General features: G+C 32.7%; 3 protein-coding genes across 3 annotated transcripts; 2 read left to right on the top strand and 1 right to left on the bottom strand.

Annotated features, from left to right (window-relative positions):
- Window positions 1–73,334: 73,334 nt before the first annotated feature.
- On the top strand, window positions 73,335–79,186 carry LOC130805609 (uncharacterized). Its single transcript, XM_057670392.1, has 3 exons — window positions 73,335–73,556; window positions 73,965–74,166; window positions 74,478–79,186. The coding sequence occupies exons 1-3, from the start codon at window positions 73,335–73,337 to the stop codon at window positions 79,184–79,186; spliced, it is 5,133 nt and encodes a 1,710-aa protein (XP_057526375.1).
- A 9,344-nt stretch (window positions 79,187–88,530) lies between these two features.
- On the bottom strand, window positions 88,531–280,126 carry LOC130805608 (uncharacterized). The gene is made up of 5 exons (XM_057670391.1): window positions 280,116–280,126; window positions 94,147–94,510; window positions 93,737–93,891; window positions 93,385–93,531; window positions 88,531–93,331 (listed from the first exon to the last, which is right to left on the bottom strand). Exons 1-5 carry the CDS (start codon window positions 280,124–280,126, stop codon window positions 88,531–88,533), a joined length of 5,478 nt encoding a protein of 1,825 aa, XP_057526374.1.
- Window positions 280,127–280,168: 42 nt separating this feature from the next.
- LOC130805607 (uncharacterized) lies at window positions 280,169–286,020 on the top strand. Its single transcript, XM_057670390.1, has 3 exons — window positions 280,169–280,390; window positions 280,799–281,000; window positions 281,312–286,020. Exons 1-3 carry the CDS (start codon window positions 280,169–280,171, stop codon window positions 286,018–286,020), a joined length of 5,133 nt encoding a protein of 1,710 aa, XP_057526373.1.
- The last annotated feature ends 2,338 nt before the right edge of the window (window positions 286,021–288,358 follow it).

Raw genomic sequence — 288,358 nt, 5'->3', positions numbered from 1 at the left:
CAATGAACGATGAAAAATGAACAAGAATCAATGAGCATTGTAGAATGAACGATGAAGAATGAACAAGGATCAATGATCATTGTAGAATGAACGATGAAGAATGAACAAGGATCAATGATCAATAATGAATGAACGATGAAGAATGAACAAGGATCAATGATCATTGAAAATTGAACGATGAAGAATGAAAAAGGATCCATGATCATTAATGAATGAACAATGAAGAATGAACAAGGATCAATGATCATTTAAGAATGAACGATGAAGAATGAACAAGGATAAATGATCAATGAAGAATGAACGATGAAGAATGAACAAGGATCAATGATTATTGAAGAATGTACGATGAAAAATGAACAAGGATCAATGATCATTGAAGAATGAACGATGAAGAATGAACAAGGATCAATGATCATTGAAGAATGAACAAGGATCAATGATCAATGAACAATGAACGATGAAGAATGAACAAGGATCAATGAGCATTGTAGAATGAACGATGAAGAATGAACAAGGATCAATGATCAATAATGAATGAACGATGAAGAATGAACAAGGATCAATGATTATTGAGGAATGAACGATGAAAAATGAACAAGGATCAATGATCATTGAAGAATGAACGATGAAGAATGAACAAGGATCAATGATCATTGAAGAATGAACAAGGATCAATCATCAATGAACAATGAACGATGAAGAATGAACAAGGATCAATGAGCATTGTAGAATGAACGATGAAGAATGAACAAGGATCAATGATCAATAATGAATGAACGATGAAGAATGAACAAGGATCAATGATCATTGAAAATTGAACGATGAAGAATGAAAAAGGATCCATGATCATTAATGAATGAACAATGAAGAATGAACAAGGATCAATGATCATTTAAGAATGAACGATGAAGAATGAACAAGGATAAATGATCAATGAAGAATGAACGATGAAGAATGAACAAGGATCAATAATGAACGATGATCAATGATCAATAATGAATGAACGATGAAGAATAAACAAGGATCAATCATCAATGAACAATAAACGATGAAGAATGAACAAGGATCAATGAGCATTGTAGAATGAACGATGAAGAATGAACAAGGATCATCTATCAATAATGAATGAACGATGAAGAATGAACAAGGATCAATGATCAATGAACAATGAACGATTAAAAATGAACAAGGATCAATGATAAATGAACAACGAACGATGAAAAATGAACAAGAATCAATGAGCATTGTAGAATGAACGATGAAGAATGAACAAGGATCAATGATCAATGAACAAGGATCAATGATCATTGTAGAATGAACGATGAAGAATGAACAAGGATGATCAATAATGAATGAACGATGAAGAATGAACAAGGATCAATGATTATTGAAGAATGAACGATGAAAAATGAACAAGGATCAATGATCATTGAAGAATGAACGATGAAGAATGAACAAGGATCAATGATCATTGAAGAATGAACAAGGATCAAAGATCAATGAACAATGAACGATGAAGAATGAACAAGGATCAATAAGCATTGTAGAATGAACGATGAAGAATGAACAAGGATCAATGATCAATAATGAATGAACAATGAAGAATGAACAAGAATCAATGATCATTGAAAAATGAACGATGAAGAATGAAAAAGGATCCATGATCAATAATGAATGAACAATGAGGAATGAACAAGGATCAATGATCATTTAAGAATGAACGATGAAGAATGAACAAGGATAAATGATCAATAATGAATGAACGATGAAGAATGAACAAGGATCAATGATCAATAATGAATGAATGATGAAGAATGAACAAGGATCAATGATCATTGAAGAATGAACGATGAAGAATGAACAAGGATCAATCATCAATGAACAATGAACGATGAAGAATGAACAAGGATCAATGAGCATTGTAGAATGAACGATGAAGAATGAACAAGGATCAATGATCAATAATGAATGAACGATGAAGAATGAACAAGGATCAATGATCATTGAAAATTGAACGATGAAGAATGAAAAAGGATCCATGATCATTAATGAATGAACAATGAAGAATGAACAAGGATCAATGATCATTTAAGAATGAACGATGAAGAATGAACAAGGATAAATGATCAATGAAGAATGAACGATGAAGAATGAACAAGGATCAATAATGAACGATGATCAATGATCAATAATGAATGAACGATGAAGAATAAACAAGGATCAATCATCAATGAACAATAAACGATGAAGAATGAACAAGGATCAATGAGCATTGTAGAATGAACGATGAAGAATGAACAAGGATCATCTATCAATAATGAATGAACGATGAAGAATGAACAAGGATCAATGATCAATGAACAATGAACGATTAAAAATGAACAAGGATCAATGATAAATGAACAACGAACGATGAAAAATGAACAAGAATCAATGAGCATTGTAGAATGAACGATGAAGAATGAACAAGGATCAATGATCAATGAACAAGGATCAATGATCATTGTAGAATGAACGATGAAGAATGAACAAGGATGATCAATAATGAATGAACGATGAAGAATGAACAAGGATCAATGATTATTGAAGAATGAACGATGAAAAATGAACAAGGATCAATGATCATTGAAGAATGAACGATGAAGAATGAACAAGGATCAATGATCATTGAAGAATGAACAAGGATCAAAGATCAATGAACAATGAACGATGAAGAATGAACAAGGATCAATAAGCATTGTAGAATGAACGATGAAGAATGAACAAGGATCAATGATCAATAATGAATGAACAATGAAGAATGAACAAGAATCAATGATCATTGAAAAATGAACGATGAAGAATGAAAAAGGATCCATGATCAATAATGAATGAACAATGAGGAATGAACAAGGATCAATGATCATTTAAGAATGAACGATGAAGAATGAACAAGGATAAATGATCAATAATGAATGAACGATGAAGAATGAACAAGGATCAATGATCAATAATGAATGAATGATGAAGAATGAACAAGGATCAATGATCATTGAAGAATGAACGATGAAGAATGAACAAGGATCAATGATCAATAATGAATGAACGATGAAGAATGAACGATGAAGAATGAACAAGGATCAATGATCATTGAAAAATGAACGATGAAGAATGAAAAAGGATCCATGATCATTAATGAATGAACAATGAAGAATGAACAAGGATCAATGATCATTTAAGAATGAACAAGGATCAATGATGAATGAACAATGAACGATGAAGAATGAACAAGGATCAATGAGCATTGTAGAATGAACGATGAAGAATGAACAAGGATCAATGATGATTGAAGAATGAACGATGAAGAATGAACAAGGATCAATGATCATTGAAGAATGAACAAGGATCAATGATCAATGAACAATGAACGATGAAGAATGAACAAGGATCAATGAGCATTGTAGAATGAAAGATGAAGAATGAACAAGGATCAATGATCAATGAACAATGAACGATGAAAAATGAACAAGAATCAATGAGCATTGTAGAATGAACGATGAAGAATGAACAAGGATCAATGATCATTGTAGAATGAACGATGAAGAATGAACAAGGATCAATGATCAATAATGAATGAACGATGAAGAATGAACAAGGATCAATGATCATTGTAGAATGAACGATGAAGAATGAACAAGGATCAATGACCAATAATGAATGAATGATGAAGAATGAACAAGGATCAATGATCATTGAAGAATGAACGACGAAGAATGAACAAGGATCAATGATCAATAATGAATGAACGATGAAGAATAAACAAGGATCAATCATCAATGAACAATAAACGATGAAGAATGAACAAGGATGAATGAGCATTGTAGAATAAACGATGAAGAATGAACAAGGATCATCTATCAATAATGAATGAACGATGAAGAATGAACAAGGATCAATGATCTATGAACAATGATCGATGAAAAATGAACAAGGATCAATGAGCATTGTAGAATGAACGATAAAGAATGAACAAGGATCAATGATCAATAATGAATGAACGATGAAGAATGAACAAGGATCAATGATTATTGAAGAATGTACGATGAAAAATGAACAAGGATCAATGATCATTGAAGAATGAACGATGAAGAATGAACAAGGATCAATGATCATTGAAGAATGAACAAGGATCAATGATCAATGAACAATGAACGATGAAGAATGAACAAGGATCAATGAGCATTGTAGAATGAACGATGAAGAATGAACAAGGATCAATGATCAATAATGAATGAACGATGAAGAATGAACAAGGATCAATGATTATTGAGGAATGAACGATGAAAAATGAACAAGGATCAATGATCATTGAAGAATGAACGATGAAGAATGAACAAGGATCAATGATCATTGAAGAATGAACAAGGATCAATCATCAATGAACAATGAACGATGAAAAATGAACAAGGATCAATGAGCATTGTAGAATGAACGATGAAGAATGAACAAGGATCAATGATCAATAATGAATGAACGATGAAGAATGAACAAGGATCAATGATCATTGAAAATTGAACGATGAAGAATGAAAAAGGATCCATGATCATTAATGAATGAACAATGAAGAATGAACAAGGATCAATGATCATTTAAGAATGAACGATGAAGAATGAACAAGGATAAATGATCAATGAAGAATGAACGATGAAGAATGAACAAGGATCAATAATGAACGATGATCAATGATCAATAATGAATGAACGATGAAGAATAAACAAGGATCAATCATCAATGAACAATAAACGATGAAGAATGAACAAGGATCAATGAGCATTGTAGAATGAACGATGAAGAATGAACAAGGATCATCTATCAATAATGAATGAACGATGAAGAATGAACAAGGATCAATGATCAATGAACAATGAACGATTAAAAATGAACAAGGATCAATGATAAATGAACAACGAACGATGAAAAATGAACAAGAATCAATGAGCATTGTAGAATGAACGATGAAGAATGAACAAGGATCAATGATCAATGAACAAGGATCAATGATCATTGTAGAATGAACGATGAAGAATGAACAAGGATGATCAATAATGAATGAACGATGAAGAATGAACAAGGATCAATGATTATTGAAGAATGAACGATGAAAAATGAACAAGGATCAATGATCATTGAAGAATGAACGATGAAGAATGAACAAGGATCAATGATCATTGAAGAATGAACAAGGATCAAAGATCAATGAACAATGAACGATGAAGAATGAACAAGGATCAATGATCAATAATGAATGAACAATGAAGAATGAACAAGAATCAATGATCATTGAAAAATGAACGATGAAGAATGAAAAAGGATCCATGATCAATAATGAATGAACAATGAGGAATGAACAAGGATCAATGATCATTTAAGAATGAACGATGAAGAATGAACAAGGATGAATGATCAATAATGAATGAACGATGAAGAATGAACAAGGATCAATGATCAATAATGAATGAATGATGAAGAATGAACAAGGATCAATGATCATTGAAGAATGAACGATGAAGAATGAACAAGGATCAATGATCAATAATGAATGAACGATGAAGAATGAACAAGGATCAATGATCATTGAAAAATGAACGATGAAGAATGAAAAAGGATCGATGATCATTAATGAATGAACAATGAAGAATGAACAAGGATCAATGATCATTTAAGAATGAACAAGGATCAATGATGAATGAACAATGAACGATGAAGAATGAACAAGGATCAATGAGCATTGTAGAATGAACGATGAAGAATGAACAAGGATCAATGATGATTGAAGAATGAACAAGGATCAATGATCATTGAAGAATGAACAAGGATCAAAGATCAATGAACAATGAACGATGAAGAATGAACAAGGATCAATGATCAATAATGAATGAACAATGAAGAATGAACAAGAATCAATGATCATTGAAAAATGAACGATGAAGAATGAAAAAGGATCCATGATCAATAATGAATGAACAATGAGGAATGAACAAGGATCAATGATCATTTAAGAATGAACGATGAAGAATGAACAAGGATAAATGATCAATAATGAATGAACGATGAAGAATGAACAAGGATCAATGATCAATAATGAATGAATGATGAAGAATGAACAAGGATCAATGATCATTGAAGAATGAACGATGAAGAATGAACAAGGATCAATGATCAATAATGAATGAACGATGAAGAATGAACAAGGATCAATGATCATTGAAAAATGAACGATGAAGAATGAAAAAGGATCCATGATCATTAATCAATGAACAATGAAGAATGAACAAGGATCAATGATCATTTAAGAATGAACAAGGATCAATGATGAATGAACAATGAACGATGAAGAATGAACAAGGATCAATGAGCATTGTAGAATGAACGATGAAGAATGAACAAGGATCAATGATGATTGAAGAATGAACAAGGATCAATGATCATTGAAGAATGAACAAGGATCAAAGATCAATGAACAATGAACGATGAAGAATGAACAAGGATCAATGATCAATAATGAATGAACAATGAAGAATGAACAAGAATCAATGATCATTGAAAAATGAACGATGAAGAATGAAAAAGGATCCATGATCAATAATGAATGAACAATGAGGAATGAACAAGGATCAATGATCATTTAAGAATGAACGATGAAGAATGAACAAGGATAAATGATCAATAATGAATGAACGATGAAGAATGAACAAGGATCAATGATCAATAATGAATGAATGATGAAGAATGAACAAGGATCAATGATCATTGAAGAATGAACGATGAAGAATGAACAAGGATCAATGATCAATAATGAATGAACGATGAAGAATGAACAAGGATCAATGATCATTGAAAAATGAACGATGAAGAATGAAAAAGGATCCATGATCATTAATGAATGAACAATGAAGAATGAACAAGGATCAATGATCATTTAAGAATGAACAAGGATCAATGATGAATGAACAATGAACGATGAAGAATGAACAAGGATCAATGAGCATTGTAGAATGAACGATGAAGAATGAACAAGGATCAATGATCAATAATGAATGAACGATGAAGAATGAACAAGGATCAATGAGCATTGTAGAATGAACGATGAAGAATGAACAAGGATCAATGATGATTGAAGAATGAACGATGAAGAATGAACAAGGATCAATGATCATTGAAGAATGAACAAGGATCAATGATCAATGAACAATGAACGATGAAGAATGAACAAGGATCAATGAGCATTGTAGAATGAACGATGAAGAATGAACAAGGATCAATGATCAATGAACAATGAACGATGAAAAATGAACAAGAATCAATGAGCATTGTAGAATGAACGATGAAGAATGAACAAGGATCAATGATCATTGTAGAATGAACGATGAAGAATGAACAAGGATCAATGATCAATAATGAATGAACGATGAAGAATGAACAAGGATCAATGATCATTGTAGAATGAACGATGAAGAATAAACAAGGATCAATGACCAATAATGAATGAATGATGAAGAATGAACAAGGATCAATGATCATTGAAGAATGAACGACGAAGAATGAACAAGGATCAATGATCAATAATGAATGAACGATGAAGAATAAACAAGGATCAATCATCAATGAACAATAAACGATGAAGAATGAACAAGGATGAATGAGCATTGTAGAATGAACGATGAAGAATGAACAAGGATCATCTATCAATAATGAATGAACGATGAAGAATGAATAAGGATCAATGATCTATGAACAATGATCGATGAAAAATGAACAAGGATCAATGAGCATTGTAGAATGAACGATAAAGAATGAACAAGGATCAATGATCAATAATGAATGAACGATGAAGAATGAACAAGGATCAATGATTATTGAAGAATGTACGATGAAAAATGAACAAGGATCAATGATCATTGAAGAATGAACGATGAAGAATGAACAAGGATCAATGATCATTGAAGAATGAACAAGGATCAAAGATCAATGAACAATGAACGATGAAGAATGAACAAGGATCAATGATCAATAATGAATGAACAATGAAGAATGAACAAGAATCCATGATCATTGAAAAATGAACGATGAAGAATGAAAAAGGATCCATGATCAATAATGAATGAACAATGAGGAATGAACAAGGATCAATGATCATTTAAGAATGAACGATGAAGAATGAACAAGGATGAATGATCAATAATGAATGAACGATGAAGAATGAACAAGGATCAATGATCAATAATGAATGAATGATGAAGAATGAACAAGGATCAATGATCATTGAAGAATGAACGATGGAGAATGAACAAGGATCAATGATCAATAATGAATGAACGATGAAGAATGAACAAGGATCAATGATCATTGAAAAATGAAGGATGAAGAATGAAAAAGGATCCATGATCATTAATGAATGAACAATGAAGAATGAACAAGGATCAATGATCATTTAAGAATGAACAAGGATCAATGATGAATGAACAATGAACGATGAAGAATGAACAAGGATCAATGAGCATTGTAGAATGAACGATGAAGAATGAACAAGGATCAATGATGATTGAAGAATGAACAAGGATCAATGATCATTGAAGAATGAACAAGGATCAAAGATCAATGAACAATGAACGATGAAGAATGAACAAGGATCAATGATCAATAATGAATGAACAATGAAGAATGAACAAGAATCAATGATCATTGAAAAATGAACGATGAAGAATGAAAAAGGATCCATGATCAATAATGAATGAACAATGAGGAATGAACAAGGATCAATGATCATTTAAGAATGAACGATGAAGAATGAACAAGGATAAATGATCAATAATGAATGAACGATGAAGAATGAACAAGGATCAATGATCAATAATGAATGAATGATGAAGAATGAACAAGGATCAATGATCATTGAAGAATGAACGATGAAGAATGAACAAGGATCAATGATCAATAATGAATGAACGATGAAGAATGAACAAGGATCAATGATCATTGAAAAATGAACGATGAAGAATGAAAAAGGATCGATGATCATTAATGAATGAACAATGAAGAATGAACAAGGATCAATGATCATTTAAGAATGAACAAGGATCAATGATGAATGAACAATGAACGATGAAGAATGAACAAGGATCAATGAGCATTGTAGAATGAACGATGAAGAATGAACAAGGATCAATGATGATTGAAGAATGAACAAGGATCAATGATCATTGAAGAATGAACAAGGATCAAAGATCAATGAACAATGAACGATGAAGAATGAACAAGGATCAATGATCAATAATGAATGAACAATGAAGAATGAACAAGAATCAATGATCATTGAAAAATGAACGATGAAGAATGAAAAAGGATCCATGATCAATAATGAATGAACAATGAGGAATGAACAAGGATCAATGATCATTTAAGAATGAACGATGAAGAATGAACAAGGATAAATGATCAATAATGAATGAACGATGAAGAATGAACAAGGATCAATGATCAATAATGAATGAATGATGAAGAATGAACAAGGATCAATGATCATTGAAGAATGAACGATGAAGAATGAACAAGGATCAATGATCAATAATGAATGAACGATGAAGAATGAACAAGGATCAATGATCATTGAAAAATGAACGATGAAGAATGAAAAAGGATCCATGATCATTAATGAATGAACAATGAAGAATGAACAAGGATCAATGATCATTTAAGAATGAACAAGGATCAATGATGAATGAACAATGAACGATGAAGAATGAACAAGGATCAATGAGCATTGTAGAATGAACGATGAAGAATGAACAAGGATCAATGATCAATAATGAATGAACGATGAAGAATGAACAAGGATCAATGAGCATTGTAGAATGAACGATGAAGAATGAACAAGGATCAATGATGATTGAAGAATGAACGATGAAGAATGAACAAGGATCAATGATCATTGAAGAATGAACAAGGATCAATGATCAATGAACAATGAACGATGAAGAATGAACAAGGATCAATGAGCATTGTAGAATGAACGATGAAGAATGAACAAGGATCAATGATCAATGAACAATGAACGATGAAAAATGAACAAGAATCAATGAGCATTGTAGAATGAACGATGAAGAATGAACAAGGATCAATGATCATTGTAGAATGAACGATGAAGAATGAACAAGGATCAATGATCAATAATGAATGAACGATGAAGAATGAACAAGGATCAATGATCATTGTAGAATGAACGATGAAGAATAAACAAGGATCAATGACCAATAATGAATGAATGATGAAGAATGAACAAGGATCAATGATCATTGAAGAATGAACGACGAAGAATGAACAAGGATCAATGATCAATAATGAATGAACGATGAAGAATAAACAAGGATCAATCATCAATGAACAATAAACGATGAAGAATGAACAAGGATGAATGAGCATTGTAGAATGAACGATGAAGAATGAACAAGGATCATCTATCAATAATGAATGAACGATGAAGAATGAATAAGGATCAATGATCTATGAACAATGATCGATGAAAAATGAACAAGGATCAATGAGCATTGTAGAATGAACGATAAAGAGTGAACAAGGATCAATGATCAATAATGAATGAACGATGAAGAATGAACAAGGATCAATGATTATTGAAGAATGTACGATGAAAAATGAACAAGGATCAATGATCATTGAAGAATGAACGATGAAGAATGAACAAGGATCAATGATCATTGAAGAATGAACAAGGATCAATGATCAATGAACAATGAACGATGAAGAATGAACAAGGATCAATGAGCATTGTAGAATGAACGATGAAGAATGAACAAGGATCAATGATCAATAATGAATGAACGATGAAGAATGAACAAGGATCAATGATTATTGAGGAATGAACGATGAAAAATGAACAAGGATCAATGATCATTGAAGAATGAACGATGAAGAATGAACAAGGATCAATGATCATTGAAGAATGAACAAGGATCAATCATCAATGAACAATGAACGATGAAGAATGAACAAGGATCAATGAGCATTGTAGAATGAACGATGAAGAATGAACAAGGATCAATGATCAATAATGAATGAACGATGAAGAATGAACAAGGATCAATGATCATTGAAAATTGAACGATGAAGAATGAAAAAGGATCCATGATCATTAATGAATGAACAATGAAGAATGAACAAGGATCAATGATCATTTAAGAATGAACGATGAAGAATGAACAAGGATAAATGATCAATGAAGAATGAACGATGAAGAATGAACAAGGATCAATAATGAACGATGATCAATGATCAATAATGAATGAACGATGAAGAATAAACAAGGATCAATCATCAATGAACAATAAACGATGAAGAATGAACAAGGATCAATGAGCATTGTAGAATGAACGATGAAGAATGAACAAGGATCATCTATCAATAATGAATGAACGATGAAGAATGAACAAGGATCAATGATCAATGAACAATGAACGATTAAAAATGAACAAGGATCAATGATAAATGAACAACGAACGATGAAAAATGAACAAGAATCAATGAGCATTGTAGAATGAACGATGAAGAATGAACAAGGATCAATGATCAATGAACAAGGATCAATGATCATTGTAGAATGAACGATGAAGAATGAACAAGGATGATCAATAATGAATGAACGATGAAGAATGAACAAGGATCAATGATTATTGAAGAATGAACGATGAAAAATGAACAAGGATCAATGATCATTGAAGAATGAACGATGAAGAATGAACAAGGATCAATGATCATTGAAGAATGAACAAGGATCAAAGATCAATGAACAATGAACGATGAAGAATGAACAAGGATCAATAAGCATTGTAGAATGAACGATGAAGAATGAACAAGGATCAATGATCAATAATGAATGAACAATGAAGAATGAACAAGAATCAATGATCATTGAAAAATGAACGATGAAGAATGAAAAAGGATCCATGATCAATAATGAATGAACGATGAAGAATGAACAAGGATCAATGATTATTGAAGAATGAACGATGAAAAATGAACAAGGATCAATGATCATTGAAGAATGAACGATGAAGAATGAACAAGGATCAATGATCATTGAAGAATGAACAAGGATCAATGATCAATGAACAATGAACGATGAAGAATGAACAAGGATCAATGAGCATTGTAGAATGAACGATGAAGAATGAACAAGGATCAATGATCAATGAACAATGAACGATGAAGAATGAACAAGGATCAATGATCAATAATGAATGAATGATGAAGAATGAACAAGGATCATTGAGCATTGTAGAATGAACGATGAAGAATGAACAAGGATCAATGATCAATAATGAATGAACGATGAAGAATGAACAAGGATCAATGATCATTGAAAAATGAACGATGAAGAATGAAAAAGGATCCATGATCATTAATGAATGAACAATGAAGAATGAACAAGGATCAATGATCATTTAAGAATGAACGATGAAGAATGAACAAGGATCAATGATCATTGTAGAATGAACGATGAAGAATGAACAAGGATCAATGATCAATAATGAATGAATGATGAAGAATGAACAAGGATCAATGATCATTGAAGAATGAACGACGAAGAATGAACAAGGATCAATGATCAATAATGAATGAACGATGAAGAATAAACAAGGATCAATCATCAATGAACAATAAACGATGAAGAATGAACAAGGATCAATGAGCATTGTAGAATGAACGATGAAGAATGAACAAGCATCATCTATCAATAATGAATGAACGATGAAAAATGAACAAGGATCGATGATCAATGAACAATGAACGATGAAAAATGAACAAGGATCAATAAGCATTGTAGAATGAACGATAAAGAATGAACAAGGATCAATGATCAATAATGATTGAACGATGAAGAATGAACAAGGATCAATGATTATTGAAGAATGTACGATGAAAAATGAACAAGGATCAATGATCATTGAAGAATGAACGATGAAGAATGAACAAGGATCAATGATCATTGAAGAATGAACAAGGATCAATGATCAATGAACAATGAACGATGAACAATGAACAAGGATCAATGAGCATTGTAGAATGAACGATGAAGAATGAACAAGGATCAATGATCAATAATGAATGAACGATGAAGAATGAACAAGGATCAATGATTATTGAGGAATGAACGATGAAAAATGAACAAGGATCAATGATCATTGAAGAATGAACGATGAAGAATGAACAAGGATCAATGATCATTGAAGAATGAACAAGGATCAATCATCAATGAACAATGAACGATGAAGAATGAACAAGGATCAATTAGCATTGTAGAATGAACGATGAATAATGAACAAGGATCGATGATCAATAATGAATGAACGATGAAGAATGAACAAGGATCAATGATCATTGAAAATTGAACGATGAAGAATGAAAAAGGATCCATGATCATTAATGAATGAACAATGAAGAATGAACAAAGATCAATGATCATTTAAGAATGAACGATGAAGAATGAACAAGGATAAATGATCAATGAAGAATGAACGATGAAGAATGAACAAGGATCAATGATCATTGAAGAATGAACGATGATCAATGATCAATAATGAATGAACGATGAAGAATAAACAAGGATCAATCATCAATGAACAATAAACGATGAAGAATAAACAAGGATCAATGAGCATTGTAGAATGAACGATGAAGAATGAACAAGGATCATCTATCAATAATGAATGAACGATGAAGAATGAACAAGGATCAATGATCAATGAACAATGAACGATTAAAAATGAACAAGGATCAATGAGCATTGTAGAATGAACGATGAAGAATGAACAAGGATCAATGATCATTGAAGAATGAACGATGAAGAATGAACAAGGATCAATGATCAATAATGAATGAACGATGAAGAATAAACAAGGATCAATCATCAATGAACAATAAACGATGAAGAATGAACAAGGGCCAATGAGCATTGTAGAATGAACGATGAAGAATGAACAAGGATCAATGATCAATAATGAATGAATGATGAAGAATGAACAAGGATCAATGATCATTGAAGAATGAACGATGAAGAATGAACAAGGATCAATGATCAATAATGAATGAACGATGAAGAATAAACAAGGATCAATCATCAATGAACAATAAACGATGAAGAATGAACAAGGATCAATGAGCATTGTAGAATGAATGATGAAGAATGAACAAGGATCATCTATCAATAATGAATGAACGATGAAGAATGAACAAGGATCAATGATCAATGAACAATGAACGATGAAAAATGAACAAGGATCAATGAGCATTGTAGAATGAACGATGAAGAATGAACAAGGATCAATGATCATTGAAGAATGAACGATGAAGAATGAACAAGGATCAATGATCATTGAAGAATGAACAAGGATCAATGATCAATGAACAATGAACGATGAAGAATGAACAAGGATCAATGAGCATTGTAGAATGAACGATGAAGAATGAACAAGGATCAATGATCAATAATGAATGAACGATGAAGAATGAACAAGGATCAATGATTATTGAGGAATGAACGATGAAAAATGAACAAGGATCAATGATCATTGAAGAATGAACGATGAAGAATGAACAAGGATCAATGATCATTGAAGAATGAACAAGGATCAATCATCAATGAACAATGAACGATGAAGAATGAACAAGGATCAATGAGCATTGTAGAATGAACGATGAAGAATGAACAAGGATCAATGATCAATAATGAATGAACGATGAAGAATGAACAAGGATCAATGATCATTGAAAATTGAACGATGAAGAATGAAAAAGGATCCATGATCATTAATGAATGAACAATGAAGAATGAACAAGGATCAATGATCATTTAAGAATGAACGATGAAGAATGAACAAGGATAAATGATCAATGAAGAATGAACGATGAAGAATGAACAAGGATCAATAATGAACGATGATTAATGATCAATAATGAATGAACGATGAAGAATAAACAAGGATCAATCATCAATGAACAATAAACGATGAAGAATGAACAAGGATCAATGAGCATTGTAGAATGAACGATGAAGAATGAACAAGGATCATCTATCAATAATGAATGAACGATGAAGAATGAACAAGGATCAATGATCAATGAACAATGAACGATTAAAAATGAACAAGGATCAATGATAAATGAACAACGAACGATGAAAAATGAACAAGAATCAATGAGCATTGTAGAATGAACGATGAAGAATGAACAAGGATCAATGATCAATGAACAAGGATCAATGATCATTGTAGAATGAACGATGAAGAATGAACAAGGATGATCAATAATGAATGAACGATGAAGAATGAACAAGGATCAATGATTATTGAAGAATGAACGATGAAAAATGAACAAGGATCAATGATCATTGAAGAATGAACGATGAAGAATGAACAAGGATCAATGATCATTGAAGAATGAACAAGGATCAAAGATCAATGAACAATGAACGATGAAGAATGAACAAGGATCAATAAGCATTGTAGAATGAACGATGAAGAATGAACAAGGATCAATGATCAATAATGAATGAACAATGAAGAATGAACAAGAATCAATGATCATTGAAAAATGAACGATGAAGAATGAAAAAGGATCCATGATCAATAATGAATGAACGATGAAGAATGAACAAGGATCAATGATTATTGAAGAATGAACGATGAAAAATGAACAAGGATCAATGATCATTGAAGAATGAACGATGAAGAATGAACAAGGATCAATGATCATTGAAGAATGAACAAGGATCAATGATCAATGAACAATGAACGATGAAGAATGAACAAGGATCAATGAGCATTGTAGAATGAACGATGAAGAATGAACAAGGATCAATGATCAATGAACAATGAACGATGAAGAATGAACAAGGATCAATGATCAATAATGAATGAATGATGAAGAATGAACAAGGATCATTGAGCATTGTAGAATGAACGATGAAGAATGAACAAGGATCAATGATCAATAATGAATGAACGATGAAGAATGAACAAGGATCAATGATCATTGAAAAATGAAGGATGAAGAATGAAAAAGGATCCATGATCATTAATGAATGAACAATGAAGAATGAACAAGGATCAATGATCATTTAAGAATGAACGATGAAGAATGAACAAGGATCAATGATCATTGTAGAATGAACGATGAAGAATGAACAAGGATCAATGATCAATAATGAATGAATGATGAAGAATGAACAAGGATCAATGATCATTGAAGAATGAACGACGAAGAATGAACAAGGATCAATGATCAATAATGAATGAACGATGAAGAATAAACAAGGATCAATCATCAATGAACAATAAACGATGAAGAATGAACAAGGATCAATGAGCATTGTAGAATGAACGATGAAGAATGAACAAGCATCATCTATCAATAATGAATGAACGATGAAAAATGAACAAGGATCGATGATCAATGAACAATGAACGATGAAAAATGAACAAGGATCAATAAGCATTGTAGAATGAACGATAAAGAATGAACAAGGATCAATGATCAATAATGATTGAACGATGAAGAATGAACAAGGATCAATGATTATTGAAGAATGTACGATGAAAAATGAACAAGGATCAATGATCATTGAAGAATGAACGATGAAGAATGAACAAGGATCAATGATCATTGAAGAATGAACAAGGATCAATGATCAATGAACAATGAACGATGAACAATGAACAAGGATCAATGAGCATTGTAGAATGAACGATGAAGAATGAACAAGGATCAATGATCAATAATGAATGAACGATGAAGAATGAACAAGGATCAATGATTATTGAGGAATGAACGATGAAAAATGAACAAGGATCAATGATCATTGAAGAATGAACGATGAAGAATGAACAAGGATCAATGATCATTGAAGAATGAACAAGGATCAATCATCAATGAACAATGAACGATGAAGAATGAACAAGGATCAATTAGCATTGTAGAATGAACGATGAATAATGAACAAGGATCGATGATCAATAATGAATGAACGATGAAGAATGAACAAGGATCAATGATCATTGAAAATTGAACGATGAAGAATGAAAAAGGATCCATGATCATTAATGAATGAACAATGAAGAATGAACAAAGATCAATGATCATTTAAGAATGAACGATGAAGAATGAACAAGGATAAATGATCAATGAAGAATGAACGATGAAGAATGAACAAGGATCAATGATCATTGAAGACTGAACGATGATCAATGATCAATAATGAATGAACGATGAAGAATAAACAAGGATCAATCATCAATGAACAATAAACGATGAAGAATAAACAAGGATCAATGAGCATTGTAGAATGAACGATGAAGAATGAACAAGGATCATCTATCAATAATGAATGAACGATGAAGAATGAACAAGGATCAATGATCAATGAACAATGAACGATTAAAAATGAACAAGGATCAATGAGCATTGTAGAATGAACGATGAAGAATGAACAAGGATCAATGATCATTGAAGAATGAACGATGAAGAATGAACAAGGATCAATGATCAATAATGAATGAACGATGAAGAATAAACAAGGATCAATCATCAATGAACAATAAACGATGAAGAATGAACAAGGGCCAATGAGCATTGTAGAATGAACGATGAAGAATGAACAAGGATCAATGATCAATAATGAATGAATGATGAAGAATGAACAAGGATCAATGATCATTGAAGAATGAACGATGAAGAATGAACAAGGATCAATGATCAATAATGAATGAACGATGAAGAATAAACAAGGATCAATCATCAATGAACAATAAACGATGAAGAATGAACAAGGATCAATGAGCATTGTAGAATGAATGATGAAGAATGAACAAGGATCATCTATCAATAATGAATGAACGATGAAGAATGAACAAGGATCAATGATCAATGAACAATGAACGATGAAAAATGAACAAGGATCAATGAGCATTGTAGAATGAACGATGAAGAATGAACAAGGATCAATGATCATTGAAGAATGAACGATGAAGAATGAACAAGGATCAATGATCATTGAAGAATGAACAAGGATCAATGATCAATGAACAATGAACGATGAAGAATGAACAAGGATCAATGAGCATTGTAGAATGAACGATGAAGAATGAACAAGGATCAATGATCAATAATGAATGAACGATGAAGAATGAACAAGGATCAATGATTATTGAGGAATGAACGATGAAAAATGAACAAGGATCAATGATCATTGAAGAATGAACGATGAAGAATGAACAAGGATCAATGATCATTGAAGAATGAACAAGGATCAATCATCAATGAACAATGAACGATGAAGAATGAACAAGGATCAATGAGCATTGTAGAATGAACGATGAAGAATGAACAAGGATCAATGATCAATAATGAATGAACGATGAAGAATGAACAAGGATCAATGATCATTGAAAATTGAACGATGAAGAATGAAAAAGGATCCATGATCATTAATGAATGAACAATGAAGAATGAACAAGGATCAATGATCATTTAAGAATGAACGATGAAGAATGAACAAGGATAAATGATCAATGAAGAATGAACGATGAAGAATGAACAAGGATCAATAATGAACGATGATTAATGATCAATAATGAATGAACGATGAAGAATAAACAAGGATCAATCATCAATGAACAATAAACGATGAAGAATGAACAAGGATCAATGAGCATTGTAGAATGAACGATGAAGAATGAACAAGGATCATCTATCAATAATGAATGAACGATGAAGAATGAACAAGGATCAATGATCAATGAACAATGAACGATTAAAAATGAACAAGGATCAATGATAAATGAACAACGAACGATGAAAAATGAACAAGAATCAATGAGCATTGTAGAATGAACGATGAAGAATGAACAAGGATCAATGATCAATGAACAAGGATCAATGATCATTGTAGAATGAACGATGAAGAATAAACAAGGATGATCAATAATGAATGAACGATGAAGAATGAACAAGGATCAATGATTATTGAAGAATGAACGATGAAAAACGAACAAGGATCAATGATCATTGAAGAATGAACGATGAAGAATGAACAAGGATCAATGATCATTGAAGAATGAACAAGGATCAAAGATCAATGAACAATGAACGATGAAGAATGAACAAGGATCAATAAGCATTGTAGAATGAACGATGAAGAATGAACAAGGATCAATGATCAATAATGAATGAACAATGAAGAATGAACAAGAATCAATGATCATTGAAAAATGAACGATGAAGAATGAAAAAGGATCCATGATCAATAATGAATGAACGATGAAGAATGAACAAGGATCAATGATTATTGAAGAATGAACGATGAAAAATGAACAAGGATCAATGATCATTGAAGAATGAACGATGAAGAATGAACAAGGATCAATGATCATTGAAGAATGAACAAGGATCAATGATCAATGAACAATGAACGATGAAGAATGAACAAGGATCAATGAGCATTGTAGAATGAACGATGAAGAATGAACAAGGATCAATGATCAATGAACAATGAACGATGAAGAATGAACAAGGATCAATGATCAATAATGAATGAATGATGAAGAATGAACAAGGATCATTGAGCATTGTAGAATGAACGATGAAGAATGAACAAGGATCAATGATCAATAATGAATGAACGATGAAGAATGAACAAGGATCAATGATCATTGAAAAATGAACGATGAAGAATGAAAAAGGATCCATGATCATTAATGAATGAACAATGAAGAATGAACAAGGATCAATGATCATTTAAGAATGAACGATGAAGAATGAACAAGGATCAATGATCATTGTAGAATGAACGATGAAGAATGAACAAGGATCAATGATCAATAATGAATGAATGATGAAGAATGAACAAGGATCAATGATCATTGAAGAATGAACGACGAAGAATGAACAAGGATCAATGATCAATAATGAATGAACGATGAAGAATAAACAAGGATCAATCATCAATGAACAATAAACGATGAAGAATGAACAAGGATCAATGAGCATTGTAGAATGAACGATGAAGAATGAACAAGCATCATCTATCAATAATGAATGAACGATGAAGAATGAACAAGGATCGATGATCAATGAACAATGAACGATGAAAAATGAACAAGGATCAATAAGCATTGTAGAATGAACGATAAAGAATGAACAAGGATCAATGATCAATAATGAATGAACGATGAAGAATGAACAAGGATCAATGATTATTGAAGAATGTACGATGAAAAATGAACAAGGATCAATGATCATTGAAGAATGAACGATGAAGAATGAACAAGGATCAATGATCATTGAAGAATGAACAAGGATCAATGATCAATGAACAATGAACGATGAAGAATGAACAAGGATCAATGAGCATTGTAGAATGAACGATGAAGAATGAACAAGGATCAATGATCAATAATGAATGAACGATGAAGAATGAACAAGGATCAATGATTATTGAGGAATGAACGATGAAAAATGAACAAGGATCAATGATCATTGAAGAATGAACGATGAAGAATGAACAAGGATCAATGATCATTGAAGAATGAACAAGGATCAATCATCAATGAACAATGAACGATGAAGAATGAACAAGGATCAATTAGCATTGTAGAATGAACGATGAATAATGAACAAGGATCGATGATCAATAATGAATGAACGATGAAGAATGAACAAGGATCAATGATCATTGAAAATTGAACGATGAAGAATGAAAAAGGATCCATGATCATTAATGAATGAACAATGAAGAATGAACAAAGATCAATGATCATTTAAGAATGAACGATGAAGAATGAACAAGGATAAATGATCAATGAAGAATGAACGATGAAGAATGAACAAGGATCAATGATCATTGAAGAATGAACGATGATCAATGATCAATAATGAATGAACGATGAAGAATAAACAAGGATCAATCATCAATGAACAATAAACGATGAAGAATGAACAAGGATCAATGAGCATTGTAGAATGAACGATGAAGAATGAACAAGGATCATCTATCAATAATGAATGAACGATGAAGAATGAACAAGGATCAATGATCAATGAACAATGAACGATTAAAAATGAACAAGGATCAATGAGCATTGTAGAATGAACGATGAAGAATGAACAAGGATCAATGATCATTGAAGAATGAACGATGAAGAATGAACAAGGATCAATGATCAATAATGAATGAACGATGAAGAATAAACAAGGATCAATCATCAATGAACAATAAACGATGAAGAATGAACAAGGGCCAATGAGCATTGTAGAATGAACGATGAAGAATGAACAAGGATCAATGATCAATAATGAATGAATGATGAAGAATGAACAAGGATCAATGATCATTGAAGAATGAACGATGAAGAATGAACAAGGATCAATGATCAATAATGAATGAACGATGAAGAATAAACAAGGATCAATCATCAATGAACAATAAACGATGAAGAATGAACAAGGATCAATGTGCATTGTAGAATGAACGATGAAGAATGAACAAGGATCATCTATCAATAATGAATGAACGATGAAGAATGAACAAGGATCAATGATCAATGAACAATGAACGATGAAAAATGAACAAGGATCAATGAGCATTGTAGAATGAACGATGAAGAATGAACAAGGATCAATGATCAATGAACAATGAACGATGAAGAATGAACAAGGATCAATGATCAATAATGAATGAATGATGAAGAATGAACAAGGATCATTGAGCATTGTAGAATGAACGATGAAGAATGAACAAGGATCAATGATCAATAATGAATGAACGATGAAGAATGAACAAGGATCAATGATCATTGAAAAATGAACGATGAAGAATGAAAAAGGATCCATGATCATTAATGAATGAACAATGAAGAATGAACAAGGATCAATGATCATTTAAGAATGAACGATGAAGAATGAACAAGGATCAATGATCATTGTAGAATGAACGATGAAGAATGAACAAGGATCAATGATCAATAATGAATGAATGATGAAGAATGAACAAGGATCAATGATCATTGAAGAATGAACGACGAAGAATGAACAAGGATCAATGATCAATAATGAATGAACGATGAAGAATAAACAAGGATCAATCATCAATGAACAATAAACGATGAAGAATGAACAAGGATCAATGAGCATTGTAGAATGAACGATGAAGAATGAACAAGCATCATCTATCAATAATGAATGAACGATGAAGAATGAACAAGGATCGATGATCAATGAACAATGAACGATGAAAAATGAACAAGGATCAATAAGCATTGTAGAATGAACGATAAAGAATGAACAAGGATCAATGATCAATAATGAATGAACGATGAAGAATGAACAAGGATCAATGATTATTGAAGAATGTACGATGAAAAATGAACAAGGATCAATGATCATTGAAGAATGAACGATGAAGAATGAACAAGGATCAATGATCATTGAAGAATGAACAAGGATCAATGATCAATGAACAATGAACGATGAAGAATGAACAAGGATCAATGAGCATTGTAGAATGAACGATGAAGAATGAACAAGGATCAATGATCAATAATGAATGAACGATGAAGAATGAACAAGGATCAATGATTATTGAGGAATGAACGATGAAAAATGAACAAGGATCAATGATCATTGAAGAATGAACGATGAAGAATGAACAAGGATCAATGATCATTGAAGAATGAACAAGGATCAATCATCAATGAACAATGAACGATGAAGAATGAACAAGGATCAATTAGCATTGTAGAATGAACGATGAATAATGAACAAGGATCGATGATCAATAATGAATGAACGATGAAGAATGAACAAGGATCAATGATCATTGAAAATTGAACGATGAAGAATGAAAAAGGATCCATGATCAATAATGAATGAACAATGAAGAATGAACAAAGATCAATGATCATTTAAGAATGAACGATGAAGAATGAACAAGGATAAATGATCAATGAAGAATGAACGATGAAGAATGAACAAGGATCAATGATCATTGAAGAATGAACGATGATCAATGATCAATAATGAATGAACGATGAAGAATAAACAAGGATCAATCATCAATGAACAATAAACGATGAAGAATGAACAAGGATCAATGAGCATTGTAGAATGAACGATGAAGAATGAACAAGGATCATCTATCAATAATGAATGAACGATGAAGAATGAACAAGGATCAATGATCAATGAACAATGAACGATTAAAAATGAACAAGGATCAATGAGCATTGTAGAATGAACGATGAAGAATGAACAAGGATCAATGATCATTGAAGAATGAACGATGAAGAATGAACAAGGATCAATGATCAATAATGAATGAACGATGAAGAATAAACAAGGATCAATCATCAATGAACAATAAACGATGAAGAATGAACAAGGGCTAATGAGCATTGTAGAATGAACGATGAAGAATGAACAAGGATCAATGATCAATAATGAATGAATGATGAAGAATGAACAAGGATCAATGATCATTGAAGAATGAACGATGAAGAATGAACAAGGATCAATGATCAATAATGAATGAACGATGAAGAATAAACAAGGATCAATCATCAATGAACAATAAACGATGAAGAATGAACAAGGATCAATGAGCATTGTAGAATGAACGATGAAGAATGAACAAGGATCATCTATCAATAATGAATGAACGATGAAGAATGAACAAGGATCAATGATCAATGAACAATGAACGATGAAAAATGAACAAGGATCAATGAGCATTGTAGAATGAACGATGAAGAATGAACAAGGATCAATGATCATTGAAGAATGAACGATGAAGAATGAACAAGGATCAATGATCAATAATGAATGAACAATGAAGAATAAACAAGGATCATTCATCAATGAACAATAAATGATGAAGAATGAACAAGGGCCAATGAGAATTGTAGAATGAACGATGAAGAATGAACAATGATCATCTATCAATAATGAATGAACGATGAAGAATGAACAAGGATCAATGATCAATGAACAATGAACGATGAAAAATGAACAAGAATCAATGAGCATTGTAGAATGAACGATGAAGAATGAACAAGGATCAATGATCATTGTAGAATGAACGATGAAGAATGAACAAGGATCAATGATCAATAATGAATGAACGATGAAGAATGAACAAGATTCAATGATTATTGAAGAATGTACGATGAAAAATGAACAAGGATCAATGATCATTGAAGAATGAACGAAGAAGAATGAACAAGGATCAATGATCATTGAAGAATGAACAAGGATCAATGATCAATGAACAATGAACGATGAAGAATGAACAAGGATCAATGAGCATTGTAGAATGAACGATGAAGAATGAACAAGGATCAATGATCAATAATGAATGAACGATGAAGAATGAACAAGGATCAATGATCATTGAAAAATGAACGATGAAGAATGAAAAAGGATCCATGATCATTAATGAATGAACAATGAAGAATGAACAAGGATCAATGATCATTTAAGAATGAACGATGAAGAATTAACAAGGATCAATGATCATTGAAGAATGAACAAGGATCAATGATCAATGAACAATGAACGATGAAGAATGAACAAGGATCAATGAGCATTGTAGAATGAACGATGAAGAATGAACAAGGATCAATGATCATTGAAGAATGAACAAGGATCAATGATCAATGAACAATGAACGATGAAGAATGAACAAGGATCAATGAGCATTGTAGAATGAACGATGAAGAATGAACAAGGATCAATGATCAATGAACAATGAACGATGAAAAATGAACAAGAATCAATGAGCATTGTAGAATGAACGATGAAGAATGAACAAGGATCAATGATCATTGTAGAATGAACGATGAAGAATGAACAAGGATCAATGATCAATAATGAATGAACGATGAAGAATGAACAAGGATCAATGATCATTGTAGAATGAACGATGAAGAATGAACAAGGATCAATGATCAATAATGAATGAATGATGAAGAATGAACAAGGATCAATGATCATTGAAGAATGAACGACGAAGAATGAACAAGGATCAATGATCAATAATGAATGAACGATGAAGAATAAACAAGGATCAATCATCAATGAACAATAAACGATGAAGAATGAACAAGGATCAATGAGCATTGTAGAATGAACGATGAAGAATGAACAAGGATCATCTATCAATAATGAATGAACGATGAAGAATGAACAAGGATCAATGATCAATGAACAATGAACGATGAAAAATGAACAAGGATCAATGAGCATTGTAGAATGAACGATAAAGAATGAACAAGGATCAATGATCAATAATGAATGAACGATGAAGAATGAACAAGGATCAATGATTATTGAAGAATGTACGATGAAAAATGAACAAGGATCAATGATCATTGAAGAATGAACGATGAAGAATGAACAAGGATCAATGATCATTGAAGAATGAACAATGATCAATGATCAATGAACAATGAACGATGAAGAATGAAAAAGGATCAATGAGCATTGTAGAATGAACGATGAAGAATGAACAAGGATCAATCATCAATGAACAATGAACGATGAAGAATGAACAAGGATCAATGAGCATTGTAGAATGAACGATGAAGAATGAACAAGGATCAATGATCAATAATGAATGAACGATGAAGAATGAACAAGGATCAATGATCATTGAAAATTGAACGATGAAGAATGAAAAAGGATCCATGATCATTAATGAATGAACAAGGATCAATGATCATTTAAGAATGAACGATGAAGAATGAACAAGGATAAATGATCAATGAAGAATGAACGATGAAGAATGAACAAGGATCAATGATCATTGAAGAATGAACGATGATCAATGATCAATAATGAATGAACGATGAAGAATAAACAAGGATCAATCATCAATGAACAATAAACGATGAAGAATGAACAAGGATCAATGAGCATTGTAGAATGAACGATGAAGAATGAACAAGGATCATCTATCAATAATGAATGAACGATGAAGAATGAACAAGGATCAATGATCAATGAACAATGAACGATTAAAAATGAACAAGGATCAATGAGCATTGTAGAATGAACGATGAAGAATGAACAAGGATCAATGATCATTGAAGAATGAACGATGAAGAATGAACAAGGATCAATGATCAATAATGAATGAACGATGAAGAATAAACAAGGATCAATCATCAATGAACAATAAACGATGAAGAATGAACAAGGGCCAATGAGCATTGTAGAATGAACGATGAAGAATGAACAAGGATCAATGATCATTGTAGAATGAACGATGAAGAATGAACAAGGATCAATGATCAATGAACAATGAACGATGAAAAATGAACAAGGATCAATGAGCATTGTAGAATGAACGATAAAGAATGAACAAGGATCAATGATCAATAATGAATGAACGATGAAGAATGAACAAGGATCAATGATTATTGAAGAATGTACGATGAAAAATGAACAAGGATCAATGATCATTGAAGAATGAACGAAGAAGAATGAACAAGGATCAATGATCATTGAAGAATGAACAAGGATCAATGATCAATGAACAATGAACGATGAAGAATGAACAAGGATCAATGAGCATTGTAGAATGAACGATGAAGAATGAACAAGGATCAATGATCAATAATGAATGAACGATGAAGAATGAACAAGGATCAATAATTATTGAGGAATGAACGATGAAAAATGAACAAGGATCAATGATCATTGAAGAATGAACGATGAAGAATGAACAAGGATCAATGATCATTGAAGAATGAACAAGGATCAATCATCAATGAACAATGAACGATGAAGAATGAACAAGGATCAATGAGCATTGTAGAATGAACGATGAAGAATGAACAAGGATCAATGATCAATAATGAATGAACGATGAAGAATGAACAAGGATCAATGATCATTGAAGAATGAACGATGAAGAATGAACAAGGATCAATGATCAATAATGAATGAACGATGAAGAATAAACAAGGATCAATCATCAATGAACAATAAACGATGAAGAATGAACAAGGGCTAATGAGCATTGTAGAATGAACGATGAAGAATGAACAAGGATCAATGATCAATAATGAATGAATGATGAAGAATGAACAAGGATCAATGATCATTGAAGAATGAACGATGAAGAATGAACAAGGATCAATGATCAATAATGAATGAACGATGAAGAATAAACAAGGATCAATCATCAATGAACAATAAACGATGAATAATGAACAAGGATCAATGAGCATTGTAGAATGAACGATGAAGAATGAACAAGGATCATCTATCAATAATGAATGAACGATGAAGAATGAACAAGGATCAATGATCAATGAACAATGAACGATGAAGAATGAACAAGGATCAATGATCAATAATGAATGAATGATGAAGAATGAACAAGGATCATTGAGCATTGTAGAATGAACGATGAAGAATGAACAAGGATCAATGATCAATAATGAATGAACGATGAAGAATGAACAAGGATCAATGATCATTGAAAAATGAACGATGAAGAATGAAAAAGGATCCATGATCATTAATGAATGAACAATGAAGAATGAACAAGGATCAATGATCATTTAAGAATGAACGATGAAGAATGAACAAGGATCAATGATCATTGTAGAATGAACGATGAAGAATGAACAAGGATCAATGATCAATAATGAATGAATGATGAAGAATGAACAAGGATCAATGATCATTGAAGAATGAACGACGAAGAATGAACAAGGATCAATGATCAATAATGAATGAACGATGAAGAATAAACAAGGATCAATCATCAATGAACAATAAACGATAAAGAATGAACAAGGATCAATGAGCATTGTAGAATGAACGATGAAGAATGAACAAGCATCATCTATCAATAATGAATGAACGATGAAGAATGAACAAGGATCGATGATCAATGAACAATGAACGATGAAAAATGAACAAGGATCAATAAGCATTGTAGAATGAACGATAAAGAATGAACAAGGATCAATGATCAATAATGAATGAACGATGAAGAATGAACAAGGATCAATGATTATTGAAGAATGTACGATGAAAAATGAACAAGGATCAATGATCATTGAAGAATGAACGATGAAGAATGAACAAGGATCAATGATCATTGAAGAATGAACAAGGATCAATGATCAATGAACAATGAACGATGAAGAATGAACAAGGATCAATGAGCATTGTAGAATGAACGATGAAGAATGAACAAGGATCAATGATCAATAATGAATGAACGATGAAGAATGAACAAGGATCAATGATTATTGAGGAATGAACGATGAAAAATGAACAAGGATCAATGATCATTGAAGAATGAACGATGAAGAATGAACAAGGATCAATGATCATTGAAGAATGAACAAGGATCAATCATCAATGAACAATGAACGATGAAGAATGAACAAGGATCAATTAGCATTGTAGAATGAACGATGAATAATGAACAAGGATCGATGATCAATAATGAATGAACGATGAAGAATGAACAAGGATCAATGATCATTGAAAATTGAACGATGAAGAATGAAAAAGGATCCATGATCATTAATGAATGAACAATGAAGAATGAACAAAGATCAATGATCATTTAAGAATGAACGATGAAGAATGAACAAGGATAAATGATCAATGAAGAATGAACGATGAAGAATGAACAAGGATCAATGATCATTGAAGAATGAACGATGATCAATGATCAATAATGAATGAACGATGAAGAATAAACAAGGATCAATCATCAATGAACAATAAACGATGAAGAATGAACAAGGATCAATGAGCATTGTAGAATGAACGATGAAGAATGAACAAGGATCATCTATCAATAATGAATGAACGATGAAGAATGAACAAGGATCAATGATCAATGAACAATGAACGATTAAAAATGAACAAGGATCAATGAGCATTGTAGAATGAACGATGAAGAATGAACAAGGATCAATGATCATTGAAGAATGAACGATGAAGAATGAACAAGGATCAATGATCAATAATGAATGAACGATGAAGAATAAACAAGGATCAATCATCAATGAACAATAAACGATGAAGAATGAACAAGGGCTAATGAGCATTGTAGAATGAACGATGAAGAATGAACAAGGATCAATGATCAATAATGAATGAATGATGAAGAATGAACAAGGATCAATGATCATTGAAGAATGAACGATGAAGAATGAACAAGGATCAATGATCAATAATGAATGAACGATGAAGAATAAACAAGGATCAATCATCAATGAACAATAAACGATGAAGAATGAACAAGGATCAATGAGCATTGTAGAATGAACGATGAAGAATGAACAAGGATCATCTATCAATAATGAATGAACGATGAAGAATGAACAAGGATCAATGATCAATGAACAATGAACGATGAAAAATGAACAAGGATCAATGAGCATTGTAGAATGAACGATGAAGAATGAACAAGGATCAATGATCATTGAAGAATGAACGATGAAGAATGAACAAGGATCAATGATCAATAATGAATGAACAATGAAGAATAAACAAGGATCATTCATCAATGAACAATAAATGATGAAGAATGAACAAGGGCCAATGAGAATTGTAGAATGAACGATGAAGAATGAACAATGAACGATGAAAAATGAACAAGGATCAATGAGCATTGTAGAATGAACGATGAAGAATGAACAAGGATCAATGATCAATGAACAATGAACGATGAAGAATGAACAAGGATCAATGATCAATAATGAATGAATGATGAAGAATGAACAAGGATCATTGAGCATTGTAGAATGAACGATGAAGAATGAACAAGGATCAATGATCAATAATGAATGAACGATGAAGAATGAACAAGGATCAATGATCATTGAAAAATGAACGATGAAGAATGAAAAAGGATCCATGATCATTAATGAATGAACAATGAAGAATGAACAAGGATCAATGATCATTTAAGAATGAACGATGAAGAATGAACAAGGATCAATGATCATTGTAGAATGAACGATGAAGAATGAACAAGGATCAATGATCAATAATGAATGAATGATGAAGAATGAACAAGGATCAATGATCATTGAAGAATGAACGACGAAGAATGAACAAGGATCAATGATCAATAATGAATGAACGATGAAGAATAAACAAGGATCAATCATCAATGAACAATAAACGATGAAGAATGAACAAGGATCAATGAGCATTGTAGAATGAACGATGAAGAATGAACAAGCATCATCTATCAATAATGAATGAACGATGAAGAATGAACAAGGATCGATGATCAATGAACAATGAACGATGAAAAATGAACAAGGATCAATAAGCATTGTAGAATGAACGATAAAGAATGAACAAGGATCAATGATCAATAATGAATGAACGATGAAGAATGAACAAGGATCAATGATTATTGAAGAATGTACGATGAAAAATGAACAAGGATCAATGATCATTGAAGAATGAACGATGAAGAATGAACAAGGATCAATGATCATTGAAGAATGAACAAGGATCAATGATCAATGAACAATGAACGATGAAGAATGAACAAGGATCAATGAGCATTGTAGAATGAACGATGAAGAATGAACAAGGATCAATGATCAATAATGAATGAACGATGAAGAATGAACAAGGATCAATGATTATTGAGGAATGAACGATGAAAAATGAACAAGGATCAATGATCATTGAAGAATGAACGATGAAGAATGAACAAGGATCAATGATCATTGAAGAATGAACAAGGATCAATCATCAATGAACAATGAACGATGAAGAATGAACAAGGATCAATTAGCATTGTAGAATGAACGATGAATAATGAACAAGGATCGATGATCAATAATGAATGAACGATGAAGAATGAACAAGGATCAATGATCATTGAAAATTGAACGATGAAGAATGAAAAAGGATCCATGATCAATAATGAATGAACAATGAAGAATGAACAAAGATCAATGATCATTTAAGAATGAACGATGAAGAATGAACAAGGATAAATGATCAATGAAGAATGAACGATGAAGAATGAACAAGGATCAATGATCATTGAAGAATGAACGATGATCAATGATCAATAATGAATGAACGATGAAGAATAAACAAGGATCAATCATCAATGAACAATAAACGATGAAGAATGAACAAGGATCAATGAGCATTGTAGAATGAACGATGAAGAATGAACAAGGATCATCTATCAATAATGAATGAACGATGAAGAATGAACAAGGATCAATGATCAATGAACAATGAACGATTAAAAATGAACAAGGATCAATGAGCATTGTAGAATGAACGATGAAGAATGAACAAGGATCAATGATCATTGAAGAATGAACGATGAAGAATGAACAAGGATCAATGATCAATAATGAATGAACGATGAAGAATAAACAAGGATCAATCATCAATGAACAATAAACGATGAAGAATGAACAAGGGCTAATGAGCATTGTAGAATGAACGATGAAGAATGAACAAGGATCAATGATCAATAATGAATGAATGATGAAGAATGAACAAGGATCAATGATCATTGAAGAATGAACGATGAAGAATGAACAAGGATCAATGATCAATAATGAATGAACGATGAAGAATAAACAAGGATCAATCATCAATGAACAATAAACGATGAAGAATGAACAAGGATCAATGAGCATTGTAGAATGAACGATGAAGAATGAACAAGGATCATCTATCAATAATGAATGAACGATGAAGAATGAACAAGGATCAATGATCAATGAACAATGAACGATGAAAAATGAACAAGGATCAATGAGCATTGTAGAATGAACGATGAAGAATGAACAAGGATCAATGATCATTGAAGAATGAACGATGAAGAATGAACAAGGATCAATGATCAATAATGAATGAACAATGAAGAATAAACAAGGATCATTCATCAATGAACAATAAATGATGAAGAATGAACAAGGGCCAATGAGAATTGTAGAATGAACGATGAAGAATGAACAATGATCATCTATCAATAATGAATGAACGATGAAGAATGAACAAGGATCAATGATCAATGAACAATGAACGATGAAAAATGAACAAGAATCAATGAGCATTGTAGAATGAACGATGAAGAATGAACAAGGATCAATGATCATTGTAGAATGAACGATGAAGAATGAACAAGGATCAATGATCAATAATGAATGAACGATGAAGAATGAACAAGGATCAATGATTATTGAAGAATGTACGATGAAAAATGAACAAGGATCAATGATCATTGAAGAATGAACGAAGAAGAATGAACAAGGATCAATGATCATTGAAGAATGAACAAGGATCAATGATCAATGAACAATGAACGATGAAGAATGAACAAGGATCAATGAGCATTGTAGAATGAACGATGAAGAATGAACAAGGATCAATGATCAATAATGAATGAACGATGAAGAATGAACAAGGATCAATGATCATTGAAAAATGAACGATGAAGAATGAAAAAGGATCCATGATCATTAATGAATGAACAATGAAGAATGAACAAGGATCAATGATCATTTAAGAATGAACGATGAAGAATTAACAAGGATCAATGATCATTGAAGAATGAACAAGGATCAATGATCAATGAACAATGAACGATGAAGAATGAACAAGGATCAATGAGCATTGTAGAATGAACGATGAAGAATGAACAAGGATCAATGATCATTGAAGAATGAACAAGGATCAATGATCAATGAACAATGAACGATGAAGAATGAACAAGGATCAATGAGCATTGTAGAATGAACGATGAAGAATGAACAAGGATCAATGATCAATGAACAATGAACGATGAAGAATGAACAAGGATCAATGAGCATTGTAGAATGAACGATGAAGAATGAACAAGGATCAATGATCATTGAAGAATGAACAAGGATCAATGATCAATGAACAATGAACGATGAAGAATGAACAAGGATCAATGAGCATTGTAGAATGAACGATGAAGAATGAACAAGGATCAATGATCAATAATGAATGAACGATGAAGAATGAACAAGGATCAATGATCATTGAAAAATGAACGATGAAGAATGAAAAAGGATCCATGATCATTAATGAATGAACAATGAAGAATGAACAAGGATCAATGATCATTGAAGAATGAACGAAGAAGAATGAACAAGGATCAATGATCATTGAAGAATGAACAAGGATCAATGATCAATGAACAATGAACGATGAAGAATGAACAAGGATCAATGAGCATTGTAGAATGAACGATGAAGAATGAACAAGGATCAATGATCAATAATGAATGAACGATGAAGAATGAACAAGGATCAATGATCATTGAAAAATGAACGATGAAGAATGAAAAAGGATCCATGATCATTAATGAATGAACAATGAAGAATGAACAAGGATCAATGATCATTTAAGAATGAACGATGAAGAATTAACAAGGATCAATGATCATTGAAGAATGAACAAGGATCAATGATCAATGAACAATGAACGATGAAGAATGAACAAGGATCAATGAGCATTGTAGAATGAACGATGAAGAATGAACAAGGATCAATGATCATTGAAGAATGAACAAGGATCAATGATCAATGAACAATGAACGATGAAGAATGAACAAGGATCAATGAGCATTGTAGAATGAACGATGAAGAATGAACAAGGATTAATGATCATTGTAGAATGAACGATGAAGAATGAACAAGGATCAATGATCAATAATGAATGAACGATGAAGAATGAACAAGGATCAATGATCATTGTAGAATGAACGATGAAGAATGAACAAGGATCAATGATCAATAATGAATGAATGATGAAGAATGAACAAGGATCAATGATCATTGAAGAATGAACGACGAAGAATGAACAAGGATCAATGATCAATAATGAATGAACGATGAAGAATAAACAAGGATCAATCATCAATGAACAATAAACGATGAAGAATGAACAAGGATCAATGAGCATTGTAGAATGAACGATGAAGAATGAACAAGGATCATCTATCAATAATGAATGAACGATGAAGAATGAACAAGGATCAATGATCAATGAACAATGAACGATGAAAAATGAACAAGGATCAATGAGCATTGTAGAATGAACGATAAAGAATGAACAAGGATCAATGATCAATAATGAATGAACGATGAAGAATGAACAAGGATCAATGATTATTGAAGAATGTACGATGAAAAATGAACAAGGATCAATGATCATTGAAGAATGAACGATGAAGAATGAACAAGGATCAATGATCATTGAAGAATGAACAATGATCAATGATCAATGAACAATGAACGATGAAGAATGAAAAAGGATCAATGAGCATTGTAGAATGAACGATGAAGAATGAACAAGGATCAATCATCAATGAACAATGAACGATGAAGAATGAACAAGGATCAATGAGCATTGTAGAATGAACGATGAAGAATGAACAAGGATCAATGATCAATAATGAATGAACGATGAAGAATGAACAAGGATCAATGATCATTGAAAATTGAACGATGAAGAATGAAAAAGGATCCATGATCATTAATGAATGAACAAGGATCAATGATCATTTAAGAATGAACGATGAAGAATGAACAAGGATAAATGATCAATGAAGAATGAACGATGAAGAATGAACAAGGATCAATGATCATTGAAGAATGAACGATGATCAATGATCAATAATGAATGAACGATGAAGAATAAACAAGGATCAATCATCAATGAACAATAAACGATGAAGAATGAACAAGGATCAATGAGCATTGTAGAATGAACGATGAAGAATGAACAAGGATCATCTATCAATAATGAATGAACGATGAAGAATGAACAAGGATCAATGATCAATGAACAATGAACGATTAAAAATGAACAAGGATCAATGAGCATTGTAGAATGAACGATGAAGAATGAACAAGGATCAATGATCATTGAAGAATGAACGATGAAGAATGAACAAGGATCAATGATCAATAATGAATGAACGATGAAGAATAAACAAGGATCAATCATCAATGAACAATAAACGATGAAGAATGAACAAGGGCCAATGAGCATTGTAGAATGAACGATGAAGAATGAACAAGGATCAATGATCATTGTAGAATGAACGATGAAGAATGAACAAGGATCAATGATCAATGAACAATGAACGATGAAAAATGAACAAGGATCAATGAGCATTGTAGAATGAACGATAAAGAATGAACAAGGATCAATGATCAATAATGAATGAACGATGAAGAATGAACAAGGATCAATGATTATTGAAGAATGTACGATGAAAAATTAACAAGGATCAATGATCATTGAAGAATGAACGAAGAAGAATGAACAAGGATCAATGATCATTGAAGAATGAACAAGGATCAATGATCAATGAACAATGAACGATGAAGAATGAACAAGGATCAATGAGCATTGTAGAATGAACGATGAAGAATGAACAAGGATCAATGATCAATAATGAATGAACGATGAAGAATGAACAAGGATCAATAATTATTGAGGAATGAACGATGAAAAATGAACAAGGATCAATGATCATTGAAGAATGAACGATGAAGAATGAACAAGGATCAATGATCATTGAAGAATGAACAAGGATCAATCATCAATGAACAATGAACGATGAAGAATGAACAAGGATCAATGAGCATTGTAGAATGAACGATGAAGAATGAACAAGGATCAATGATCAATAATGAATGAACGATGAAGAATGAACAAGGATCAATGATCATTGAAAATTGAACGATGAAGAATGAAAAAGGATCCATGATCATTAATGAATGAACAATGAAGAATGAACAAGGATCAATGATCATTTAAGAATGAACGATGAAGAATGAACAAGGATAAATGATCAATGAAGAATGAACGATGAAGAATGAACAAGGATCAATAATGAACGATGATCAATGATCAATAATGAATGAACGATGAAGAATAAACAAGGATCAATCATCAATGAACAATAAACGATGAAGAATGAACAAGGATCAATGAGCATTGTAGAATGAACGATGAAGAATGAACAAGGATCATCTATCAATAATGAATGAACGATGAAGAATGAACAAGGATCAATGATCAATGAACAATGAACGATTAAAAATGAACAAGGATCAATGATAAATGAACAACGAACGATGAAAAATGAACAAGAATCAATGAGCATTGTAGAATGAACGATGAAGAATGAACAAGGATCAATGATCAATGAACAAGGATCAATGATCATTGTAGAATGAACGATGAAGAATGAACAAGGATGATCAATAATGAATGAACGATGAAGAATGAACAAGGATCAATGATTATTGAAGAATGAACGATGAAAAATGAACAAGGATCAATGATCATTGAAGAATGAACGATGAAGAATGAACAAGGATCAATGATCATTGAAGAATGAACAAGGATCAAAGATCAATGAACAATGAACGATGAAGAATGAACAAGGATCAATAAGCATTGTAGAATGAACGATGAAGAATGAACAAGGATCAATGATCAATAATGAATGAACAATGAAGAATGAACAAGAATCAATGATCATTGAAAAATGAACGATGAAGAATGAAAAAGGATCCATGATCAATAATGAATGAACGATGAAGAATGAACAAGGATCAATGATTATTGAAGAATGAACGATGAAAAATGAACAAGGATCAATGATCATTGAAGAATGAACGATGAAGAATGAACAAGGATCAATGATCATTGAAGAATGAACAAGGATCAATGATCAATGAACAATGAACGATGAAGAATGAACAAGGATCAATGAGCATTGTAGAATGAACGATGAAGAATGAACAAGGATCAATGATCAATGAACAATGAACGATGAAGAATGAACAAGGATCAATGATCAATAATGAATGAATGATGAAGAATGAACAAGGATCATTGAGCATTGTAGAATGAACGATGAAGAATGAACAAGGATCAATGATCAATAATGAATGAACGATGAAGAATGAACAAGGATCAATAATCATTGAAAAATGAACGATGAAGAATCAAAAAGGATCCATGATCATTAATGAATGAACAATGAAGAATGAACAAGGATCAATGATCATTTAAGAATGAACGATGAAGAATGAACAAGGAGCAATGATCATTGTAGAATGAACGATGAAGAATGAACAAGGATCAATTATCAATAATGAATGAACGATGAAGAATGAACAAGGATCAATGATCATTGTAGAATGAACGATGAAGAATGAACAAGGATCAATGATCAATAATGAATGAATGATGAAGAATGAACAAGGATCAATGATCATTGAAGAATGAACGACGAAGAATGAACAAGGATCAATGATCAATAATGAATGAACGATGAAGAATAAACAAGGATCAATCATCAATGAACAATAAACGATGAAGAATGAACAAGGATCAATGAGCATTGTAGAATGAACGATGAAGAATGAACAAGGATCATCTATCAATAATGAATGAACGATGAAGAATGAACAAGGATCAATGATCAATGAACAATGAACGATGAAAAATGAACAAGGATCAATAAGCATTGTAGAATTAACGATAAAGAATGAACAAGGATCAATGATCAATAATGAATGAACGATGAAGAATGAACAAGGATCAATGATTATTGAAGAATGTACGATGAAAAATGAACAAGGATCAATGATCATTGAAGAATGAACGATGAAGAATGAACAAGGATCAATGATCATTGAAGAATGAACAAGGATCAATGATCAATGAACAATGAACGATGAAGAATGAACAAGGATCAATGAGCATTGTAGAATGAACGATGAAGAATGAACAAGGATCAATGATCAATAATGAATGAACGATGAAGAATGAACAAGGATCAATGATTATTGAGGAATGAACGATGAAAAATGAACAAGGATCAATGATCATTGAAGAATGAACGATGAAGAATGAACAAGGATCAATGATCATTGAAGAATGAACAAGGATCAATCATCAATGAACAATGAACGATGAAGAATGAACAAGGATCAATGAGCATTGTAGAATGAACGATGAATAATGAACAAGGATCGATGATCAATAATGAATGAACGATGAAGAATGAACAAGGATCAATGATCATTGAAAATTGAACGATGAAGAATGAAAAAGGATCCATGATCATTAATGAATGAACAATGAAGAATGAACAAGGATCAATGATCATTTAAGAATGAACGATGAAGAATGAACAAGGATCAATGATCAATGAAGAATGAACGATGAAGAATGAACAAGGATCAATGATCATTGAAGAATGAACGATGATCAATGATCAATAATGAATGAACGATGAAGAATAAACAAGGATCAATCATCAATGAACAATAAACGATGAAGAATGAACAAGGATCAATGAGCATTGTAGAATGAACGATGAAGAATGAACAAGGATCATCTATCAATAATGAATGAACGATGAAGAATGAACAAGGATCAATGATCAATGAACAATGAACGATTAAAAATGAACAAGGATCAATGAGCATTGTAGAATGAACGATGAAGAATGAACAAGGATCAATGATCATTGAAGAATGAACGATGAAGAATGAACAAGGATCAATGATCAATAATGAATGAACGATGAAGAATAAACAAGGATCAATCATCAATGAACAATAAACGATGAAGAATGAACAAGGGCCAATGAGCATTGTAGAATGAACGATGAAGAATGAACAAGGATCAATGATCATTGTAGAATGAACGATGAAGAATGAACAAGGATCAATGATCAATGAACAATGAACGATGAAAAATGAACAAGGATCAATGAGCATTGTAGAATGAACGATAAAGAATGAACAAGGATCAATGATCAATAATGAATGAACGATGAAGAATGAACAAGGATCAATGATTATTGAAGAATGTACGATGAAAAATGAACAAGGATCAATGATCATTGAAGAATGAACGAAGAAGAATGAACAAGGATCAATGATCATTGAAGAATGAACAAGGATCAATGATCAATGAACAATGAACGATGAAGAATGAACAAGGATCAATGAGCATTGTAGAATGAACGATGAAGAATGAACAAGGATCAATGATCAATAATGAATGAACGATGAAGAATGAACAAGGATTAATGATTATTGAAGAATGAACGATGAAAAATGAACAAGGATCAATGATCAATGAACAATGAACGATGAAGAATGAACAAGGATCAATGAGCATTGTAGAATGAACGATGAAGAATGAACAAGGTTCAATGATCAATAATGAATGAACGATGAAGAATGAACAAGGATCAATGATTATTGAGGAATGAACGATGAAAAATGAACAAGGATCAATGATCATTGAAGAATGAACGATGAAGAATGAACAAGGATCAATGATCATTGAAGAATGAACAAGGATCAATCATCAATGAACAATGAACGATGAAGAATGAACAAGGATCAATGAGCATTGTAGAATGAACGATGAAGAATGAACAAGGATCAATGATCAATAATGAATGAACGATGAAGAATGAACAAGGATCAATGATCATTGAAAATTGAACGATGAAGAATGAAAAAGGATCCATGATCATTAATGAATGAACAATGAAGAATGAACAAGGATCAATGATCATTTAAGAATGAACGATGAAGAATGAACAAGGATAAATGATCAATGAAGAATGAACGATGAAGAATGAACAAGGATCAATAATGAACGATGATCAATGATCAATAATGAATGAACGATGAAGAATAAACAAGGATCAATCATCAATGAACAATAAACGATGAAGAATGAACAAGGATCAATGAGCATTGTAGAATGAACGATGAAGAATGAACAAGGATCATCTATCAATAATGAATGAACGATGAAGAATGAACAAGGATCAATGATCAATGAACAATGAACGATTAAAAATGAACAAGGATCAATGATAAATGAACAACGAACGATGAAAAATGAACAAGAATCAATGAGCATTGTAGAATGAACGATGAAGAATGAACAAGGATCAATGATCAATGAACAAGGATCAATGATCATTGTAGAATGAACGATGAAGAATGAACAAGGATGACCAATAATGAATGAACGATGAAGAATGAACAAGGATCAATGATTATTGAAGAATGAACGATGAAAAATGAACAAGGATCAATGATCATTGAAGAATGAACGATGAAGAATGAACAAGGATCAATGATCATTGAAGAATGAACAAGGATCAAAGATCAATGAACAATGAACGATGAAGAATGAACAAGGATCAATAAGCATTGTAGAATGAACGATGAAGAATGAACAAGGATCAATGATCAATAATGAATGAACAATGAAGAATGAACAAGAATCAATGATCATTGAAAAATGAACGATGAAGAATGAAAAAGGATCCATGATCAATAATGAATGAACGATGAAGAATGAACAAGGATCAATGATTATTGAAGAATGAACGATGAAAAATGAACAAGGATCAATGATCATTGAAGAATGAACGATGAAGAATGAACAAGGATCAATGATCATTGAAGAATGAACAAGGATCAATGATCAATGAACAATGAACGATGAAGAATGAACAAGGATCAATGAGCATTGTAGAATGAACGATGAAGAATGAACAAGGATCAATGATCAATGAACAATGAACGATGAAGAATGAACAAGGATCAATGATCAATAATGAATGAATGATGAAGAATGAACAAGGATCATTGAGCATTGTAGAATGAACGATGAAGAATGAACAAGGATCAATGATCAATAATGAATGAACGATGAAGAATGAACAAGGATCAATAATCATTGAAAAATGAACGATGAAGAATGAAAAAGGATCCATGATCATTAATGAATGAACAATGAAGAATGAACAAGGATCAATGATCATTTAAGAATGAACGATGAAGAATGAACAAGGAGCAATGATCATTGTAGAATGAACGATGAAGAATGAACAAGGATCAATTATCAATAATGAATGAACGATGAAGAATGAACAAGGATCAATGATCATTGTAGAATGAACGATGAAGAATGAACAAGGATCAATGATCAATAATGAATGAATGATGAAGAATGAACAAGGATCAATGATCATTGAAGAATGAACGACGAAGAATGAACAAGGATCAATGATCAATAATGAATGAACGATGAAGAATAAACAAGGATCAATCATCAATGAACAATAAACGATGAAGAATGAACAAGGATCAATGAGCATTGTAGAATGAACGATGAAGAATGAACAAGGATCATCTATCAATAATGAATGAACGATGAAGAATGAACAAGGATCAATGATCAATGAACAATGAACGATGAAAAATGAACAAGGATCAATAAGCATTGTAGAATTAACGATAAAGAATGAACAAGGATCAATGATCAATAATGAATGAACGATGAAGAATGAACAAGGATCAATGATTATTGAAGAATGTACGATGAAAAATGAACAAGGATCAATGATCATTGAAGAATGAACGATGAAGAATGAACAAGGATCAATGATCATTGAAGAATGAACAAGGATCAATGATCAATGAACAATGAACGATGAAGAATGAACAAGGATCAATGAGCATTGTAGAATGAACGATGAAGAATGAACAAGGATCAATGATCAATAATGAATGAACGATGAAGAATGAACAAGGATCAATGATTATTGAGGAATGAACGATGAAAAATGAACAAGGATCAATGATCATTGAAGAATGAACGATGAAGAATGAACAAGGATCAATGATCATTGAAGAATGAACAAGGATCAATCATCAATGAACAATGAACGATGAAGAATGAACAAGGATCAATGAGCATTGTAGAATGAACGATGAATAATGAACAAGGATCGATGATCAATAATGAATGAACGATGAAGAATGAACAAGGATCAATGATCATTGAAAATTGAACGATGAAGAATGAAAAAGGATCCATGATCATTAATGAATGAACAATGAAGAATGAACAAGGATCAATGATCATTTAAGAATGAACGATGAAGAATGAACAAGGATCAATGATCAATGAAGAATGAACGATGAAGAATGAACAAGGATCAATGATCATTGAAGAATGAACGATGATCAATGATCAATAATGAATGAACGATGAAGAATAAACAAGGATCAATCATCAATGAACAATAAACGATGAAGAATGAACAAGGATCAATGAGCATTGTAGAATGAACGATGAAGAATGAACAAGGATCATCTATCAATAATGAATGAACGATGAAGAATGAACAAGGATCAATGATCAATGAACAATGAACGATTAAAAATGAACAAGGATCAATGAGCATTGTAGAATGAACGATGAAGAATGAACAAGGATCAATGATCATTGAAGAATGAACGATGAAGAATGAACAAGGATCAATGATCAATAATGAATGAACGATGAAGAATAAACAAGGATCAATCATCAATGAACAATAAACGATGAAGAATGAACAAGGGCCAATGAGCATTGTAGAATGAACGATGAAGAATGAACAAGGATCAATGATCATTGTAGAATGAACGATGAAGAATGAACAAGGATCAATGATCAATGAACAATGAACGATGAAAAATGAACAAGGATCAATGAGCATTGTAGAATGAACGATAAAGAATGAACAAGGATCAATGATCAATAATGAATGAACGATGAAGAATGAACAAGGATCAATGATTATTGAAGAATGTACGATGAAAAATGAACAAGGATCAATGATCATTGAAGAATGAACGAAGAAGAATGAACAAGGATCAATGATCATTGAAGAATGAACAAGGATCAATGATCAATGAACAATGAACGATGAAGAATGAACAAGGATCAATGAGCATTGTAGAATGAACGATGAAGAATGAACAAGGATCAATGATCAATAATGAATGAACGATGAAGAATGAACAAGGATTAATGATTATTGAAGAATGAACGATGAAAAATGAACAAGGATCAATGATCAATGAACAATGAACGATGAAGAATGAACAAGGATCAATGAGCATTGTAGAATGAACGATGAAGAATGAACAAGGTTCAATGATCAATAATGAATGAACGATGAAGAATGAACAAGGATCAATGATTATTGAGGAATGAACGATGAAAAATGAACAAGGATCAATGATCATTGAAGAATGAACGATGAAGAATGAACAAGGATCAATGATCATTGAAGAATGAACAAGGATCAATCATCAATGAACAATGAACGATGAAGAATGAACAAGGATCAATGAGCATTGTAGAATGAACGATGAAGAATGAACAAGGATCAATGATCAATAATGAATGAACGATGAAGAATGAACAAGGATCAATGATCATTGAAAATTGAACGATGAAGAATGAAAAAGGATCCATGATCATTAATGAATGAACAATGAAGAATGAACAAGGATCAATGATCATTTAAGAATGAACGATGAAGAATGAACAAGGATAAATGATCAATGAAGAATGAACGATGAAGAATGAACAAGGATCAATAATGAACGATGATCAATGATCAATAATGAATGAACGATGAAGAATAAACAAGGATCAATCATCAATGAACAATAAACGATGAAGAATGAACAAGGATCAATGAGCATTGTAGAATGAACGATGAAGAATGAACAAGGATCATCTATCAATAATGAATGAACGATGAAGAATGAACAAGGATCAATGATCAATGAACAATGAACGATTAAAAATGAACAAGGATCAATGATAAATGAACAACGAACGATGAAAAATGAACAAGAATCAATGAGCATTGTAGAATGAACGATGAAGAATGAACAAGGATCAATGATCAATGAACAAGGATCAATGATCATTGTAGAATGAACGATGAAGAATGAACAAGGATGACCAATAATGAATGAACGATGAAGAATGAACAAGGATCAATGATTATTGAAGAATGAACGATGAAAAATGAACAAGGATCAATGATCATTGAAGAATGAACGATGAAGAATGAACAAGGATCAATGATCATTGAAGAATGAACAAGGATCAAAGATCAATGAACAATGAACGATGAAGAATGAACAAGGATCAATAAGCATTGTAGAATGAACGATGAAGAATGAACAAGGATCAATGATCAATAATGAATGAACAATGAAGAATGAACAAGAATCAATGATCATTGAAAAATGAACGATGAAGAATGAAAAAGGATCCATGATCAATAATGAATGAACGATGAAGAATGAACAAGGATCAATGATTATTGAAGAATGAACGATGAAAAATGAACAAGGATCAATGATCATTGAAGAATGAACGATGAAGAATGAACAAGGATCAATGATCATTGAAGAATGAACAAGGATCAATGATCAATGAACAATGAACGATGAAGAATGAACAAGGATCAATGAGCATTGTAGAATGAACGATGAAGAATGAACAAGGATCAATGATTAATGAACAATGAACGATGAAAAATGAACAAGGATCAATGATCAATAATGAATGAATGATGAAGAATGAACAAGGATCATTGAGCATTGTAGAATGAACGATGAAGAATGAACAAGGATCAATGATCAATAATGAATGAACGATGAAGAATGAACAAGGATCAATAATCATTGAAAAATGAACGATGAAGAATGAAAAAGGATCCATGATCATTAATGAATGAACAATGAAGAATGAACAAGGATCAATGATCATTTAAGAATGAACGATGAAGAATGAACAAGGATCAATGATCATTGTAGAATGAACGATGAAGAATGAACAAGGATCAATTATCAATAATGAATGAACGATGAAGAATGAACAAGGATCAATGATCATTGTAGAATGAACGATGAAGAATGAACAAGGATCAATGATCAATAATGAATGAATGATGAAGAATGAACAAGGATCAATGATCATTGAAGAATGAACGACGAAGAATGAACAAGGATCAATGATCAATAATGAATGAACGATGAAGAATAAACAAGGATCAATCATCAATGAACAATAAACGATGAAGAATGAACAAGGATCAATGAGCATTGTAGAATGAACGATGAAGAATGAACAAGGATCATCTATCAATAATGAATGAACGATGAAGAATGAACAAGGATCAATGATCAATGAACAATGAACGATGAAAAATGAACAAGGATCAATAAGCATTGTAGAATGAACGATAAAGAATGAACAAGGATCAATGATCAATAATGAATGAACGATGAAGAATGAACAAGGATCAATGATTATTGAAGAATGTACGATGAAAAATGAACAAGGATCAATGATCATTGAAGAATGAACGATGAAGAATGAACAAGGATCAATGATCATTGAAGAATGAACAAGGATCAATGATCAATGAACAATGAACGATGAAGAATGAACAAGGATCAATGAGCATTGTAGAATGAACGATGAAGAATGAACAAGGATCAATGATCAATAATGAATGAACGATGAAGAATGAACAAGGATCAATGATTATTGAGGAATGAACGATGAAAAATGAACAAGGATCAATGATCATTGAAGAATGAACGATGAAGAATGAACAAGGATCAATGATCATTGAAGAATGAACAAGGATCAATCATCAATGAACAATGAACGATGAAGAATGAACAAGGATCAATGAGCATTGTAGAATGAACGATGAATAATGAACAAGGATCGATGATCAATAATGAATGAACGATGAAGAATGAACAAGGATCAATGATCATTGAAAATTGAACGATGAAGAATGAAAAAGGATCCATGATCATTAATGAATGAACAATGAAGAATGAACAAGGATCAATGATCATTTAAGAATGAACGATGAAGAATGAACAAGGATCAATGATCAATGAAGAATGAACGATGAAGAATGAACAAGGATCAATGATCATTGAAGAATGAACGATGATCAATGATCAATAATGAATGAACGATGAAGAATAAACAAGGATCAATCATCAATGAACAATAAACGATGAAGAATGAACAAGGATCAATGAGCATTGTAGAATGAACGATGAAGAATGAACAAGGATCTTCTATCAATAATGAATGAACGATGAAGAATGAACAAGGATCAATGATCAATGAACAATGAACGATTAAAAATGAACAAGGATCAATGAGCATTGTAGAATGAACGATGAAGAATGAACAAGGATCAATGATCATTGAAGAATGAACGATGAAGAATGAACAAGGATCAATGATCAATAATGAATGAACGATGAAGAATAAACAAGGATCAATCATCAATGAACAATAAACGATGAAGAATGAACAAGGGCCAAGGAGCATTGTAGAATGAACGATGAAGAATGAACAAGGATCAATGATCAATAATGAATGAATGATGAAGAATGAACAAGGATCAATGATCATTGAAGAATGAACGATGAAGAATGAACAAGGATCAATGATCAATAATGAATGAACGATGAAGAATAAACAAGGATCAATCATCAATGAACAATAAACGATGAAGAATGAACAAGGATCAATGAGCATTGTAGAATGAACGATGAAGAATGAACAAGGATCATCTATCAATAATGAATGAACGATGAAGAATGAACAAGGATCAATGATCAATGAACAATGAACGATGAAAAATGAACAAGGATCAATGAGCATTGTAGAATGAACGATGAAGAATGAACAAGGATCAATGATCATTGAAGAATGAACGATGAAGAATGAACAAGGATCAATGATCAATAATGAATGAACAATGAAGAATAAACAAGGATCATTCATCAATGAACAATAAACGATGAAGAATGAACAAGGGCCAATGAGAATTGTAGAATGAGCGATGAAGAATGTACAATGATCATCTATCAATAATGAATGAACGATGAAGAATGAACAAGGATCAATGATCAATGAACAATGAACGATGAAAAATGAACAAGAATCAATGAGCATTGTAGAATGAACGATGAAGAATGAACAAGGATGAATGATCATTGTAGAATGAACGATGAAGAATGAACAAGGATCAATGATCAATAATGAATGAACGATGAAGAATGAACAAGGATCAATGATTATTGAAGAATGTACGATGAAAAATGAACAAGGATCAATGATCATTGAAGAATGAACGAAGAAGAATGAACAAGGATCAATGATCATTGAAGAATGAACAAGGATCAATGATCAATGAACAATGAACGATGAAGAATGAACAAGGATCAATGAGCATTGTAGAATGAACGATGAAGAATGAACAAGGATCAATGATCAATAATGAATGAACGATGAAGAATGAACAAGGATCAATGATTATTGAAGAATGAACGATGAAAAATGAACAAGGATCAATGATCATTGAAGAATGAACGATGAAGAATGAACAAGGATCAATGATCAATGAACAATGAACGATGAAAAATGAACAAGAATCAATGAGCATTGTAGAATGAACGATGAAGAATGAACAAGGATCAATGATCATTATAGAATGAACGATGAAGAATGAACAAGGATCAATGATCAATAATGAATGAACGATGAAGAATGAACAAGGATCAATGATCATTGTAGAATGAACGATGAAGAATGAACAAGGATCAATGATCAATAATGAATGAATGATGAAGAATGAACAAGGATCAATGATCATTGAAGAATGAACGACGAAGAATGAACAAGGATCAATGATCAATAATGAATGAACGATGAAGAATAAACAAGGATCAATCATCAATGAACAATAAACGATGAAGAATGAACAAGGATCAATGAGCATTGTAGAATGAACGATGAAGAATGAACAAGGATCATCTATCAATAATGAATGAACGATGAAGAATGAACAAGGATCAATGATCAATGAACAATGAACGATGAAAAATGAACAAGGATCAATGAGCATTGTAGAATGAACGATGAAGAATGAACAAGGATCAATGATCATTGAAGAATGAACGATGAAGAATGAACAAGGATCAATGATCAATAATGAATGAACAATGAAGAATAAACAAGGATCATTCATCAATGAACAATAAACGATGAAGAATGAACAAGGGCCAATGAGAATTGTAGAATGAGCGATGAAGAATGAACAATGATCATCTATCAATAATGAATGAACGATGAAGAATGAACAAGGATCAATGATTATTGAAGAATGAACGATGAAAAATGAACAAGGATCAATGATCATTGAAGAATGAACGATGAAGAATGAACAAGGATCAATGATCATTGAAGAATGAACAAGGATCAATGATCAATGAACAATGAACGATGAAGAATGAACAAGGATCAATGAGCATTGTAGAATGAACGATGAAGAATGAACAAGGATCAATGATCAATGAACAATGAACGATGAAGAATGAACAAGGATCAATGATCAATAATGAATGAATGATGAAGAATGAACAAGGATCATTGAGCATTGTAGAATGAACGATGAAGAATGAACAAGGATCAATGATCAATAATGAATGAACGATGAAGAATGAACAAGGATCAATAATCATTGAAAAATGAACGATGAAGAATGAAAAAGGATCCATGATCATTAATGAATGAACAATGAAGAATGAACAAGGATCAATGATCATTTAAGAATGAACGATGAAGAATGAACAAGGATCAATGATCATTGTAGAATGAACGATGAAGAATGAACAAGGATCAATTATCAATAATGAATGAACGATGAAGAATGAACAAGGATCAATGATCATTGTAGAATGAACGATGAAGAATGAACAAGGATCAATGATCAATAATGAATGAATGATGAAGAATGAACAAGGATCAATGATCATTGAAGAATGAACGACGAAGAATGAACAAGGATCAATGATCAATAATGAATGAACGATGAAGAATAAACAAGGATCAATCATCAATGAACAATAAACGATGAAGAATGAACAAGGATCAATGAGCATTGTAGAATGAACGATGAAGAATGAACAAGGATCATCTATCAATAATGAATGAACGATGAAGAATGAACAAGGATCAATGATCAATGAACAATGAACGATGAAAAATGAACAAGGATCAATAAGCATTGTAGAATGAACGATAAAGAATGAACAAGGATCAATGATCAATAATGAATGAACGATGAAGAATGAACAAGGATCAATGATTATTGAAGAATGTACGATGAAAAATGAACAAGGATCAATGATCATTGAAGAATGAACGATGAAGAATGAACAAGGATCAATGATCATTGAAGAATGAACAAGGATCAATGATCAATGAACAATGAACGATGAAGAATGAACAAGGATCAATGAGCATTGTAGAATGAACGATGAAGAATGAACAAGGATCAATGATCAATAATGAATGAACGATGAAGAATGAACAAGGATCAATGATTATTGAGGAATGAACGATGAAAAATGAACAAGGATCAATGATCATTGAAGAATGAACGATGAAGAATGAACAAGGATCAATGATCATTGAAGAATGAACAAGGATCAATCATCAATGAACAATGAACGATGAAGAATGAACAAGGATCAATGAGCATTGTAGAATGAACGATGAATAATGAACAAGGATCGATGATCAATAATGAATGAACGATGAAGAATGAACAAGGATCAATGATCATTGAAAATTGAACGATGAAGAATGAAAAAGGATCCATGATCATTAATGAATGAACAATGAAGAATGAACAAGGATCAATGATCATTTAAGAATGAACGATGAAGAATGAACAAGGATCAATGATCAATGAAGAATGAACGATGAAGAATGAACAAGGATCAATGATCATTGAAGAATGAACGATGATCAATGATCAATAATGAATGAACGATGAAGAATAAACAAGGATCAATCATCAATGAACAATAAACGATGAAGAATGAACAAGGATCAATGAGCATTGTAGAATGAACGATGAAGAATGAACAAGGATCATCTATCAATAATGAATGAACGATGAAGAATGAACAAGGATCAATGATCAATGAACAATGAACGATTAAAAATGAACAAGGATCAATGAGCATTGTAGAATGAACGATGAAGAATGAACAAGGATCAATGATCATTGAAGAATGAACGATGAAGAATGAACAAGGATCAATGATCAATAATGAATGAACGATGAAGAATAAACAAGGATCAATCATCAATGAACAATAAACGATGAAGAATGAACAAGGGCCAAGGAGCATTGTAGAATGAACGATGAAGAATGAACAAGGATCAATGATCAATAATGAATGAATGATGAAGAATGAACAAGGATCAATGATCATTGAAGAATGAACGATGAAGAATGAACAAGGATCAATGATCAATAATGAATGAACGATGAAGAATAAACAAGGATCAATCATCAATGAACAATAAACGATGAAGAATGAACAAGGATCAATGAGCATTGTAGAATGAACGATGAAGAATGAACAAGGATCATCTATCAATAATGAATGAACGATGAAGAATGAACAAGGATCAATGATCAATGAACAATGAACGATGAAAAATGAACAAGGATCAATGAGCATTGTAGAATGAACGATGAAGAATGAACAAGGATCAATGATCATTGAAGAATGAACGATGAAGAATGAACAAGGATCAATGATCAATAATGAATGAACAATGAAGAATAAACAAGGATCATTCATCAATGAACAATAAACGATGAAGAATGAACAAGGGCCAATGAGAATTGTAGAATGAGCGATGAAGAATGTACAATGATCATCTATCAATAATGAATGAACGATGAAGAATGAACAAGGATCAATGATCAATGAACAATGAACGATGAAAAATGAACAAGAATCAATGAGCATTGTAGAATGAACGATGAAGAATGAACAAGGATGAATGATCATTGTAGAATGAACGATGAAGAATGAACAAGGATCAATGATCAATAATGAATGAACGATGAAGAATGAACAAGGATCAATGATTATTGAAGAATGTACGATGAAAAATGAACAAGGATCAATGATCATTGAAGAATGAACGAAGAAGAATGAACAAGGATCAATGATCATTGAAGAATGAACAAGGATCAATGATCAATGAACAATGATCGATGAAGAATGAACAAGGATCAATGAGCATTGTAGAATGAACGATGAAGAATGAACAAGGATCAATGATCAATAATGAATGAACGATGAAGAATGAACAAGGATCAATGATTATTGAAGAATGAACGATGAAAAATGAACAAGGATCAATGATCATTGAAGAATGAACGATGAAGAATGAACAAGGATCAATGATCAATGAACAATGAACGATGAAAAATGAACAAGAATCAATGAGCATTGTAGAATGAACGATGAAGAATGAACAAGGATCAATGATCATTATAGAATGAACGATGAAGAATGAACAAGGATCAATGATCAATAATGAATGAACGATGAAGAATGAACAAGGATCAATGATCATTGTAGAATGAACGATGAAGAATGAACAAGGATCAATGATCAATAATGAATGAATGATGAAGAATGAACAAGGATCAATGATCATTGAAGAATGAACGACGAAGAATGAACAAGGATCAATGATCAATAATGAATGAACGATGAAGAATAAACAAGGATCAATCATCAATGAACAATAAACGATGAAGAATGAACAAGGATCAATGAGCATTGTAGAATGAACGATGAAGAATGAACAAGGATCATCTATCAATAATGAATGAACGATGAAGAATGAACAAGGATCAATGATCAATGAACAATGAACGATGAAAAATGAACAAGGATCAATGAGCATTGTAGAATGAACGATGAAGAATGAACAAGGATCAATGATCATTGAAGAATGAACGATGAAGAATGAACAAGGATCAATGATCAATAATGAATGAACAATGAAGAATAAACAAGGATCATTCATCAATGAACAATAAACGATGAAGAATGAACAAGGGCCAATGAGAATTGTAGAATGAGCGATGAAGAATGAACAATGATCATCTATCAATAATGAATGAACGATGAAGAATGAACAAGGATCAATGATTATTGAAGAATGAACGATGAAAAATGAACAAGGATCAATGATCATTGAAGAATGAACGATGAAGAATGAACAAGGATCAATGATCATTGAAGAATGAACAAGGATCAATGATCAATGAACAATGAACGATGAAGAATGAACAAGGATCAATGAGCATTGTAGAATGAACGATGAAGAATGAACAAGGATCAATGATCAATGAACAATGAACGATGAAGAATGAACAAGGATCAATGATCAATAATGAATGAATGATGAAGAATGAACAAGGATCATTGAGCATTGTAGAATGAACGATGAAGAATGAACAAGGATCAATGATCAATAATGAATGAACGATGAAGAATGAACAAGGATCAATAATCATTGAAAAATGAACGATGAAGAATGAAAAAGGATCCATGATCATTAATGAATGAACAATGAAGAATGAACAAGGATAATTGATCATTTAAGAATGAACGATGAAGAATGAACAAGGATCAATGATCATTGTAGAATGAACGATGAAGAATGAACAAGGATCAATTATCAATAATGAATGAACGATGAAGAATGAACAAGGATCAATGATCATTGTAGAATGAACGATGAAGAATGAACAAGGATCAATGATCAATAATGAATGAATGATGAAGAATGAACAAGGATCAATGATCATTGAAGAATGAACGACGAAGAATGAACAAGGATCAATGATCAATAATGAATGAACGATGAAGAATAAACAAGGATCAATCATCAATGAACAATAAACGATGAAGAATGAACAAGGATCAATGAGCATTGTAGAATGAACGATGAAGAATGAACAAGGATCATCTATCAATAATGAATGAACGATGAAGAATGAACAAGGATCAATGATCAATGAACAATGAACGATGAAAAATGAACAAGGATCAATAAGCATTGTAGAATGAACGATAAAGAATGAACAAGGATCAATGATCAATAATGAATGAACGATGAAGAATGAACAAGGATCAATGATTATTGAAGAATGTACGATGAAAAATGAACAACGATCAATGATCATTGAAGAATGAACGATGAAGAATGAACAAGGATCAATGATCATTGAAGAATGAACAAGGATCAATGATCAATGAACAATGAACGATGAAGAATGAACAAGGATCAATGAGCATTGTAGAATGAACGATGAAGAATGAACAAGGATCAATGATCAATAATGAATGAACGATGAAGAATGAACAAGGATCAATGATTATTGAGGAATGAACGATGAAAAATGAACAAGGATCAATGATCATTGAAGAATGAACGATGAAGAATGAACAAGGATCAATGATCATTGAAGAATGAACAAGGATCAATCATCAATGAACAATGAACGATGAAGAATGAACAAGGATCAATGAGCATTGTAGAATGAACGATGAATAATGAACAAGGATCGATGATCAATAATGAATGAACGATGAAGAATGAACAAGGATCAATGATCATTGAAAATTGAACGATGAAGAATGAACAAGGATCAATGATCAATGAACAATGAACGATGAAGAATGAACAAGGATCAATGATCAATAATGAATGAATGATGAAGAATGAACAAGGATCATTGAGCATTGTAGAATGAACGATGAAGAATGAACAAGGATCAATGATCAATAATGAATGAACGATGAAGAATGAACAAGGATCAATAATCATTGAAAAATGAACGATGAAGAATGAAAAAGGATCCATGATCATTAATGAATGAACAATGAAGAATGAACAAGGATAATTGATCATTTAAGAATGAACGATGAAGAATGAACAAGGATCAATGATCATTGTAGAATGAACGATGAAGAATGAACAAGGATCAATTATCAATAATGAATGAACGATGAAGAATGAACAAGGATCAATGATCATTGTAGAATGAACGATGAAGAATGAACAAGGATCAATGATCAATAATGAATGAATGATGAAGAATGAACAAGGATCAATGATCATTGAAGAATGAACGACGAAGAATGAACAAGGATCAATGATCAATAATGAATGAACGATGAAGAATAAACAAGGATCAATCATCAATGAACAATAAACGATGAAGAATGAACAAGGATCAATGAGCATTGTAGAATGAACGATGAAGAATGAACAAGGATCATCTATCAATAATGAATGAACGATGAAGAATGAACAAGGATCAATGATCAATGAACAATGAACGATGAAAAATGAACAAGGATCAATAAGCATTGTAGAATGAACGATAAAGAATGAACAAGGATCAATGATCAATAATGAATGAACGATGAAGAATGAACAAGGATCAATGATTATTGAAGAATGTACGATGAAAAATGAACAACGATCAATGATCATTGAAGAATGAACGATGAAGAATGAACAAGGATCAATGATCATTGAAGAATGAACAAGGATCAATGATCAATGAACAATGAACGATGAAGAATGAACAAGGATCAATGAGCATTGTAGAATGAACGATGAAGAATGAACAAGGATCAATGATCAATAATGAATGAACGATGAAGAATGAACAAGGATCAATGATTATTGAGGAATGAACGATGAAAAATGAACAAGGATCAATGATCATTGAAGAATGAACGATGAAGAATGAACAAGGATCAATGATCATTGAAGAATGAACAAGGATCAATCATCAATGAACAATGAACGATGAAGAATGAACAAGGATCAATGAGCATTGTAGAATGAACGATGAATAATGAACAAGGATCGATGATCAATAATGAATGAACGATGAAGAATGAACAAGGATCAATGATCATTGAAAATTGAACGATGAAGAATGAAAAAGGATCCATGATCATTAATGAATGAACAATGAAGAATGAACAAGGATCAATGATCATTTAAGAATGAACGATGAAGAATGAACAAGGATCAATGATCAATGAAGAATGAACGATGAAGAATGAACAAGGATCAATGATCATTGAAGAATGAACGATGATCAATGATCAATAATGAATGAACGATGAAGAATAAACAAGGATCAATCATCAATGAACAATAAACGATGAAGAATGAACAAGGATCAATGAGCATTGTAGAATGAACGATGAAGAATGAACAAGGATCATCTATCAATAATGAATGAACGATGAAGAATGAACAAGGATCAATGATCAATAATGAATGAACGATGAAGAATAAACAAGGATCAATCATCAATGAACAATAAACGATGAAGAATGAACAAGGATCAATGAGCATTGTAGAATGAACGATGAAGAATGAACAAGGATCATCTATCAATAATGAATGAACGATGAAGAATGAACAAGGATCAATGATCAATAATGAATGAACGATGAAGAATAAACAAGGATCAATCATCAATGAACAATAAACGATGAAGAATGAACAAGGATCAATGAGCATTGTAGAATGAACGATGAAGAATGAACAAGGATCATCTATCAATAATGAATGAACGATGAAGAATGAACAAGGATCAATGATCAATAAACAATGAACGATGAAAAATGAACAAGGATCAATGAGCATTGTAGAATGAACGATGAAGAATGAACAAGGATCAATGATCATTGAAGAATGAACGATGAAGAATGAACAAGGATCAATGATCAATAATGAATGAACAATGAAGAATAAACAAGGATCATTCATCAATGAACAATAAACGATGAAGAATGAACAAGGGCCAATGAGAATTGTAGAATGAGCGATGAAGAACGAACAATGATCATCTATCAATAATGAATGAACGATGAAGAATGAACAAGGATCAATGATCAATGAACAATGAACGATGAAAAATGAACAAGAATCAATGAGCATTGTAGAATGAACGATGAAGAATGAACAAGGATGAATGATCATTGTAGAATGAACGATGAAGAATGAACAAGGATCAATGATCAATAATGAATGAACGATGAAGAATGAACAAGGATCAATGATTATTGAAGAATGTACGATGAAAAATGAACAAGGATCAATGATCATTGAAGAATGAACGAAGAAGAATGAACAAGGATCAATGATCATTGAAGAATGAACAAGGATCAATGATCAATGAACAATGAACGATGAAGAATGAACAAGGATCAATGAGCATTGTAGAATGAACGATGAAGAATGAACAAGGATCAATGATCAATAATGAATGAACGATGAAGAATGAACAAGGATCAATGATTATTGAAGAATGAACGATGAAAAATGAACAAGGATCAATGATCATTGAAGAATGAACGATGAAGAATGAACAAGGATCAATGATCAATGAACAATGAACGATGAAAAATGAACAAGAATCAATGAGCATTGTAGAATGAACGATGAAGAATGAACAAGGATCAATGATCATTGTAGAATGAACGATGAAGAATGAACAAGGATCAATGATCAATAATGAATGAACGATGAAGAATGAACAAGGATCAATGATCATTGTAGAATGAACGATGAAGAATGAACAAGGATCAATGATCAATAATGAATGAATGATGAAGAATGAACAAGGATCAATGATCATTGAAGAATGAACGACGAAGAATGAACAAGGATCAATGATCAATAATGAATGAACGATGAAGAATAAACAAGGATCAATCATCAATGAACAATAAACGATGAAGAATGAACAAGGATCAATGAGCATTGGAGAATGAACGATGAAGAATGAACAAGGATCATCTATCAATAATGAATGAACGATGAAGAATGAACAAGGATCAATGATCAATGAACAATGAACGATGAAAAATGAACAAGGATCAATGAGCATTGTAGAATGAACGATAAAGAATGAACAAGGATCAATGATCAATAATGAATGAACGATGAAGAATGAACAAGGATCAATGATTATTGAAGAATGTACGATGAAAAATGAACAAGAATCAATGATCATTGAAGAATGAACGATGAAGAATGAACAAGGATCAATGATCATTGAAGAATGAACAATGATCAATGATCAATGAACAATGAACGATGAAGAATGAACAAGGATCAATGAGCATTGTAGAATGAACGATGAAGAATGAACAAGGATCAATGATCAATAATGAATGAACGATGAAGAATGAACAAGGATCAATGATTATTGAGGAATGAACGATGAAAAATGAACAAGGATCAATGATCATTGAAGAATGAACGATGAAGAATGAACAAGGATCAATGATCATTGAAGAATGAACAAGGATCAATCATCAATGAACAATGAACGATGAAGAATGAACAAGGATCAATGAGCATTGTAGAATGAACGATGAAGAATGAACAAGGATCAATGATCAATAATGAATGAACGATGAAGAATGAACAAGGATCAATGATCATTGAAAATTGAACGATGAAGAATGAAAAAGGATCCATGATCATTAATGAATGAACAATGAAGAATGAACAAGGATCAATGATCATTTAAGAATGAAGGATGAAGAATGAACAAGGATAAATGATCAATGAAGAATGAACGATGAAGAATGAACAAGGATCAATGATCATTGAAGAATGAACGATGATCAATGATCAATAATGAATGAACGATGAAGAATAAACAAGGATCAATCATCAATGAACAATAAACGATGAAGAATGAACAAGGATCAATGAGCATTGTAGAATGAACGATGAAGAATGAACAAGGATCATCTATCAATAATGAATGAACGATGAAGAATGAACAAGGATCAATGATCAATGAACAATGAACGATTAAAAATGAACAAGGATCAATGAGCATTGTAGAATGAACGATGAAGAATGAACAAGGATCAATGATCATTGAAGAATGAACGATGAAGAATGAACAAGGATCAATGATCAACAATGAATGAACGATGAAGAATAAACAAGGATTAATCATCAATGAACAATAAACGATGAAGAATGAACAAGGGCCAATGAGCATTGTAGAATGAACGATGAAGAATGAACAAGGATCAATGATCATTGTAGAATGACGATGAAGAATGAACAAGGATCAATGATCAATGAACAATGAACGATGAAAAATGAACAAGGATCAATGAGCATTGTAGAATGAAAGATAAAGAATGAACAAGGATCAATGATCAATAATGAATGAACGATGAAGAATGAACAAGGATCAATGATTATTGAAGAATGTACGATGAAAAATGAACAAGGATCAATGATCATTGAAGAATGAACGATGAAGAATGAACAAGGATCAATGATCATTGAAGAATGAACAAGGATCAATGATCAATGAACAATGAACGATGAAGAATGAACAAGGATCAATGAGCATTGTAGAATGAACGATGAAGAATGAACAAGGATCAATGATCAATGAACAATGAACGATGAAGAATGAACAAGGATCAATGATCAATAATGAATGAATGATGAAGAATGAACAAGGATCAATGAGCATTGTAGAATGAACGATGAAGAATGAACAAGGATCGATGATCAATAATGAATGAACGATGAAGAATGAACAAGGATCAATGATCATTGAAAAATGAACGATGAAGAATGAAAAAGGATCCATGATCATTAATGAATGAACAATGAAGAATGAACAAGGATCAATGATCATTTAAGAATGAACAAGGATCAATGATCAATGAACAATGAACAATGAAGAATGAACAAGGATCAATGATCATTGAAGAATGAACGATGAAGAATGAACAAGGATCAATGATCAATAATGAATGAATGATGAAGAATGAACAAGGATCAATGATCATTGAAAAATGAACGATGAAGAATGAAAAAGGATCCATGATCATTAATGAATGAACAATGAAGAATGAACAAGGATCAATGATCATTTAAGAATGAACAAGGATCAATGATCAATGAACAATGAACGATGAAGAATGAACAAGGATCGATGAGCATTGTAGAATGAACGATGAAGAATGAACAAGGATCAATGATGATTGAAGAATGAATGATGAAGAATGAACAAGGATCAATGATCATTGAAGAATGAACAAGGATCAATGATCAATGAACAATGAACGATGAAGAATGAACAAGGATCAATGAGCATTGTAGAATGAACGATGAAGAATGAACAAGGATCAATGATCAATGAACAATGAACGATGAAAAATGAACAAGAATCAATGAGCATTGTAGAATGAACGATGAAGAATGAACAAGGATCAATGATCATTGTAGAATGAACGATGAAGAATGAACAAGGATCAATGATCAATAATGAATGAACGATGAAGAATGAACAACGATCAATGATCATTGTAGAATGAACGATGAAGAATGAACAAGGATCAATGATCAATAATGAATGAATGATGAAGAATGAACAAGGATCAATGATCATTGAAGAATGAAAGACGAAGAATGAACAAGGATCAATGATCAATAATGAATGAACGATGAAGAATAAACAAGGATCAATCATCAATGAACAATAAACGATGAAGAATAAACAAGGATGAATGAGCATTGTCGAATGAACGATGAAGAATGAACAAGGATCATCTATCAATAATGAATGAACGATGAAGAATGAACAAGGATCAATGATCAATGAACAATGAACGATGAAAAATGAACAAGGATCAATGAGCATTGTAGAATGAACGATAAAGAATGAACAAGGATCAATGATCAATAATGAATGAACGATGAAGAATGAACAAGGATCAATGATTATTGAAGAATGTACGATGAAAAATGAACAAGAATCAATGATCATTGAAGAATGAACGATGAAGAATGAACAAGGATCAATGATCATTGAAGAATGAACAATGATCAATGATCAATGAACAATGAACGATGAAGAATGAACAAGGATCAATGATCAATGAAGAATGAACGATGAAGAATGAACAAGGATCAATGATCATTGAAGAATGAACGATGATCAATGATCAATAATGAATGAACGATGAAGAATAAACAAGGATCAATCATCAATGAACAATAAACGATGAAGAATGAACAAGGATCAATGAGCATTGTAGAATGAACGATGAAGAATGAACAAGGATCATCTATCAATAATGAATGAACGATGAAGAATGAACAAGGATCAATGATCAATAATGAATGAACGATGAAGAATAAACAAGGATCAATCATCAATGAACAATAAACGATGAAGAATGAACAAGGATCAATGAGCATTGTAGAATGAACGATGAAGAATGAACAAGGATCATCTATCAATAATGAATGAACGATGAAGAATGAACAAGGATCAATGATCAATAATGAATGAACGATGAAGAATAAACAAGGATCAATCATCAATGAACAATAAACGATGAAGAATGAACAAGGATCAATGAGCATTGTAGAATGAACGATGAAGAATGAACAAGGATCATCTATCAATAATGAATGAACGATGAAGAATGAACAAGGATCAATGATCAATAAACAATGAACGATGAAAAATGAACAAGGATCAATGAGCATTGTAGAATGAACGATGAAGAATGAACAAGGATCAATGATCATTGAAGAATGAACGATGAAGAATGAACAAGGATCAATGATCAATAATGAATGAACAATGAAGAATAAACAAGGATCATTCATCAATGAACAATAAACGATGAAGAATGAACAAGGGCCAATGAGAATTGTAGAATGAGCGATGAAGAACGAACAATGATCATCTATCAATAATGAATGAACGATGAAGAATGAACAAGGATCAATGATCAATGAACAATGAACGATGAAAAATGAACAAGAATCAATGAGCATTGTAGAATGAACGATGAAGAATGAACAAGGATGAATGATCATTGTAGAATGAACGATGAAGAATGAACAAGGTTCAATGATCAATAATGAATGAACGATGAAGAATGAACAAGGATCAATGATTATTGAAGAATGTACGATGAAAAATGAACAAGGATCAATGATCATTGAAGAATGAACGAAGAAGAATGAACAAGGATCAATGATCATTGAAGAATGAACAAGGATCAATGATCAATGAACAATGAACGATGAAGAATGAACAAGGATCAATGAGCATTGTAGAATGAACGATGAAGAATGAACAAGGATCAATGATCAATAATGAATGAACGATGAAGAATGAACAAGGATCAATGATTATTGAAGAATGAACGATGAAAAATGAACAAGGATCAATGATCATTGAAGAATGAACGATGAAGAATGAACAACGATCAATGATCAATGAACAATGAACGATGAAAAATGAACAAGAATCAATGAGCATTGTAGAATGAACGATGAAGAATGAACAAGGATCAATGATCATTGTAGAATGAACGATGAAGAATGAACAAGGATCAATGATCAATAATGAATGAACGATGAAGAATGAACAAGGATCAATGATCATTGTAGAATGAACGATGAAGAATGAACAAGGATCAATGATCAATAATGAATGAATGATGAAGAATGAACAAGGATCAATGATCATTGAAGAATGAACGACGAAGAATGAACAAGGATCAATGATCAATAATGAATGAACGATGAAGAATAAACAAGGATCAATCATCAATGAACAATAAACGATGAAGAATGAACAAGGATCAATGAGCATTGGAGAATGAACGATGAAGAATGAACAAGGATCATCTATCAATAATGAATGAACGATGAAGAATGAACAAGGATCAATGATCAATGAACAATGAACGATGAAAAATGAACAAGGATCAATGAGCATTGTAGAATGAACGATAAAGAATGAACAAGGATCAATGATCAATAATGAATGAACGATGAAGAATGAACAAGGATCAATGATTATTGAAGAATGTACGATGAAAAATGAACAAGAATCAATGATCATTGAAGAATGAACGATGAAGAATGAACAAGGATCAATGATCATTGAAGAATGAACAATGATCAATGATCAATGAACAATGAACGATGAAGAATGAACAAGGATCAATGAGCATTGTAGAATGAACGATGAAGAATGAACAAGGATCAATGATCAATAATGAATGAACGATGAAGAATGAACAAGGATCAATGATTATTGAGGAATGAACGATGAAAAATGAACAAGGATCAATGATCATTGAAGAATGAACGATGAAGAATGAACAAGGATCAATGATCATTGAAGAATGAACAAGGATCAATCATCAATGAACAATGAACGATGAAGAATGAACAAGGATCAATGAGCATTGTAGAATGAACGATGAAGAATGAACAAGGATCAATGATCAATAATGAATGAACGATGAAGAATGAACAAGGATCAATGATCATTGAAAATTGAACGATGAAGAATGAAAAAGGATCCATGATCATTAATGAATGAACAATGAAGAATGAACAAGGATCAATGATCATTTAAGAATGAAGGATGAAGAATGAACAAGGATAAATGATCAATGAAGAATGAACGATGAAGAATGAACAAGGATCAATGATCATTGAAGAATGAACGATGATCAATGATCAATAATGAATGAACGATGAAGAATAAACAAGGATCAATCATCAATGAACAATAAACGATGAAGAATGAACAAGGATCAATGAGCATTGTAGAATGAACGATGAAGAATGAACAAGGATCATCTATCAATAATGAATGAACGATGAAGAATGAACAAGGATCAATGATCAATGAACAATGAACGATTAAAAATGAACAAGGATCAATGAGCATTGTAGAATGAACGATGAAGAATGAACAAGGATCAATGATCATTGAAGAATGAACGATGAAGAATGAACAAGGATCAATGATCAACAATGAATGAACGATGAAGAATAAACAAGGATTAATCATCAATGAACAATAAACGATGAAGAATGAACAAGGGCCAATGAGCATTGTAGAATGAACGATGAAGAATGAACAAGTATCAATGATCATTGTAGAATGACGATGAAGAATGAACAAGGATCAATGATCAATGAACAATGAACGATGAAAAATGAACAAGGATCAATGAGCATTGTAGAATGAAAGATAAAGAATGAACAAGGATCAATGATCAATAATGAATGAACGATGAAGAATGAACAAGGATCAATGATTATTGAAGAATGTACGATGAAAAATGAACAAGGATCAATGATCATTGAAGAATGAACGATGAAGAATGAACAAGGATCAATGATCATTGAAGAATGAACAAGGATCAATGATCAATGAACAATGAACGATGAAGAATGAACAAGGATCAATGAGCATTGTAGAATGAACGATGAAGAATGAACAAGGATCAATGATCAATGAACAATGAACGATGAAGAATGAACAAGGATCAATGATCAATAATGAATGAATGATGAAGAATGAACAAGGATCAATGAGCATTGTAGAATGAACGATGAAGAATGAACAAGGATCGATGATCAATAATGAATGAACGATGAAGAATGAACAAGGATCAATGATCATTGAAAAATGAACGATGAAGAATGAAAAAGGATCCATGATCATTAATGAATGAACAATGAAGAATGAACAAGGATCAATGATCATTTAAGAATGAACAAGGATCAATGATCAATGAACAATGAACAATGAAGAATGAACAAGGATCAATGATCATTGAAGAATGAACGATGAAGAATGAACAAGGATCAATGATCAATAATGAATGAATGATGAAGAATGAACAAGGATCAATGATCATTGAAAAATGAACGATGAAGAATGAAAAAGGATCCATGATCATTAATGAATGAACAATGAAGAATGAACAAGGATCAATGATCATTTAAGAATGAACAAGGATCAATGATCAATGAACAATGAACGATGAAGAATGAACAAGGATCGATGAGCATTGTAGAATGAACGATGAAGAATGAACAAGGATCAATGATGATTGAAGAATGAATGATGAAGAATGAACAAGGATCAATGATCATTGAAGAATGAACAAGGATCAATGATCAATGAACAATGAACGATGAAGAATGAACAAGGATCAATGAGCATTGTAGAATGAACGATGAAGAATGAACAAGGATCAATGATCAATGAACAATGAACGATGAAAAATGAACAAGAATCAATGAGCATTGTAGAATGAACGATGAAGAATGAACAAGGATCAATGATCATTGTAGAATGAACGATGAAGAATGAACAAGGATCAATGATCAATAATGAATGAACGATGAAGAATGAACAACGATCAATGATCATTGTAGAATGAACGATGAAGAATGAACAAGGATCAATGATCAATAATGAATGAATGATGAAGAATGAACAAGGATCAATGATCATTGAAGAATGAAAGACGAAGAATGAACAAGGATCAATGATCAATAATGAATGAACGATGAAGAATAAACAAGGATCAATCATCAATGAACAATAAACGATGAAGAATAAACAAGGATGAATGAGCATTGTCGAATGAACGATGAAGAATGAACAAGGATCATCTATCAATAATGAATGAACGATGAAGAATGAACAAGGATCAATGATCAATGAACAATGAACGATGAAAAATGAACAAGGATCAATGAGCATTGTAGAATGAACGATAAAGAATGAACAAGGATCAATGATCAATAATGAATGAACGATGAAGAATGAACAAGGATCAATGATTATTGAAGAATGTACGATGAAAAATGAACAAGAATCAATTATCATTGAAGAATGAACGATGAAGAATGAACAAGGATCAATGATCATTGAAGAATGAACAATGATCAATGATCAATGAACAATGAACGATGAAGAATGAACAAGGATCAATGAGCATTGTAGAATGAACGATGAAGAATGAACAAGGATCAATGATCAATAATGAATGAACGATGAAGAATGAACAAGGATCAATGATTATTGAGGAATGAACGATGAAAAATGAACAAGGATCAATGATCATTGAAGAATGAACGATGAAGAATGAACAAGCATCAATGATCATTGAAGAATGAACAAGGATCAATCATCAATGAACAATGAACGATGAAGAATGAACAAGGATCAATGAGCATTGTAGAATGAACGATGAAGAATGAACAAGGATCAATGATCAATAATGAATGAACGATGAAGAATGAACAAGGATCAATGATCATTGAAAATTGAACGATGAAGAATGAAAAAGGATCCATGATCATTAATGAATGAACAATGAAGAATGAACAAGGATCAATGATCATTTAAGAATGAAGGATGAAGAATGAACAAGGATAAATGATCAATGAAGAATGAACGATGAAGAATGAACAAGGATCAATGATCATTGAAGAATGAACGATGATCAATGATCAATAATGAATGAACGATGAAGAATAAACAAGGATCAATCATCAATGAACAATAAACGATGAAGAATGAACAAGGATCAATGAGCATTGTAGAATGAACGATGAAGAATGAACAAGGATCATCTATCAATAATGAATGAACGATGAAGAATGAACAAGGATCAATGATCAATGAACAATGAACGATTAAAAATGAACAAGGATCAATGAGCATTGTAGAATGAACGATGAAGAATGAACAAGGATCAATGATCATTGAAGAATGAACGATGAACAATGAACAAGGATCAATGATCAACAATGAATGAACGATGAAGAATAAACAAGGATTAATCATCAATGAACAATAAACGATGAAGAATGAACAAGGGCCAATGAGCATTGTAGAATGAACGATGAAGAATGAACAAGGATCAATGATCATTGTAGAATGACGATGAAGAATGAACAAGGATCAATGATCAATGAACAATGAACGATGAAAAATGAACAAGGATCAATGAGCATTGTAGAATGAACGATGAAGAATGAACAAGGATCAATGATCATTGAAGAATGAACGAAGAAGAATGAACAAGGATCAATGATCAATAATGAATGAACAATGAAGAATAAACAAGGATCATTCATCAATGAACAATAAACGATGAAGAATGAACAAGGGCCAATGAGAATTGTAGAATGAGCGATGAAGAATGAACAATGATCATCTATCAATAATGAATGAACGATGAAGAATGAACAAGGATCAATGATCAATGAACAATGAACGATGAAAAATGAACAAGAATCAATGAGCATTGTAGAATGAACGATGAAGAATGAACAAGGATGAATGATCATTGTAGAATGAACGATGAAGAATGAACAAGGATCAATGATCAATAATGAATGAACGATGAAGAATGAACAAGGATCAATGATTATTGAAGAATGTACGATGAAAAATGAACAAGGATCAATGATCATTGAAGAATGAACGAAGAAGAATGAACAAGGATCAATGATCATTGAAGAATGAACAAGGATCAATGATCAATGAACAATGAACGATGAAGAATGAACAAGGATCAATGAGCATTGTAGAATGAACGATGAAGAATGAACAAGGATCAATGATCAATAATGAATGAACGATGAAGAATGAACAAGGATCAATGATTATTGAAGAATGAACGATGAAAAATGAACAAGGATCAATGATCATTGAAGAATGAACGATGAAGAATGAACAAGGATCAATGATCAATGAACAATGAACGATGAAAAATGAACAAGAATCAATGAGCATTGTAGAATGAACGATGAAGAATGAACAAGGATCAATGATCATTGTAGAATGAACGATGAAGAATGAACAAGGATCAATGATCAATAATGAATGAACGATGAAGAATGAACAAGGATCAATGATCATTGTAGAATGAACGATGAAGAATGAACAAGGATCAATGATCAATAATGAATGAATGATGAAGAATGAACAAGGATCAATGATCATTGAAGAATGAACGACGAAGAATGAACATGGATCAATGATCAATAATGAATGAACGATGAAGAATAAACAAGGATCAATCATCAATGAACAATAAACGATGAAGAATGAATAAGGATCAATGAGCATTGTAGAATGAACGATGAAGAATGAACAAGGATCATCTATCAATAATGACTGAACGATGAAGAATGAACAAGGATCAATGATCAATGAACAATGAACGATGAAAAATGAACAAGGATCAATGAGCATTGTAGAATGAACGATAAAGAATGAACAAGGATCAATGATCAATAATGAATGAACGATGAAGAATGAACAAGGATCAATGATTATTGAAGAATGTACGATGAAAAATGAACAAGAATCAATGATCATTGAAGAATGAACGATGAAGAATGAACAAGGATCAATGATCATTGAAGAATGAACAATGATCAATGATCAATGAACAATGAACGATGAAGAATGAACAAGGATCAATGAGCATTGTAGAATGAACGATGAAGAATGAACAAGGATCAATGATCAATAATGAATGAACGATGAAGAATGAACAAGGATCAATGATTATTGAGGAATGAACGATGAAAAATGAACAAGGATCAATGATCATTGAAGAATGAACGATGAAGAATGAACAAGGATCAATGATCATTGAAGAATGAACAAGGATCAATCATCAATGAACAATGAACGATGAAGAATGAACAAGGATCAATGAGCATTGTAGAATGAACGATGAAGAATGAACAAGGATCAATGATCAATAATGAATGAACGATGAAGAATGAACAAGGATCAATGATCATTGAAAATTGAACGATGAAGAATGAAAAAGGATCCATGATCATTAATGAATGAACAATGAAGAATGAACAAGGATCAATGATCATTTAAGAATGAAGGATGAAGAATGAACAAGGATAAATGATCAATGAAGAATGAACGATGAAGAATGAACAAGGATCAATGATCATTGAAGAATGAACGATGATCAATGATCAATAATGAATGAACGATGAAGAATAAACAAGGATCAATCATCAATGAACAATAAACGATGAAGAATGAACAAGGATCAATGAGCATTGTAGAATGAACGATGAAGAATGAACAAGGATCATCTATCAATAATGAATGAACGATGAAGAATGAACAAGGATCAATGATCAATGAACAATGAACGATTAAAAATGAACAAGGATCAATGAGCATTGTAGAATGAACGATGAAGAATGAACAAGGATCAATGATCATTGAAGAATGAACGATGAAGAATGAACAAGGATCAATGATCAACAATGAATGAACGATGAAGAATAAACAAGGATTAATCATCAATGAACAATAAACGATGAAGAATGAACAAGGGCCAATGAGCATTGTAGAATGAACGATGAAGAATGAACAAGGATCAATGATCATTGTAGAATGACGATGAAGAATGAACAAGGATCAATGATCAATGAACAATGAACGATGAAAAATGAACAAGGATCAATGAGCATTGTAGAATGAACGATAAAGAATGAACAAGGATCAATGATCAATAATGAATGAACGATGAAGAATGAACAAGGATCAATGAGCATTGTAGAATGAACGATGAAGAATGAACAAGGATCAATGATCAATAATGAATTAACGATGAAGAATGAACAAGGATCAATGATTATTGAGGAATGAACGATGAAAAATGAACAAGGATCAATGATCATTGAAGAATGAACGATGAAGAATGAACAAGGATCAATGATCATTGAAGAATGAACAAGGATCAATCATCAATGAACAATGAACGATGAAGAATGAACAAGGATCAATGAGCATTGTAGAATGAACGATGAAGAATGAACAAGGATCAATGATCAATAATGAATGAACGATGAAGAATGAACAAGGATCAATGATCATTGAAAATTGAACGATGAAGAATGAAAAAGGATCCATGATCATTAATGAATGAACAATGAAGAATGAACAAGGATCAATGATCATTTAAGAATGAAGGATGAAGAATGAACAAGGATAAATGATCAATGAAGAATGAACGATGACGAATGAACAAGGATCAATGATCATTGAAGAATGAACGATGATCAATGATCAATAATGAATGAACGATGAAGAATAAACAAGGATCAATCATCAATGAACAATAAACGATGAAGAATGAACAAGGATCAATGAGCATTGTAGAATGAACGATGAAGAATGAACAAGGATCATCTATCAATAATGAATGAACGATGAAGAATGAACAAGGATCAATGATCAATGAACAATGAACGATTAAAAATGAACAAGGATCAATGAGCATTGTAGAATGAACGATGAAGAATGAACAAGGATCAATGATCATTGAAGAATGAACGATGAAGAATGAACAAGGATCAATGATCAACAATGAATGAACGATGAAGAATAAACAAGGATTAATCATCAATGAACAATAAACGATGAAGAATGAACAAGGGCCAATGAGCATTGTAGAATGAACGATGAAGAATGAACAAGGATCAATGATCATTGTAGAATGACTATGAAGAATGAACAAGGATCAATGATCAATGAACAATGAACGATGAAAAATGAACAAGGATCAATGAGCATTGTAGAATGAACGATAAAGAATGAACAAGGATCAATGATCAATAATGAATGAACGATGAAGAATGAACAAGGATCAATGATTATTGAAGAATGCACGATGAAAAATGAACAAGGATCAATGATCATTGAAGAATGAACGATGAAGAATGAACAAGGATCAATGATCATTGAAGAATGAACAAGGATCAATGATCAATGAACAATGAACGATGAAGAATGAACAAGGATCAATGAGCATTGTAGAATGAACGATGAAGAATGAACAAGGATCAATGATCAATGAACAATGAACGATGAAGAATGAACAAGGATCAATGATCAATAATGAATGAATGATGAAGAATGAACAAGGATCAATGAGCATTGTAGAATGAACGATGAAGAATGAACAAGGATCAATGATCAATAATGAATGAACGATGAAGAATGAACAAGGATCAATGATCATTGAAAAATGAACGATGAAGAATGAAAAAGGATCCATGATCATTAATGAATGAACAATGAAGAATGAACAAGGATCAATGATCATTTAAGAATGAACAAGGATCAATGATCAATGAACAATGAACAATGAAGAATGAACAAGGATCAATGATCATTGAAGAATGAACGATGAAGAATGAACAAGGATCAATGATCAATAATGAATGAATGATGAAGAATGAACAACGATCAATGATCATTGAAAAATGAACGATGAAGAATGAAAAAGGATCCATGATCATTAATGAATGAACAATGAAGAATGAACAAGGATCAATGATCATTTAAGAATGAACAAGGATCAATGATCAATGAACAATGAACGATGAAGAATGAACAAGGATCGATGAGCATTGTAGAATGAACGATGAAGAATGAACAAGGATCAATGATGATTGAAGAATGAATGATGAAGAATGAACAAGGATCAATGATCATTGAAGAATGAACAAGGATCAATGATCAATGAACAATGAACGATGAAGAATGAACAAGGATCAATGAGCATTGTAGAATGAACGATGAAGAATGAACAAGGATCAATGATCAATGAACAATGAACGATGAAAAATGAACAAGAATCAATGAGCATTGTAGAATGAACGATGAAGAATGAACAAGGATCAATGATCATTGTAGAATGAACGATGAAGAATGAACAAGGATCAATGATCAATAATGAATGAACGATGAAGAATGAACAAGGATCAATGATCATTGTAGAATGAACGATGAAGAATGAACAAGGATCAATGATCAATAATGAATGAATGATGAAGAATGAACAAGGATCAATGATCATTGAAGAATGAAAGACGAAGAATGAACAAGGATCAATGATCAATAATGAATGAACGATGAAGAATAAACAAGGATCAATCATCAATGAACAATAAACGATGAAGAATAAACAAGGATGAATGAGCATTGTAGAATGAACGATGAAGAATGAACAAGGATCATCTATCAATAATGAATGAACGATGAAGAATGAACAAGGATCAATGATCAATGAACAATGAACGATGAAAAATGAACAAGGATCAATGAGCATTGTAGAATGAACGATAAAGAATGAACAAGGATCAATGATCAATAATGAATGAACGATGAAGAATGAACAAGGATCAATGATTATTGAAGAATGTACGATGAAAAATGAACAAGGATCAATGATCATTGAAGAATGAACGATGAAGAATGAACAAGGATCAATGATCATTGAAGAATGAACAAGGATCAATGATCAATGAACAATGAACGATGAAGAATGAACAAGGATCAATGAGCATTGTAGAATGAACGATGAAGAATGAACAAGGATCAATGATCAATGAACAATGAACGATGAAGAATGAACAAGGATCAATGATCAATAATGAATGAATGATGAAGAATGAACAAGGATCAATGAGCATTGTAGAATGAACGATGAAGAATGAACAAGGATCAATGATCAATAATGAATGAACGATGAAGAATGAACAAGGATCAATGATCATTGAAAAATGAACGATGAAGAATGAAAAAGGATCCATGATCATTAATGAATGAACAATGAAGAATGAACAAGGATCAATGATCATTTAAGAATGAACAAGGATCAATGATCAATGAACAATGAACAATGAAGAATGAACAAGGATCAATGATCATTGAAGAATGAACGATGAAGAATGAACAAGGATCAATGATCAATAATGAATGAACGATGAAGAATGAACAAGGATCAATGATCATTGAAAAATGAACGATGAAGAATGAAAAAGGATCCATGATCATTAATGAATGAACAATGAAGAATGAACAAGGATCAATGATCATTTAAGAATGAACAAGGATCAATGATCAATGAACAATGAACAATGAAGAATGAACAAGGATCAATGATCATTGAAGAATGAACGATGAAGAATGAACAAGGATCAATGATCAATAATGAATGAATGATGAAGAATGAACAAGGATCAATGATCATTGAAAAATGAACGATGAAGAATGAAAAAGGATCCATGATCATTAATGAATGAACAATGAAGAATGAACAAGGATCAATGATCATTTAAGAATGAACAAGGATCAATGATCAATGAACAATGAACGATGAAGAATGAACAAGGATCGATGAGCATTGTAGAATGAACGATGAAGAATGAACAAGGATCAATGATGATTGAAGAATGAATGATGAAGAATGAACAAGGATCAATGATCATTGAAGAATGAACAAGGATCAATGATCAATGAACAATGAACGATGAAGAATGAACAAGGATCAATGAGCATTGTAGAATGAACGATGAAGAATGAACAAGGATCAATGATCAATGAACAATGAACGATGAAAAATGAACAACAATCAATGAGCATTGTAGAATGAACGATGAAGAATGAACAAGGATCAATGATCATTGTAGAATGAACGATGAAGAATGAACAAGGATCAATGATCAATAATGAATGAACGATGAAGAATGAACAAGGATCAATGATCATTGTAGAATGAACGATGAAGAATGAACAAGGATCAATGATCAATAATGAATGAATGATGAAGAATGAACAAGGATCAATGATCATTGAAGAATGAACGACGAAGAATGAACAAGGATCAATGATCAATAATGAATGAACGATGAAGAATAAACAAGGATCAATCATCAATGAAAAATAAACGATGAAGAATGAACAAGGATGAATGAGCATTGTAGAATGAACGATGAAGAATGAACAAGGATCATCTATCAATAATGAATGAACGATGAAGAATGAATAAGGATCAATGATCTATGAACAATGAACGATGAAAAATGAACAAGGATCAATGAGCATTGTAGAATGAACGATAAAGAATGAACAAGGATCAATGATCAATAATGAATGAACGATGAAGAATGAACAAGGATCAATGATTATTGAAGAATGTACGATGAAAAATGAACAAGGATCAATGATCATTGAAGAATGAACGATGAAGAATGAACAAGGATCAATGATCATTGAAGAATGAACAAGGATCAATGATCAATGAACAATGAACGATGAAGAATGAACAAGGATCAATGAGCATTGTAGAATGAACGATGCAGAATGAACAAGGATCAATGATCAATAATGAATGAACGATGAAGAATGAACAAGGATGAATGATCATTGAAAATTGAACGATGAAGAATGAAAAAGGATCCATGATCATTAATGAATGAACAATGAAGAATGAACAAGGATCAATGATCATTTAAGAATGAACGATGAAGAATGAACAAGGATAAATGATCAATGAAGAATTGATGCAAATGCATCAGGGAACAGTGACCATGACAATAGGGAACAGGAACAAGACAGTGTTCCCAACTTGCCTTCTACGCATAAAGGTCAAAGGATAAGCAATGATACTTCCCACACATCAAACATGGACCTAAGAATACGAAGAGAAACTGGGGAGGATCATTACACAACAGAAGACAGCACTATGGGAACAAGAGAGCCAATGGATAGCAGGAACAGTGTAACAGAACATTCTGACAAGCAGCAGACCTTGTGGACCCTCCTGAGCACAAACCAGAGACACCTGGACATTGAGAGAGACTGCAATGTCATCTCACTACATGGGCCTAGCCACACAGGGCCTAGGGTCTTACTAACAAACCACCAGGAAGCCTATAATACACGTTGAAGGAAGGCTGGCCAGCAGATCATGAAAATCAGAGAAATTTGGCTAAGTGTTGGCCCTTTTGTTTACATTTCTGTTTTGTTAGTTAATCCACGTGTATTTTAGCTTAGCATTTGTAACGGCTAGTTTTTAGTTTCCAAACTCTATATATACGTAGGCCCTCATGTAATAAGGAGTTCATGTTTCAGTTTTTGATCAATCAATAACAAGAGGTATTTTCAGAAGTTTTATGTTTTGAAGTTTTTTTCAAAACTTCCTCAAGTTGCGATTCAACTTGGCCGGAGAGAATAGCAAGTTACGTAGAAACTTGGATTCTCAAAGGGACCCTACAATCAAGGCTTCAATATCCTTGCATTGTAGTTATCATAGGTTAGTCATACAAATCAGACACGGAGCATAAAGCACCCTCATCAGAAAATCAAGAAGTTCCTTCTTGGCCTGTTTGGAGTGCCTGGGCGTTTGTTTGGGAAGTATTTGGGGTTTCTAAAGGTGCCATTGATTAAGGTTGTTAGTCAACGAGAATCAGTGCATAACAAAGGCCATAACCACCCCTTTGTTTTGTATCAACTTGGTATCAGAGCCCAGTTACGAATTGGGAAAGAGTAGTACAAAGAAGCAGTCTGAGGAAAGAGGTTTCATATTGTTCTGGGAATTTTGAAGAAAAGGCGCTGGGCGATTTTTGAAATCGTCATTCAAGATCAATCGTCAGTGATTCTACAACATACAGGGAGTAATCTTTCCTATTTTAATTTCAATTTTCTTTCATTTGAGAACATTGGTGCATACATTCTGACACAAGACACCCACTCATACAATCATTTGGTTTTCTTGCATTACGATTTTCGCATTCATTTTTTGTTGTGTGCATTGCTGGTTAATTAGCTGTCTCTGGTCGAATGGATATGACCATGGAGGAAAGATTGGGAGAAATAGAAGCAAGAATGCATAGGATGATGGAGAATAGTTTGCGTCAGTTTAGAGAAGAGATGACCGGTGTGATTACACAAAACCGAATTGATAGAACACCAAACCCTAATCCTCGACCATACGAAGATAGAACAATCAAATTGGATATACCTGAATTCGATGGAACTTCACATGATCCAGCCAAATACATAGAATGGGAGGAAAGAATGGAACAGTACTTTGAATTTAGGGAAACACCAATGGATCATCAGTATAAGTTGGCTAAGGTAAAATTGATTAAGTCAGCTGCTGTTTGGTTAGAGGGAACACAGAAACAAAGGCTTAGGGAAGGAAGGAGTAGGATCAACACTTGGGGAAAACTCAAGAAGAACATGAGAAGAAAATATATTCCATCTGCCTATAAACAACAACAATATATTCAACTCAATTCCATGAAACAAGGGAGTAGGTCTGTACAAGAGTATGTGAATGAATGGGAAAGAACCTATGTTCTGTGTGACATCAATGAGCCTGAGGACATGAGAGTCAGTAGGTTCATTGCAGGATTGAGAGAGGACATAAGGGACCACTTAAGGATCACACCTGACCTCACGCTGAACACAGCAAGTTTACATGCCATTGATGTTGAGAGATTTGTTAACAGATTAACTGCCACACACAATAAGACCACCAGGGCCTACAACCCTAGGAACACCAGTAGTTTCACCACACCTAGGAAGGAGGCACAGAGCACTGGACCTAAAAACAGTACAACAAAAACAGAGCCCCCCATAAATCCTAAGGATGTGATATGTTTTAAGTGCAATGGAAGAGGACATTACAAGAGGGATTGTCCTAATGCTAGAGCTTTTACCATGAGAGAGTGGATTGACATTAGGCAAAACACCAACCCCAAAAGAATGTTAGTTTCAAAGAATGGACAAGAAGAAGAAATAGACCCACCAAGCCTTAGTGATGGAGATGGTACTTTTTGGGTAGATGAGCAAGAAAAATGGCATACTTATGAAGGGGAGACTGAGGAAGAAGGAGGAGAGGATCTGGAGAAGATACCACCTGAAGAAGAGCATGTTAGCTTAATCATTAGAAGAAGTTTCCAAGCTACCCCCATGGACAAAAAGTCTGACCAAAGAGAGAATATTTTTCAGACCAAATGTAGGGTACAGGGGAAGGTTTGTGATTTAATCATTGATAGCGGGAGTGAATCTAATTGCATCAGTAAGCAGCTGGTAGATGAGTTAAATTTAGAAACCAAGCCTCACCCACATCCTTACTTAATGAAATGGTTAGACAACAAGTCAAGTGGGTCAGTGAGTAGACAGTGTTTAGTGAGCATGACCTTGGGAACATATGTGGATGATATTCTGTGTGATGTGTTAGAGATGGATGCCTGTCATCTGCTGCTGGGCAGACCATGGCAATATGATAAAAAGACCACACACAATGGTTATACCAACACCTATACCCTTAGGCATAATGGAAAGAAAAAAGAGCTGTTACCCCTGCCCCCACACAGAGCTGTTCCTCCTAAGATTACTAAAGTGCATGTCCATTTAATGAACAGAAGGGAGTGTGAAAAGGAAATCCAAGGTCAAGGAGAGATATACCTTCTGGTTACCAAGGAAGTCCATGAGCCTATACCTATACCACATGAATTGAGAAGCTTGTTGGATCAATATAAGGATGTTTTTCCTAATGAGTTACCCCCTGGTTTACCACCTGTGAGAGGCATTGAACACCAGATAGATTTGGTACCAGGAGCTAGTTTACCTAATAAGACTGCCTATAGGTCCAACCCTAAGGAAACTCAAGAACTACAAAGACAAGTGGAAGAATTAATGCAAAGGGGATATGTAAGAGAGAGCTTAAGCCCCTGTGCAGTACCCACTCTGTTAGTGCCAAAGAAGGATGGCACATGGAGAATGTGCATTGACAGCCGTAGTATGAACAACATAACCATTAAGTATAGGTTTCCTATACCAAGAATTGATGATATCTTGGATGAATTGGGTGGTTCACAGTGGTTCAGTAAGGTGGATCTAAGAAGTGGATATCACCAAATTAGGATGAAAGCAGGGGATGAATGGAAAACTGCATTCAAGACCAAGTATGGGCTATATGAATGGCTTGTGATGCCCTTTGGTTTGACTGGTGCCCCTAGCACATTCATGAGGCTTATGAATGAGATATTGAGACCATTTTTGGGAAAGTTTATAGTTGTCTATCTAGATGATATACTCATTTACAGTAGGAAAAAGGAAGAACACATGAGACACCTGCAACAATTATTTGAGGTCTTAAGAAAACAGAGACTGTATGCTAAACTAGAGAAATGTAACTTCCTGTTACCTGAGGTTAGTTTCTTGGGTTACGTCATAGGGAAAACAGGAGTTAGAGTGGACCCTGAAAAGGTTAAAGCTATAAAAGAATGGCCTACACCCACTACTCTAACACAAGTAAGATCATTCCATGGGTTGGCATCCTTTTATAGAAGGTTTATAAAGGATTTTAGCTCTGTTTTGGCCCCTGTGACAGAGTGTACTAAGCAAGGAAAGTTTGAGTGGACACCTGCTGCACAGCAAGCATTTGAAACCCTTAAGGACATGATGTGTAAAGCCCCTATTCTCAAGCTACCTGATTTTACCAAACCCTTTGAGCTAGAATGTGATGCAAGTGGAGTAGGGATTGGAGCAGTGCTAGTTCAGGAGGGTAGACCAGTAGCTTTTTTCAGTGAAAAGCTCAATGACAGTAGGTTAAATTACTCCACTTATGATAAAGAATTTTATGCTATCATAAGAGCTTTTGAACATTGGTCTCACTACCTTAGAATCCAACCTTTTGTGCTTCACACAGATCATGAGTCCTTAAAATACATAAACAGTCAGCACAAATTCAGCAGTAGACATGCAAGATGGGTAGAGTTTATGCAGACCTTTGACTTCTCAGCTAGGTATAAGGTGGGCAAGACCAATATCATTGCAGATGCCTTGAGTAGGAAACACTGCATGATAGGAATATTAGGATCTAAGATTTTGGGGTTTGAATTCATCAAAGACCAGTACCAGACCTGTCCTGATTTTGCAGATATATATAAACTATGTCATGACACACCACAAGGGTTATTTAGCATACACCAGGGATACTTGTTTAAAGGGAACAAGCTATGCATACCTAAGCTACCTCTTAGAACCATTTTAGTAAAAGAAGTGCATGAAGGAAGCATAGCAGGGCATTATGGGATTCAGAAAACCCTTGACATGTTAGCTAAACATTTCTTTTGGCCAAAGATGCTTGGCACAGTGGGTAAACACATATTAAAATGTGAGACTTGCCTTAAGGCTAAAGTCACTTTTCATAAGGGAGAGTACTTACCTTTACCTATAGCTCACAGACCATGGGAACACTTGAGCCTGGATTTCATGATGGCATTGCCTAAGACTAAGAGAGGAAAGGATGCTATCATGGTGGTAGTAGATAGATTCTCTAAAATGGCTCATTTCATAGCATGCACTAAGACTGATGATGCACAATACATAGCCAAACTGTTCTTTGCTGAAATCGTAAGATTGCATGGCATCCCCAGGACTCTTGTCTCTGACAGGGATAGCAAGTTCCTAAGTAACTTTTTGAAATCCTTGTGGAAGATGCTAGGCACTAAGCTTTTGTTTAGTACTGCTTACCATCCGCAAACAGATGGACAAACAGAAGTAACTAATAGAACTTTGGGCACTATACTCAGAACCTTGGTAAGCACAAACATAAGGGAATGGGACCTCAAGTTATGCCATGCTGAATTCGCATACAACAGAGCCCCTAGTCGTGCCACTAAGCATACCCCATTTGAATGTGTGTATGGTACCAACCCTCTACTTCCTATATCACTGATTGATTTACCAATGTGTGACAGCAAACAACTGGAAGCAGAAGAGCTAATCAAGCAAATGGAAGCAGTCCACAAGCAAGTTCATACCAATTTGGAGGAGACTAACAAGAAGTACAAGGTGCAAGCTCACAAGCATTTAAAAGCAAGGCAACAGATTAAGGACGGTGACCAAGTGTGGGTGTATCTCAGGAAGAAAAGGTTTCCACACCTCAGAAGAAATAAGCTACAACCAAGAGCCATAGGGCCATACTCAGTGCTGAGAAAAATTGGGAACAATGCCTTTGAGATCCAGTTACCCACAGAGTATAACATATCCCCTATTTTTAATATAGGAGATCTTACCCTACATCAACCAACTCAAGAATTAGGGACAATTCTTTCCCAAGAAGGAGGGGTTGATGCAAATGCATCAGGGAACAGTGACCATGACAATAGGGAACAGGAACAAGACAGTGTTCCCAACTTGCCTTCTACGCATAAAGGTCAAAGGATAAGCAATGATACTTCCCACACATCAAACATGGACCTAAGAATACGAAGAGAAACTGGGGAGGATCATTACACAACAAAAGACAGCACTATGGGAACAAGAGAGCCAATGGATAGCAGGAACAGTGTAACAGAACATTCTGACAAGCAGCAGACCTTGTGGACCCTCCTGAGCACAAACCAGAGACACCTGGACATTGAGAGAGACTGCAATGTCATCTCACTACATGGGCCTAGCCACACAGGGCCTAGGGTCTTACTAACAAACCACCAGGAAGCCTATAATACACGTTGAAGGAAGGCTGGCCAGCAGATCATGAAAATCAGAGAAATTTGGCTAAGTGTTGGCCCTTTTGTTTACATTTCTGTTTTGTTAGTTAATCCACGTGTATTTTAGCTTAGCATTTGTAACGGCTAGTTTTTAGTTTCCAAACTCTATATATACGTAGGCCCTCATGTAATAAGGAGTTCATGTTTCAGTTTTTGATCAATCAATAACAAGAGGTATTTTCAGAAGTTTTATGTTTTGAAGTTTTTTTCAAAACTTCCTCAAGTTGCGATTCAACTTGGCCGGAGAGAATAGCAAGTTACGTAGAAACTTGGATTCTCAAAGGGACCCTACAATCAAGGCTTCAATATCCTTGCATTGTAGTTATCATAGGTTAGTCATACAAATCAGACACGGAGCATAAAGCACCCTCATCAGAAAATCAAGAAGTTCCTTCTTGGCCTGTTTGGAGTGCCTGGGCGTTTGTTTGGGAAGTATTTGGGGTTTCTAAAGGTGCCATTGATTAAGGTTGTTAGTCAACGAGAATCAGTGCATAACAAAGGCCATAACCACCCCTTTGTTTTGCATCAAGAATGAACGATGAAGAATGAACAAGGATCAATGATCAATAATGAATGAATGATGAAGAATGAACAAGGATCAATGATCATTGAAGAATGAACGATGAAGAATGAACAAGGATCAATGATCATTGAAGAATGAACAAGGATCAATGATCAATGAACAATGAACGATGAAGAATGAACAAGGATCAATGAGCATTGTAGAATGAACGATGAAGAATGAACAAGGATCAATGATCAATAATGAATGAACGATGAAGAATGAACAAGGATCAATGATTATTGAGGAATGAACGATGAAAAATGAACAAGGATCAATGATCATTGAAGAATGAACGATGAAGAATGAACAAGGATCAATGATCATTGAAGAATGAACAAGGATCAATCATCAATGAACAATGAACGATGAAGAATGAACAAGGATCAATGAGCATTGTAGAATGAACGATGAAGAATGAACAAGGATCAATGATCCTTGTAGAATGACGATGAAGAATGAACAAGGATCAATGATCAATGAACAATGAACGATGAATAATGAACAAGGATCAATGAGCATTGTAGAATGAACGATAAAGAATGAACAAGGATCAATGATCAATAATGAATGAACGATGAAGAATGAACAAGGATCAATGATTATTGAAGAATGTACGATGAAAAATGAACAAGGATCAATGATCATTGAAGAATGAACGATGAAGAATGAACAAGGATCAATGATCATTGAAGAATGAACAAGGATCAATGATCAATGAACAATGAACGATGAAGAATGAACAAGGATCAATGAGCATTGTAGAATGAACGATGAAGAATGAACAAGGATCAATGATCAATGAACAATGAACGATGAAGAATGAACAAGGATCAATGATCAATAATGAATGAATGATGAAGAATGAACAAGGATCAATGAGCATTGTAGAATGAACGATGAAGAATGAACAAGGATCAATGATCAATAATGAATGAACGATGAAGAATGAACAAGGATCAATGATCATTGAAAAATGAACGATGAAGAATGAAAAAGGATCCATGATCATTAATGAATGAACAATGAAGAATGAACAAGGATCAATGATCATTTAAGAATGAACAAGGATCAATGATCAATGAACAATGAACAATGAAGAATGAACAAGGATCAATGATCATTGAAGAATGAACGATGAAGAATGAACAAGGATCAATGATCAATAATGAATGAATGATGAAGAATGAACAAGGATCAATGATCATTGAAAAATGAACGATGAAGAATGAAAAAGGATCCATGATCATTAATGAATGAACAATGAAGAATGAACAAGGATCAATGATCATTTAAGAATGAACAAGGATCAATGATCAATGAACAATGAACGATGAAGAATGAACAAGGATCGATGAGCATTGTAGAATGAACGATGAAGAATGAACAAGGATCAATGATGATTGAAGAATGAATGATAAAAAATGAACAAGGATCAATGATCATTGAAGAATGAACAAGCATCAATGATCAATGAACAATGAACGATGAAGAATGAACAAGGATCAATGAGCATTGTAGAATGAACGATGAAGAATGAACAAGGATCAATGATCAATGAACAATGAACGATGAAAAATGAACAAGAATCAATGAGCATTGTAGAATGAACGATGAAGAATGAACAAGGATCAATGATCATTGTAGAATGAACGATGAAGAATGAACAAGGATCAATGATCAATAATGAATGAACGATGAAGAATGAACAAGGATCAATGATCATTGTAGAATGAACGATGAAGAATGAACAAGGATCAATGATCAATAATGAATGAATGATGAAGAATGAACAAGGATCAATGATCATTGAAGAATGAACGACGAAGAATGAACAAGGATCAATGATCAATAATGAATGAACGATGAAGAATAAACAAGGATCAATCATCAATGAACAATAAACGATGAAGAATGAACAAGGATGAATGAGCATTGTAGAATGAACGATGAAGAATGAACAAGGATCATCTATCAATAATGAATGAACGATGAAGAATGAATAAGGATCAATGATCTATGAACAATGAACGATGAAAAATGAACAAGGATCAATGAGCATTGTAGAATGAACGATAAAGAATGAACAAGGATCAATGATCAATAATGAATGAACGATGAAGAATGAACAAGGATCAATGATTATTGAAGAATGTACGATGAAAAATGAACAAGGATCAATGATCATTGAAGAATGAACGATGAAGAATGAACAAGGATCAATGATCATTGAAGAATGAACAAGGATCAATGATCAATGAACAATGAACGATGAAGAATGAACAAGGATCAATGAGCATTGTAGAATGAACGATGAAGAATGAACAAGGATCAATGATCAATAATGAATGAACGATGAAGAATGAACAAGGATCAATGATTATTGAGGAATGAACGATGAAAAATGAACAAGGATCAATGATCATTGAAGAATGAACGATGAAGAATGAACAAGGATCAATGATCATTGAAGAATGAACAAGGATCAATCATCAATGAACAATGAACGATGAAGAATGAACAAGGATCAATGAGCATTGTAGAATGAACGATGAAGAATGAACAAGGATCAATGATCAATAATGAATGAACGATGAAGAATGAACAAGGATCAATGATCATTGAAAATTGAACGATGAAGAATGAAAAAGGATCCATGATCATTAATGAATGAACAATGAAGAATGAACAAGGATCAATGATCATTTAAGAATGAACGATGAAGAATGAACAAGGATAAATGATCAATGAAGAATGAACGATAAAGAATGAACAAGGATCAATAATGAACGATGATCAATGATCAATAATGAATGAACGATGAAGAATAAACAAGGATCAATCATCAATGAACAATAAACGATGAAGAATGAACAAGGATCAATGAGCATTGTAGAATGAACGATGAAGAATGAACAAGGATCATCTATCAATAATGAATGAACGATGAAGAATGAACAAGGATCAATGATCAATGAACAATGAACGATTAAAAATGAACAAGGATCAATGATAAATGAACAACGAACGATGAAAAATGAACAAGAATCAATGAGCATTGTAGAATGAACGATGAAGAATGAACAAGGATCAATGATCAATGAACAAGGATCAATGATCATTGTAGAATGAACGATGAAGAATGAACAAGGATGATCAATAATGAATGAACGATGAAGAATGAACAAGGATCAATGATTATTGAAGAATGAACGATGAAAAATGAACAAGGATCAATGATCATTGAAGGATGAACGATGAAGAATGAACAAGGATCAATGATCATTGAAGAATGAACAAGGATCAAAGATCAATGAACAATGAACGATGAAGAATGAACAAGGATCAATAAGCATTGTAGAATGAACGATGAAGAATGAACAAGGATCAATGATCAATAATGAATGAACAATGAAGAATGAACAAGAATCAATGATCATTGAAAAATGAACGATGAAGAATGAAAAAGGATCCATGATCAATAATGAATGAACAATGAGGAATGAACAAGGATCAATGATCATTTAAGAATGAACGATGAAGAATGAACAAGGATAAATGATCAATAATGAATGAACGATGAAGAATGAACAAGGATCAATGATCAATAATGAATGAATGATGAAGAATGAACAAGGATCAATGATCATTGAAGAATGAACGATGAAGAATGAACAAGGATCAATGATCAATAATGAATGAACGATGAAGAATGAACAAGGATCAATGATCATTGTAGAATGAACGATGATGAATGAACAAGGATCAATGATCAATAATGAATGAATGATGAAGAATGAACAAGGATCAATGATCATTGAAGAATGAACGACGAAGAATGAACAAGGATCAATGATCAATAATGATATAGATTGGTATGCCTCAAAACAAAACCAAGCTATAAGCACACGTAGTTTGCTGTTTTCGTTTAATGAATTTGTTTTTGTGATTTTTGTGGTTTTATAACAAGGGAAAAATGAAATGTATGTGTTGATTTTTCAAACTGAAAATGGCTTGCCAAAGGTTGCTTCGATACAGATACACCACGAAACAAATCTAAGGGCTCCTAAGAACACATTCAAACTTTAGCCAAAAGTATGAAAAGCATAGGAACTTCAAATTACTTAAACTAATCCAAGTTAAAGTAAATTGCAAATAAGAACAAGGAAAATTGCTCAAAGGGTTGTGTTTGTATTATGCAAGCTGAATGCCTTCATTACATGAACTACAAGCCTATTTATACTAAAAGGAAATCAGCCCAACAAAAAATAAATTAAAAAAAAAAAAAAAAAAATTAAATTAAAAAGCAAAAAAATCAGAATGTTGCTTGTTTCTTAACGGCTAGGAATCCACTTGCAAGTCCACTTGCAAGTTGCATCTTACAATCTTCTATGGAAATAATTAGGCTATTTTGTAGTGCATAGCTATATCTTACAAAGTCTTCATAGGCTATTTTCTAGGCTGATTTGTTTTTTGTAGAAAAGATCTTCATGTAATAATGAACCAAAATCAGATTTCCCAACGGCTGAATTCTTGTATGATTTGCAAATATCTTCATATGTCCTTGGTTTATTTGCTGTCTCAAACAACTTGATTTTGCTAAATATATTTTTTTAATCTTCCACTTGCTGAACCTTCATATTTATATTCTTCATATTTCCTTGGTTTATTTGCTTGATATTTTCAGCTGCTTGCTTGCGTTTCAATCGCATAATATTCGACCCATGAGCAAAATTAAATACTAAACTCAAATAAAAGAAAAGTACAACTCGACTAACTAAGCATGAGAAATGATTAAGCTTGATCCTAAACCTGGCTTAAATCATTTCGAAGAAAACAAAAGACCCAAATACTCGAAATAAACGACTTAAATAATAAAACGACCCAAAAAAAAAAAAGAAGACTTAGTTTATGACTACGAAATTAAAGGATTTCATTTTTGGACCTTGAATTTTAGCGTCTTCCATTTGATGCATCATTATATTGATCTTGGCTAGCTCAGCAGAACTAGATGTAGGTGATCCTACATCATCCTCCCCTTCTTTGGAAAAGCATGACCTCAAGCTTGGTAACATGTCCTCCTCATGAAATGTAATCAAATCTGCAACATTGAAAGTAGAAGACACACCATAGCTACTAGGTAGCTCTAGTTTGTAAGCATTGTCATTTACTTTTTCCAAAATTTCGAACGGTCCATCAATTCTAGCACTTAACTTTGATTTCCTTTGTGTGGGAAACCTATCCTTTCTCAAGTAAATCCATACTAAGTCACCTTCTTTGAAAATCACTTCTTTTCTCTTTTGGTCCACTTTCTCTTTAACCTTATTATTCATTTTCTCAATCTTTTCCACAACTTGTTTATGCAACTTTTGGATCTCATTAGCTCTAGTCTCGGCATCATGGCTAAACTTCAAAGGTGTAGGAAAAGGCGTAAGATCTATAGGGGTTAAAGGATTAAGGCCATAAACTATAAAGAAAGGAGAAAAACCGGTGGTCTTGCTAGGAACTCGATTATAAGCAAATTCAGCATGTGGTAGCAATTGTTCCCATTGTTTAGGATTCTTAGTAATGAGGGCACGCAACAAGGTTCCTAAGGTCCTATTGGTTACTTCGGTTTGTCCATCAGTCTGAGGGTGGCTAGAACTACTAAAGTTAAGCTTGGTTCCCATCTTTTTCCACAAAGTAAGCCAAAAATGACTAAGAAACTTTGAGTCTCTATCACTTACCATACTTCTTGCTATCCCATGTAGTCTTACTATTTCTTTAAAATAAAGATTAGCAATGTTAACAGCATCATGTGTAGTATGACAAGGAATGAAATGGGCCATCTTAGAAAACCTATCAACAACAACCATAATGGAATCCTTATTGTTAGAGGTTCTAGGTAGTCCGGTTATGAAGTCTAAGCTCACATCTTCCCATGGATTTTGTGGTGTAGGAAGAGGTTGGTAAAGACCTTGAGACGTTTTGTGGGCTTTGGCTTTTAGGCATTGCACACACCTCTTAATAATATGAATGACATCTTTAGCAAGTTTCGGCCAAAAGAAGGTCTCACTCACTAGAGCTATGGTCTTTTCTTCCCCAAAATGTCCTCCAAGTCCTCCCTCATGATATTCCTTAATTAAGGTCTCCCTAACACTATGTCTGGGCACACATAATTGATTACCTCGAAAGAGATATCCTTGAAAGAGGTAAAAAAGTCCTTGAGGTTTGTTATGACATTTTTCAAATATTTCTCCAAAATCAACATCATCAATATAACATTCTTTTAACAATTCCATCCCAACAACCTTAGTATTCAAAGTACTCAAAAGCAAGTATCTCCTAGATAAAGCATCAGCTCCGGTGTTTAATTTACCCGCTTTGTGTTTAATGGTGAAATGAAAGGTTTGTAGGAACTCGACCCACTTAGCATGTCTAGATTGAAGTTTGTGTTGGCTTTGAATGAATTTTAAGGCCTCATGGTCAGAATGTAACACAAATTCTTTTGCAATCAAATAATGTCTCCAATGTTCTAAACATCTAATAATAGCATAAAACTCTTTATCATAAGTAGAATACTTCCTTTTAGCATCATTGAGTTTTTCACTAAAGTAAGCAAGGGGTTTGTTGTTTTGAGTAAGAACACCTCCAATACCTACCCCAGATGCGTCACATTCTACTTCAAAGATATCCTCAAAATTAGGCAAAGCTAGAACAGGTGCGGTGGTAAGTTTGTCTTTGATGGTGTCAAAGGCAGCTTGTGCTTTGGAATTCCATTATATGGTCTTATGTTTTGTGAGTTCGGTGATAGGGGCCATGATTGAACTAAAGTTTGGGACAAACCTCCTATAAAAAGAAGCTAAACCATGAAATGATCTAACTTGGTGAATGGTGGTAGGAACAGGCCAGTCTCTAATAGCTTCAACTTTCTTTTCATCCACTTTTATCCCCTCAATTGACACAATAAACCCAAGAAATTTTACTGATTCCGAAAAGAATTGACACTTTTCCAAATTACCATACAATTTTTCTTTAGCCAATACACTAAAAACTTGATGCAAATGTTTAACATGCTCGTCTTTACTTTGACTATACACCAAGATATCATCAAAATAAACCACAACAAATTGACCCAAGAAAGGCTTTAAAGTTTGGTTCATAAGTCTCATAAAGGTAGAAGGTGCATTAGACAACCCAAAGGGCATGACTAACCATTCATAAAGTCCTTCTTTAGTTTTAAATGCGGTTTTCCATTCATCCCCTTCATAAATTCTAACTTGGTGATATCCACTCCTAAGGTCGATTTTAGAAAAAACTTTCGAACCATATAAATCATCTAACAAGTCATTGAGTCTAGGTATTGGAAATCTATACTTGATGGTGATTCTATTAATGGCTCTACTGTCCACACACATCCTCATTTCTCCAGTTTTCTTAGGCACAAGTAAGGTAGGGACGGCACAAGGACTTATGGACTCTCTAATCAAACCTTTAGCTAACAATTCATCAACTTGTCTCCTAATTTCTTCGGTCTCTTTAGGATTAGTTCTATAGGCTGGTTTGTTAGGTAATGTGGAACCGGGAATGAAATCAATCTTATGTTGTATGTCCCTTTTTGGTGGAAGTCCATTAGGTATCTCAATAGGAAAAACATGCGCAAATTCATCAAGTAAAGGCACAAGCAAAGGGTGATCATGCAAAACAGATTCGGTTTCATCATTTAGCAATAACAATTCTTTTCGTTCCACAAATTCATGTTGTTCACTTTTAAGTATAGGAATCAAAGAATGAAAATTTGTTAAAGTTGCTTGTAATTTAGAATTATGGCCAGGTGCATATGGAGCTAACGTGATCTTTTTCTTATTTAAAACAAAAGTATGTGTATTTTTAAAGCCATTATGCATAACTTTTCTATCATATTGCCAAGGTCTTCCTAATAAAACATGACATGCATCCATAGGTATAACATCACATAAAAGACTCTCCTTATAACTATTGCCTATTGAAAACGATAGTAAAACTTGAGAGTTTACAGGAATACCTTTGTTTTGATTCAACCATTGAATCATGTATGGCTCGGGGTGTGGAGTGGCGGTGAGATTAAGCTTGTCCACCATGGTCTTTGAAGCGACATTAGTGCAACTTCCTCCATCAATGATAAGCGAACAGATCTTACCTTTAACCGTACATTTTGTGTGGAATATTGATGCAAAACAAAGACTGAATATGGTCTTTGTTATGCAAAGATCAATGTGGGGTCAAGATATTATCCAATTACTCACGCACAATCCTAAATCACTCGATGCAAAGGGGTTTAGAACACTCAGAACAATCAAGAAGGTTGTTCTTGATTTTCTGATGTCTGCACTAGTGGACGTTGTTCCACTCCTTTACAACCTTCTACAGAAACTCAAAGCAAGGAGGATGATTCCTTGCCTTGTGTGATTCCCTGAGAATATAGGTTTGCTTGAAAACCTATGAATTCTCCGGCCAAAGATGAACCTCCTTGGAACAAGTTTGCAAACAAACTCAAAAACAATCAAACACTTTGTCTGAAAATGAAACTCTGATTCTTATTATCAATATGCAACGTGAAAACCAAATACATCAATGTCAAACGTATTTATAGAGTTTTACATCTCAAAAATTAGCCGTTACAAGGCTTGACTAAAATACGTGGCAATTAACTAACAAAACAGAGAATTAAACAAAGGCCAACACTTAGCCAAAAACCGGATGTTCCTTTTCTTCTGACCAGGCTTCCTTCAGCCTATCCTAAGGTCTTCCTGGTGGTTTGTTAGCAGAACCCTAGGGCCTCTATGGCTTGGCCCATGTAAGGAGATGTCACTGATGCCTTCACCTTGTTCCAGGTCATCCTGGTTTGGGCTCAGAGATGTCAGCAAGGTCCGCTGGTCGTCAGAATCACCTGTTGTTCTGTTCTTGCATTCTGTGGCCTTGTTTGGGTTCATGATGTTTGTTTTTGTGATGCTTTGGCTTTCCTCAGCTTCCTTAAGTCTTTGTAGATCCCTTTTTGTCGTGTCCAAGGTGTCTTTGCTGATTTTCCTTGTTTCATGGTCATTTGGTGCAGAGGAACAGTCACCAGTACCTTCATGTTCCTGTTCCTTTGTTGGATCCTTGTGCTTTGATGCCTTTGCATCAACTCCTCCCTCTTGGGGGAGAATTGTCCTCAATTCTTGGACTGGTTGATGCAGTGTCAGGTCTCCTATGTTGAAGATAGGAGAGATGTTGAAGTCTGCAGGCAGCTGGATCTCAAAGGCATTGCTCCCAATTTTCCTTGACACTTGATAAGGGCCTATGGCTCTGGGCTGCAACTTGTTTTTTCTGAGGTGTGGGAAACGTTTTTTTCTTAAGTAGACCCATACTTGATCACCTTCCTGGATTGGTTGCCTTGCTCTCAGGTGTTTGTCAGCTTGTTTCTTGTATTTCCTGTTGGTCTCTTCCAGGTTTGCATGGACTTGCTTGTGAATCTCTTCCATTTGCTTGATTAAATCTGCAGCTTCCTCTGTTTTGCTGTCACATATAGGCAAGTCAATCAGAGATATAGGAAGTAATGGGTTAGTGCCATACACACATTCAAATGGAGTATGTTTGGTGGCACGACTTGGTGATCTGTTAAAAGCAAATTCAGCATAGCACAATTTCAAATCCCATTCCCTAACATTAGTAGTCACTAATGACCTTAACAGAGTACCCAAGGTTCTGTTGGTCACCTCTGTTTGACCATCAGTCTGAGGGTGATATGCTGTACTAAACAATAGCTTAGTGCCCAACATCCTCCACAAGGTCTTCCAAAAATGACTCAAAAATTTGCTATCCCTGTCAGAGACAATGGACTTGGGTATGCCATGCAATCTAACTATTTCAGCAAAGTATAGTTTGGCTATATGCTGTGCATCATCAGTTTTAGTGCAAGCTATGAAATGTGACATTTTTGAAAACCTATCTACCACTACCATAATAGCATCCTTTCCCCTCCTTGTTTTGGGTAGGGCTACCATGAAATCCATGCTTATGTGTTCCCATGGTTTGTGAGCTACAGGCAAGGGAAGATACTCTCCTTTGTGAAAAGTCACTTTAGCCTTTAAACAAGTCTCACACCTAAGTATGTGTTTGCCTACTGTACCAAGCATTCTTGGCCAATAAAAATGCTTGGCAAGCATGTCAAGGGTCTTCTGAATGCCAAAATGGCCAGCTATGCTACCCTCATGCACCTCCTTTACCAACACTGTTCTCAGTGGTAGTTTAGGAATGCAAAGTTTGTTTCCCTTAAACAAATAGCCCTGATGAATACTAAACAACCCCTGTGGTGTGGTTTCACATGATTCATATATGTTAGCAAAGTCAGGGCAGGTCTGGTATTGTTCCTTGATAAATTCAAAACCCAAAACCTTGGCACTTAATATACCCAGCATACTGTATTTTCTGCTAAGAGCATCAGCAATGATGTTGGTTTTGCCTACCTTGTACTTAGCTGAAAAGTCAAAGGTTTGCATGAATTCCACCCACCTAGCATGCCTACTACTCAACTTGTGTTGGCTGTTTATATGTTTCAAAGATTCATGGTCAGTATGCAAGATGAAAGGTTGAATCCTTAAGTAATGAGACCAATGGTCTAAAGCTCTTATGATAGCATAGAACTCCTTGTCATAGGTGGAGTAATTAAGCCTACTATTGTTAAGCTTTTCACTGAAAAACGCCACTGGTCTACCTTCTTGAACAAGCACTGCCCCAATCCCCATACCACTGGCATCACACTCTAACTCAAAGGGTTTAGTGAAATCAGGTAGCTTGAGAATGGGAGCACTACACATCATACTTTTAAGGGTTTCAAAGGCCTGCTGTGCCTTGGGTGTCCAGTTAAACTTCCCCTGTTTTGTGCACTCTGTTATGGGTGCCATAACAGAGCTGAAGTCCCTGATAAACCTCCTGTAGAAGGAGGCCAGCCCATGAAAAGACCTAATTTGTGTGAGGGTTGTGGGTATAGGCCAATCCTGTATTGCTTGGATTTTAGTTGGGTCTACCTTGACTCCCTCCCTACCCACAATGTACCCTAAAAAACTAACTTCAGGAAGTAAGAAATTACATTTTTCAAGCTTTGCATACAACCTCTGTTTTCTCAGAACCTCAAATAGTTGTTGGAGGTGGTCTAGGTGGGCTGCTATGTCCTTGCTGTAGATGAGTATGTCATCTAGGTAAACAACTATAAACTTCCCTAGGAAAGGTCTCAAAATATCATTCATCAGGCGCATAAAGGTGCTAGGGGCACCTGTCAAACCAAAGGGCATAACAAGCCACTCATACAGCCCATACTTGGTTTTGAAGGCTGTTTTCCATTCATCCCCTGTTTTCATCCTGATTTGGTGGTATCCACTCCTGAGATCCACCTTGCTAAACCATTGAGAACCCCCTAACTCATCCAATATGTCATCAATCCTAGGTATAGGGAACCTATACTTGATGGTTATGTTGTTTACACTACGACTATCAATACACATTCTCCATGTGCCATCCTTCTTAGGCACAAGCAGAGTGGGTACAGCACAAGGACTCAAACTCTCCCTGACATAGCCCCTCTTCATCAAATCCTCTACCTGTCTCTGTAATTCTTGGGCCTCTTTGGGATTAGTCCTATAAGCAGGCTTGTTAGGAAGACTAGCCCCCGGTAGTAAGTCAATTTGGTGTTCCACCCCCCTGAATGGTGGTAATCCAGGTGGTAGCTCAGTGGGAAACACATCCTTATATTGTTCTAATAGTCTAGCCATTTCAGCAGGTATAGGTGTGGGATCTTGCACTTCCTTGGTGACTAACAAATACAGCTCTTCTGTTCCCTGCACTTCCCTTTCACACTCTTTTCTATTCATCAACTGCACATGTTCCTTAGAGGGCTTAGGTGGCACTGCTCTGTGTGGGGGCAGGGGTAAAAATTCTTTCCTCTTCCCATTATGTCTAATAGTGTAAGTGTTGTCATAACCATTGTGTATGGCTCTCTTGTCATATTGCCAGGGTCTTCCTAGCAAGAGGTGGCATGCATCCATATCTAGGACATTACACAAAACTTCATCCTCATATGTTCCCAAAGTCAAGACTACTGGGCACTGATGTTTTACTGAACCACTAGCCTTGGTGTCTAACCATTTCATTTTATAAGGATTGGGGTGAGCCTTAGTCTTTAGGTGTAACTCCTCCACCAACTGCTTACTGACACAGTTTGCCTCACTTCCACTATCAATAATCAAATCACATACTTTCCCCTGTATTTTGCACTTTGTTTGGAAGATATTTTCTCTTTGGTCAGATTTTCTAGTCAAGGGTGTGTTGTGAAAGCTCCGTCTAATAATGAGGCTCAAGTGCTCTTCCTCAGGGGGAATTTTTTCCAGCTCTCCCTCTCCTTCCTCCTCAGAATCTCCTTCAAAAGGGTGCCAGTTTCCCTGCTCATCTGTTATAAATGTACCATCACCATCACTTAGGCTGGGAGGGTCTAATTCTTCCTCTTGCCCATTCTTTAACACCAGGAGTCTCTTAGGGTTAGTGTTTTGCCTAATGTCAATCCATTCTTTCATGGTAAACGCCCTTGCATTGGGACAATCCCTCTTATAGTGTCCCCTCCCATTGCATTTAAAACAAATGATGTCCTGTGGCTTGGTGTTTGACTCTGTTCTGGGGGTAGTAGGTTTAGGTCCAGAGGGTGGTAACTCCTTCCTAGGCATGGTCACAGCACTAGTGTTCCTTGGGGTATAGGTCCTGTTGTTCCTCATTTGGGGGTTTGCTGCCTTGTGTTGTCTCTCAATCTCCATGGCTATAGATGTAGCAAGTTGTAGTGTAAGGTCAGGTGTATTCATCAATCTTTCCCTAAATTCTTCCCTTAATCCAGCTATAAACTTTCCTACTTTATTTTCCTCTGGTTCATGAAGGTCACAAAGGTGATACAATCTCTCCCATTCATTCAGGTAGTCCTCTACTGACCTAGTTCCCTGCTTCATAGCATACAACTGTACAATCAGTTGCTGCTTGTACGTGGCTGGGACATATCTCCTCTTCATTTGCTTCCTAAGTTTGTCCCAAGTGCTAATCCTATTCCTTTCTTCCCTAAATCTTTGTTTTTGAACGCTTTCTAACCAAACTGCGGCTGATTTGGTTAGTTTGATCTTGGCGATCTTAAATTGTTGGTTTGGGGGTGTTTCTTTAAATTCAAAGTATTCTCCCATTCTTCTCTCCCATTCCAAGTACTTAGAGGGGTCATGTGATATGCCATCAAATTCAGGAATATCGATTTTAATGGTCCGATCCTCATATGGTCGACAATTAGGGTTTGGTATTGGTGGTCTGTTGTTCTGATTATCGATCCCTAAATGTGCGAACAACCTATCCAATTTATCCTCAATAGCTTCAAATCTATCATCCCTTTCCATGGTCTCTAAGTCACAACAGCTAGATAACCAGCACAGAATAATCCCAAGTTTCTCAAATATCGAACAAGAAAAATCGCTAAATTCAGAGAACAAATCGTGTCCAGATACAAAAAGAATGGTGTAATGAATTGCAAATCTGAAATGACAATTAAAAAATGAATTCAAAGTAAAGGAAGACACTCCCTGAACGTTGTAGGAATGGAAATGCACAAATCTCCAATTCTTTCGTTTCGTAATCGCCTCCAGATTTCCTCTTCAAAATAACCCAGAACAAATGACCAGTTCTTCAAAATGTCCTTCTGATATACTCTTCTTTGTCCCTTACGTGAATTGGCTCTGATACCAAGTTGATGCAAAACAAAGACTGAATATGGTCTTTGTTATGCAAAGATCAATGTGGGGTCAAGAGATTATCCAATTACTCACGCACAATCCTAAATCACTCGATGCAAAGGGGTTTAGAACACTCAGAACAATCAAGAAGGTGGTTCTTGATTTTCTGATGTCTGCACTAGTGGACGTTGTTCCACTCCTTTACAACCTTCTACAGAAACTCAAAGCAAGGAGGATGATTCCTTGCCTTGTGTGATTCCCTGAGAATATAGGTTTGCTTGAAAACCTATGAATTCTCCGGCCAAAGATGAACCTCCTTGGAACAAGTTTGCAAAGAAACTCAAAAACAATCAAACACTTTGTCTGAAAATGAAACTCTGATTCTTATTATCAATATGCAACGTGAAAACCAAATACATCAATGTCAAACGTATTTATAGAGTTTTACATCTCAAAAATTAGCCGTTACAAGGCTTGACTAAAATACGTGGCAATTAACTAACAAAACAGAGAATTAAACAAAGGCCAACACTTAGCCAAAAACCGGATGTTCCTTTTCTTCTGACCAGGCTTCCTTCAGCCTATCCTAAGGTCTTCCTGGTGGTTTGTTAGCAGAACCCTAGGGCCTCTATGGCTTGGCCCATGTAAGGAGATGTCACTGATGCCTTCACCTTGTTCCAGGTCATCCTGGTTTGGGCTCAGAGATGTCAGCAAGGTCCGCTGGTCGTCAGAATCACCTGTTGTTCTGTTCTTGCATTCTGTGGCCTTGTTTGGGTTCATGATGTTTGTTTTTGTGATGCTTTGGCTTTCCTCAGCTTCCTTAAGTCTTTGTAGATCCCTTTTTGTCGTGTCCAAGGTGTCTTTGCTGATTTTCCTTGTTTCATGGTCATTTAGTGCAGAGGAACAGTCACCAGTACCTTCATGTTCCTGTTCCTTTGTTGGATCCTTGTGCTTTGATGCCTTTGCATCAAATATTGCTTCCCTTTGTGGGTTTGGATCTTTGGCTTTGACCCCACTAAGAGCTCTTCGCATAACCAATAATTCTCCTTCATCTGGATATATCATTTCCCCATCAAGTTCAGCATTGTCACAGAAATCCTCCTCGTTTTCCTCTTGATGATCATCAAATTCAACCAAGTTCACCATTTTTCGGTTTGGGCATTCGGATGAGATATGTCCTAAGCCTTGACACTTAAAACATCTCCTAGGTGTGAATGAATTGGTGTTTGCTTTGGGTGTATTGGGTACGCTTACGGGCTGCTTTAAATGATTATTTTGCAAAGCTTTTGAATCTTGCGAATGGGCTTTAGAATAGGGATGGGGAGTGTTCTTTTGGTAGGAATTGAAATTGGTCGTTCTTGCTGAAGTGAAACGTGAGGTTTCCTTCATTTTAGTTCTTTGTTGTTTTTCCACTTTATGTGCAAGGTTAATTAAATCATCAAGGCAAGCATAAGGTTGTAATTCAACAATGTTTCTGATTTTTTAATCTAAACCATTTAAAAATCTTACCAAAGTTTGATGATCATCCTCCTTAAGGTCGCACCTCATTATCATTGTCTCGAACTCTCGACCATACTCTTCTACACTCCTGCCATCTTGTTGTAGATGTTGAAGTTTGGTGAAATTCTCTTGCATGTAGTATGAAGGCAGAAACTTTTCCTTCATTTGCTTCTTCATCTTTTCCCATGATCTAATCTTGTCTTTCCCTTCTCTTTCTCGTTTTGCACATTTGCTAGCCCACCAAGTAGAAGCATATTTGCGCAATTTTAATGCTACTATCTTTACCTTCTTTTCTTCATCCGTATTCTTGTAATCAAATACTCTTTCAACGGTTCTTACCCATTCAAGGAACTCATCTCCATCTAATCTTCCTTCAAATTCTGGAATGTCGACTCTAAGATCATCTCCACGGCTTGTTTGCCTACTAACTTTAGAACTTTCAGACTCATAATCCCCACCTTCCCTTAAGGTGCGTTTTTGGTCTAGATACTCTTTAAGTTGGGTTTGTAGGTATTTAATGGTGGCATTTTGCTCTTCAACAATTCTGCTCAAATCACTTGTTTCTCCTTCACCACTTTGAGACATGGTGTTATGCTTTGTGAATGAACGAAATTAAGGCTCGGAGCGTAGCCTTGGCTCTGATACCAAGATGATATAGATTGGTATGCCTCAAAACAAAACCAAGCTATAAGCACACGTAGTTTGCTGTTTTCGTTTAATGAATTTGTTTTTGTGATTTTTGTGGTTTTATAACAAGGGAAAAATGAAATGTATGTGTTGATTTTTCAAACTGAAAATGGCTTGCCAAAGGTTGCTTCGATACAGATACACCACGAAACAAATCTAAGGGCTCCTAAGAACACATTCAAACTTTAGCCAAAAGTATGAAAAGCATAGGAACTTCAAATTACTTAAACTAATCCAAGTTAAAGTAAATTGCAAATAAGAACAAGGAAAATTGCTCAAAGGGTTGTGTTTGTATTATGCAAGCTGAATGCCTTCATTACATGAACTACAAGCCTATTTATACTAAAAGGAAATCAGCCCAACAAAAAATAAATAAAAAAAAAAAAAAAAAAATTAAATTAAAAAGCAAAAAAATCAGAATGTTGCTTGTTTCTTAACGGCTAGGAATCCACTTGCAAGTCCACTTGCAAGTTGCATCTTACAATCTTCTATGGAAATAATTAGGCTATTTTGTAGTGCATAGCTATATCTTACAAAGTCTTCATAGGCTATTTTCTAGGCTGATTTGTTTTTTGTAGAAAAGATCTTCATGTAATAATGAACCAAAATCAGATTTCCCAACGGCTGAATTCTTGTATGATTTGCAAATATCTTCATATGTCCTTGGTTTATTTGCTGTCTCAAACAACTTGATTTTGCTAAATATATTTTTTTAATCTTCCACTTGCTGAACCTTCATATTTATATTCTTCATATTTCCTTGGTTTATTTGCTTGATATTTTCAGCTGCTTGCTTGCGTTTCAATCGCATAATATTCGACCCATGAGCAAAATTAAATACTAAACTCAAATAAAAGAAAAGTACAACTCGACTAACTAAGCATGAGAAATGATTAAGCTTGATCCTAAACCTGGCTTAAATCATTTCGAAGAAAACAAAAGACCCAAATACTCGAAATAAACGACTTAAATAATAAAACGACCCAAAAAAAAAAAAGAAGACTTAGTTTATGACTACGAAATTAAAGGATTTCATTTTTGGACCTTGAATTTTAGCGTCTTCCATTTGATGCATCATTATATTGATCTTGGCTAGCTCAGCAGAACTAGATGTAGGTGATCCTACATCATCCTCCCCTTCTTTGGAAAAGCATGACCTCAAGCTTGGTAACATGTCCTCCTCATGAAATGTAATCAAATCTGCAACATTGAAAGTAGAAGACACACCATAGCTACTAGGTAGCTCTAGTTTGTAAGCATTGTCATTTACTTTTTCCAAAATTTCGAACGGTCCATCAATTCTAGCACTTAACTTTGATTTCCTTTGTGTGGGAAACCTATCCTTTCTCAAGTAAATCCATACTAAGTCACCTTCTTTGAAAATCACTTCTTTTCTCTTTTGGTCCACTTTCTCTTTAACCTTATTATTCATTTTCTCAATCTTTTCCACAACTTGTTTATGCAACTTTTGGATCTCATTAGCTCTAGTCTCGGCATCATGGCTAAACTTCAAAGGTGTAGGAAAAGGCGTAAGATCTATAGGGGTTAAAGGATTAAGGCCATAAACTATAAAGAAAGGAGAAAAACCGGTGGTCTTGCTAGGAACTCGATTATAAGCAAATTCAGCATGTGGTAGCAATTGTTCCCATTGTTTAGGATTCTTAGTAATGAGGGCACGCAACAAGGTTCCTAAGGTCCTATTGGTTACTTCGGTTTGTCCATCAGTCTGAGGGTGGCTAGAACTACTAAAGTTAAGCTTGGTTCCCATCTTTTTCCACAAAGTAAGCCAAAAATGACTAAGAAACTTTGAGTCTCTATCACTTACCATACTTCTTGCTATCCCATGTAGTCTTACTATTTCTTTAAAATAAAGATTAGCAATGTTAACAGCATCATGTGTAGTATGACAAGGAATGAAATGGGCCATCTTAGAAAACCTATCAACAACAACCATAATGGAATCCTTATTGTTAGAGGTTCTAGGTAGTCCGGTTATGAAGTCTAAGCTCACATCTTCCCATGGATTTTGTGGTGTAGGAAGAGGTTGGTAAAGACCTTGAGACGTTTTGTGGGCTTTGGCTTTTAGGCATTGCACACACCTCTTAATAATATGAATGACATCTTTAGCAAGTTTCGGCCAAAAGAAGGTCTCACTCACTAGAGCTATGGTCTTTTCTTCCCCAAAATGTCCTCCAAGTCCTCCCTCATGATATTCCTTAATTAAGGTCTCCCTAACACTATGTCTGGGCACACATAATTGATTACCTCGAAAGAGATATCCTTGAAAGAGGTAAAAAAGTCCTTGAGGTTTGTTATGACATTTTTCAAATATTTCTCCAAAATCAACATCATCAATATAACATTCTTTTAACAATTCCATCCCAACAACCTTAGTATTCAAAGTACTCAAAAGCAAGTATCTCCTAGATAAAGCATCAGCTCCGGTGTTTAATTTACCCGCTTTGTGTTTAATGGTGAAATGAAAGGTTTGTAGGAACTCGACCCACTTAGCATGTCTAGATTGAAGTTTGTGTTGGCTTTGAATGAATTTTAAGGCCTCATGGTCAGAATGTAACACAAATTCTTTTGCAATCAAATAATGTCTCCAATGTTCTAAACATCTAATAATAGCATAAAACTCTTTATCATAAGTAGAATACTTCCTTTTAGCATCATTGAGTTTTTCACTAAAGTAAGCAAGGGGTTTGTTGTTTTGAGTAAGAACACCTCCAATACCTACCCCAGATGCGTCACATTCTACTTCAAAGATATCCTCAAAATTAGGCAAAGCTAGAACAGGTGCGGTGGTAAGTTTGTCTTTGATGGTGTCAAAGGCTGCTTGTGATTTGGAATTCCATTCTATGGTCTTATGTTTTGTGAGTTCGGTGATAGGGGCCATGATTGAACTAAAGTTTGGGACAAACCTCCTATAAAAAGAAGCTAAACCATGAAATGATCTAACTTGGTGAATGGTGGTAGGAACAGGCCAGTCTCTAATAGCTTCAACTTTCTTTTCATCCGCTTTTATCCCCTCAATTGACACAATAAACCCAAGAAATTTTACTGATTCCGAAAAGAATTGACACTTTTCCAAATTACCATACAATTTTTCTTTAGCCAATACACTAAAAACTTGATGCAAATGTTTAACATGCTCGTCTTTACTTTGACTATACACCAAGATATCATCAAAATAAACCACAACAAATTGACCCAAGAAAGGCTTTAAAGTTTGGTTCATAAGTCTCATAAAGGTAGAAGGTGCATTAGACAACCCAAAGGGCATGACTAACCATTCATAAAGTCCTTCTTTAGTTTTAAATGCGGTTTTCCATTCATCCCCTTCATAAATTCTAACTTGGTGATATCCACTCCTAAGGTCGATTTTAGAAAAAACTTTCGAACCATATAAATCATCTAACAAGTCATTGAGTCTAGGTATTGGAAATCTATACTTGATGGTGATTCTATTAATGGCTCTACTGTCCACACACATCCTCATTTCTCCAGTTTTCTTAGGCACAAGTAAGGTAGGGACGGCACAAGGACTTATGGACTCTCTAATCAAACCTTTAGCTAACAATTCATCAACTTGTCTCCTAATTTCTTCGGTCTCTTTAGGATTAGTTCTATAGGCTGGTTTGTTAGGTAATGTGGAACCGGGAATGAAATCAATCTTATGTTGTATGTCCCTTTTTGGTGGAAGTCCATTAGGTATCTCAATAGGAAAAACATGCGCAAATTCATCAAGTAAAGGCACAAGCAAAGGGTGATCATGCAAAACAGATTCGGTTTCATCATTTAGCAATAACAATTCTTTTCGTTCCACAAATTCATGTTGTTCACTTTTAAGTATAGGAATCAAAGAATGAAAATTTGTTAAAGTTGCTTGTAATTTAGAATTATGGCCAGGTGCATATGGAGCTAACGTGATCTTTTTCTTATTTAAAACAAAAGTATGTGTATTTTTAAAGCCATCATGCATAACTTTTCTATCATATTGCCAAGGTCTTCCTAATAAAACATGACATGCATCCATAGGTATAACATCACATAAAAGACTCTCCTTATAACTATTGCCTATTGAAAACGATAGTAAAACTTGAGAGTTTACAGGAATACCTTTGTTTTGATTCAACCATTGAATCATGTATGGCTCGGGGTGTGGAGTGGCGGTGAGATTAAGCTTGTCCACCATGGTCTTTGAAGCGACATTAGTGCAACTTCCTCCATCAATGATAAGCGAACAGATCTTACCTTTAACCGTACATTTTGTGTGGAATATTGCTTCCCTTTGTGGGTTTGGATCTTTGGCTTTGACCCCACTAAGAGCTCTTCGCATAACCAATAATTCTCCTTCATCTGGATATATCATTTCCTCATCAAGTTCAGCATTGTCACAGAAATCCTCCTCGTTTTCCTCTTGATGATCATCAAATTCAACCAAGTTCACCATTTTTCGGTTTGGGCATTCGGATGAGATATGTCCTAAGCCTTGACACTTAAAACATCTCCTAGGTGTGAATGAATTGGTGTTTGCTTTGGGTGTATTGGGTACGCTTACGGGCTGCTTTAAATGATTATTTTGCAAAGCTTTTGAATCTTGCGAATGGGCTTTAGAATAGGGATGGGGAGTGTTCTTTTGGTAGGAATTGAAATTGGTCGTTCTTGCTGAAGTGAAACGTGAGGTTTCCTTCATTTTAGTTCTTTGTTGTTTTTCCACTTTATGTGCAAGGTTAATTAAATCATCAAGGCAAGCATAAGGTTGTAATTCAACAATGTTTCTGATTTTTGAATCTAAACCATTTAAAAATCTTACCAAAGTTTGATGATCATCCTCCTTAAGGTCGCACCTCATTATCATTGTCTCGAACTCTCGACCATACTCTTCTACACTCCTGCCATCTTGTTGTAGATGTTGAAGTTTGGTGAAATTCTCTTGCATGTAGTATGAAGGCAGAAACTTTTCCTTCATTTGCTTCTTCATCTTTTCCCATGATCTAATCTTGTCTTTCCCTTCTCTTTCTCGTTTTGCACATTTGCTAGCCCACCAAGTAGAAGCATATTTGCGCAATTTTAATGCTACTATCTTTACCTTCTTTTCTTCATCCGTATTCTTGTAATCAAATACTCTTTCAACGGTTCTTACCCATTCAAGGAACTCATCTCCATCTAATCTTCCTTCAAATTCTGGAATGTCGACTCTAAGATCATCTCCACGGCTTGTTTGCCTACTAACTTTAGGACTTTCAGACTCATAATCCCCACCTTCCCTTAAGGTGCGTTTTTGGTCTAGATACTCTTTAAGTTGGGTTTGTAGGTATTTAATGGTGGCATTTTGCTCTTCAACAATTCTGCTCAAATCACTTGTTTCTCCTTCACCACTTTGAGACATGGTGTTATGCTTTGTGAATGAACGAAATTAAGGCTCGGAGCGTAGCCTTGGCTCTGATACCAAGATGATATAGATTGGTATGCCTCAAAACAAAACCAAGCTATAAGCACACGTAGTTTGCTGTTTTCGTTTAATGAATTTGTTTTTGTGATTTTTGTGGTTTTATAACAAGGGAAAAATGAAATGTATGTGTTGATTTTTCAAACTGAAAATGGCTTGCCAAAGGTTGCTTCGATACAGATACACCACGAAACAAATCTAAGGGCTCCTAAGAACACATTCAAACTTTAGCCAAAAGTATGAAAAGCATAGGAACTTCAAATTACTTAAACTAATCCAAGTTAAAGTAAATTGCAAATAAGAACAAGGAAAATTGCTCAAAGGGTTGTGTTTGTATTATGCAAGCTGAATGCCTTCATTACATGAACTACAAGCCTATTTATACTAAAAGGAAATCAGCCCAACAAAAAATAAATAAAAAAAAAAAAAAAAAATTAAATTAAAAAGCAAAAAAATCAGAATGTTGCTTGTTTCTTAACGGCTAGGAATCCACTTGCAAGTCCACTTGCAAGTTGCATCTTACAATCTTCTATGGAAATAATTAGGCTATTTTGTAGTGCATAGCTATATCTTACAAAGTCTTCATAGGCTATTTTCTAGGCTGATTTGTTTTTTGTAGAAAAGATCTTCATGTAATAATGAACCAAAATCAGATTTCCCAACGGCTGAATTCTTGTATGATTTGCAAATATCTTCATATGTCCTTGGTTTATTTGCTGTCTCAAACAACTTGATTTTGCTAAATATATTTTTTTAATCTTCCACTTGCTGAACCTTCATATTTATATTCTTCATATTTCCTTGGTTTATTTGCTTGATATTTTCAGCTGCTTGCTTGCGTTTCAATCGCATAATATTCGACCCATGAGCAAAATTAAATACTAAACTCAAATAAAAGAAAAGTACAACTCGACTAACTAAGCATGAGAAATGATTAAGCTTGATCCTAAACCTGGCTTAAATCATTTCGAAGAAAACAAAAGACCCAAATACTCGAAATAAACGACTTAAATAATAAAACGACCCAAAAAAAAAAAAAAAGACTTAGTTTATGACTACGAAATTAAAGGATTTCATTTTTGGACCTTGAATTTTAGCGTCTTCCATTTGATGCATCATTATATTGATCTTGGCTAGCTCAGCAGAACTAGATGTAGGTGATCCTACATCATCCTCCCCTTCTTTGGAAAAGCTTGACCTCAAGCTTGGTAACATGTCCTCCTCATGAAATGTAATCAAATCTGCAACATTGAAAGTAGAAGACACACCATAGCTACTAGGTAGCTCTAGTTTGTAAGCATTGTCATTTACTTTTTCCAAAATTTCGAACGGTCCATCAATTCTAGCACTTAACTTTGATTTCCTTTGTGTGGGAAACCTATCCTTTCTCAAGTAAATCCATACTAAGTCACCTTCTTTGAAAATCACTTCTTTTCTCTTTTGGTCCACTTTCTCTTTAACCTTATTATTCATTTTCTCAATCTTTTCCACAACTTGTTTATGCAACTTTTGGATCTCATTAGCTCTAGTCTCGGCATCATGGCTAAACTTCAAAGGTGTAGGAAAAGGCGTAAGATCTATAGGGGTTAAAGGATTAAGGCCATAAACTATAAAGAAAGGAGAAAAACCGGTGGTCTTGCTAGGAACTCGATTATAAGCAAATTCAGCATGTGGTAGCAATTGTTCCCATTGTTTAGGATTCTTAGTAATGAGGGCACGCAACAAGGTTCCTAAGGTCCTATTGGTTACTTCGGTTTGTCCATCAGTCTGAGGGTGGCTAGAACTACTAAAGTTAAGCTTGGTTCCCATCTTTTTCCACAAAGTAAGCCAAAAATGACTAAGAAACTTTGAGTCTCTATCACTTACCATACTTCTTGCTATCCCATGTAGTCTTACTATTTCTTTAAAATAAAGATTAGCAATGTTAACAGCATCATGTGTAGTATGACAAGGAATGAAATGGGCCATCTTAGAAAACCTATCAACAACAACCATAATGGAATCCTTATTGTTAGAGGTTCTAGGTAGTCCGGTTATGAAGTCTAAGCTCACATCTTCCCATGGATTTTGTGGTGTAGGAAGAGGTTGGTAAAGACCTTGAGACGTTTTGTGGGCTTTGGCTTTTAGGCATTGCACACACCTCTTAATAATATGAATGACATCTTTAGCAAGTTTCGGCCAAAAGAAGGTCTCACTCACTAGAGCTATGGTCTTTTCTTCCCCAAAATGTCCTCCAAGTCCTCCCTCATGATATTCCTTAATTAAGGTCTCCCTAACACTATGTCTGGGCACACATAATTGATTACCTCGAAAGAGATATCCTTGAAAGAGGTAAAAAAGTCCTTGAGGTTTGTTATGACATTTTTCAAATATTTCTCCAAAATCAACATCATCAATATAACATTCTTTTAACAATTCCATCCCAACAACCTTAGTATTCAAAGTACTCAAAAGCAAGTATCTCCTAGATAAAGCATCAGCTCCGGTGTTTAATTTACCCGCTTTGTGTTTAATGGTGAAATGAAAGGTTTGTAGGAACTCGACCCACTTAGCATGTCTAGATTGAAGTTTGTGTTGGCTTTGAATGAATTTTAAGGCCTCATGGTCAGAATGTAACACAAATTCTTTTGCAATCAAATAATGTCTCCAATGTTCTAAACATCTAATAATAGCATAAAACTCTTTATCATAAGTAGAATACTTCCTTTTAGCATCATTGAGTTTTTCACTAAAGTAAGCAAGGGGTTTGTTGTTTTGAGTAAGAACACCTCCAATACCTACCCCAGATGCGTCACATTCTACTTCAAAGATATCCTCAAAATTAGGCAAAGCTAGAACAGGTGCGGTGGTAAGTTTGTCTTTGATGGTGTCAAAGGCTGCTTGTGATTTGGAATTCCATTCTATGGTCTTATGTTTTGTGAGTTCGGTGATAGGGGCCATGATTGAACTAAAGTTTGGGACAAACCTCCTATAAAAAGAAGCTAAACCATGAAATGATCTAACTTGGTGAATGGTGGTAGGAACAGGCCAGTCTCTAATAGCTTCAACTTTCTTTTCATCCGCTTTTATCCCCTCAATTGACACAATAAACCCAAGAAATTTTACTGATTCCGAAAAGAATTGACACTTTTCCAAATTACCATACAATTTTTCTTTAGCCAATACACTAAAAACTTGATGCAAATGTTTAACATGCTCGTCTTTACTTTGACTATACACCAAGATATCATCAAAATAAACCACAACAAATTGACCCAAGAAAGGCTTTAAAGTTTGGTTCATAAGTCTCATAAAGGTAGAAGGTGCATTAGACAACCCAAAGGGCATGACTAACCATTCATAAAGTCCTTCTTTAGTTTTAAATGCGGTTTTCCATTCATCCCCTTCATAAATTCTAACTTGGTGATATCCACTCCTAAGGTCGATTTTAGAAAAAACTTTCGAACCATATAAATCATCTAACAAGTCATTGAGTCTAGGTATTGGAAATCTATACTTGATGGTGATTCTATTAATGGCTCTACTGTCCACACACATCCTCATTTCTCCAGTTTTCTTAGGCACAAGTAAGGTAGGGACGGCACAAGGACTTATGGACTCTCTAATCAAACCTTTAGCTAACAATTCATCAACTTGTCTCCTAATTTCTTCGGTCTCTTTAGGATTAGTTCTATAGGCTGGTTTGTTAGGTAATGTGGAACCGGGAATGAAATCAATCTTATGTTGTATGTCCCTTTTTGGTGGAAGTCCATTAGGTATCTCAATAGGAAAAACATGCGCAAATTCATCAAGTAAAGGCACAAGCAAAGGGTGATCATGCAAAACAGATTCGGTTTCATCATTTAGCAATAACAATTCTTTTCGTTCCACAAATTCATGTTGTTCACTTTTAAGTATAGGAATCAAAGAATGAAAATTTGTTAAAGTTGCTTGTAATTTAGAATTATGGCCAGGTGCATATGGAGCTAACGTGATCTTTTTCTTATTTAAAACAAAAGTATGTGTATTTTTAAAGCCATCATGCATAACTTTTCTATCATATTGCCAAGGTCTTCCTAATAAAACATGACATGCATCCATAGGTATAACATCACATAAAAGACTCTCCTTATAACTATTGCCTATTGAAAACGATAGTAAAACTTGAGAGTTTACAGGAAAACCTTTGTTTTGATTCAACCATTGAATCATGTATGGCTCGGGGTGTGGAGTGGCGGTGAGATTAAGCTTGTCCACCATGGTCTTTGAAGCGACATTAGTGCAACTTCCTCCATCAATGATAAGCGAACAGATCTTACCTTTAACCGTACATTTTGTGTGGAATATTGCTTCCCTTTGTGGGTTTGGATCTTTGGCTTTGACCCCACTAAGAGCTCTTCGCATAACCAATAATTCTCCTTCATCTGGATATATCATTTCCTCATCAAGTTCAGCATTGTCACAGAAATCCTCCTCGTTTTCCTCTTGATGATCATCAAATTCAACCAAGTTCACCATTTTTCGGTTTGGGCATTCGGATGAGATATGTCCTAAGCCTTGACACTTAAAACATCTCCTAGGTGTGAATGAATTGGTGTTTGCTTTGGGTGTATTGGGTACGCTTACGGGCTGCTTTAAATGATTATTTTGCAAAGCTTTTGAATCTTGCGAATGGGCTTTAGAATAGGGATGGGGAGTGTTCTTTTGGTAGGAATTGAAATTGGTCGTTCTTGCTGAAGTGAAACGTGAGGTTTCCTTCATTTTAGTTCTTTGTTGTTTTTCCACTTTATGTGCAAGGTTAATTAAATCATCAAGGCAAGCATAAGGTTGTAATTCAACAATGTTTCTGATTTTTGAATCTAAACCATTTAAAAATCTTACCAAAGTTTGATGATCATCCTCCTTAAGGTCGCACCTCATTATCATTGTCTCGAACTCTCGACCATACTCTTCTACACTCCTGCCATCTTGTTGTAGATGTTGAAGTTTGGTGAAATTCTCTTGCATGTAGTATGAAGGCAGAAACTTTTCCTTCATTTGCTTCTTCATCTTTTCCCATGATCTAATCTTGTCTTTCCCTTCTCTTTCTCGTTTTGCACATTTGCTAGCCCACCAAGTAGAAGCATATTTGCGCAATTTTAATGCTACTATCTTTACCTTCTTTTCTTCATCCGTATTCTTGTAATCAAATACTCTTTCAACGGTTCTTACCCATTCAAGGAACTCATCTCTATCTAATCTTCCTTCAAATTCTGGAATGTCGACTCTAAGATCATCTCCACGGCTTGTTTGCCTACTAACTTTAGGACTTTCAGACTCATAATCCCCACCTTCCCTTAAGGTGCGTTTTAGGTCTAGATACTCTTTAAGTTGGGTTTGTAGGTATTTAATGGTGGCATTTTGCTCTTCAACAATTCTGCTCAAATCACTTGTTTCTCCTTCACCACTTTGAGACATGGTGTTATGCTTTGTGAATGAACGAAATTAAGGCTCGGAGCGTAGCCTTGGCTCTGATACCAAGATGATATAGATTGGTATGCCTCAAAACAAAACCAAGCTATAAGCACACGTAGTTTGCTGTTTTCGTTTAATGAATTTGTTTTTGTGATTTTTGTGGTTTTATAACAAGGGAAAAATGAAATGTATGTGTTGATTTTTCAAACTGAAAATGGCTTGCCAAAGGTTGCTTCGATACAGATACACCACGAAACAAATCTAAGGGCTCCTAAGAACACATTCAAACTTTAGCCAAAAGTATGAAAAGCATAGGAACTTCAAATTACTTAAACTAATCCAAGTTAAAGTAAATTGCAAATAAGAACAAGGAAAATTGCTCAAAGGGTTGTGTTTGTATTATGCAAGCTGAATGCCTTCATTACATGAACTACAAGCCTATTTATACTAAAAGGAAATCAGCCCAACAAAAAATAAATAAAAAAAAAAAAAAAAAAATTAAATTAAAAAGCAAAAAAATCAGAATGTTGCTTGTTTCTTAACGGCTAGGAATCCACTTGCAAGTCCACTTGCAAGTTGCATCTTACAATCTTCTATGGAAATAATTAGGCTATTTTGTAGTGCATAGCTATATCTTACAAAGTCTTCATAGGCTATTTTCTAGGCTGATTTGTTTTTTGTAGAAAAGATCTTCATGTAATAATGAACCAAAATCAGATTTCCCAACGGCTGAATTCTTGTATGATTTGCAAATATCTTCATATGTCCTTGGTTTATTTGCTGTCTCAAACAACTTGATTTTGCTAAATATATTTTTTTAATCTTCCACTTGCTGAACCTTCATATTTATATTCTTCATATTTCCTTGGTTTATTTGCTTGATATTTTCAGCTGCTTGCTTGCGTTTCAATCGCATAATATTCGACCCATGAGCAAAATTAAATACTAAACTCAAATAAAAGAAAAGTACAACTCGACTAACTAAGCATGAGAAATGATTAAGCTTGATCCTAAACCTGGCTTAAATCATTTCGAAGAAAACAAAAGACCCAAATACTCGAAATAAACGACTTAAATAATAAAACGACCCAAAAAAAAAAGAAGACTTAGTTTATGACTACGAAATTAAAGGATTTCATTTTTGGACCTTGAATTTTAGCGTCTTCCATTTGATGCATCATTATATTGATCTTGGCTAGCTCAGCAGAACTAGATGTAGGTGATCCTACATCAAATAATGAATGAACGATGAAGAATAAACAAGGATCAATCATCAATGAACAATAAACGATGAAGAATGAACAAGGATGAATGAGCATTGTAGAATGAACGATGAAGAATGAACAAGGATCATCTATCAATAATGAATGAACGTTGAAGAATGAACAAGGATCAATGATCAATGAACAATGAACTATGAAAAATGAACAAGGATCAATGAGCATTGTAGAATGAACGATAAAGAATGAACAAGGATCAATGATCAATAATGAATGAACGATGAAGAATGAACAAGGATCAATGATTATTGAAGAATGTACGATGAAAAATGAACAAGGATCAATGATCATTGAAGAATGAACGATGAAGAATGAACAAGGATCAATGATCATTGAAGAATGAACAATGATCAATGATCAATGAACAATGAACGATGAAGAATGAACAAGGATCAATGAGCATTGTAGAATGAACGATGAAGAATGAACAAGGATCAATGATCAATAATGAATGAACGATGAAGAATGAACAAGGATCAATGATTATTGAGGAATGAACGATGAAAAATGAACAAGGATCAATGATCATTGAAGAATGAACGATGAAGAATGAACAAGGATCAATGATCTTTGAAGAATGAACAAGGATCAATCATCAATGAACAATGAACGATGAAGAATGAACAAGGATCAATGAGCATTGTAGAATGAACGATGAAGAATGAACAAGGATCAATGATCAATAATGAATGAACGATGAAGAAGGAACAAGGATCAATGATCATTGAAAATTGAACGATGAAGAATGAAAAAGGATCCATGATCATTAATGAATGAACAATGAAGAATGAACAAGGATCAATGATCATTTAAGAATGAAGGATGAAGAATGAACAAGGATAAATGATCAATGAAGAATGAACGATGAAGAATGAACAAGGATCAATGATCATTGAAGAATGAACGATGATCAATGATCAATAATGAATGAACGATGAAGAATAAACAAGGATCAATGAACAATAAACGATGATCATCAATGAACAATAAACGATGAAGAATGAACAAGGATCAATGAGCATTGTAGAATGAACGATGAAGAATGAACAAGGATCATCTATCAATAATGAATGAACGATGAAGAATGAACAAGGATCAATGATCAATGAACAATGAACGATTAAAAATGAACAAGGATCAATGAGCATTGTAGAATGAACGATGAAGAATGAACAAGGATCAATGATCATTGAAGAATGAACGATGAAGAATGAACAAGGATCAATGATCAATAATGAATGAACGATGAAGAATAAACAAGGATTAATCATCAATGAACAATAAACGATGAAGAATGAACAAGGGCCAATGAGCATTGTAGAATGAACGATGAAGAATGAACAAGGATCAATGATCATTGTAGAATGACGATGAAGAATGAACAAGGATCAATGATCAATGAACAATGAACGATGAAAAATGAACAAGGATCAATGAGCATTGTAGAATGAACGATAAAGAATGAACAAGGATCAATGATCAATAATGAATGAACGATGAAGAATGAACAAGGATCAATGATTATTGAAGAATGTACGATGAAAAATGAACAAGGATCAATGATCATTGAAGAATGAACGATGAAGAATGAACAAGGATCAATGATCATTGAAGAATGAACAAGGATCAATGATCAATGAACAATGAACGATGAAGAATGAACAAGGATCAATGAGCATTGTAGAATGAACGATGAAGAATGAACAAGGATCAACGATCAATGAACAATGAACGATGAAGAATGAACAAGGATCAATGATCAATAATGAATGAATGATGAAGAATGAACAAGGATCAATGAGCATTGTAGAATGAACGATGAAGAATGAACAAGGATCAATGATCAATAATGAATGAACGATGAAGAATGAACAAGGATCAATGATCATTGAAAAATGAACGATGAAGAATGAAAAAGGATCCATGATCATTAATGAATGAACAATGAAGAATGAACAAGGATCAATGATCATTTAAGAATGAACAAGGATCAATGATCAATGAACAATGAACAATGAAGAATGAACAAGGATAAATGATCATTGAAGAATGAACGATGAAGAATGAACAAGGATCAATGATCAATAATGAATGAACGATGAAGAATGAACAAGGATCAATGATCATTGAAAAATGAACGATGAAGAATGAAAAAGGATCCATGATCATTAATGAATGAACAATGAAGAATGAACAAGGATCAATGATCATTTAAGAATGAACAAGGATCAATGATCAATGAACAATGAACGATGAAGAATGAACAAGGATCGATGAGCATTGTAGAATGAACGATGAAGAATGAACAAGGATCAATGATGATTGAAGAATGAACGATGAAGAATGAACAAGGATCAATGATCATTGAAGAATGAACAAGGATCAATGATCAATGAACAATGAACGATGAAGAGTGAACAAGGATCAATGAGCATTGTAGAATGAACGATGAAGAATGAACAAGGATCAATGATCAATGAACAATGAACGATGAAAAATGAACAAGAATCAATGAGCATTGTAGAATGAACGATGAAGAATGAACAAGGATCAATGATCATTTTATAATGAACGATGAAGAATGAACAAGGATCAATGATCAATAATGAATGAACGATGAAGAATGAACAAGGATCAATGATCATTGTAGAATGAACGATGAAGAATGAACAAGGATCAATGATCAATAATGAATGAATGATGAAGAATGAACAAGGATCAATGATCAATGAAGAATGAACGACGAAGAATGAACAAGGATCAATGATCAATAATGAATGAACGATGAAGAATAAACAAGGATCAATCATCAATGAACAATAAACGATAAAGAATGAATAAGGATGAATGAGCATTGTAGAATGAACGATGAGGAATGAACAAGGATCATCTATCAATAATGAATGAACGTTGAAGAATGAACAAGGATGAATGATCAATGAACAATGAACTATGAAAAATGAACAAGGATCAATGAGCATTGTAGAATGAACGATAAAGAATGAACAAGGATCAATGATCAATAATGAATGAACGATGAAGAATGAACAAGGATCAATGATTATTGAAGAATGTACGATGAAAAATGAACAAGGATCAATGATCATTGAAGAATGAACGATGAAGAATGAACAAGGATCAATGATCATTGAAGAATGAACAATGATCAATGATCAATGAACAATGAATGATGAAGAATGAACAAGGATCAATGAGCATTGTAGAATGAACGATGAAGAATGAACAAGGATCAATGATCAATAATGAATGAACAATGAAGAATGAACAAGAATCAATGATCATTGAAAAATGAACGATGAAGAATGAAAAACGATCCATGATCATTGAAGAATGAACGATGAAGAATGAACAAGGATCAATGATCATTGAAGAATGAACAAGGATCAATCATCAATGAACAATGAACGATGAAGAATGAACAAGGATCAATGAGCATTGTAGAATGAACGATGAAGAATGAACAAGGATCAATGATCAATAATGAATGAACGATGAAGAATGATCAAGGATCAATGATCATTGAAAATTGAACGATGAAGAATGAAAAAGGATCCATGATCATTAATGAATGAACAATGAAGAATGAACAAGGATCAATGATCATTTAAGAATGAACGATGAAGAATGAACAAGGATAAATGATCAATGAAGAATGAACGATGAAGAATGAACAAGGATCAATAATGAACGATGATCAATGATCAATAATGAATGAACGATGAAGAATAAACAAGGATCAATCATCAATGAACAATAAACGATGAAGAATGAACAAGGATCAATGAGCATTGTAGAATGAACGATGAAGAATGAACAAGGATCATCTATCAATAATGAATGAACGATGAAGAATGAACAAGGATCAATGATCAATGAACAATGAACGATTAAAAATGAACAAGGATCAATGATAAATGAACAACGAACGATGAAAAATGAACAAGAATCAATGAGCATTGTAGAATGAACGATGAAGAATGAACAAGGATCAATGATCAATGAACAAGGATCAATGACCATTGTAGAATGAACGATGAAGAATGAACAAGGATGATCAATAATGAATGAACGATGAAGAATGAACAAGGATCAATGATTATTGAAGAATGAACGATGAAAAATGAACAAGGATCAATGATCATTGAAGAATGAACGATGAAGAATGAACAAGGATCAATGATCATTGAAGAATGAACAAGGATCAATCATCAATGAACAATGAACGATGAAGAATGAACAAGGATCAATGAGCATTGTAAAATGAACGATGAAGAATGAACAAGGATCAATGATCAATAATGAATGAACGATGAAGAATGAACAAGGATCAATGATCATTGAAAATTGAACGATGAAGAATGAAAAAGGATCCATAATCATTAATGAATGAACAATGAAGAATGAACAAGGATCAATGATCATTTAAGAATGAAGGATGAAGAATGAACAAGGATAAATGATCAATGAAGAATGAACGATGAAGAATGAACAAGGATCAATGATCATTGAAGAATGAACGATGATCAATAATGAATGAACGATGAAGAATAAACAAGGATCAATCATCAATGAACAATAAACGATGAAGAATGAACAAGGATCAATGAGCATTGTAGAATGAACGATGAAGAATGAACAAGGATCATCTATCAATAATGAATGAACGATGAAGAATGAACAAGGATCAATGATCAATGAACAATGAACGATTAAAAATGAACAAGGATCAATGAGCATTGTAGAATGAACGATGAAGAATGAACAAGGATCAATGATCATTGAAGAATGAACGATGAAGAATGAACAAGGATCAATGATCAATAATGAATGAACGATGAAGAATAAACAAGGATTAATCATCAATGAACAATAAACGATGAAGAATGAACAAGGGCCAATGAGCATTGTAGAATGAACGATGAAGAATGAACAAGGATCAATGATCATTGTAGAATGACGATGAAGAATGAACAAGGATCAATGATCAATGAACAATGAACGATTAAAAATGAACAAGGATCAATGAGCATTGTAGAATGAACGATGAAGAAGTAACAAGGATCAATGATCATTGAAGAATGAACGATGAAGAATGAACAAGGATCAATGAGCATTGTAGAATGAACGATAAAGAATGAAAAAGGATCAATGATCAATAATGAATGAACGATGAAGAATGAACAAGGATCAATGATTATTGAAGAATGTACGATGAAAAATGAACAAGGATCAATGATCATTGAAGAATGAACGATGAAGAATGAACAAGGATCAATGATCATTGAAGAATGAACAAGGATCAATGATCAATGAACAATGAACGATGAAGAATGAACAAGGATCAATGAGCATTGTAGAATGAACGATGAAGAATGAACAAGGATCAACGATCAATGAACAATGAACGATGAAGAATGAACAAGGATCAATTATCAATAATGAATGAATGATGAAGAATGAACAAGGATCAATGAGCATTGTAGAATGAACGATGAAGAATGAACAAGGATCAATGATCAATAATGAATGAACGATGAAGAATGAACAAGGATCAATGATCATTGAAAAATGAACGATGAAGAATGAAAAAGGATCCATGATCATTAATGAATGAACAATGAAGAATGAACAAGGATCAATGATCATTTAAGAATGAACAAGGATCAATGATCAATGAACAATGAACAATGAAGAATGAACAAGGATCAATGATCATTGAAAAATGAACGATGAAGAATGAACAAGGATCAATGATCAATAATGAATGAACGATGAAGAATGAACAAGGATCAATGATCATTGAAAAATGAACGATGAAGAATGAAAAAGGATCCATGATCATTAATGAATGAACAATGAAGAATGAACAAGGATCAATGATCATTTAAGAATGAACAAGGATCAATGATCAATGAACAATGAACGATGAAGAATGAACAAGGATCGATGAGCATTGTAGAATGAACGATGAAGAATGAACAAGGATCAATGATGATTGAAGAATGAACGTTGAAGAATGAACAAGGATCAATGATCATTGAAGAATGAACAAGGATCAATGATCAATGAACAATGAACGATGAAGAATGAACAAGGATCAATGAGCATTGTAGAATGAACGATGAAGAATGAACAAGGATCAATGATCAATGAACAATGAACGATGAAAAATGAACAAGAATCAATGAGCATTGTAGAATGAACGATGAAGAATGAACAAGGATCAATGATCATTTTATAATGAACGATGAAGAATGAACAAGGATCAATGATCAATAATGAATGAACGATGAAGAATGAACAAGGATCAATGATCATTGTAGAATGAACGATGAAGAATGAACAAGGATCAATGATCAATAATGAATGAATGATGAAGAATGAACAAGGATCAATGATCATTGAAGAATGAACGACGAAGAATGAACAAGGATCAATGATCAATAATTAATGAACGATGAAGAATAAACAAGGATCAATCATCAATGAACAATAAACGATAAAGAATGAACAAGGATGAATGAGCATTGTAGAATGAACGATGAAGAATGAACAAGGATCATCTATCAATAATGAATGAACGTTGAAGAATGAACAAGGATCAATGATCAATGAACAATGAACTATGAAAAATGAACAAGGATCAATGAGCATTGTAGAATGAACGATAAAGAATGAACAAGGATCAATGATCAATAATGAATGAACGATGAAGAATGAACAAGGATCAATGATTATTGAAGAATGTACGATGAAAAATGAACAAGGATCAATGATCATTGAAGAATGAACGATGAAGAATGAACAAGGATCAATGATCATTGAAGAATGAACAATGATCAATGATCAATGAACAATGAACGATGAAGAATGAACAAGGATCAATGAGCATTGTAGAATGAACGATGAAGAATGAACAAGGATCAATGATCAATAATGAATGAACAATGAAGAATGAACAAGAATCAATGATCATTGAAAAATGAACGATGAAGAATGAAAAAGGATCCATGATCATTGAAGAATGAACGATGAAGAATGAACAAGGATCAATGATCATTGAAGAATGAATAAGGATCAATCATCAATGAACAATGAACGATGAAGAATGAACAAGGATCAATGAGCATTGTAGAATGAACGATGAAGAATGAACAAGGATCAATGATCAATAATGAATGAACGATGAAGAATGAACAAGGATCAATGATCATTGAAAATTGAACGATGAAGAATGAAAAAGGATCCATGATCATTAATGAATGAACAATGAAGAATGAACAAGGATCAATGATCATTTAAGAATGAACGATGAAGAATGAACAAGGATAAATGATCAATGAAGAATGAACGATGAAGAATGAACAAGGATCAATAATGAACGATGATCAATGATCAATAATGAATGAACGATGAAGAATAAACAAGGATCAATCATCAATGAACAATAAACGATGAAGAATGAACAAGGATCAATGAGCATTGTAGAATGAACGATGAAGAATGAACAAGGATCAATGATCAATGAACAATGAACGATTAAAAATGAACAAGGATCAATGATAAATGAACAACGAACGATGAAAAATGAACAAGAATCAATGAGCATTGTAGAATGAACGATGAAGAATGAACAAGGATCAATGATCAATGAACAAGGATCAATGATCATTGTAGAATGAACGATGAAGAATGAACAAGGATGATCAATAATGAATGAACGATGAAGAATGAACAAGGATCAATGATTATTGAAGAATGAACGATGAAAAATGAACAAGGATCAATGATCATTGAAGAATGAACGATGAAGAATGAACAAGGATCAATGATCATTGAAGAATGAACAAGGATCAAAGATCAATGAACAATGAACGATGAAGAATGAACAAGGATCAATAAGCATTGTAGAATGAACGATGAAGAATGAACAAGGATCAATGATCAATAATGAATGAACAATGAAGAATGAACAAGAATCAATGATCATTGAAAAATGAACGATGAAGAATGAAAAAGGATCCATGATCAATAATGAATGAACAATGAGGAATGAACAAGGATCAATGATCATTTAAGAATGAACGATGAAGAATGAACAAGGATAAATGATCAATAATGAATGAACGATGAAGAATGAACAAGGATCAATGATCAATAATGAATGAATGATGAAGAATGAACAAGGATCAATGATAATTGAAGAATGAACGATGAAGAATGAACAAGGATCAATGATCAATAATGAATGAACGATGAAGAATGAACAAGGATCAATGATCATTGTAGAATGAACGATGAAGAATGAACAAGGATCAATGATCAATAATGAATGAATGATGAAGAATGAACAAGGATCAATGATCATTGAAGAATGAACGACGAAGAATGAACAAGGATCAATGATCAATAATGAATGAACGATGAAGAATAAACAAGGATCAATCATCAATGAACAATAAACGATGAAGAATGAACAAGGATGAATGAGCATTGTAGAATGAACGATGAAGAATGAACAAGGATCATCTATCAATAATGAATGAACGTTGAAGAATGAACAAGGATCAATGATCAATGAACAATGAACTATGAAAAATGAACAAGGATCAATGAGCATTGTAGAATGAACGATAAAGAATGAACAAGGATCAATGATCAATAATGAATGAACGATGAAGAATGAACAAGGATCAATGATTATTGAAGAATGTACGATGAAAAATGAACAAGGATCAATGATCATTGAAGAATGAACGATGAAGAATGAACAAGGATCAATGATCATTGAAGAATGAACAATGATCAATGATCAATGAACAATGAACGATGAAGAATGAACAAGGATCAATGAGCATTGTAGAATGAACGATGAAGAATGAACAAGGATCAATGATCAATAATGAATGAACGATGAAGAATGAACAAGGATCAATGATTATTGAGGAATGAACGATGAAAAATGAACAAGGATCAATGATCATTGAAGAATGAACGATGAAGAATGAACAAGGATCAATGATCATTGAAGAATGAACAAGGATCAATCATCAATGAACAATGAACGATGAAGAATGAACAAGGATCAATGAGCATTGTAGAATGAACGATGAAGAATGAACAAGGATCAATGATCAATAATGAATGAACGATGAAGAATGAACAAGGATCAATGATCATTGAAAATTGAACGATGAAGAATGAAAAAGGATCCATGATCATTAATGAATGAACAATGAAGAATGAACAAGGATCAATGATCATTTAAGAATGAAGGATGAAGAATGAACAAGGATAAATGATCAATGAAGAATGAACGATGAAGAATGAACAAGGATCAATGATCATTGAAGAATGAACGATGATCAATGATCAATAATGAATGAACGATGAAGAATAAACAAGGATCAATCATCAATGAACAATAAACGATGAAGAATGAACAAGGATCAATGAGCATTGTAGAATGAACGATGAAGAATGAACAAGGATCATCTATCAATAATGAATGAACGATGAAGAATGAACAAGGATCAATGATCAATGAACAATGAACGATTAAAAATGAACAAGGATCAATGAGCATTGTAGAATGAACGATGAAGAATGAACAAGGATCAATGATCATTGAAGAATGAACGATGAAGAATGAACAAGGATCAATGATCAATAATGAATGAACGATGAAGAATAAACAAGGATTAATCATCAATGAACAATAAACGATGAAGAATGAACAAGGGCCAATGAGCATTGTAGAATGAACGATGAAGAATGAACAAGGATCAATGATCATTGTAGAATGACGATGAAGAATGAACAAGGATCAATGATCAATGAACAATGAACGATGAAAAATGAACAAGGATCAATGAGCATTGTAGAATGAACGATAAAGAATGAACAAGGATCAATGATCAATAATGAATGAACGATGAAGAATGAACAAGGATCAATGATTATTGAAGAATGTACGATGAAAAATGAACAAGGATCAATGATCATTGAAGAATGAACGATGAAGAATGAACAAGGATCAATGATCATTGAAGAATGAACAAGGATCAATGATCAATGAACAATGAACGATGAAGAATGAACAAGGATCAATGAGCATTGTAGAATGAACGATGAAGAATGAACAAGGATCAACGATCAATGAACAATGAACGATGAAGAATGAACAAGGATATTATCAATAATGAATTAATGATGAAGAATGAACAAGGATCAATGAGCATTGTAGAATGAACGATGAAGAATGAACAAGGATCAATGATCAATAATGAATGAACGATGAAGAATGAACAAGGATCAATGATCATTGAAAAATGAACGATGAAGAATGAAAAAGGATCCATGATCATTAATGAATGAACAATGAAGAATGAACAAGGATCAATGATCATTTAAGAATGAACAAGGATCAATGATCAATGAACAATGAACAATGAAGAATGAACAAGGATCAATGATCATTGAAGAATGAACGATGAAGAATGAACAAGGATCAATGATCAATAATGAATGAACGATGAAGAATGAACAAGGATCAATGATCATTGAAAAATGAACGATGAAGAATGAAAAAGGATCCATGATCATTAATGAATGAACAATAAAGAATGAACAAGGATCAATGATCATTTAAGAATGAACAAGGATCAATGATCAATGAACAATGAACGATGAAGAATGAACAAGGATCGATGAGCATTGTAGAATGAACGATGAAGAATGAACAAGGATCAATGATGATTGAAGAATGAACGATGAAGAATGAACAAGGATCAATGATCATTGAAGAATGAACAAGGATCAATGATCAATGAACAATGAACGATGAAGAATGAACAAGGATCAATGAGCATTGTAGAATGAACGATGAAGAATGAACAAGGATCAATGATCAATGAACAATGAACGATAAAAAATGAACAAGAATCAATGAGCATTGTAGAATAAACGATGAAGAATGAACAAGGATCAATGATCATTTTATAATGAACGATGAAGAATGAACAAGGATCAATGATCAATAATGAATGAACGATGAAGAATGAACAAGGATCAATGATCATTGTAGAATGAACGATGAAGAATGAACAAGGATCAATGATCAATAATGAATGAATGATGAAGAATGAACAAGGATCAATGATCATTGAAGAATGAACGACGAAGAATGAACAAGGATCAATGATCAATAATGAATGAACGATGAAGAACAAACAAGGATCAATCATCAATGAACAATAAACGATAAAGAATGAACAAGGATGAATGAGCATTGTAGAATGAACGATGAAGAATGAACAAGGATCATCTATCAATAATGAATGAACGTTGAATAATGAACAAGGATCAATGATCAATGAACAATAAACTATGAAAAATGAACAAGGATCAATGAGCATTGTAGAATGAACGATAAAGAATGAACAAGGATCAATGATCAATAATGAATGAACGATGAAGAATGAACAAGGATCAATGATTATTGAAGAATGTACGATGAAAAATGAACAAGGATCAATGATCATTGAAGAATGAACGATGAAGAATGAACAAGGATCAATGATCATTGAAGAATGAACAATGATCAATGATCAATGAACAATGAACGATGAAGAATGAACAAGGATCAATGAGCATTGTAGAATGAACGATGAAGAATGAACAAGGATCAATGATCAATAATGAATGAACAATGAAGAATGAACAAGAATCAATGATCATTGAAAAATGAACGATGAAGAATGAAAAAGGATCCATGATCATTGAAGAATGAAAAAGGATCCATGATCATTGAAGAATGAACGATGAAGAATGAACAAGGATCAATGATCATTAAAGAATGAACAAGGATCAATCATCAATGAACAATGAACGATGAAGAATGAACAAGGATCAATGAGCATTGTAGAATGAACGATGAAGAATGAACAAGGATCAATGATCAATAATGAATGAACGATGAAGAATGAATAAGGATCAATGATCATTGAAAATTGAACGATGAAGAATGAAAAAGGATCCATGATCATTAATGAATGAACAATGAAGAATGAACAAGGATCAATGATCATTTAAGAATGAACGATGAAGAATGAACAAGGATAAATGATCAATGAAGAATGAACGATGAAGAATGAACAAGGATCAATAATGAACGATGATCAATGATCAATAATGAATGAACGATGAAGAATAAACGAGGATCAATCATCAATGAACAATAAACGATGAAGAATGAACAAGGATCAATGAGCATTGTAGAATGAACGATGAAGAATGAACAAGGATCATCTATCAATAATGAATGAACGATGAAGAATGAACAAGGATCAATGATCAATGAACAATGAACGATTAAAAATGAACAAGGATCAATGATAAATGAACAACGAACGATGAAAAATGAACAAGAATCAATGAGCATTGTAGAATGAACGATGAAGAATGAACAAGGATCAATGATCAATGAACAAGGATCAATGATCATTGTAGAATGAACGATGAAGAATGAACAAGGATGATCAATAATGAATGAACGATGAAGAATGAACAAGGATCAATGATTATTGAAGAATGAACGATGAAAAATGAACAAGGATCAATGATCATTGAAGAATGAACGATGAAGAATGAACAAGGATCAATGATCATTGAAGAATGAACAAGGATCAAAGATCAATGAACAATGAACGATGAAGAATGAACAAGGATCAATAAGCATTGTAGAATGAACGATGAAGAATGAACAAGGATCAATGATCAATAATGAATGAACAATGAAGAATGAACAAGAATCAATGATCATTGAAAAATGAACGATGAAGAATGAAAAAGGATCCATGATCAATAATGAATGAACAATGAGGAATGAACAAGGATCAATGATCATTTAAGAATGAACGATGAAGAATGAACAAGGATAAATGATCAATAATGAATGAACGATGAAGAATGAACAAGGATCAATGATCAATAATGAATGAATGATGAAGAATGAACAAGGATCAATGATCATTGAAGAATGAACGATGAAGAATGAACAAGGATCAATGATCAATAATGAATGAACGATGAAGAATGAACAAGGATCAATGATCATTGTAGAATGAACGATGAAGAATGAACAAGGATCAATGATCAATAATGAATGAATGATGAAGAATGAACAAGGATCAACGATCATTGAAGAATGAACGACGAAGAATGAACAAGGATCAATGATCAATAATGAATGAACGATGAAGAATAAACAAGGATCAATCATCAATGAACAATAAACGATGAAGAATGAACAAGGATGAATGAGCATTGTAGAATGAACGATGAAGAATGAACAAGGATCATCTATCAATAATGAATGAACGTTGAAGAATGAACAAGGATCAATGATCAATGAACAATGAACTATGAAAAATGAACAAGGATCAATGAGCATTGTAGAATGAACGATAAAGAATGAACAAGGATCAATGATCAATAATGAATGAACGATGAAGAATGAACAAGGATCAATGATTATTGAAGAATGTACGATGAAAAATGAACAAGGATCAATGATCATTGAAGAATGAACGATGAAGAATGAACAAGGATCAATGATCATTGAAGAATGAACAATGATCAATGATAATTGAACAATGAACGATGAAGAATGAACAAGGATCAATGAGCATTGTAGAATGAACGATGAAGAATGAACAAGGATCAATGATCAATAATGAATGAACGATGAAGAATGAACAAGGATCAATGATTATTGAGGAATGAACGATGAAAAATGAACAAGGATCAATGATCATTGAAGAATGAACGATGAAGAATGAACAAGGATCAATGATCATTGAAGAATGAACAAGGATCAATCATCAATGAACAATGAACGATGAAGAATGAACAAGGATCAATGAGCATTGTAGAATGAAAGATGAAGAATGAACAAGGATCAATGATCAATAATGAATGAACGATGAAGAATGAACAAGGATCAATGATCATTGAAAATTGAACGATGAAGAATGAAAAAGGATCCATGATCATTAATGAATGAACAATGAAGAATGAACAAGGATCAATGATCATTTAAGAATGAAGGATGAAGAATGAACAAGGATAAATGATCAATGAAGAATGAACGATGAAGAATGAACAAGGATCAATGATCATTGAAGAATGAACGATGATCAATGATCAATAATGAATGAACGATGAAGAATAAACAAGGATCAATCATCAATGAACAATAAACGATGAAGAATGAACAAGGATCAATGAGCATTGTAGAATGAACGATGAAGAATGAACAAGGATCATCTATCAATAATGAATGAACGATGAAGAATGAACAAGGATCAATGATCAATGAACAATGAACGATTAAAAATGAACAAGGATCAATGAGCATTGTAGAATGAACGATGAAGAATGAACAAGGATCAATGATCATTGAAGAATGAACGATGAAGAATGAACAAGGATCAATGATCAATAATGAATGATCGATGAAGAATAAACAAGGATTAATCATCAATGAACAATAAACGATGAAGAATGAACAAGGGCCAATGAGCATTGTAGAATGAACGATGAAGAATGAACAAGGATCAATGATCATTGTAGAATGAACGATGAAGAATGAACAAGGATCAATGATCAATGAACAATGAACGATGAAAAATGAACAAGGATCAATGAGCATTGTAGAATGAACGATAAAGAATGAACAAGGATCAATGATCAATAATGAATGAACGATGAAGAATGAACAAGGATCAATGATTATTGAAGAATGTACGATGAAAAATGAACAAGGATCAATGATCATTGAAGAATGAACGAAGAAGAATGAACAAGGATCAATGATCATTGAAGAATGAACAAGGATCAATGATCAATGAACAATGAACGATGAAGAATGAACAAGGATCAATGAGCATTGTAGAATGAACGATGAAGAATGAACAAGGATCAATGATCAATAATGAATGAACGATGAAGAATGAACAAGGATCAATGATTATTGAAGAATGAACGATGAAAAATGAACAAGGATCAATGATCATTGAAGAATGAACGATGAAGAATGAACAAGGATCAATGATCATTGAAGAATGAACAAGGATCAATGATCAATGAACAATGAACGATGAAGAATGAACAAGGATCAATGAGCATTGTAGAATGAACGATGAAGAATGAACAAGGATCAATGATCAATAATGAATGAACAATGAAGAATGAACAAGAATCAATGATCATTGAAAAATGAACGATGAAGAATGAAAAAGGATCCATGATCAATAATGAATGAACAATGAGGAATGAAAAAGGATCAATGATCATTTAAGAATGAACGATGATGAATGAACAAGGATAAATGATCAATGAAGAATGAACGATGAAGAATGAACAAGGATCAATGATCAATAATGAATGAATGATGTAGAATGAACAAGGATCAATGATCATTGAAGAATGAACGATGAAGAATGAACAAGGATCAATGATCAATAATGAATGAACGATGAAGAATGAACAAGGATCAATGATCATTGAAAAATGAACGATGAAGAATGAAAAAGGATCCATGATCATTAATGAATGAACAATGAAGAATGAACAAGGATCAATGATCATTTAAGAATGAACAAGGATCAATGATCAATGAACAATGAACGATGAAGAATGAACAAGGATCAATGAGCATTGTAGAATGAACGATGAAGAATGAACAAGGATCAATGATCAATGAACAATGAACGATGAAGAATGAACAAGGATCAATGATCAATAATGAATGAATGATGAAGAATGAACAAGGATCAATGAGCATTGTAGAATGAACGATGAAGAATGAACAAGGATCAATTATCAATAATGAATGAACGATGAAGAATGAACAAGGATCAATGATCATTGAAAAATGAACGATGAATAATGAAAAAGGATCCATGATCATTAATGAATGAACAATGAAGAATGAACAAGGATCAATGATCAATAATGAATGAACGATGAAGAATGAACAAGGATCAATGATCATTGAAAAATGAACGATGAAGAATGAAAAAGGATCCATGATCATTAATGAATGAACAATGAAGAATGAACAAGGATCAATGATCATTTAAGAATGAACAAGGATCAATGATCAATGAACAATGAACGATGAAGAATGAACAAGGATCAATGAGCATTGTAGAATGAACGATGAAGAATGAACAAGGATCAATGATCAATAATGAATGAACAATGAAGAATGAACAAGAATCAATGATCATTGAAAAATGAACGATGAAGAATGAAAAAGGATCCATGATCAATAATGAATGAACAATGAGGAATGAACAAGGATCAATGATCATTTAAGAATGAACGATGAAGAATGAACAAGGATAAATGATCAATGAAGAATGAACGATGAAGAATGAACAAGGATCAATGATCAATAATGAATGATCATTTAAGAATGAACAAGGATCAATGATCATTGAAGAATGAACGATGAAGAATGAACAAGGATCAATGATCAATAATGAATGAACGATGAAGAATGAACAAGGATCAATGATCATTGAAAAATGAACGATGAAGAATGAAAAAGGATCCATGATCATTAATGAATGAACAATGAAGAATGAACAAGGATTAATGATCATTTAAGAATGAACAAGGATCAATGATCAATGAACAATGAACGATGAAGAATGAAAAGGGATCAATGAGCATTGTAGAATGAATGATGAAGAATGAACAAGGATCAATGATGATTGAAGAATGAACGATGAAGAATGAACAAGGATCAATGATCATTGAAGAATGAACAAGGATCAATGATCAATGAACAATGAACGATGAAGAATGAACAAGGATCAATGAGCATTGTAGAATGAACGATGAAGAATGAACAAGGATCAATGATCAATGAACAATGAACGATGAAAAATGAACAAGAATCAATGAGCATTGTAGAATGAACGATGAAGAATGAACAAGGATCAATGATCATTGTAGAATGAACGATGAAGAATGAACAAGGATCAATGATCAATAATGAATGAACGATGAAGAATGAACAAGGATCAATGATCATTGTAGAATGAACGATGAAGAATGAACAAGGATCAATGATCAATAATGAATGAATGATGAAGAATGAACAAGGATCAATGATCATTGAAGAATGAACGACGAAGAATGAACAAGGATCAATGATCAATAATGAATGAACGATGAAGAATAAACAAGGATCAATCATCAATGAACAATAAACGATAAAGAATGAACAAGGATGAATGAGCATTGTAGAATGAACGATGAAGAATGAACAAGGATCATCTATCAATAATGAATGAACGTTGAAGAATGAACAAGGATCAATGATCAATGAACAATGAACTATGAAAAATGAACAAGGATCAATGAGCATTGTAGAATGAACGATAAAGAATGAACAAGGATCAATGATCAATAATGAATGAACGATGAAGAATGAACAAGGATCAATGATTATTGAAGAATGTACGATGAAAAATGAACAAGGATCAATGATCATTGAAGAATGAACGATGAAGAATGAACAAGGATCAATGATCATTGAAGAATGAACAATGATCAATGATCAATGAACAATGAACGATGAAGAATGAACAAGGATCAATGAGCATTGTAGAATGAACGATGAAGAATGAACAAGGATCAATGATCAATAATGAATGAACGATGAAGAATGAACAAGGATCAATGATTATTGAGGAATGAACGATGAAAAATGAACAAGGATCAATGATCATTGAAGAATGAACGATGAAGAATGAACAAGAATCAATGATCATTGAAGAATGAACATGGATCAATCATCAATGAACAATGAACGATGAAGAATGAACAACGATCAATGAGCATTGTAGAATGAACGATGAAAAATGAACAAGGATCAATGATCAATAATGAATGAACGATGAAGAATGAACAAGGATCAATGATCATTGAAAATTGAACGATGAAGAATGAAAAAGGATCCATGATCATTAATGAATGAACAACGAAGAATGAACAAGGATCAATGATCATTTAAGAATGAACGATGAAGAATGAACAAGGATAAATGATCAATGAAGAATGAACGATGAAGAATGAACAAGGATCAATAATGAACGATGATCAATGATCAATAATGAATGAACGATGATGAATAAACAAGGATCAATCATCAATGAACAATAAACGAAGAAGAATGAACAAGGATCAATGAGCATTGTAGAATGAACGATGAAGAATGAACAAGGATCATCTATCAATAATGAATGAACGATGAAGAATGAACAAGGATCAATGATCAATGAACAATGAACGATTAAAAATGAACAAGGATCAATGATAAATGAACAACGAACGATGAAAAATGAACAAGAATCAATGAGCATTGTAGAATGAACGATGAAGAATGAACAAGGATCAATGATCAATGAACAAGGATCAATGATCATTGTAGAATGAACGATGAAGAATGAACAAGGATGATCAATAATGAATGAACGATGAAGAATGAACAAGGATCAATGATTATTGAAGAATGAACGATGAAAAATGAACAAGGATCAATGATTATTGAAGAATGAACGATGAAGAATGAACAAGGATCAATGATCATTGAAGAATGAACAAGGATCAATGATCAATGAACAATGAACGATGAAGAATGAACAAGGATCAATGAGCATTGTAGAATGAACGATGAAGAATGAACAAGGATCAATGATCAATAATGAATGAACAATGAAGAATGAACAAGAATCAATGATCATTGAAAAATGAACGATGAAGAATGAAAAAGGATCCATGATCAATAATGAATGAACAATGAGGAATGAACAAGGATCAATGATCATTTAAGAATGAACGATGAAGAATGAACAAGGATAAATGATCAATGAAGAATGAACGATGAAGAATGAACAAGGATCAATGATCAATAATGAATGAATGATGAAGAATGAACAAGGATCAATGATCATTGAAGAATGAACGATGAAGAATGAACAAGGATCAATGATCAATAATGAATGAACGATGAAGAATGAACAAGGATCAATGATCATTGAAAAATGAACGATGAAGAATGAAAAAGGATCCATGATCATTAATGAATGAACAATGAAGAATGAACAAGGATCAATGATCATTTAAGAATGAACAAGGATCAATGATCAATGAACAATGAACGATGAAGAATGAACAAGGATCAATGAGCATTGTAGAATGAACGATGAAGAATGAACAAGGATCAATGATCAATAATGAATGAACAATGAAGAATGAACAAGAATCAATGATCATTGAAAAATGAACGATGAAGAATGAAAAAGGATCCATGATCAATAATGAATGAACAATGAGGAATGAACAAGGATCAATGATCATTTAAGAATGAACGATGAAGAATGAACAAGGATAAATGATCAATGAAGAATGAACGATGAAGAATGAACAAGGATCAATGATCAATAATGAATGAATGATGAAGAATGAACAAGGATCAATGATCATTGAAGAATGAACGATGAAGAATGAACAAGGATCAATGATCAATAATGAATGAACGATGAAGAATGAACAAGGATCAATGATCATTGAAAAATGAACGATGAAGAATGAAAAAGGATCCATGATCATTAATGAATGAACAATGAAGAATGAACAAGGATCAATGATCATTTAAGAATGAACAAGGATCAATGATCAATGAACAATGAACGATGAAGAATGAACAAGGATCAATGAGCATTGTAGAATGAACGATGAAGAATGAACAAGGATCAATGATCAATAATGAATGAACAATGAAGAATGAACAAGAATCAATGATCATTGAAAAATGAACGATGAAGAATGAAAAAGGATCCATGATCAATAATGAATGAACAATGAGGAATGAACAAGGATCAATGATCATTTAAGAATGAACGATGAAGAATGAAAAAGGATAAATGATCAATGAAGAATGAACGATGAAGAATGAACAAGGATCAATGATCAATAATGAATGATCATTTAAGAATGAACAAGGATCAATGATCATTGAAGAATGAACGATGAAGAATGAACAAGGATCAATGATCAAGAATGAATGAACGATGAAGAATGAACAAGGATCAATGATCATTGAAAAATGAACGATGAAGAATGAAAAAGGATCCATGATCATTAATGAATGAACAATGAAGAATGAACAAGGATCAATGATCATTTAAGAATGAACAAGGATCAATGATCAATGAACAATGAACGATGAAGAATGAACAAGGATCAATGAGCATTGTAGAATGAACGATGAAGAATGAACAAGGATCAATGATCAATAATGAATGAACAATGAAGAATGAACAAGAATCAATGATCATTGAAAAATGAACGATGAAGAATGAAAAAGGATCCATGATCAATAATGAATGAACAATGAGGAATGAACAAGGATCAATGATCATTTAAGAATGAACGATGAAGAATGAACAAGGATAAATGATCAATGAAGAATGAACGATGAAGAATGAACAAGGATCAATGATCAATAATGAATGAATGATGAAGAATGAACAAGGATCAATGATCAATGAACAATGAACGATGAAGAATGAACAAGGATCATCTATCAATAATGAATGAACGATGAAGAATGAACAAGGATCAATGATCAATGAACAAGGATCAATGATCATTGTAGAATGAACGATGAAGAATGAACAAGGATGATCAATAATGAATGAACGATGAAGAATGAACAAGGATCAATGATTATTGAAGAATGAACGATGAAAAATGAACAAGGATCAATGATTATTGAAGAATGAACGATGAAGAATGAACAAGGATCAATGATCATTGAAGAATGAACAAGGATCAATGATCAATGAACAATGAACGATGAAGAATGAACAAGGATCAATGAGCATTGTAGAATGAACGATGAAGAATGAACAAGGATCAATGATCAATAATGAATGAACAATGAAGAATGAACAAGAATCAATGATCATTGAAAAATGAACGATGAAGAATGAAAAAGGATCCATGATCAATAATGAATGAACAATGAGGAATGAACAAGGATCAATGATCATTTAAGAATGAACGATGAAGAATGAACAAGGATAAATGATCAATGAAGAATGAACGATGAAGAATGAACAAGGATCAATGATCAATAATGAATGAATGATGAAGAATGAACAAGGATCAATGATCATTGAAGAATGAACGATGAAGAATGAACAAGGATCAATGATTATTGAAGAATGTACGATGAAAAATGAACAAGGATCAATGATCATTGAAGAATGAACGATGAAGAATGAACAAGGATCAATGATCATTGAAGAATGAACAATGATCAATGATCAATGAACAATGAACGATGAAGAATGAACAAGGATCAATGAGCATTGTAGAATGAACGATGAAGAATGAACAAGGATCAATGATCAATAATGAATGAACGATGAAGAACGAACAAGGATCAATGATTATTGAGGAATGAACGATGAAAAATGAACAAGGATCAATGATCATTGAAGAATGAACGATGAAGAATGAACAAGAATCAATGATCATTGAAGAATGAACAAGGATCAATCATCAATGAACAATGAACGATGAAGAATGAACAACGATCAATGAGCATTGTAGAATGAACGATGAAGAATGAACAAGGATCAATGATCAATAATGAATGAACGATGAAGAATGAACAAGGATCAATGATCATTGAAAATTGAACGATGAAGAATGAAAAAGGATCCATGATCATTAATGAATGAACAATGAAGAATGAACAAGGATCAATGATCATTTAAGAATGAACGATGAAGAATGAACAAGGATAAATGATCAATGAAGAATGAACGATGAAGAATGAACAAGGATCAATAATGAACGATGATCAATGATCAATAATGAATGAACGATGAAGAATAAACAAGGATCAATCATCAATGAACAATAAACGAAGAAGAATGAACAAGGATCAATGAGCATTGTAGAATGAACGATGAAGAATGAACAAGGATCATCTATCAATAATGAATGAACGATGAAGAATGAACAAGGATCAATGATCAATGAACAATGAACGATTAAAAATGAACAAGGATCAATGATAAATGAACAACGAACGATGAAAAATGAACAAGAATCAATGAGCATTGTAGAATGAACGATGAAGAATGAACAAGGATCAATGATCAATGAACAAGGATCAATGATCATTGTAGAATGAACGATGAAGAATGAACAAGGATGATCAATAATGAATGAACGATGAAGAATGAACAAGGATCAATGATTATTGAAGAATGAACGATGAAAAATGAACAAGGATCAATGATTATTGAAGAATGAACGATGAAGAATGAACAAGGATCAATGATCATTGAAGAATGAACAAGGATCAATGATCAATGAACAATGAACGATGAAGAATGAACAAGGATCAATGAGCATTGTAGAATGAACGATGAAGAATGAACAAGGATCAATGATCAATAATGAATGAACAATGAAGAATGAACAAGAATCAATGATCATTGAAAAATGAACGATGAAGAATGAAAAAGGATCCATGATCAATAATGAATGAACAATGAGGAATGAACAAGGATCAATGATCATTTAAGAATGAACGATGAAGAATGAACAAGGATAAATGATCAATGAAGAATGAACGATGAAGAATGAACAAGGATCAATGATCAATAATGAATGAATGATGAAGAATGAACAAGGATCAATGATCATTGAAGAATGAACGATGAAGAATGAACAAGGATCAATGATCAATAATGAATGAACGATGAAGAATGAACAAGGATCAATGATCATTGAAAAATGAACGATGAAGAATGAAAAAGGATCCATGATCATTAATGAATGAACAATGAAGAATGAACAAGGATCAATGATCATTTAAGAATGAACAAGGATCAATGATCAATGAACAATGAACGATGAAGAATGAACAAGGATCAATGAGCATTGTAGAATGAACGATGAAGAATGAACAAGGATCAATGATGATTGAAGAATGAACGATGAAGAATGAACAAGGATCAATGATCATTGAAGAATGAACAAGGATCAATGATCAATGAACAATGAACGATGAAGAATGAACAAGGATCAATGAGCATTGTAGAATGAACGATGAAGAATGAACAAGGATCAATGATCAATGAACAATGAACGATGAAAAATGAACAAGAATCAATGAGCATTGTAGAATGAACGATGAAGAATGAACAAGGATCAATGATCATTGTAGAATGAACGATGAAGAATGAACAAGGATCAATGATCAATAATGAATGAACGATGAAGAATGAACAAGCATCGATGATCATTGTAGAATGAACGATGAAGAATGAACAAGGATCAATGATCAATAATGAATGAATAATGAAGAATGAACAAGGATCAATGATCATTGAAGAATGAACGACGAAGAATAAACAAGGATCAATGATCAATAATGAATGAACGATGAAGAATAAACAAGGATCAATCATCAATGAACAATAAACGATGAAGAATGAACAAGGATGAATGAGCATTGTAGAATGAACGATGAAGAATGAACAAGGATCATCTATCAATAATGAATGAACGATGAAGAATGAACAAGGATCAATGATCTATGAACAATGAACGATGAAGAATGAACAAGGATCAATGAGCATTGTAGAATGAACGATGAAGAATGAACAAGGATCAATGATCATTTAAGAATGAATGAACGATGAAGAATGAACAAGGATCAATGATTATTGAGGAATGAACGATGAAAAATGAACAAGGATCAATGATCATTGAAGAATGAACGATGAAGAATGAACAAGGATCAATGATCATTGAAGAATGAACAAGGATCAATCATCAATGAACAATGAACGATGAAGAATGAACAAGGATCAATGATCATTGAAGAATGAACGACGAAGAATGAACAAGGATCAATGATCAATAATGAATGAACGATGAAGAATGAACAAGGATCAATGATCATTGAAAATCGAACGATGAAGAATGAAAAAGGATCCATGATCATTAATGAATGAACAATGAAGAATGAACAAGGATCAATGATCATTTAAGAATGAACGATGAAGAATGAACAAGGATAAATGATCAATGAAGAATGAACGATGAAGAATGAACAAGGATCAATGATCATTGAAGAATGAACGATGATCAATGATCAATAATGAATGAACGATGAAGAATAAACAAGGATCAATCATCAATGAACAATAAACGATGAAGAATGAACAAGGATCAATGAGCATTGTAGAATGAACGATGAAGAATGAACAAGGATCATCTATCAATAATGAATGAACGATGAAGAATGAACAAGGATCAATGATCAATGAACAATGAACGATTAAAAATGAACAAGGATCAATGAGCATTGTAGAATGAACGATGAAGAATGAACAAGGATCAATGATCATTGAAGAATGAACGATGAAGAATGAACAAGGATCAATGATCAATAATGAATGAACGATGAAGAATAAACAAGGATCAATCATCAATGAACAATAAACGATGAAGAATGAACAAGGGCCAATTAGCATTGTAGAATGAACGATGAAGAATGAACAAGGATCAATGATCATTGTAGAATGAACGATGAAGAAAGAACAAGGATCAATGATCAATGAACAATGAACGATGAAAAATGAACAAGGATCAATGAGCATTGTAGAATGAACGATAAAGAATGAACAAGGATCAATGATCAATAATGAATGAACGATGAAGAATGAACAAGGATCAATGATTATTGAAGAATGTACGATTAAAAATGAACAAGGATCAATGATCATTGAAGAATGAACGAAGAAGAATGAACAAGGATCAATGATCATTGAAGAATGAACAAGGATCAATGATCAATGAACAATGAACGATGAAGAATGAACAAGGATCAATGAGCATTGTAGAATGAACGATGAAGAATGAACAAGGATCAATGATCAATAATGAATGAACGATGAAGAATGAACAAGGATCAATGATTATTGAAGAATGAACGATGAAAAATGAACAAGGATCAATGATCATTGAAGAATGAACGATGAAGAATGAACAAGGATCAATGATCATTGAAGAATGAACAAGGATCAATGATCAATAAACAATGAACGATGAAGAATGAACAAGGATCAATGAGCATTGTAGAATGAACGATAAAGAATGAACAAGGATCAATGATCAATAATGAATGAACGATGAAGAATGAACAAGGATCAATGATCATTGTAGAATGAACGATGAAGAATGAACAAGGATCAATGATCAATAATGAATGAATGATGAAGAATGAACAAGGATCAATGATCATTGAAGAATGAACGACGAAGAATGAACAAGGATCAATTATCAATAATGAATGAACGATGAAGAATAAACAAGGATCAATCATCAATGAACAATAAACGATGAAGAATGAACAAGGATCAATGAGCATTGTAGAATGAACGATGAAGAATGAACAAGGATCATCTATCAATAATGAATGAACGATGAAGAATGAACAAGGATCAATGATCAATGAACAATGAACGATGAAAAATGAACAAGGATCAATAAGCATTGTAGAATGAACGATAAAGAATGAACAAGGATCAATGATCAATAATGAATGAACGATGAAGAATGAACAAGGATCAATGATTATTGAAGAATGTACGATGAAAAATGAACAAGGATCAATGATCATTGAAGAATGAACGATGAAGAATGAACAAGGATCAATGATCATTGAAGAATGAACAAGGATCAATGATCAATGAACAATGAACGATGAAGAATGAACAAGGATCAATGAGCATTGTAGAATGAACGATGAAGAATGAACAAGGATCAATGATCAATAATGAATGAACGATGAAGAATAAACAAGGATCAATCATCAATGAACAATAAACGATGAAGAATGAACAAGGGCCAATGAGCATTGTAGAATGAACGATGAAGAATGAACAAGGATCAATGATCATTGTAGAATGAACGATGAAGAAAGAACAAGGATCAATGATCAATGAACAATGAACGATGAAAAATGAACAAGGATCAATGAGCATTGTAGAATGAACGATAAAGAATGAACAAGGATCAATGATCAATAATGAATGAACGATGAAGAATGAACAAGGATCAATGATTATTGAAGAATGTACGATTAAAAATGAACAAGGATCAATGATCATTGAAGAATGAACGAAGAAGAATGAACAAGGATCAATGATCATTGAAGAATGAACAAGGATCAATGATCAATGAACAATGAACGATGAAGAATGAACAAGGATCAATGAGCATTGTAGAATGAACGATGAAGAATGAACAAGGATCAATGATCAATAATGAATGAACGATGAAGAATGAACAAGGATCAATGATTATTGAAGAATGAACGATGAAAAATGAACAAGGATCAATGATCATTGAAGAATGAACGATGAAGAATGAACAAGGATCAATGATCATTGAAGAATGAACAAGGATCAATGATCAATGAACAATGAACGATGAAGAATGAACAAGGATCAATGAGCATTGTAGAATGAACGATAAAGAATGAACAAGGATCAATGATCAATAATGAATGAACGATGAAGAATGAACAAGGATCAATGATCATTGTAGAATGAACGATGAAGAATGAACAAGGATCAATGATCAATAATGAATGAATGATGAAGAATGAACAAGGATCAATGATCATTGAAGAATGAACGACGAAGAATGAACAAGGATCAATTATCAATAATGAATGAACGATGAAGAATAAACAAGGATCAATCATCAATGAACAATAAACGATGAAGAATGAACAAGGATCAATGAGCATTGTAGAATGAACGATGAAGAATGAAAAAGGATCATCTATCAATAATGAATGAACGATGAAGAATGAACAAGGATCAATGAGCATTGTAGAATGAACGATGAAGAATGAACAAGGATCATCTATCAATAATGAATGAACGATGAAGAATAAACAAGGATCAATCATCAATGAACAATAAACGATGAAGAATGAACAAGGGCCAATGAGCATTGTAGAATGAACGATGAAGAATGAACAAGGATCAATGATCATTGTAGAATGAACGATGAAGAAAGAACAAGGATCAATGATCAATGAACAATGAACGATGAAAAATGAACAAGGATCAATGAGCATTGTAGAATGAACGATAAAGAATGAACAAGGATCAATGATCAATAATGAATGAACGATGAAGAATGAACAAGGATCAATGATTATTGAAGAATGTACGATGAAAAATGAACAAGGATCAATGATCATTGAAGAATGAACGATGAAGAATGAACAAGGATCAATGATCATTGAAGAATGAACAAGGATCAATGATCAATGAACAATGAACGATGAAGAATGAACAAGGATCAATGAGCATTGTAGAATGAACGATGAAGAATGAATAAGGATCAATGATCAATGAACAATGAACGATGAAAAATGAACAAGGATCAATACGCATTGTAGAATGAACGATAAAGAATGAACAAGGATCAATGATCAATAATGAATGAACGATGAAGAATGAACAAGGATCAATGATTATTGAAGAATGTACGATGAAAAATGAACAAGGATCAATGATCATTGAAGAATGAACGATGAAGAATGAACAAGGATCAATGATCATTGAAGAATGAACAAGGATCAATGATCAATGAACAATGAACGATGAAGAATGAACAAGGATCAATGAGCATTGTAGAATGAACGATGAAGAATGAACAAGGATCAATGATCAATAATGAATGAACGATGAAGAATAAACAAGGATCAATCATCAATGACCAATAAACGATGAAGAATGAACAAGGGCCAATGAGCATTGTAGAATGAACGATGAAGAATGAACAAGGATCAATGATCATTGTAGAATGAACGATGAAGAATGAACAAGGATCAATGATCAATAATGAATGAATGATGAAGAATGAACAAGGATCAATGATCATTGAAGAATGAACGACGAAGAATGAACAAGGATCAATTATCAATAATGAATAAACGATGAAGAATAAACAAGGATCAATCATCAATGAACAATAAACGATGATGAATGAACAAGGATCAATGAGCATTGTAGAATGAACGATGAAGAATGAACAAGGATCATCTATCAATAATGAATGAACGATGAAGAATGAACAAGGATCAATGATCAATGAACAATGAACGATGAAAAATGAACAAGGATCAATAAGCATTGTAGAATGAACGATAAAGAATGAACAAGGATCAATGATCAATAATGAATGAACGATGAAGAATGAACAAGGATCAATGATTATTGAAGAATGTACGATGAAAAATGAACAAGGATCAATGATCATTGAAGAATGAACGATGAAGAATGAACAAGGATCAATGATCATTGAAGAATGAACAAGGATCAATGATCAATGAACAATGAACGATGAAGAATGAACAAGGATCAATGAGCATTGTAGAATGAACGATGAAGAATGAACAAGGATCAATGATCAATAATGAATGAACGATGAAGAATAAACAAGGATCAATCATCAATGACCAATAAACGATGAAGAATGAACAAGGGCCAATGAGCATTGTAGAATGAACGATGAAGAATGAACAAGGATCAATGATCATTGTAGAATGAACGATGAAGAATGAACAAGGATCAATGATCAATAATGAATGAATGATGAAGAATGAACAAGGATCAATGATCATTGAAGAATGAACGACGAAGAATGAACAAGGATCAATTATCAATAATGAATAAACGATGAAGAATAAACAAGGATCAATCATCAATGAACAATAAACGATGAAGAATGAACAAGGATCAATGAGCATTGTAGAATGAACGATGAAGAATGAACAAGGATCATCTATCAATAATGAATGAACGATGAAGAATGAACAAGGATCAATGATCAATGAACAATGAACGATGAAAAATGAACAAGGATCAATAAGCATTGTAGAATGAACGATAAAGAATGAACAAGGATCAATGATCAATAATGAATGAACGATGAAGAATGAACAAGGATCAATGATTATTGAAGAATGTACGATGAAAAATGAACAAGGATCAATGATCATTGAAGAATGAACGATGAAGAATGAACAAGGATCAATGATCATTGAAGAATGAACAAGGATCAATGATCAATGAACAATGAACGATGAAGAATGAACAAGGATCAATGAGCATTGTAGAATGAACGATGAAGAATGAACAAGGATCAATGATCAATAATGAATGAACGATGAAGAATAAACAAGGATCAATCATCAATGAACAATAAACGATGAAGAATGAACAAGGGCCAATGAGCATTGTAGAATGAACGATGAAGAATGAACAAGGATCAATGATCATTGTAGAATGAACGATGAAGAAAGAACAAGGATCAATGATCAATGAACAATGAACGATGAAAAGTGAACAAGGATCAATGAGCATTGTAGAATGAACGATAAAGAATGAACAAGGATCAATGATCAATAATGAATGAACGATGAAGAATAAACAAGGATCAATGATTATTGAAGAATGTACGATTAAAAATGAACAAGGATCAATGATCATTGAAGAATGAACGAAGAAGAATGAACAAGGATCAATGATCATTGAAGAATGAACAAGGATCAATGATCAATGAACAATGAACGATGAAGAATGAACAAGGATCAATGAGCATTGTAGAATGAACGATGAAGAATGAACAAGGATCATCTATCAATAATGAATGAACGATGAAGAATAAACAAGGATCAATCATCAATGAACAATAAACGATGAAGAATGAACAAGGGCCAATGAGCATTGTAGAATGAACGATGAAGAATGAACAAGGATCAATGATCATTGTAGAATGAACGATGAAGAAAGAACAAGGATCAATGATCAATGAACAATGAACGATGAAAAATGAACAAGGATCAATGAGCATTGTAGAATGAACGATAAAGAATGAACAAGGATCAATGATCAATAATGAATGAACGATGAAGAATGAACAAGGATCAATGATTATTGAAGAATGTACGATGAAAAATGAACAAGGATCAATGATCATTGAAGAATGAACGATGAAGAATGAACAAGGATCAATGATCATTGAAGAATGAACAAGGATCAATGATCAATGAACAATGAACGATGAAGAATGAACAAGGATCAATGAGCATTGTAGAATGAACGATGAAGAATGAACAAGGATCAATGATCAATGAACAATGAACGATGAAAAATGAACAAGGATCAATAAGCATTGTAGAATGAACGATAAAGAATGAACAAGGATCAATGATCAATAATGAATGAACGATGAAGAATGAACAAGGATCAATGATTATTGAAGAATGTACGATGAAAAATGAACAAGGATCAATGATCATTGAAGAATGAACGATGAAGAATGAACAAGGATCAATGATCATTGAAGAATGAACAAGGATCAATGATCAATGAACAATGAACGATGAAGAATGAACAAGGATCAATGAGCATTGTAGAATGAACGATGAAGAATGAACAAGGATCATCTATCAATAATGAATGAACGATGAAGAATAAACAAGGATCAATCATCAATGAACAATAAACGATGAAGAATGAACAAGGGCCAATGAGCATTGTAGAATGAACGATGAAGAATGAACAAGGATCAATGATCATTGTAGAATGAACGATGAAGAAAGAACAAGGATCAATGATCAATGAACAATGAACGATGAAAAATGAACAAGGATCAATGAGCATTGTAGAATGAACGATAAAGAATGAACAAGGATCAATGATCAATAATGAATGAACGATGAAGAATGAACAAGGATCAATGATTATTGAAGAATGTACGATGAAAAATGAACAAGGATCAATGATCATTGAAGAATGAACGATGAAGAATGAACAAGGATCAATGATCATTGAAGAATGAACAAGGATCAATGATCAATGAACAATGAACGATGAAGAATGAACAAGGATCAATGAGCATTGTAGAATGAACGATGAAGAATGAACAAGGATCAATGATCAATAATGAATGAACGATGAAGAATAAACAAGGATCAATCATCAATGACCAATAAACGATGAAGAATGAACAAGGGCCAATGAGCATTGTAGAATGAACGATGAAGAATGAACAAGGATCAATGATCATTGTAGAATGAACGATGAAGAATGAACAAGGATCAATGATCAATAATGAATGAATGATGAAGAATGAACAAGGATCAATGATCATTGAAGAATGAACGACGAAGAATGAACAAGGATCAATTATCAATAATGAATAAACGATGAAGAATAAACAAGGATCAATCATCAATGAACAATAAACGATGAAGAATGAACAAGGATCAATGAGCATTGTAGAATGAACGATGAAGAATGAACAAGGATCATCTATCAATAATGAATGAACGATGAAGAATGAACAAGGATCAATGATCAATGAACAATGAACGATGAAAAATGAACAAGGATCAATAAGCATTGTAGAATGAACGATAAAGAATGAACAAGGATCAATGATCAATAATGAATGAACGATGAAGAATGAACAAGGATCAATGATTATTGAAGAATGTACGATGAAAAATGAACAAGGATCAATGATCATTGAAGAATGAACGATGAAGAATGAACAAGGATCAATGATCATTGAAGAATGAACAAGGATCAATGATCAATGAACAATGAACGATGAAGAATGAACAAGGATCAATGAGCATTGTAGAATGAACGATGAAGAATGAACAAGGATCAATGATCAATAATGAATGAACGATGAAGAATAAACAAGGATCAATCATCAATGACCAATAAACGATGAAGAATGAACAAGGGCCAATGAGCATTGTAGAATGAACGATGAAGAATGAACAAGGATCAATGATCATTGTAGAATGAACGATGAAGAATGAACAAGGATCAATGATCAATAATGAATGAATGATGAAGAATGAACAAGGATCAATGATCATTGAAGAATGAACGACGAAGAATGAACAAGGATCAATTATCAATAATGAATAAACGATGAAGAATAAACAAGGATCAATCATCAATGAACAATAAACGATGAAGAATGAACAAGGATCAATGAGCATTGTAGAATGAACGATGAAGAATGAACAAGGATCATCTATCAATAATGAATGAACGATGAAGAATGAACAAGGATCAATGATCAATGAACAATGAACGATGAAAAATGAACAAGGATCAATAAGCATTGTAGAATGAACGATAAAGAATGAACAAGGATCAATGATCAATAATGAATGAACGATGAAGAATGAACAAGGATCAATGATTATTGAAGAATGTACGATGAAAAATGAATAAGGATCAATGATCATTGAAGAATGAACGATGAAGAATGAACAAGGATCAATGATCATTGAAGAATGAACAAGGATCAATGATCAATGAACAATGAACGATGAAGAATGAACAAGGATCAATGAGCATTGTAGAATGAACGATGAAGAATGAACAAGGATCAATGATCAATAATGAATGAACGATGAAGAATAAACAAGGATCAATCATCAATGAACAATAAACGATGAAGAATGAACAAGGGCCAATGAGCATTGTAGAATGAACGATGAAGAATGAACAAGGATCAATGATCATTGTAGAATGAACGATGAAGAAAGAACAAGGATCAATGATCAATGAACAATGAACGATGAAAAGTGAACAAGGATCAATGAGCATTGTAGAATGAACGATAAAGAATGAACAAGGATCAATGATCAATAATGAATGAACGATGAAGAATAAACAAGGATCAATGATTATTGAAGAATGTACGATTAAAAATGAACAAGGATCAATGATCATTGAAGAATGAACGAAGAAGAATGAACAAGGATCAATGATCATTGAAGAATGAACAAGGATCAATGATCAATGAACAATGAACGATGAAGAATGAACAAGGATCAATGAGCATTGTAGAATGAACGATGAAGAATGAACAAGGATCAATGATCAATAATGAATGAACGATGAAGAATAAACAAGGATCAATCATCAATGACCAATAAACGATGAAGAATGAACAAGGGCCAATGAGCATTGTAGAATGAACGATGAAGAATGAACAAGGATCAATGATCATTGTAGAATGAACGATGAAGAAAGAACAAGGATCAATGATCAATGAACAATGAACGATGAAAAATGAACAAGGATCAATGAGCATTGTAGAATGAACGATAAAGAATGAACAAGGATCAATGATCAATAATGAATGAACGATGAAGAATGAACAAGGATCAATGATCAATGAACAATGAACGATGAAAAATGAACAAGGATCAATAAGCATTGTAGAATGAACGATAAAGAATGAACAAGGATCAATGATCAATAATGAATGAACGATGAAGAATGAACAAGGATCAATGATTATTGAAGAATGTACGATGAAAAATGAACAAGGATCAATGATCATTGAAGAATGAACGATGAAGAATGAACAAGGATCAATGATCATTGAAGAATGAACAAGGATCAATGATCAATGAACAATGAACGATGAAGAATGAACAAGGATCAATGAGCATTGTAGAATGAACGATGAAGAATGAACAAGGATCAATGATCAATAATGAATGAACGATGAAGAATAAACAAGGATCAATCATCAATGAACAATAAACGATGAAGAATGAACAAGGGCCAATGAGCATTGTAGAATGAACGATGAAGAATGAACAAGGATCAATGATCATTGTAGAATGAACGATGAAGAAAGAACAAGGATCAATGATCAATGAACAATGAACGATGAAAAATGAACAAGGATCAATGAGCATTGTAGAATGAACGATAAAGAATGAACAAGGATCAATGATCAATAATGAATGAACGATGAAGAATGAACAAGGATCAATGATTATTGAAGAATGTACGATGAAAAATGAACAAGGATCAATGATCATTGAAGAATGAACGATGAAGAATGAACAAGGATCAATGATCATTGAAGAATGAACAAGGATCAATGATCAATGAACAATGAACGATGAAGAATGAACAAGGATCAATGAGCATTGTAGAATGAATGATGAAGAATGAACAAGGATCAATGATCAATGAACAATGAACGATGAAAAATGAACAAGGATCAATAAGCATTGTAGAATGAACGATAAAGAATGAACAAGGATCAATGATCAATAATGAATGAAAGATGAAGAATGAACAAGGATCAATGATTATTGAAGAATGTACGATGAAAAATGAACAAGGATCAATGATCATTGAACAATGAACGATGAAGAATGAACAAGGATCAATGATCATTGAAGAATGAACAAGGATCAATGATCAATGAACAATGAACGATGAAGAATGAACAAGGATCAATGAGCATTGTAGAATGAACGATGAAGAATGAACAAGGATCAATGATCAATAATGAATGAACGATGAAGAATAAACAAGGATCAATCATCAATGACCAATAAACGATGAAGAATGAACAAGGGCCAATGAGCATTGTAGAATGAACGATGAAGAATGAACAAGGATCAATGATCATTGTAGAATGAACGATGAAGAATGAACAAGGATCAATGATCAATAATGAATGAATGATGAAGAATGAACAAGGATCAATGATCATTGAAGAATGAACGACGAAGAATGAACAAGGATCAATTATCAATAATGAATAAACGATGAAGAATAAACAAGGATCAATCATCAATGAACAATAAACGATGAAGAATGAACAAGGATCAATGAGCATTGTAGAATGAACGATGAAGAATGAACAAGGATCATCTATCAATAATGAATGAACGATGAAGAATGAACAAGGATCAATGATCAATGAACAATGAACGATGAAAAATGAACAAGGATCAATAAGCATTGTAGAATGAACGATAAAGAATGAACAAGGATCAATGATCAATAATGAATGAACGATGAAGAATGAACAAGGATCAATGATTATTGAAGAATGTACGATGAAAAATGAACAAGGATCAATGATCATTGAAGAATGAACGATGAAGAATGAACAAGGATCAATGATCATTGAAGAATGAACAAGGATCAATGATCAATGAACAATGAACGATGAAGAATGAACAAGGATCAATGAGCATTGTAGAATGAACGATGAAGAATGAACAAGGATCAATGATCAATAATGAATGAACGATGAAGAATAAACAAGGATCAATCATCAATGACCAATAAACGATGAAGAATGAACAAGGGCCAATGAGCATTGTAGAATGAACGATGAAGAATGAACAAGGATCAATGATCATTGTAGAATGAACGATGAAGAATGAACAAGGATCAATGATCAATAATGAATGAATGATGAAGAATGAACAAGGATCAATGATCATTGAAGAATGAACGACGAAGAATGAACAAGGATCAATTATCAATAATGAATAAACGATGAAGAATAAACAAGGATCAATCATCAATTAACAATAAACGATGAAGAATGAACAAGGATCAATGAGCATTGTAGAATGAACGATGAAGAATGAACAAGGATCATCTATCAATAATGAATGAACGATGAAGAATGAACAAGGATCAATGATCAATGAACAATGAACGATGAAAAATGAACAAGGATCAATAAGCATTGTAGAATGAACGATAAAGAATGAACAAGGATCAATGATCAATAATGAATGAACGATGAAGAATGAACAAGGATCAATGATTATTGAAGAATGTACGATGAAAAATGAACAAGGATCAATGATCATTGAAGAATGAACGATGAAGAATGAACAAGGATCAATGATCATTGAAGAATGAACAAGGATCAATGATCAATGAACAATGAACGATGAAGAATGAACAAGGATCAATGAGCATTGTAGAATGAACGATGAAGAATGAACAAGGATCAATGATCAATAATGAATGAACGATGAAGAATAAACAAGGATCAATCATCAATGAACAATAAACGATGAAGAATGAACAAGGGCCAATGAGCATTGTAGAATGAACGATGAAGAATGAACAAGGATCAATGATCATTGTAGAATGAACGATGAAGAAAGAACAAGGATCAATGATCAATGAACAATGAACGATGAAAAATGAACAAGGATCAATGAGCATTGTAGAATGAACGATAAAGAATGAACAAGGATCAATGATCAATAATGAATGAACGATGAAGAATAAACAAGGATCAATGATTATTGAAGAATGTACAATTAAAAATGAACAAGGATCAATGATCATTGAAGAATGAACGAAGAAGAATGAACAAGGATCAATGATCATTGAAGAATGAACAAGGATCAATGATCAATGAACAATGAACGATGAAGAATGAACAAGGATCAATGAGCTTTGTAGAATGAACGATGAAGAATGAACAAGGATCAATGATCAATAATGAATGAACGATGAAGAATAAACAAGGATCAATCATCAATGACCAATAAACGATGAAGAATGAACAAGGGCCAATGAGCATTGTAGAATGAACGATGAAGAATGAACAAGGATCAATGATCATTGTAGAATGAACGATGAAGAAAGAACAAGGATCAATGATCAATGAACAATGAACGATGAAAAATGAACAAGGATCAATGAGCATTGTAGAATGAACGATAAAGAATGAACAAGGATCAATGATCAATAATGAATGAACGATGAAGAATGAACAAGGATCAATGATCAATGAACAATGAACGATGAAAAATGAACAAGGATCAATAAGCATTGTAGAATGAACGATAAAGAATGAACAAGGATCAATGATCAATAATGAATGAACGATGAAGAATGAACAAGGATCAATGATTATTGAAGAATGTACGATGAAAAATGAACAAGGATCAATGATCATTGAAGAATGAACGATGAAGAATGAACAAGGATCAATGATCATTGAAGAATGAACAAGGATCAATGATCAATGAACAATGAACGATGAAGAATGAACAAGGATCAATGAGCATTGTAGAATGAACGATGAAGAATGAACAAGGATCAATGATCAATAATGAATGAACGATGAAGAATAAACAAGGATCAATCATCAATGAACAATAAACGATGAAGAATGAACAAGGGCCAATGAGCATTGTAGAATGAACGATGAAGAATGAACAAGGATCAATGATCATTGTAGAATGAACGATGAAGAAAGAACAAGGATCAATGATCAATGAACAATGAACGATGAAAAATGAACAAGGATCAATGAGCATTGTAGAATGAACGATAAAGAATGAACAAGGATCAATGATCAATAATGAATGAACGATGAAGAATGAACAAGGATCAATGATTATTGAAGAATGTACGATTAAAAATGAACAAGGATCAATGATCATTGAAGAATGAACGAAGAAGAATGAACAAGGATCAATGATCATTGAAGAATGAACAAGGATCAATGATCAATGAACAATGAACGATGAAGAATGAACAAGGATCAATGAGCATTGTAGAATGAACGATGAAGAATGAACAAGGATCAATGATCAATAATGAATGAACGATGAAGAATAAACAAGGATCAATCATCAATGACCAATAAACGATGAAGAATGAAAAAGGATCCATGATCATTAATGAATGAACAATGAAGAATGAACAAGGATCAATGATCATTTAAGAATGAACGATGAAGAATGAACAAGGATCAATGATCATTGTAGAATGAACGATGAAGAAAGAACAAGGATCAATGATCAATGAACAATGAACGATGAAAAATGAACAAGGATCAATGAGCATTGTAGAATGAACGATAAAGAATGAACAAGGATCAATGATCAATAATGAATGAACGATGAAGAATGAACAAGGATCAATTATTATTGAAGAATGTACGATTAAAAATGAACAAGGATCAATGATCAATAATGAATGAACGATGAAGAATAAACAAGGATCAATCATCAATGACCAATAAACGATGAAGAATGAACAAGGGCCAATGAGCATTGTAGAATGAACGATGAAGAATGAACAAGGATCAATGATCATTGTAGAATGAACGATGAAGAATGAACAAGGATCAATGATCAATAATGAATGTATGATGAAGAATGAACAAGGATCAATGATCATTGAAGAATGAACGACGAAGAATGAACAAGGATCAATTATCAATAATGAATAAACGATGAAGAATAAACAAGGATCAATCATCAATGAACAATAAACGATGAAGAATGAACAAGGATCAATGAGCATTGTAGAATGAACGATGAAGAATGAACAAGGATCATCTATCAATAATGAATGAACGATGAAGAATGAACAAGGATCAATGATCAATGAACAATGAACGATGAAAAATGAACAAGGATCAATAAGCATTGTAGAATGAACGATAAAGAATGAACAAGGATCAATGATCAATAATGAATGAACGATGAAGAATGAACAAGGATCAATGATTATTGAAGAATGTACGATGAAAAATGAACAAGGATCAATGATCATTGAAGAATGAACGATGAAGAATGAACAAGGATCAATGATCATTGAAGAATGAACAAGGATCAATGATCAATGAACAATGAACGATGAAGAATGAACAAGGATCAATGAGCATTGTAGAATGAACGATGAAGAATGAACAAGGATCAATGATCAATAATGAATGAACGATGAAGAATAAACAAGGATCAATCATCAATGAACAATAAACGATGAAGAATGAACAAGGGCCAATGAGCATTGTAGAATGAACGATGAAGAATGAACAAGGATCAATGATCATTGTAGAATGAACGATGAAGAAAGAACAAGGATCAATGATCAATGAACAATGAACGATGAAAAATGAACAAGGATCAATGAGCATTGTAGAATGAACGATAAAGAATGAACAAGGATCAATGATCAATAATGAATGAACGATGAAGAATAAACAAGGATCAATGATTATTGAAGAATGTACGATTAAAAATGAACAAGGATCAATGATCATTGAAGAATGAACGAAGAAGAATGAACAAGGATCAATGATCATTGAAGAATGAACAAGGATCAATGATCAATGAACAATGAACGATGAAGAATGAACAAGGATCAATGAGCATTGTAGAATGAACGATGAAGAATGAACAAGGATCAATGATCAATAATGAATGAACGATGAAGAATAAACAAGGATCAATCATCAATGACCAATAAACGATGAAGAATGAACAAGGGCCAATGAGCATTGTAGAATGAACGATGAAGAATGAACAAGGATCAATGATCATTGTAGAATGAACGATGAAGAAAGAACAAGGATCAATGATCAATGAACAATGAACGATGAAAAATGAACAAGGATCAATGAGCATTGTAGAATGAACGATAAAGAATGAACAAGGATCAATGATCAATAATGAATGAACGATGAAGAATGAACAAGGATCAATGATCAATGAACAATGAACGATGAAAAATGAACAAGGATCAATAAGCATTGTAGAATGAACGATAAAGAATGAACAAGGATCAATGATCAATAATGAATGAACGATGAAGAATGAACAAGGATCAATGATTATTGAAGAATGTACGATGAAAAATGAACAAGGATCAATGATCATTGAAGAATGAACGATGAAGAATGAACAAGGATCAATGATCATTGAAGAATGAACAAGGATCAATGATCAATGAACAATGAACGATGAAGAATGAACAAGGATCAATGAGCATTGTAGAATGAACGATGAAGAATGAACAAGGATCAATGATCAATAATGAATGAACGATGAAGAATAAACAAGGATCAATCATCAATGAACAATAAACGATGAAGAATGAACAAGGGCCAATGAGCATTGTAGAATGAACGATGAAGAATGAACAAGGATCAATGATCATTGTAGAATGAACGATGAAGAAAGAACAAGGATCAATGATCAATGAACAATGAACGATGAAAAATGAACAAGGATCAATGAGCATTGTAGAATGAACGATAAAGAATGAACAAGGATCAATGATCAATAATGAATGAACGATGAAGAATAAACAAGGATCAATGATTATTGAAGAATGTACGATTAAAAATGAACAAGGATCAATGATCATTGAAGAATGAACGAAGAAGAATGAACAAGGATCAATGATCATTGAAGAATGAACAAGGATCAATGATCAATGAACAATGAACGATGAAGAATGAACAAGGATCAATGAGCATTGTAGAATGAACGATGAAGAATGAACAAGGATCAATGATCAATAATGAATGAACGATGAAGAATAAACAAGGATCAATCATCAATGACCAATAAACGATGAAGAATGAACAAGGGCCAATGAGCATTGTAGAATGAACGATGAAGAATGAACAAGGATCAATGATCATTGTAGAATGAACGATGAAGAAAGAACAAGGATCAATGATCAATGAACAATGAACGATGAAAAATGAACAAGGATCAATGAGCATTGTAGAATGAACGATAAAGAATGAACAAGGATCAATGATCAATAATGAATGAACGATGAAGAATGAACAAGGATCAATGATCAATGAACAATGAACGATGAAAAATGAACAAGGATCAATAAGCATTGTAGAATGAACGATAAAGAATGAACAAGGATCAATGATCAATAATGAATGAACGATGAAGAATGAACAAGGATCAATGATTATTGAAGAATGTAGGATGAAAAATGAACAAGGATCAATGATCATTGAAGAATGAACGATGAAGAATGAACAAGGATCAATGATCATTGAAGAATGAACAAGGATCAATGATCAATGAACAATGAACGATGAAGAATGAACAAGGATCAATGAGCATTGTAGAATGAACGATGAAGAATGAACAAGGATCAATGATCAATAATGAATGAACGATGAAGAATAAACAAGGATCAATCATCAATGAACAATAAACGATGAAGAATGAACAAGGGCCAATGAGCATTGTAGAATGAACGATGAAGAATGAACAAGGATCAATGATCATTGTAGAATGAACGATGAAGAAAGAACAAGGATCAATGATCAATGAACAATGAACGATGAAAAATGAACAAGGATCAATGAGCATTGTAGAATGAACGATAAAGAATGAACAAGGATCAATGATCAATAATGAATGAACGATGAAGAATGAACAAGGATCAATGATTATTGAAGAATGTACGATTAAAAATGAACAAGGATCAATGATCATTGAAGAATGAACGAAGAAGAATGAACAAGGATCAATGATCATTGAAGAATGAACAAGGATCAATGATCAATGAACAATGAACGATGAAGAATGAACAAGGATGAATGAGCATTGTAGAATGAACGATGAAGAATGAACAAGGATCAATGATCAATAATGAATGAACGATGAAGAATAAACAAGGATCAATCATCAATGACCAATAAACGATGAAGAATGAAAAAGGATCCATGATCATTAATGAATGAACAATGAAGAATGAACAAGGATCAATGATCATTTAAGAATGAACGATGAAGAATGAACAAGGATCAATGATCATTGTAGAATGAACGATGAAGAAAGAACAAGGATCAATGATCAATGAACAATGAACGATGAAAAATGAACAAGGATCAATGAGCATTGTAGAATGAACGATAAAGAATGAACAAGGATCAATGATCAATAATGAATGAACGATGAAGAATGAACAAGGATCAATTATTATTGAAGAATGTACGATTAAAAATGAACAAGGATCAATGATCATTGAAGAATGAACGAAGAAGAATGAACAAGGATCAATGATCATTGAAGAATGAACAAGGATCAATGATCAATGAACAATGAACGATGAAGAATGAACAAGGATCAATGAGCATTGTAGAATGAACGATGAAGAATGAACAAGGATCAATGATCAATAATGAATGAACGATGAAGAATAAACAAGGATCAATCATCAATGACCAATAAACGATGAAGAATGAAAAAGGATCCATGATCATTAATGAATGAACAATGAAGAATGAACAAGGATCAATGATCATTTAAGAATGAATGATGAAGAATGAACAAGGATCAATGATCATTGTAGAATGAACGATGAAGAATGAACAAGGATCAATGATCAATAATGAATGAACGATGAAGAATGAACAAGGATCAATGATCATTGTAGAATGAACGATGAAGAATGAACAAGGATCAATGATCAATAATGAATGAATGATGAAGAATGAACAAGGATCAATGATCATTGAAGAATGAACGACGAAGAATGAACAAGGATCAATTATCAATAATGAATGAACGATGAAGAATAAACAAGGATCAATCATCAATGAACAATAAACGATGAAGAATGAACAAGGATCAATGAGCATTGTAGAATGAACGATGAAGAATGAACAAGGATCATCTATCAATAATGAATGAACGATGAAGAATGAACAAGGATCAATGATCAATGAACAATGAACGATGAAAAATGAACAAGGATCAATAAGCATTGTAGAATGAACGATAAAGAATGAACAAGGATCAATGATCAATAATGAATGAACGATGAAGAATGAACAAGGATCAATGATTATTGAAGAATGTACGATGAAAAATGAACAAGGATCAATGATCATTGAAGAATGAACGATGAAGAATGAACAAGGATCAATGATCATTGAAGAATGAACAAGGATCAATGATCAATGAACAATGAACGATGAAGAATGAACAAGGATCAATGAGCATTGTAGAATGAACGATGAAGAATGAACAAGGATCAATGAACAATAATGAATGAACGATGAAGAATAAACAAGGATCAATCATCAATGACCAATAAACGATGAAGAATGAACAAGGATGAATGAGCATTGTAGAATGAACGATGAAGAATGAACAAGGATCATCTATCAATAATGAATGAACGATGAAGAATGAATAAGGATCAATGATCTATGAACAATGAACAATGAACGATGAAAAATGAACAAGGATCAATGAGCATTGTAGAATGAACGATAAAGAATGAACAAGGATCAATGATCAATAATGAATGAACGATGAAGAATGAACAAGGATCAATGATTATTGAAGAATGTACGATGAAAAATGAACAAGGATCAATGATCGATGAAGAATGAACGATGAAGAATGAACAAGGATCAATGATCATTGAAGAATGAACAAGGATCAATGATCAATGAACAATGAACGATGAAGAATGAACAAGGATCAATGAGCATTGTAGAATGAACGATGAAGAATGAACAAGGATCAATGATCAATAATGAATGAACGATGAAGAATGAACAAGGATCAATGATTATTGAAGAATGAACGATGAAAAATGAACAAGGATCAATGATCATTGAAGAATGAACGATGAAGAATGAACAAGGATCAATGATCAATAATGAATGAATGATGAAGAATGAACAAGGATCAATGAGCATTGTAGAATGAACGATGAAGAATGAACAAGGATCAATGATCAATAATGAATGAACGATGAAGAATGAACAAGGATCAATGATCATTGAAAAATGAACGATGAAGAATGAAAAAGGATCCATGATCATTAATGAATGAACAATGAAGAATGAACAAGGATCAATGATCATTTAAGAATGAACGATGAAGAATGAACAAGGATCAATGATCATTGTAGAATGAACGATGAAGAATGAACAAGGATCAATGATCAATAATGAATGAACGATGAAGAATGAACAAGGATCAATGATCATTGTAGAATGAACGATGAAGAATGAACAAGGATCAATGATCAATAATGAATGAATGATGAAGAATGAACAAGGATCAATGATCATTGAAGAATGAACGACGAAGAATGAACAAGGATCAATGATCAATAATGAATGAACGATGAAGAATAAACAAGGATCAATCATCAATGAACAATAAACGATGAAGAATGAACAAGGATCAATGAGCATTGTAGAATGAACGATGAAGAATGAACAAGGATCATCTATCAATAATGAATGAACGATGAAGAATGAACAAGGATCAATGATCAATAATGAATGAACGATGAAGAATGAACAAGGATCAATGATCATTGTAGAATGAACGATGAAGAATGAACAAGGATCAATGATCAATAATGAATGAATGATGAAGAATGAACAAGGATCAATGATCATTGAAGAATGAACGAAGAAGAATGAACAAGGATCAATGATCATTGAAGAATGAACAAGGATCAATGATCAATGAACAATGAACGATGAAGAATGAACAAGGATCAATGAGCATTGTAGAATGAACGATGAAGAATGAACAAGGATCAATGATCAATAATGAATGAACGATGAAGAATGAACAAGGATCAATGATTATTGAAGAATGAACGATGAAAAATGAACAAGGATCAATGATCATTGAAGAATGAACAAGGATCAATGATCATTGAAGAATGAACAAGGATCAATGATCAATGAACAATGAACGATGAAGAATGAACAAGGATCAATGAGCATTGTAGAATGAACGATGAAGAATGAACAAGGATCAATGATCAATGAACAATGAACGATGAAGAATGAACAAGGATCAATGATCAATAATGAATGAATGATGAAGAATGAACAAGGATCAATGAGCATTGTAGAATGAACGATGAAGAATGAACAAGGATCAATGATCAATAATGAATGAACGATGAAGAATGAACAAGGATCAATGATCATTGAAAAATGAACGATGAAGAATGAAAAAGGATCCATGATCATTAATGAATGAACAATGAAGAATGAACAAGGATCAATGATCATTTAAGAATGAACGATGAAGAATGAACAAGGATCAATGATCATTGTAGAATGAACGATGAAGAATGAACAAGGATCAATGATCAATAGTGAATGAACGATGAAGAATGAACAAGGATCAATGATCATTGTAGAATGAACGATAAAGAATGAACAAGGATCAATGATCAATAATGAATGAACGATGAAGAATGAACAAGGATCAATGATTATTGAAGAATGTACGATGAAAAATGAACAAGGATCAATGATCGATGAAGAATGAACGATGAAGAATGAACAAGGATCAATGATCATTGAAGAATGAACAAGGATCAATGATCAATGAACAATGAACGATGAAGAATGAACAAGGATCAATGAGCATTGTAGAATGAACGATGAAGAATGAACAAGGATCAATGATCAATAATGAATGAACGATGAAGAATGAACAAGGATCAATGATTATTGAAGAATGAACGATGAAAAATGAACAAGGATCAATGATCATTGAAGAATGAACGATGAAGAATGAACAAGGATCAATGATCAATAATGAATGAATGATGAAGAATGAACAAGGATCAATGAGCATTGTAGAATGAACGATGAAGAATGAACAAGGATCAATGATCAATAATGAATGAACGATGAAGAATGAACAAGGATCAATGATCATTGAAAAATGAACGATGAAGAATGAAAAAGGATCCATGATCATTAATGAATGAACAATGAAGAATGAACAAGGATCAATGATTATTTAAGAATGAACGATGAAGAATGAACAAGGATCAATGATCATTGTAGAATGAACGATGAAGAATGAACAAGGATCAATGATCAATAATGAATGAACGATGAAGAATGAACAAGGATCAATGATCATTGTAGAATGAACGATGAAGAATGAACAAGGATCAATGATCAATAATGAATGAATGATGAAGAATGAACAAGGATCAATGATCATTGAAGAATGAACGACGAAGAATGAACAAGGATCAATGATCAATAATGAATGAACGATGAAGAATAAACAAGGATCAATCATCAATGAACAATAAACGATGAAGAATGAACAAGGATCAATGAGCATTGTAGAATGAACGATGAAGAATGAACAAGGATCATCTATCAATAATGAATGAACGATGAAGAATGAACAAGGATCAATGATCAATAATGAATGAACGATGAAGAATGAACAAGGATCAATGATCATTGTAGAATGAACGATGAAGAATGAACAAGGATCAATGATCAATAATGAATGAATGATGAAGAATGAACAAGGATCAATGATCATTGAAGAATGAACGAAGAAGAATGAACAAGGATCAATGATCATTGAAGAATGAACAAGGATCAATGATCAATGAACAATGAACGATGAAGAATGAACAAGGATCAATGAGCATTGTAGAATGAACGATGAAGAATGAACAAGGATCAATGATCAATAATGAATGAACGATGAAGAATGAACAAGGATCAATGATTATTGAAGAATGAACGATGAAAAATGAACAAGGATCAATGATCATTGAAGAATGAACAAGGATCAATGATCATTGAAGAATGAACAAGGATCAATGATCAATGAACAATGAACGATGAAGAATGAACAAGGATCAATGAGCATTGTAGAATGAACGATGAAGAATGAACAAGGATCAATGATCAATGAACAATGAACGATGAAGAATGAACAAGGATCAATGATCAATAATGAATGAATGATGAAGAATGAACAAGGATCAATGAGCATTGTAGAATGAACGATGAAGAATGAACAAGGATCAATGATCAATAATGAATGAACGATGAAGAATGAACAAGGATCAATGATCATTGAAAAATGAACGATGAAGAATGAAAAAGGATCCATGATCATTAATGAATGAACAATGAAGAATGAACAAGGATCAATGATCATTTAAGAATGAACGATGAAGAATGAACAAGGATCAATGATCATTGTAGAATGAACGATGAAGAATGAACAAGGATCAATGATCAATAATGAATGAACGATGAAGAATGAACAAGGATCAATGATCATTGTAGAATGAACGATAAAGAATGAACAAGGATCAATGATCAATAATGAATGAACGATGAAGAATGAACAAGGATCAATGATTATTGAAGAATGTACGATGAAAAATGAACAAGGATCAATGATCGATGAAGAATGAACGATGAAGAATGAACAAGGATCAATGATCATTGAAGAATGAACAAGGATCAATGATCAATGAACAATGAACGATGAAGAATGAACAAGGATCAATGAGCATTGTAGAATGAACGATGAAGAATGAACAAGGATCAATGATCAATAATGAATGAACGATGAAGAATGAACAAGGATCAATGATTATTGAAGAATGAACGATGAAAAATGAACAAGGATCAATGATCATTGAAGAATGAACGATGAAGAATGAACAAGGATCAATGATCAATAATGAATGAATGATGAAGAATGAACAAGGATCAATGAGCATTGTAGAATGAACGATGAAGAATGAACAAGGATCAATGATCAATAATGAATGAACGATGAAGAATGAACAAGGATCAATGATCATTGAAAAATGAACGATGAAGAATGAAAAAGGATCCATGATCATTAATGAATGAACAATGAAGAATGAACAAGGATCAATGATCATTTAAGAATGAACGATGAAGAATGAACAAGGATCAATGATCATTGTAGAATGAACGATGAAGAATGAACAAGGATCAATGATCAATAATGAATGAACGATGAAGAATGAACAAGGATCAATGATCATTGTAGAATGAACGATGAAGAATGAACAAGGATCAATGATCAATAATGAATGAATGATGAAGAATGAACAAGGATCAATGATCATTGAAGAATGAACGACGAAGAATGAACAAGGATCAATGATCAATAATGAATGAACGATGAAGAATAAACAAGGATCAATCATCAATGAACAATAAACGATGAAGAATGAACAAGGATCAATGAGCATTGTAGAATGAACGATGAAGAATGAACAAGGATCATCTATCAATAATGAATGAACGATGAAGAATGAACAAGGATCAATGATCAATAATGAATGAACGATGAAGAATGAACAAGGATCAATGATCATTGTAGAATGAACGATGAAGAATGAACAAGGATCAATGATCAATAATGAATGAATGATGAAGAATGAACAAGGATCAATGATCATTGAAGAATGAACGAAGAAGAATGAACAAGGATCAATGATCATTGAAGAATGAACAAGGATCAATGATCAATGAACAATGAACGATGAAGAATGAACAAGGATCAATGAGCATTGTAGAATGAACGATGAAGAATGAACAAGGATCAATGATCAATAATGAATGAACGATGAAGAATGAACAAGGATCAATGATTATTGAAGAATGAACGATGAAAAATGAACAAGGATCAATGATCATTGAAGAATGAACAAGGATCAATGATCATTGAAGAATGAACAAGGATCAATGATCAATGAACAATGAACGATGAAGAATGAACAAGGATCAATGAGCATTGTAGAATGAACGATGAAGAATGAACAAGGATCAATGATCAATGAACAATGAACGATGAAGAATGAACAAGGATCAATGATCAATAATGAATGAATGATGAAGAATGAACAAGGATCAATGAGCATTGTAGAATGAACGATGAAGAATGAACAAGGATCAATGATCAATAATGAATGAACGATGAAGAATGAACAAGGATCAATGATCATTGAAAAATGAACGATGAAGAATGAAAAAGGATCCATGATCATTAATGAATGAACAATGAAGAATGAACAAGGATCAATGATCATTTAAGAATGAACGATGAAGAATGAACAAGGATCAATGATCATTGTAGAATGAACGATGAAGAATGAACAAGGATCAATGATCAATAATGAATGAACGATGAAGAATGAACAAGGATCAATGATCATTGTAGAATGAACGATGAAGAATGAACAAGGATCAATGATCAATAATGAATGAATGATGAAGAATGAACAAGGATCAATGATCATTGAAGAATGAACGACGAAGAATGAACAAGGATCAATTATCAATAATGAATGAACGATGAAGAATAAACAAGGATCAATCATCAATGAACAATAAACGATGAAGAATGAACAAGGATCAATGAGCATTGTAGAATGAACGATGAAGAATGAACAAGGATCATCTATCAATAATGAATGAACGATGAAGAATGAACAAGGATCAATGATTATTGAAGAATGTACGATGAAAAATGAACAAGGATCAATGATCATTGAAGAATGAACGATGAAGAATGAACAAGGATCAATGATCATTGAAGAATGAACAAGGATCAATGATCAATGAACAATGAACGATGAAGAATGAACAAGGATCAATGAGCATTGTAGAATGAACGATGAAGAATGAACAAGGATCAATGATCAATAATGAATGAACGATGAAGAATAAACAAGGATCAATCATCAATGACCAATAAACGATGAAGAATGAACAAGGATGAATGAGCATTGTAGAATGAACGATGAAGAATGAACAAGGATCATCTATCAATAATGAATGAACGATGAAGAATGAATAAGGATCAATGATCTATGAACAATGAACGATGAAAAATGAACAAGGATCAATGAGCTTTGTAGAATGAACGATAAAGAATGAACAAGGATCAATGATCAATAATGAATGAACGATGAAGAATGAACAAGGATCAATGATTATTGAAGAATGTACGATGAAAAATGAACAAGGATCAATGATCATTGAAGAATAAACGATGAAGAATGAACAAGGATCAATGATCATTGAAGAATGAACAAGGATCAATGATCAATGAACAATGAACGATGAAGAATGAACAAGGATCAATGAGCATTGTAGAATGAACGATGAAGAATGAACAAGGATCAATGATCAATAATGAATGAACGATGAAGAATGAACAAGGATCAATGATTATTGAAGAATGAACGATGAAAAATGAACAAGGATCAATGATCATTTAAGAATGAACGATGAAGAATGAACAAGGATAAATGATCAATGAAGAATGAACGATGAAGAATGAACAAGGATCAATGATCATTGAAGAATGAACGATGATCAATGATCAATAATGAATGAACGATGAAGAATAAATAAGGATCAATCATCAATGAACAATAAACGATGAAGAATGAACAAGGATCAATGAGCATTGAAGAATGAACGATGAAGAATGAACAAGGATCATCTATCAATAATGAATGAACGATGAAGAATGAACAAGGATCAATGATCAATGAACAATGAACGATTAAAAATGAACAAGGATCAATGAGCATTGTAGAATGAACGATGAAGAATGAACAAGGATCAATGATCATTGAAGAATGAACGATGAAGAATGAACAAGGATCAATGATCAATAATGAATGAACGATGAAGAATAAACAAGGATCAATCATCAATGAACAATAAACGATGAAGAATGAACAAGGGCCAATGAGCATTGTAGAATGAACGATGAAGAATGAACAAGGATCAATGATCAATAATGAATGAATGATGAAGAATGAACAAGGATCAATGATCATTGAAGAATGAACGAAGAAGAATGAACAAGGATCAATGATCATTGAAGAATGAACAAGGATCAATGATCAATGAACAATGAACGATGAAGAATGAACAAGGATCAATGAGCCTTGTAGAATGAACGATGAAGAATGAACAAGGATCAATGATCAATAATGAATGAACGATGAAGAATGAACAAGGATCAATGATTATTGAAGAATGAACGATGAAAAATGAACAAGGATCAATGATCATTGAAGAATGAACAAGGATCAATGATCATTGAAGAATGAACAAGGATCAATGATCAATGAACAATGAACGATGAAGAATGAACAAGGATCAATGAGCATTGTAGAATGAACGATGAAGAATGAACAAGGATCAATGATCAATGAACAATGAACGATGAAGAATGAACAAGGATCAATGATCAATAATGAATGAATGATGAAGAATGAACAAGGATCAATGAGCATTGTAGAATGAACGATGAAGAATGAACAAGGATCAATGATCAATAATGAATGAACGATGAAGAATGAACAAGGATCAATGATCATTGAAAAATGAACGATGAAGAATGAAAAAGGATCCATGATCATTAATGAATGAACAATGAAGAATGAACAAGGATCAATGATCATTTAAGAATGAACGATGAAGAATGAACAAGGATCAATGATCATTGTAGAATGAACGATGAAGAATGAACAAGGATCAATGATCAATAATGAATGAACGATGAAGAATGAACAAGGATCAATGATCATTGTAGAATGAACGATGAAGAATGAACAAGGATCAATGATCAATAATGAATGAATGATGAAGAATGAACAAGGATCAATGATCATTGAAGAATGAACGACGAAGAATGAACAAGGATAAATTATCAATAATGAATGAACGATGAAGAATAAACAAGGATCAATCATCAATGAACAATAAACGATGAAGAATGAACAAGGATCAATGAGCATTGTAGAATGAACGATGAAGAATGAACAAGGATCATCTATCAATAATGAATGAACGATGAAGAATGAACAAGGATCAATGATTATTGAAGAATGTACGATGAAAAATGAACAAGGATCAATGATCATTGAAGAATGAACGATGAAGAATGAACAAGGATCAATGATCATTGAAGAATGAACAAGGATCAATGATCAATGAACAATGAACGATGAAGAATGAACAAGGATCAATGAGCATTGTAGAATGAACGATGAAGAATGAACAAGGATCAATGATCAATAATGAATGAACGATGAAGAATAAACAAGGATCAATCATCAATGACCAATAAACGATGAAGAATGAACAAGGATGAATGAGCATTGTAGAATGAACGATGAAGAATGAACAAGGATCATCTATCAATAATGAATGAACGATGAAGAATGAATAAGGATCAATGATCTATGAACAATGAACGATGAAAAATGAACAAGGATCAATGAGCTTTGTAGAATGAACGATAAAGAATGAACAAGGATCAATGATCAATAATGAATGAACGATGAAGAATGAACAAGGATCAATGATTATTGAAGAATGTACGATGAAAAATGAACAAGGATCAATGATCATTGAAGAATAAACGATGAAGAATGAACAAGGATCAATGATCATTGAAGAATGAACAAGGATCAATGATCAATGAACAATGAACGATGAAGAATGAACAAGGATCAATGAGCATTGTAGAATGAACGATGAAGAATGAACAAGGATCAATGATCAATAATGAATGAACGATGAAGAATGAACAAGGATCAATGATTATTGAAGAATGAACGATGAAAAATGAACAAGGATCAATGATCATTTAAGAATGAACGATGAAGAATGAACAAGGATAAATGATCAATGAAGAATGAACGATGAAGAATGAACAAGGATCAATGATCATTGAAGAATGAACGATGATCAATGATCAATAATGAATGAACGATGAAGAATAAATAAGGATCAATCATCAATGAACAATAAACGATGAAGAATGAACAAGGATCAATGAGCATTGAAGAATGAACGATGAAGAATGAACAAGGATCATCTATCAATAATGAATGAACGATGAAGAATGAACAAGGATCAATGATCAATGAACAATGAACGATTAAAAATGAACAAGGATCAATGAGCATTGTAGAATGAACGATGAAGAATGAACAAGGATCAATGATCATTGAAGAATGAACGATGAAGAATGAACAAGGATCAATGATCAATAATGAATGAACGATGAAGAATAAACAAGGATCAATCATCAATGAACAATAAACGATGAAGAATGAACAAGGGCCAATGAGCATTGTAGAATGAACGATGAAGAATGAACAAGGATCAATGATCAATAATGAATGAATGATGAAGAATGAACAAGGATCAATGATCATTGAAGAATGAACGATGATGAATGAACAAGGATCAATGATCAATAATGAATGAACAATGAAGAATAAACAAGGATCAATCATCAATGAACAATAAACGATGAAGAATGAACAAGGGCCAATGAGCATTGTAGAATGAACGATGAAGAATGAACAATGATCATCTATCAATAATGAATGAACGATGAAGAATGAACAAGGATCAATGATCAATGAACAATGAACGATGAAAAATGAACAAGAATAAATGAGCATTGTAGAATGAACGATGAAGAATGAACAAGGATCAATGATCATTGTAGAATGAACGATGAAGAATGAACAAGGATCAATGATCAATAATGAATGAACGATGAAGAATGAACAAGGATCAATGATTATTGAAGAATGTACGATGAAAAATGAACAAGGATCAATGATCATTGAAGAATGAACGAAGAAGAATGAACAAGGATCAATGATCATTGAAGAATGAACAAGGATCAATGATCAATGAACAATGAACGATGAAGAATGAACAAGGATCAATGAGCATTGTAGAATGAACGATGAAGAATGAACAAGGATCAATGATCAATAATGAATGAACGATGAAGAATGAACAAGGATCAATTATTATTGAAGAATGAACGATGAAAAATGAACAAGGATCAATGATCATTGAAGAATGAACGATGAAGAATGAACAAGGATCAATGATCATTGAAGAATGAACAAGGATCAATGATCAATGAACAATGAACGATGAAGAATGAACAAGGATCAATGAGCAATGTAGAATGAACGATGAAGAATGAACAAGGATCAATGATCAATGAACAATGAACGATGAAGAATGAACAAGGATCAATGATCAATAATGAATGAACGATGAAGAATGAACAAGGATCAATGATTATTGAAGAATGAACGATGAAAAATGAACAAGGATCAATGATCATTGAAGAATGAACGATGAAGAATGAACAAGGATCAATGATCATTGAAGAATGAACAAGGATCAATGATCAATGAACAATGAACGATGAAGAATGAACATGGATCAATGAGCATTGTAGAATGAACGATGAATAATGAACAAGGATCAATGATCAATAATGAATGAACGATGAAGAATGAACAAGGATCAATGATCATTGAAAATTGAACGATGAAGAATGAAAAAGGATCCATGATCATTAATGAATGAACAATGAAGAATGAACAAGGATCAATGATCATTTAAGAATGAACGATGAAGAATGAACAAGGATCAATGATCATTGAAGAATGAACAAGGATCAATGATCAATGAACAATGAACGATGAAGAATGAACAAGGATCAATGAGCATTGTAGAATGAACGATGAAGAATGAACAAGGATCAATGATCAATAATGAATGAACGATGAAGAATGAACAAGGATCAATGATTATTGAAGAATGAACGATGAAAAATGAACAAGGATCAATGATCATTGAAGAATGAACGATGAAGAATGAACAAGGATCAATGATCGTTGAAGAATGAACAAGGATCAATTATCAATGAACAATGAACGATGAAGAATGAACAAGGATCAATGAGCATTGTAGAATGAACAAGGATCAATGATCAATGAACAATGAACGATGAAGAATGAACAAGGATCAATGATCAATAATGAATAAATGATGAAGAATGAACAAGGATCAATGAGCATTGTAGAATGAACGATGAAGAATGAACAAGGATCAATGATCAATAATGAATGAACGATGAACAATGAACAAGGATCAATGATCATTGAAAAATGAACGATGAAGAATGAAAAAGGATCCATGATCATTAATGAATGAACAATGAAGAATGAACAAGGATCAATGATCATTTAAGAATGAACGATGAAGAATGAACAAGGATCAATGATCATTGTAGAATGAACGATGAAGAATGAACAAGGATCAATGATCAATAATGAATGAACGATGAAGAATGAACAAGGATCAATGATCATTGTAGAATGAACGATAAAGAATGAACAAGGATCAATGATCAATAATGAATGAATGATGAAGAATGAACAAGGATCAATGATCATTGAAGAATGAACGACGAAGAATGAACAACGATGAATAATGAACAAGGATCAATGATCAATAATGAATGAACGATGAAGAATGAACAAGGATCAATGATCATTGAAAATTGAACGATGAAGAATGAAAAAGGATCCATGATCATTAATGAATGAACAATGAAGAATGAACAAGGATCAATGATCATTTAAGAATGAACGATGAAGAATGAACAAGGATAAATGATCAATGAAGAATGAATGATGAAGAATGAACAAGGATCAATGATCATTGAAGAATGAACGATGATTAATGATCAATAATGAATGAACGATGAAGAATAAATAAGGATCAATCATCAATGAACAATAAACGATGAAGAATGAACAAGGATCAATGAGCATTGAAGAATGAACGATGAAGAATGAACAAGGATCATCTATCAATAATGAATGAACGATGAAGAATGAACAAGGATCAATGATCAATGAACAATGAACGATTAAAAATGAACAAGGATCAATGAGCATTGTAGAATGAACGATGAAGAATGAACAAGGATCAATGATCATTGAAGAATGAACGATGAAGAATGAACAAGGATCAATGATCAATAATGAATGAACGATGAAGAATAAACAAGGATCAATCATCAATGAACAATAAACGATGAAGAATGAACAAGGGCCAATGAGCATTGTAGAATGAACGATGAAGAATGAACAAGGATCAATGATCAATAATGAATGAATGATGAAGAATGAACAAGGATCAATGATCATTGAAGAATGAACGATGAAGAATGAACAAGGATCAATGATCAATAATGAATGAACGATTAAGAATAAACAAGGATCAATCATCAATGAACAATAAACGATGAAGAATGAACAAGGATCAATGAGCATTGTAGAATGAATGATGAAGAATGAACAAGGATCATCTATCAATAATGAATGAACGATGAAGAATGAACAAGGATCAATGATCAATGAACAATGAACGATGAAAAATGAACAAGGATCAATGAGCATTGTAGAATGAACGATGAAGAATGAACAAGGATCAATGATCATTGAAGAATGAACGATGATGAATGAACAAGGATCAATGATCAATAATGAATGAACAATGAAGAATAAACAAGGATCAATCATCAATGAACAATAAACGATGAAGAATGAACAAGGGCCAATGAGCATTGTAGAATGAACGATGAAGAATGAACAATGATCATCTATCAATAATGAATGAACGATGAAGAATGAACAAGGATCAATGATCAATGAACAATGAACGATGAAAAATAAACAAGAATAAATGAGCATTGTAGAATGAACGATGAAGAATGAACAAGGATCAATGATCATTGTAGAATGAACGATGAAGAATGAACAAGGATCAATGATCAATAATGAATGAACGATGAAGAATGAACAAGGATCATTGATTATTGAAGAATGTACGATGAAAAATGAACAAGGATCAATGATCATTGAAGAATGAACGAAGAAGAATGAACAAGGATCAATGATCATTGAAGAATGAACAAGGATCAATGATCAATGAACAATGAACGATGAAGAATGAACAAGGATCAATGAGCATTGTAGAATGAACGATGAAGAATGAACAAGGATCAATGATCAATAATGAATGAACGATGAAGAATGAACAAGGATCAATGATTATTGAAGAATGAACGATGAAAAATGAACAAGGATCAATGATCATTGAAGAATGAACGATGAAGAATGAACAAGGATCAATGATCATTGAAGAATGAACAAGGATCAATGATCAATGAACAATGAACGATGAAGAATGAACAAGGATCAATGAGCAATGTAGAATGAACGATGAAGAATGAACAAGGATCAATGATCAATGAACAATGAACGATGAAGAATGAACAAGGATCAATGATCAATAATGAATGAACGATGAAGAATGAACAAGGATCAATGATTATTGAAGAATGAACGATGAAAAATGAACAAGGATCAATGATCATTGAAGAATGAACGATGAAGAATGAACAAGGATCAATGATCATTGAAGAATGAACAAGGATCAATGATCAATGAACAATGAACGATGAAGAATGAACAAGGATCAATGAGCATTGTAGAATGAACGATGAATAATGAACAAGGATCAATGATCAATAATGAATGAACGATGAAGAATGAACAAGGATCAATGATCATTGAAAATTGAACGATGAAGAATGAAAAAGGATCCATGATCATTAATGAATGAACAATGAAGAATGAACAAGGATCAATGATCATTTAAGAATGAACGATGAAGAATGAACAAGGATCAATGATCATTGAAGAATGAACAAGGATCAATGATCAATGAACAATGAACGATGAAGAATGAACAAGGATCAATGAGCATTGTAGAATGAACGATGAAGAATGAACAAGGATCAATGATCAATAATGAATGAACGATGAAGAATGAACAAGGATCAATGATTATTGAAGAATGAACGATGAAAAATGAACAAGGATCAATGATCATTGAAGAATGAACGATGAAGAATGAACAAGGATCAATGATCATTGAAGAATGAACAAGGATCAATTATCAATGAACAATGAACGATGAAGAATGAACAAGGATCAATGAGCATTGTAGAATGAACAAGGATCAATGATCAATGAACAATGAACGATGAAGAATGAACAAGGATCAATGATCAATAATGAATAAATGATGAAGAATGAACAAGGATCAATGAGCATTGTAGAATGAACGATGAAGAATGAACAAGGATCAATGATCAATAATGAATGAACGATGAACAATGAACAAGGATCAATGATCATTGAAAAATGAACGATGAAGAATGAAAAAGGATCCATGATCATTAATGAATGAACAATGAAGAATGAACAAGGATCAATGATCATTTAAGAATGAACGATGAAGAATGAACAAGGATCAATGATCATTGTAGAATGAACGATGAAGAATGAACAAGGATCAATGATCAATAATGAATGAACGATGAAGAATGAACAAGGATCAATGATCATTGTAGAATGAACGATAAAGAATGAACAAGGATCAATGATCAATAATGAATGAATGATGAAGAATGAACAAGGATCAATGATCATTGAAGAATGAACGACGAAGAATGAACAACGATGAATAATGAACAAGGATCAATGATCAATAATGAATGAACGATGAAGAATGAACAAGGATCAATGATCATTGAAAATTGAACGATGAAGAATGAAAAAGGATCCATGATCATTAATGAATGAACAATGAAGAATGAACAAGGATCAATGATCATTTAAGAATGAACGATGAAGAATGAACAAGGATAAATGATCAATGAAGAATGAACGATGAAGAATGAACAAGGATCAATGATCATTGAAGAATGAACGATGATCAATGATCAATAATGAATGAACGATGAAGAATAAATAAGGATCAATCATCAATGAACAATAAACGATGAAGAATGAACAAGGATCAATGAGCATTGAAGAATGAACGATGAAGAATGAACAAGGATCATCTATCAATAATGAATGAACGATGAAGAATGAACAAGGATCAATGATCAATGAACAATGAACGATTAAAAATGAACAAGGATCAATGAGCATTGTAGAATGAACGATGAAGAATGAACAAGGATCAATGATCATTGAAGAATGAACGATGAAGAATGAACAAGGATCAATGATCAATAATGAATGAACGATGAAGAATAAACAAGGATCAATCATCAATGAACAATAAACGATGAAGAATGAACAAGGGCCAATGAGCATTGTAGAATGAACGATGAAGAATGAACAAGGATCAATGATCAATAATGAATGAATGATGAAGAATGAACAAGGATCAATGATCATTGAAGAATGAACGATGAAGAATGAACAAGGATCAATGATCAATAATGAATGAACGATTAAGAATAAACAAGGATCAATCATCAATGAACAATAAACGATGAAGAATGAACAAGGATCAATGAGCATTGTAGAATGAACGATGAAGAATGAACAAGGATCATCTATCAATAATGAATGAACGATGAAGAATGAACAAGGATCAATGATCAATGAACAATGAACGATGAAAAATGAACAAGGATCAATGAGCATTGTAGAATGAACGATGAAGAATGAACAAGGATCAATGATCATTGAAGAATGAACGATGATGAATGAACAAGGATCAATGATCAATAATGAATGAACAATGAAGAATAAACAAGGATCAATCATCAATGAACAATAAACGATGAAGAATGAACAAGGGCCAATGAGCATTGTAGAATGAACGATGAAGAATGAACAATGATCATCTATCAATAATGAATGAACGATGAAGAATGAACAAGGATCAATGATCAATGAACAATGAACGATGAAAAATGAACAAGAATAAATGAGCATTGTAGAATGAACGATGAAGAATGAACAAGGATCAATGATCATTGTAGAATGAACGATGAAGAATGAACAAGGATCAATGATCAATAATGAATGAACGATGAAGAATGAACAAGGATCAATGATTATTGAAGAATGTACGATGAAAAATGAACAAGGATCAATGATCATTGAAGAATGAACGAAGAAGAATGAACAAGGATCAATGATCATTGAAGAATGAACAAGGATCAATGATCAATGAACAATGAACGATGAAGAATGAACAAGGATCAATGAGCATTGTAGAATGAACGATGAAGAATGAACAAGGATCAATGATCAATAATGAATGAACGATGAAGAATGAACAAGGATCAATGATTATTGAAGAATGAACGATGAAAAATGAACAAGGATCAATGATCATTGAAGAATGAACGATGAAGAATGAACAAGGATCAATGATCATTGAAGAATGAACAAGGATCAATGATCAATGAACAATGAACGATGAAGAATGAACAAGGATCAATGAGCAATGTAGAATGAACGATGAAGAATGAACAAGGATCAATGATCAATGAACAATGAACGATGAAGAATGAACAAGGATCAATGATCAATAATGAATGAACGATGAAGAATGAACAAGGATCAATGATTATTGAAGAATGAACGATGAAAAATGAACAAGGATCAATGATCATTGAAGAATGAACGATGAAGAATGAACAAGGATCAATGATCATTGAAGAATGAACAAGGATCAATGATCAATGAACAATGAACGATGAAGAATGAACAAGGATCAATGAGCATTGTAGAATGAACGATGAATAATGAACAAGGATCAATGATCAATAATGAATGAACGATGAAGAATGAACAAGGATCAATGATCATTGAAAATTGAACGATGAAGAATGAAAAAGGATCCATGATCATTAATGAATGAACAATGAAGAATGAACAAGGATCAATGATCATTTAAGAATGAACGATGAAGAATGAACAAGGATCAATGATCATTGAAGAATGAACAAGGATCAATGATCAATGAACAATGAACGATGAAGAATGAACAAGGATCAATGAGCATTGTAGAATGAACGATGAAGAATGAACAAGGATCAATGATCAATAATGAATGAACGATGAAGAATGAACAAGGATCAATGATTATTGAAGAATGAACGATGAAAAATGAACAAGGATCAATGATCATTGAAGAATGAACGATGAAGAATGAACAAGGATCAATGATCATTGAAGAATGAACAAGGATCAATTATCAATGAACAATGAACGATGAAGAATGAACAAGGATGAATGAGCATTGTAGAATGAACGATGAAGAATGAACAAGGATCAATGATCAATAATGAATGAACGATGAAGAATGAACAAGGATCATTGATTATTGAAGAATGTACGATGAAAAATGAACAAGGATCAATGATCATTGAAGAATGAACGAAGAAGAATGAACAAGGATCAATGATCATTGAAGAATGAACAAGGATCAATGATCAATGAACAATGAACGATGAAGAATGAACAAGGATCAATGAGCATTGTAGAATGAACGATGAAGAATGAACAAGGATCAATGATCAATAATGAATGAACGATGAAGAATGAACAAGGATCAATGATTATTGAAGAATGAACGATGAAAAATGAACAAGGATCAATGATCATTGAAGAATGAACGATGAAGAATGAACAAGGATCAATGATCATTGAAGAATGAACAAGGATCAATGATCAATGAACAATGAACGATGAAGAATGAACAAGGATCAATGAGCAATGTAGAATGAACGATGAAGAATGAACAAGGATCAATGATCAATGAACAATGAACGATGAAGAATGAACAAGGATCAATGATCAATAATGAATGAACGATGAAGAATGAACAAGGATCAATGATTATTGAAGAATGAACGATGAAAAATGAACAAGGATCAATGATCATTGAAGAATGAACGATGAAGAATGAACAAGGATCAATGATCATTGAAGAATGAACAAGGATCAATGATCAATGAACAATGAACGATGAAGAATGAACAAGGATCAATGAGCATTGTAGAATGAACGATGAATAATGAACAAGGATCAATGATCAATAATGAATGAACGATGAAGAATGAACAAGGATCAATGATCATTGAAAATTGAACGATGAAGAATGAAAAAGGATCCATGATCATTAATGAATGAACAATGAAGAATGAACAAGGATCAATGATCATTTAAGAATGAACGATGAAGAATGAACAAGGATCAATGATCATTGAAGAATGAACAAGGATCAATGATCAATGAACAATGAACGATGAAGAATGAACAAGGATCAATGAGCATTGTAGAATGAACGATGAAGAATGAACAAGGATCAATGATCAATAATGAATGAACGATGAAGAATGAACAAGGATCAATGATTATTGAAGAATGAACGATGAAAAATGAACAAGGATCAATGATCATTGAAGAATGAACGATGAAGAATGAACAAGGATCAATGATCATTGAAGAATGAACAAGGATCAATTATCAATGAACAATGAACGATGAAGAATGAACAAGGATCAATGAGCATTGTAGAATGAACAAGGATCAATGATCAATGAACAATGAACGATGAAGAATGAACAAGGATCAATGATCAATAATGAATAAATGATGAAGAATGAACAAGGATCAATGAGCATTGTAGAATGAACGATGAAGAATGAACAAGGATCAATGATCAATAATGAATGAACGATGAAGAATGAACAAGGATCAATGATCATTGAAAATTGAATGATGAAGAATGAAAAAGGATCCATGATCATTAATGAATGAACAATGAAGAATGAACAAGGATCAATGATCATTTAAGAATGAAGGATGAAGAATGAACAAGGATAAATGATCAATGAAGAATGAACGATGAAGAATGAACAAGGATCAATGATCATTGAAGAATGAACGATGAAGAATGAACAAGGATCAATGATCATTGTAGAATGAACGATAAAGAATGAACAAGGATCAATGATCAATAATGAATGAATGATGAAGAATGAACAAGGATCAATGATCATTGAAGAATGAACGACGAAGAATGAACAACGATGAATAATGAACAAGGATCAATGATCAATAATGAATGAACGATGAAGAATGAACAAGGATCAATGATCATTGAAAATTGAACGATGAAGAATGAAAAAGGATCCATGATCATTAATGAATGAACAATGAAGAATGAACAAGGATGAATGATCATTTAAGAATGAACGATGAAGAATGAACAAGGATAAATGATCAATGAAGAATGAACGATGAAGAATGAACAAGGATCAATGATCATTGAAGAATGAACGATGATCAATGATCAATAATGAATGAACGATGAAGAATAAATAAGGATCAATCATCAATGAACAATAAACGATGAAGAATGAACAAGGATCAATGAGCATTGAAGAATGAACGATGAAGAATGAACAAGGATCATCTATCAATAATGAATGAACGATGAAGAATGAACAAGGATCAATGATCAATGAACAATGAACGATTAAAAATGAACAAGGATCAATGAGCATTGTAGAATGAACGATGAAGAATGAACAAGGATCAATGATCATTGAAGAATGAACGATGAAGAATGAACAAGGATCAATGATCAATAATGAATGAACGATGAAGAATAAACAAGGATCAATCATCAATGAACAATAAACGATGAAGAATGAACAAGGGCCAATGAGCATTGTAGAATGAACGATGAAGAATGAACAAGGATCAATGATCAATAATGAATGAATGATGAAGAATGAACAAGGATCAATGATCATTGAAGAATGAACGATGAAGAATGAACAAGGATCAATGATCAATAATGAATGAACGATTAAGAATAAACAAGGATCAATCATCAATGAACAATAAACGATGAAGAATGAACAAGGATCAATGAGCATTGTAGAATGAACGATGAAGAATGAACAAGGATCATCTATCAACAATGAATGAACGATGAAGAATGAACAAGGATCAATGATCAATGAACAATGAACGATGAAAAATGAACAAGGATCAATGAGCATTGTAGAATGAACGATGAAGAATGAACAAGGATCAATGATCATTGAAGAATGAACGATGATGAATGAACAAGGATCAATGATCAATAATGAATGAACAATGAAGAATAAACAAGGATCAATCATCAATGAACAATAAACGATGAAGAATGAACAAGGGCCAATGAGCATTGTAGAATGAACGATGAAGAATGAACAATGATCATCTATCAATAATGAATGAACGATGAAGAATGAACAAGGATCAATGATCAATGAACAATGAACGATGAAAAATGAACAAGAATAAATGAGCATTGTAGAATGAACGATGAAGAATGAACAAGGATCAATGATCATTGTAGAATGAACGATGAAGAATGAACAAGGATCAATGATCAATAATGAATGAACGATGAAGAATGAACAAGGATCAATGATTATTGAAGAATGTACGATGAAAAATGAACAAGGATCAATGATCATTGAAGAATGAACGAAGAAGAATGAACAAGGATCAATGATCATTGAAGAATGAACAAGGATCAATGATCAATGAACAATGAACGATGAAGAATGAACAAGGATCAATGAGCATTGTAGAATGAACGATGAAGAATGAACAAGGATCAATGATCAATAATGAATGAACGATGAAGAATGAACAAGGATCAATGATTATTGAAGAATGAACGATGAAAAATGAACAAGGATCAATGATCATTGAAGAATGAACGATGAAGAATGAACAAGGATCAATGATCATTGAAGAATGAACAAGGATCAATGATCAATGAACAATGAACGATGAAGAATGAACAAGGATCAATGAGCAATGTAGAATGAACGATGAAGAATGAACAAGGATCAATGATCAATGAACAATGAACGATGAAGAATGAACAAGGATCAATGATCAATAATGAATGAACGATGAAGAATGAACAAGGATCAATGATTATTGAAGAATGAACGATGAAAAATGAACAAGGATCAATGATCATTGAAGAATGAACGATGAAGAATGAACAAGGATCAATGATCATTGAAGAATGAACAAGGATCAATGATCAATGAACAATGAACGATGAAGAATGAACAAGGATCAATGAGCATTGTAGAATGAACGATGAATAATGAACAAGGATCAATGATCAATAATGAATGAACGATGAAGAATGAACAAGGATCAATGATCATTGAAAATTGAACGATGAAGAATGAAAAAGGATCCATGATCATTAATGAATGAACAATGAAGAATGAACAAGGATCAATGATCATTTAAGAATGAACGATGAAGAATGAACAAGGATCAATGATCATTGAAGAATGAACAAGGATCAATGATCAATGAACAATGAACGATGAAGAATGAACAAGGATCAATGAGCATTGTAGAATGAACGATGAAGAATGAACAAGGATCAATGATCAATAATGAATGAACGATGAAGAATGAACAAGGATCAATGATTATTGAAGAATGAACGATGAAAAATGAACAAGGATCAATGATCATTGAAGAATGAACGATGAAGAATGAACAAGGATCAATGATCATTGAAGAATGAACAAGGATCAATTATCAATGAACAATGAACGATGAAGAATGAACAAGGATGAATGAGCATTGTAGAATGAACGATGAAGAATGAACAAGGATCAATGATCAATGAACAATGAACGATGAAGAATGAACAAGGATCAATGATCAATAATGAATGAATGATGAAGAATGAACAAGGATCAATGAGCATTGTAGAATGAACGATGAAGAATGAACAAGGATCAATGATCAATAATGAATGAATGATGAAGAATGAACAAGGATCAATGATCATTGAAAAATGAACGATGAAGAATGAAAAAGGATCCATGATCATTAATGAATGAACAATGAAGAATGAACAAGGATCAATGATCATTTAAGAATGAACGATGAAGAATGAACAAGGATCAATGATCATTGTAGAATGAACGATGAAGAATGAACAAGGATCAATGATCAATAATGAATGAACGATGAAGAATGAACAAGGATCAATGATCATTGTAGAATGAACGATGAAGAATGAACAAGGATCAATGATCAATAATGAATGAATGATGAAGAATGAACAAGGATCAATGATCATTGAAGAATGAACGACGAAGAATGAACAAGGATCAATGATCAATAATGAATGAACGATGAAGAATAAACAAGGATCAATCATCAATGAACAATAAACGATGAAGAATGAACAAGGATCAATAAGCATTGTAGAATGAACGATGAAGAATGAACAAGGATCATCTATCAATAATGAATGAACGATGAAGAATGAACAAGGATCAATGATCAATAATGAATGAACGATGAAGAATGAACAAGGATCAATGATCATTGTAGAATGAACGATGAAGAATGAACAAGGATCAATGATCAATAATGAATGAATGATGAAGAATGAACAAGGATCAATGATCATTGAAGAATGAACGACGAAGAATGAACAAGGATCAATGATCAATAATGAATGAACGATGAAGAATAAACAAGGATCAATCATCAATGAACAATAAACGAAGAAGAATGAACAAGGATCAATAAGCATTGTAGAATGAACGATGAAGAATGAACAAGGATCATCTATCAATAATGAATGAACGATGAAGAATGAACAAGGATCAATGATCAATGAACAATGAACGATGAAAAATGAACAAGGATCAATAAGCATTGTAGAATGAACGATAAAGAATGAACAAGGATCAATGATCAATAATGAATGAACGATGAAGAATGAACAAGGATCAATGATTATTGAAGAATGTACGATGAAAAATGAACAAGGATCAATGATCATTGAAGAATGAACGATGAAGAATGAACAAGGATCAATGATCATTGAAGAATGAACAAGGATCAATGATCAATGAACAATGAACGATGAAGAATGAACAAGGATCAATGAGCATTGTAGAATGAACGATGAAGAATGAACAAGGATCAATGATCAATAATGAATGAATGATGAAGAATGAACAAGGATCAATGATTATTGAGGAATGAACGATGAAAAATGAACAAGGATCAATGATCATTGAAGAATGAACGATGAAGAATGAACAAGGATCAATGATCATTGAAGAATGAACAAGGATCAATCATCAATGAACAATGAACGATGAAGAATGAACAAGGATCAATGAGCATTGTAGAATGAACGATGAATAATGAACAAGGATCAAAGATCAATAATGAATGAACGATGAAGAATGAACAAGGATCAATGATCATTGAAAATTGAACGATGAAGAATGAAAAAGGATCCATGATCATTAATGAATGAACAATGAAGAATGAACAAGGATCAATGATCATTTAAGAATGAACGATGAAGAATGAACAAGGATCAATGATCATTGAAGAATGAACAAGGATCAATGATCAATGAACAATGAACGATGAAGAATGAACAAGGATCAATGAGCATTGTAGAATGAACGATGAAGAATGAACAAGGATCAATGATCAATAATGAATGAACGATGAAGAATGAACAAGGATCAATGATTATTGAAGAATGAACGATGAAAAATGAACAAGGATCAATGATCATTGAAGAATGAACGATGAAGAATGAACAAGGATCAATGATCATTGAAGAATGAACAAGGATCAATTATCAATGAACAATGAACGATGAAGAATGAACAAGGATGAATGAGCATTGTAGAATGAACGATGAAGAATGAACAAGGATCAATGATCAATGAACAATGAACGATGAAGAATGAACAAGGATCAATGATCAATAATGAATGAATGATGAAGAATGAACAAGGATCAATGAGCATTGTAGAATGAACGATGAAGAATGAACAAGGATCAATGATCAATGAACAATGAACGATGAAGAATGAACAAGGATCAATGATCAATAATGAATGAACGATGAAGAATGAACAAGGATCAATGATTATTGAAGAATGAACGATGAAAAATGAACAAGGATCAATGATCATTGAAGAATGAACGATGAAGAATGAACAAGGATCAATGATCATTGAAGAATGAACAAGGATCAATGATCAATGAACAATGAACGATGAAGAATGAACAAGGATCAATGAGCATTGTAGAATGAACGATGAATAATGAACAAGGATCAATGATCAATAATGAATGAACGATGAAGAATGAACAAGGATCAATGATCATTGAAAATTGAACGATGAAGAATGAAAAAGGATCCATGATCATTAATGAATGAACAATGAAGAATGAACAAGGATCAATGATCATTTAAGAATGAACGATGAAGAATGAACAAGGATCAATGATCATTGAAGAATGAACAAGGATCAATGATCAATGAACAATGAACGATGAAGAATGAACAAGGATCAATGAGCATTGTAGAATGAACGATGAAGAATGAACAAGGATCAATGATCAATAATGAATGAACGATGAAGAATGAACAAGGATCAATGATTATTGAAGAATGAACGATGAAAAATGAACAAGGATCAATGATCATTGAAGAATGAACGATGAAGAATGAACAAGGATCAATGATCATTGAAGAATGAACAAGGATCAATTATCAATGAACAATGAACGATGAAGAATGAACAAGGATGAATGAGCATTGTAGAATGAACGATGAAGAATGAACAAGGATCAATGATCAATGAACAATGAACGATGAAGAATGAACAAGGATCAATGATCAATAATGAATGAATGATGAAGAATGAACAAGGATCAATGAGCATTGTAGAATGAACGATGAAGAATGAACAAGGATCAATGATCAATAATGAATGAATGATGAAGAATGAACAAGGATCAATGATCATTGAAAAATGAACGATGAAGAATGAAAAAGGATCCATGATCATTAATGAATGAACAATGAAGAATGAACAAGGATCAATGATCATTTAAGAATGAACGATGAAGAATGAACAAGGATCAATGATCATTGTAGAATGAACAATGAAGAATGAACAAGGATCAATGATCAATAATGAATGAACGATGAAGAATGAACAAGGATCAATGATCATTGTAGAATGAACGATGAAGAATGAACAAGGATCAATGATCAATAATGAATGAATGATGAAGAATGAACAAGGATCAATGATCATTGAAGAATGAACGACGAAGAATGAACAAGGATCAATGATCAATAATGAATGAACGATGAAGAATAAACAAGGATCAATCATCAATGAACAATAAACGATGAAGAATGAACAAGGATCAATAAGCATTGTAGAATGAACGATGAAGAATGAACAAGGATCATCTATCAATAATGAATGAACGATGAAGAATGAACAAGGATCAATGATCAATAATGAATGAACGATGAAGAATGAACAAGGATCAATGATCATTGTAGAATGAACGATGAAGAATGAACAAGGATCAATGATCAATAATGAATGAATGATGAAGAATGAACAAGGATCAATGATCATTGAAGAATGAACGACGAAGAATGAACAAGGATCAATGATCAATAATGAATGAACGATGAAGAATAAACAAGGATCAATCATCAATGAACAATAAACGAAGAAGAATGAACAAGGATCAATAAGCATTGTAGAATGAACGATGAAGAATGAACAAGGATCATCTATCAATAATGAATGAACGATGAAGAATGAACAAGGATCAATGATCAATGAACAATGAACGATGAAAAATGAACAAGGATCAATAAGCATTGTAGAATGAACGATAAAGAATGAACAAGGATCAATGATCAATAATGAATGAACGATGAAGAATGAACAAGGATCAATGATTATTGAAGAATGTACGATGAAAAATGAACAAGGATCAATGATCATTGAAGAATGAACGATGAAGAATGAACAAGGATCAATGATCATTGAAGAATGAACAAGGATCAATGATCAATGAACAATGAACGATGAAGAATGAACAAGGATCAATGAGCATTGTAGAATGAACGATGAAGAATGAACAAGGATCAATGATCAATAATGAATGAATGATGAAGAATGAACAAGGATCAATGATTATTGAGGAATGAACGATGAAAAATGAACAAGGATCAATGATCATTGAAGAATGAACGATGAAGAATGAACAAGGATCAATGATCATTGAAGAATGAACAAGGATCAATCATCAATGAACAATGAACGATGAAGAATGAACAAGGATCAATGAGCATTGTAGAATGAACGATGAATAATGAACAAGGATCAAAGATCAATAATGAATGAACGATGAAGAATGAACAAGGATCAATGATCATTGAAAATTGAACGATGAAGAATGAAAAAGGATCCATGATCATTAATGAATGAACAATGAAGAATGAACAAGGATCAATGATCATTTAAGAATGAACGATGAAGAATGAACAAGGATCAATGATCATTGAAGAATGAACAAGGATCAATGATCAATGAACAATGAACGATGAAGAATGAACAAGGATCAATGAGCATTGTAGAATGAACGATGAAGAATGAACAAGGATCAATGATCAATAATGAATGAACGATGAAGAATGAACAAGGATCAATGATTATTGAAGAATGAACGATGAAAAATGAACAAGGATCAATGATCATTGAAGAATGAACGATGAAGAATGAACAAGGATCAATGATCATTGAAGAATGAACAAGGATCAATTATCAATGAACAATGAACGATGAAGAATGAACAAGGATCAATGAGCATTGTAGAATGAACGATGAAGAATGAACAAGGATCAATGATCAATGAACAATGAACGATGAAGAATGAACAAGGATCAATGATTATTGAAGAATGAACGATGAAAAATGAACAAGGATCAATGATCATTGAAGAATGAACGATGAAGAATGAACAAGGATCAATGATCATTGAAGAATGAACAAGGATCAATTATCAATGAACAATGAACGATGAAGAATGAACAAGGATCAATGAGCATTGTAGAATGAACGATGAAGAATGAACAAGGATCAATGATCAATGAACAATGAACGATGAAGAATGAACAAGGATCAATGATCAATAATGAATGAATGATGAAGAATGAACAAGGATCAATGATTATTGAAGAATGTACGATGAAAAATGAACAAGGATCAATGATCATTGAAGAATGAACGATGAAGAATGAACAAGGATCAATGATCATTGAAGAATGAACAAGGATCAATGATCAATGAACAATGAACGATGAAGAATGAACAAGGATCAATGAGCATTGTAGAATGAACGATGAAGAATGAACAAGGATCAATGATCAATAATGAATGAATGATGAAGAATGAACAAGGATCAATGATTATTGAGGAATGAACGATGAAAAATGAACAAGGATCAATGATCATTGAAGAATGAACGATGAAGAATGAACAAGGATCAATGATCATTGAAGAATGAACAAGGATCAATCATCAATGAACAATGAACGATGAAGAATGAACAAGGATCAATGAGCATTGTAGAATGAACGATGAATAATGAACAAGGATCAAAGATCAATAATGAATGAACGATGAAGAATGAACAAGGATCAATGATCATTGAAAATTGAACGATGAAGAATGAAAAAGGATCCATGATCATTAATGAATTAACAATGAAGAATGAACAAGGATCAATGATCATTTAAGAATGAACGATGAAGAATGAACAAGGATCAATGATCATTGAAGAATGAACAAGGATCAATGATCAATGAACAATGAACGATGAAGAATGAACAAGGATCAATGAGCATTGTAGAATGAACGATGAAGAATGAACAAGGATCAATGATCAATAATGAATGAACGATGAAGAATGAACAAGGATCAATGATTATTGAAGAATGAACGATGAAAAATGAACAAGGATCAATGATCATTGAAGAATGAACGATGAAGAATGAACAAGGATCAATGATCATTGAAGAATGAACAAGGATCAATTATCAATGAACAATGAACGATGAAGAATGAACAAGGATCAATGAGCATTGTAGAATGAACGATGAAGAATGAACAAGGATCAATGATCAATGAACAATGAACGATGAAGAATGAACAAGGATCAATGATCAATAATGAATGAATGATGAAGAATGAACAAGGATCAATGAGCATTGTAGAATGAACGATCAAGAATGAACAAGGATCAATGATCAATAATGAATGAACGATGAAGAGTGAACAAGGATCAATGATCATTGAAAAATGAACGATGAAGAATGAAAAAGGATCCATGATCATTAATGAATGAACAATGAAGAATGAACAAGGATCAATGATCATTTAAGAATGAACGATGAAGAATGAACAAGGATCAATGATCATTGTAGAATGAACGATGAAGAATGAACAAGGATCAATGATCAATAATGAATGAACGATGAAGAATGAACAAGGATCAATGATCATTGTAGAATGAACGATGAAGAATGAACAAGGATCAATGATCAATAATGAATGAATGATGAAGAATGAACAAGGATCAATGATCATTGAAGAATGAACGACGAAGAATGAACAAGGATCAATGATCAATAATGAATGAACGATGAAGAATAAACAAGGATCAATCATCAATGAACAATAAACGATGAAGAATGAACAAGGATCAATGAGCATTGTAGAATGAACGATGAAGAATGAACAAGGATCATCAATCAATAATGAATGAACGATGAAGAATGAAAAAGGATCAATGATCAATGAACAATGAACGATGAAAAATGAACAAGGATCAATAAGCATTGTAGAATGAACGATAAAGAATGAACAAGGATCAATGATCAATAATGAATGAACGATGAAGAATGAACAAGGATCAATGATTATTGAAGAATGTACGATGAAAAATGAACAAGGATCAATGATCATTGAAGAATGAACGATGAAGAATGAACAAGGATCAATGATCATTGAAGAATGAACAAGGATCAATGATCAATGAACAATGAACGATGAAGAATGAACAAGGATCAATGAGCATTGTAGAATGAACGATGAAGAATGAACAAGGATCAATGATCAATAATGAATGAATGATGAAGAATGAACAAGGATCAATGATTATTGAGGAATGAACGATGAAAAATGAACAAGGATCAATGATCATTGAAGAATGAACGATGAAGAATGAACAAGGATCAATGATCATTGAAGAATGAACAAGGATCAATCATCAATGAACAATGAACGATGAAGAATGAACAAGGATCAATGAGCATTGTAGAATGAACGATGAATAATGAACAAGGATCAAAGATCAATAATGAATGAACGATGAAGAATGAACAAGGATCAATGATCATTGAAAATTGAACGATGAAGAATGAAAAAGGATCCATGATCATTAATGAATGAACAATGAAGAATGAACAAGGATCAATGATCATTTAAGAATGAACGATGAAGAATGAACAAGGATCAATGATCATTGAAGAATGAACAAGGATCAATGATCAATGAACAATGAACGATGAAGAATGAACAAGGATCAATGAGCATTGTAGAATGAACGATGAAGAATGAACAAGGATCAATGATCAATAATGAATGAACGATGAAGAATGAACAAGGATCAATGATTATTGAAGAATGAACGATGAAAAATGAACAAGGATCAATGATCATTGAAGAATGAACGATGAAGAATGAACAAGGATCAATGATCATTGAAGAATGAACAAGGATCAATTATCAATGAACAATGAACGATGAAGAATGAACAAGGATCAATGAGCATTGTAGAATGAACGATGAAGAATGAACAAGGATCAATGATCAATGAACAATGAACGATGAAGAATGAACAAGGATCAATGATCAATAATGAATGAATGATGAAGAATGAACAAGGATCAATGAGCATTGTAGAATGAACGATGAAGAATTAACAAGGATCAATGATCAATAATGAATGAACGATGAAGAATGAACAAGGATCAATGATCATTGAAAAATGAACGATGAAGAATGAAAAAGGATCCATGATCATTAATGAATGAACAATGAAGAATGAACAAGGATCAATGATCATTTAAGAATGAACGATGAAGAATGAACAAGGATCAATGATCATTGTAGAATGAACGATGAAGAATGAACAAGGATCAATGATCAATAATGAATGAACGATGAAGAATGAACAAGGATCAATGATCATTGTAGAATGAACGATGAAGAATGAACAAGGATCAATGATCAATAATGAATGAATGATGAAGAATGAACAAGGATCAATGATCATTGAAGAATGAACGACGAAGAATGAACAAGGATCAATGATCAATAATGAATGAACGATGAAGAATAAACAAGGATCAATCATCAATGAACAATAAACGATGAAGAATGAACAAGGATCAATGAGCATTGTAGAATGAACGATGAAGAATGAACAAGGATCATCTATCAATAATGAATGAACGATGAAGAATGAACAAGGATCAAAATGAGCATTGTAGAATGAACGATGAAGAATGAAAAAGGATCCATGATCATTAATGAATGAACAATGAAGAATGTACAAGGATCAATGACCATTTAAGAATGAACGATGAAAAATGAACAAGGATAAATGATCAATGAAGAATGAACGATGAAGAATGAACAAGGATCAATGATCATTGAAGAATGAATAAGGATCAATCATCAATGAACAATGAACGATGAAGAATGAACAAGGATCAATGAGCATTGTAGAATGAACGATGAATAATGAACAAGGATCAATGATCAATAATGAATGAACGATGAAGAATGAACAAGGATCAATGATCATTGAAAATTGAACGATGAAGAATGAAAAAGGATCCATGATCATTAATGAATGAACAATGAAGAATAAACAAGGATCAATCATCAATGAACAATAAACGATGAAAAATGAACAAGGATCAATGAGCATTGTAGAATGAACGATGAAGAATGAACAAGGATCATCTATCAATAATGAATGAACGATGAAGAATGAACAAGGATCAATGATCAATGACCAATGAACGATTAAAAATGAACAAGGATCAATGAGCATTGTAGAATGAACGATGAAGAATGAACAAGGATCAATGATCATTGAAGAATGAACGATGAAGAATGAACAAGGATCAATGATCAATAATGAATGAACGATGAAGAATAAACAAGGATCAATCATCAATGAACAATAAACGATGAAGAATGAACAAGGGCCAATGAGCATTGTAGAATGAACGATGAAGAATGAACAAGGATCAATGATCAATAATGAATGAATGATGAAGAATGAACAAGGATCAATGATCATTGAAGAATGAACGATGAAGAATGAACAAGGATCAATGATCAATAATGAATGAACAATTAAGAATAAACAAGGATCAATCATCAATGAACAATAAACGATGAAGAATGAACAAGGATCAATGAGCATTGTAGAATGAAGGATGAAGAATGAACAAGGATCATCTATCAATAATGAATGAACGATGAAGAATGAACAAGGATCAATGATCAATGAACAATGAACGATGAAAAATGAACAAGGATCAATGAGCATTGTAGAATGAACGATGAAGAATGAACAAGGATCAATGATCATTGAAGAATGAACGATGAAGAATGAAAAGGGATCAATGATCAATAATGAATGAACAATGAAGAATAAACAAGGATCAATCATCAATGAACAATAAACGATGAAGAATGAACAAGGGCCAATGAGCATTGTAGAATGAACGATGAAGAATGAACAATGATCATCTATCAATAATGAATGAACGATGAAGAATGAACAAGGATCAATGATCAATGAACAATGAACGATGAAAAATGAACAAGAATAAATGATCATTGTAGAATGAACGATGAAGAATGAACAAGGATCAATGATCAATAATGAATGAACGATGAAGAATGAACAAGGATCAATGATTATTGAAGAATGTACGATGAAAAATGAACAAGGATCAATGATCATTGAAGAATGAACGATGAAGAATGAACAAGGATCAATGATCATTGAAGAATGAACAAGGATCAATGATCAATGAACAATGAACGATGAAGAATGAACAAGGATCAATGAGCATTGTAGAATGAACGATGAAGAATGAACAAGGATCAATGATCAATAATGAATGAACGATGAAGAATGAACAAGGATCAATGATTATTGAAGAATGAACGATGAAAAATGAACAAGGATCAATGATCATTGAAGAATGAACGATGAAGAATGAACAAGGATCAATGATCATTGAAGAATGAACAAGGATCAATGATCAATGAACAATGAACGATGAAGAATGAACAAGGATCAATGAGCAATGTAGAATGAACGATGAAGAATGAACAAGGATCAATGATCAATGAACAATGAACGATGAAGAATGAACAAGGATCAATGATCAATAATGAATGAATGATGAAGAATGAACAAGGATCAATGAGCATTGTAGAATGAACGATGAAGAATGAACAAGGATCAATGATCAATAATGAATGAACGATGAAGAATGAACAAGGTTCAATGATCATTGAAAAATGAACGATGAAGAATGAAAAAGGATCCATGATCATTAATGAATGAACAATGAAGAATGAACAAGGATCAATGATCATTTAAGAATGAACGATGAAGAATGAACAAGGATCAATGATCATTGAAGAATGAACAAGGATCAATGATCAATGAACAATGAACGATGAAGAATGAACAAGGATCAATGAGCATTGTAGAATGAACGATGAAGAATGAACAAGGATCAATGATCAATGAACAATGAACGATGAAAAATGAACAAGAATCAATGAGCATTGTAGAATGAACGATGAAGAATGAACAAGGATCAATGATCATTGTAGAATGAACGATGAAGAATGAACAAGGATCAATGATCAATAATGAATGAACGATGAAGAATGAACAAGGATCAATGATCATTGTAGAATGAACGATGAAGAATGAACAAGGATCAATGATCAATAATGAATGAATGATGAAGAATGAACAAGGATCAATGATCATTGAAGAATGAACGACGAAGAATGAACAAGGATCAATGATCAATAATGAATGAACGATGAACAATAAACAAGGATCAATCATCAATGAACAATAAACGATGAAGAATGAACAAGGATCAATGAGCATTGTAGAATGAACGATGAAGAATGAACAAGGATCATCTATCAATAATGAATGAACGATGAAGAATGAACAAGGATCAATGATCAATGAACAATGAACGATGAAAAATGAACAAGGATCAATAAGCATTGTAGAATGAACGATAAAGAATGAACAAGGATCAATGATCAATAATGAATGAACGATGAAGAATGAACAAGGATCAATGATTATTGAAGAATGTACGATGAAAAATGAACAAGGATCAATGATCATTGAAGAATGAACGATGAAGAATGAACAAGGATCAATGATCATTGAAGAATGAACAAGGATCAATGATCAATGAACAATGAACGATGAAGAATGAACAAGGATCAATGAGCATTGTAGAATGAACGATGAAGAATGAACAAGGATCAATGATCAATAATGAATGAACGATGAAGAATGAACAAGGATCAATGATTATTGAGGAATGAACGATGAAAAATGAACAAGGATCAATGATCATTGAAGAATGAACGATGAAGAATGAACAAGGATCAATGATCATTGAAGAATGAACAAGGATCAATGATCAATGAACAATGAACGATGAAGAATGAACAAGGATCAATGAGCATTGTAGAATGAACGATGAAGAATGAACAAGGATCAATGATCAATAATGAATGAACGATGAAGAATGAACAAGGATCAATGATCATTGAAAATTGAACGATGAAGAATGAAAAAGGATCCATGATCATTAATGAATGAACAATGAAGAATGAACAAGGATCAATGATCATTTAAGAATGAACGATGAAGAATGAACAAGGATAAATGATCCATGAAGAATGAACGATGAAGAATGAACAAGGATCAATGATCATTGAAGAATGAACGATGATCAATGATCAATAATGAATGAACGATGAAGAATAAACAAGGATCAATCATCAATGAACAATAAACGATGAAGAATGAACAAGGATCAATGAGCATTGTAGAATGAACGATGAAGAATGAACAAGGATCATCTATCAATAATGAATGAACGATGAAGAATGAACAAGGATCAATGATCAATGAACAATGAACCATTAAAAATGAACAAGGATCAATGAGCATTGTAGAATGAACGATGAAGAATGAACAAGGATCAATGATCATTGAAGAATGAACGATGAAGAATGAACAAGGATCAATGATCAATAATGAATGAACGATGAAGAATAAACAAGGATCAATCATCAATGAACAATAAACGATGAAGAATGAACAAGGGCCAATGAGCATTGTAGAATGAACGATGAAGAATGAACAAGGATCAATGATCAATAATGAATGAATGATGAAGAATGAACAAGGATCAATGATCATTGAAGAATGAACGATGAAGAATGAACAAGGATCAATGATCAATAATGAATGAACGATTAAGAATAAACAAGGATCAATCATCAATGAACAATAAACGATGAAGAATGAACAAGGATCAATGAGCATTGTAGAATGAACGATGAAGAATGAACAAGGATCATCTATCAATAATGAATGAACGATGAAGAATGAACAAGGATCAATGATCAATGAACAATGAACGATGAAAAATGAACAAGGATCAATGAGCATTGTAGAATGAACGATGAAGAATGAACAAGGATCAATGATCATTGAAGAATGAACGATGAAGAATGAACAAGGATCAATGATCAATAATGAATGAACAATGCAGAATAAACAAGGATCAATCATCAATGAACAATAAACGATGAAGAATGAACAAGGGCCAATGAGCATTGTAGAATGAACGATGAAGAATGAACAATGATCATCTATCAATAATGAATGAACGATGAAGAATGAACAAGGATCAATGATCAATGAACAATGAACGATGAAAAATGAACAAGAATAAATGAGCATTGTAGAATGAACGATGAAGAATGAACAAGGATCAATGATCATTGTAGAATGAAGGATGAAGAATGAACAAGGATCAATGATCAATAATGAATGAACGATGAAGAATGAACAAGGATTAATGATTATTGAAGAATGTACGATGAAAAATGAACAAGGATCAATGATCATTGAAGAATGAACGAAGAAGAATGAACAAGGATCAATGATCATTGAAGAATGAACAAGGATCAATGATCAATGAACAATGAACCATGAAGAATGAACAAGGATCAATGAGCATTGTAGAATGAACGATGAATAATGAACAAGGATCAATGATCAATAATGAATGAACGATCAAGAATGAACAAGGATCAATGATTATTGAAGAATGAACGATGAAAAATGAACAAGGATCAATGATCATTGAAGAATGAACGATGAAGAATGAACAAGGATCAATGATCATTGAACAATGAACAAGGATCAAGGATCAATGAACAATGAACGATGAAGAATGAACAAGGATCAATGAGCATTGTAGAATGAACGATGAAGAATGAACAAGGATCAATGATCATTGAAGAATGAACAAGGATCAATGATCAATGAACAATGAACGATGAAGAATGAACAAGGATCAATGAGCATTGTAGAATGAACGATGAAGAATGAACAAGGATCAATGATCAATGAACAATGAACGATGAAGAATGAACAAGGATCAATGATCAATAATGAATGAATGATGAAGAATGAACAAGGATCAATGAGCATTGTAGAATGAACGATGAAGAATGAACAAGGATCAATGATCAATAATGAATGAACGATGAAGAATGAACAAGGTTCAATAATCATTGAAAAATGAAAGATGAAGAATGAAAAAGGATCCATGATCATTAATGAATGAACAATGAACAATGAACAAGGATCAATGATCATTTAAGAATGAACGATGAAGAATGAACAAGGATCAATGATCATTGAAGAATGAACAAGGATCAATGATCAATGAACAATGAACGATGAAGAATGAACAAGGATCAATGAGCATTGTAGAATGAACGATGAAGAATGAACAAGGATCAATGATCATTGAAGAATGAACAAGGATCAATGATCAATGAACAATGAACGATGAAGAATAAACAAGGATCAATGAGCATTGTAGAATGAACGATGAAGAATGAACAAGGATCAATGATCAATGAACAATGAACGATGAAAAATGAACAAGAATCAATGAGCATTGTAGAATGAACGATGAAGAATGAACAAGGATCAATGATCATTGTAGAATGAACGATGAAGAATGAACAAGGATCAATGATCAATAATGAATGAACGATGAAGAATGAACAAGCATCGATGATCATTGTAGAATGAACGATGAAGAATGAACAAGGATCAATGATCAATAATGAATGAATGATGAAGAATGAACAAGGATCAATGATCATTGAAGAATGAACGACGAAGAATAAACAAGGATCAATGATCAATAATGAATGAACGATGAAGAATAAACAAGGATCAATCATCAATGAACAATAAACGATGAAGAATGAACAAGGATGAATGAGCATTGTAGAATGAACGATGAAGAATGAACAAGGATCATCTATCAATAATGAATGAACGATGAAGAATGAACAAGGATCAATGATCTATGAACAATGAACGATGAAAAATGAACAAGGATCAATGAGCATTGTAGAATGAACGATAAAGAATGAACAAGGATCAATGATCAATAATGAATGAACGATGAAGAATGAACAAGGATCAATGATTATTGAAGAATGTACGATGAAAAATGAACAAGGATCAATGATCATTGAAGAATGAACGATGAAGAATGAACAAGGATCAATGATCATTGAAGAATGAACAAGGATCAATGATCAATGAACAATGAACGATGAAGAATGAACAAGGATCAATGAGCATTGTAGAATGAACGATGAAGAATGAACAAGGATCAATGATCATTTAAGAATGAATGAACGATGAAGAATGAACAAGGATCAATGATTATTGAGGAATGAACGATGAAAAATGAACAAGGATCAATGATCATTGAAGAATGAACGATGAAGAATGAACAAGGATCAATGATCATTGAAGAATGAACGATGAAGAATGAACAAGGATCAATGATCAATAATGAATGAACAATGAAGAATAAACAAGGATCAATCATCAATGAACAATAAACGATGAAGAATGAACAAGGGCCAATGAGCATTGTAGAATGAACGATGAAGAATGAACAATGATCATCTATCAATAATGAATGAACGATGAAGAATGAACAAGGATCAATGATCAATGAACAATGAACGATGAAAAATGAACAAGAATAAATGATCATTGTAGAATGAACGATGAAGAATGAACAAGGATCAATGATCAATAATGAATGAACGATGAAGAATGAACAAGGATCAATGATTATTGAAGAATGTACGATGAAAAATGAACAAGGATCAATGATCATTGAAGAATGAACGAAGAAGAATGAACAAGGATCAATGATCATTGAAGAATGAACAAGGATCAATGATCAATGAACAATGAACGATGAAGAATGAACAAGGATCAATGAGCATTGTAGAATGAACGATGAATAATGAACAAGGATCAATGATCAATAATGAATGAACGATCAAGAATGAACAAGGATCAATGATTATTGAAGAATGAACGATGAAAAATGAACAAGGATCAATGATCATTGAAGAATGAACGATGAAGAATGAACAAGGATCAATGATCATTGAAGAATGAACAAGGATCAATGATCAATGAACAATGAACGATGAAGAATGAACAAGGATCAATGAGCATTGTAGAATGAACGATGAAGAATGAACAAGGATCAATGATCATTGAAGAATGAACAAGGATCAATGATCAATGAACAATGAACGATGAAGAATGAACAAGGATCAATGAGCATTGTAGAATGAACGATGAAGAATGAACAAGGATCAATGATCAATGAACAATGAACGATGAAGAATGAACAAGGATCAATGATCAATAATGAATGAATGATGAAGAATGCACAAGGATCAATGAGCATTGTAGAATGAACGATGAAGAATGAACAAGGATCAATGATCAATAATGAATGAACGATGAAGAATGAACAAGGTTCAATAATCATTGAAAAATGAAAGATGAAGAATGAAAAAGGATCCATGATCATTAATGAATGAACAATGAAGAATGAACAAGGATCAATGATAATTTAAGAATGAACGATGAAGAATGAACAAGGATCAATGATCATTGAAGAATGAACAAGGATCAATGATCAATGAACAATGAACGATGAAGAATGAACAAGGATCATTGAGCATTGTAGAATGAACGATGAAGAATGAACAAGGATCAATGATCAATAATGAATGAACGATCAAGAATGAACAAGGATCAATGATTATTGAAGAATGAACGATGAAAAATGAACAAGGATCAATGATCATTGAAGAATGAACGATGAAGAATGAACAAGGATCAATGATCATTGAAGAATGAACAAGGATCAATGATCAATGAACAATGAACGATGAAGAATGAACAAGGATCAATGAGCATTGTAGAATGAACGATGAAGAATGAACAAGGATCAATGATCATTGAAGAATGAACAAGGATCAATGATCAATGAACAATGAACGATGAAGAATGAACAAGGATCAATGAGCATTGTAGAATGAACGATGAAGAATGAACAAGGATCAATGATCATTTAAGAATGAATGAACGATGAAGAATGAACAAGGATCAATGATTATTGAGGAATGAACGATGAAAAATGAACAAGGATCAATGATCATTGAAGAATGAACGATGAAGAATGAACAAGGATCAATGATCATTGAAGAATGAACGATGAAGAATGAACAAGGATCAATGAGCATCGTAGAATGAACGATGAAGAATGAACAAGGATCAATGATCATTGAAGAATGAACAAGGATCAATGATCATTAATGATTGAACGATGAAGAATGAACAAGGATCAATGATCATTGAAGAATGAACGATGAAGAATGAACAAGGATCAATGATCAATGAACAATGAACGATGAAGAATGAACAAGGATCAATGAGCATCGTAGAATGAACGATGAAGAATGAACAAGGATCAATGATCATTGAAGAATGAACAAGGATCAATGATCAATGAACAATGAACGATGAAGAATGAACAAGGATCAATGAGCATTGTAGAATGAACGATGAAGAATGAACAAGGATCAATGATCAATGAACAATGAACGATGAAAAATGAACAAGAATCAATGAGCATTGTAGAATGAACGATGAAGAATGAACAAGGATCAATGATCATTGTAGAATGAACGATGAAGAATGAACAAGGATGATCAATAATGAATGAACGATGAAGAATGAACAAGGATCAATGATTATTGAAGAATGAACGATGAAGAATGAACAAGGATCAATGATCATTGAAGAATGAAAAATGATCAATGATCAATGAACAATGAACGATGAAGAATGAACAAGGATCAATGAGCATTGTAGAATGAACGATGAAGAATGAACAAGGATCAATGATCAATAATGAATGAACGATGAAGAATGAACAAGGATCAATGATTATTGAGGAATGAACGATGAAAAATGAACAAGGATCAATGATCATTGAAGAATGAACGATGAAGAATGAACAAGGATCAATGATCATTGAAGAATGAACAAGGATCAATCATCAATGAACAATGAACGATGAAGAATGAACAAGGATCAATGAGCATTGTAGAATGAACGATGAAGAATGAACAAGGATCAATGATCAATAATGAATGAACGATGAATAATGAACAAGGATCAATGATCATTGAAAATTGAACGATGAAGAATGAAAAAGGATCCATGATCATTAATGAATGAACAATGAAGAATGAACAAGGATCAATGATCATTTAAGAATGAAGGATGAAGAATGAACAAGGATAAATGATCAATGAAGAATGAACGATGAAGAATGAACAAGGATCAATGATCATTGAAGAATGAACGATGATCAATGATCAATAATGAATGAACGATGAAGAATAAACAAGGATCAATCATCAATGAACAATAAACGATGAAGAATGAACAAGGATCAATGAGCATTGTAGAATGAACGATGAAGAATGAACAAGGATCATCTATCAATAATGAATGAACGATGAAGAATGAACAAGGATCAATGATCAATGAACAATGAACGATTAAAAATGAACAAGGATCAATGAGCATTGTAGAATGAACGATGAAGAATGAACAAGGATCAATGATCATTGAAGAATGAACGATGAAGAATGAACAAGGATCAATGATCAATAATGAATGAACGATGAAGAATAAACAAGGATCAATCATCAATGAACAATAAACGATGAAGAATGAACAAGGGCCAATGAGCATTGTAGAATGAACGATGAAGAATGAACAAGGATCAATGATCATTGTAGAATGAACGATGAAGAATGAACAAGGATCAATGATCAATGAACAATGAACGATGAAAAATGAACAAGGATCAATGAGCATTGTAGAATGAACGATAAAGAATGAACAAGGATCAATGATCAATAATGAATGAACGATGAAGAATGAACAAGGATCAATGATTATTGAAGAATGTACGATGAAAAATGAACAAGGATCAATGATCATTGAAGAATGAACGAAGAGGAATGAACAAGGATCAATGATCATTGAAGAATGAACAAGGATCAATGATCAATGAACAATGAACGATGAAGAATGAACAAGGATCAATGAGCATTGTAGAATGAACGATGAAGAATGAACAAGGATCAATGATCAATAATGAATGAACGATGAAGAATGAACAAGGATCAATGATTATTGAAGAATGAACGATGAAAAATGAACAAGGATCAATGATCATTGAAGAATGAACGATGAAGAATGAACAAGGATCAATGATCATTGAAGAATGAACAAGGATCAATGATCAATGAACAATGAACGATGAAGAATGAACAAGGATCAATGAGCATTGTAGAATGAACGATGAAGAATGAACAAGGATCAATGATCAATGAACAATGAACGATGAAGAATGAACAAGGATCAATGATCAATAATGAATGAATGATGAAGAATGAACAAGGATCAATGAGCATTGTAGAATGAACGATGAAGAATGAACAAGGATCAATGATCAATAATGAATGAACGATGAAGAATGAACAAGGATCAATGATCATTGAAAAATGAACGATGAAGAATGAAAAAGGATCCATGATCATTAATGAATGAACAATGAAGAATGAACAAGGATCAATGATCATTTAAGAATGAACGATGAAGAATGAAAAAGGATCAATGATCATTGTAGAATGAACGATGAAGAATGAACAAAGATCAATGATCAATAATGAATGAACGATGAAGAATGAACAAGGATCAATGATCATTGTAGAATGAACGATGAAGAATGAACAAGGATCAATGATCAATAATGAATGAATGATGAAGAATGAACAAGGATCAATGATCATTGAAGAATGAACGACGAAGAATGAACAAGGATCAATGATCAATAATGAATGAACGATGAAGAATAAACAAGGATCAATATTCAATGAACAATAAACGATGAAGAATGAACAAGGATCAATGAGCATTGTAGAATGAACGATGAAGAATGAACAAGGATCATCTATCAATAATGAATGAACGATGAAGAATGAACAAGGATCAATGATCAATGAACAATGAACGATGAAAAATGAACAAGGATCAATAAGCATTGTAGAATGAACGATAAAGAATGAACAAGGATCAATGATCAATAATGAATGAACGATGAAGAATGAACAAGGATCAATGATTATTGAAGAATGTACGATGAAAAATGAACAAGGATCAATGATCATTGAAGAATGAACGATGAAGAATGAACAAGGATCAATGATCATTGAAGAATGAACAAGGATCATTGATCAATGAACAATGAACGATGAAGAATGAACAAGGATCAATGAGCATTGTAGAATGAACGATGAAGAATGAACAAGGATCAATGATCAATAATGAATGAACGATGAAGAATGAACAAGGATCAATGATTATTGAGGAATGAACGATGAAAAATGAACAAGGAGCAATGATCATTGAAGAATGAACGATAAAGAATGAACAAGGAGCAATGATCATTGAAGAATGAACAAGGATCAATCATCAATGAACAATGAACGATGAAGAATGAACAAGGATCAATGAGCATTGTAGAATGAACGATGAATAATGAACAAGGATCAATGATCAATAATGAATGAACGATGAAGAATGAACAAGGATCAATGATCATTGAAAATTGAACGATGAAGAATGAAAAAGGATCCATGATCATTAATGAATGAACAATGAAGAATGAACAAGGATCAATGATCATTTAAGAATGAACGATGAAGAATGAACAAGGATAAATGATCAATGAAGAATGAACGATGAAGAATGAACAAGGATCAATGATCATTGAAGAATGAACGATGATCAATGATCAATAATGAATGAACGATGAAGAATAAACAAGGATCAATCATCAATGAACAATAAACGATGAAGAATGAACAAGGATCAATGAGCATTGTAGAATGAACGATGAAGAATGAACAAGGATCATCTATCAATAATGAATGAACGATGAAGAATGAACAAGGATCAATGATCAATGAACAATGAACGATTAAAAATGAACAAGGATCAATGAGCATTGTAGAATGAACGATGAAGAATGAACAAGGATCAATGATCATTGAAGAATGAACGATGAAGAATGAACAAGGATCAATGATCAATAATGAATGAACGATGAAGAATAAACAAGGATCAATCATCAATGAACAATAAACGATGAAGAATGAACAAGGATCAATGATCATTGAAGAATGAACAAGGATCAATGATCAATGAACAATGAACGATGAAGAATGAACAAGGATCAATGAGCATTGTAGAATGAACGATGAAGAATGAACAAGGATCAATGATCAATGAACAATGAACGATGAAAAATGAACAAGAATCAATGAGCATTGTAGAATGAACGATGAAGAATGAACAAGGATCAATGATCATTGTAGAATGAACGATGAAAAATGAACAAGGATCAATGATCAATAATGAATGAACGATGAAGAATGAACAAGGATCAATGATTATTGAAGAATGTACGATGAAAAATGAACAAGGATCAATGATCATTGAAGAATGAACGAAGAAGAATGAACAAGGATCAATGATCATTGAAGAATGAACAAGGATCAATGATCAATGAACAATAAACGATGAAGAATGAACAAGGATCAATGAGCATTGTAGAATGAACGATGAAGAATGAACAAGGATCAATGATCAATAATGAATGAACGATGAAGAATGAACAAGGATCATTGATTATTGAAGAATGAACGATGAAAAATGAACAAGGATCAATGATCATTGAAGAATGAACGATGAAGAATGAACAAGGATCAATGATCATTGAAGAATGAACAAGGATCAATGATCAATGAACAATGAACGATGAAGAATGAACAAGGATCAATGAGCATTGTAGAATGAACGATGAAGAATGAACAAGGATCAATGATCAATGAACAATGAACGATGAAGAATGAACAAGGATCAATGATCAATAATGAATGAATGATGAAGAATGAACAAGGATCAATGAGCATTGTAGAATGAACGATGAAGAATGAACAAGGATCAATGATCAATAATGAATGAACGATGAAGAATGAACAAGGTTCAATGATCATTGAAAAATGAACGATGAAGAATGAAAAAGGATCCATGATCATTAATGAATGAACAATGAAGAATGAACAAGGATCAATGATCATTTAAGAATGAACGATGAAGAATGAACAAGGATCAATGATCATTGAAGAATGAACAAGGATCAATGATCAATGAACAATGAACGATGAAGAATGAACAAGGATCAATGAGCATTGTAGAATGAACGATGAAGAATGAACAAGGATCAATGATCAATGAACAATGAACGATGAAAAATGAACAAGAATCAATGAGCATTGTAGAATTAACGATGAAGAATGAACAAGGATCAATGATCATTGTAGAATGAACGATGAAGAATGAACAAGGATCAATGATCAATAATGAATGAACGATGAAGAATGAACAAGGATCAATGATTATTGAAGAATGTACGATGAAAAATGAACAAGGATCAATGATCATTGAAGAATGAACGAAGAAGAATGAACAAGGATCAATGATCATTGAAGAATGAACAAGGATCAATGATCAATGAACAATAAACGATGAAGAATGAACAAGGATCAATGAGCATTGTAGAATGAACGATGAAGAATGAACAAGGATCAATGATCAATAATGAATGAACGATGAAGAATGAACAAGGATCATTGATTATTGAAGAATGAACGATGAAAAATGAACAAGGATCAATGATCATTGAAGAATGAACGATGAAGAATGAACAAGGATCAATGATCATTGAAGAATGAACAAGGATCAATGATCAATGAACAATGAACGATGAAGAATGAACAAGGATCAATGAGCATTGTAGAATGAACGATGAAGAATGAACAAGGATCAATGATCAATGAACAATGAACGATGAAGAATGAACAAGGATCAATGATCAATAATGAATGAATGATGAAGAATGAACAAGGATCAATGAGCATTGTAGAATGAACGATGAAGAATGAACAAGGATCAATGATCAATAATGAATGAACGATGAAGAATGAACAAGGTTCAATGATCATTGAAAAATGAACGATGAAGAATGAAAAAGGATCCATGATCATTAATGAATGAACAATGAAGAATGAACAAGGATCAATGATCATTTAAGAATGAACGATGAAGAATGAACAAGGATCAATGATCATTGAAGAATGAACAAGGATCAATGATCAATGAACAATGAACGATGAAGAATGAACAAGGATCAATGAGCATTGTAGAATGAACGATGAAGAATGAACAAGGATCAATGATCAATGAACAATGAACGATGAAAAATGAACAAGAATCAATGAGCATTGTAGAATGAACGATGAAGAATGAACAAGGATCAATGATCATTGTAGAATGAACGATGAAGAATGAACAAGGATCAATGATCAATAATGAATGAACGATGAAGAATGAACAAGGATCAATGATTATTGAAGAATGTACGATGAAAAATGAACAAGGATAATTGATCATTGAAGAATGAACGAAGAAGAATGAACAAGGATCAATGATCATTGAAGAATGAACAAGGATCAATGATCAATGAAGAATAAACGATGAAGAATGAACAAGGATCAATGAGCATTGTAGAATGAACGATGAAGAATGAACAAGGATCAATGATCAATAATGAATGAACGATGAAGAATGAACAAGGATCATTGATTATTGAAGAATGAACGATGAAAAATGAACAAGGATCAATGATCATTGAAGAATGAACGATGAAGAATGAACAAGGATCAATGATCATTGAAGAATGAACAAGGATCAATGATCAATGAACAATGAACGATGAAGAATGAACAAGGATCAATGAGCATTGTAGAATGAACGATGAAGAATGAACAAGGATCAATGATCAATGAACAATGAACGATGAAGAATGAACAAGGATCAATGATCAATAATGAATGAATGATGAAGAATGAACAAGGATCAATGAGCATTGTAGAATGAACGATGAAGAATGAACAAGGATCAATGATCAATAATGAATCAACGATGAAGAATGAACAAGGTTCAATGATCATTGAAAAATGAACGATGAAGAATGAAAAAGGATCCATGATCATTAATGAATGAACAATAAAGAATGAACAAGGATCAATGATCATTTAAGAATGAACGATGAAGAATGAACAAGGATCAATGATCATTGAAGAATGAACAAGGATCAATGATCAATGAACAATGAACGATGAAGAATGAACAAGGATCAATGAGCATTGTAGAATGAACAATGAAGAATGAACAAGGATCAATGATCAATGAACAATGAACGATGAAGAATGAACAAGGATCAATGAGCATTGTAGAATGAACGATGAAGAATGAACAAGGATCAATGATCAATGAACAATGAACGATGAAAAATGAACAAGAATCAATGAGCATTGTAGAATGAACGATGAAGAATGAACAAGGATCAATGATCAATGAACAAGGATCAATGATCATTGTAGAATGAACGATGAAGAATGAACAAGGATGATCAATAATGAATGAACGATGAAGAATGAACAAGGATCAATGATTATTGAAGAATGAACGATGAAAAATGAACAAGGATCAATGATTATTGAAGAATGAACGATGAAAAATGAACAAGGATCAATGATCATTGAAGAATGAACGACGAAGAATGAACAAGGATCAATGATCAATAATGAATGAACGATGAAGAATAAACAAGGATCAATCATCAATGAACAATAAACGATGAAGAATGAACAAGGATCAATGAGCATTGTAGAATGAACGATGAAGAATGAACAAGGATCATCTATCAATAATGAATGAACGATGAAGAATGAACAAGGATCAATGATCAATGAACAATGAACGATGAAAAATGAACAAGGATCAATGAGCATTGTAGAATGAACGATAAAGAATGAACAAGGATCAATGATCAATAATGAATGAACGATGAAGAATGAACAAGGATCAATAATTATTGAAGAATGTACGATGAAAAATGAACAAGGATCAATGATCATTGAAGAATGAACGATGAAGAATGAACAAGGATCAATGATCATTGAAGAATGAACAATGATCAATGATCAATGAACAATGAACGATGAAGAATGAACAAGGATCAATGAGCATTGTAGAATGAACGATGAAGAATGAACAAGGATCAATGATCAATAATGAATGAACGATGAAGAATGACAAGGATCAATGATTATTGAGGAATGAACGATGAAAAATGAACAAGGATCAATGATCATTGAAGAATGAACGATGAAGAATGAACAAGGATCAATGATCATTGAAGAATGAACAAGGATCAATCATCAATGAACAATGAACGATGAAGAATGAACAAGGATCAATGAGCATTGTAGAATGAACGATGAAGAATGAACAAGGATCAATGATCAATAATGAATGAACGATGAAGAATGAACAAGGATCAATGATCATTGAAAATTGAATGATGAAGAATGAAAAAGGATCCATGATCATTAATGAATGAACAATGAAGAATGAACAAGGATCAATGATCATTTAAGAATGAAGGATGAAGAATGAACAAGGATAAATGATCAATGAAGAATGAACGATGAAGAATGAACAAGGATCAATGATCATTGAAGAATGAACGATGATCAATGATCAATAATGAATGAACGATTAAGAATAAACAAGGATCAATCATCAATGAACAATAAACGATGAAGAATGAACAAGGATCAATGAGCATTGTAGAATGAACGATGAAGAATGAACAAGGATCATCTATCAATAATGAATGAACGATGAAGAATGAACAAGGATCAATGATCAATGAACAATGAACGATTAAAAATGAACAAGGATCAATGAGCATTGTACAATGAACGATGAAGAATGAACAAGGATCAATGATCATTGAAGAATGAACGATGAAGAATGAACAAGGATCAATGATCAATAATGAATGAACGATGAAGAATAAACAAGGATCAATCATCAATGAACAATAAACGATGAAGAATGAACAAGGGCCAATGAGCATTGTAGAATGAACGATGAAGAATGAACAAGGATCAATGATCATTGTAGAATGAACGATGAAGAATGAACAAGGATCAATGATCAATGAACAATGAACGATGAAAAATGAACAAGGATCAATGAGCATTGTAGAATGAACGATAAAGAATGAACAAGGATCAATGATCAATAATGAATGAACGATGAAGAATGAACAAGGATCAATGATTATTGAAGAATGTACGATGAAAAATGAACAAGGATCAATGATCATTGAAGAATGAACGAAGAAGAATGAACAAGGATCAATGATCATTGAAGAATGAACAAGGATCAATGATCAATGAACAATGAACGATGAAGAATGAACAAGGATCAATGAGCATTGTAGAATGAACGATGAAGAATGAACAAGGATCAATGATCAATAATGAATGAACGATGAAGAATGAACAAGGATCAATGATTATTGAAGAATGAACGATGAAAAATGAACAAGGATCAATGATCATTGAAGAATGAACGATGAAGAATGAACAAGGATCAATGATCATTGAAGAATGAACAAGGATCAATGATCAATGAACAATGAACGATGAAGAATGAACAAGGATCAATGAGCATTGTAGAATGAACGATGAAGAATGAACAAGGATCAATGATCAATGAACAATGAACGATGAAGAATGAACAAGGATCAATGATCAATAATGAATGAATGATGAAGAATGAACAAGGATCAATGAGCATTGTAGAATGAACGATGAAGAATGAACAAGGATCAATGATCAATAATGAATGAACGATGAAGAATGAACAAGGTTCAATGATCATTGAAAAATGAACGATGAAGAATGAAAAAGGATCCATGATCATTAATGAATGAACAATAAAGAATGAACAAGGATCAATGATCATTTAAAAATGAACGATGAAGAATGAACAAGGATCAATGATCATTGAAGAATGAACAAGGATCAATGATCAATGAACAATGAACGATGAAGAATGAACAAGGATCAATGAGCATTGTAGAATGAACAATGAAGAATGAACAAGGATCAATGATCAATGAACAATGAACGATGAAGAATGAACAAGGATCAATGAGCATTGTAGAATGAACGATGAAGAATGAACAAGGATCAATGATCAATGAACAATGAACGATGAAAAATGAACAAGAATCAATGAGCATTGTAGAATGAACGATGAAGAATGAACAAGGATCAATGATCAATGAACAAGGATCAATGATCATTGTAGAATGAACGATGAAGAATGAACAAGGATGATCAATAATGAATGAACGATGAAGAATGAACAAGGATCAATGATTATTGAAGAATGAACGATGAAAAATGAACAAGGATCAATGATTATTGAAGAATGAACGATGAAAAATGAATAAGGATCAATGATCATTGAAGAATGAACGACGAAGAATGAACAAGGATCAATGATCAATAATGAATGAACGATGAAGAATAAACAAGGATCAATCATCAATGAACAATAAACGATGAAGAATGAACAAGGATCAATGAGCATTGTAGAATGAACGATGAAGAATGAACAAGGATCATCTATCAATAATGAATGAACGATGAAGAATGAACAAGGATCAATGATCAATGAACAATGAACGATGAAAAATGAACAAGGATCAATGAGCATTGTAGAATGAACGATAAAGAATGAACAAGGATCAATGATCAATAATGAATGAACGATGAAGAATGAACAAGGATCAATGATTATTGAAGAATGTACGATGAAAAATGAACAAGGATCAATGATCATTGAAGAATGAACGATGAAGAATGAACAAGGATCAATGATCATTGAAGAATGAACAATGATCAATGATCAATGAACAATGAACGATGAAGAATGAACAAGGATCAATGAGCATTGTAAAATGAACGATGAAGAATGAACAAGGATCAATGATCAATAATGAATGAACGATGAAGAATGACAAGGATCAATGATTATTGAGGAATGAACGATGAAAAATGAACAAGGATCAATGATCATTGAAGAATGAACGATGAAGAATGAACAAGGATCAATGATCATTGAAGAATGAACAAGGATCAATCATCAATGAACAATGAACGATGAAGAATGAACAAGGATCAATGAGCATTGTAGAATGAACGATGAAGAATGAACAAGGATCAATGATCAATAATGAATGAACGATGAAGAATGAACAAGGATCAATGATCATTGAAAATTGAATGATGAAGAATGAAAAAGGATCCATGATCATTAATGAATGAACAATGAAGAATGAACAAGGATCAATGATCATTTAAGAATGAAGGATGAAGAATGAACAAGGATAAATGATCAATGAAGAATGAACGATGAAGAATGAACAAGGATCAATGATCATTGAAGAATGAACGATGATCAATGATCAATAATGAATGAACGATTAAGAATAAACAAGGATCAATCATCAATGAACAATAAACGATGAAGAATGAACAAGGATCAATGAGCATTGTAGAATGAACGATGAAGAATGAACAAGGATCATCTATCAATAATGAATGAACGATGAAGAATGAACAAGGATCAATGATCAATGAACAATGAACGATTAAAAATGAACAAGGATCAATGAGCATTGTACAATGAACGATGAAGAATGAACAAGGATCAATGATCATTGAAGAATGAACGATGAAGAATGAACAAGGATCAATGATCAATAATGAATGAACGATGAAGAATAAACAAGGATCAATCATCAATGAACAATAAACGATGAAGAATGAACAAGGGCCAATGAGCATTGTAGAATGAACGATGAAGAATGAACAAGGATCAATGATCATTGTAGAATGAACGATGAAGAATGAACAAGGATCAATGATCAATGAACAATGAACGATGAAAAATGAACAAGGATCAATGAGCATTGTAGAATGAACGATAAAGAATGAACAAGGATCAATGATCAATAATGAATGAACGATGAAGAATGAACAAGGATCAATGATTATTGAAGAATGTACGATGAAAAATGAACAAGGATCAATGATCATTGAAGAATGAACGATGAAGAATGAACAAGGATCAATGATCATTGAAGAATGAACAATGATCAATGATCAATGAACAATGAACGATGAAGAATGAACAAGGATCAATGAGCATTGTAGAATGAACGATGAAGAATGAACAAGGATCAATGATCAATAATGAATGAACGATGAAGATTGACAAGGATCAATGATTATAGAGGAATGAACGATGAAAAATGAACAAGGATCAATGATCATTGAAGAATGAACGATGAAGAATGAACAAGGATCAATGATCATTGAAGAATGAACAAGGATCAATCATCAATGAACAATGAACGATGAAGAATGAACAAGGATCAATGAGCATTGTAGAATGAACGATGAAGAATGAACAAGGATCAATGATCAATAATGAATGAACGATGAAGAATGAACAAGGATCAATGATCATTGAAAATTGAATGATGAAGAATGAAAAAGGATCCATGATCATTAATGAATGAACAATGAAGAATGAACAAGGATCAATGATCATTTAAGAATGAAGGATGAAGAATGAACAAGGATAAATGATCAATGAAGAATGAACGATGAAGAATGAACAAGGATCAATGATCATTGAAGAATGAACGATGATCAATGATCAATAATGAATGAACGATTAAGAATAAACAAGGATCAATCATCAATGAACAATAAACGATGAAGAATGAACAAGGATCAATGAGCATTGTAGAATGAACGATGAAGAATGAACAAGGATCATCTATCAATAATGAATGAACGATGAAGAATGAACAAGGATCAATGATCAATGAACAATGAACGATTAAAAATGAACAAGGATCAATGAGCATTGTACAATGAACGATGAAGAATGAACAAGGATCAATGATCATTGAAGAATGAACGATGAAGAATGAACAAGGATCAATGATCAATAATGAATGAACGATGAAGAATAATCAAGGATCAATCATCAATGAACAATAAACGATGAAGAATGAACAAGGGCCAATGAGCATTGTAGAATGAACGATGAAGAATGAACAAGGATCAATGATCATTGTAGAATGAACGATGAAGAATGAACAAGGATCAATGATCAATGAACAATGAACGATGAAAAATGAACAAGGATCAATGAGCATTGTAGAATGAACGATAAAGAATGAACAAGGATCAATGATCAATAATGAATGAACGATGAAGAATGAACAAGGATCAATGATTATTGAAGAATGTACGATGAAAAATGAACAAGGATCAATGATCATTGAAGAATGAACGAAGAAGAATGAACAAGGATCAATGATCATTGAAGAATGAACAAGGATCAATGATCAATGAACAATGAACGATGAAGAATGAACAAGGATCAATGAGCATTGTAGAATGAACGATGAAGAATGAACAAGGATCAATGATCAATAATGAATGAACGATGAAGAATGAACAAGGATCAATGATTATTGAAGAATGAACGATGAAAAATGAACAAGGATCAATGATCATTGAAGAATGAACGATGAAGAATGAACAAGGATCAATGATCATTGAAGAATGAACAAGGATCAATGATCAATGAACAATGAACGATTAAGAATGAACAATGATCAATGAGCATTGTAGAATGAACGATGAAGAATGAACAAGGATCAATGATCAATGAACAATGAACGATGAAGAATGAACAAGGATCAATGATCAATAATGAATGAATGATGAAGAATGAACAAGGATCAATGAGCATTGTAGAATGAACGATGAAGAATGAACAAGGATCAATGATCAATAATGAATGAACGATGAAGAATGAACAAGGATCAATGATCATTGAAAAATGAACGATAAAGAATGAAAAAGGATCCATGATCATTAATGAATGAACAATGAAGAATGAACAAGGATAAATGATCATTTAAGAATGAACGATGAAGAATGAACAAGGATCAATGATCATTGTAGAATGAACGATGAAGAATGAACAAGGATCAATGATCAATAATGAATGAACGATGAAGAATGAACAAGGATCAATGATCATTGTAGAATGAACGATGAAGAATGAACAAGGATCAATGATCAATAATGAATGAATGATGAAGAATGAACAAGGATCAATGATCATTGAAGAATGAACGACGAAGAATGAACAAGGATCAATGATCAATAATGAATGAACGATGAAGAATAAACAAGGATCAATCATCAATGAACAATAAACGATGAAGAATGAACAAGGATCAATGAGCATTGTAAAATGAACGATGAAGAATGAACAAGGATCATCTATCAATAATGAATGAACGATGAAGAATGAACAAGGATCAATGATCAATGAACAATGAACGATGAAAAATGAACAAGGATCAATAAGCATTGTAGAATGAACGATAAAGAATGAACAAGGATCAATGATCAAAAATGAATGAACGATGAAGAATGAACAAGGATCAATGATTATTGAAGAATGTACGATGAAAAATGAACAAGGATCAATGATCATTGAAGAATGAACGATGAAGAATGAACAAGGATCAATGATCATTGAAGAATGAACAAGGATCAATGATCAATGAACAATGAACGATGAAGAATGAACAAGGATCAATGAGCATTGTAGAATGAACGATGAAGAATGAACAAGGATCAATGATCAATAATGAATGAACGATGAAGAATGAACAAGGATCAATAATTATTGAGGAATGAACGATGAAAAATGAACAAGGATCAATGATCATTGAAGAATGAACGATGAAGAATGAACAAGGATCAATGATCATTGAAGAATGAACAAGGATCAATCATCAATGAACAATGAACGATGAAGAATGAACAAGGATCAATGAGCATTGTAGAATGAACGATGAATAATGAACAAGGATCAATGATCAATAATGAATGAACGATGAAGAATGAACAAGGATCAATGATCATTGAAAAATGAACGATGAAGAATGAAAAAGGATCCATGATCATTAATGAATGAACAATGAAGAATGAACAAGGATCAATGATCATTTAAGAATGAACGATGAAGAATGAACAAGGATCAATGATCATTGAAGAATGAACAAGGATCAATGATCAATGAACAATGAACGATGAAGAATGAACAAGGATCAATGAGCATTGTAGAATGAACGATGAAGAATGAACAAGGATCAATGATCATTGAAGAATGAACAAGGATCAATGATCAATGAACAATGAACGATGAAGAATGAACAAGGATCAATGAGCATTGTAGAATGAACGATGAAGAATGAACAAGGATCAATGATCAATGAACAATGAACGATGAAAAATGAACAAGGATCAATGATCAATGAACAATGAACGATTAAAAATGAACAAGGATCAATGATAAATGAACAACGAACGATGAAAAATGAACAAGAATCAATGAGCATTGTAGAATGAACGATGAGGAATGAACAAGGATCAATGATCAATGAACAAGGATCAATGATCATTGTAGAATGAACGATGAAGAATGAACAAGGATGATCAATAATGAATGAACGATGAAGAATGAACAAGGATCAATGATCATTGAAAATTGAATGATGAAGAATGAAAAAGGATCCATGATCATTAATGAATGAACAATGAAGAATGAACAAGGATCAATGATCATTTAAGAATGAAGGATGAAGAATGAACAAGGATAAATGATCAATGAAGAATGAACGATGAAGAATGAACAAGGATCAATGATCATTGAAGAATGAACGATGATCAATGATCAATAATGAATGAACGATTAAGAATAAACAAGGATCAATCATCAATGAACAATAAACGATGAAGAATGAACAAGGATCAATGAGCATTGTAGAATGAACGATGAAGAATGAACAAGGATCATCTATCAATAATGAATGAACGATGAAGAATGAACAAGGATCAATGATCAATGAACAATGAACGATTAAAAATGAACAAGGATCAATGAGCATTGTACAATGAACGATGAAGAATGAACAAGGATCAATGATCATTGAAGAATGAACGATGAAGAATGAACAAGGATCAATGATCAATAATGAATGAACGATGAAGAATAAACAAGGATCAATCATCAATGAACAATAAACGATGAAGAATGAACAAGGGCCAATGAGCATTGTAGAATGAACGATGAAGAATGAACAAGGATCAATGATCATTGTAGAATGAACGATGAAGAATGAACAAGGATCAATGATCAATGAACAATGAACGATGAAAAATGAACAAGGATCAATGAGCATTGTAGAATGAACGATAAAGAATGAACAAGGATCAATGATCAATAATGAATGAACGATGAAGAATGAACAAGGATCAATGATTATTGAAGAATGTACGATGAAAAATGAACAAGGATCAATGATCATTGAAGAATGAACGAAGAAGAATGAACAAGGATCAATGATCATTGAAGAATGAACAAGGATCAATGATCAATGAACAATGAACGATGAAGAATGAACAAGGATCAATGAGCATTGTAGAATGAACGATGAAGAATGAACAAGGATCAATGATCAATAATGAATGAACGATGAAGAATGAACAAGGATCAATGATTATTGAAGAATGAACGATGAAAAATGAACAAGGATCAATGATCATTGAAGAATGAACGATGAAGAATAAACAAGGATCAATGATCATTGTAGAATGAACGATGAAGAATGAACAAGGATCAATGATCAATAATGAATGAACGATGAAGAATGAACAAGGATCAATGATCATTGAAAAATGAACGATAAAGAATGAAAAAGGATCCATGATCATTAATGAATGAACAATGAAGAATGAACAAGGATAAATGATCATTTAAGAATGAACGATGAAGAATGAACAAGGATCAATGATCATTGTAGAATGAACGATGAAGAATGAACAAGGATCAATGATCAATAATGAATGAACGATGAAGAATGAACAAGGATCAATGATCATTGTAGAATGAACGATGAAGAATGAACAAGGATCAATGATCAATAATGAATGAATGATGAAGAATGAACAAGGATCAATGATCATTGAAGAATGAACGACGAAGAATGAACAAGGATCAATGATCAATAATGAATGAACGATGAAGAATAAACAAGGATCAATCATCAATGAACAATAAACGATGAAGAATGAACAAGGATCAATGAGCATTGTAAAATGAACGATGAAGAATGAACAAGGATCATCTATCAATAATGAATGAACGATGAAGAATGAACAAGGATCAATGATCAATGAACAATGAACGATGAAAAATGAACAAGGATCAATAAGCATTGTAGAATGAACGATAAAGAATGAACAAGGATCAATGATCAAAAATGAATGAACGATGAAGAATGAACAAGGATCAATGATTATTGAAGAATGTACGATGAAAAATGAACAAGGATCAATGATCATTGAAGAATGAACGATGAAGAATGAACAAGGATCAATGATCATTGAAGAATGAACAAGGATCAATGATCAATGAACAATGAACGATGAAGAATGAACAAGGATCAATGAGCATTGTAGAATGAACGATGAAGAATGAACAAGGATCAATGATCAATAATGAATGAACGATGAAGAATGAACAAGGATCAATAATTATTGAGGAATGAACGATGAAAAATGAACAAGGATCAATGATCATTGAAGAATGAACGATGAAGAATGAACAAGGATCAATGATCATTGAAGAATGAACAAGGATCAATCATCAATGAACAATGAACGATGAAGAATGAACAAGGATCAATGAGCATTGTAGAATGAACGATGAATAATGAACAAGGATCAATGATCAATAATGAATGAACGATGAAGAATGAACAAGGATCAATGATCATTGAAAAATGAACGATGAAGAATGAAAAAGGATCCATGATCATTAATGAATGAACAATGAAGAATGAACAAGGATCAATGATCATTTAAGAATGAACGATGAAGAATGAACAAGGATCAATGATCATTGAAGAATGAACAAGGATCAATGATCAATGAACAATGAACGATGAAGAATGAACAAGGATTAATGAGCATTGTAGAATGAACGATGAAGAATGAACAAGGATCAATGATCATTGAAGAATGAACAAGGATCAATGATCAATGAACAATGAACGATGAAGAATGAACAAGGATCAATGAGCATTGTAGAATGAACGATGAAGAATGAACAAGGATCAATGATCAATGAACAATGAACGATGAAAAATGAACAAGGATCAATGATCAATGAACAATGAACGATTAAAAATGAACAAGGATCAATGATAAATGAACAACGAACGATGAAAAATGAACAAGAATCAATGAGCATTGTAGAATGAACGATGAGGAATGAACAAGGATCAATGATCAATGAACAAGGATCAATGATCATTGTAGAATGAACGATGAAGAATGAACAAGGATGATCAATAATGAATGAACGATGAAGAATGAACAAGGATCAATGATTATTGAAGAATGAACGATGAAAAATCAACAAGGATCAATGATTATTGAAGAATGAACGATGAAGAATGAACAAGGATCAATGATCATTGAAGAATGAACAAGGATCAATGATCAATGAACAATGAACGATGAAGAATGAACAAGGATCAATGAGCATTGTAGAATGAACGATGAAGAATGAACAAGGATCAATGATCAATAATGAATGAACGATGAAGAATGAACAAGGATCAATAATTATTGAGGAATGAACGATGAAAAATGAACAAGGATCAATGATCATTGAAGAATGAACGATGAAGAATGAACAAGGATCAATGATCATTGAAGAATGAACAAGGATCAATCATCAATGAACAATGAACGATGAAGAATGAACAAGGATCAATGAGCATTGTAGAATGAACGATGAATAATGAACAAGGATCAATGATCAATAATGAATGAACGATGAAGAATGAACAAGGATCAATGATCATTGAAAAATGAACGATGAAGAATGAAAAAGGATCCATGATCATTAATGAATGAACAATGAAGAATGAACAAGGATCAATGATCATTTAAGAATGAACGATGAAGAATGAACAAGGATCAATGATCATTGAAGAATGAACAAGGATCAATGATCAATGAACAATGAACGATGAAGAATGAACAAGGATCAATGAGCATTGTAGAATGAACGATGAAGAATGAACAAGGATCAATGATCATTGAAGAATGAACAAGGATCAATGATCAATGAACAATGAACGATGAAGAATGAACAAGGATCAATGAGCATTGTAGAATGAACGATGAAGAATGAACAAGGATCAATGATCAATGAACAATGAACGATGAAAAATGAACAAGGATCAATGATCAATGAACAATGAACGATTAAAAATGAACAAGGATCAATGATAAATGAACAACGAACGATGAAAAATGAACAAGAATCAATGAGCATTGTAGAATGAACGATGAGGAATGAACAAGGATCAATGATCAATGAACAAGGATCAATGATCATTGTAGAATGAACGATGAAGAATGAACAAGGATGATCAATAATGAATGAACGATGAAGAATGAACAAGGATCAATGATTATTGAAGAATGAACGATGAAAAATCAACAAGGATCAATGATTATTGAAGAATGAACGATGAAGAATGAACAAGGATCAATGATCATTGAAGAATGAACAAGGATCAATGATCAATGAACAATGAACGATGAAGAATGAACAAGGATCAATGAGCATTGTAGAATGAACGATGAAGAATGAACAAGGATCAATGATCAATAATGAATGAACAATGAAGAATGAACAAGAATCAATGATCATTGAAAAATGAACGATGAAGAATGAAAAAGGATCCATGATCAATAATGAATGAACAATGAGGAATGAACAAGGATCAATGATCATTTAAGAATGAACGATGAAGAATGAACAAGGATAAATGATCAATGAAGAATGAACGATGAAGAATGAACAAGGATCAATGATCAATAATGAATGAATGATGAAGAATGAACAAGGATCAATGATCATTGAAGAATGAACGATGAAGAATGAACAAGGATCAATGATCAATAATGAATGAACGATGAAGAATGAACAAGGATCAATGATCATTGAAAAATGAACGATGAAGAATGAAAAAGGATCCATGATCATTAATGAATGAACAATGAAGAATGAACAAGGATCAATGATCATTTAAGAATGAACAAGGATCAATGATCAATGAACAATGAACGATGAAGAATGAACAAGGATCAATGAGCATTGTAGAATGAACAAGGATCAATGATGATTGAAGAATGAACGATGAAGAATGAACAAGGATCAATGATCATTGAAGAATGAACAAGGATCAATGATCAATGAACAATGAACGATGAAGAATGAACAAGGATCAATGAGCATTGTAGAATGAACGATGAAGAATGAACAAGGATCAATGATCAATGAACAATGAACGATGAAAAATGAACAAGAATCAATGAGCATTGTAGAATGAACGATGAAGAATGAACAAGGATCAATGATCATTGTAGAATGAACGATGAAGAATGAACAAGGATCAATGATCAATAATGAATGAACGATGAAGAATGAACAAGCATCGATGATCATTGTAGAATGAACAATGAAGAATGAACAAGGATCAATGATCAATAATGAATGAATGATGAAGAATGAACAAGGATCAATGATCATTGAAGAATGAACGACGAAGAATGAACAAGGATCAATGATCAATAATGAATGAACGATGAAGAATAAACAAGGATCAATCATCAATGAACAATAAACGATGAAGAATGAACAAGGATGAATGAGCATTGTAGAATGAACGATGAAGAATGAACAAGGATCATCTATCAATAATGAATGAACGATGAAGAATGAACAAGGATCAATGATCTATGAACAATGAACGATGAAAAATGAACAAGGATCAATGAGCATTGTAGAATGAACGATAAAGAATGAACAAGGATCAATGATCAATAATGAATGAACGATGAAGAATGAACAAGGATCAATGATTATTGAAGAATGTACGATGAAAAATGAACAAGGATCAATGATCATTGAAGAATGAACGATGAAGAATGAACAAGGATCAATGATCATTGAAGAATGAACAAGGATCAATGATCAATGAACAATGAACGATGAAGAATGAACAAGGATCAATGAGCATTGTAGAATGAACGATGAAGAATGAACAAGGATCAATGATCATTTAAGAATGAATGAACGATGAAGAATGAACAAGGATCAATGATTATTGAGGAATGAACGATATAAAATGAACAAGGATCAATGATCATTGAAGAATGAACGATGAAGAATGAACAAGGATCAATGATCATTGAAGAATGAACAAGGATCAATCATCAATGAACAATGAACGATGAAGAATGAACAAGGATCAATGATCATTGAAGAATGAACGACGAAGAATGAACAAGGATCAATGATCAATAATGAATGAACGATGAAGAATGAACAAGGATCAATGATCATTGAAAATCGAACGATGAAGAATGAAAAAGGATCCATGATCATTAATGAATGAACAAGGAAAAATGAACAAGGATCAATGATCATTTAAGAATGAACGATGAAGAATGAAAAAGGATAAATGATCAATGAAGAATGAACGATGAAGAATGAACAAGGATCAATGATCATTGAAGAATGAACGATGATCAATGATCAATAATGAATGAACGATGAAGAATAAACAAGGATCAATCATCAATGAACAATAAACGATGAAGAATGAACAAGGATCAATGAGCATTGTAGAATGAACGATGAAGAATGAACAAGGATCATCTATCAATAATGAATGAACGATGAAGAATGAACAAGGATCAATGATCAATGAACAATGAACGATGAAAAATGAACAAGGATCAATGAGCATTGTACAATGAACGATGAAGAATGAACAAGGATCAATGATCATTGAAGAATGAACGATGAAGAATGAACAAGGATCAATGATCAATAATGAATGAACGATGAAGAATAAACAAGGATCAATCATCAATGAACAATAAACGATGAAGAATGAACAAGGGCCAATGAGCATTGTAGAATGAACGATGAAGAATGAACAAGGATCAATGATCATTGTAGAATGAACGATGAAGAATGAACAAGGATCAATGATCAATGAACAATGAACGATGAAAAATGAACAAGGATCAATGAGCATTGTAGAATGAACGATAAAGAATGAACAAGGATCAATGATCAATAATGAATGAACGATGAAGAATGAACAAGGATCAATGATTATTGAAGAATGTACGATGAAAAATGAACAAGGATCAATGATCAATAATGAATGAACGATGAAGAATGAACAAGCATCGATGATCATTGTAGAATGAACAATGAAGAATGAACAAGGATCAATGATCAATAATGAATGAATGATGAAGAATGAACAAGGATCAATGATCATTGAAGAATGAACGACGAAGAATGAACAAGGATCAATGATCAATAATGAATGAACGATGAAGAATAAACAAGGATCAATCATCAATGAACAATAAACGATGAAGAATGAACAAGGATGAATGAGCATTGTAGAATGAACGATGAAGAATGAACAAGGATCATCTATCAATAATGAATGAACGATGAAGAATGAACAAGGATCAATGATCTATGAACAATGAACGATGAAAAATGAACAAGGATCAATGAGCATTGTAGAATGAACGATAAAGAATGAACAAGGATCAATGATCAATAATGAATGAACGATGAAGAATGAACAAGGATCAATGATTATTGAAGAATGTACGATGAAAAATGAACAAGGATCAATGATCATTGAAGAATGAACGATGAAGAATGAACAAGGATCAATGATCATTGAAGAATGAACAAGGATCAATGATCAATGAACAATGAACGATGAAGAATGAACAAGGATCAATGAGCATTGTAGAATGAACGATGAAGAATGAACAAGGATCAATGATCATTTAAGAATGAATGAACGATGAAGAATGAACAAGGATCAATGATTATTGAGGAATGAACGATATAAAATGAACAAGGATCAATGATCATTGAAGAATGAACGATGAAGAATGAACAAGGATCAATGATCATTGAAGAATGAACAAGGATCAATCATCAATGAACAATGAACGATGAAGAATGAACAAGGATCAATGATCATTGAAGAATGAACGACGAAGAATGAACAAGGATCAATGATCAATAATGAATGAACGATGAAGAATGAACAAGGATCAATGATCATTGAAAATCGAACGATGAAGAATGAAAAAGGATCCATGATCATTAATGAATGAACAAGGAAAAATGAACAAGGATCAATGATCATTTAAGAATGAACGATGAAGAATGAACAAGGATAAATGATCAATGAAGAATGAACGATGAAGAATGAACAAGGATCAATGATCATTGAAGAATGAACGATGATCAATGATCAATAATGAATGAACGATGAAGAATAAACAAGGATCAATCATCAATGAACAATAAACGATGAAGAATGAACAAGGATCAATGAGCATTGTAGAATGAACGATGAAGAATGAACAAGGATCATCTATCAATAATGAATGAACGATGAAGAATGAACAAGGATCAATGATCAATGAACAATGAACGATGAAAAATGAACAAGGATCAATGAGCATTGTACAATGAACGATGAAGAATGAACAAGGATCAATGATCATTGAAGAATGAACGATGAAGAATGAACAAGGATGAATGATCAATAATGAATGAACGATGAAGAATAAACAAGGATCAATCATCAATGAACAATAAACGATGAAGAATGAACAAGGGCCAATGAGCATTGTAGAATGAACGATGAAGAATGAACAAGGATCAATGATCATTGTAGAATGAACGATGAAGAATGAACAAGGATCAATGATCAATGAACAATGAACGATGAAAAATGAACAAGGATCAATGAGCATTGTAGAATGAACGATAAAGAATGAACAAGGATCAATGATCAATAATGAATGAACGATGAAGAATGAACAAGGATCAATGATTATTGAAGAATGTACGATGAAAAATGAACAAGGATCAATGATCATTGAAGAATGAACGAAGAAGAATGAACAAGGATCAATGATCATTGAAGAATGAACAAGGATTAATGATCAATGAACAATGAACGATGAAGAATGAACAAGGATCAATGAGCATTGTAGAATGAACGATGAAGAATGAACAAGGATCAATGATCAATAATGAATGAACGATGAAGAATGAACAAGGATCAATGATTATTGAAGAATGAACGATGAAAAATGAACAAGGATCAATGATCATTGAAGAATGAACGATGAAGAATGAACAAGGATCAATGATCATTGTAGAATGAACGATGAAGAATGAACAAGGATCTATGATCAATAATGAATGAACGATGAAGAATGAACAAGGATCAATGATCATTGAAAAATGAACGATAAAGAATGAAAAAGGATCCATGATCATTAATGAATGAACAATGAAGAATGAACAAGGATAAATGATCATTTAAGAATGAACGATGAAGAATGAACAAGGATCAATGATCATTGTAGAATGAACGATGAAGAATGAACAAGGATCAATGATCAATAATGAATGAACGATGAAGAATGAACAAGGATCAATGATCATTGTAGAATGAACGATGAAGAATGAACAAGGATCAATGATCAATAATGAATGAATGATGAAGAATGAACAAGGATCAATGATCATTGAAGAATGAACGACGAAGAATGAACAAGGATCAATGATCAATAATGAATGAACGATGAAGAATAAACAAGGATCAATCATCAATGAACAATAAACGATGAAGAATGAACAAGGATCAATGAGCATTGTAAAATGAACGATGAAGAATGAACAAGGATCATCTATCAATAATGAATGAACGATGAAGAATGAACAAGGATCAATGATCAATGAACAATGAACGATGAAAAATGAACAAGGATCAATAAGCATTGTAGAATGAACGATAAAGAATGAACAAGGATCAATGATCAAAAATGAATGAACGATGAAGAATGAACAAGGATCAATGATTATTGAAGAATGTACGATGAAAAATGAACAAGGATCAATGATCATTAAAGAATGAACGATGAAGAATGAACAAGGATCAATGATCATTGAAGAATGAACAAGGATCAATGATCAATGAACAATGAACGATGAAGAATGAACAAGGATCAATGAGCATTGTAGAATGAACGATGAAGAATGAACAAGGATCAATGATCAATAATGAATGAACGATGAAGAATGAACAAGGATCAATAATTATTGAGGAATGAACGATGAAAAATGAACAAGGATCAATGATCATTGAAGAATGAACGATGAAGAATGAACAAGGATCAATGATCATTGAAGAATGAACAAGGATCAATCATCAATGAACAATGAACGATGAAGAATGAACAAGGATCAATGAGCATTGTAGAATGAACGATGAATAATGAACAAGGATCAATGATCAATAATGAATGAACGATGAAGAATGAACAAGGATCAATGATCATTGAAAAATGAACGATGAAGAATGAAAAAGGATCCATGATCATTAATGAATGAACAATGAAGAATGAACAAGGATCAATGATCATTTAAGAATGAACGATGAAGAATGAACAAGGATCAATGATCATTGAAGAATGAACAAGGATCAATGATCAATGAACAATGAACGATGAAGAATGAACAAGGATCAATGAGCATTGTAGAATGAACGATGAAGAATGAACAAGGATCAATGATCATTGAAGAATGAACAAGGATCAATGATCAATGAACAATGAACGATGAAGAATGAACAAGGATCAATGAGCATTGTAGAATGAACGATGAAGAATGAACAAGGATCAATGATCAATGAACAATGAACGATGAAAAATGAACAAGGATCAATGATCAATGAACAATGAACGATTAAAAATGAACAAGGATCAATGATAAATGAACAACGAACGATGAAAAATGAACAAGAATCAATGAGCATTGTAGAATGAACGATGAGGAATGAACAAGGATCAATGATCAATGAACAAGGATCAATGATCATTGTAGAATGAACGATGAAGAATGAACAAGGATGATCAATAATGAATGAACGATGAAGAATGAACAAGGATCAATGATTATTGAAGAATGAACGATGAAAAATCAACAAGGATCAATGATTATTGAAGAATGAACGATGAAGAATGAACAAGGATCAATGATCATTGAAGAATGAACAAGGATCAATGATCAATGAACAATGAACGATGAAGAATGAACAAGGATCAATGAGCATTGTAGAATGAACGATGAAGAATGAACAAGGATCAATGATCAATAATGAATGAACGATGAAGAATGAACAAGGATCAATAATTATTGAGGAATGAACGATGAAAAATGAACAAGGATCAATGATCATTGAAGAATGAACGATGAAGAATGAACAAGGATCAATGATCATTGAAGAATGAACAAGGATCAATCATCAATGAACAATGAACGATGAAGAATGAACAAGGATCAATGAGCATTGTAGAATGAACGATGAATAATGAACAAGGATCAATGATCAATAATGAATGAACGATGAAGAATGAACAAGGATCAATGATCATTGAAAAATGAACGATGAAGAATGAAAAAGGATCCATGATCATTAATGAATGAACAATGAAGAATGAACAAGGATCAATGATCATTTAAGAATGAACGATGAAGAATGAACAAGGATCAATGATCATTGAAGAATGAACAAGGATCAATGATCAATGAACAATGAACGATGAAGAATGAACAAGGATCAATGAGCATTGTAGAATGAACGATGAAGAATGAACAAGGATCAATGATCATTGAAGAATGAACAAGGATCAATGATCAATGAACAATGAACGATGAAGAATGAACAAGGATCAATGAGCATTGTAGAATGAACGATGAAGAATGAACAAGGATCAATGATCAATGAACAATGAACGATGAAAAATGAACAAGGATCAATGTTCAATGAACAATGAACGATTAAAAATGAACAAGGATCAATGATAAATGAACAACGAACGATGAAAAATGAACAAGAATCAATGAGCATTGTAGAATGAACGATGAGGAATGAACAAGGATCAATGATCAATGAACAAGGATCAATGATCATTGTAGAATGAACGATGAAGAATGAACAAGGATGATCAATAATGAATGAACGATGAAGAATGAACAAGGATCAATGATTATTGAAGAATGAACGATGAAAAATCAACAAGGATCAATGATTATTGAAGAATGAACGATGAAGAATGAACAAGGATCAATGATCATTGAAGAATGAACAAGGATCAATGATCAATGAACAATGAACGATGAAGAATGAACAAGGATCAATGAGCATTGTAGAATGAACGATGAAGAATGAACAAGGATCAATGATCAATAATGAATGAACAATGAAGAATGAACAAGAATCAATGATCATTGAAAAATGAACGATGAAGAATGAAAAAGGATCCATGATCAATAATGAATGAACAATGAGGAATGAACAAGGATCAATGATCATTTAAGAATGAACGATGAAGAATGAACAAGGATAAATGATCAATGAAGAATGAACGATGAAGAATGAACAAGGATCAATGATCAATAATGAATGAATGATGAAGAATGAACAAGGATCAATGATCATTGAAGAATGAACGATGAAGAATGAACAAGGATCAATGATCAATAATGAATGAACGATGAAGAATGAACAAGGATCAATGATCATTGAAAAATGAACGATGAAGAATGAAAAAGGATCCATGATCATTAATGAATGAACAATGAAGAATGAACAAGGATCAATGATCATTTAAGAATGAACAAGGATCAATGATCAATGAACAATGAACGATGAAGAATGAACAAGGATCAATGAGCATTGTAGAATGAACAAGGATCAATGATGATTGAAGAATGAACGATGAAGAATGAACAAGGATCAATGATCATTGAAGAATGAACAAGGATCAATGATCAATGAACAATGAACGATGAAGAATGAACAAGGATCAATGAGCATTGTAGAATGAACGATGAAGAATGAACAAGGATCAATGATCAATGAACAATGAACGATGAAAAATGAACAAGAATCAATGAGCATTGTAGAATGAACGATGAAGAATGAACAAGGATCAATGATCATTGTAGAATGAACGATGAAGAATGAACAAGGATCAATGATCAATAATGAATGAACGATGAAGAATGAACAAGCATCGATGATCATTGTAGAATGAACAATGAAGAATGAACAAGGATCAATGATCAATAATGAATGAATGATGAAGAATGAACAAGGATCAATGATCATTGAAGAATGAACGACGAAGAATGAACAAGGATCAATGATCAATAATGAATGAACGATGAAGAATAAACAAGGATCAATCATCAATGAACAATAAACGATGAAGAATGAACAAGGATGAATGAGCATTGTAGAATGAACGATGAAGAATGAACAAGGATCATCTATCAATAATGAATGAACGATGAAGAATGAACAAGGATCAATGATCTATGAACAATGAACGATGAAAAATGAACAAGGATCAATGAGCATTGTAGAATGAACGATAAAGAATGAACAAGGATCAATGATCAATAATGAATGAACGATGAAGAATGAACAAGGATCAATGATTATTGAAGAATGTACGATGAAAAATGAACAAGGATCAATGATCATTGAAGAATGAACGATGAAGAATGAACAAGGATCAATGATCATTGAAGAATGAACAAGAATCAATGATCAATGAACAATGAACGATGAAGAATGAACAAGGATCAATGAGCATTGTAGAATGAACGATGAAGAATGAACAAGGATCAATGATCATTTAAGAATGAATGAACGATGAAGAATGAACAAGGATCAATGATTATTGAGGAATGAACGATATAAAATGAACAAGGATCAATGATCATTGAAGAATGAACGATGAAGAATGAACAAGGATCAATGATCATTGAAGAATGAACAAGGATCAATCATCAATGAACAATGAACGATGAAGAATGAACAAGGATCAATGATCATTGAAGAATGAACGACGAAGAATGAACAAGGATCAATGATCAATAATGAATGAACGATGAAGAATGAACAAGGATCAATGATCATTGAAAATCGAACGATGAAGAATGAAAAAGGATCCATGATCATTAATGAATGAACAAGGAAAAATGAACAAGGATCAATGATCATTTAAGAATGAACGATGAAGAATGAACAAGGATAAATGATCAATGAAGAATGAACGATGAAGAATGAACAAGGATCAATGATCATTGAAGAATGAACGATGATCAATGATCAATAATGAATGAACGATGAAGAATAAACAAGGATCAATCATCAATGAACAATAAACGATGAAGAATGAACAAGGATCAATGAGCATTGTAGAATGAACGATGAAGAATGAACAAGGATCATCTATCAATAATGAATGAACGATGAAGAATGAACAAGGATCAATGATCAATGAACAATGAACGATGAAAAATGAACAAGGATCAATAAGCATTGTAGAATGAACGATAAAGAATGAACAAGGATCAATGATCAATAATGAATGAACGATGAAGAATGAACAAGGATCAATGATTATTGAAGAATGTACGATGAAAAATGAACAAGGATCAATGATCATTGAAGAATGAACGATGAAGAATGAACAAGGATCAATGATCATTGAAGAATGAACAAGGATCAATGATCAATGAACAATGAACGATGAAGAATGAACAAGGATCAATGAGCATTGTAGAATGAACGATGAAGAATGAACAAGGATCAATGATCAATAATGAATGAACGATGAAGAATGAACAAGGATCAATGATTATTGAGGAATGAACGATGAAAAATGAACAAGGATCAATGATCAATAATGAATGAACGATGAAGAATGAACAAGGATCAATGATCATTGAAAAATGAACGATGAAGAATGAAAAAGGATCCATGATCATTAATGAATGAACAATGAAGAATGAACAAGGATCAATGATCATTTAAGAATGAACAAGGATCAATGATCAATGAACAATGAACGATGAAGAATGAACAAGGATCAATGAGCATTGTAGAATGAACAAGGATCAATGATGATTGAAGAATGAACGATGAAGAATGAACAAGGATCAATGATCATTGAAGAATGAACAAGGATCAATGATCAATGAACAATGAACGATGAAGAATGAACAAGGATCAATGAGCATTGTAGAATGAACGATGAAGAATGAACAAGGATCAATGATCAATGAACAATGAACGATGAAAAATGAACAAGAATCAATGAGCATTGTAGAATGAACGATGAAGAATGAACAAGGATCAATGATCATTGTAGAATGAACGATGAAGAATGAACAAGGATCAATGATCAATAATGAATGAACGATGAAGAATGAACAAGCATCGATGATCATTGTAGAATGAACAATGAAGAATGAACAAGGATCAATGATCAATAATGAATGAATGATGAAGAATGAACAAGGATCAATGATCATTGAAGAATGAACGACGAAGAATGAACAAGGATCAATGATCAATAATGAATGAACGATGAAGAATAAACAAGGATCAATCATCAATGAACAATAAACGATGAAGAATGAACAAGGATGAATGAGCATTGTAGAATGAACGATGAAGAATGAACAAGGATCATCTATCAATAATGAATGAACGATGAAGAATGAACAAGGATCAATGATCTATGAACAATGAACGATGAAAAATGAACAAGGATCAATGAGCATTGTAGAATGAACGATAAAGAATGAACAAGGATCAATGATCAATAATGAATGAACGATGAAGAATGAACAAGGATCAATGATTATTGAAGAATGTACGATGAAAAATGAACAAGGATCAATGATCATTGAAGAATGAACGATGAAGAATGAACAAGGATCAATGATCATTGAAGAATGAACAAGGATCAATGATCAATGAACAATGAACGATGAAGAATGAACAAGGATCAATGAGCATTGTAGAATGAACGATGAAGAATGAACAAGGATCAATGATCATTTAAGAATGAATGAACGATGAAGAATGAACAAGGATCAATGATTATTGAGGAATGAACGATATAAAATGAACAAGGATCAATGATCATTGAAGAATGAACGATGAAGAATGAACAAGGATCAATGATCATTGAAGAATGAACAAGGATCAATCATCAATGAACAATGAACGATGAAGAATGAACAAGGATCAATGATCATTGAAGAATGAACGACGAAGAATGAACAAGGATCAATGATCAATAATGAATGAACGATGAAGAATGAACAAGGATCAATGATCATTGAAAATCGAACGATGAAGAATGAAAAAGGATCCATGATCATTAATGAATGAACAAGGAAAAATGAACAAGGATCAATGATCATTTAAGAATGAACGATGAAGAATGAACAAGGATAAATGATCAATGAAGAATGAACGATGAAGAATGAACAAGGATCAATGATCATTGAAGAATGAACGATGATCAATGATCAATAATGAATGAACGATGAAGAATAAACAAGGATCAATCATCAATGAACAATAAACGATGAAGAATGAACAAGGATCAATGAGCATTGTAGAATGAACGATGAAGAATGAACAAGGATCATCTATCAATAATGAATGAACGATGAAGAATGAACAAGGATCAATGATCAATGAACAATGAACGATGAAAAATGAACAAGGATCAATAAGCATTGTAGAATGAACGATAAAGAATGAACAAGGATCAATGATCAATAATGAATGAACGATGAAGAATGAACAAGGATCAATGATTATTGAAGAATGTACGATGAAAAATGAACAAGGATCAATGATCATTGAAGAATGAACGATGAAGAATGAACAAGGATCAATGATCATTGAAGAATGAACAAGGATCAATGATCAATGAACAATGAACGATGAAGAATGAACAAGGATCAATGAGCATTGTAGAATGAACGATGAAGAATGAACAAGGATCAATGATCAATAATGAATGAACGATGAAGAATGAACAAGGATCAATGATTATTGAGGAATGAACGATGAAAAATGAACAAGGATCAATGATCATTGAAGAATGAACGATGAAGAATGAACAAGGATCAATGATCATTGAAAAATGAACAAGGATCAATCATCAATGAACAATGAACGATGAAGAATGAACAAGGATCAATGAGCATTGTAGAATGAACGATGAATAATGAACAAGGATCAATGATCAATAATGAATGAACGATGAAGAATGAACAAGGATCAATGATCATTGAAAAATGAACGATGAAGAATGAAAAAGGATCCATGATCATTAATGAATGAACAATGAAGAATGAACAAGGATCAATGATCATTTAAGAATGAACGATGAAGAATGAACAAGGATCAATGATCATTGAAGAATGAACAAGGATCAATGATCAATGAACAATGAACGATGAAGAATGAACAAGGATCAATGAGCATTGTAGAATGAACGATGAAGAATGAACAAGGATCAATGATCATTGAAGAATGAACAAGGATCAATGATCAATGAACAATGAACGATGAAGAATGAACAAGGATCAATGAGCATTGTAGAATGAACGATGAAGAATGAACTAGGATCAATGATCAATGAACGATGAACGATGAAAAATGAACAAGGATCAATGATCAATGAACAATGAACGATTAAAAATGAACAAGGATCAATGATAAATGAACAACGAACGATGAAAAATGAACAAGAATCAATGAGCATTGTAGAATGAACGATGAGGAATGAACAAGGATCAATGATCAATGAACAAGGATCAATGATCATTGTAGAATGAACGATGAAGAATGAACAAGGATGATCAATAATGAATGAACGATGAAGAATGAACAAGGATCAATGATTATTGAAGAATGAACGATGAAAAATGAACAAGGATCAATGATTATTGAAGAATGAACGATGAAGAATGAACAAGGATCAATGATCATTGAAGAATGAACAAGGATCAATGATCAATGAACAATGAACGATGAAGAATGAACAAGGATCAATGAGCATTGTAGAATGAACGATGAAGAATGAACAAGGATCAATGATCAATAATGAATGAACAATGAAGAATGAACAAGAATCAATGATCATTGAAAAATGAACGATGAAGAATGAAAAAGGATCCATGATCAATAATGAATGAACAATGAGGAATGAACAAGGATCAATGATCATTTAAGAATGAACGATGAAGAATGAACAAGGATAAATGATCAATGAAGAATGAACGATGAAGAATGAACAAGGATCAATGATCTATGAACAATGAACGATGAAAAATGAACAAGGATCAATGAGCATTGTAGAATGAACGATAAAGAATGAACAAGGATCAATGATCAATAATGAATGAACGATGAAGAATGAACAAGGATCAATGATTATTGAAGAATGTACGATGAAAAATGAACAAGGATCAATGATCATTGAAGAATGAACGATGAAGAATGAACAAGGATCAATGATCATTGAAGAATGAACAAGGATCAATGATCAATGAACAATGAACGATGAAGAATGAACAAGGATCAATGAGCATTGTAGAATGAACGATGAAGAATGAACAAGGATCAATGATCATTTAAGAATGAATGAACGATGAAGAATGAACAAGGATCAATGATTATTGAGGAATGAACGATATAAAATGAACAAGGATCAATGATCATTGAAGAATGAACGATGAAGAATGAACAAGGATCAATGATCATTGAAGAATGAACAAGGATCAATCATCAATGAACAATGAACGATGAAGAATGAACAAGGATCAATGATCATTGAAGAATGAACGACGAAGAATGAACAAGGATCAATGATCAATAATGAATGAACGATGAAGAATGAACAAGGATCAATGATCATTGAAAATCGAACGATGAAGAATGAAAAAGGATCCATGATCATTAATGAATGAACAATGAAGAATGAACAAGGATCAATGATCATTTAAGAATGAACGATGAAGAATGAACAAGGATAAATGATCAATGAAGAATGAACGATGAAGAATGAACAAGGATCAATGATCATTGAAGAATGAACGATGATCAATGATCAATAATGAATGAACGATGAAGAATAAACAAGGATCAATCATCAATGAACAATAAACGATGAAGAATGAACAAGGATCAATGAGCATTGTAGAATGAACGATGAAGAATGAACAAGGATCATCTATCAATAATGAATGAACGATGAAGAATGAACAAGGATCAATGATCAATGAACAATGAACGATGAAAAATGAACAAGGATCAATAAGCATTGTAGAATGAACGATAAAGAATGAACAAGGATCAATGATCAATAATGAATGAACGATGAAGAATGAACAAGGATCAATGATTATTGAAGAATGTACGATGAAAAATGAACAAGGATCAATGATCATTGAAGAATGAACGATGAAGAATGAACAAGGATCAATGATCATTGAAGAATGAACAAGGATCAATGATCAATGAACAATGAACGATAAAGAATGAACAAGGATCAATGAGCATTGTAGAATGAACGATGAAGAATGAACAAGGATCAATGATCAATAATGAATGAACGATGAAGAATGGACAAGGATCAATGATTATTGAGGAATGAACGATGAAAAATGAACAAGGATCAATGATCATTGAAGAATGAACGATGAAGAATGAACAAGGATCAATGATCATTGAAGAATGAACAAGGATCAATCATCAATGAACAATGAACGATGAAGAATGAACAAGGATCAATGAGCATTGTAGAATGAACGATGAATAATGAACAAGGATCAATGATCAATAATGAATGAACGATGAAGAATGAACAAGGATCAATGATCATTGAAAAATGAACGATGAAGAATGAAAAAGGATCCATGATCATTAATGAATGAACAATGAAGAATGAACAAGGATCAATGATCATTTAAGAATGAACGATGAAGAATGAACAAGGATCAATGATCATTGAAGAATGAACAAGGATCAATGATCAATGAACAATGAACGATGAAGAATGAACAAGGATCAATGAGCATTGTAGAATGAACGATGAAGAATGAACAAGGATCAATGATCATTGAAGAATGAACAAGGATCAATGATCAATGAACAATGAACGATGAAGAATGAACAAGGATCAATGAGCATTGTAGAATGAACGATGAAGAATGAACAAGGATCAATGATCAATGAACAATGAACGATGAAAAATGAACAAGGATCAATGATCAATGAACAATGAACGATTAAAAATGAACAAGGATCAATGATAAATGAACAACGAACGATGAAAAATGAACAAGAATCAATGAGCATTGTAGAATGAACGATGAGGAATGAACAAGGATCAATGATCAATGAACAAGGATCAATGATCATTGTAGAATGAACGATGAAGAATGAACAAGGATGATCAATAATGAATGAACGATGAAGAATGAACAAGGATCAATGATTATTGAAGAATGAACGATGAAAAATGAACAAGGATCAATGATTATTGAAGAATGAACGATGAAGAATGAACAAGGATCAATGATCATTGAAGAATGAACAAGGATCAATGATCAATGAACAATGAACGATGAAGAATGAACAAGGATCAATGAGCATTGTAGAATGAACGATGAAGAATGAACAAGGATCAATGATCAATAATGAATGAACAATGAAGAATGAACAAGAATCAATGATCATTGAAAAATGAACGATGAAGAATGAAAAAGGATCCATGATCAATAATGAATGAACAATGAGGAATGAACAAGGATCAATGATCATTTAAGAATGAACGATGAAGAATGAACAAGGATAAATGATCAATGAAGAATGAACGATGAAGAATGAACAAGGATCAATGATCAATAATGAATGAATGATGAAGAATGAACAAGGATCAATGATCATTGAAGAATGAACGATGAAGAATGAACAAGGATCAATGATCAATAATGAATGAACGATGAAGAATGAACAAGGATCAATGATCATTGAAAAATGAACGATGAAGAATGAAAAAGGATCCATGATCATTAATGAATGAACAATGAAGAATGAACAAGGATCAATGATCATTTAAGAATGAACAAGGATCAATGATCAATGAACAATGAACGATGAAGAATGAACAAGGATCAATGAGCATTGTAGAATGAACAAGGATCAATGATGATTGAAGAATGAACGATGAAGAATGAACAAGGATCAATGATCATTGAAGAATGAACAAGGATCAATGATCACTGAACAATGAACGATGAAGAATGAACAAGGATCAATGAGCATTGTAGAATGAACGATGAAGAATGAACAAGGATCAATGATCAATGAACAATGAACGATGAAAAATGAACAAGAATCAATGAGCATTGTAGAATGAACGATGAAGAATGAACAAGGATCAATGATCATTGTAGAATGAACGATGAAGAATGAACAAGGATCAATGATCAATAATGAATGAACGATGAAGAATGAACAAGCATCGATGATCATTGTAGAATGAACAATGAAGAATGAACAAGGATCAATGATCAATAATGAATGAATGATGAAGAATGAACAAGGATCAATGATCATTGAAGAATGAACGACGAAGAATGAACAAGGATCAATGATCAATAATGAATGAACGATGAAGAATAAACAAGGATCAATCATCAATGAACAATAAACGATGAAGAATGAACAAGGATGAATGAGCATTGTAGAATGAACGATGAAGAATGAACAAGGATCATCTATCAATAATGAATGAACGATGAAGAATGAACAAGGATCAATGATCTATGAACAATGAACGATGAAAAATGAACAAGGATCAATGAGCATTGTAGAATGAACGATAAAGAATGAACAAGGATCAATGATCAATAATGAATGAACGATGAAGAATGAACAAGGATCAATGATTATTGAAGAATGTACGATGAAAAATGAACAAGGATCAATGATCATTGAAGAATGAACGATGAAGAATGAACAAGGATCAATGATCATTGAAGAATGAACAAGGATCAATGATCAATGAACAATGAACGATGAAGAATGAACAAGGATCAATGAGCATTGTAGAATGAACGATGAAGAATGAACAAGGATCAATGATCATTTAAGAATGAATGAACGATGAAGAATGAACAAGGATCAATGATTATTGAGGAATGAACGATATAAAATGAACAAGGATCAATGATCATTGAAGAATGAACGATGAAGAATGAACAAGGATCAATGATCATTGAAGAATGAACAAGGATCAATCATCAATGAACAATGAACGATGAAGAATGAACAAGGATCAATGATCATTGAAGAATGAACGACGAAGAATGAACAAGGATCAATGATCAATAATGAATGAACGATGAAGAATGAACAAGGATCAATGATCATTGAAAATCGAACGATGAAGAATGAAAAAGGATCCATGATCATTAATGAATGAACAATGAAGAATGAACAAGGATCAATGATCATTTAAGAATGAACGATGAAGAATGAACAAGGATAAATGATCAATGAAGAATGAACGATGAAGAATGAACAAGGATCAATGATCATTGAAGAATGAACGATGATCAATGATCAATAATGAATGAACGATGAAGAATAAACAAGGATCAATCATCAATGAACAATAAACGATGAAGAATGAACAAGGATCAATGAGCATTGTAGAATGAACGATGAAGAATGAACAAGGATCATCTATCAATAATGAATGAACGATGAAGAATGAACAAGGATCAATGATCAATGAACAATGAACGATTAAAAATGAACAAGGATCAATGATAAATGAACAACGAACGATGAAAAATGAACAAGAATCAATGAGCATTGTAGAATGAACGATGAAGAATGAACAAGGATCAATGATCAATGAACAAGGATCAATGATCATTGTAGAATGAACGATGAAGAATGAACAAGGATGATCAATAATGAATGAACGATGAAGAATGAACAAGGATCAATGATTATTGAAGAATGAACGATGAAAAATGCACAAGGATCAATGATCATTGAAGAATGAACGATGAAGAATGAACAAGGATCAATGATCATTGAAGAATGAACAAGGATCAAAGATCAATGAACAATGAACGATGAAGAATGAACAAGGATCAATGAGCATTGTAGAATGAACGATGAAGAATGAACAAGGATCAATGATCAATAATGAATGAACAATGAAGAATGAACAAGAATCAATGATCATTGAAAAATGAACGATGAAGAATGAAAAAGGATCCATGATCAATAATGAATGAACAATGAGGAATGAACAAGGATCAATGATCATTTAAGAATGAACGATGAAGAATGAACAAGGATAAATGATCAATGAAGAATGAACGATGAAGAATGAACAAGGATCAATGATCAATAATGAATGAATGATGAAGAATGAACAAGGATCAATGATCATTGAAGAATGAACGATGAAGAATGAACAAGGATCAATGATCAATAATGAATGAACGATGAAGAATGAACAAGGATCAATGATCATTGAAAAATGAACGATGAAGAATAAAAAAGGATCCATGATCATTAATGAATGAACAATGAAGAATGAACAAGGATCAATGATCATTTAAGAATGAACAAGGATCAATGATCAATGAACAATGAACGATGAAGAATGAACAAGGATCAATGAGCATTGTAGAATGAACGATGAAGAATGAACAAGGATCAATGATGATTGAAGAATGAACGATGAAGAATGAACAAGGATCAATGATCATTGAAGAATGAACAAGGATCAATGATCAATGAACAATGAACGATGAAGAATGAACAAGGATCAATGATCAATGAACAATGAACGATGAAAAATGAACAAGAATCAATGAGCATTGTAGAATGAACGATGAAGAATGAACAAGGATCAATGATCATTGTAGAATGAACGATGAAGAATGAACAAGGATCAATGATCAATAATGAATGAACGATGAAGAATGAACAAGGATCAATGATCATTGTAGAATGAACGATGAAGAATGAACAAGGATCAATGATCAATAATGAATGAATGATGAAGAATGAACAAGGATCAATGATCAATTAAGAATGAACGACAAAGAATGAACAAGGATCAAGGATCAATAATGAATGAACGATGAAGAATAAACAAGGATCAATCATCAATGAACAATAAACGATGAAGAATGAACAAGGATGAATGAGCATTGTAGAATGAACGATGAAGAATGAACAAGGATCATCTATCAATAATGAATGAACGATGAACAATGAACAAGGATCAATGATCAATGAACAATGAACGATGAAAAATGAACAAGGATCAATGAGCATTGTAGAATGAACGATAAAGAATGAACAAGGATCAATGATCAATAATGAATGAACGATGAAGAATGAACAAGGATCAATGATTATTGAAGAATGTACGATGAAAAATGAACAAGGATCAATGATCATTGAAGAATGAACGATGAAGAATGAACAAGGATCAATGATCATTGAAGAATGAACAATGATCAATGATCAATGAACAATGAACGATGAAGAATGAACAAGGATCAATGAGCATTGTAGAATGAACGATGAAGAATGAACAAGGATCAATGATCAATAATGAATGAACGATGAAGAATGAACAAGGATCAATGATTATTGAGGAATGAACGATGAAAAATGAACAAGGATCAATGATCATTGAAGAATGAACGATGAAGAATGAACAAGAATCAATGATCATTGAAGAATGAACAAGGATCAATCATCAATGAACAATGAACGATGAAGAATGAACAAGGATCAATGAGCATTGTAGAATGAACGATGAAGAATGAACAAGGATCAATGATCAATAATGAATGAACGATGAAGAATGAACAAGGATCAATGATCATTGAAAATTGAACGATGAAGAATGAAAAAGGATCCATGATCATTAATGAATGAACAATGAAGAATGAACAAGGATCAATGATCATTTGAGAATGAACGATGAAGAATGAACAAGGATAAATGATCAATGAAGAATGAACGATGAAGAATGAACAAGGATCAATAATGAACGATGATCAATGATCAATAATGAATGAACGATGAAGAATAAACAAGGATCAATCATCAATGAACAATAAACGATGAAGAATGAACAAGGATCAATGAGCATTGTAGAATGAACGATGAAGAATGAACAAGGATCATCTATCAATAATGAATGAACGATGAAGAATGAACAAGGATCAATGATCAATGAACAATGAACGATTAAAAATGAACAAGGATCAATGATAAATGAACAACGAACGATGAAAAATGAACAAGAATCAATGAGCATTGTAGAATGAACGATGAAGAATGAACAAGGATCAATGATCAATGAACAAGGATCAATGATCATTGTAGAATGAACGATGAAGAATGCACAAGGATGATCAATAATGAATGAACGATGAAGAATGAACAAGGATCAATGATTATTGAAGAATGAACGATGAAAAATGAACAAGGATCAATGATCATTGAAGAATGAACGATGAAGAATGAACAAGGATCAATGATCATTGAAGAATGAACAAGGATCAAAGATCAATGAACAATGAACGATGAAGAATGAACAAGGATCAATGAGCATTGTAGAATGAACGATGAAGAATGAACAAGGATCAATGATCAATAATGAATGAACAATGAAGAATGAACAAGAATCAATGATCATTGAAAAATGAACGATGAAGAATGAAAAAGGATCCATGATCAATAATGAATGAACAATGAGGAATGAACAAGGATCAATGATCATTTAAGAATGAACGATGAAGAATGAACAAGGATAAATGATCAATGAAGAATGAACGATGAAGAATGAACAAGGATCAATGATCAATAATGAATGAATGATGAAGAATGAACAAGGATCAATGATCATTGAAGAATGAACGATGAAGAATGAACAAGGATCAATGATCAATAATGAATGAACGATGAAGAATGAACAAGGATCAATGATCATTGAAAAATGAACGATGAAGAATGAAAAAGGATCCATGATCATTAATGAATGAACAATGAAGAATGAACAAGGATCAATGATCATTTAAGAATGAACAAGGATCAATGATCAATGAACAATGAACGATGAAGAATGAACAAGGATCAATGAGCATTGTAGAATGAACGATGAAGAATGAACAAGGATCAATGATGATTGAAGAATGAACGATGAAGAATGAACAAGGATCAATGATCATTGAAGAATGAACAAGGATCAATGATCAATGAACAATGAACGATGAAGAATGAACAAGGATCAATGAGCATTGTAGAATGAATGATGAAGAATGAACAAGGATCAATGATCAATGAACAATGAACGATGAAAAATGAACAAGAATCAATGAGCATTGTAGAATGAACGATGAAGAATGAACAAGGATCAATGATCATTGTAGAATGAACGATGAAGAATGAACAAGGATCAATGATCAATAATGAATGAATGATGAAGAATGAACAAGGATCAATGATCATTGAAGAATGAACGACGAAGAATGAACAAGGATCAATGATCAATAATGAATGAACGATGAAGAATAAACAAGGATCAATCATCAATGAACAATAAACGATGAAGAATGAACAAGGATGAATGAGCATTGTAGAATGAACGATGAAGAATGAACAAGGATCATCTATCAATAATGAATGAACGATGAAGAATGAACAAGGATCAATGATCTATGAACAATGAACGATGAAAAATGAACAAGGATCAATGAGCATTGTAGAATGAACGATAAAGAATGAACAAGGATCAATGATCAATAATGAATGAACGATGAAGAATGAACAAGGATCAATGATTATTGAAGAATGTACGATGAAAAATGAACAAGGATCAATGATCATTGAAGAATGAACGATGAAGAATGAACAAGGATCAATGATCATTGAAGAACGAACAAGGATCAATGATCAATGAACAATGAACGATGAAGAATGAACAAGGATCAATGAGCATTGTAGAATGAACGATGAAGAATGAACAAGGATCAATGATCATTTAAGAATGAATGAACGATGAAGAATGAACAAGGATCAATGATTATTGAGGAATGAACGATATAAAATGAACAAGGATCAATGATCATTGAAGAATGAACGATGAAGAATGAACAAGGATCAATGATCATTGAAGAATGAACAAGGATCAATCATCAATGAACAATGAACGATGAAGAATGAACAAGGATCAATGATCATTGAAGAATGAACGACGAAGAATGAACAAGGATCAATGATCAATAATGAATGAACGATGAAGAATGAACAAGGATCAATGATCATTGAAAATCGAACGATGAAGAATGAAAAAGGATCCATGATCATTAATGAATGAACAATGAAGAATGAACAAGGATCAATGATCATTTAAGAATGAACGATGAAGAATGAACAAGGATAAATGATCAATGAAGAATGAACGATGAAGAATGAACAAGGATCAATGATCATTGAAGAATGAACGATGATCAATGATCAATAATGAATGAACGATGAAGAATAAACAAGGATCAATCATCAATGAACAATAAACGATGAAGAATGAACAAGGATCAATGAGCATTGTAGAATGAACGATGAAGACTGAACAAGGATCATCTATCAATAATGAATGAACGATGAAGAATGAACAAGGATCAATGATCAATGAACAATGAACGATTAAAAATGAACAAGAATCAATGAGCATTGTAAAATGAACGATGAAGAATGAACAAGGATCATCTATCAATAATGAATGAACGATGAAGAATGAACAAGGATCAATGATCAATGAACAATGAACGATGAAAAATGAACAAGGATCAATAAGCATTGTAGAATGAACGATAAAGAATGAACAAGGATCAATGATCAATAATGAATGAACGATGAAGAATGAACAAGGATCAATGATTATTGAAGAATGTACGATGAAAAATGAACAAGGATCAATGATCATTGAAGAATGAACGATGAAGAATGAACAAGGATCAATGATCATTGAAGAATGAACAAGGATCAATGATCAATGAACAATGAACGATGAAGAATGAACAAGGATCAATGAGCATTGTAGAATGAACGATGAAGAATGAACAAGGATCAATGATCAATAATGAATGAACGATGAAGAATGAACAAGGATCAATGATTATTGAGGAATGAACGATGAAAAATGAACAAGGATCAATGATCATTGAAGAATGAACGATGAAGAATGAACAAGGATAAATGATCATTGAAGAATGAACAAGGATCAATCATCAATGAACAATGAACGATGAAGAATGAACAAGGATCAATGAGCATTGTAGAATGAACGATGAAGAATGAACAAGGATCAATGAGCATTGTAGAATGAACGATGAATAATGAACAAGGATCAATGATCAATAATGAATGAACGATGAAGAATGAACAAGGATCAATGATCATTGAAAAATGAACGATGAAGAATGAAAAAGGATCCATGATCATTAATGAATGAACAATGAAGAATGAACAAGGATCAATGATCATTTAAGAATGAACGATGAAGAATGAACAAGGATCAATGATCATTGAAGAATGAACAAGGATCAATGATCAATGAACAATGAACGATGAAGAATGAACAAGGATCAATGAGCATTGTAGAATGAACGATGAAGAATGAACAAGGATCAATGATCATTGAAGAATGAACAAGGATCAATGATCAATGAACAATGAACGATGAAGATTGAACAAAGATCAATGAGCATTGTAGAATGAACGATGAAGAATGAACAAGGATCAATGATCAATGAACAATGAACGATGAAAAATGAACAAGGATCAATGATCAATGAACAATGAACGATTAAAAATGAACAAGGATCAATGATAAATGAACAACGAACGATGAAAAATGAACAAGAATCAATGAGCATTGTAGAATGAACGATGAAGAATGAACAAGGATCAATGATCAATGTACAAGGATCAATGATCATTGTAGAATGAACGATGAAGAATGAACAAAAATGATCAATAATGAATGAACGATGAAGAATGAACAAGGATCCATGATCAATAATGAATGAACAATGAGGAATGAACAAGGATCAATGATCATTTAAGAATGAACGATGAAGAATGAACAAGGATAAATGATCAATGAAGAATGAACGATGAAGAATGAACAAGGATCAATGATCAATAATGAATGAATGATGAAGAATGAACAAGGATCAATGATCATTGAAGAATGAACGATGAAGAATGAACAAGGATCAATGATCAATAATGAATGAAGGATGAAGAATGAACAAGGATCAATGATCATTGAAAAATGAACGATGAAGAATGAAAAAGGATCCATGATCATTAATGAATGAACAATGAAGAATGAACAAGGATCAATGATCATTTAAGAATGAACAAGGATCAATGATCAATGAACAATGAACGATGAAGAATGAACAAGGATCAATGAGCATTGTAGAATGAACAAGGATCAATGATGATTGAAGAATGAACGATGAAGAATGAACAAGGATCAATGATCATTGAAGAATGAACAAGGATCAATGATCAATGAACAATGAACGATGAAGAATGAACAAGGATCAATGAGCATTGTAGAATGAACGATGAAGAATGAACAAGGATCAATGATCAATGAACAATGAACGATGAAAAATGAACAAGAATCAATGAGCATTGTAGAATGAACGATGAAGAATGAACAAGGATCAATGATCATTGTAGAATGAACGATGAAGAATGAACAAGGATCAATGATCAATAATGAATGAACGATGAAGAATGAACAAGCATCGATGATCATTGTAGAATGAACAATGAAGAATGAACAAGGATCAATGATCAATAATAAATGAATGATGAAGAATGAACAAGGATCAATTATCATTGAAGAATGAACGACGAAGAATGAACAAGGATCAATGATCAATAATGAATGAACGATGAAGAATAAACAAGGATCAATCATCAATGAACAATAAACGATGAAGAATGAACAAGGATGAATGAGCATTGTAGAATGAACGATGAAGAATGAACAAGGATCATCTATCAATAATGAATGAACGATGAAGAATGAACAAGGATCAATGATCTATGAACAATGAACGATGAAAAATGAACAAGGATCAATGAGCATTGTAGAATGAACGATAAAGAATGAACAAGGATCAATGATCAATAATGAATGAACGATGAAGAATGAACAAGGATCAATGATTATTGAAGAATGTACGATGAAAAATGAACAAGGATCAATGATCATTGAAGAATGAACGATGAAGAATGAACAAGGATCAATGATCATTGAAGAATGAACAAGGATCAATGATCAATGAACAATGAACGATGAAGAATGAACAAGGATCAATGAGCATTGTAGAATGAACGATGAAGAATGAACAAGGATCAATGATCATTTAAGAATGAATGAACGATGAAGAATGAACAAGGATCAATGATTATTGAGGAATGAACGATATAAAATGAACAAGGATCAATGATCATTGAAGAATGAACGATGAAGAATGAACAAGGATCAATGATCATTGAAGAATGAACAAGGATCAATCATCAATGAACAATGAACGATGAAGAATGAACAAGGATCAATGATCATTGAAGAATGAACGACGAAGAATGAACAAGGATCAATGATCAATAATGAATGAACGATGAAGAATGAACAAGGATCAATGATCATTGAAAATCGAACGATGAAGAATGAAAAAGGATCCATGATCATTAATGAATGAACAATGAAGAATGAACAAGGATCAATGATCATTTAAGAATGAACGATGAAGAATGAACAAGGATAAATGATCAATGAAGAATGAACGATGAAGAATGAACAAGGATCAATGATCAATGATCATTGAAGAATGAACGATGATCAATGATCAATAATGAATGAACGATGAAGAATAAACAAGGATCAATCATCAATGAACAATAAACGATGAAGAATGAACAAGGATCAATGAGCATTGTAGAATGAACGATGAAGAATGAACAAGGATCATCTATCAATAATGAATGAACGATGAAGAATGAACAAGGATCAATGATCAATGAACAATGAACGATTAAAAATGAACAAGGATCAATGATAAATGAACAACGAACGATGAAAAATGAACAAGAATCAATGAGCATTGTAGAATGAACGATGAAGAATGAACAAGGATCAATGATCAATGAACAAGGATCAATGAGCATTGTAGAATGAACGATGAAGAATGAACAAGGATCATCTATCAATAATGAACGAACGATGAAGAATGAACAAGGATCAATGATCAATGAACAATGAACGATTAAAAATGAACAAGGATCAATGATAAATGAACAACGAACGATGAAAAATGAACAAGAATCAATGAGCATTGTAGAATGAACGATGAAGAATGAACAAGGATCAATGATCAATGAACAAGGATTAATGATCATTGTAGAATGAACGATGAAGAATGAACAAGGATGATCAATAATGAATGAACGATGAAGAATGAACAAGGATCAATGATTATTGAAGAATGAACGATGAAAAATGAACAAGGATCAATGATCATTGAAGAATGAACGATGAAGAATGAACAAGGATCAATGATCATTGAAGAATGAACAAGGATCAAAGATCAATGAACAATGAACGATGAAGAATGAACAAGGATCAATGAGCATTGTAGAATGAACGATGAAGAATGAACAAGGATCAATGATCAATAATGAATGAACAATGAAGAATGAACAAGAATCAATGATCATTGAAAAATGAACGATGAAGAATGAAAAAGGATCCTTGATCAATAATGAATGAACAATGAGGAATGAACAAGGATCAATGATCATTTAAGAATGAACGATGAAGAATGAACAAGGATAAATGATCAATGAAGAATGAACGATGAAGAATGAACAAGGATCAATGATCAATAATGAATGAATGATGAAGAATGAACAAGGATCAATGATCATTGAAGAATGAACGATGAAGAATGAACAAGGATCAATGATCAATAATGAATGAACGATGAAGAATGAACAAGGATCAATGATCATTGAAAAATGAACGATGAAGAATGAAAAAGGATCCATGATCATTAATGAATGAACAATGAAGAATGAACAAGGATCAATGATCATTTAAGAATGAACAAGGATCAATGATCATTTAACAATGAACGATGAAGAATGAACAAGGATCAATGAGCATTGTAGAATGAACGATGAAGAATGAACAAGGATCAATGATGATTGAAGAATGAACGATGAAGAATGAACAAGGATCAATGATCATTGAAGAATGAACAAGGATCAATGATCAATGAACAATGAACGATGAAGAATGAACAAGGATCAATGAGCATTGTAGAATGAATGATGAAGAATGAACAAGGATCAATGATCAATGAACAATGAACGATGAAAAATGAACAAGAATCAATGAGCATTGTAGAATGAACGATGAAGAATGAACAAGGATCAATGATCATTGTAGAATGAACGATGAAGAATGAACAAGGATCAATGATCAATAATGAATGAACGATGAAGAATGAACAAGCATCGATGATCATTGTAGAATGGACGATGAAGAATGAACAAGGATCAATGATCAATAATGAATGAATGATGAAGAATGAACAAGGATCAATGATCATTGAAGAATGAACGACGAAGAATGAACAAGGATCAATGATCAATAATGAATGAACGATGAAGAATAAACAAGGATCAATCATCAATGAACAATAAACGATGAAGAATGAACAAGGATGAATGAGCATTGTAGAATGAACGATGAAGAATGAACAAGGATCATCTATCAATAATGAATGAACGATGAAGAATGAACAAGGATCAATGATCTATGAACAATGAACGATGAAAAATGAACAAGGATCAATGAGCATTGTAGAATGAACGATAAAGAATGAACAAGGATCAATGATCAATAATGAATGAACGATGAAGAATGAACAAGGATCAATGATTATCGAAGAATGTACGATGAAAAATGAACAAGGATCAATGATCATTGAAGAATGAACGATGAAGAATGAACAAGGATCAATGATCATTGAAGAATGAACAAGGATCAATGATCAATGAACAATGAACGATGAAGAATGAACAAGGATCAATGAGCATTGTAGAATGAACGATGAAGAATGAACAAGGATCAATGATCATTTAAGAATGAATGAACGATGAAGAATGAACAAGGATCAATGATTATTGAGGAATGAACGATATAAAATGAACAAGGATCAATGATCATTGAAGAATGAACGATGAAGAATGAACAAGGATCAATGATCATTGAAGAATGAACAAGGATCAATCATCAATGAACAATGAACGATGAAGAATGAACAAGGATCAATGATCATTGAAGAATGAACGACGAAGAATGAACAAGGATCAATGATCAATAATGAATGAACGATGAAGAATGAACAAGGATCAATGATCATTGAAAATCGAACGATGAAGAATGAAAAAGGATCCATGATCATTAATGAATGAACAATGAAGAATGAACAAGGATCAATGATCATTTAAGAATGAACGATGAAGAATGAACAAGGATAAATGATCAATGAAGAATGAACGATGAAGAATGAACAAGGATCAATGATCATTGAAGAATGAACGATGATCAATGATCAATAATGAATGAACGATGAAGAATAAACAAGGATCAATCATCAATGAACAATAAACGATGAAGAATGAACAAGGATCAATGAGCATTGTAGAATGAACGATGAAGACTGAACAAGGATCATCTATCAATAATGAATGAACGATGAAGAATGAACAAGGATCAATGATCAATGAACAATGAACGATTAAAAATGAACAAGAATCAATGAGCATTGTAAAATGAACGATGAAGAATGAACAAGGATCATCTATCAATAATGAATGAACGATGAAGAATGAACAAGGATCAATGATCAATGAACAATGAACGATGAAAAATGAACAAGGATCAATAAGCATTGTAGAATGAACGATAAAGAATGAACAAGGATCAATGATCAATAATGAATGAACGATGAAGAATGAACAAGGATCAATGATTATTGAAGAATGTACGATGAAAAATGAACAAGGATCAATGATCATTGAAGAATGAACGATGAAGAATGAACAAGGATCAATGATCATTGAAGAATGAACAAGGATCAATGATCAATGAACAATGAACGATGAAGAATGAACAAGGATCAATGAGCATTGTAGAATGAACGATGAAGAATGAACAAGGATCAATGATCAATAATGAATGAACGATGAAGAATGAACAAGGATCAATGATTATTGAGGAATGAACGATGAAAAATGAACAAGGATCAATGATCATTGAAGAATGAACGATGAAGAATGAACAAGGATCAATGATCATTGAAGAATGAACAAGGATCAATCATCAATGAACAATGAACGATGAAGAATGAACAAGGATCAATGAGCATTGTAGAATGAACGATGAATAATGAACAAGGATGAATGATCAATAATGAATGAACGATGAAGAATGAACAAGGATCAATGATCATTGAAAAATGAACGATGAAGAATGAAAAAGGATCCATGATCATTAATGAATGAACAATGAAGAATGAACAAGGATCAATGATCATTTAAGAATGAACGATGAAGAATGAACAAGGATCAATGATCATTGAAGAATGAACAAGGATCAATGATCAATGAACAATGAACGATGAAGAATGAACAAGGATCAATGAGCATTGTAGAATGAACGATGAAGAATGAACAAGGATCAATGATCATTGAAGAATGAACAAGGATCAATGATCAATGAACAATGAACGATGAAGAATGAACAAGGATCAATGAGCATTGTAGAATGAACGATGAAGAATGAACAAGGATCAATGATCAATGAACAATGAACGATGAAAAATGAACAAGGATCAATGATCAATGAACAATGAACGATTAAAAATGAACAAGGATCAATGATAAATGAACAACGAACGATGAAAAATGAACAAGAATCAATGAGCATTGTAGAATGAACGATGAAGAATGAACAAGGATCAATGATCAATGAACAAGGATCAATGATCATTGTAGAATGAACGATGAAGAATGAACAAGGATGATCAATAATGAATGAACGATGAAGAATGAACAAGGATCCATGATCAATAATGAATGAACAATGAGGAATGAACAAGGATCAATGATCATTCAAGAATGAACGATGAAGAATGAACAAGGATAAATGATCAACGAAGAATGAACGATGAAGAATGAACAAGGATCAATGATCAATAATGAATGAATGATGAAGAATGAACAAGGATCAATGATCATTGAAGAATGAACGATGAAGAATGAACAAGGATCAATGATCAATAATGAATGAACGATGAAGAATGAACAAGGATCAATGATCATTGAAAAATGAACGATGAAGAATGAAAAAGGATCCATGATCATTAATGAATGAACAATGAAGAATGAACAAGGATTAATGATCATTTAAGAATGAACAAGGATCAATGATCAATGAACAATGAACGATGAAGAATGAACAAGGATCAATGAGCATTGTAGAATGAACAAGGATCAATGATGATTGAAGAATGAACGATGAAGAATGAACAAGGATCAATGATCATTGAAGAATGAACAAGGATCAATGATCAATGAACAATGAACGATGAAGAATGAACAAGGATCAATGAGCATTGTAGAATGAACGATGAAGAATGAACAAGGATCAATGATCAATGAACAATGAACGATGAAAAATGAACAAGAATCAATGAGCATTGTAGAATGAACGATGAAGAATGAACAAGGATCAATGATCATTGTAGAATGAACGATGAAGAATGAACAAGGATCAATGATCAATAATGAATGAACGATGAAGAATGAACAAGCATCGACGATCATTGTAGAATGAACAATGAAGAATGAACAAGGATCAATGATCAATAATGAATGAATGATGAAGAATGAACAAGGATCAATTATCATTGAAGAATGAACGACGAAGAATGAACAAGGATCAATGATCAATAATGAATGAACGATGAAGAATAAACAAGGATCAATCATCAATGAACAATAAACGATGAAGAATGAACAAGGATGAATGAGCATTGTAGAATGAACGATGAAGAATGAACAAGGATCATCTATCAATAATGAATGAACGATGAAGAATGAACAAGGATCAATGATCTATGAACAATGAACGATGAAAAATGAACAAGGATCAATGAGCATTGTAGAATGAACGATAAAGAATGAACAAGGATCAATGATCAATAATGAATGAACGATGAAGAATGAACAAGGATCAATGATTATTGAAGAATGTACGATGAAAAATGAACAAGGATCAATGATCATTGAAGAATGAACGATGAAGAATGAACAAGGATCAATGATCATTGAAGAATGAACAAGGATCAATGATCAATGAACAATGAACGATGAAGAATGAACAAGGATCAATGAGCATTGTAGAATGAACGATGAAGAATGAACAAGGATCAATGATCATTTAAGAATGAATGAACGATGAAGAATGAACAAGGATCAATGATTATTGAGGAATGAACGATATAAAATGAACAAGGATCAATGATCATTGAAGAATGAACGATGAAGAATGAACAAGGATCAATGATAATTGAAGAATGAACAAGGATCAATCATCAATGAACAATAAACGATGAAGAATGAACAAGGATCAATGATCATTGAAGAATGAACGACGAAGAATGAACAAGGATCAATGATCAATAATGAATGAACGATGAAGAATGAACAAGGATCAATGATCATTGAAAATCGAACGATGAAGAATGAAAAAGGATCCATGATCATTAATGAATGAACAATGAAGAATGAACAAGGATCAATGATCATTTAAGAATGAACGATGAAGAATGAACAAGGATAAATGATCAATGAAGAATGAACGATGAAGAATGAACAAGGATCAATGATCAATGATCATTGAAGAATGAACGATGATCAATGATCAATAATGAATGAACGATGAAGAATAAACAAGGATCAATCATCAATGAACAATAAACGATGAAGAATGAACAAGGATCAATGAGCATTGTAGAATGAACGATGAAGAATGAACAAGGATCATCTATCAATAATGAATGAACGATGAAGAATGAACAAGGATCAATGATCAATGAACAATGAACGATTAAAAATGAACAAGGATCAATGATAAATGAACAACGAACGATGAAAAATGAACAAGAATCAATGAGCATTGTAGAATGAACGATGAAGAATGAACAAGGATCAATGATCAATGAACAAGGATCAATGAGCATTGTAGAATGAACGATGAAGAATGAACAAGGATCATCTATCAATAATGAATGAACGATGAAGAATGAACAAGGATCAATGATCAATGAACAATGAACGATTAAAAATGAACAAGGATCAATGATAAATGAACAACGAACGATGAAAAATGAACAAGAATCAATGAGCATTGTAGAATGAACGATGAAGAATGAACAAGGATCAATGATCAATGAACAAGGATCAATGATCATTGTAGAATGAACGATGAAGAATGAACAAGGATGATCAATAATGAATGAACGATGAAGAATGAACAAGGATCAATGATTATTGAAGAATGAACGATGAAAAATGAACAAGGATCAATGATCATTGAAGAATGAACGATGAAGAATGAACAAGGATCAATGATCATTGAAGAATGAACAAGGATCAAAGATCAATGAACAATGAACGATGAAGAATGAACAAGGATCAATGAGCATTGTAGAATGAACGATGAAGAATGAACAAGGATCAATGATCAATAATGAATGAACAATGAAGAATGAACAAGAATCAATGATCATTGAAAAATGAACGATGAAGAATGAAAAAGGATCCATGATCAATAATGAATGAACAATGAGGAATGAACAAGGATCAATGATCATTTAAGAATGAACGATGAAGAATGAACAAGGATAAATGATCAATGAAGAATGAACGATGAAGAATGAACAAGGATCAATGATCAATAATGAATGAATGATGAAGAATGAACAAGGATCAATGATCAATGAACAATGAACGATTAAAAATGAACAAGGATCAATGATAAATGAACAACGAACGATGAAAAATGAACAAGAATCAATGAGCATTGTAGAATGAACGATGAAGAATGAACAAGGATCAATGATCAATGAACAAGGATCAATGAGCATTGTATAATGAACGATGAAGAATGAACAAGGATCATCTATCAATAATGAATGAACGATGAAGAATGAACAAGGATCAATGATCAATGAACAATGAACGATTAAAAATGAACAAGGATCAATGATAAATGAACAACGAACGATGAAAAATGAACAAGAATCAATGAGCATTGTAGAATGAACGATGAAGAATGAACAAGGATCAATGATCAATGAACAAGGATCAATGATCATTGTAGAATGAACGATGAAGAATGAACAAGGATGATCAATAATGAATGAACGATGAAGAATGAACAAGGATCAATGATTATTGAAGAATGAACGATGAAAAATGAACAAGGATCAATGATCATTGAAGAATGAACGATGAAGAATGAACAAGGATCAATGATCATTGAAGAATGAACAAGGATCAAAGATCAATGAACAATGAACGATGAAGAATGAACAAGGATCAATGAGCATTGTAGAATGAACGATGAAGAATGAACAAGGATCAATGATCAATAATGAATGAACAATGAAGAATGAACAAGAATCAATGATCATTGAAAAATGAACGATGAAGAATGAAAAAGGATCCATGATCAATAATGAATGAACAATGAGGAATGAACAAGGATCAATGATCATTTAAGAATGAACGATGAAGAATGAACAAGGATAAATGATCAATGAAGAATGAACGATGAAGAATGAACAAGGATCAATGATCAATAATGAATGAATGATGAAGAATGAACAAGGATCAATGATCATTGAAGAATGAACGATGAAGAATGAACAAGGATCAATGATCAATAATGAATGAACGATGAAGAATGAACAAGGATCAATGATCATTGAAAAATGAACGATGAAGAATGAAAAAGGATCCATGATCATTAATGAATGAACAATGAAGAATGAACAAGGATCAATGATCATTTAAGAATGAACAAGGATCAATGATCAATGAACAATGAACGATGAAGAATGAACAAGGATCAATGAGCATTGTAGAATGAACGATGAAGAATGAACAAGGATCAATGATGATTGAAGAATGAACGATGAAGAATGAACAAGGATCAATGATCATTGAAGAATGAACAAGGATCAATGATCAATGAACAATGAACGATGAAGAATCAACAAGGATCAATGAGCATTGTAGAATGAATGATGAAGAATGAACAAGGATCAATGATCAATGAACAATGAACGATGAAAAATGAACAAGAATCAATGAGCATTGTAGAATGAACGATGAAGAATGAACAAGGATCAATGATCATTGTAGAATGAACGATGAAGAATGAACAAGGATCAATGATCAATAATGAATGAACGATGAAGAATGAACAAGCATCGATGATCATTGTAGAATGAACGATGAAGAATGAACAAGGATCAATGATCAATAATGAATGAATGATGAAGAATGAACAAGGATCAATGATCATTGAAGAATGAACGACGAAGAATGAACAAGGATCAATGATCAATAATGAATGAACGATGAAGAATAAACAAGGATCAATCATCAATGAACAATAAACGATGAAGAATGAACAAGGATGAATGAGCATTGTAGAATGAACGATGAAGAATGAACAAGGATCATCTATCAATAATGAATGAACGATGAAGAATGAACAAGGATCAATGATCTGTGAACAATGAACGATGAAAAATGAACAAGGATCAATGAGCATTGTAGAATGAACGATAAAGAATGAACAAGGATCAATGATCAATAATGAATGAACGATGAAGAATGAACAAGGATCAATGATTATTGAAGAATGTACGATGAAAAATGAACAAGGATCAATGATCATTGAAGAATAAACGATGAAGAATGAACAAGGATCAATGATCATTGAAGAATGAACAAGGATCAATGATCAATGAACAATGAACGATGAAGAATGAACAAGGATCAATGAGCATTGTAGAATGAACGATGAAGAATGAACAAGGATCAATGATCGTTTAAGAATGAATGAACGATGAAGAATGAACAAGGATCAATGATTATTGAGGAATGAACGATATAAAATGAACAAGGATCAATGATCATTGAAGAATGAACGATGAAGAATGAACAAGGATCAATGATCATTGAAGAATGAACAAGGATCAATCATCAATGAACAATGAACGATGAAGAATGAACAAGGATCAATGATCATTGAAGAATGAACGACGAAGAATGAACAAGGATCAATGATCAATAATGAATGAACGATGAAGAATGAACAAGGATCAATGATCATTGAAAATCGAACGATGAAGAATGAAAAAGGATCCATGATCATTAATGAATGAACAATGAAGAATGAACAAGGATCAATGATCATTTAAGAATGAACGATGAAGAATGAACAAGGATAAATGATCAATGAATAATGAACGATGAAGAATGAACAAGGATCAATGATCATTGAAGAATGAACGATGATCAATGATCAATAATGAATGAACGATGAAGAATAAACAAGGATCAATCATCAATGAACAATAAACGATGAAGAATGAACAAGGATCAATGAGCATTGTAGAATGAACGATGAAGACTGAACAAGGATCATCTATCAATAATGAATGAACGATGAAGAATGAACAAGGATCAATGATCAATGAACAATGAACGATTAAAAATGAACAAGAATCAATGAGCATTGTAAAATGAACGATGAAGAATGAACAAGGATCATCTATCAATAATGAATGAACGATGAAGAATGAACAAGGATCAATGATAAATGAACAATGAACGATGAAAAATGAACAAGGATCAATAAGCATTGTAGAATGAACGATAAAGAATGAACAAGGATCAATGATCAATAATGAATGAACGATGAAGAATGAACAAGGATCAATGATTATTGAAGAATGTACGATGAAAAATGAACAAGGATCAATGATCATTGAAGAATGAACGATGAAGAATGAACAAGGATCAATGATCATTGAAGAATGAACAAGGATCAATGATCAATGAACAATGAACGATGAAGAATGAACAAGGATCAATGAGCATTGTAGAATGAACGATGAAGAATGAACAAGGATCAATGATCAATAATGAATGAACGATGAAGAATGAACAAGGATCAATGATTATTGAGGAATGAACGATGAAAAATGAACAAGGATCAATGATCATTGAAGAATGAACGATGAAGAATGAACAAGGATCAATGATCATTGAAGAATGAACGACGAAGAATGAACAAGGATCAATGATCAATAATGAATGAACGATGAAGAATGAACAAGGATCAATGATCATTGAAAATCGAACGATGAAGAATGAAAAAGGATCCATGATCATTAATGAATGAACAATGAAGAATGAACAAGGATCAATGATCATTTAAGAATGAACGATGAAGAATGAACAAGGATAAATGATCAATGAAGAATGAACGATGAAGAATGAACAAGGATCAATGATCAATGATCATTGAAGAATGAACGATGATCAATGATCAATAATGAATGAACGATGAAGAATAAACAAGGATCAATCATCAATGAACAATAAACGATGAAGAATGAACAAGGATCAATGAGCATTGTAGAATGAACGATGAAGAATGAACAAGGATCATCTATCAATAATGAATGAACGATGAAGAATGAACAAGGATCAATGATCAATGAACAATGAACGATTAAAAATGAACAAGGATCAATGATAAATGAACAACGAACGATGAAAAATGAACAAGAATCAATGAGCATTGTAGAATGAACGATGAAGAATGAACAAGGATCAATGATCAATGAACAAGGATCAATGAGCATTGTAGAATGAACGATGAAGAATGAACAAGGATCATCTATCAATAATGAATGAACGATGAAGAATGAACAAGGATCAATGATCAATGAACAATGAACGATTAAAAATGAACAAGGATCAATGATAAATGAACAACGAACGATGAAAAATGAACAAGAATCAATGAGCATTGTAGAATGAACGATGAAGAATGAACAAGGATCAATGATCAATGAACAAGGATCAATGATCATTGTAGAATGAACGATGAAGAATGAACAAGGATGATCAATAATGAATGAACGATGAAGAATGAACAAGGATCAATGATTATTGAAGAATGAACGATGAAAAATGAACAAGGATCAATGATCATTGAAGAATGAACGATGAAGAATGAACAAGGATCAATGATCATTGAAGAATGAACAAGGATCAAAGATCAATGAACAATGAACGATGAAGAATGAACAAGGATCAATGAGCATTGTAGAATGAACGATGAAGAATGAACAAGGATCAATGATCAATAATGAATGAACAATGAAGAATGAACAAGAATCAATGATCATTGAAAAATGAACGATGAAGAATGAAAAAGGATCCATGATCAATAATGAATGAACAATGAGGAATGAACAAGGATCAATGATCATTTAAGAATGAACGATGAAGAATGAACAAGGATAAATGATCAATGAAGAATGAACGATGAAGAATGAACAAGGATCAATGATCAATAATGAATGAATGATGAAGAATGAACAAGGATCAATGATCAATGAACAATGAACGATTAAAAATGAACAAGGATCAATGATAAATGAACAACGAACGATGAAAAATGAACAAGAATCAATGAGCATTGTAGAATGAACGATGAAGAATGAACAAGGATCAATGATCAATGAACAAGGATCAATGAGCATTGTATAATGAACGATGAAGAATGAACAAGGATCATCTATCAATAATGAATGAACGATGAAGAATGAACAAGGATCAATGATCAATGAACAATGAACGATTAAAAATGAACAAGGATCAATGATAAATGAACAACGAACGATGAAAAATGAACAAGAATCAATGAGCATTGTAGAATGAACGATGAAGAATGAACAAGGATCAATGATCAATGAACAAGGATCAATGATCATTGTAGAATGAACGATGAAGAATGAACAAGGATGATCAATAATGAATGAACGATGAAGAATGAACAAGGATCAATGATTATTGAAGAATGAACGATGAAAAATGAACAAGGATCAATGATCATTGAAGAATGAACGATGAAGAATGAACAAGGATCAATGATCATTGAAGAATGAACAAGGATCAAAGATCAATGAACAATGAACGATGAAGAATGAACAAGGATCAATGAGCATTGTAGAATGAACGATGAAGAATGAACAAGGATCAATGATCAATAATGAATGAACAATGAAGAATGAACAAGAATCAATGATCATTGAAAAATGAACGATGAAGAATGAAAAAGGATCCATGATCAATAATGAATGAACAATGAGGAATGAACAAGGATCAATGATCATTTAAGAATGAACGATGAAGAATGAACAAGGATAAATGATCAATGAAGAATGAACGATGAAGAATGAACAAGGATCAATGATCAATAATGAATGAATGATGAAGAATGAACAAGGATCAATGATCATTGAAGAATGAACGATGAAGAATGAACAAGGATCAATGATCAATAATGAATGAACGATGAAGAATGAACAAGGATCAATGATCATTGAAAAATGAACGATGAAGAATGAAAAAGGATCCATGATCATTAATGAATGAACAATGAAGAATGAACAAGGATCAATGATCATTTAAGAATGAACAAGGATCAATGATCAATGAACAATGAACGATGAAGAATGAACAAGGATCAATGAGCATTGTAGAATGAACGATGAAGAATGAACAAGGATCAATGATGATTGAAGAATGAACGATGAAGAATGAACAAGGATCAATGATCATTGAAGAATGAACAAGGATCAATGATCAATGAACAATGAACGATGAAGAATCAACAAGGATCAATGAGCATTGTAGAATGAATGATGAAGAATGAACAAGGATCAATGATCAATGAACAATGAACGATGAAAAATGAACAAGAATCAATGAGCATTGTAGAATGAACGATGAAGAATGAACAAGGATCAATGATCATTGTAGAATGAACGATGAAGAATGAACAAGGATCAATGATCAATAATGAATGAACGATGAAGAATGAACAAGCATCGATGATCATTGTAGAATGAACGATGAAGAATGAACAAGGATCAATGATCAATAATGAATGAATGATGAAGAATGAACAAGGATCAATGATCATTGAAGAATGAACGACGAAGAATGAACAAGGATCAATGATCAATAATGAATGAACGATGAAGAATAAACAAGGATCAATCATCAATGAACAATAAACGATGAAGAATGAACAAGGATGAATGAGCATTGTAGAATGAACGATGAAGAATGAACAAGGATCATCTATCAATAATGAATGAACGATGAAGAATGAACAAGGATCAATGATCTGTGAACAATGAACGATGAAAAATGAACAAGGATCAATGAGCATTGTAGAATGAACGATAAAGAATGAACAAGGATCAATGATCAATAATGAATGAACGATGAAGAATGAACAAGGATCAATGATTATTGAAGAATGTACGATGAAAAATGAACAAGGATCAATGATCATTGAAGAATAAACGATGAAGAATGAACAAGGATCAATGATCATTGAAGAATGAACAAGGATCAATGATCAATGAACAATGAACGATGAAGAATGAACAAGGATCAATGAGCATTGTAGAATGAACGATGAAGAATGAACAAGGATCAATGATCGTTTAAGAATGAATGAACGATGAAGAATGAACAAGGATCAATGATTATTGAGGAATGAACGATATAAAATGAACAAGGATCAATGATCATTGAAGAATGAACGATGAAGAATGAACAAGGATCAATGATCATTGAAGAATGAACAAGGATCAATCATCAATGAACAATGAACGATGAAGAATGAACAAGGATCAATGATCATTGAAGAATGAACGACGAAGAATGAACAAGGATCAATGATCAATAATGAATGAACGATGAAGAATGAACAAGGATCAATGATCATTGAAAATCGAACGATGAAGAATGAAAAAGGATCCATGATCATTAATGAATGAACAATGAAGAATGAACAAGGATCAATGATCATTTAAGAATGAACGATGAAGAATGAACAAGGATAAATGATCAATGAATAATGAACGATGAAGAATGAACAAGGATCAATGATCATTGAAGAATGAACGATGATCAATGATCAATAATGAATGAACGATGAAGAATAAACAAGGATCAATCATCAATGAACAATAAACGATGAAGAATGAACAAGGATCAATGAGCATTGTAGAATGAACGATGAAGACTGAACAAGGATCATCTATCAATAATGAATGAACGATGAAGAATGAACAAGGATCAATGATCAATGAACAATGAACGATTAAAAATGAACAAGAATCAATGAGCATTGTAAAATGAACGATGAAGAATGAACAAGGATCATCTATCAATAATGAATGAACGATGAAGAATGAACAAGGATCAATGATAAATGAACAATGAACGATGAAAAATGAACAAGGATCAATAAGCATTGTAGAATGAACGATAAAGAATGAACAAGGATCAATGATCAATAATGAATGAACGATGAAGAATGAACAAGGATCAATGATTATTGAAGAATGTACGATGAAAAATGAACAAGGATCAATGATCATTGAAGAATGAACGATGAAGAATGAACAAGGATCAATGATCATTGAAGAATGAACAAGGATCAATGATCAATGAACAATGAACGATGAAGAATGAACAAGGATCAATGAGCATTGTAGAATGAACGATGAAGAATGAACAAGGATCAATGATCAATAATGAATGAACGATGAAGAATGAACAAGGATCAATGATTATTGAGGAATGAACGATGAAAAATGAACAAGGATCAATGATCATTGAAGAATGAACGATGAAGAATGAACAAGGATCAATGATCATTGAAGAATGAACAAGGATCAATCATCAATGAACAATGAACGATGAAGAATGAACAAGGATCAATGAGCATTGTAGAATGAACGATGAATAATGAACAAGGATCAATGATGATTGAAGAATGAACGATGAAGAATGAACAAGGATCAATGATCATTGAAGAATGAACAAGGATCAATGATCAATGAACAATGAACGATGAAGAATCAACAAGGATCAATGAGCATTGTAGAATGAATGATGAAGAATGAACAAGGATCGATGATCAATGAACAATGAACGATGAAAAATGAACAAGAATCAATGAGCATTGTAGAATGAACGATGAAGAATGAACAAGGATCAATGATCATTGTAGAATGAACGATGAAGAATGAACAAGGATCAATGATCAATAATGAATGAACGATGAAGAATGAACAAGCATCGATGATGATTGTAGAATGAACGATGAAGAATGAACAAGGATCAATGATCAATAATGAATGAATGATGAAGAATGAACAAGGATCAATGATCATTGAAGAATGAACGACGAAGAATGAACAAGGATCAATGATCAATAATGAATGAACGATGAAGAATAAACAAGGATCAATCATCAATGAACAATAAACGATGAAGAATGAACAAGGATGAATGAGCATTGTAGAATGAACGATGAAGAATGAACAAGGATCATCTATCAATAATGAATGAACGATGAAGAATGAACAAGGATCAATGATCTGTGAACAATGAACGATGAAAAATGAACAAGGATCAATGAGCATTGTAGAATGAACGATAAAGAATGAACAAGGATCAATGATCAATAATGAATGAACGATGAAGAATGAACAAGGATCAATGATTATTGAAGAATGTACGATGAAAAATGAACAAGGATCAATGATCATTGAAGAATAAACGATGAAGAATGAACAAGGATCAATGATCATTGAAGAATGAACAAGGATCAATGATCAATGAACAATGAACGATGAAGAATGAACAAGGATCAATGAGCATTGTAGAATGAACGATGAAGAATGAACAAGGATCAATGATCATTTAAGAATGAATGAACGATGAAGAATGAACAAGGATCAATGATTATTGAGGAATGAACGATATAAAATGAACAAGGATCAATGATCATTGAAGAATGAACGATGAAGAATGAACAAGGATCAATGCTCATTGAAGAATGAACAAGGATCAATCATCAATGAACAATGAACGATGAAGAATGAACAAGGATCAATGATCATTGAAGAATGAACGACGAAGAATGAACAAGGATCAATGATCAATAATGAATGAACGATGAAGAATGAACAAGGATCAATAATCATTGAAAATCGAACGATGAAGAATGAAAAAGGATCCATGATCATTAATGAATGAACAATGAAGAATGAACAAGGATCAATGATCATTTAAGAATGAACGATGAAGAATGAACAAGGATAAATGATCAATGAAGAATGAACGATGAAGAATGAACAAGGATCAATGATCATTGAAGAATGAACGATGATCAATGATCAATAATGAATGAACGATGAAGAATAAACAAGGATCAATCATCAATGAACAATAAACGATGAAGAATGAACAAGGATCAATGAGCATTGTAGAATGAACGATGAAGACTGAACAAGGATCATCTATCAATAATGAATGAACGATGAAGAATGAACAAGGATCAATGATCAATGAACAATGAACGATTAAAAATGAACAAGAATCAATGAGCATTGTAAAATGAACGATGAAGAATGAACAAGGATCATCTATCAATAATGAATGAACGATGAAGAATGAACAAGGATCAATGATCAATGAACAATGAACGATGAAAAATGAACAAGGATCAATAAGCATTGTAGAATGAACGATAAAGAATGAACAAGGATCAATGATCAATAATGAATGAACGATGAAGAATGAACAAGGATCAATGATTATTGAGGAATGAACGATGAAAAATGAACAAGGATCAATGATCATTGAAGAATGAACGATGAAGAATGAACAAGGATCAATGATCATTGAAGAATGAACAAGGATCAATCATCAATGAACAATGAACGATGAAGAATGAACAAGGATCAATGAGCATTGTAGAATGAACGATGAATAATGAACAAGGATCAATGATCAATAATGAATGAACGATGAAGAATGAACAAGGATCAATGATCATTGAAAAATGAACGATGAAGAATGAAAAAGGATCCATGATCATTAATGAATGAACAATGAAGAATGAACAAGGATCAATGATCATTTAAGAATGAACGATGAAGAATGAACAAGGATCAATGATCATTGAAGAATGAACAAGGATCAATGATCAATGAACAATGAACGATGAAGAATGAACAAGGATCAATGAGCATTGTAGAATGAACGATGAAGAATGAACAAGGATCAATGATCATTGAAGAATGAACAAGGATCAATGATCAATGAACAATGAACGATGAAGAATGAACAAGGATCAATGAGCATTGTAGAATGAACGATGAAGAATGAACAAGAATCAATGATCAATGAACAATGAACGATGAAAAATGAACAAGGATCAATGATCAATGAACAATGAACGATTAAAAATGAACAAGGATCAATGATAAATGAACAACGAACGATGAAAAATGAACAAGAATCAATGAGCATTGTAGAATGAACGATGAAGAATGAACAAGGATCAATGATCAATGAACAAGGATCAATGATCATTGTAGAATGAACGATGAAGAATGAACAAGGATGATCAATAATGAATGAACGATGAAGAATGAACAAGGATCAATGATTATTGAAGAATGAACGATGAAAAATGAACAAGGATCAATGATTATTGAAGAATGAACGATGAAGAATGAACAAGGATCAATGATCATTGAAGAATGAACAAGGATCAATGATCAATGAACAATGAACGATGAAGAATGAACAAGGATCAATGAGCATTGTAGAATGAACGATGAAGAATGAACAAGGATCAATGATCAATAATGAATGAACAATGAAGAATGAACAAGAATCAATGATCATTGAAAAATGAACGATGAAGAATGAAAAAGGATCCATGATCAATAATGAATGAACAATGAGGAATGAACAAGGATCAATGATCATTTAAGAATGAACGATGAAGAATGAACAAGGATAAATGATCAATGAAGAATGAACGATGAAGAATGAACAAGGATCAATGATCAATAATGAATGAATGATGAAGAATGAACAAGGATCAATGATCATTGAAGAATGAACGATGAAGAATGAACAAGGATCAATGATCAATAATGAATGAACGATGAAGAATGAACAAGGATCAATGATCATTGAAAAATGAACGATGAAGAATGAAAAAGGATCCATGATCATTAATGAATGAACAATGAAGAATGAACAAGGATCAATGATCATTTAAGAATGAACAAGGATCAATGATCAATGAACAATGAACGATGAAGAATGAACAAGGATCAATGAGCATTGTAGAATGAACAAGGATCAATGATGATTGAAGAATGAACGATGAAGAATGAACAAGGATCAATGATCATTGAAGAATGAACAAGGATCAATGATCAATGAACAATGAACGATGAAGAATGAACAAGGATCAATGAGCATTGTAGAATGAACGATGAAGAATGAACAAGGATCAATGATCAATGAACAATGAACGATGAAGAATGAACAAGGATCAATGATCATTGTAGAATGAACGATGAAGAATGAACAAGGATCAATGATCAATAATGAATGAACAATGAAGAATGAACAAGCATCGTCGATCATTGTAGAATGAACAATGAAGAATGAACAAGGATCAATGATTAATAATGAATGAATGATGAAGAATGAACAAGGATCAATGATCATTGAAGAATGAACGACGAAGAATGAACAAGGATCAATGATCAATAATGTATGAACGATGAAGAATAAACAAGGATCAATCAACAATGAACAATAAACGATGAAGAATGAACAAGGATGAATGAGCATTGTAGAATGAACGATGAAGAATGAACAAGGATCATCTATCAATAATGAATGAACGATGAAGAATGAACAAGGATCAATGATCTATGAACAATGAACGATGAAAAATGAACAAGGATCAATGAGCATTGTAGAATGAACGATAAAGAATGAACAAGGATCAATGATCAATAATGAATGAACGATGAAGAATGAACAAGGATCAATGATTATTGAAGAATGTACGATGAAAAATGAACAAGGATCAATGATCATTGAAGAATGAACGATGAAGAATGAACAAGGATCAATGATCATTGAAGAATGAACAAGGATCAATGATCAATGAACAATGAACGATGAAGAATGAACAAGGATCAATGAGCATTGTAGAATGAACGATGAAGAATGAACAAGGATCAATGATCATTTAAGAATGAATGAACGATGAAGAATGAACAAGGATCAATGATTATTGAGGAATGAACGATATAAAATGAACAAGGATCAATGATCATTGAAGAATGAACGATGAAGAATGAACAAGGATCAATGATCATTGAAGAATGAACAAGGATCAATCATCAATGAACAATGAACGATGAAGAATGAACAAGGATCAATGATCATTGAAGAATGAACGACGAAGAATGAACAAGGATCAATGATCAATAATGAATGAACGATGAAGAATGAACAAGCATCAATGATCATTGAAAATCGAACGATGAAGAATGAAAAAGGATCCATGATCATTAATGAATGAACAATGAAGAATGAACAAGGATCAATGATCATTTAAGAATGAACGATGAAGAATGAACAAGGATAAATGATCAATGAAGAATGAACGATGAAGAATGAACAAGGATCAATGATCATTGAAGAATGAACGATGATCAATGATCAATAATGAATGAACGATGAAGAATAAACAAGGATCAATCATCAATGAACAATAAACGATGAAGAATGAACAAGGATCAATGAGCATTGTAGAATGAACGATGAAGAATGAACAAGGATCATCTATCAATAATGAATGAACGATGAAGAATGAACAAGGATCAATGATCAATGAACAATGAACGATTAAAAATGAACAAGGATCAATGATAAATGAACAACGAACGATGAAAAATGAACAAGAATCAATGAGCATTGTAGAATGAACGATGAAGAATGAACAAGGATCAATGATCAATGAACAAGGATCAATGATCATTGTAGAATGAACGATGAAGAATGAACAAGGATGATCAATAATGAATGAACGATGAAGAATGAACAAGGATCAATGATTATTGAAGAATGAACGATGAAAAATGCACAAGGATCAATGATCATTGAAGAATGAACGATGAAGAATGAACAAGGATCAATGATCATTGAAGAATGAACAAGGATCAAAGATCAATGAACAATGAACGATGAAGAATGAACAAGGATCAATGAGCATTGTAGAATGAACAATGAAGAATGAACAAGGATCAATGATCAATAATGAATGAACAATGAAGAATGAACAAGAATCAATGATCATTGAAAAATGAACGATGAAGAATGAAAAAGGATCCATGATCAATAATGAATGAACAATGAGGAATGAACAAGGATCAATGATCATTTAAGAATGAACGATGAAGAATGAACAAGGATAAATGATCAATGAAGAATGAACGATGAAGAATGAACAAGGATCAATGATCAATAATGAATGAATGATGAAGAATGAACAAGGATCAATGATCATTGAAGAATGAACGATAAAGAATGAACAAGGATCAATGATCATTGAAAAATGAACGATGAAGAATGAAAAAGGATCCATGATCATTAATGAATGAACAATGAACAATGAACAAGGATCAATGATCATTTAAGAATGAATGATGAAGAATGAACAAGGATAAATGATCAATGAACAATGAACGATGAAGAATGAACAAGGATCAATGAGCATTGTAGAATGAACGATGAAGAATGAACAAGGATCAATGATCAATAATGAATGAACGATGAAGAATGAACAAGAATCAATGATCATTGAAAAATGAACGATGAAGAATGAAAAAGGATCCATGATCAATAATGAATGAACAATGAGAAATGAAAAAGGATCAATGATCATTTAAGAATGAACGATGAAGAATGAACAAGGATAAATGATCAATGAAGAATGAACGATGAAGAATGAACAAGGATCAATAGTCAATGACGAATGAACGATGAAGAATGAACAAGGATAAATGATCAATGAAGAATGAACGATGAAGAATGAACAAGGATCAATGATCAATAATGAATGAATGATGAAGAATGAACAAGGATCAATGATCATTGAAGAATGAACGATGAAGAATGAACAAGGATCAATGATCAATAATGAATGAACGATGAAGAATGAACAAAGATCAATGATCATTGAAAAATGAACGATGAAGAATGAAAAAGGATCCATGATCATTAATTAATGAACAATGAAGAATGAACAAGGATCAATGATCATTTAAGAATGAACGATGAAGAATGAACAAGGATCAATGATCAATAATGAATGAACGATGAAGAATGAACAAGGATCAATGATTATTGAAGAATGTACGATGAAAAATGAACAAGGATCAATGATCATTTAAGAATGAACGAAGAAGAATGAACAAGGATCAATGATCATTGAAGAATGAACAAGGATCAATGATCAATGAACAATGAACGATGAAGAATGAACAAGGATCAATGATTATTGAAGAATGAACGATGAAAAATGCACAAGGATCAATGATCATTGAAGAATGAACGATGAAGAATGAACAAGGATCAATGATCATTGAAGAATGAACAAGGATCAAAGATCAATGAACAATGAACGATGAAGAATGAACAAGGATCAATGAGCATTGTAGAATGAACGATGAAGAATGAACAAGGATCAATGATCAATAATGAATGAACAATGAAGAATGAACAAGAATCAATGATCATTGAAAAATGAACGATGAAGAATGAAAAAGGATCCATGATCAATAATGAATGAACAATGAGGAATGAACAAGGATCAATGATCATTTAAGAATGAACGATGAAGAATGAACAAGGATAAATGATCAATGAAGAATGAACGATGAAGAATGAACAAGGATCAATGATCAATAATGAATGAATGATGAAGAATGAACAAGGATCAATGATCATTGAAGAATGAACGATGAAGAATGAACAAGGATCAATGATCATTGTAGAATGAACAAGAATCAATGATCATTGAAAAATGAACGATGAAGAATGAAAAAGGATCCATGATCAATAATGAATGAACAATGAGGAATGAACAAGGATCAATGATCATTTAAGAATGAACGATGAAGAATGAACAAGGATAAATGATCAATGAAGAATAAACGATGAAGAATGAACAAGGATCAATGATCAATAATGAATGAATGATGAAGAATGAACAAGGATCAATGATCATTGAAGAATGAACGATGAAGAATGAACAAGGATCAATGATCAATAATGAATGAACGATGAAGAATGAACAAGGATCAATGATCATTGAAAAATGAACGATGAAGAATGAACAAGAATCAATGATCATTGAAAAATGAACGATGAAGAATGAAAAAGGATCCATGATCAATAATGAATGAACAATGAGGAATGAACAAGGATCAATGATCATTTAAGAATGAACGATGAAGAATGAACAAGGATAAATGATCAATGAAGAATGAACGATGAAGAATGAACAAGGATCAATGATCAATAAAGAATGAATGATGAAGAATGAACAAGGATCAATGATCATTGAAGAATGAACGATGAAGAATGAACAAGGATCAATGATCAATAATGAATGAACGATGAAGAATGAACAAGGATCAATGATCATTGAAAAATCAAAGATGAAGAATGAAAAAGGATCCATGATCATTAATGAATGAACAATGAAGAATGAACAAGGATCAATGATCATTTAAGAATGAACGATGAAGAATGAACAAGGATAAATGATCAATGAACAATGAACGATGAAGAATGAACAAGGATCAATGGTCAATGACGAATGAACGATGAAGAATGAACAAGGATAAATGATCAATGAAGAATGAACGATGAAGAATGAACAAGGATCAATGATCAATAATGAATGAATGATGAAGAATGAACAAGGATCAATGATCATTGAAGAATGAACGATGAAGAATGAACAAGGTTCAATGATCAATAATGAATGAACGATGAAGAATGAACAAGGATCAATGATCATTGAAAAATGAACGATGAAGAATGAAAAAGGATCCATGATCATTAATTAATGAACAAGGATCAATGATCATTTAAGAATGAACGATGAAGAATGAACAAGGATCAATGATCAATAATGAATGAACGATGAAGAATGAACAAGGATCAATGATTATTGAAGAATGTACGATGAAAAATGAACAAGGATCAATGATCATTGAAGAATGAACGAAGAAGAATGAACAAGGATCAATGATCATTGAAGAATGAACAAGGATCAATGATCAATGAACAATGAACGATGAAGAATGAACAAGGATCAATGAGCATTGTAGAATGAACGATGAAGAATGAACAAGGATCAATGATCAATAATGAATGAACGATGAAGAATGAACAAGGATCAATGATTATTGAAGAATGAACGATGAAAAATGAACAAGGATCAATGATCATTGAAGAATGAACGATGAAGAATGAACAAGGATCAATGATCATTGAAAAATGAACAAGGATCAATGATCAATGAACAATGAACGATGAAGAATGAACAAGGATCAATGAGCATTGTAGAATGAACGATGAAGAATGAACAAGGATCAATGATCAATGAACAATGAACGATGAAGAATGAACAAGGATCAATGATCAATAATGAATGAATGATGAAGAATGAACAAGGATCAATGAGCATTGTAGAATGAACGATGAAGAATGAACAAGGATCAATGATCAATAATGAATGAACGATGAAGAATGAACAAGGATCAATGATCATTGAAAAATGAACGATGAAGAATGAAAAAGGATCCATGATCATTAATGAATGAACAATGAACAATGAACAAGGATCAATGATCATTTAAGAATGAATGATGAAGAATGAACAAGGATAAATGATCAATGAACAATGAACGATGAAGAATGAACAAGGATCAATGAGCATTGTAGAATGAACGATGAAGAATGAACAAGGATCAATGATCAATAATGAATGAACGATGAAGAATGAACAAGAATCAATGATCATTGAAAAATGAACGATGAAGAATGAAAAAGGATCCATGATCAATAATGAATGAACAATGAGAAATGAAAAAGGATCAATGATCATTTAAGAATGAACGATGAAGAATGAACAAGGATAAATGATCAATGAAGAATGAACGATGAAGAATGAACAAGGATCAATAGTCAATGACGAATGAACGATGAAGAATGAACAAGGATAAATGATCAATGAAGAATGAACGATGAAGAATGAACAAGGATCAATGATCAATAATGAATGAATGATGAAGAATGAACAAGGATCAATGATCATTGAAGAATGAACGATGAAGAATGAACAAGGATCAATGATCAATAATGAATGAACGATGAAGAATGAACAAAGATCAATGATCATTGAAAAATGAACGATGAAGAATGAAAAAGGATCCATGATCATTAATTAATGAACAATGAGGAATGAACAAGGATCAATGATCATTTAAGAATGAACGATGAAGAATGAACAAGGATAAATGATCAATGAACAATGAACGATGAAGAATGAACAAGGATCAATGATCAATGATCAATGAACAATGAACGATTAAGAATGAACAATGAGAAATGAACAAGGATCAATGATAATTGAAGAATGAACAAGGATCAATGATCAATGAACAATGAACGATGAAGAATGAACAAGGATCAATGAGCATTGTAGAATGAACGATGAAGAATGAACAAGGATCAATGATCAATAATGAATGAACGATGAAGAATGAACAAGGATCAATGATTATTGAAGAATGAACGATGAAAAATGAACAAGGATCAATGATCATTGAAGAATGAACGATGAAGAATGAACAAGGATCAATGATCATTGAAAAATGAACAAGGATCAATGATCAATGAACAATGAACGATGAAGAATGAACAAGGATCAATGATAAATAATGAATGAATGATGAAGAATGAACAAGGATGAATGAGCATTGTAGAATGAACGATGAAGAATGAACAAGGATCAATGATCAATAATGAATGAACGATGAAGAATGAACAAGGATCAATGATCATTGAAAAATGAACGATGAAGAATGAAAAAGGATCCATGATCATTAATGAATGAACAATGAAGAATGAACAAGGATCAATGATCATTTAAGAATGAACGATGAAGAATGAACAAGGATAAATGATCAATGAACAATGAACGATGAAGAATGAACAAGGATCAATGATCAATAATGAATGAACGATGAAGAATAAACAAGGATCAATCATCAATGAACAATAAACGATGAAGAATGAACAAGGATCAATGAGCATTGTAGAATGAACGATGAACAATGAACAAGGATCATCTATCAATAATGAATGAACGATGAAGAATGAACAAGGATCAATGATCAATGAACAATGAACGATGAAAAATGAACAAGAATCAATGAGCATTCTAGAATGAACGATGAAGAATGAACAAGGATCAATGATCATTGTAGAATGAACGATGAAGAATGAACAAGGATCAATGATCAATAATGAATGAACGATGAGGAATGAATAAGGATCAATGATTATTGAAGAATGTACGATGAAAAATGAACAAGGATCAATGATCATTGAGGAATGAACGATGAAGAATGAACAAGGATCAATGATCATTGAAGAATGAACAAGGATCAATGATCAATGAACAATGAACGATGAAGAATGAACAAGGATCAATGAGCATTGTAGAATGAACGATGAAGAATGAACAAGGATCAATGATCAATAATGAATAAACGATGAAGAATGAACAAGGATCAATGATTATTGAAGAATGAACGATGAAAAATGAACAAGGATCAATGATCATTGAAGAATGAACGATGAAGAATGAACAAGGATCAATGATCATTGAAGAATGAACAAGGATCAATGATCAATGAACAATGAACGATGAAGAATGAACAAGGATCAATGAGCATTGTAGAATGAACGATGAAGAATGAACAAGGATCAATGATCAATGAACAATGAACGATGAAAAATGAACAAGAATCAATGAGCATTGTAGAATGAACGATGCAGTATGAACAAGGATCAATGATCATTGTAGAATGAACGATGAAGAATGAACAAGGATCAATGATCAATAATGAATGAACGATGAAGAATGAACAAGGATCAATGATCATTGTAGAATGAACGATGAAGAATGAACAAGGATCAATGATCAATAATGAATGAATGATGAAGAATGAACAAGGATCAATGATCATTGAAGAATGAACGACGAAGAATGAATAAGGATCAATGATCAATAATGAATGAACGATGAAGAATAAACAAGGATCAATCATCAATGAACAATAAACGATGAAGAATGAACGAGGATCAATGAGCATTGTAGAATGAACGATGAAGAATGAACAAGGATCATCTATCAATAATGAATGAACGATGAAGAATGAACAAGAATCAATGAGCATTGTAGAATGAACGATGAATAATGAACAAGGATCAATGATCATTGTAGAATGAACGATGAAGAATGAACAAGGATCAATGATCAATAATGAATGAAAGATGAAGAATGAACAAGGATCAATGATTATTGAAGAATGTACGATGAAAAATGAACAAGGATCAATGATCATTGAAGAATGAACGAAGAAGAATGAATAAGGATCAATGATCATTGAAGAATGAACAAGGATCAATGATCAATGAACAATGAACGATGAAAAATGAACAAGAATCAATGAGCATTGTAGAATGAACGATGAAGAATGAACAAGGATCAATGATTATTGAAGAATGAACGAAGAAGAATGAACAAGGATCAATGATCATTGAAGAATGAACAAGGATCAATGATCAATGAACAATGAACGATGAAGAATGAACAAGGATCAATGAGCATTGTAGAATGAACGATGAAGAATGAACAAGGATCAATGATCAATAATGAATAAACGATGAAGAATGAACAAGGATCAATGATTATTGAAGAATGAACGATGAAAAATGAACAAGGATCAATGATCATTGAAGAATGAACGATGAAGAATGAACAAGGATCAACGATCATTGAAGAATGAACAAGGATCAATGATCAACGAACAATGAACGATGAAGAATGAACAAGGATCAATGAGCATTGTAGAATGAACGATGAAGAATGAACAAGGATCAATGATCAATGAACAATGAACGATGAAAAATGAACAAGAATCAATGAGCATTGTAGAATGAACGATGAAGTATGAACAAGGATCAATGATCATTGTAGAATGAACGATGAAGAATGAACAAGGATCAATGATCAATAATGAATGAACGATGAAGAATGAACAAGGATCAATGATCATTGTAGAATGAACGATGAAGAATGAACAAGGATCAATGATCAATAATGAATGAATGATGAAGAATGAACAAGGATCAATGATCATTGAAGAATGAACGACGAAGAATGAATAAGGATCAATGATCAATAATGAATGAACGATGAAGAATAAACAAGGATCAATCATCAATGAACAATAAACGATGAAGAATGAACGAGGATCAATGAGCATTGTAGAATGAACGATGAAGAATGAACAAGGATCATCTATCAATAATGAATGAACGATGAAGAATGAACAAGAATCAATGAGCATTGTAGAATGAACGATGAATAATGAACAAGGATCAATGATCATTGTAGAATGAACGATGAAGAATGAACAAGGATCAATGATCAATAATGAATGAAAGATGAAGAATGAACAAGGATCAATGATTATTGAAGAATGTACGATGAAAAATGAACAAGGATCAATGATCATTGAAGAATGAACGAAGAAGAATGAACAAGGATCAATGATCATTGAAGAATGAACAAGGATCAATGATCAATGAACAATGAACGATGAAAAATGAACAAGAATCAATGAGCATTGTAGAATGAACGATGAAGAATGAACAAGGATCAATGATCATTGAAGAATGAACGAAGAAGAATGAACAAGGATCAATGATCATTGAAGAATGAACAAGGATCAATGATCAATGAACAATGAACGATGAAGAATGAACAAGGATCAATGATCATTGAAAAATGAACGATGAAGAATGAAAAAGGATCCATGATCATTAATTAATGAACAATGAAGAATGAACAAGGATCAATGATCATTTAAGAATGAACGATGAAGAATGAACAAGGATCAATGATCAATAATGAATGAACGATGAAGAATGAACAAGGATCAATGATCATTGAAGAATGTACGATGAAAAATGAACAAGGATCAATGATCATTTAAGAATGAACGATGAAGAATGAACAAGGATAAATGATCAATGAACAATGAACGATGAAGAATGAACAAGGATCAATGATCAATAATGAATGAACGATGAAGAATGAACAAGGATCAATGATTATTGAAGAATGTACGATGAAAAATGAACAACGATCAATGATCATTGAAGAATGAACGAAGAAGAATGAACAAGGATCAATGATCATTGAAGAATGAACAAGTACCAATGATCAATGAACAATGAACGATGAAAAATGAACAAGAATCAATGAGCACTGTAGAATGAACGATGAAGAATGAACAAGGATCAATGATCATTGTAGAATGAACGATGAAGAATGAACAAGGATCAATGATCAATAATGAATGAACGATGAAGAATGAACAAGGATCAATGATTATTGAAGAATGTACGATGAAAAATGAACAAGGATCAATGATCATTGAAGAATGAACGAAGAAGAATGAACAAGGATCAATGATCATTGAAGAATGAACAAGTACCAATGATCAATGAACAATGAACGATGAAAAATGAACAAGAATCAATGAGCATTGTAGAATGAACGATGAAGAATGAACAAGGATCAATGATCAATAATGAATGAACGATGAAGAATGAAAAAGGATCAATGATCAATGAACAATGAAAGATGAAAAATGAACAAGAATCAATGAGCATTCTAGAATGAACGATGAAGAATGAACAAGGATCAATGATCATTGTAGAATGAACGATGAAGAATGAACAAGGATCAATGATCAATAATGAATGAACGATGAGGAATGAACAAGGATCAATGATTATTGAAGAATGTACGATGAAAAATGAACAAGGATCAATGATCATTGAGGAATGAACGATGAAGAATGAACAAGGATCAATGATCATTGAAGAATGAACAAGGATCAATGATCAATGAACAATGAACGATGAAGAATGAACAAGGATCAATGAGCATTGTAGAATGAACGATGAAGAATGAACAAGGATCAATTATCAATAATGAATAAACGATGAAGAATGAACAAGGATCAATGATTATTGAAGAATGAACGATGAAAAATGAACAAGGATCAATGATCATTGAAGAATGAACGATGAAGAATGAACAAGGATCAATGATCATTGAAGAATGAACAAGGATCAATGATCAATGAACAATGAACGATGAAGAATGAACAAGGATCAATGAGCATTGTAGAATGAACGATGAAGAATAAACAAGGATCAATGATCAATAATGAATGAACGATGAAGAATGAACAAGGATCAATGATCATTGAAGAATGTACGATGAAAAATGAACAAGGATCAATGATCATTTAAGAATGAACGATGAAGAATGAACAAGGATAAATGATCAATGAACAATGAACGATGAAGAATGAACAAGGATCAATGATCAATAATGAATGAACGATGAAGAATGAACAAGGATCAATGATTATTGAAGAATGTACGATGAAAAATGAACAACGATCAATGATCATTGAAGAATGAACGAAGAAGAATGAACAAGGATCAATGATCATTGAAGAATGAACAAGTACCAATGATCAATGAACAATGAACGATGAAAAATGAACAAGAATCAATGAGCACTGTAGAATGAACGATGAAGAATGAACAAGGATCAATGATCATTGTAGAATGAACGATGAAGAATGAACAAGGATCAATGATCAATAATGAATGAACGATGAAGAATGAACAAGGATCAATGATTATTGAAGAATGTACGATGAAAAATGAACAAGGATCAATGATCATTGAAGAATGAACGAAGAAGAATGAACAAGGATCAATGATCATTGAAGAATGAACAAGGATCAATGATCAATGAACAATGAACGATGAAGAATAAACAAGGATCAATGAGCATTGTAGAATGAACGATGAAGAATGAACAAGGATCAATGATCAATAATGAATGAACGATGAAGAATGAACAAGGATCAATGATTATTGAAGAATGAACGATGCAAAATGAACAAGGATCAATGATCATTGAAGAATGAACGATGAAGAATGAACAAGGATCAATGATCATTGAAAAATGAACAAGGATCAATGATCAATGAACAATGAACGATGAAGAATGAACAAGGATCAATGATAAATAATGAATGAATGATGAAGAATGAACAAGGATCAATGAGCATTGTAGAATGAACGATGAAGAATGAACAAGGATCAATGATCAATAATGAATGAACGGTGAAGAATGAACAAGGATCAATGATCATTGAAAAATGAACGATGAAGAATGAAAAAGGATCCATGATCATTAATGAATGAACAATGAAGAATGAACAAGGATCAATGATCATTTAAGAATGAACGATGAAGAATGAACAAGGATAAATGATCAATGAACAATGAACGATGAAGAATGAACAAGGATCAATGATCAATAATGAATGAACGATGAAGAATAAACAAGGATCAATCATCAATGAACAATAAACGATGAAGAATGAACAAGGATCAATGAGCATTGTAGAATGAACGATGAACAATGAACAAGGATCATCTATCAATAATGAATGAACGATGAAGAATGAACAAGGATCAATGATCAATGAACAATGAGCGATGAAAAATGAACAAGAATCAATGAGCATTCTAGAATGAACGATGAAGAATGAACAAGGATCAATGATCATTGTAGAATGAACGATGAAGAATGAACAAGGATCAATGATCAATAATGAATGAACGATGAGGAATGAACAAGGATCAATGATTATTGAAGAATGTACGATGAAAAATGAACAAGGATCAATGATCATTGAGGAATGAACGATGAAGAATGAACAAGGATCAATGATCATTGAAGAATGAACAAGGATCAATGATCAATGAACAATGAACGATGAAGAATGAACAAGGATCAATGAGCATTGTAGAATGAACGATGAAGAATGAACAAGGATCAATGATCAATAATGAATAAACGATGAAGAATGAACAAGGATCAATGATTATTGAAGAATGAACGATGAAAAATGAACAAGGATCAATGATCATTGAAGAATGAACGATGAAGAATGAACAAGGATCAATGATCATTGAAGAATGAACAAGGATCAATGATCAATGAACAATGAACGATGAAGAATGAACAAGGATCAATGAGCATTGTAGAATGAACGATGAAGAATGAACAAGGATCAATGATGATTGAAGAATGAACGATGAAGAATGAACAAGGATCAATGATCATTGAAGAATGAACAAGGATCAATGATCAATGAACAATGAACGATGAAGAATGAACAAGGATCAATGAGCATTGTAGAATGAACGATGAAGAATGAACAAGGATCAATGATCAATGAACAATGAACGATGAAAAATGAACAAGAATCAATGAGCATTGTAGAATGAACGATGAAGAATGAACAAGGATCAATGATCATTGTAGAATGAACGATGAAGAATGAACAAGGATCAATGATCAATAATGAATGAACGATGAAGAATGAACAAGGATCAATGATCATTGTAGAATGAACGATGAAGAATGAACAAGGATCAATGATCAATAATGAATGAATGATGAAGAATGAACAAGGATCAATGATCATTGAAGAATGAACGACGAAGAATGAATAAGGATCAATGATCAATAATGAATGAACGATGAAGAATAAACAAGGATCAATCATCAATGAACAATAAACGATGAAGAATGAACAAGGATCAATGAGCATTGTAGAATGAACGATGAAGAATGAACAAGGATCATCTATCAATAATGAATGAACGATGAAGAATGAACAAGAATCAATGAGCATTGTAGAATGAACGATGAATAATGAACAAGGATCAATGATCATTGTAGAATGAACGATGAAGAATGAACAAGGATCAATGATCAATAATGAATGAACGATGAAGAATGAACAAGGATCAATGATTATTGAAGAATGTACGATGAAAAATGAACAAGGATCAATGATCATTGAAGAATGAACGAAGAAGAATGAACAAGGATCAATGATCATTGAAGAATGAACAAGGATCAATGATCAATGAACAACGAACGATGAAAAATGAACAAGAATCAATGAGCATTGTAGAATGAACGATGAAGAATGAACAAGGATCAATGATCATTGAAGAATGAACAAGGATAAATGATCAATGAACAATGAACGATGAAGAATGAACAAGGATAAATGATCAATGAACAATGAACGATGAAGAATGAACAAGGATCAATGATCAATAATGAATGAACGATGAAGAATAAACAAGGATCAATCATCAATGAACAATAAACGATGAAGAATGAACAAGGATCAATGAGCATTGTAGAATGAACGATGAACAATGAACAACGATCATCTATCAATAATGAATGAACGATGAAGAATGAACAAGGATCAATGATCATTGTAGAATGAACGATGAAGAATGAACAAGGATCAATGATCGATAATGAATGAAGGATGAATAATGAACAAGGATCAATGATCATTGAAGAATGAACGACGAAGAATGAACAAGGATCAATGATCAATAATGAATGAACGATGAAGAATAAACAAGGATCAATCATCAATGAACAATAAACGATGAAGAATGAACAAGGACCAATGAGCATTGTAGAATGAACGATGAAGAATGAACAAGGATCATCTATCAATAATGAATGAACGATGAAGAATGAACAAGGATCAATGATTATTGAAGAATGAACGATGAAAAATGAACAAGGATCAATTATCATTGAAGAATGAACGATGAAGAATGAACAAGGATCAATGATCATTGAAGAATGAACAAGGATCAATGATCAATGAACAATGAACGATGAAGAATGAACAAGGATCAATGAGCATTGTAGAATGAACGATGAAGAATGAAAAAGGATCAATGATCAATAATGAATGAACGATGAAGAATGTACAAGGATCAATGATCATTGAAAAATGAACGATGAAGAATGAACAAGGATCAATGATCAATGAACAATAAACGATGAAAAATGAACAAGAATCAATGAGCATTGTAGAATGAACGATGAAGAATGAACAAGGATCAATGATCATTGTAGAATGAACGATGAAGAATGAACAAGGATCAATGATCAATAATGAATTAACGATGAAGAATGAACAAGGATCAATGATCATTGTAGAATGAACGATGAAGAATGAACAAGGATCAATGATCAATAATGAATGAAGGAGGAAGAATGAACAAGGATCAATGATCATTGAAGAATGAACGACGAAGAATGAACAAGGATCAATGATCAATAATGAATGAACGATGAAGAATAAACAAGGATCAATCATCAATGAACAATAAACGATGAAGAATGAACAAGGATCAATGAGCATTGTAGAATGAACGATGAAGAATGAACAAGGATCATCTATCAATAATGAATGAACGATGAAGAATGAACAAGAATCATCTATCAATAATGAATGAACGATGAAGAATGAACAAGGATCAATGATTATTGAAGAATGTACGATGAAAAATGAACAAGGATCAATGATCATTGAAGAATGAACGATGAAGAATGAACAAGGATCAATGATCATTGAAGAATGAACAAGAATCAATGATCAATGAACAATGAACGATGAAGAATGAACAAGGATCAATGAGCATTGTAGAATGAACGATGAAGAATGAACAAGGATCAATGATCAATAATGAATGAACGATGAAGAATGAAAAAGGATCCATGATCATTAATTAATGAACAATGAAGAATGAACAAGGATCAATGATCATTGAAGAATGAACGAAGAAGAATGAACAAGGATCAATGATCATTGAAGAATGAACAAGGATCAATGATCAATGAACAATGAACGATGAAGAATGAACAAGGATCAATGATCATTGAAGAATGAACAAGGATCAATGATCAATGAACAATGAACGATGAAAAATGAACAAGAATCAATGAGCATTGTAGAATGAACGATGAAGAATGAACAAGGATCAATGATCATTGAAGAATGAACGAAGAAGAATGAACAAGGATCAATGATCATTGAAGAATGAACAAGGATAAATGATCAATGAACAATGAACGATGAAGAATGAACAAGGATAAATGATCAATGAACAATGAACGATGAAGAATGAACAAGGATCAATGATCAATAATGAATGAACGATGAAGAATAAACAAGGATCAATCATCAATGAACAGTAAACGATGAAGAATGAACAAGGATCAATGAGCATTGTAGAATGAACGATGAACAATGAACAACGATCATCTATCAATAATGAATGAACGATGAAGAATGAACAAGGATCAATGATCATTGTAGAATGAACGATGAAGAATGAACAAGGATCAATGATCGATAATGAATGAAGGATGAAGAATGAACAAGGATCAATGATCATTGAAGAATGAACGACGAAGAATGAACAAGGATCAATGATCAATAATGAATGAACGATGAAGAATAAACAAGGATCAATCATCAATGAACAATAAACGATGAAGAATGAACAAGGATCAATGAGCATTGTAGAATGAACGATGAAGAATGAACAAGGATCATCTATCAATAATGAATGAACGATGAAGAATGAACAAGGATCAATGATTATTGAAGAATGAACGATGAAAAATGAACAAGGATCAATTATCATTGAAGAATGAACGATGAAGAATGAACAAGGATCAATGATCATTGAAGAATGAACAAGGATCAATGATCAATGAACAATGAACGATGAAGAATGAACAAGGATCAATGAGCATTGTAGAATGAACGATGAAGAATGAAAAAGGATCAATGATCAATAATGAATGAACGATGAAGAATGTACAAGGATCAATGATCATTGAAAAATGAACGATGAAGAATGAACAAGGATCAATGATCAATGAACAATAAACGATGAAAAATGAACAAGAATCAATGAGCATTGTAGAATGAACGATGAAGAATGAACAAGGATCAATGATCATTGTAGAATGAACGATGAAGAATGAACAAGGATCAATGATCAATAATGAATTAACGATGAAGAATGAACAAGGATCAATGATCATTGTAGAATGAACGATGAAGAATGAACAAGGATCAATGATCAATAATGAATGAAGGAGGAAGAATGAACAAGGATCAATGATCATTGAAGAATGAACGACGAAGAATGAACAAGGATCAATGATCAATAATGAATGAACGATGAAGAATAAACAAGGATCAATCATCAATGAACAATAAACGATGAAGAATGAACAAGGATCAATGAGCATTGTAGAATGAACGATGAAGAATGAACAAGGATCATCTATCAATAATGAATGAACGATGAAGAATGAACAAGAATCATCTATCAATAATGAATGAACGATGAAGAATGAACAAGGATCAATGATTATTGAAGAATGTACGATGAAAAATGAACAAGGATCAATGATCATTGAAGAATGAACGATGAAGAATGAACAAGGATCAATGATCATTGAAGAATGAACAAGAATCAATGATCAATGAACAATGAACGATGAAGAATGAACAAGGATCAATGAGCATTGTAGAATGAACGATGAAGAATGAACAAGGATCAATGATCAATAATGAATGAACGATGAAGAATGAACAAGGATCAATGATTATTGAGGAATGAACGATGAAAAATGAACAAGGATCAATGATCATTGAAGAATGAACGATGAAGAATGAACAAGGATCAATGATCATTGAAGAATGCACAAGGATCAATGATCAATGAACAATGAACGATGAAGAATGAACAAGGATCAATGAGCATTGTAGAATGAACGATGAAGAATGAACAAGGATCAATGATCAATAATGAATGAACGATGAAGAATGAACAAGGATCAATGATCATTGAAAATTGAACGATGAAGAATGAAAAAGGATCCATGATCATTAATGAATGAACAATGAAGAATGAACAAGGATCAATGATCATTTAAGAATGAACGATGAAGAATGAACAAGGATAAATGATCAATGAAGAATGAACGATGAATAATGAACAAGGATCAATGATCATTGAAGAATGAACGATGATCAATGATCAATAATGAATGAACGATGAAGAATAAACAAGGATCAATCATCAATGAACAATAAACGATGAAGAATGAACAAGGATCAATGAGCATTGTAGAATGAACGATGAAGAATGAACAAGGATCAATGATCACTGAAGAATGAACGATGAAGAATGAACAAGGATCAATGATCAATAATGAATGAACGATGAAGAATAAACAAGGATCAATCATCAATGAACAATAAACGATGAAGAATGAACAAGGATCAATGAGCATTGTAGAATGAACGATGAAGAATGAACAAGGATCATCTATCAATAATGAATGAACGATGAAGAATGAACAAGATTCAATGATCAATGAACAATGAACGATGAAAAATGAACAAGGATCAATGAGTATTGTAGAATGAACGATGAAGAATGAACAAGGATCAATGATCGTTGAAGAATGAACGATGAAGAATGAACAAGGATCAATGATCATTGAAGAATGAACAAGGATCAATGATCAATGAACAATGAACGATGAAGAATGAACAAGGATCAATGATCAATAATGAATGAATGATGAAGAATGAACAAGGATCAATGATCATTGAAGAATGAACGATGAAGAATGAACAAGGATCAATGATCAATAATGAATGAACGATGAAGAATAAACAAGGATCAATCATCAATGAACAATAAACGATGAAGAATGAACAAGGATCAATGAGCATTGTAGAATCAACGATGAACAATGAACAAGGATCATCTATCAATAATGAATGAACGATGAAGAATGAACAAGATTCAATGATCAATGAACAATGAACGATGAAAAATGAACAAGGATCAATGAGTATTGTAGAATGAACGATGAAGAATGAACAAGGATCAATGATCGTTGAAGAATGAACGATGAAGAATGAACAAGGATCAATGATCATTGAAGAATGAACAAGGATCAATGATCAATGAACAATGAACGATGAAGAATGAACAAGGATCAATGATCAATAATGAATGAATGATGAAGAATGAACAAGGATCAATGATCATTGAAGAATGAACGATGAAGAATGAACAAGGATCAATGATCAATAATGAATGAACGATGAAGAATAAACAAGGATCAATCATCAATGAACAATAAACGATGAAGAATGAACAAGGATCAATGAGCATTGTAGAATCAACGATGAACAATGAACAAGGATCATCTATCAATAATGAATGAACGATGAAGAATGAACAAGGATCAATGATCAATGAACAATGAACGATGAAAAATGAACAAGAATCAATGAGCATTCTAGAATGAACGATGAAGAATGAACAAGGATCAATGATCATTGTAGAATGAACGATGAAGAATGAACAAGGATCAATGATCAATAATGAATGAACGATGAGGAATGAACAAGGATCAATGATTATTGAAGAATGTACGATGAAAAATGAACAAGGATCAATGATCATTGAGGAATGAACGATGAAGAATGAACAAGGATCAATGATCATTGAAGAATGAACAAGGATCAATGATCATTGAAGAATGAACAAGGATCAATGATCAATGAACAATGAACGATGAAGAATGAACAAGGATCAATGAGCATTGTAGAATGAACGATGAAGAATGAACAAGGATCAATGATCAATAATGAATGAACGATGAAGAATGAACAAGGATCAATGATTATTGAAGAATGAACGATGAAAAAAGAACAAGGATCAATGATCACTGAAGAATGAACGATGAAGAATGAACAAGGATCAATGATCATTGAAAAATGAACAAGGATCAATGATCAATGAACAATGAACGATGAAGAATGAACAAGGATCAATGATAAATAATGAATGAATGATGAAGAATGAACAAGGATCAATGAGCATTGTAGAATGAACGATGAAGAATGAACAAGGATCAATGATCAATAATGAATGAACGATGAAGAATGAACAAGGATCAATGATCATTGAAAAATGAACGATGAAGAATGAAAAAGGATCCATGATCATTAATGAATGAACAATGAAGAATGAACAAGGATCAATGATCATTTAAGAATGAACGATGAAGAATGAACAAGGATAAATGATCAATGAACAATGAACGATGAAGAATGAACAAGGATCAATGATCAATAATGAATGAACGATGAAGAATAAACAAGGATCAATCATCAATGAACAATAAACGATGAAGAATGAACAAGGATCAATGAGCATTGTAGAATGAACGATGAACAATGAACAAGGATCATCTATCTATAATGAATGAACGATGAAGAATGAACAAGGATCAATGATCAATGAACAATGAACGATGAAAAATGAACAAGAATCAATGAGCATTCTAGAATGAACGATGAAGAATGAACAAGGATCAATGATCATTGTAGAATGAACGATGAAGAATGAACAAGGATCAATGATCAATAATGAATGAACGATGAGGAATGAACAAGGATCAATGATTATTGAAGAATGTACGATGAAAAATGAACAAGGATCAATGATCATTGAGGAATGAACGATGAAGAATGAACAAGGATCAATGATCATTGAAGAATGAACAAGGATCAATGATCAATGAACAATGAACGATGAAGAATGAACAAGGATCAATGAGCATTGTAGAATGAACGATGAAGAATGAACAAGGATCAATGATCAATAATGAATAAACGATGAAGAATGAACAAGGATCAATGATTATTGAAGAATGAACGATGAAAAATGAACAAGGATCAATGATCATTGAAGAATGAACGATGAAGAATGAACAAGGATCAATGATCATTGAAGAATGAACAAGGATCAATGATCAATGAACAATGAACGATGAAGAATGAACAAGGATCAATGAGCATTGTAGAATGAACGATGAAGAATGAACAAGGATCAATGATGATTGAAGAATGAACGATGAAGAATGAACAAGGATCAATGATCATTGAAGAATGAACAAGGATCAATGATCAATGAACAATGAACGATGAAGAATGAACAAGGATCAATGAGCATTGTAGAATGAACGATGAAGAATGAACAAGGATCAATGATCAATGAACAATGAACGATGAAAAATGAACAAGAATCAATGAGCATTGTAGAATGAACGATGAAGAATGAACAAGGATCAATGATCATTGTAGAATGAACGATGAAGAATGAACAAGGATCAATGATCAATAATGAATGAACGATGAAGAATGAACAAGGATCAATGATCATTGTAGAATGAACGATGAAGAATGAACAAGGATCAATGATCAATAATGAATGAATGATGAAGAATGAACAAGGATCAATGATCATTGAAGAATGAACGACGAAGAATGAATAAGGATCAATGATCAATAATGAATGAACGATGAAGAATAAACAAGGATCAATCATCAATGAACAATAAACGATGAAGAATGAACAAGGATCAATGAGCATTGTAGAATGAACGATGAAGAATGAACAAGGATCATCTATCAATAATGAATGAACGATGAAGAATGAACAAGAATCAATGAGCATTGTAGAATGAACGATGAATAATGAACAAGGATCAATGATCATTGTAGAATGAACGATGAAGAATGAACAAGGATCAATGATCAATAATGAATGAACGATGAAGAATGAACAAGGATCAATGATTATTGAAGAATGTACGATGAAAAATGAACAAGGATCAATGATCATTGAAGAATGAACGAAGAAGAATGAACAAGGATCAATGATCATTGAAGAATGAACAAGGATCAATGATCAATGAACAATGAACGATGAAAAATGAACAAGAATCAATGAGCATTGTAGAATGAACGATGAAGAATGAACAAGGATCAATGATCATTGAAGAATGAACGAAGAAGAATGAACAAGGATCAATGATCATTGAAGAATGAACAAGGATCAATGATCAATGAACAATGAACGATGAAGAATGAAGAAGGATCAATGATCATTGAAAAATGAACGATGAAGAATGAAAAAGGATCCATGATCATTAATTAATGAACAATGAAGAATGAACAAGGATCAATGATCATTTAAGAATGAACGATGAAGAATGAACAAGGATCAATGATCAATAATGAATGAACGATGAAGAATGAACAAGGATCAATGATCATTGAAGAATGTACGATGAAAAATGAACAAGGATCAATGATCATTTAAGAATGAACGATGAAGAATGAACAAGGATAAATGATCAATGAACAATGAACGATGAAGAATGAACAAGGATCAATGATCAATAATGAATGAACGATGAAGAATGAACAAGGATCAATGATTATTGAAGAATGTACGATGAAAAATGAACAACGATCAATGATCATTGAAGAATGAACGAAGAAGAATGAACAAGGATCAATGATCATTGAAGAATGAACAAGTACCAATGATCAATGAACAATGAACGATGAAAAATGAACAAGAATCAATGAGCACTGTAGAATGAACGATGAAGAATGAACAAGGATCAATGATCATTGTAGAATGAACGATGAAGAATGAACAAGGATCAATCATCAATAATGAATGAACGATGAAGAATGAACAAGGATCAATGATTATTGAAGAATGTACGATGAAAAATGAACAAGGATCAATGATCATTGAAGAATGAACGAAGAAGAATGAACAAGGATCAATGATCATTGAAGAATGAACAAGGATCAATGATCAATGAACAATGAACGATGAAGAATGAACAAGGATCAATGAGCATTGTAGAATGAACGATGAAGAATGAACAGGGATCAATGATCAATAATGAATGAACGATGAAGAATGAACAAGGATCAATGATTATTGAAGAATGAACGATGAAAAATGAACAAGGATCAATGATCATTGAAGAATGAACGATGAAGAATGAACAAGGATCAATGATCATTGAAAAATGAACAAGGATCAATGATCAATGAACAATGAACGATGAAGAATGAACAAGGATCAATGATAAATAATGAATGAATGATGAAGAATGAACAAGGATCAATGAGCATTGTAGAATGAACGATGAAGAATGAACAAGGATCAATGATCAATAATGAATGAACGATGAAGAATGAACAAGGATCAATGATCATTGAAAAATGAACGATGAAGAATGAAAAAGGATCCATGATCATTAATGAATGAACAATGAAGAATGAACAAGGATCAATGATCATTTAAGAATGAACGATGAAGAATGAACAAGGATAAATGATCAATGAACAATGAACGATGAAGAATGAACAAGGATCAATGATCAATAATGAATGAACGATGAAGAATAAACAAGGATCAATCATCAATGAACAATAAACGATGAAGAATGAACAAGGATCAATGAGCATTGTAGAATGAACGATGAACAATGAACAAGGATCATCTATCAATAATGAATGAACGATGAAGAATGAACAAGGATCAATGATCAATGAACAATGAACGATGAAAAATGAACAAGAATCAATGAGCATTCTAGAATGAACGATGAAGAATGAACAAGGATCAATGATCATTGTAGAATGAACGATGAAGAATGAACAAGGATCAATGATCAATAATGAATGAACGATGAGGAATGAACAAGGATCAATGATTATTGAAGAATGTACGATGAAAAATGAACAAGGATCAATGATCATTGAGGAATGAACGATGAAGAATGAACAAGGATCAATGATCATTGAAGAATGAACAAGGATCAATGATCAATGAACAATGAACGATGAAGAATGAACAAGGATCAATGAGCATTGTAGAATGAACGATGAAGAATGAACAAGGATCAATGATCAATAATGAATAAACGATGAAGAATGAACAAGGATCAATGATTATTGAAGAATGAACGATGAAAAATGAACAAGGATCAATGATCATTGAAGAATGAACGATGAAGAATGAACAAGGATCAATGATCATTGAAGAATGAACAAGGATCAATGATCAATGAACAATGAACGATGAAGAATGAATAAGGATCAATGAGCATTGTAGAATGAACGATGAAGAATGAACAAGGATCAATGAGCATTGTAGAATGAACGATGAAGAATGAACAAGGATCAATGATGATTGAAGAATGAACGATGAAGAATGAACAAGGATCAATGATCATTGAAGAATGAACAAGGATCAATGATCAATGAACAATGAACGATGAAGAATGAACAAGGATCAATGAGCATTGTAGAATGAACGATGAAGAATGAACAAGGATCAATGATCAATGAACAATGAACGATGAAAAATGAACAAGAATCAATGAGCATTGTAGAATGAACGATGAAGAATGAACAAGGATCAATGATCATTGTAGAATGAACGATGAAGAATGAACAAGGATCAATGATCAATAATGAATGAACGATGAAGAATGAACAAGGATCAATGATCATTGTAGAATGAACGATGAAGAATGAACAAGGATCAATGATCAATAATGAATGAATGATGAAGAATGAACAAGGATCAATGATCATTGAAGAATGAACGACGAAGAATGAATAAGGATCAATGATCAATAATGAATGAACGATGAAGAATAAACAAGGATCAATCATCAATGAACAATAAACGATGAAGAATGAACAAGGATCAATGAGCATTGTAGAATGAACGATGAAGAATGAACAAGGATCATCTATCAATAATGAATGAACGATGAAGAATGAACAAGAATCAATGAGCATTGTAGAATGAACGATGAATAATGAACAAGGATCAATGATCATTGTAGAATGAACGATGAAGAATGAACAAGGATCAATGATCAATAATGAATGAACGATGAAGAATGAACAAGGATCAATGATTATTGAAGAATGTACGATGAAAAATGAACAAGGATCAATGATCATTGAAGAATGAACGAAGAAGAATGAACAAGGATCAATGATCATTGAAGAATGAACAAGGATCAATGATCAATGAACAATGAACGATTGATGCAAATGCATCAGGGAACCGTGACCATGACAATAGGGAACAGGAACAAGACAGTGTTCCCAACTTGCCTTCTACGCATAAAGGTCAAAGGATAAGCAATGATACTTCCCACACATCAAACATGGACCTAAGAATACGAAGAGAAACTGGGGAGGATCATTACACAACAGAAGACAGCACTATGGGAACAAGAGAGCCAATGGATAGCAGGAACAGTGTAACAGAACATTCTGACAAGCAGCAGACCTTGTGGACCCTCCTGAGCACAAACCAGAGACACCTGGACATTGAGAGAGACTGCAATGTCATCTCACTACATGGGCCTAGCCACACAGGGCCTAGGGTCTTACTAACAAACCACCAGGAAGCCTATAATACACGTTGAAGGAAGGCTGGCCAGCAGATCATGAAAATCAGAGAAATTTGGCTAAGTGTTGGCCCTTTTGTTTACATTTCTGTTTTGTTAGTTAATCCACGTGTATTTTAGCTTAGCATTTGTAACGGCTAGTTTTTAGTTTCCAAACTCTATATATACGTAGGCCCTCATGTAATAAGGAGTTCATGTTTCAGTTTTTGATCAATCAATAACAAGAGGTATTTTCAGAAGTTTTATGTTTTGAAGTTTTTTTCAAAACTTCCTCAAGTTGCGATTCAACTTGGCCGGAGAGAATAGCAAGTTACGTAGAAACTTGGATTCTCAAAGGGACCCTACAATCAAGGCTTCAATATCCTTGCATTGTAGTTATCATAGGTTAGTCATACAAATCAGACACGGAGCATAAAGCACCCTCATCAGAAAATCAAGAAGTTCCTTCTTGGCCTGTTTGGAGTGCCTGGGCGTTTGTTTGGGAAGTATTTGGGGTTTCTAAAGGTGCCATTGATTAAGGTTGTTAGTCAACGAGAATCAGTGCATAACAAAGGCCATAACCACCCCTTTGTTTTGCATCAACTTGGTATCAGAGCCCAGTTACGAATTGGGAAAGAGTAGTACAAAGAAGCAGTCTGAGGAAAGAGGTTTCATATTGTTCTGGGAATTTTGAAGAAAAGGCGCTGGGCGATTTTTGAAATCGTCATTCAAGATCAATCGTCAGTGATTCTACAACATACAGGGAGTAATCTTTCCTATTTTAATTTCAATTTTCTTTCATTTGAGAACATTGGTGCATACATTCTGACACAAGACACCCACTCATACAATCATTTGGTTTTCTTGCATTACGATTTTCGCATTCATTTTTTGTTGTGTGCATTGCTGGTTAATTAGCTGTCTCTGGTCGAATGGATATGACCATGGAGGAAAGATTGGGAGAAATAGAAGCAAGAATGCATAGGATGATGGAGAATAGTTTGCGTCAGTTTAGAGAAGAGATGACCGGTGTGATTACACAAAACCGAATTGATAGAACACCAAACCCTAATCCTCGACCATACGAAGATAGAACAATCAAATTGGATATACCTGAATTCGATGGAACTTCACATGATCCAGCCAAATACATAGAATGGGAGGAAAGAATGGAACAGTACTTTGAATTTAGGGAAACACCAATGGATCATCAGTATAAGTTGGCTAAGGTAAAATTGATTAAGTCAGCTGCTGTTTGGTTAGAGGGAACACAGAAACAAAGGCTTAGGGAAGGAAGGAGTAGGATCAACACTTGGGGAAAACTCAAGAAGAACATGAGAAGAAAATATATTCCATCTGCCTATAAACAACAACAATATATTCAACTCAATTCCATGAAACAAGGGAGTAGGTCTGTACAAGAGTATGTGAATGAATGGGAAAGAACCTATGTTCTGTGTGACATCAATGAGCCTGAGGACATGAGAGTCAGTAGGTTCATTGCAGGATTGAGAGAGGACATAAGGGACCACTTAAGGATCACACCTGACCTCACGCTGAACACAGCAAGTTTACATGCCATTGATGTTGAGAGATTTGTTAACAGATTAACTGCCACACACAATAAGACCACCAGGGCCTACAACCCTAGGAACACCAGTAGTTTCACCACACCTAGGAAGGAGGCACAGAGCACTGGACCTAAAAACAGTACAACAAAAACAGAGCCCCCCATAAATCCTAAGGATGTGATATGTTTTAAGTGCAATGGAAGAGGACATTACAAGAGGGATTGTCCTAATGCTAGAGCTTTTACCATGAGAGAGTGGATTGACATTAGGCAAAACACCAACCCCAAAAGAATGTTAGTTTCAAAGAATGGACAAGAAGAAGAAATAGACCCACCAAGCCTTAGTGATGGAGATGGTACTTTTTGGGTAGATGAGCAAGAAAAATGGCATACTTATGAAGGGGAGACTGAGGAAGAAGGAGGAGAGGATCTGGAGAAGATACCACCTGAAGAAGAGCATGTTAGCTTAATCATTAGAAGAAGTTTCCAAGCTACCCCCATGGACAAAAAGTCTGACCAAAGAGAGAATATTTTTCAAACCAAATGTAGGGTACAGGGGAAGGTTTGTGATTTAATCATTGATAGCGGGAGTGAATCTAATTGCATCAGTAAGCAGCTGGTAGATGAGTTAAATTTAGAAACCAAGCCTCACCCACATCCTTACTTAATGAAATGGTTAGACAACAAGTCAAGTGGGTCAGTGAGTAGACAGTGTTTAGTGAGCATGACCTTGGGAACATATGTGGATGATATTCTGTGTGATGTGTTAGAGATGGATGCCTGTCATCTGCTGCTGGGCAGACCATGGCAATATGATAAAAAGACCACACACAATGGTTATACCAACACCTATACCCTTAGGCATAATGGAAAGAAAAAAGAGCTGTTACCCCTGCCCCCACACAGAGCTGTTCCTCCTAAGATTACTAAAGTGCATGTCCATTTAATGAACAGAAGGGAGTGTGAAAAGGAAATCCAAGGTCAAGGAGAGATATACCTTCTGGTTACCAAGGAAGTCCATGAGCCTATACCTATACCACATGAATTGAGAAGCTTGTTGGATCAATATAAGGATGTTTTTCCTAATGAGTTACCCCCTGGTTTACCACCTGTGAGAGGCATTGAACACCAGATAGATTTGGTACCAGGAGCTAGTTTACCTAATAAGACTGCCTATAGGTCCAACCCTAAGGAAACTCAAGAACTACAAAGACAAGTGGAAGAATTAATGCAAAGGGGATATGTAAGAGAGAGCTTAAGCCCCTGTGCAGTACCCACTCTGTTAGTGCCAAGGAAGGATGGCACATGGAGAATGTGCATTGACAGCCGTAGTATGAACAACATAACCATTAAGTATAGGTTTCCTATACCAAGAATTGATGATATCTTGGATGAATTGGGTGGTTCACAGTGGTTCAGTAAGGTGGATCTAAGAAGTGGATATCACCAAATTAGGATGAAAGCAGGGGATGAATGGAAAACTGCATTCAAGACCAAGTATGGGCTATATGAATGGCTTGTGATGCCCTTTGGTTTGACTGGTGCCCCTAGCACATTCATGAGGCTTATGAATGAGATATTGAGACCATTTTTGGGAAAGTTTATAGTTGTCTATCTAGATGATATACTCATTTACAGTAGGGAAAAGGAAGAACACATGAGACACCTGCAACAATTATTTGAGGTCTTAAGAAAACAGAGACTGTATGCTAAACTAGAGAAATGTAACTTCCTGTTACCTGAGGTTAGTTTCTTGGGTTACGTCATAGGGAAAACAGGAGTTAGAGTGGACCCTGAAAAGGTTAAAGCTATAAAAGAATGGCCTACACCCACTACTCTAACACAAGTAAGATCATTCCATGGGTTGGCATCCTTTTATAGAAGGTTTATAAAGGATTTTAGCTCTGTTTTGGCCCCTGTGACAGAGTGTACTAAGCAAGGAAAGTTTGAGTGGACACCTGCTGCACAACAAGCATTTGAAACCCTTAAGGACATGATGTGTAAAGCCCCTATTCTCAAGCTACCTGATTTTACCAAACCCTTTGAGCTAGAATGTGATGCAAGTGGAGTAGGGATTGGAGCAGTGCTAGTTCAGGAGGGTAGACCAGTAGCTTTTTTCAGTGAAAAGCTCAATGACAGTAGGTTAAATTACTCCACTTATGATAAAGAATTTTATGCTATCATAAGAGCTTTTGAACATTGGTCTCACTACCTTAGAATCCAACCTTTTGTGCTTCACACAGATCATGAGTCCTTAAAATACATAAACAGTCAGCACAAATTCAGCAGTAGACATGCAAGATGGGTAGAGTTTATGCAGACCTTTGACTTCTCAGCTAGGTATAAGGTGGGCAAGACCAATATCATTGCAGATGCCTTGAGTAGGAAACACTGCATGATAGGAATATTAGGATCTAAGATTTTGGGGTTTGAATTCATCAAAGACCAGTACCAGACCTGTCCTGATTTTGCAGATATATATAAACTATGTCATGACACACCACAAGGGTTATTTAGCATACACCAGGGATACTTGTTTAAAGGGAACAAGCTATGCATACCTAAGCTACCTCTTAGAACCATTTTAGTAAAAGAAGTGCATGAAGGAAGCATAGCAGGGCATTATGGGATTCAGAAAACCCTTGACATGTTAGCTAAACATTTCTTTTGGCCAAAGATGCTTGGCACAGTGGGTAAACACATATTAAAATGTGAGACTTGCCTTAAGGCTAAAGTCACTTTTCATAAGGGAGAGTACTTACCTTTACCTATAGCTCACAGACCATGGGAACACTTGAGCCTGGATTTCATGATGGCATTGCCTAAGACTAAGAGAGGAAAGGATGCTATCATGGTGGTAGTAGATAGATTCTCTAAAATGGCTCATTTCATAGCATGCACTAAGACTGATGATGCACAATACATAGCCAAACTGTTCTTTGCTGAAATCGTAAGATTGCATGGCATCCCCAGGACTCTTGTCTCTGACAGGGATAGCAAGTTCCTAAGTAACTTTTGGAAATCCTTGTGGAAGATGCTAGGCACTAAGCTTTTGTTTAGTACTGCTTACCATCCGCAAACAGATGGACAAACAGAAGTAACTAATAGAACTTTGGGCACTATACTCAGAACCTTGGTAAGCACAAACATAAGGGAATGGGACCTCAAGTTATGCCATGCTGAATTCGCATACAACAGAGCCCCTAGTCGTGCCACTAAGCATACCCCATTTGAATGTGTGTATGGTACCAACCCTCTACTTCCTATATCACTGATTGATTTACCAATGTGTGACAGCAAACAACTGGAAGCAGAAGAGCTAATCAAGCAAATGGAAGCAGTCCACAAGCAAGTTCATACCAATTTGGAGGAGACTAACAAGAAGTACAAGGTGCAAGCTGACAAGCATTTAAAAGCAAGGCAACAGATTAAGGACGGTGACCAAGTGTGGGTGTATCTCAGGAAGAAAAGGTTTCCACACCTCAGAAGAAATAAGCTACAACCAAGAGCCATAGGGCCATACTCAGTGCTGAGAAAAATTGGGAACAATGCCTTTGAGATCCAGTTACCCACAGAGTATAACATATCCCCTATTTTTAATATAGGAGATCTTACCCTACATCAACCAACTCAAGAATTAGGGACAATTCTTTCCCAAGAAGGAGGGGTTGATGCAAATGCATCAGGGAACAGTGACCATGACAATAGGGAACAGGAACAAGACAGTGTTCCCAACTTGCCTTCTACGCATAAAGGTCAAAGGATAAGCAATGATAGTTCCCACACATCAAACATGGACCTAAGAATACGAAGAGAAACTGGGGAGGATCATTACACAACAGAAGACAGCACTATGGGAACAAGAGAGCCAATGGATAGCAGGAACAGTGTAACAGAACATTCTGACAAGCAGCAGACCTTGTGGACCCTCCTGAGCACAAACCAGAGACACCTGGACATTGAGAGAGACTGCAATGTCATCTCACTACATGGGCCTAGCCACACAGGGCCTAGGGTCTTACTAACAAACCACCAGGAAGCCTATAATACACGTTGAAGGAAGGCTGGCCAGCAGATCATGAAAATCAGAGAAATTTGGCTAAGTGTTGGCCCTTTTGTTTACATTTCTGTTTTGTTAGTTAATCCACGTGTATTTTAGCTTAGCATTTGTAACGGCTAGTTTTTAGTTTCCAAACTCTATATATACGTAGGCCCTCATGTAATAAGGAGTTCATGTTTCAGTTTTTGATCAATCAATAACAAGAGGTATTTTCAGAAGTTTTATGTTTTGAAGTTTTTTTCAAAACTTCCTCAAGTTGCGATTCAACTTGGCTGGAGAGAATAGCAAGTTACGTAGAAACTTGGATTCTCAAAGGGACCCTACAATCAAGGCTTCAATATCCTTGCATTGTAGTTATCATAGGTTAGTCATACAAATCAGACACGGAGCATAAAGCACCCTCATCAGAAAATCAAGAAGTTCCTTCTTGGCCTGTTTGGAGTGCCTGGGCGTTTGTTTGGGAAGTATTTGGGGTTTCTAAAGGTGCCATTGATTAAGGTTGTTAGTCAACGAGAATCAGTGCATAACAAAGGCCATAACCACCCCTTTGTTTTGCATCAACGATGAAAAATGAACAAGAATCAATGAGCATTGTAGAATGAACGATGAAGAATGAACAAGGATCAATGATCATTGAAGAATGAACGAAGAAGAATGAACAAGGATCAATGATCATTGAAGAATGAACAAGGATCAATGATCAATGAACAATGAACGATGAAGAATGAAGAAGGATCAATGATCATTGAAAAATGAACGATGAAGAATGAAAAAGGATCCATGATCATTAATTAATGAACAATGAAGAATGAACAAGGATCAATGATCATTTAAGAATGAACGATGAAGAATGAACAAGGATCAATGATCAATAATGAATGAACGATGAAGAATGAACAAGGATCAATGATCATTGAAGAATGTACGATGAAAAATGAACAAGGATCAATGATCATTTAAGAATGAACGATGAAGAATGAACAAGGATAAATGATCAATGAACAATGAACGATGAAGAATGAACAAGGATCAATGATCAATAATGAATGAACGATGAAGAATGAACAAGGATCAATGATTATTGAAGAATGTACGATGAAAAATGAACAACGATCAATGATCATTGAAGAATGAACGAAGAAGAATGAACAAGGATCAATGATCATTGAAGAATGAACAAGTACCAATGATCAATGAACAATGAACGATGAAAAATGAACAAGAATCAATGAGCACTGTAGAATGAACGATGAAGAATGAACAAGGATCAATGATCATTGTAGAATGAACGATGAAGAATGAACAAGGATCAATGATCAATAATGAATGAACGATGAAGAATGAACAAGGATCAATGATTATTGAAGAATGTACGATGAAAAATGAACAAGGATCAATGATCATTGAAGAATGAACGAAGAAGAATGAACAAGGATCAATGATCATTGAAGAATGAACAAGGATCAATGATCAATGAACAATGAACGATGAAGAATGAACAAGGATCAATGATCATTGAAAAATGAACGATGAAGAATGAAAAAGGATCCATGATCATTAATTAATGAACAATGAAGAATGAACAAGGATCAATGATCATTTAAGAATGAACGATGAAGAATGAACAAGGATCAATGATCAATAATGAATGAACGATTAAGAATGAACAAGGATCAATGATCATTGAAGAATGAACAAGGATCAATGATCAATGAACAATGAACGATGAAGAATGAACAAGGATCAATGATCATTGAAGAATGAACAAGGATCAATGATCAATGAACAATGAACGATGAAGAATGAACAAGAATCAATGAGAATTGTAGAATGAACGATGAAGAATGAACAAGGATCAATGATCATTGAAGAATGAACGAAGAAGAATGAACAAGGATCAATGATCATTGAAGAATGAACAAGGATCCATAATCAATGAACAATGAACGATGAAGAATGAACAAGGATCAATGATCATTGAAAAATGAACGATGAAGAATGAAAAAGGATCCATGATCATTAATTAATGAACAATGAAGAATGAACAAGGATCAATGATCATTGAAGAATGAACGAAGAAGAATGAACAAGGATCAATGATCATTGAAGAATGAACAAGGATCAATGATCAATGAACAATGAACGATGAAGAATGAACAAGGATCAATGATCATTGAAGAATGAACAAGGATCAATGATCAATGAACAATGAACGATGAAAAATGAACAAGAATCAATGAGCATTGTAGAATGAACGATGAAGAATGAACAAGGATCAATGATCATTGAAGAATGAACGAAGAAGAATGAACAAGGATCAATGATCATTGAAGAA

Source organism: Amaranthus tricolor, chromosome 2 (assembly GCF_026212465.1).
Source record: "Amaranthus tricolor cultivar Red isolate AtriRed21 chromosome 2, ASM2621246v1, whole genome shotgun sequence".
NCBI lineage: Eukaryota > Viridiplantae > Streptophyta > Magnoliopsida > Caryophyllales > Amaranthaceae > Amaranthus > Amaranthus tricolor.
The sequence above is the reverse complement of the archived record's forward strand: the minus strand, read 5'-3'. Positions and strand labels throughout refer to the sequence as shown.

Coding starts and splice junctions, on each gene's coding strand:
- LOC130805608 (XM_057670391.1), bottom strand. Junction 93,892..94,146: donor CAAGCCATAGAGGCCCTAGG/GTTCTGCTAACA, acceptor TTTCATTTTCAG/ACAAAGTGTTTGATTGTTTT. Junction 93,532..93,736: donor GCTTTGAGTTTCTGTAGAAG/GTTGTAAAGGAG, acceptor ACTTGGTATCAG/AGCCAATTCACGTAAGGGAC.
- LOC130805607 (XM_057670390.1), top strand. CDS start 280,169: ATGGACCTAAGAATACGAAGAGAAACTGGGGAGGATCATTACACAACA. Junction 280,391..280,798: donor CTAGCCACACAGGGCCTAGG/GTCTTACTAACA, acceptor TAGTTATCATAG/GTTAGTCATACAAATCAGAC. Junction 281,001..281,311: donor CTTTGTTTTGCATCAACTTG/GTATCAGAGCCC, acceptor CTGGTTAATTAG/CTGTCTCTGGTCGAATGGAT.
- LOC130805609 (XM_057670392.1), top strand. CDS start 73,335: ATGGACCTAAGAATACGAAGAGAAACTGGGGAGGATCATTACACAACA. Junction 73,557..73,964: donor CTAGCCACACAGGGCCTAGG/GTCTTACTAACA, acceptor TAGTTATCATAG/GTTAGTCATACAAATCAGAC. Junction 74,167..74,477: donor CTTTGTTTTGTATCAACTTG/GTATCAGAGCCC, acceptor CTGGTTAATTAG/CTGTCTCTGGTCGAATGGAT.